The 288,358-nt window shown below is 47.1% G+C and overlaps 1 protein-coding gene and 1 pseudogene across 3 annotated transcripts; one reads left to right on the top strand and one right to left on the bottom strand.

Annotated features, from left to right (window-relative positions):
* Positions 1-77,626: 77,626 nt before the first annotated feature.
* Positions 77,627-236,162, bottom strand: IGSF9B (immunoglobulin superfamily member 9B). Of its 3 annotated transcripts, none has more exons than XM_063943611.1 (20): positions 235,906-236,162; positions 189,682-189,879; positions 183,729-183,875; positions 165,625-165,776; positions 162,173-162,290; positions 161,897-162,038; positions 151,580-151,725; positions 150,999-151,141; positions 145,902-146,042; positions 138,467-138,583; positions 125,583-125,733; positions 122,839-122,962; positions 105,060-105,235; positions 104,458-104,684; positions 104,197-104,281; positions 103,322-103,483; positions 100,827-100,872; positions 94,192-95,682; positions 81,474-81,580; positions 77,627-79,924 (listed from the first exon to the last, which is right to left on the bottom strand). In XM_063943611.1, exons 1-20 carry the CDS (start codon positions 235,967-235,969, stop codon positions 79,710-79,712), a joined length of 4,152 nt encoding a protein of 1,383 aa, XP_063799681.1. In that variant the 5' UTR covers positions 235,970-236,162; the 3' UTR covers positions 77,627-79,709. The 3 variants fall into 3 exon arrangements, with proteins under 3 accessions (XP_063799681.1, XP_063799682.1, XP_063799683.1); XM_063943612.1 differs by having other exon boundaries at positions 122,851-122,962; positions 235,906-236,161; XM_063943613.1 differs by lacking the exons at positions 77,627-79,924; positions 81,474-81,580 and adding an exon at positions 91,307-91,703 and having other exon boundaries at positions 235,906-236,160.
* On the top strand, positions 83,690-83,807 carry LOC134967153 (5S ribosomal RNA; annotated as a pseudogene).
* Positions 236,163-288,358: the final 52,196 nt, after the last annotated feature.

Below are 288,358 nucleotides of genomic sequence, written 5' to 3'. Positions count from 1 at the left end.
CTACTAACTATACTGGTGGTCAGTGTGGTCAGATCACTGGTCAGTCACACTGGCAGTGGCACTCCTGCAGCAAAAGTGTGCACTGTTTAATTTTAATATAATATGTACTCCTGGCTCCTGCTATAACCTATAACTGGCACTGCAGTAGTGCTCCCCAGTCTCCCCCACAATTATAAGCTGTGTGAGCTGAGCAGTCAGACAGATATATAATATATATAGATGATGCAGCACACTGGCCTGAGCCTGAGCAGTGCACACAGATATGGTATGTGACTGACTGAGTCACTGTGTGTATCGCTTTTTTCAGGCAGAGAACGGATATATTAAATAAACTGCACTGTGTGTCTGGTGGTCACTCACTATATAATATATTATGTACTCCTGGCTCCTGCTATAACCTATAACTGGCACTGCAGTAGTGCTCCCCAGTCTCCCCCACAATTATAAGCTGTGTGAGCTGAGCAGTCAGACAAATATATATAATATTATATATAGAAAATAGATGATGCAGCACACTGGCCTGAGCCTGAGCAGTGCACACAGATATGGTATGTGACTGACTGAGTCACTGTGTGTATCGCTTTTTTCAGGCAGAGAACGGATATATTAAATAAACTGCACTGTGTGTCTGGTGGTCACTCACTATATAATATATTATGTACTCCTGGCTCCTGCTATAACCTATAACTGGCACTGCAGTAGTGCTCCCCAGTCTCCCCCACAATTATAAGCTGTGTGAGCTGAGCAGTCAGACAGATATATATAATATTATATATAGATAATAGATGATGCAGCACACTGGCCTGAGCCTGAGCAGTGCACACAGATATGGTATGTGACTGACTGAGTCACTGTGTGTATCGCTTTTTTCAGGCAGAGAACGGATATATTAAATAAACTGCACTGTGTGTCTGGTGGTCACTCACTATATAATATATTATGTACTCCTGGCTCCTGCTATAACCTATAACTGGCACTGCAGTAGTGCTCCCCAGTCTCCCCCACAATTATAAGCTGTGTGAGCTGAGCAGTCAGACAGATATATATAATATTATATATAGATAATAGATGATGCAGCACACTGGCCTGAGCCTGAGCAGTGCACACAGATATGGTATGTGACTGACTGAGTCACTGTGTGTATCGCTTTTTTCAGGCAGAGAACGGATATATTAAATAAACTGCACTGTGTGTCTGGTGGTCACTCACTATATAATATATTATGTACTCCTGGCTCCTGCTATAACCTATAACTGGCACTGCAGTAGTGCTCCCCAGTCTCCCCCACAATTATAAGCTGTGTGAGCTGAGCAGTCAGACAGATATATATAATATTATATATAGATAATAGATGATGCAGCACACTGGCCTGAGCCTGAGCAGTGCACACAGATATGGTATGTGACTGAGTCACTGTGTGCTGTGTATCGCTTTTTTCAGGCAGAGAACGGATTATAAAGTAAACTGCACTGTCCTCACTAGTAAACTCTCTCCACTCAGTCTCTACACTTCTACAGTAACAGTACTCCTCCTAGTCAGCTCCAGTAAATCTCTCTCAGTCTCTTATAATCTAAATGGAGAGGACGCCAGCCACGTCCTCTCCCTATCAATCTCAATGCACGTGTGAACTGAAAATGGCGGCGACGCGCGGCTCCTTATATAGAATCCGAGTCTCGCGATAGAATCCGAGCCTCGCGAGAATCCGACAGCGTCATGATGACGTTCGGGCGCGCTCGGGTTAACCGAGCAAGGCGGGAAGATCCGAGTCTGCTCGGACCCGTGAAAAAAACCATGAAGTTCTGGCGGGTTCGGATTCAGAGAAACCGAACCCGCTCATCTCTACTATATACACTACATTAATGCACTGCACATGTGATAGGGGACCCCGATACTGACCGGCCAGTGCCTGAAACTCCATGAGAGCTGCATTAGGTCTAGTACAGGCCAAATACAGTACATTTCATTTTCAATTGTGTTACGTTAAATCCCACAGCCAACAAGAGGAAGGGACAGGGCTGTGTTGTGAGTCGTGACCACCCACTTTGACCTGCAGAAGGGCTAATCTTGGTGTAGTTTCTATAGAAGCGGACCAAGCACCCATGTTCACCAGTGGTCCTGCTCCACCAAGTAACTGACCCTCTAATAGAGTAACAATGGGCCTTACTTTTTCCGATGTTCATCCAGTTGAGTGATCACCGATGGTCTGCACATGCGTCCCAGCCACAATGTGCAGGAAATGAATTGTGATTACGGACACATTGAGTAATTCGCAAGTGATTGGAAGGAAGAGACCGTTTTATGGGAGATAACAAAGTGCAAAAACACAGGCGTGTTCAGGCCACTATCAGGGCGTGTCTCAGGCAGCGCCTGCGGTTCCTACACGCAGATAATATGTCTCCAGCGTCTTGGCCATGGTGCCAATACTGCAGGCCATACACTCACTCGGGGAGTTGTTGAGTGCGCGCTTTGCATCCGATGCAGCGTATGTGTACACAGTAGCGGACAGCTGCGATGGCTCAAGTGGACATCTCAAAAGTTGTGGCGGCTGTTGTCTTAGCATATTTTCACACATCCAATAGCATGTAACTATGAACCGGGCCAAAAGTATAATTCCTAGCACAGTCTGGAACCTGAGGGCTGAGGGAGGGGGCTCAGACATTGGAAATTACCAACGGAAATTACCCATGTACCCATTGGCCAGTCCGATCCCAAGGACTAACACTGTAAAAAAGACGCTGGGGCCAATGAAAGTATATGTGAAGACGCAGTGGCTGGCTGTGACATGCCCCAAAAATGGTTACGATACACTTGCGTTTTATTAGCCACAGCCACGTAACCGCCCCTAAAGAGTTGCTGTCTGTCAATCACTCTCCATCATAATCCACACTATAATTGTGGCCTGATTCAGAGATGTACTGATTGCATGCAGTGCTCCCGAGCCACAGCATGTCTCCCGTTTGGGGGCAGGAACGGGGTGGCACTGTCTGTGTTTCCAGTGTCAGATTTTCTGGCCTCACAAGGGGGCAAAAGGTGGTCATAGTGATTAAGCTAAGGCTACCTCGGATGACCGATGCTGCAAACATCATGGCTGATGGTCATGATGTTGATTATTCCTGGACATAGGCAATATTTCTGAGATGCCGGCACACTGGGCATCTGCCAAGGGCCCCACAATTTTAGGGGCCTTCGAGCCGGGGAGGGTGGTGGTCACACAATCATAGAAGTGAGGCAACATGCTCTACCTGCCACCCATCCTGCAGCCAGACAGAAAATTACTGCCAGCATGCTGACTGGTGGATGGCTGGAGCTATCCACCAATCATAGTGCCGATAGACACTCACTGCATGGCAGCACTTGGAGATACGCAGGAACACAGGATTGGCATGTTATGATTTTTGTATATGTTCTTGGAATGGGTTTGTAGGGGCCCCAGTACACTGATTTGTCCATTGCCAGTAATGTTGTTAAGACGGTCCTGCTGGCAAGAACCATCTTTTTCCTTCAGATGCTTCCTACAGCATTAGCATATTTTTGCACAGCAGCTGTGTCCGTCTCCCTTTTCCTTAGACTAATACACCATAGGTTTATTCAATGCACAACCTGTGTTCTTCTTGTGTGTCATACATGAGACATGCAGGGATGTTTCCAAGTTGACCCCTTCAGGTGAAGTCTTGTCTTTATACTAGGTGGAGGAACAGAATCTACCATCAGTACTATGTTACACCCCTGATTGGCCCACTATAGTCACCTGACCCACAGTAGTGATGCCAAACCACTGATCTTCTATGGTTTCCTGCCATTGATATAAAGTACTGATGGCATCATCAGTGGAGACCATAGGTTAAAGTCATTGAAGAGATTTTTATTTCCTGTGAGCAGCTTAAATACATTCTGCTTAGTTTGAGGATAAAAGACTGTGTCCGGGGGACAATTACTGCTGGACCTTGGACTGTTGCAAATCATTATTGAGTTCATGTAATTTCTGCTTCTAAGGACATATGGCTCCTTCTGCACTTGGCTCTGCTTGGTGTATACGAGGAAGCAGCGCATATAATTCACATTGAAGGCTATGTGCTCCAGTCTGGGCCACAGGAAAAGAAAGAGACTTTTCCTGCAGCCCCCTTCAGGTGTCTTCTCAGCAGACCACTGACTGACCGATTCCCCTATCCCTACCGGTGGCTGATACATGGCAGCTCTGCATAAAGAGGCCTCCTCATGGCCTGGAAGATGCAGTTTCCAAACTTTTGATTTTGGGCTTTAGATATTAAAATTCAGCATTCCAGGACGTTTCTAGAAGTGTTACGTGGCACCATTGCTTTTATTCTATGTTTTGTGTTGTAAATCTCAGTAACTGATGTTATTCTGTATTTATACAATTTTGTTTATTTTTATGCCCTTGCATGGAAAGCAGATGGTTCTGTAATTGTCATTTCGTTGTTTATTCTAGTAATCTTACTCCGCATTCTGCAACTTCTGCAGGATTTATGGATATCTGCTGCCATCCGATGGCTGAGTGCAATACTGCATTACAGTACGCCTGTTGTTACTCGCACAACCCACAGTGATCTGTGTAGGAAACACATCGACAAATATATTTTGACTAGGTGCTTCATCGCGCCCTACGGGCGCTCTTCACACCGTCGCAAGGGGCTACGCCCCCTCAACCCTTGCATGCCTTTCTGGAGTTCAATATTTGTATTATATGGAGTATTACCTGCATTCCTTTGTTAGTGGTTAAATATTGCACAATGAAAGGGCGTGCGATGGTGAAGGAGGCGCAGCCCCTTGCGACGGCGTGAACAGCACCTGCAGGGCATAATGTACAGAATGTAGCGGGTGCGGGGGGGACTGCGGATGGGGGAGGGTGTCTGTAGATGCAGCGGGTGGAGGGGGGTGGAAGTGGGGGGGGCCCGGATGGGGAAGGGTCGGGAAGTGCTGCGGGTGCGGGAGGGGCAGAGGAGTGGGGGCTGCAGATGGGGGAGGGGTCCGGAGGCACTGCAGGTGGGGGAGGGGCAGGGTTGCCACGGGTGGGAGCGGGGCAGCTGTGGGGATGTTGCGGATGGGTGAAGGGTTCCGGAGGTGTTGTGGGATGGGAAGGGGCGGGGGGTGGGGTAGGGGTCCGCAGGCGCCGTGGGTAGGGGAGGGGCAGGTACGGGTGGTACGGCGGATGGGGAAGGAGGTCCGGAGGTGCTGCAGGGGTGATGGGGCTAGGACAGGGGCGACAGGGCCAGGACAGAAATGACAGGGACAGGATAGGGGTGACAGGGCCAGGGTAGGGGCGGCAGGACCAGGACAGGGGTGACAGGGCCAGTATAGGGTTGACAGGGCAAGCACAGGGGCGACAGGGCCAGGATAGGGGTAACAGGGCCAGCATAAGGGTGACAGGGCCAGGATAAGGGTGAAAGGGCCAGGATTAGGGTGACAGGGCAAGGCCAGGGGTGACAGGGACATGACAGAACACAGGGCATGGGAGAGATTGGTAATAGGGACAAAACAGTGGTGACAGACAGATGTGTCTTACCGGAGTGACTGCTGCTGGCTGCTGCTGTTCCACTCCAACCTGTTGGGATCTGCTGCTGGTGGAGACTTGGCATGGCTGACTCTCTTAGGCTGGAGTCCTGCTTCCTCTGCCCGTCCACATCCCTCCCCCCCTCCTCAGTCACACACCGCAGACCTCGCGCAGCTGCCGGGCACTGTGGTAAGGGGAGACTGGGAGTGGCTGGTTTGCCCCCCAGGAGACGCTGCGACTGGAGGGAGGAGGGGGTCGGAGCCTGCAAGCAGCTCGGACTTCTGCAGCGCTACCCGCCGGCTAAAGTGTGTGAAGAAGCTGGGCGCACCTCACTGCGGGTGGCAGCGCTGCTGCTAGTGGTGGGGTTGCCGGGGCTGGAGATAACATAGGCAGTACGGAACCTGCACAGCAGCAGGTGCCCCACAAAACTGCAGCTAAGAAGCGTGGAGTGTGCCAGAAAGTGACGCTCCTCCGCGCCAGAGAGACCCTGCTGAGTATGCTGATGTGGGGGGTCAAGCACACAGTGAGCCGGTGCCCATCTGTCTGTACGGCATACCCCCTCACACACCCCCATACCTCCCAACTGTCCCGATTTTCGCGGGACAGTCCCATTTTTTGGGGTCTGTCCCGCTGTCCCACCCGCGGGTTGCAGTGTCGCGCGGTGGGGGGGGGGGATGGGGCAGTTGGAAAGCTCCTGTACTCGCAGTTCTGGGGGTACGTACCGTTGGCCCCACAGTTTTAGGGGGCCCCCCAGCTCGAGTAACTCTGTCCCAGCTCAGAAGCTCCCCCGTCCTGCCAGCAACAGCGGCAGCATTGTGCTACAGTCAGCACACGCTGCTGCGTATTGGCAGGTCTGTGGTGTTGCAGGGAGGCAGCAGTCTCCCTGCTTTCTTCTGCCTGTGCGGCATACTTGCCTACTTTTTGGCAGCTCTCTCCGGGAGAGAGCTGCCAGGACGGCTCAATGGAGGGGCTGGGCAAGAAAATGATGAGGAGTGGGCGGGGAGGAGGCGGAACGGGGACGGGGCGGGGTGGAGGAGGGACAGAGGCAGAATGAGGGCGGGGTTACACCATTGAGCCACACCCCCCCCCCCCGCTCGGTAATGCCGCTATAACCGGCATTTTATAGCAGGGGGCGTGACTATGATGACGCGATTCAACAAGAATCGCGTCATCTACTGTCCGGACCGCCCACTTTACTCTCAAAGTGGGCGGCCGGGCAGGGGGTAAGTTAAAAACCGGGAGACTTGTTTGCTCTTCCGTGAGGCCGGGAGGGTCACCCGATTTTCGGGAGCCTCCCGGCCATTCCGGGAGAGTAGGCAAGTATGCTGTGCGGGTGTGTAGGGGGGAGTGACCACCTCCTCTGGATTTAGCCCAAGCTGAGGGGCCAAAATTCCATAAAAAAAAAAATATCCCGGAATTTGCATGAGGGGGCGTGGCCTCTAGTCCCGCGATTAGGCCACGCCCCCAACCCCACAGCAGGCACAGCCATGAGATAGGGCTCCCCTGTCTCTAGTGCCCTGGGCCCCCCGGACTCATAATCAGCCCCTGGGGGCATGCCAGCAGCTCACAGAGCGCTGGGCATGCCCCCTCTCTGACGAAAACGGGTGCCCTCCTGTGAAGCCACGCCCCCTTTTCACTGGTCACGCCCCCTTTTCGACGCATGTGTGTCCCTCCTTCTGCCTGAAGAAAGCTCCTGAATAAAGCTTGGAGGTATGCACCCCTGCCTGTGCCATACCCATACTATCTGCTTTTGCTCCTAGTCTCCTATAGATTTGGCCAGATCTGTGACTCATTTGACTAACTCCGCCCAGTGTTGTGACTCCGCCCAGTGTTGGCAAATGAGTCACAAAGTCACAGATCTGGGCTATTATATAGGAGATTGTCCTGTTTCTTATAAAATGTTATTTTGTTCTTAATATAGTCAGTTTTCCAAGTGCCCATGAAATATCAGAGCATCATAGACACCTGGTCACTGCACTTTCATGCAGGCCGAGCGGGAATAGATGAATGCGGCAGATGGAGCTCCAGGCCCCATATAAAAATAGGCCTATCACCATGACAGCAGAATGATGATTAACTAGCCAGCTGGTCACATGGTTGCCATAAAACATAAGAATTAAAATGATATTTCTCTTTTCCTTACAAAGTGATGCCATTATTCTACTTTTACATATTTTAGGAGACATCGGGGCTTATAGTGTAGGGAGTGTACACGCCCATATGTCACTGGCCACGCCTGCACAGCATTAGCCACACCTCCTCAACTTCTCACAATAGGCCTTTGATCATTTTTAGGCCCCAGGCCCATGTGGACCTATATCCGGCCCTGGTTAGAGACAGCAGATAACCTGGAGCATGGGGCAAACAGAGAGGATGAATCTGTGTCGCACTCAGTTGCGTCCGTGTCTGCATCTTTTGCCAGTGACACGTCTGTGACTTTATGCAAATGCCACTGCAAAGCCCTTTCCCGGTGTACAGCCATGCGTCTGACTGTGCAAGGACTGAGACTCCCACTATGACTAAGGACTATGGAGGAAATGTACTAAGCTTTGGAGAGAGATAAAGTACCAACCAATCAGCTCCTGTCATTAGCCTGTAACAAGGTAGTTCGGAGCTGATTGGCTCATACTTTATCTCTCTCCACTGTACTACTGTCCAAGACTTAATACATCTCCCCCTAAGACTTCAAAATTCAAAGTATTACACTGTCATTTGTCATATTTCATGATTATTGACTTTTCAAGTCGTCATGGCTCTGCCCCCGGCGTTGTAATGCCAGGATTAACAGCCTATTAAACTGTGTGTGTGTGTGTGTGTGTGTGTGTGTGTGTGTGTGTGTGTGTGTGTGTGTGTGTGTGTGTGGGTGGGTGTGTGTGTGTGTGTGTGTGTGTGTGTGTGTGTGTGTGTGTGTGTGTGTGTGTGTGTGTGTGGAATTAAACCCAGAGCGCAAATATGGAATGCAGCCACTTGTATAAACTGAGAGCCACTTAATCGTCAATCTATTCTGAAACATTACTCAGCGCCTTATACTTGTATTTTATTGGTAAATGAACCAAGCTATGGGTTTGATGAACCTTGATCCCACCCCTTCTCTATTATCAATACATTGGCAAAGATATAGAAAATCAATAATCCCAAGGGGTAGATGTACTTTATTTTAAGGATAAGAAGGCTTTCAGTAGAGTTCCGGTTCTAACTTACAGTAAGTGTATGTAAATACGAGTACTATCCCCCTGTTTATATTGGCCAGATGACGCTTCTAGAGACAATGCTTTAGGAGCAAATAGTATAACCAATGTGCAGGTCTTCTAAAGAGTTTCAGAGCTTGGGTGGGATGTACTAAGCATGCGGTAAACGCCACCTCTTATCAGGTACATATTGGTGTTAATAATGCCGGTATGTACCTAGAAATGCGATTAAAATCGCAAAAGACAACTCTTATAGTGGGAAGGATCCACTACACCATGCCGAGACCACCGGCATTGTACAGCAGGAGGCGTGGCTATAATGACACGATTCAGTGTGAATTCTGTCATTGGCCGCCGGGTCCACCCACTTCTCTCGTAAGTGGACGACTGGGTGGAGGGCAGTAGGTCCGCTCCAGGAGACTTGCCCACACTTTCAAGAAGCTGGGAGTACCACTCGATATTCAGGAGCCTCCCGCCTAATCCTATGCAGTAACAGGCAGGGAATGGTCCCTGGGTTGTGAGTTACCTGTGTCCATGGCCTCTTGGTGCTGCCCGGCGCCCAGCAACTCAGCGATGTCCTGGTAGTGCCAGGCTCAGCCCCAGCTTCTGGGCACACTGATCCGCCAGCTACTGGAGCTGCACGCAGGTCTGGCGAGGAGAGTAGCCCATGGGGCACCCGGCAGCGCCTCCTCGACTTCCCACAAATGCAGGGCCAGCAGTACGTGTGCCCAGTGCCCACACTGGGCAGTCACCGGGTCATGAGGGAAGCCCCCACAACCTGGGCACAGCAGCTCCCCCCCCCCCCCAGTGGTGGGTCCCTCTGCAGCATCTCTCTGGGCCAAGCCCCTGCATTGCCGCAGGCAGCAGGCACTCCACCAGCCCCTCTAGCTGCAGCGTCTGAGTGGAGTACAGGACTTCCTTCAGCACCGCCATCCAGCACATCCCATTGGCCGCCACACAGAGCATAGTGCCGGGAGGCAGTGCTGCTCGAGAAGGCCTGCAGTGTGGATGGCCAGTCAGGCCCTGGACCTGCTTCCGTATGGTCATGGGTGATGATGGGGGACATGCAGTGTGACTGAGTGCAGGGGATGCGGGCCCTGGAAGCAGTCCGGGCCCCATAGCAGCTGAATCCCCTGCACCCATGATAGTTGTGCCACTGAGTTTTAGCTATTTAAAATTCATTGCGTATAATAAATGGTGCTCCAGCCAATCAGCTCCTGTCATGGTGTTTGTGTTATCATATGCAATGTGTTTTAAATAGCTAAAACTCATTGATAAATGGGCCCCTATTCTTTCTTATCTGTCCGTTTCATGTGTTTATGTACTTATAATCCTACTGTATATCAGATCTTCACATTTACCTAAGAATGTTTAGCATGGTTCCGTTACGAGTCTCCAAGGTAACCAGTAATGGTTTGGAGTGGCAGTGTAATGAATAAAACAATCTCCTCCTTATGAGAGGAAAATAGACTTGGTACCAGTTTACTGCTAAGTGTAACACAGAAGCCTTCATAGCTGCACAGTGTCACGGAGCCTCAGTATACAGGAAAAATCCACACAGTATGAGGGAAGCCTCAGTATACAGGACAGGTGTCCTCGATTCCTCAGTGATTGCCTACAGCCACGGCTCGGTAGTCGTGGTCACTACCTATAGTTACATAGTTATTTCTATAATGGGTGAAGGGTGAAGTGTGTGCGGTGCACACGTGCCGCTGGGACCAGGGGGAGCCACACTGCACACCCTGCCTCCATTTATTATACTTATCCCTCCAGAGTCCCGCGGCTGGGGCCCTGCACTGTGGAAAAAATCACTTGGAAAATGGCAGCCACGGACATTTCCAAGTGATTTGCACATGCACACTGGAGATGTCCCGGGAACAAGGCACATGCGCCATATTCCCGGAGACCTGCGCATGCACAGTAGACAGTTGACTCAGGAATTATGCCAGAGTCTACTTGCTGCTGGAGAGGAGGGGGCCCGCAACGGAGGCTGCATGTGGGTTCCCTGCTCTCTTAAAATGCCCCTGCGTAGTTACACTATAGCCTACCATCCCATAGTGTCAGTGACTAGTTACACTATAGGCTGGTGATAGTAATACCATCCCACAGTGTCAGTGACTAGTTACACTATAGCCTGGTGATAGGAATACCATCCCACAGTGTCAGTGACTAGTTACACTATAGCCTGGTGACAGTAATACCATCCCACAGTGTCAGTGACTGGTTACACTATAGCCTGGTGATAGTATTACCATCCCACAGTGTCAGTGACTGGTTACACTATAGCCTGGTGATAGTATTACCATCCCACAGTGTCAGTGACTGGTTACACTATAGCCTGGTGATAGTAATACCATCCCACAGTGTCAGTGACTAGTTACACTATAGCCTGGTGATATTAATACCATCCCACAGTCAGTGACTAGTTACTCTATAGCCTGGTGACAGTAATACCATCCCACAGTGTCAGTGACTAGTTACAATATAGCCTGGTGACAGTAATACCATCCCACAGTGTCAATGACTAGTTACCCTATAGCCTGGTGATAGTAATACCATCCCACAGTGTCAGTGACTAGTTACAATAGAGCCTGGTGATAGGAATACCATCCCACAGTGTCAGTGACTAGTTACACTATAGCCTGGTGATAGTAATACCATCCCACAGTGTCAATGACTAGTTACCCTATAGCCTGGTGATAGTAATACCATCCCACAGTGTCAGTGACTAGTTACACTATAGCCTGGTGATAGTAATACCATCCCATATTTCAGTGACTAGTTATTCTATAGCCTGGTGATAGTAATACCATCCCATGGTGTCAGTGACTGGTTACACTATAGCCTGGTGATAGTAATACCATCCCACAGTGTCAGTGACTGGTTACACTATAGCCTGGTGATAGTAATACCATCCCACAGTGTCAGTGACTAGTTACACTATAGCCTGGTGATAGTAATACCATCCCATGGTGTCAGTGACTGGTGATAGTAATACCACCCCACAGTGTCAGTGACTAGTTACACTATAGCCTGGTGATAGTAATACCACCCCACAGTGTCAGTGACTAGTTACACTATAGCCTGGTGATAGTAATACCATCCCATGGTGTCAGTGACTGGTGATAGTAATACCACCCCACAGTGTCAGTGACTAGTTACACTATAGCCTGGTGATAGTAATACCATCCCACAGTGTCAGTGACTACTCTATAGCCTGGTGATAGTAATACCACCCCACAGTGTCAGTGACTAGTTACACTATAGCCTGGTGATAGTAATACCATCCCACAGTGTCAGTGACTAGTTACACTATAGCCTGGTGATAGTAATACCATCCCATAGTGTCAGTGACTAGTTACACTATAGCCTGGTGATAGTAATACCATCCCATAGTGTCAGTGACTAGTTACACTATAGCCTGGTGATAGTAATACCATCCCACAGTGTCAGTGACTAGTTACTCTATAGCCTGGTGATAGTAATACCACCCACAGTGTCAGTGACTAGTTACACTATAGCCTGGTGATAGTAATACCATCCCATGGTGTCAGTGACTAGTTACTCTATAGCCTGGTGATGGTAATACCATCCCACAGTGTCAGTGACTAGTTACTCTATAGCCTGGTGATAGTAATACCATCCCACAGTGTCAGTGACTAGTTACTCTATAGCCTGGTGATAGTAATACCACCCCACAGTGTCAGTGACTAGTTACACTATAGCCTGGTGATAGTAATACCATCCCATACTGTCAGTGACTAGTTACTCTATAGCCTGGTGATAGTAATACCATCCCACAGTGTCAGTGACTACTCTATAGCCTGGTGATAGTAATTCCATCCCACAGTGTCAGTGACTAGTTACTCTATAGCCTGGTGATAGTAATACCATCCCACAGTGTCAGTGACTAGTTACTTTATAGCCTGGTGATAGTAATACCACCCCACAGTGTCAGTGACTAGTTACACTATAGCCTGGTGATAGTAATACCATCCCATGCTGTCAGTGACTAGTTACTCTATAGCCTGGTGATAGTAATACCATCCCATTGTGTCAGTGACTAGTTACACTATAATGAAAGAGAAAAAAAGTCCTCTTTGTAACTGCAGAGAAAACTAAGAAAAAGAAGACCTTATCTTTTTCTGGGGCACGCTTTTATAAAATAAATGTTATAATTACAAATTAATTCTTTATTAGTCACCTAGCAACCTATAGTAATTAATTTGATTATTATACGAGAATAAATCCATATCTGTTATACACTGTGGACACTCTTGGAGTTTTGATCTAACTAGATTCCAATGGTACAGTGCTGTGGAACAACAGTATATTAAATTAATAAAGTATAAGTGTTTGATCAAAATAACTATAACGGTACAGTGGTGTGGAATAAGATTATTTATTAAGAATTAAAGTTCAACAGTGGTGCGGGTTTAAGCCTATGTAATTAGCCATATGCATTGTGTCCCACTCACATACATAATTGTGAGAGGACAATCACATGATCTGTTCTATGCAAATTTTGAACAGACCACAATAAAAGGGAGTGCATACAAACTCCAACATTATATAATTTTTCATCTTTTTGTAAATTTTGGTGGAGGAGACAAAGTGATCATATCCCTAATACATCTATTGGTAGATATATTTATGTCAGGGATACCCGGATACGGATATTTATATTGAGATCTTCGCTTGATATTTGGTAATTTTTTAATGCCTGATAGGATTAAATCATGATAAAGCCTGGAATTTTTCAATAGTGACTAATAAAGAATTAATTTGTAATTATAACATTTATTTTATAAAAGCGTGCCCCAGAAAAAGATAAGGTCTTCTTTTTCTTAGTTTTCTCTGCAGTTGCAGAGAGGACTTTTTTTCTCTTTCATTGTAGTCTTCTGGACTGAACATCTGGGTGCACCGCCAACTAAGTGCATAGCTCAATTAAATGTTGATAGAGCCAAATGTTGGTTAATCAATAATTCTTACTAAATACAATTGTGTTTTTTCCAGTGCGGTTTCCAAAAATTCCCGATTTCCCTTTCCCCTTTTCTCTAAACTAGTTACACTATAGCCTGGTGATATTAATACCATCCCACAGTGTCAGTGACTAGTTACACTATAGCCTGGTGATAGTAATACCATCCCACAGTGTCAGTGACTAGTTACTCTATAGCCTGGTGATAGTAATACCATCCCACAGTGTCAGTGACTAGTTACACTATAGCCTGGTGATAGTAATACCATCCCACAGTGTCAGTGACTAGTTACACTATAGCCTGGTGATAGTAATACCATCCCACAGTGTCAGTGACTAGTTACTCTATAGCCTGGTGATAGTAATACCATCCCACAGTGTCAGTGACTAGTTACACTATAGCCTGGTGATAGTAATACCATCCCACAGTGTCAATGACTAGTTACACTATAGCATGGTGATAGTAATACCATCCCACAGTGTCAGTGACTAGTTACTCTATAGCCTGGTGATAGTAATACCATCCCACAGTGTCAGTGACTAGTTACACTATAGCCTGGTGAAAGTATTTCCATCCCACAGTGTCAGTGACTAGTTACTCTATAGCCTGGTGATAGTAATACCATCCCACAGTGTCAGTGACTAGTTACACTATAGCCTGGTGATAGTAATACCATCCCACAGTGTCAGTGACTAGTTATCCTATAGCCTGGTGATAGTAATACATCCCACAGTGTCAGTGACTACTCTATAGCCTGGTGATAGTAATACCATCCCACAGTGTCAGTGACTAGTTACACTATAGCCTGGTGATAGTAATACCATCCCACAGTGTCAGTGACTAGTTACTCTATAGCCTGGTGAAAGGAATACCGTCCCACAGTCAGTGACTAGTTACTCTATAGCCTGGTGATAGGAATACCGTCCCACAGTCAGTGACTAGTTACTCTATAGCCTGGTGATAGGAATACCGTCCCACAGTCAGTGACTAGTTACTCTATAGCCTGGTGACAGTAATACCATCCCACGGTGTCAGTGACTAGTTACACTATAGCCTGGTGATAGTAATACCATCCCACAGTGTCAGTGACTAGTTACACTATAGCCTAGTGATAGTAATACCATCCCACAGTGTCAGTGACTAGTTACTCTATAGCCTGGTGAAAGGAATACCGTCCCACAGTCAGTGACTAGTTACTCTATAGCCTGGTGATAGGAATACCGTCCCACAGTCAGTGACTAGTTACTCTATAGCCTGGTGATAGGAATACCGTCCCACAGTCAGTGACTAGTTACTCTATAGCCTGGTGACAGTAATACCATCCCACGGTGTCAGTGACTAGTTACACTATAGCTTGGTGATAGTAATACCATCCCACAGGGTGGTCTTCTGTTTGCCGGCGGTCGGGCTCCCGGCGCTCAGTATACCGGCGCCGGGAGCCCGACAGCCGGAATACCGACAATTATTTTCCCTCGTGGGGGTCCACGACCCCCATAGAGGGAGAATAAAATAGTGTGGCGCGCGTAGCGCGCCACCGTGCCCGTAGCGTGGCGAGCGCAGCGAGCCCGCAAGGGGCTCATTTGCGCTCGCCAAGCTGTCGGTAAGCCGGCGGTCGGGCTCCCGGCGCCGGGATGCTGGTCGCCGGGAGCCCGACCGCCGGCCAGCCGTAGTGAACCCCATCCCACAGTGTCAGTGACTAGTTACACTATAGCCTAGTGATAGTAATACCATCCCACAGTGTCAGTGACTAGTTACTCTATAGCCTGGTGATAGGAATACCATCCCACAGTGTCAGTGACTAGTTATACTATAGCCGGGTGATAGTAATACCATCCCACAGTGTCAGTGACTAGTTACTCTATAGCCTGGTGATAGTAATACCATCCCACAGTGTCAGTGACTAGTTACACTATAGCCTGGTGATAGTAATACCATCCCACAGTGTCAGTGACTAGTTACACTATAGCCTGGTGATAGTAATACCACCCCACAGTGTCAGTGACTAGATACTCTATAGCCTGGTGATAGTAATACCATCCCACAGTGTCAGTGACTAGTTACACTATAGCCTGGTGATAGTAATACCATCCCACAGTGTCAGTGACTAGTTACACTATAGCCTGGTGATAGTAATACCACCCCACAGTGTCAGTGACTAGTTACACTATAGCCTGGTGATAGTAATACCATCCCACAGTGTCAGTGACTAGTTACTCTATAGCCTGGTGATAGCAATACCATCCCACAGTGTCAGTGACTACTCTATAGCCTGGTGATAGTAATACCATCCCACAGTGTCAGTGACTAGTTACTCTATAACCTGGTGACAGTAATACCATCCCACAGTGTCAGTGACTAGTTACACTATAGCCTGGTGATAGTAATACCATCCCACAGTGTCAGTGACTAGTTACTCTATACCCTGGTGATAGTAATACTATCCCACAGTGTCAGTGACTAGTTACACTATAGCCTGGTGATGGTAGTACCATCCCACAGTGTCAGTGACTAGTTACTCTATAGCCTTGTGATAGTTATACCATCCCACAGTGTCAGTGACTAGTTACTCTATAGACTGTTGATAGTAATACCATCCCACAGTGTCAGTGACTAGTTACACTATAGCCTGGTGATAGTAATACCATCCCACAGTGTCAGTGACTAGTTACACTAAAGCCTGGTGATAGTAATACCACCCCACAGTGTCAGTGACTAGTTACACTATTGCCTGGTGATAGTAATACCATCCCACAGTGTCAGTGACTAGTTACTCAATAGCCTGGTGACAGCAATACCATCCCACAGTGTCAGTGACTAGTTACACTATAGCCTGGTGATAGTAATACCATCCCACAGTGTCAGTGACTAGTTACTCTATAGCCTGGTGATAGTAATACTATCCCACAGTGTCAGTGACTAGTTACACTATAGCCTGGTGATGGTAATACCATCCCACAGTGTCAGTGACTAGTTACTCTATAGCCTTGTGATAGTTATACCATCCCACAGTGTCAGTGACTAGTTACTCTATAGACTGGTGATAGTAATACCATCCCACAGTGTCAGTGACTAGTTACACTATAGCCTGGTGATAGTAATACCATCCCACAGTGTCAGTGACTAGTTACACTATAGCCTGGTGATAGTAATACCATCCCACAGTGTCAGTGACTAGTTACACTAAAGCCTGGTGATCGTAATACCACCCCACAGTGTCAGTGACTAGTTACACTATTGCCTGGTGATAGTAATACCACCCCACAGTGTCAGTGACTAGTTACTCTATAGCCTGGTGATAGTAATACCATCCCACAGTGTCAGTGACTAGTTACACTATAGCCTGGTGATAGTAATACCATCCCACAGTGTCAGTGACTAGTTACTCTATAGCCTGGTGATAGTAATACCATCCCACAGTGTCAGTGACTAGTTAACACTATAGCCTGGTGATAGTAATACCATCCACCAGTGTCAGTGACAAGTTACTCTATAGCCTGGTGAAAGTAATACCATCCCACAGTGTCAGTGACTACTCTATAGCCTGGTGATAGTAATACCATCCCACAGTGTCAGTGACTAGTTACTCTATAGCCTGGTGACAGTAATACCATCCCAAAGTGTCAGTGACTAGTTACACTATAGCCTGGTGATAGTAATACCATCCCACAGTGTCAGTGACTAGTTACTCTATAGCCTGGTGATAGGAATACCGTCCCACAGTCAGTGACTAGTTACTCTATAGCCTGGTGATAGGAATACCATCCCATAGTCAGTGACTAGTTACTCTATAGCCTGGTGACAGTAATACCATCCCACGGTGTCAGTGACTAGTTACACTATAGTCTGGTGACAGTAATACCATCCCACAGTGTCAGTGACTAGTTACTCTTTAGCCTGGTGATGGTAATACCATCCCACAGTGTCAGTGACTAGTTACACTATAGCCTGGTGATAGTAATACCATCCCACAGTGTCAGTGACTAGTTACTCTATAGCCTCGTGATAGTAATACCATCCCACAGTGTCAGTGACTAGTTACACTATAGCCTGGTGATAGTAATACCATCCCACAGTGTCAGTGACTAGTTACACTATAGCCTGGTGATAGTAAATACCACCCTACAGTGTCAGTGACTAGTTACACTATAGCCTGGTGATAGTAATACCACCCCACAGTGTCAGTGACTAGTTACTCTATAGCCTGGTGATAGGAATACCATCCCATAGTCAGTGACTAGTTATCCTATAGCCTGGTGATAGTAATACCATCCCACAGTGTCAGTGACTACTCTATAGCCTTGTGATAGTAATACCATCCCACAGTGTCAGTGACTAGTTACTCTATAGCCTGGTGACAGTAATACCATCCCACAGTGTCAGTGACTAGTTACACTATAGCCTGGTGATAGTAATACCATTCCACAGTGTCAGTGACTAGTTACTCTATAGCCTGGTGATAGTAATACCATCCCACAGTGTCAGTGACTAGTTAACACTATAGCCTGGTGATAGTAATACCATCCACCAGTGTCAGTGACAAGTTACTCTATAGCCTGGTGAAAGTAATACCATCCCACAGTGTCAGTGACTACTCTATAGCCTGGTGATAGTAATACCATCCCACAGTGTCAGTGACTAGTTACTCTATAGCCTGGTGACAGTAATACCATCCCACAGTGTCAGTGACTAGTTACACTATAGCCTGGTGATAGTAATACCATCCCACAGTGTCAGTGACTAGTTACTCTATAGCCTGGTGATAGGAATACCGTCCCACAGTCAGTGACTAGTTACTCTATAGCCTGGTGATAGGAATACCATCCCATAGTCAGTGACTAGTTACTCTATAGCCTGGTGACAGTAATACCATCCCACGGTGTCAGTGACTAGTTACACTATAGTCTGGTGACAGTAATACCATCCCACAGTGTCAGTGACTAGTTACTCTTTAGCCTGGTGATGGTAATACCATCCCACAGTGTCAGTGACTAGTTACACTATAGCCTGGTGATAGTAATACCATCCCACAGTGTCAGTGACTAGTTACTCTATAGCCTCGTGATAGTAATACCATCCCACAGTGTCAGTGACTAGTTACACTATAGCCTGGTGATAGTAAATACCACCCTACAGTGTCAGTGACTAGTTACACTATAGCCTGGTGATAGTAATACCACCCCACAGTGTCAGTGACTAGTTACTCTATAGCCTGGTGATAGTAATATTATCCCACCGTGTCAGTGACTAGTTACACTATAGCCTGGTGATAGTAATACCATCCCACAGTGTCAGTGACTAGTTACACTATAGCCTGGTGATAGTAATACCATCCCACAGTGTCAGTGACTAGTTACACTATAGCCTGGTGACAGTAATACCACCCCACAGTGTCAGTGACTAGTTACACTATAGCCTGGTGATAGTAATACCACCCCACAGTGTCAGTGACTAGTTACTCTATAGCCTGGTGATAGTAATACCATCCCACAGTGTCGGTGACTAGTTACACTATAGCCTGGTGATAGTAATACCATCCCACAGTGTCAGTGACTAGTTACACTATAGCCTGGTGATAGTAATACCATCCCACAGTGTCAGTGACTAGTTACACTATAGCCTGGTGACAGTAATACCACCCCACAGTGTCAGTGACTAGTTACACTATAGCCTGGTGATAGTAATACCATTCCACAGTGTCAGTGACTACTCTATAGCCTGGTGATAGTAATACCATCCCACAGTGTCAGTGACTACTCTATAGCCTGGTGATAGTAATACCATCCCACAGTGTCAGTGACTAGTTACTCTATAGCCTGGTGACAGTAATACCATCCCACAGTGTAAGTGACTAGTTACACTATAGCCTGGTGATAGTAATACCATCCCACAGTGTCAGTGACTAGTTACTCTATAGCCTGGTGATAGTAATACCATCCCACAGTGTCAGTGACTACTCTATTGCCTGGTGATAGTAATACCATCCCACAGTGTCAGTGACTAGTTACTCTATAGCCTGGTGACAGTAATACCATCCCACAGTGTCAGTGACTAGTTACACTATAGCCTGGTGATAGTTATACCACCCCACGGTGTCAGTGACTAGTTACACTATAGCCTGGTGATAGTAATACCATCCCACAGTGTCAGTGACTAGTTACTCTATAGCCTGGTGATAGTAATACCATCCCATGGTGTCAGTGACTAGTTACTCTATAGCCTGGTGATAGTAATACCATCCCATAGTGTCAGTGACTAGTTACACTATAGCCTGGTGATATTAATACCATCCCACAGTGTCAGTGACTAGTTACACTATAGCCTGGTGATAGTAATACCATCCCACAGTGTCAGTGACTAGTTACTCTATAGCCTGGTGATAGTTATACCTTCCCACAGTGTCAGTGACTAGTTACTCTATAGCCTGGTGATAGTAATACCATCCCACAGTGTCAGTGACTAGTTACACTCTAGCCTGGTGATAGTAATACCATCCCACAGTGTCAGTGACTAGTTACTAGAGATGAGCGCCTGAAATTTTTCGGGTTTTGTGTTTTGGTTTTGGGTTCGGTTCCGCGGCCGTGTTTTGGGTTCGAACGCGTTTTGGCAAAATCTCACCGAATTTTTTTTGTCGGATTCGGGTGTGTTTTGGATTCGGGTGTTTTTTTCAAAAAACACTAAAAAACAGCTTAAATCATAGAATTTGGGGGTCATTTTGATCCCAAAGTATTATTAACCTCAAAAACCATAATTTACACTCATTTTCAGTCTATTCTGAATACCTCACACCTCACAATATTATTTTTAGTCCTAAAATTTGCACCGAGGTCGCTGTGTGAGTAAGATAAGCGACCCTAGTGGCCGACACAAACACCGGGCCCATCTAGGAGTGGCACTGCAGTGTCACGCAGGATGTCCCTTCCAAAAAACCCTCCCCAAACAGCACATGACGCAAAGAAAAAAAGAGGCGCAATGAGGTAGCTGTGTGAGTAAGATTAGCGACCCTAGTGGCCGACACAAACACCGGGCCCATCTAGGAGTGGCACTGCAGTGTCACGCAGGATGTCCCTTCCAAAAAACCCTCCCCAAACAGCACATGACGCAAAGAAAAAAAGAGGCGCAATGAGGTAGCTGACTGTGTGAGTAAGATTAGCGACCCTAGTGGCCGACACAAACACCGGGCCCATCTAGGAGTGGCACTGCAGTGTCACGCAGGATGTCCCTTCCAAAAAACCCTCCCCAATCAGCACATGATGCAAAGAAAAAGAAAAGAAAAAAGAGGTGCAAGATGGAATTGTCCTTGGGCCCTCCCACCCACCCTTATGTTGTATAAACAAAACAGGACATGCACACTTTAACCAACCCATCATTTCAGTGACAGGGTCTGCCACACGACTGTGACTGATATGACGGGTTGGTTTGGACCCCCCCCCAAAAAAGAAGCAATTAATCTCTCCTTGCACAAACTGGCTCTACAGAGGCAAGATGTCCACCTCATCTTCACCCTCCGATATATCACCGTGTACATCCCCCTCCTCACAGATTATCAATTCGTCCCCACTGGAATCCACCATCTCAGCTCCCTGTGTACTTTGTGGAGGCAATTGCTGCTGGTCAATGTCTCCGCGGAGGAATTGATTATAATTCATTTTAATGAACATCATCTTCTCCACATTTTCTGGATGTAACCTCGTACGCCGATTGCTGACAAGGTGAGCGGCGGCACTAAACACTCTTTCGGAGTACACACTTGTGGGAGGGCAACTTAGGTAGAATAAAGCCAGTTTGTGCAAGGGCCTCCAAATTGCCTCTTTTTCCTGCCAGTATAAGTACGGACTGTGTGACGTGCCTACTTGGATGCGGTCACTCATATAATCCTCCACCATTCTATCAATGTTGAGAGAATCATATGCAGTGACAGTAGACGACATGTCCGTAATCGTTGTCAGGTCCTTCAGTCCGGACCAGATGTCAGCATCAGCAGTCGCTCCAGACTGCCCTGCATCACCGCCAGCGGGTGGGCTCGGAATTCTGAGCCTTTTCCTCGCACCCCCAGTTGCGGGAGAATGTGAAGGAGGAGATGTTGACAGGTCGCGTTCCGCTTGACTTGACAATTTTGTCACCAGCAGGTCTTTCAACCCCAGCAGACCTGTGTCTGCCGGAAAGAGAGATCCAAGGTAGGCTTTAAATCTAGGATCGAGCACGGTGGCCAAAATGTAGTGCTCTGATTTCAACAGATTGACCACCCGTGAATCCTTGTTAAGCGAATTAAGGGCTGCATCCACAAGTCCCACATGCCTAGCGGAATCGCTCCCTTTTAGCTCCTTCTTCAATGCCTCCAGCTTCTTCTGCAAAAGCCTGATGAGGGGAATGACCTGACTCAGGCTGGCAGTGTCTGAACTGACTTCACGTGTGGCAAGTTCAAAGGGCATCAGAACCTTGCACAACGTTGAAATCATTCTCCACTGCACTTGAGACAGGTGCATTCCACCTACTATATCGTGCTCAATTGTATAGGCTTGAATGGCCTTTTGCTGCTCCTCCAACCTCTGAAGCATATAGAGGGTTGAATTCCACCTCGTTACCACTTCTTGCTTCAGATGATGGCAGGGCAGGTTCAGTAGTTTTTGGTGGTGCTCCAGTCTTCTGTACGTGGTGCCTGTACGCCGAAAGTGTCCCGCAATTTTTCTGGCCACCGACAGCATCTCTTGCACGCCCCTGTCGTTTTTAAAAAAATTCTGCACCACCAAATTCAAGGTATGTGCAAAACATGGGACGTGCTGGAATTTGCCCATATTTAATGCACACACAATATTGCTGGCGTTGTCCGATGCCACAAATCCACAGGAGAGTCCAATTGGGGTAAGCCATTCCGCGATGATCTTCCTCAGTTGCCGTAAGAGGTTTTCAGCTGTGTGCGTATTCTGGAAAGCGGTGATACAAAGCGTAGCCTGCCTAGGAAAGAGTTGGCGTTTGCGAGATGCTGCTACTGGTGCCGCCGCTGCTGTTCTTGCGGCGGGAGTCCATACATCTACCCAGTGGGCTGTCACAGTCATATAGTCCTGACCCTGCCCTGCTCCACTTGTCCACATGTCCGTGGTTAAGTGGACATTGGGTACAACTGCATTTTTTAGGACACTGGTGAGTCTTTTTCTGACGTTCGTGTACATTCTCGGTATCGCCTGCCTAGAGAAGTGGAACCTAGATGGTATTTGGTAACGGGGGCACACTGCCTCAATAAATTGTCTAGTTCCCTGTGAACTAACGGCGGATACCGGACGCACGTCTAACACCAACATAGTTGTCAAGGACTCAGTTATCCGCTTTGCAGTAGGATGACTGCTGTGATATTTCATCTTCCTCGCAAAGGACTGTTGAACAGTCAATTGCTTACTGGAAGTAGTACAAGTGGGCTTACGACTTCCCCTCTGGGATGACCATCGACTCCCAGCGGCAACAACAGCAGCGCCAGCAGCAGTAGGCGTTACACGCAAGGATGCATCGGAGGAATCCCAGGCAGGAGAGGACTCGTCAGAATTGCCAGTGACATGGCCTGCAGGACTATTGGCATTCCTGGGGAAGGAGGAAATTGACACTGAGGGAGTTGGTGGGGTGGTTTGCGTGAGCTTGGTTACAAGAGGAAGGGATTTACTGGTCAGTGGACTGCTTCCGCTGTCACCCAAAGTTTTTGAACTTGTCACTGACTTATTATGAATGCGCTGCAGGTGACGTATAAGGGAGGATGTTCCGAGGTGGTTAACGTCCTTACCCCTACTTATTACAGCTTGACAAAGGGAACACACGGCTTGACACCTGTTGTCCGCATTTCTGGTGAAATACCTCCACACCGAAGAGCTGATTTTTTTGGTATTTTCACCTGGCATGTCAACGGCCATATTCCTCCCACGGACAACAGGTGTCTCCCCGGGTGCCTGACTTAAACAAACCACCTCACCATCAGAATCCTCCTGGTCAATTTCCTCCCCAGCGCCAGCAACACCCATATCCTCCTCATCCTGGTGTACTTCAACACTGACATCTTCAATCTGACTATCAGGAACTGGACTGCGGGTGCTCCTTCCAGCACTTGCAGGGGGCGTGCAAATGGTGGAAGGCGCATGCTCTTCACGTCCAGTGTTGGGAAGGTCAGGCATCGCAACCGACACAATTGGACTCTCCTTGTGGATTTGGGATTTCGAAGAATGCACAGTTCTTTGCTGTGCTGCTTTTGCCAGCTTGAGTCTTTTCATTTTTCTAGCGAGAGGCTGAGTGCTTCCATCCTCATGTGAAGCTGAACCACTAGCCATGAACATAGGCCAGGGCCTCAGCCGTTCCTTGCCACTCCGTGTGGTAAATGGCATATTGGCAAGTTTACGCTTCTCCTCCGACAATTTTATTTTAGGTTTTGGAGTCCTTTTTTTACTGATATTTGGTGTTTTGGATTTGACATGCTCTGTACTATGACATTGGGCATCGGCCTTGGCAGACGACGTTGCTGGCATTTCATCGTCTCGGCCATGACTAGTGGCAGCAGCTTCAGCACGAGGTGGAAGTGGATCTTGATCTTTCCCTAATTTTGGAACCTCAACATTTTTGTTCTCCATATTTTAATAGGCACAACTAAAAGGCACCTCAGGTAAACAATGGAGATGGATGGATTGGATACTAGTATACAATTATGGACGGGCTGCCGAGTGCCGACACAGAGGTAGCCACAGCCGTGAACTACCGCACTGTACTGTGTCTGCTGCTAATATATAGACTGGTTGATAAAGAGATAGTATACTCGTAACTAGTATGTATGTATAAAGAAAGAAAAAAAAAACCACGGTTAGGTGGTATATACAATTATGGACGGGCTGCCGAGTGCCGACACAGAGGTAGCCACAGCCGTGAACTACCGCACTGTACTGTGTCTGCTGCTAATATATAGACTGGTTGATAAAGAGATAGTATACTCGTAACTAGTATGTATGTATAAAGAAAGAAAAAAAAACCACGGTTAGGTGGTATATACAATTATGGACGGGCTGCCGAGTGCCGACACAGAGGTAGCCACAGCCGTGAACTACCGCACTGTACTGTGTCTGCTGCTAATATAGACTGGTTGATAAAGAGATAGTATACTCGTAACTAGTATGTATGTATAAAGAAAGAAAAAAAAACCACGGTTAGGTGGTATATACAATTATGGACGGGCTGCCGAGTGCCGACACAGAGGTAGCCACAGCCGTGAACTACCGCACTGTACTGTGTCTGCTGCTAATATATAGACTGGTTGATAAAGAGATAGTATACTCGTAACTAGTATGTATGTATAAAGAAAGAAAAAAAAACCACGGTTAGGTGGTATATACAATTATGGACGGGCTGCCGAGTGCCGACACAGAGGTAGCCACAGCCGTGAACTACCGCACTGTACTGTGTCTGCTGCTAATATATAGACTGGTTGATAAAGAGATAGTATACTCGTAACTAGTATGTATGTATAAAGAAAGAAAAAAAAACCACGGTTAGGTGGTATATACAATTATGGACGGGCTGCCGAGTGCAGACACAGAGGTAGCCACAGCCGTGAACTACCGCACTGTACTGTGTCTGCTGCTAATATATAGACTGGTTGATAAAGAGATAGTATACTCGTAACTAGTATGTATGTATAAAGAAAGAAAAAAAAACCACGGTTAGGTGGTATATACAATTATGGACGGGCTGCCGAGTGCCGACACAGAGGTAGCCACAGCCGTGAACTACCGCACTGTACTGTGTCTGCTGCTAATATAGACTGGTTGATAAAGAGATAGTATACTCGTAACTAGTATGTATGTATAAAGAAAGAAAAAAAAACCACGGTTAGGTGGTATATACAATTATGGACGGGCTGCCGAGTGCTGACACAGAGGTAGCCACAGCCGTGAACTACCGCACTGTACTGTGTCTGCTGCTAATATATAGACTGGTTGATAAAGAGATAGTATACTCGTAACTAGTATGTATGTATAAAGAAAGAAAAAAAAACCACGGTTAGGTGGTATATACAATTATGGACGGGCTGCCGAGTGCCGACACAGAGGTAGCCACAGCCGTGAACTACCGCACTGTACTGTGTCTGCTGCTAATATATAGACTGGTTGATAAAGAGATAGTATACTCGTAACTAGTATGTATGTATAAAGAAAGAAAAAAAAACCACGGTTAGGTGGTATATACAATTATGGACGGGCTGCCGAGTGCCGACACAGAGGTAGCCACAGCCGTGAACTACCGCACTGTACTGTGTCTGCTGCTAATATATAGACTGGTTGATAAAGAGATAGTATACTCGTAACTAGTATGTATGTATAAAGAAAGAAAAAAAAAACCACGGTTAGGTGGTATATACAATTATGGACGGGCTGCCGAGTGCCGACACAGAGGTAGCCACAGCCGTGAACTACCGCACTGTACTGTGTCTGCTGCTAATATATAGACTGGTTGATAAAGAGATAGTATACTCGTAACTAGTATGTATGTATAAAGAAAGAAAAAAAAACCACGGTTAGGTGGTATATACAATTATGGAAGGGCTGCCGAGTGCCGACACAGAGGTAGCCACAGCCGTGAACTACCGCACTGTACTGTGTCTGCTGCTAATATATAGACTGGTTGATAAAGAGATAGTATACTCGTAACTAGTATGTATGTATAAAGAAAGAAAAAAAAACCACGGTTAGGTGGTATATACAATTATGGACGGGCTGCCGAGTGCCGACACAGAGGTAGCCACAGCCGTGAACTACCGCACTGTACTGTGTCTGCTGCTAATATAGACTGGTTGATAAAGAGATAGTATACTCGTAACTAGTATGTATGTATAAAGAAAGAAAAAAAAACCACGGTTAGGTGGTATATACAATTATGGACGGGCTGCCGAGTGCCGACACAGAGGTAGCCACAGCCGTGAACTACCGCACTGTACTGTGTCTGCTGCTAATATAGACTGGTTGATAAAGAGATAGTATACTACTAATATTATATATACTGGTGGTCAGGTCACTGGTCACTAGTCACACTGGCAGTGGCACTCCTGCAGCAAAAGTGTGCACTGTTTAATTTTAATATAATATTATGTACTCCTGGCTCCTGCTATAACCTATAACTGGCACTGCAGTAGTGCTCCCCAGTCTCCCCCACAATTATAAGCTGTGTGAGCTGAGCAGTCAGACAGATATATAATATATATAGATGATGCAGCACACTGGCCTGAGCCTGAGCAGTGCACACAGATATGGTATGTGACTGACTGAGTCACTGTGTGTATCGCTTTTTTCAGGCAGAGAACGGATATATTAAATAAACTGCACTGTGTGTCTGGTGGTCACTCACTATATAATATATTATGTACTCCTGGCTCCTGCTATAACCTATAACTGGCACTGCAGTAGTGCTCCCCAGTCTCCCCCACAATTATAAGCTGTGTGAGCTGAGCAGTCAGACAGATATATATAATATTATATATAGATAATAGATGATGCAGCACACTGGCCTGAGCCTGAGCAGTGCACACAGATATGGTATGTGACTGAGTCACTGTGTGCTGTGTATCGCTTTTTTCAGGCAGAGAACGGATTATAAATAAAACTGGTGGTCACTATCAGCAAAACTCTGCACTGTACTGAGTACTCTTAATGCTCCCCAAAATTAGTAAATCAAGTGTCTCTCTAATCTATTCTAAACGGAGAGGACGCCAGCCACGTCCTCTCCCTATCAATCTCAATGCACGTGTGAAAATGGCGGCGACGCGCGGCTCCTTATATAGAATCCGAGTCTCGCGATAGAATCCGAGCCTCGCGAGAATCCGACAGCGTCATGATGACGTTCGGGCGCGCTCGGGTTAACCGAGCAAGGCGGGAAGATCCGAGTCGCTCGGACCCGTGAAAAAAAACATGAAGTTCTGGCGGGTTCGGATTCAGAGAAACCGAACCCGCTCATCTCTACTAGTTACACTATAGCCTGGTGATAGTAATACCATCCCACAGTGTTAGTGACTAGTTACTCTATAGCCTGGTGATAGGAATACCGTCCCACAGTCAGTGACTAGTTACTCTATAGCCTGGTGACAGTAATACCATCACACAGTGTCAGTGACTAGTTACACTATAGCCTGGTGATAGTAATACCATCCCACAGTGTCAGTGACTAGTTACTCTATAGCCTGGTGATAGTAATACCATCCCACAGTGTCAGTGACTAGTTACACTATAGCCTGGTGATAGTAATACCATCCCACAGTGTCAGTGACTAGTTACACTATAGCCTGGTGATAGTAATACCATCCCACAGTGTCGGTGACTAGTTACACTATAGCCTGGTGATAGTAATACCATACCACAGTGTCAGTGACTAGTTACTCTATAGCCTGGTGATAGTAATACCATCCCACAGTGTCAGTGACTAGTTACACTATAGCCTGGTGATAGTAATACCATCCCACAGTGTCAGTGACTAGTTACACTATAGCCTGGTGATAGTAATACCACCCCACAGTGTCAGTGACTAGTTACACTATAGCCTGGTGATAGTAATACCACCCCACAGTGTCAGTGACTAGTTACTCTATAGCCTGGTGATAGTAATACCATCCCACAGTGTCGGTGACTAGTTACACTATAGCCTGGTGATAGTAATACCATCCCACAGTGTCAGTGACTAGTTACACTATAGCCTGGTGATAGTAATACCATCCCACAGTGTCAGTGACTAGTTACACTATAGCCTGGTGATAGTAATACCACCCCACAGTGTCAGTGACTAGTTACACTATAGCCTGGTGACAGTAATACCACCCCACAGTGCCAGTGACTAGTTACTCTATAGCCTGGTGACAGTAATACCATCCCACAGTGTCAGTGACTACTCTATAGCCTGGTGATAGTAATACCATCCCACAGTGTCAGTGACTAGTTACACTATAGCCTGGTGATAGTAATACCATCCCACTGTGTCAGTGACTACTCTATAGCCTGGTGATAGTAATACCATCCCACAGTGTCAGTGACTAGTTACTCTATAGCCTGGTGACAGTAATACCAATCCACAGTGTCATTGACTAGTTACACTATAGCCTGGTGATAGTAATACCACCCCACAGTGTCAGTGACTAGTTACACTATAGCCTGGTGATAGTAATACTATCCCACAGTGTCAGTGACTAGTTACTCTATAGCCTGGTGATAGTAATACCCTCCCATGGTGTCAGTGACTAGTTACTCTATAGCCTGGTGATAGTAATACCATCCCATGGTGTCAGTGACTAGTTACTCTATAGCCTGGTGATAGGAATACCATCCCATAGTGTCAGTGACTAGTTACACTATAGCCTGGTGATATTAATACCATCCCACAGTGTCAGTGACTAGTTACTAGTGATGTGCACCGGACATTTTTTAGGTTTTGTGTTTTGGTTTTGGATTCGGTTCCGCGGCCGTGTTTTGGATTCGGACGCGTTTTGGCAAAACCTCACCGAAAATTTTTTGTCGGATTCGGGTGTGTTTTGGATTCGGGTGTTTTTTTCAAAAAACCCTAAAAAACAGCTTAAATCATAGAATTTGGGGGTCATTTTGACCCCATAGTATTATTAACCTCAATAACCATAATTTCCACTCATTTCCAGTCTATTCTGAACACCTCACAATATTATTTTTAGTCCTAAAATTTGCACAGAGGTCGCTGGATGGCTAAGCTAAGCGACACAAGTGGCCGACACAAACACCTGGCCCATCTAGGAGTGGCACTGCAGTGTCAGACAGGATGGCACTTCAAAAAAATAGTCCCCAAACAGCACATGATGCAAAGAAAAAAAGAGGCGCACCAAGGTCGCAGTGTGACTAAGCTAAGTGACACAAGTGGCCGACACAAACACCTGGCCCATCTAGGAGTGGCACTGCAGTGTCAGACAGGATGGCACTTCAAAAAAATTGTCCCCAAACAGCACATGATGTAAAGAAAAATGAAAGAAAAAAGAGGTGCAAGATGGAATTGTCCTTGGGCCCTCCCACCCACCCTTATGTTGTATAAACAGGACATGCACACTTTAACGAACCCATCATTTCAGCGACAGGGTCTGCCACACGACTGTGACTGAAATGACTGGTTGGTTTGGGCCCCCACCAAAAAAGAAGCAATCAATCTCTCCTTGCACAAACTGGCTCTACAGAGGCAAGATGTCCTCCTCCTCATCATCCTCCGATTCCTCACCCCTTTCACTGTGTACATCCCCCTCCTCACAGATTATTTATTCGTCCTCACTGGAATCCACCATCTCAGATCCCTGTGTACTTTCTGGAGGCAATTGCTTGTGAATGTCTCCACGGAGGAATTGATTATAATTCATTTTGATGAACATCATCTTCTCCACATTTTCTGGAAGTAACCTCGTACGCCGATTGCTGACAAGGTGAGCGGCTGCACTAAACACTCTTTCGGAGTACACACTGGAGGGAGGGCAACTTAGGTAGAATAAAGCCAGTTTGTGCAAGGGCCTCCAAATTGCCTCTTTTTCCTGCCAGTATACTTACGGACTGTCTGACGTGCCTACTTGGATGCGGTCACTCATATAATCCTCCACCATTCTTTCAATGGTGAGAGAATCATATGCAGTGACAGTAGACAACATGTCAGTAATCGTTGGCAGGTCCTTTAGTCCAAACCAGATGTCAGCACTCGCTCCAGACTGCCCTGCATTACCGCCAGCGGGTGGGCTCGGAATTCTTAGCCTTTTCCTCGCACCCCCAGTTGCGGGAGAATGTGAAGGAGGAGATGTTGACGGGTCACGTTCCGCTTGACTTGACAATTTTCTCACCAGCAGGTCTTTGAACCTCTGCAGACTTGTGTCTGCCGGAAAGAGAGATACAACGTAGGTTTTAAATCTAGGATCGAGCACGGTGGCCAAAATGTAGTGCTCTGATTTCAACAGATTGACCACCCGTGAATCCTGGTTAAGCGAATTAAGGGCTCCATCCACAAGTCCCACATGCCTAGCGGAATCGCTCTGTTTTAGCTCCTCCTTCAATGTCTCCAGCTTCTTCTGCAAAAGCCTGATGAGGGGAATGACCTGACTCAGGCTGGCAGTGTCTGAACTGACTTCACGTGTGGCAAGTTCAAAGGGTTGCAGAACCTTGCACAACGTTGAAATCATTCTCCACTGCGCTTGAGTCAGGTGCATTCCCCCTCCTTTGCCTATATCGTGGGCAGATGTATAGGCTTGAATGGCCTTTTGCTGCTCCTCCATCCTCTGAAGAATATAGAGGGTTGAATTCCACCTCGTTACCACCTCTTGCTTCAGATGATGGCAGGGCAGGTTCAGGATTGTTTGGTGGTGCTCCAGTCTTCTGTATGCAGTGGCTGAATGCCGAAAGTGGCCCGCAATTCTTCGGGCCACCGACAGCATCTCTTGCACGCCCCTGTTGTTTTTTAAATAATTCTGCACCACCAAATTCAATGTATGTGCAAAACATGGGACGTGCTGGAATTTGCCCAGATGTAATGCACGCACAATATTGCTGGCGTTGTCCGATGTCACAAATCCCCAGGAGAGTCCAATTGGGGTAAGCCATTCTGCGATGATGTTCCTCAGTTTTCGTAAGAGGTTGTCAGCTGTGTGCCTTTTATGGAAAGCGGTGATACAAAGCGTAGCCTGCCTAGGAACGAGTTGGCGTTTACGAGATGCTGCTACTGGTGCCGCCGCTGCTGTTCTTGCTGCGGGAGGCAATACATCTACCCAGTGGGCTGTCACAGTCATATAGTCCTGAGTCTGGTTTGCAGGAGCTTGGTTACAAGAGGAAGGGATTTAGTGGTCAGTGGACTGCTTCCGCTGTCATCCAAAGTTTTTAGACTTGTCACTGACTTATGATGAATGCGCTGCAGGTGACGTATAAGGGAGGATGTTCTGAGGTGGTTAACGTCCTTACCCCTACTTATTACAGCTTGACAAAGGCAACACACGGCTTGACACCTGTTGTCCGCATTTGTGTTGAAATAATTCCACACCGAAGAGCTGATTTTTTTTGTATTTTGACCAGGCATGTCAATGGCCATATTCGTCCCACGGACAACAGGTGTCTTCCCGGGTGCCTGACTTAAACAAACCACCTCACCATCAGAATCCTCCTTGTCAATTTCCTCCCCAGCGCCAGCAACACCCATATCCTCATCCTGGTGTACTTCAACAGTGACATCTTCAATTTGACTATCAGGAACTGGACTGCGGGTGCTCCTTCCAGCACTTGCAGGGGGCGTGCAAATGGTGGAAGGCGCAAGCTCTTCCCGTCCAGTGTTGGGAAGGTCAGGCATCGCAACCGACACAATTGGACTCTCCTTGGGGATTTGTGATTTAGAAGAACGCACAGTTCTTTGCTGTGCTTTTGCCAGCTTAGGTCTTTTCATTTTTCTAGCGAGAGGATGAGTGCTTCCATCCTCATGTGAATCTGAACCACTAGCCATGAACATAGGCCAGGGCCTCAGCCGTTCCTTGCCACTCCGTGTCGTAAATCGCATATTGGCAAGTTTACGCTTCTCATCAGACGCTTTCAATTTTGATTTTTGGGTCATTTTACTGAACTTTTGTTTTTTTGGATTTTACATGCTCTCTACTATGACATTGGGCATCGGCCTTGGCAGACGACGTTGATGGCATTTCATCGTCTCGGCCATGACTAGTGGCAGCAGCTTCAGCACGAGGTGGAAGTGGATCTTGATCTTTCCCTATTTTAACCTCCACATTTTTGTTCTCCATTTTTTAATGTGTGGAATTATATGCCAGTATCAATAGCAATGGCCTACTACTATATATACTGCGCACAACTAAAATGCACCACAGGTATAGAATGTAGATGGATAGTATACTTAATGACGACACAGAGGTAGGTACAGCAGTGGCCTTCCGTACCGTACTGCTATATATACTGGTGGTCACTGTGTCAGTAAACTGCAAAACTAAAATGCACCACAGGTATAGAATGAAGATGGATAGTATACTTAATGACGACACAGAGATAGGTACAGCAGTGGCCTTCCGTACCATACTGCTATATATACTGGTGGTCACTGTGTCTGCAAACTGCAAAACTAAAATGCACCACAGGTATAGAATGTAGATGGATAGTATACTTAATGACGACACAGAGGTAGGTACAACAGTGGCCTTCCGTACCGTACTGCTATATATAGTATACTGGTGGTCACTGTGTCAGCAAACTGCAAAACTAAAATGCACCACAGGTATAGAATGTAGATGGATAGTATACTTAATGACGACACAGAGGTAGGTACAGCAGTGGCCTTCCGTACCGAACTGCTATATATAGTATACTGGTGGTCACTGTGTCAGCAAACTGCAAAACTAAAATGCACCACAGGTATAGAATGTAGATGGATAGTATACTTAATGACGACACAGAGGTAGGTGCAGCAGTGGCCTTCCGTACCGTACTGCTATATATACTGGTGGTCACTGTGTCAGCAAACTGCACAACTGAAATGCACCACAGGTATAGAATCTAGATGGATAGTATACTTAATGACGACACAGAGGTAGGTACAGCAGTGGCCTTCCGTACCGTACTGCTATATATAGTATACTGGTGGTCACTGTGTCAGCAAACTGCAAAACTAAAATGCACCACAGGTATAGAATGTAGATGGATAGTATACTTAATGACGACACAGAGGTAGGTACAGCAGTGGCCTTCCGTACCGTACTGCTATATATAGTATACTGGTGGTCACTGTGTCAGCAAACTGCAAAACTAAAATGCACCACAGGTATAGAATGTAGATGGATAGTATACTTAATGACGACACAGAGGTAGGTACAGCAGTGGCCTTCCGTACCGTACTGCTATATATAGTATACTGGTGGTCACTGTGTCAGCAAACTGCAAAACTAAAATGCACCACAGGTATAGAATGTAGATGGATAGTATACTTAATGACGACACAGAGGTAGGTACAGCAGTGGCCTTCCGTACCGAACTGCTATATATAGTATACTGGTGGTCACTGTGTCAGCAAACTGCAAAACTAAAATGCACCACAGGTATAGAATGTAGATGGGATAGTATACTTAATGACGACACAGAGGTAGGTACAGCAGTGGCCTTCCGTACCGTACTGCTATATAGACTGGTGGTCACTGTGTCAGCAAACTGCACAACTGAAATGCACCACAGGTATAGAATCTAGATGGATAGTACACTTAATGATGACACAGAGGTAGGTACAGCAGTGGCCTTCCGTACCGTACTGCTATATATAGTATACTGGTGGTCACTGTGTCAGCAAACTGCAAAACTAAAATGCACCACAGGTATAGAATGTAGATGGATAGTATACTTAATGACGACACAGAGGTAGGTACAGCAGTGGCCTTCCGTACCGTACTGCTATATATAGTATACTGGTGGTCACTGTGTCAGCAAACTGCAAAACTAAAATGCACCACAGGTATAGAATGTAGATGGATAGTATACTTAATGACGACACAGAGGTAGGTACAGCAGTGGCCTTCCGTACCGTACTGCTATATATAGTATACTGGTGGTCACTGTGTCAGCAAACTGCAAAACTAAAATGCACCACAGGTATAGAATGTAGATGGATTGTATACTTAATGACGACACAGAGGTAGGTACAGCAGTGGCCTTCCGTACCGTACTGCTATATATAGTATACTGGTGGTCACTGTGTCAGCAAACTGCAAAACTAAAATGCACCACAGGTATAGAATGTAGATGGATAGTATACTTAATGACGACACAGAGGTAGGTACAGCAGTGGCCTTCCGTACCGTACTGCTATATATACTGGTGGTCACTGTGTCAGCAAACTGCAAAACTAAAATGCACCACAGGTATAGAATGTAGATGGATAGTATACTTAATGACGACACAAAGGTAGGTACAGCAGTGGCCTTCCGTACTGCTATATATACTGGTGGTCACTGTGTCAGCAAACTGCACAACTGAAATGCACCACAGGTATAGAATCTAGATGGATAGTATACTTGACGACACAGATGTAGGTACAGCAGTGGCCTACTGTACCGTAATGCTATATATTATATACTGGTGGTCACTGGTCAGCAAAACTCTGCACTGTACTCCTCCTATATAATATTATACTGGTGGTCCCCAGTCCCCAAAATAAAGCAGCACACTGAGCACAGATATGGAGTGTTTTTCAGGCAGACAACGTATACTGGTGGTCACTGTCAGCAAAACTCTGCACTGTACTCCTGCTATATAATACAGCTGCTCCCCAGTCCCCACAATTAAGCAGTGTGAGCACAGATATATGCAGCACACTGAGCACAGATAAGGAGGGTTTTTTTCAGGGAGAGAACGGATAAAACTGGTTGTCACTGATCAGCAAAACTCTGCACTGTACTCCTCCTATATTATACAGCTGCTCCCCAGTCCTCCCCACAATTAAGCAATAAAGCACAATCAAGTTCAACAATAACGGAGAGGACGCCAGCCACGTCCTCTCCCTAACATTTCCAATGCACGAGTGAAAATGGCGGCGAAGCGCGGCTGCTTATATAGAATCCGAATCTCGCGAGAATCCGACAGCGGGATGATGACGTTCGGGCGCGCTCGGGTTAACCGAGCCATACGGGAGAATCCGAGTATGGCTCGGACCCGTGTAAAAAGGGTGAAGTTCGGGGGGGTTCGGTTTCCGAGAAACCGAACCCGCTCATCACTACTAGTTACACTATAGCCTGGTGATAGTAATACCATCCCACAGTGTCAGTGACTAGTTACTCTATAGCCTGGTGATAGTAATACCATCCCACAGTGTCAGTGACTAGATACACTATAGCCTGGTGATAGTAATACCATCCCACAGTGTCAGTGACTAGTTACACTATAGCCTGGTGATAGTAATACCATCCCACAGTGTCAGTGACTAGTTGCACTATAGCCTGGTGATAGTAATACCATCCCACAGTGTCAGTGACTAGTTACACTATAGCCTGGTGATAGTAATACCACCCCACAGTGTCAGTGACTAGTTATACTATAGCCTGGTGATAGTAATACCATCCCACAGTGTCAGTGACTAGTTACACTATAGCCTGGTGATAGTAATACCACCCCACAGTGTCAGTGACTAGTTACACTATAGGCTGGTGATAGTAATACCATCCCACAGTGTCAGTGACTAGTTACTCTATAGCCTGGTGATAGTAATACCATCCCACAGTGTCAGTGACTAGTTACACTATAGCCTGGTGATAGTAATACCATCCCACAGTGTCAGTGACTAGTTATCCTATAGCCTGGTGATAGTAATACCATCCCACAGTGTCAGTGACTACTTTATAGCCTGGTGATAGTAATACCATCCCACAGTGTCAGTGACTAGTTACTCTATAGCCTGGTGATAGTAATACCATCCCACAGTGTCAGTGACTAGTTATCCTATAGCCTGGTGATAGTAATACCATCCCACAGTGTCAGTGACTAGTTATCCTATAGCCTGGTGATAGTAATACCATCCCACAGTGTCAGTGACTACTCTATAGCCTGGTGATAGTAATACCATTCCATAGTGTCAGTGACTAGTTACACTATAGCCTGGTATGAGATTTTGTTTGCTTTATAAAAGTTAGAAAAACTAACCTCTAATATCTTTCAGCAATGTGGAGCAGGGCGCTTGTTATAATGTATATATGTAATGTGTGTTTGCAACAATTAATACTAAAATGTTGCCAAATGTAATGGTGCAATACCTGTAGAAAAAAAGGGGTTAGTTAAAATGTAGACAGCCCTTTTGTATATTTACAGTCCTTGATATAATGAGGGTTCCAATAATTGCCGTTAGGGAGAGATGCTTGGCAGAGTTCAAGCCCTAACTATCCCTATTCTACCCACCTTGTTCTCACTGACGGTGAGGAGGAGGAGTACAGTGCAGAGTTTTGCTGACCAGTGACCACCAGTATTATACGTTCTCTGCCTGAAAAACGCTCCATATCTGTTCTCAGTGTGCTACATAAAGCTGTGCTCACACTGCTTTATTGTGGGGACTGGGGACCACAAGTATTATATAGGAGGAGTACAGTGCAGAGTTTTTCTGACCAGTGACCACCAGTATTATACGTTCTCTGCCTGAAAAACGCTCCATATCTGTGCTCAGTGTGCTGCATCTATCTGTGCTCACACTGCTTTATTGTGGGGACAGGGGACCACCAGTATTATATAGGAGGAGTACAGTGCAGAGTTTTGCTGACCAGTGACCACCAGTATTATACGTTCTCTGCCTGAAAAACGCTCCATATCTGTGCTCAGTGTGCTGCATATATCTGTGCTCACACTGCTTTATTGTGGGGACTGTGGACCACCAGTATTATATAGGAGGAGTACAGTGCAGAGTTTTGCTGACCAGTGACCACCAGTATTATACGTTCTCTGCCTGAAAAACGCTCCATATCTGTGCTCAGTGTGCTACATACATCTGTGCTCACACTGCTTTATTGTGGGGACTGGGGACCACCAGTATTATACAGGAGGAGTACAGTGCAGAGTTTTGCTGACCAGTGACCACCAGTATTATACGTTCTCTGCCTGAAAAACGCTCCATATCTGTGCTCAGTGTACTGCATATATCTGTGCTCACACTGCTTTATTGTGGGGACTGGGGACCACCAGTATTATATAGGAGGAGTACAGTGCAGAGTTTTGCTGACCAGTGACCACCAGTATTATACGTTCTCTGCCTGAAAAACGCTCCATATCTGTGCTCAGTGTGCTGCATATATCTGTGCTCACACTGCTTTATTGTGGGGACTGGGGACCACCAGTATTATATAGGAGGAGTACAGTGCAGAGTTTTGCTGACAGTGACCACCAGTATTATACGTTCTCTGCCTGAAAAACGCTCCATATCTGTGCTCAGTGTGCTGCATATATCTGTGCTCACACTGCTTTATTGTGGGGACTGGGGACCAGCAGTATTATATAGGAGGAGTACAGTGCAGAGTTTTGCTGACCAGTGACCACCAGTATTATACGTTCTATGCCTGAAAAACACTCCATATCTGTGCTGCATTGTAGTATATAGTAGGAGTACAGTGCATAATTTTGCTGACCACCAGTATATAATATATAGCAGTACGGTACAGTAGGCCACTGCTCTACCTACCTCTGTGTCGTCAAGTATACTATACATCCATACCTCTGGTGCATTTCAGTTTTGCACAGTTTGCTGACCACCAGTATATAATATATAGCAGTACGGTACAGTAGGCCACTGCTCTACCTACCTCTGTGTCGTCAAGTATACTATCCATCTATACCTGTGGTGCATTTCAGTTTAGCACAGTTTGCTGACCACCAGTATATAATATATAGCAGTACGGTACAGAAGGCCACTGCTTTACCTACCTGTGTCGTCAAGTATACTATCCATCCATACCTGTGGTGCATTTCAGTTTTGCACAGTTTGCTGACCACCAGTATATAATATATAGCAGTACAGTACAGTAGGCCACTGCTCTATCTACCTCTGTGTCGTCAAATATACTATCCATCCATACCTGTGGTGCATTTCAGTTTTGCACAGTTTGCTGACCACCAGTATATAATATATAGCAGTACGGTACAGTAGGCCACTGCTCTACCTACCTCTGTTTCGTCAAGTATACTATCCATCCATACCTGTGGTGCATTTCAGTTTTGCACAGTATATATAGTCGTAGGCCATTGCTATTGATACTGGCATATAATTCCACACAAATAGGGAAAGATCAAGATCCACTTCCACCTCGTGCTGAAGCTGCTGCCACTAGTCATGGCCGAGATGATGAAATGCCATCAACGTCGTCTGCCAAGGCCGATGCCCAATGTCATAGTAGAGAGCATGTAAAATCCAAAACACTAAAGTTCAGTAAAATGACCCAAAAATCTAAATTAAAAGCATCTGAGGAGAAGCGTAAACTTGCCAATATGCGATTTACGACACGGAGTGGCAAGGAACGGCTGAGGCCCTGGCCTATGTTCATGGCTAGTGGTTCAGCTTCACATGAGGATGGAAGCACTCATCCTCTCGCTAGAAAACTGCAGTGCCACTCCTAGATGGGCCAGGTGTTTGTGTCGGCCACTTGGGTCGCTTAGCATAGTCACACAGCTACCTCATTGCGCCTCTTTTCTTCTTTGCATCATGTGCTGTTTGGGGACTATTTTTTTGAAGTGCCATCTTGTCTGACATTGCAGTGCCACTCCTAGATGGGCCAGGTGTTTGTGTCGGCCACTTGGGTCGCTTAGCTTAGTCACACAGCTACCTCATTGCGCCTCTTTTTTTCTTTGCATCATGTGCTGTTTGGGGACTATTTTTTTGAAGTGCCATCCTGTCTGACACTGCAGTGCCACTCCTATATGGGCCAGGTGTTTGTGTCGGCCACTTGGGTCGATTAGCTTAGTCACACAGCTACCTCATTGCGCCTCTTTTTTTCTTTGCATCATGTGCTGTTTGGGGACTATTTTTTGAAGTGCCATCCTGTCTGACACTGTAGTGCCACTCCCAGATGGGCCAGGTGTTTTTGTCGGCCACTTGGGTCACTTAGCTTAGTCACACAGCTACCTCATTGCGCCTCTTTTTTTCTTTGCATCATGTGCTGTTTGGGGACTATTTTTTTGAAGTGCCATCCTGTCTGACACTGCAGTGCCACTCCTATATGGGCCAGGTGTTTGTGTCGGCCACTTGGGTCGATTAGCTTAGTCACACAGCTACCTCATTGCGCCTCTTTTTTTCTTTGCATCATGTGCTGTTTGGGGACTATTATTTTGAAGTGCCATCCTGTCTGACACTGCAGTGCCACTCCTAGATGGGCCAGGTGTTTGTGTCGGCCACTTGGGTTGCTTAGCTTAGTCACACAGCTACCTCATTGCGCCTCTTTTTTTCTTTGCATCATGTGCTGTTTGGGGACTATTTTTTTGAAGTGCCATCCTGTCTGACACTGCAGTGCCACTCCTAGATGGGCCAGGTGTTTGTGTCGGCCACTTGGGTCACTTAGCTTAGTCACACAGCTACCTCGTTGCGTCTCTTTTTTTCTTTGCATCATGTGCTGTTTGGGGACTATTATTTTGAAGTGCCATCCTGTCTGACACTGCAGTGCCACTCCTAGATGGGCCAGGTGTTTGTGTCGGCCACTTGGGTCGCTTAGCTTATTCATCCAGCGACCTCGGTGCAGATTTTAGGACTAAAAATAATATTGTGAGGTGTTCAGAATAGACTGAAAATGAGTGGAAATTATGGTTATTGAGGTTAATAATACTATGGGATCAAAATGACCCCCAAATTCTATGATTTAAGCTGTTTTTGAGGGTTTTTTGTAAAAAAACCCGAATCCAAAGCACACCCGAATCCGACAAAAAATGTTCAGGGAGGTTTTGCCAAAACCCGTCCGAATCCAAAACACGGCCGCGGAACCGAATCCAAAACCAAAACACAAAACCTGAAAAATGTCCGGTGCACATCACTAATAACAAGCACCCTGCTCCACATTGCTGTCACTTTCCCATTCTTTTCAGGGCTGCTCAAACACTTATATCCCAGTTTCAGTGCATTTTTTTTCTGAATGACTTTAATATCTTTCACCATTTGCCAGTAGCGTTCACGATATGTACCAATCCTTGTATGCCTAGACTGTGCTTACCCCTAAGGTAGTCTTTGGTAGAATACCTTCCCTGGACCCTCATGGGGCAACTGTTGAATGATTTATGAATTTTCCTGTATGTACAGTTGCAAATAATCACTCAAACATGTGGACGTCGACACTGCATGTACACTAGGTGATCATCGCGCCCTATGGGTGCTCTTCACACCATCGCAAGGGGCTACACCCCCTTAACCCTTGCACGCCCTTATTATATGGAGTATTACCTCCAATCAGAATTTTGTGAGTGATTAAATATTTCACGGACAAAGGGCGATGGGTATGGGGCCGTAGCCCGTTGTTCCGGAGTGATGAGCGCACGCAGGGCATGATGAATCACCTAGTAGGTGCTGTGAATGGGGGAGTAGCAGTTGGGAGTCGTGTTGATGTTTTTTTTTTTTTTTGGTGAGGGGGTAAAGTGTTCCCTTGGTTGGTGGAGGTGATTGTGTGGCGTAGGGGGTTGAAGGTGGTGCAGAGGTGCTGGGGGAGGTGCAGGTGCGTGTGGTTTATGGATGGACTTTGTACATTGTAGGTTTTGTGGGGGGTGAATGTGGAGGTTGCCGGAGGTACTGTGGTTGGTGGAGTGGGGGGTGCGAGGGGTCCGTGGAGGGGGATCCTGATGTGAGAGGGGTGGTGTATTGTTTATTGTGCATGCAGATGTCATCAGTGTTCAGCTGCTGATAAAGTTATTTAAAAATTTTTTTTTAAAAAGGTTGCATTATCCAGATTCTGCCATATGGATGGCCATTGGTGGTTAACTTCAATGGTATGAAACCATTGACAGTGTGTGTGTGTTGCCATCGATGGTTTTGCCCACAGATGGTCATCCCTGCTCTATTAGCGGCCAGCGGGCCAATCAGAGTTTGGGCCAGGCCTTTGCGGGTCACATCGGGGGGTGCAGTTATGCTCCGTGTACTGGCGCTATGGATAAAAAGAAACATCGCTGGGCTCTGATGGTGGAAAACCATTGGATCTCTGCCATCGATGTCAAAACTAACGTCCATCGCTGGCTTACCATCCCGATTCTGTTCTAAAAGTTGTTGCTTCTTTCCTATCCTCCATATTGAAAGCAGCAAGTTAAAGTTTGCAGCATATATTCGATCCTGTTTGATTGTACTTTCTGCTGCTTCTATTTAGCATATCAGCCACACATTGGAGGAGGTATTTTGTAATAGTTTGGCCAGAAGTCTCTCCAAAGGCTTGCGCAGGATGGTGTTCCAGGCCTGAGAGGGCGGCATGTGATCAGCGGTGTCAAAAAGTTGCATGATGGAGGGGCCCAGGTCTCCCCCTTCCCCCTCCCCTTTACCTGGAAGCAGCAGCTGCTGTTTGCTGGGCTGCAGTGTGGCCAGGGAGGTGCTTAAAAATGCTATTCTTTTTCTATATGTTTTTCTAAGGGTGTGTGGCCACGCCTCCTGTGATTAGGCCACGCCCCCTGAAAAGTACCTGGGCCCAGTCAGGCGCTCTACTGGGATTGGCAGTTACGAGCCAGAAATTTTGTCACATGAACTCCTGACAAGTGGTCCAGGCACTTTGTACTCCATCTGCAGCCTGTTACAGGTCTGAGTGGCGATCATTTGTTTCTGTTAGGAAGACGGAGATGACACACGATCACATGCACCGCTAGAGACATTTTTAAAACAACAGCATTTTCAACAAGTGTCCAAAGAGCTCCATAAAAATGCACTAAAAAGCCAACGCTATTACAAGCAGTGTTCTAAGCGCTCTTCTACCTGGTGAGATGCAAATAGCTGCCTTTTTCCCAGCTGCAGTATACACTAGCCATGAGCAATCCTAAAACTGGAAATATGCACTGGAAGGTGCAGGGGATGCAGCTGCTATGGGGCCCAGGCTGTCACAGGGGCTCGGGTCCCGCCGCACCCCTTACACCAAGTTAGTTGCGCTGCTGCGCTGTGTGTGTGAGGCCAGGAGGGACCACGCAGCGAGCGCCTCTCCAGTGTTTCCGGCGGCGGTCTGTCAAATGAAGCGCTGGTTCGTGAGCCAATCAGAGCTCGTGGACCGGCAGCCAATCAGGAGCAGCAGCTGCCGGTCTGCGAGTTCTGATTGGCTCACGAACCGACGCTTAATTTGCCAGAAACGCTGCCGGAGACACAGACAGGAGGGACACAGGAGAGGTTTGCGCTGTGCCCTCCTTCCCGGACTCTCACACAGCACAGCTCAGCAGCGGCACTGGCGGGGCATATTTGTAACTGGCAATGGGGGGCATATGTGTAACTGGCACTGGGGGTGGCATATTTGGCACATGTGTAGCTGGCACTGGGGGGTAGCATATTTCTCACGGAAAGCTGGGGGGCCCTTTCAAAATTTAGCTATGGGGCCCACAAAACTCTAGCTACACCCCTGCTGGTAAGTGTCCTAGATTAGACCGGTGGCAGGATGATACATGCTTGGCACCATAGTAAAGTTGTCTAGGGACTTGGCAATGGGGGTCATTCCGAGTTGATCTTCTCGCTAGCTACTTTTTGCAGCCGTGCAAACGCATAGTCGCCGCCCACGGGGGAGTGTACTTTTGCTTTGCAATTGTGCGAACGCGTGTGCAGCCGAGCGGGACGAAAACGTTTTTTGCAGTTTCTGAGTAGCTCTGGACTTACTCAGCCGCTGCGATCACTTCAGTCTTTTTGTGGCCAGAATTGACATCAGACACCCGCCCTGCAAACGCTTGGACGCGCCTGCGTTTTTCCAAACACTCCCAGAAAACGGTCAGTTGCCACCCACAAACGCCCTCTTCCTGTCAATCTCCTTGCGATCGGCTGTGCAAATGGATTCTTCGTTAAATCCATCGCCCAGCCACGATTCGCTTTGTACCCGTACGACGCGCCTGTGCATTGCGGTGCATACGCATGTGCAGTCGTAACCTGTTCGCTGCGCTGCAAAAAACGTCAGCGAGCGGTCAACTTGGAATGACCCAAAATATCACTTTAACCACAAGCCCTGTCTCGCGGACTGGCACATACGTAGACTCTTTAGAGAGCTGACTTCTTGGAGACTAAGGGGTGGGAGGGGTGTTCCACAGTTACTTTGAGTTAAGAAAAAAACTGTGGATGTTGTTTTCTTTCCTACAGCAGTTCTAGGATTTTTCCGACTTACCAAGAGCACAGAGCAAGGTAGCATCGGCGCTTTGTCAGTTGCCAGAGGGACCCACCGCCCAGATGTCATTCTAACATTACAGAACATTCATTTTAGCACATTTATAACTCATTCCGGCAAATGAAGGACTTACAGACAAGTTTCGGGAAGAGATTTGATAAAAAATGTCATCAAAATTGAACATTAAAATGCCGTAGAGGCTGTAAATGGAGAGATCCAAGTTACAAAGCTTATTAAATTAAAAAAAGAGGAATCACACACGGTAGATACATTGAACATCTAGGAAGCAAAAAGGTGCAAATTGTGACTGTGACAGCTCATCTTTGATGTTGGTATTAGGCTGCGCGTCAATATCAAAGTGCATTACGGCTTTGAAGTCAATAGAGAGCCTGCGTTCTCTGGGAAAATGTCTGGGTGGCTATTGGTAATTTATGTCAGAAGCAAATTGCTGCCACTTAATGTGCATGATAAATAGGTTGCTCTTCTCCCGAAACTGCACCTCGAGCCAGGGTTAAATACACGGTGTGTCAGACTTAGTGCTCTATAGCATTCAGTGACTATGTGCCATGTGGGATGCCAGCCAAACTCCGACATTTTTTTAAAGAGGCACTCACGTACAAGACAAAACCATGCCCTGTAAGTGATTTCCCCTTTAAATAAAACATCCGAATCCGGACGGTATTCGGCCCTACTGTATGTGTCTGTTACACTGGCCTACAAAAAAAAAGCGATCACAGTCTGAATACCTATGTGGAGGGCCCAGTGAGATGGTAACAGCACCTCTGGGCTGCGGTCGCCTCTGCCTGATAGAGGCGGGAGTGGGCGTGCCGTTGGCGGGGTGCGGTCTGTACAACGCAGGCATGTCCGAACCATTAGGCAGGTGGGCCGGCGGCTGCATGACATCACACGCAGCCACTGCGACCTAGGACGTGGCGGGTAGCGGTCTGCCAACGTGCAGAGCTGCTCTGGCAGGGAGCTACTCGCCAGATGCAAAAGCATCGCTGCTGTGCAATGCTTTTGCTCCTGTGCAGGGGGGGGGGGGGGTAGGGCCTGACATGCGGGGAGCACTAGCCCCGTCCCCCCGCATGTCTGAGTAAATGATCGTAAATTTAGCACATCTACAATCAGATCTGAATTACCCCCTAAATGCATTTTTTTGTGCTGAATTTAAATATGCATTCAGAATTTTTCTATTGGGCAGGGTTTTTTGTGACTTATGTTTAAAGGTTTTATTAAATTAGTACTTGCATAAGTCTAAATGATAAATATACACCTCAGTCTGGCTGATCTAAGCCGTTGTAGATGATGATTTTCAGGCATATTTTGCCTTGGGAAGTCTCTCTTCATGGTCCAGCAATAGTCAGCCAGCACAACAGAGCCGCATTTACCTTTGGTACCTCTTCTCCATTGTAGAAATCCACAATTAGTGTATCGCGTTCCCGTGCACGTCGGGCAGTGTGCATCACTCCATCACCGCTGCACTCAGTACAGGTTACTATTCCCAATCATAGTCCACGTGGATGGTAAAGTGTGTAAAACATTCCAAAAAAACTCATGTCGACCGTGTATTGTGTCAACAATTGTCATGATGACCATTTGACCCTGCCAACCTTTTGACCATGCCGACCATAAGGTGTTGACCTATTGACTGTCGAGCCATCATCTGGATACCGATTTTCTTGAGAGAAATCTAGGTGGGAGTCCAAAAAGTGAAGTTTTAAACACATGTTGCATCCCAATGCTTTGTATTAATTCACTGGATCACTCACTAGATCACGAAAAGTAACTGTCACAAACACGATAAGCCTGATGGAAAAATTCTAATCACAAATTTGAATTCAGAATTTCAAACTGCACTAGAGTCCCTATTCGACTTTCTTCTAAAAGATGTTGACCAGTGAATCGGTCACTGTATGTAGACATCCACTGATAGTGCTGCGGCAACAAATATTCTCTTCACTCGCCCAGTCAGGCAGCTGCACAACACAAAGAGAAACCAGCCAGGGCCGGATCTAGGGGGGGGGGGGCGACCGCTCCCCCTAAAACAGTCATAGCCACGCCCACTTTTGAGCAGGAGAGAGCTCTCCGTGGAGAACCTGAGTCAGAACGATGTGCTGCAGCTTATACCACAGCAGCACAGAGGAGCCAGGAGAGCAAGGATTACAGAGCATTTGCCCCTTACTTGCTGGTGTGTGGGTACTAGGGCTAATAAATACAATTACCCTATAGCACAGTCACATGTACATAGAACAATCACAAAGCTCTATCTCAGTCTCACTCAAAAAGTTCAGTCAGAATTGAGAGAGGAGTTAGGATTGCAGATGGGAGGAGTTGGGACTGTAGAGGGAGGAGTCAAGATTAAACAGTAAACCGCCCCCCCCTAAAGAAAAGTCTAGATCAGTCCCTGAAACCAGCCAGTATCCAATGGCGATGTGTGTTCATGATTACTGGCTTTTTTTTTTCTACAAAGAAACTGCAGGTACAACATCAATTATCCAGCACCTTGCAGAAAGAGTGTACCTTGCAGAAAGAGATTTAACAAAGTTAAGTTCTTACCATAAATCTCCTTTTCTGCAGCGGGGTACACTGGGGTTCCACAGGGATAACATCGGGGATGTCCTAAAGCAGTTCCTCATGGGAGGGGACGCACTGTAGCGGGCACAAGAACCCGGCATCCAAAGGAGGCATCCTGGGAGGCGGACTTATCAAAGGCATAGAATCTTATGAACGTGTTTACTGAGGACCACGTAGTCGCCTTGCACAATTGTTCAAGGGTCGCACCACGGCGGGCCGCCCAAGAAGGTCCAACAGACCGAGTAGAATGGGCTTTGATGGTAGCAGGAGCTGGAAGACCAGCCTGTACATAAGCATGTGCAATCACCATTCTAATCCATCTGGCCAAGGTCTGCTTATTAGCAGGCCAGCCACGTTTGTGAAAAACAAAAAGGACAAAGAAGGAATCAGATCTCCTAAGAGAAGCTGTTCTCTTCACATAAATACGGAGAGCCCGTACCACATCCAAAGACCGCTCTCTGGAGTACAAACCTGGAGAAGTAAATGCTGGAACCACAATCTCCTGGTTAAGGTGGAAAGACGATACCACCTTAGGCAAATACCCAGGGCGAGTTCTAAGAACCGCCCGGTCATGGTGAAAAATCAGGAAGGGTGACTGACAGGACAAGGCACCCAAGTCTGAAACCCGTCTAGCAGAGGCAATAGCCAGCAAGAAAAAGACCTTAAGAGTAAGCCACTTAAGTTCCACAGACTCAAGAGGTTCGAACGGAGACTCTTGTAAGGCGTCTAGAACAACCGACAAATCCCAAGGAGCCACAGGCGGGACATAGGGAGGTTGAATCCGTAAAACACCCTGAGTGAAGGTATGAACATCAGGCAGAGTCGCAATTTTTCTCTGAAACCATATCAACAAGGCAGAAATATGACCTTGAGGGAGGCCAGACGAAGGCCTAAGTCCAGGCCCTGTTGCAGGAAAGCCAAAAGTTTGGTAGTACTGAACTTGTATACGTCATAATGGTTTGTCGCACACCTGGTGAAGTAACAATTCCAGACCCTATGATAAATCCGAGCAGACGCTGGTTTACGGGCCTTCAACATAGTTTGAATGACTGCCTCGAAAACCCTTTGGCCCTCAGTACGGAAGCTTCAAAAGCCACGCCGTCAAAGCCAGCCGGGCCAAATCCTGGTAGACACAAGGGCCCTGAACGAGGAGGTCTGGGCGTTGTGGAAGCAAAAGAGGATGCACTATCGAGAGACCCTGCAGGACTGAGAACCAATGCCGTCTGGGCCACGCTGGAGCGATTAGAAGTAGTATTCCTCCTTCTTGCTTGAACTTCCTTATCACCCTGGACAGAAGTGACACCGTAGGGAACACGTATGGCAGCCGAAAGTTCCATGGAATTGCCAGTGCGTCCACGAACGCTGCTTGAAGATCCCTCGTCCTTGCTCCGAAGACCGGAACCTTGTAATTGTGTCGAGACGTCATCAGGTCTACATCTGGTAGGCCCCACTTGTCCACTAGGAGTTGAAATACTTCTGGATGAAGGCTCCACTCTCCGGCATGTACGTCCTGATGACTGAGGAAGTCCGCTTCCCATTTGAGGACCCCCGGAATGAACACTGCCAATATGGCTGGCAGATGGTGTTCCGCCCAACTAAGGATTTTTGATACTTGCGGCTTCGAGTGCCGCCTTGATGATTTATGTATGCCACCATGGTGGCATTGTCTGACTGTACTTGAACAGCCCTGTTCTGTACCAGAGGCAGGGCTAGAGTCAACGCATTGAACACTGCCCGCAATTCCAGAATGTTTATCGGGAGGAGAGATTCCTCCCTGGTCCAACGACCCTGAAAAGACTGTTGCTCCAACACCTCGCCCCAGCCTCGCAGACTGGCATCCGTTGTTAGAAGGACCCTGTTGGAGATCCAGAAGGATGACCCCTGCTCATTTACTGGTCCTGTAGCCACCAGCTCAGTGACATGCGGACCTCCAGAATCAAGGAGATCATGTGAGTCCTGATCCGGTGAGGCAGGCCATCCCACTTGGAGAGTATCAACCTCTGCAGAGGGCGGGAGTGAAAATGAGCGTACTCTACCATGTTGAAAGCCGACACCATGAGGCCTAGTACTTGCATCACTGAGTGAATTGACACACGTGGGCGGGAGAGGAAGCATCTTATCTTGTCCTGAAGTTTCAGGACCTTCACTGGAGAAAGAAACAACCGCTGGTTGTGGGTGTCCAATAGTGCTCCCAGGTGCACCATGCTTTGAGCAGGGATCAGGGAAGATTCTTCCAGTTGATGAGCCACCCGTGGACCGCAGGAACTGGACCGTCAGTTCCAGATGACAGAGGAGAACCTCTGGAGAGTTCGCCAGGATCAAAAAGTCGTCCAGATACGGCAGGATACCCTGACGGTGGAGTAGAGCCGTCATGACCGCCATGACCTTGGTGAAAATTCTCGGAGCCGTGGGCAGACCAAAAGGTAAGGCCTGGAATTGAAAATGTAGGTTGCCAATAGCAAACCGCAGGTATTGCTGATGCGACACTGCAATAGGTATATGCAGGTAAGCATCTTGTATGTCCAGGGATACCATATAGTCCTTGGGCTCCAAAGCCAGAATGATAGAGTGAAGAGTTTCCATACGGAATTTGGAAACCTTCACAAATTTGTTCAAAGACTTGAGATTGAGAATGGGCCGGGAAGAACCATTCGGCTTCGGAACTAGGAACTGCGTTGAATAGTACCTCCTTCCTCTCTGAGACAGAGGCACCGGCACTATCACTCCCATGTCCAGGAGGGATTGTACCACCAGATGGAGAGTCTTTGCTTTTACCGGATCCACAGGAACGTTTGTCAAGCAAAACTGGCGAGGGGAACGTTTCTTGAAAGAGATGGCATATCCGTGAGCAACTACTTCCCTTACCCAGGCGTCCAAAGTGGTCTGTAACCATACCTGAGCAAATTGAAGAAATCGGCCTCTCACCCTGGGATCCCCCAGGGGGAGGCCCGCCCCATCATGCATCAGGCACGTTTAGGTTTGGGCTTAGTGAATTTGGCAGTGCGAGCCTGTTTTTGGGTACGCCTGACCCTTCGATTTACCTGGAGGTCGAAAGGAACGAAAGGAAGTACTCTTAGCCTTCGGAGCAGAAGGTGTAATACTAGGTAGACATGCAGTCTTAGCAGATGCTAAATCAGCAAAAGTTCAGAGTTCAGATCTACAGACCAGGACCGCAACCAAAGGATCCGGCGAGCCAGAATAGACGTAGTAGACGCTTTGGCCGCCAGGATACCTGCATCAGATGCCGCCTCCTGAATATAATGAGAGGCTGTAATAATGTATGAAAGACACTGTCTAGCATTATCAGGAAAATCAGACGGTAGTTCCGCTTCAACTTCCTGAACCCAGGCCTCTATAGCTGTAGCGGCCCAAGAGGCCACTATAGTTGGCCTGTGCACAGCTCCAGCAAGAGTGTACGTAGACACTAGCTAAATACCCGTGCTTCGCTATGGAATAATTTATAGAATAATGCCAATCTTTGTCAGGCCGCACCTCTGGGCTTCCCCGGATTGATGCTGTCAAAATGGTGCTGAGGAGAATAATCTGCCTCCTTCTCTGACCCATCCCACCTCTGATGCTGCCGTGCTCAGTGCTGTAAATGCTGGGTCGACAGGCCAAGATCCGCCCGCTGTATGTTAAATATGTTAGGTTTGCAGGCTGACTCTATGTCAAAGGGCCCTAGGTCTCCTTGCTTAGCTTTGAAACTAAAGTACAGTATGCCGCTGTCCCCACCAGTGTGTGCCTCTGCCCTTACCTGTGTGTGCCTCTGCCCTTACCTGGGTGCATCTGCCCTTACCTGGGTGCCTCTGCTCCTACCTGTATGCCTCTGCCCCTACCCGTGAGTGCCTCTGCCCCTACCCGTGGTGTGGGGATGTTTTTCAGCAGCAGGAACTGGGAGACTAGTCAGGATAGAGGGAAAGATGAATGCAGCAATCCAGCGGGTGAAATGAGTGATGTGCTAGATTGTGTCTGTATGCAGGCCAATCTAGCACCGGCGATAGCGACGCGCGGGGCCGCGCATCTCTATTGCTGTGGGGCATACACACCAGAGATCAGTGCTTAACTTCTAAGCAATCTAGTCAGATTGCTTAGATTTTAAGCACGGATCTCTCTGTGTGAACCCGCCTTTAGACCATAATTGCTGACTTTGTCACCTGGAATGTAATCAGAATGCTAACACGTTCAGAATGTCAACATTACAGATGTGTCCTCATCAACGCTATGACGGGGCCTTACGGCGTCTGTCCCGGTCACGCCCCCTGATGCATAAGCACGTTTACTACACGGATTGTACGTGTCTAGTAAGTACTAAGTAACTGAGGAAGTACATAAGTGAGGGTATATTTGCTAAAGCTTCTAAAATTAAAAAAAAATGGTGATTTTGCCCATAGCAACATATCTTTCATTTTCTAGGATGCAGTATAGAAATGATAGATGGAATCCGATTGGTTGCTATGGGCAACATCACCTCTCTTCATTTTAAGAAGCTTTAGTAAATTGACCCCGTAGTGTGTATTCTTCTCTCTCCATATTTTTTTTTTTATTATTGGGAATTACATCATCGTGTGAACATTGGTGGTCATTCCGAGTTGTTCGCTCGCTAGCTGCTTTCAGCAGCATTGCAAACGCTAGGCCGCCGCCCTCTGGGAGTGTATCTTAGCTTAGCAGATTTGCGAATGAAAGATTAGCAGAACTGCTACTAAATATTTTCTTGCAGTTTCTGAGTAGCTCCAGACCTACTCCTAGATTGCGATCAGCTCAGTCCGTTTAGTTCCTGGTTTGACGTCACAAACATGCCGTGCCACTCCCCCGTTTCTCCAGACACTCCTTCGTTTTTGCCTGACACGCCTGCGTTTTTTTTTAGCACACTCCCGGAAAACGCTCAGTTACCACCCAGAAACACCCACTTCCTGTCAATCATTCAACGATCAGCAGTGCGACTGAGAAGCGTTGCACAAACACCAGCAAATCTACTAAGTTTTGTGTTAAATAACTTAGCGCATGCGCTCTGCGTACCATGCGCATGCGCATTTAGCAACAAATCACAGCATAGCGAAAATCGGCAACGAGCAAACAACTCGGAATGACCACCATTATCACTATAATTTTACCACTCATATTTGGATTATATTATATTACCCATGGGCGCTTATTCATTGTTGATCCTGGAATACAGTGATCCGGGAGCTGAATTGTTTTTTGGAGGAGTATCTGATCTACATGTTCACAGGTAATAAATAATCTAGATAAATAAATGCGAAAGCCCTCACTCACTGACTGACTGACTCACTCACTGACTCACTCACTGACTCACTCACTCACTGACTGATCACTACTCTTACTTCCCGATATGTTAGGAAGCTGAAATATAACATAGGTATTCTTCAGGTGGGAAATAGGAACACTGCATAATTAGCATTTTAATAAACCTCCCCTAAGGGGATGAAAATGGGGTTGACATAATGATGTCATTACCGATGCGTGGCTTGCGTTGCGTGAACGATAGCGCCCAAACGGACAATCGGATCAAAATTTGGATTGCACCTCCAGTGTGTAGAATGTAATAAACTACAAAAATTGTCCTGTCACTTGTTACCGTATCTGCTACGGGTGCTCCTCGGGTAACGCCAAGAACCATGTCTTAATATTTACTTACATTAAGACGTCTCATATTTACATCTCTATAGATTTACCAAATTTTTAGCACTCATATGTACAACCGTGAAAATCAGAAACTGTGCAAAGAACGGGCAGAACAGCTAGTTAATGTATAAAATTTATATACTGTATACAGTATATTACCACCATGTTTTCTGTCGTCTTGTGCTCTACCATCTCTAGATTAAGTATCGATTAGCCACATTGTCCCATTGGGAGACAAGCAGCCACCCACCAATTAACTGGGGAAGGCTAACAATGTGTATATTGTCCCACAGACTTTATTTCCTCACTACATTGCGTCTATATACTTATTTCCAGACATCACTGTATGTGTCTTACTATATATTGAGAGCCTAATAATAATAATAATATCATGACCATCGCTCTGGGTAGCGCCAATACTATACAACTGTCCAATATTATCTCAGCCGACATTGTGAATGTCGGCATGTCAACATCCTACTACACATATTGACATCCTGAATGTTGACGCGTCATCACACACAGCTGACCACAGGGAGACGCACAATGGAGAGCTACAAGGTCAAGGTGGGTGATGGGTCCGGTTTTATGAGTCAATTTTGTGTGATACAGAACAGCAGGGGGTTACAGAATTATCAGCGTGGAAACATGGAATGGGCCCCAGCGGTTGACCTTTTGTCCATTTTGACCCCTCCTGGTCTCCAAAGGAAAACATTTATTCATTTCAGGTCATTTTAATGGTTTTTTTTTTTCCATTAAAGTAAATGCGCAGTAACTTTAAATTCTTATGAAATAATTATATGTGTCAAATGCTTATTTTAAGCTCCGAAAGAAAATACCACCTGAACACAGCCTTAACCACTTGCCTGGCACTACTGTATGTGAGGCTACAAGAGTGCGTTACCTGACCAGGTCGCAGCAAATACGTCCGTCAAGTCCCGCTGTGTCTCGTCCTGTTATGGAGTAAATCTGTTCTGCACATGTGCAGAACGGACTTCCTCCTGCGGCTGCGGCCCTCTGGAAGTGATGTTGCAATCCATCAATCCATGACCGTCGACATTACTTCTGAAACCACTCCCCAGAATGCCCTGCAAGGGGAATTCCAAGGGATATGCTCCGGAAATAAAAATGCGCGGAGGGGAACATAGTTCCCCACCAAGCAGAGTTCATAAGCAGCAGGGGGGAGGGGGGGGGGGGCTGATGATAAGTCCCCCCCTGCCCCATGTTCCACTATCTGCAAAAAGGGGAGGGGGAGGGGCTGTAAATTGGGAGTGCATGTGAACTAGGCGGGTTATACTGCCCCATGAAAAGTTTTTTTGGGTGGGAGGGTATATATTAATAATAATATTTAAAAAACCCATATAGCGACACATGGGGAGGGGCCAGGTAACTAACTGGGGCCCATTGACACTGGGGTGAGGGTGGTGGCTCTGCCCGGGGGTTGACAATTCAGGGGCTCTTATGACACTAGGGAGAATATTTCTAATGGGGGGTGAAAAGCAAAATTACAATTGGGGCCTATGGGGACAGGGTTGGGGTGCAAAACACCCCCTGTGTATTTATTTTTTTTCAATAAAATATTTAAATATATCTTTAAAAGTACTTTTTAAACTTTATGAAATAAAAATTTCTGTGCTGTTTGGGGGGGGGGGGGGGGGATTGTCAATTAATTGGTTAATGAAGGCTAAAAACACCAATTGGGAAATGTAATGAAGCTGTATACTGTAAAGGGCAATATATATGTAATGATCCATTTATTCCTATGATGGTGAATTGCGAATAGTACTAATTTCTGCAGCAAATAGGCTCTGCAAATTACAGCAATCAGTATTTTGTCAAAAAGTTGCAAATACATTTATATAAAATTGTAAGTAGCTGTGGAAAATGTATTATATAATGGACTTAGTCTACAGCAAGCCAAGTAGAGAGCTGGCATGAGACCCTGTCCGCTTACTCCCCTCACAGCTCTCACTAGCTGCCCACCGGACAGATAACACCCCAACCCCACCAGAGGAAGGAGGTACCCGATCTCCCCACGCAGTTGGGTCCTGCACCGAAAGGCCCGCATGGACAGAGGAAGGCAGGAGCGACCTGTGGAGGGATTTGTAAACAAGTTACGGCCTTGGGAAATGGATACATGTCACTCTTTGATTCAGCAGTCAGAATGCACGTGGGTGATTCCCTTCCGCCTGGCCAACGTTCCAGCAGATGGTTGGACATGGTGGGTAAGTTGTACAGGTAGTTGTTCTAGAGGGAAGGGAATAATGGAACTGAGCAAATGTAGCCTGAAGTGGGGCGCTGTGGTTTCGGTGATTGATAGTGGAGCTCTAACAGCTTTGGCCAGAGGCAGAGTTCCCCCCTGGTACCCACTCCAGACATTAACATCTACATGAGCGTTTCTTTGAGCATAGAACATTAACATTGGTACAGATTATCTGCACGCATGTGTGTAGAACTTTAACATTCTCCTGAGTGTATAATATTAACATCTCAGTGAGTATAGAACAGCCACATAATCATAGAACATTAACATTTCCATAAGTGTAGGACATCTTCCTGAGTGTAGAACATTACACTTGAGTGAGTGTAGAACATGAACATCTACATACGTAATCATAGAACATTAACATCTCCATGAATATAGAACATCCTCATGAGTGTAGAACATTACACCTGAGTGAGTGTAGAACATGAACATCTACATACGTAATCATAGAACATTAACATCTCCATAAGTGTAGGACATCTTCCTGAGTGTAGAACATTACACTTGAGTGAGTGTAGAACATGAACATCTACATACTTAACCATAGAACATTAACATCTCCATGAATATAGAACATCCTCATGAGTGTAGAACATTACAACATTACATACGTAATCATAGAACATTAACATCTCCATAAGTGTAGGACATCTTCCTGAGTGTAGAACATTACACTTAAGTGAGTGTAGAACATGAACATCTACATACGTAATCATAGAACATTAACATCTCCATGAATATAGAACATCCTCATGAGTGTAGAACATTACACCTGAGTGAGTGTAGAACATGAACATCTACATACGTAATCATAGAACATTAACATCTCCATAAGTGTAGGACATCTTCCCGAGTGTAGAACATTACACTTGAGTGAGTGTAGAACATGAACATCTACATACGTAACCATAGAACATTAACATCTCCATGAATATAGAACATCCTCATGAGTGTAGAACATTACAACATTACATACGTAATCATAGAACATTAACATCTCCATAAGTGTAGGACATCTTCCTGAGTGTAGAACATTACACTTGAGTGAGTGTAGAACATGAACATCTACATACGTAATCATAGAACATTAACATCTCCATGAATATAGAACATCCTCATGAGTGTAGAACATTACAACATTACATACGTAATTATAGAACATTAACATCTCCATAAGTGTAGGACATCTTCCTGAGTGTAGAACATTACACTTGAGTGAGTGTAGAACATGAACATCTACATACGTAATCATAGAACATTAACATCTCCATGAATATAGAACATCCTCATGAGTGTAGAACATTACACCTGAGTGAGTGTAGAACATGAACATCTACATATGCAATCATAGAACATTAACATCTGCATGAGTGTAAAACATCCTCATGAGTGAAGAATATCACACCTGAGTGAGTGTAGAACATTAACATCTACATATGCAATCATAGAACATTAACATCTGCATGAGTGTGGAACGTTAACATCCGTATCAGTGTAGAATATTGACATGTTTGTACAGTAGCAGAGCGGGACATTAACATCCGTGTAACTAGAACATTAACATCTGATAAGCGTATAACATTACCATCTGCATGAGAATAGAGCCTTAACACCTTCCTGAGTGTAGAACACTAATATCCTCATGAGCGTAGAACATTACCATCCGCTTAAGCATAATAAGCTACAGTAACTTCCATTTAATGTTAGAATATTAATATCTGTTTGAGCACAGAAATTAACATTAGTATAGAATATCAAACGCTACATGAGCGTTGAACATTAACATCCTCCTGAGTGTAGAACAAGCGTAGATCATTAACGTCTACATAAGTGTAGAAGATTAACATCTGTATGAGGATATTAACATGTGTACGAGTGTAAAATATTAACATATTGTATGCATGATTGTAGGACATTAACATCCACATGAGTGTAGATCATTAACATTTCACACGAGTTTAGGACATTAACTTCTACATGAGTATAGACCATTAGCATTCGCAAAGCTGTACAATACTAAATAGGCAATCCCATGAATGTATTCATTTACTTAACACATTGCAGAAGTGCTGTGGGGTCTCCCCAGATTGAGGAGTTCGTGTTGCAACCTATTTGATTCCAGCTAGCCCAAGGGCATGGAGTCTAACAAGGGCCAGGTGTTCATTAGGGTCCCACACAAGGAACGTTGGACTTTGCTGCAGGTCACAGCCCCCTCCCTGGGTAAGTTTTGAATGTGATTGTAATAGGATTAGGTAGGACGCACACTGGTGTGTTGAATTTAGTATATCAGCTGTGTAGGGGGTAAGACTGAAGCTTGAATCTAAGGACAGGCAAGAGTTTGAGGCAGCCAGCATTAGGCAGAATAAACAGGTCACTGTCCAAATACAGGGCTTGTGGCAAAGTAAACAGGTCACGGCCCAAGATCAGGCCAGGCAGCAGACAGAGAAAGTAATCTGCAATAAAACCAAGGTCAGGACAACAGGGGATCAAAGACAGGTCACAACAATCCAGGTCGACAAAGGGAATCAACCGGAACGGCAGAATGCAGGACAGTTATCAGGTTTCTAGGCAATATAATCAGTGCGAGTGTATTGACACACACAAATGAGGGGTGAAGGGAACCTCCCGCCAACTGCATTTTTTTTTTACCGTGCGTGGGTGAGGGAGGAACACAGCAGGAGAAGCCCCCGCAGTTTCTTGGGAGTGCCGGAGGTGCCCTCCTGCCGCCTGTGTAATAGGCCCTCCCAAAATAGCTGATGCAACGCAGGAGATAGATGCTAGAGGTCATACTTGACCTCTGGCGTTTGTCAGTGGTGCAGAAGTGCCAGGAGAAGATGCAGAAACGAATCTTCTCCATGAAACCCCTGGCAATGAGCAGGAGACCCCTGGCAACGAGCAGGAAACCCGTGACAACGAGCATGAAACCCTTTTCACTGAGCAGGAGAGCCCTGGCAACAAGCAGGAGACCCATCCAATGAGCAGGAAACCCCTGGCAGTGAGCAGGAACCCTTGCAACAAGCAGGAGACCCCCTAACAACCAGCAGGAGACCCATGGCAACAAGGAGACCCCTGGCAATAAGCATGAAATCCCTGGCAAAGAGCATGGAACCCAGGGCAAGAAACCCCTGGAAACTAGCATAAAACCCTTTGCAACAAGCTTGAAGCCCATGACAACTAGCATGGGAACCCTGACAACGAGCAGGTAATTTAAAATGAATTAGAATCCTTACTGTGGAGCTTAATTTGTAAGGAGCATTGTTGTGTGGGGCATAAAATGGTGTCAGTGGGCATAACTGTGTTTGGCATAATGTGTAATGTGCATTACTGTGTGTGGCATAATGTGTAATTGGCATTATGGTGTGTGGCGTATTGTGAAATGGGCATTACGGTGTGTGGCATATTGTTTAATTAGCATTACGGTGTGTGGCATATTGTGAAATGGACATTACGGTGTGCGGCATATTGTGTAATGGGCATTACGGTGTGTGGCATAATGTGTAATGGGCATTATGGTGTTTGGCAAAACAGGGGTATAAGGTAGTCTTTTCTGCAAGACCATGACCCCTTGCAGCGAGGCCATGCCCTTTTCTTCCGCGTGCACAAATTCTTTATCCTTCTCAAGGAAAATGTTTCATTCTTACAGAGGTGCCCCGCACACTGTAGCTCTGCCCACATTACCCACAGCTATACCCACCACTGCCCTCCCCCGGGAGTTCCTGAACCTACTTTTCTACAAAAATTGCACTAAATATAACACACGCAAATCAAAATCTCTCTGCACATGTTACATCTGCCTTACCTGCAGCGCAACATAGTTTTGCCCATAAGTGTGCTTTTTTGGTTTGCTAACAAACCTGAATAACCCCCAATATACAGCTCTTTCAAAGGTTAAAGGACTGCCCAATGCAGCCCCTTCAAGCATATCTGGTTGTCTATCAATAGCATAAGCCAGTGGTTCCCAAAATTTTTGGAATCACGGCGCCCTAGAGTATCAGAATTTTTGTCACGGAACCCCTAGGCCCAAAGTTTCTTATTGAGAAATGTAGAAAGAAATATTAAATTAAGTAACTTGCGTATATATGTCATCCTTAGGTCAATTGTGTGGTGAGGGAGAAGATCTGCTTCTGTTTGCCCACATAGGTTATGATTGGCAGCCACCAGCACTGGTTTTGCCTTTTATACTAACCATAAATAATTTGAATTGGTCCTGGACCACTAATACAAGGCACCCCGGCAAGTGCCCTGAGGAACCCTAGGGTGCCGCGGCACACAGTTTAAGAACCACTGGTCTGACGGCCGGAGAACAAGTTTTATAAAAATGTTCAGCTTCTCCCATTCCCTAAACACCGCCGCCAGTATCCCGTTACTGATGTTGTTGAAATAAAAAGACAAGAGCTGGATCAATATAAAACAGATTTAATATATTTATTTAAGAGCTCATTTTGTTTCATTAAATATGCATTCACTTGTACAAATATTTATTGAAAATGACCTGTAGATGCTCTTCCCAACTTCTACATATGAGGTGGACTAACAAAATCTGGAACTCAGAGCTCGCTGTTTAGTGAACCATGAAAATGTTTAAAGCACCAACTTTTGGGTCCCACAGTTCTGTGTCGGCGTCTGAGACTCTGCGGGAAAATGCCTATAAAATCTATTTAACACATTGCAGCCGACATACCTCTGAATTCTTAGTACCGAGTGCCTACTCATTAAGTAGATTATGTCTGCAGTGCTCTATAACACGGAAGTAACTCTTATTTAAGTGACTGGTTAATGTGCAAAATGAATAGCTTACATAACCCGCACCTTATGGACAGGATTAAAAGGGATTTCTGTTTTAGAATGATATTTTTTTATTGGTTTGTACATGACTTTTGCTAAAGACATTGCCATATCTCTGCAGTTTATCCAGTAACTTTTAGTCATGTCTTCATAAGGCAGAGTTTTTATTTTATTTTCCTACAGTACATTGCCCTTGGATACCACACATAGCTGGGATCTAGGTGCAATGCTATCCCATCTAGATCTCCGTCTATAAAACATGCCTAAAAAGCACAGAAGGAAATTACAAAGAAAAACACAAAAGTAGAAGCTGATGGACTAAAGTCACTACAGAAGATGACGGCCATGGAGTTTATTTATGAAGCACGCTGACTGCATAGTGCCAAATCCAGATTCTTAGCTTCTCTCTGCAATGTTAAGCCCGCCCAGCTATGCGGAGGAGGGGGGGGGGGGATAGTCTCAAGAGGTGCACTATAGGACATGTAAAAGTCGCATCAAAGTCCACCCCCCTGCCACTTTACATCCATCATCAATGTTTATCCACTCCTGTCATTACATAAGCCTTTCTGTTATTCACCTAAAATACTGCTTGGTTTTCGTCTCATGTATGGCTTAAATAAATCATCAGAGTGAGGGGACTTGGTGGTGGAATTGTATTTATTGCATGTGGCACTTTTGTGTGTGAAGCTATTTATTACACTGGGTGAAATGCACCTTAAACGTCTCTGCCAAAGTGCGAGAGGAAGACGCAACATGTTTCTTACAGGACGAGCGCCAGTCTCCATCAGCTCCGAGCTGGTGCAATGCTCATTGCTTTTTATACATGGACATAGATGTTTGTTTCCTCCGCACTCCCTGTCAAAACTAGGTGCAGACCACTTACTCGGCGCTTGGAGAGTGACACCCCCACTCCCCACAGCTAGCGCAAACCTCCCATCTCCACAAAATGCCACCATCTTGCTTGCTAAATGTATGTGCCTCAGCAAAAAATAAATAAATCTAGGCACACTTGCGCAAAGTGAGGCTCGCACAGAGGCTAGAACGGATTTGTTTTACTGCTCCTAATTGTGCTTCGTAAATTACCTCCATGGCATGTTACTAGTCACCTATTACTAGTACAAGACTTCATACAATTGGATCAGAGCATGTTTTCCATATATACATTGAATGTCAGAATCTTTCATCAATAACCAGTCATTTTCCACAATGACCCAAGTGATCAAGTCAGACGCCTCCCTTAATGTTAGTGAAACACAAGTAAACCAAAGCGCTTGTTTCTTTTACTGGGGGACATGGAAGTAAGGTGAAGCGTGTATATTTCGGAGCAGCTGAAGATAAGCTGAGATGAGCGGAAACCATTTACATAACATTGAATGAAGATTTACTGGTAGCGGGTGAGATCCAAGAACCAAGAAGTGAGGGTGGTTCCCGGCACATCGTGTCACTCTGTACATGTGTTATGTTCATGCATTTCTCGTGTCAACAGGCAAATAACATTTCCTTAGGTCACCGACAGGCACACAATACACAGTACTACATACATATGTACACTCAAATGTGCATTGTGTCCTTTGCAGTGCATTGTGCAACTCAGCCATCGGAAAATCAAAAGCATTAAATTAGCTCAATACAATGATCTAACCAATCGGCTATAAGTGACTTGGTACTCACCTAGTTCTGTTGGACACCCTCCCCCCCACCCCCCTTCCAGAAGTTTAGCATCTGCTATTAAGGTGGGGGAAAGAAATTCTGAGATAGCTTGTCAGCAGCAGGTCACCAAAACCTGTAATAGCCAGGTGACCAAGGTTCAGTGTCTGTGGCATAGGAGTGAGGATTGGCATGTAACCCGTACAGTACGGGACAACCTTTCGCTGTCCCAGAGCACATAGTCCAGAGTGACCTAGAACTGTCTTGCTCTATCCCCCAAGCGATGGTACGACAACTCTACATACAACCGTGTGCTATGGCTGAGAGACTTCTCTGTGTTGCATCACTGTGGAGATAGAAATGGTTATTACTCATATTTGGTATTACGGAAGATATCTCAGTCATTTTATTTTCTCTCTGTTTTTAATAAGTAATGCTCTGGTTGCAGAGGAGCTGGCTTTGTGCAGCTTGGGGGGTACTGAGGGGTCTTATACTAATATAACAGTACGAGAGTATCTCATCTCTGGTCTTCGACCATAACCTCTACCCAGCGGCCACAGACTTGATGCGAGCCTAGGGGGCCACTAGCCGAATTGACCAAACAGGCAATCGGTTAATATAGGCTACAGAGCCTGAAAATGGTCAAGATGACTGTAACCGTTTTCGAAATCCAACGACACATTATTCTCAGGTCGTTAAATTTGGCCAAAGTTCTTGAGACTGGACGCGGACTTAAAATCCGGGGGCGTGTCAATTTATTGAACTGCCAAAGAGACATGCAAAATACATTCCATGCTTTTTTTTTAATAATCAACAGCTCAAGAAAGACGTCTGGAAACCCACCCAAGCTGTGTGTAACCGTCTGGCAAGATTTGGCACTGCAACTGAACCATTCGGTTGTGGAAATGGCTGTTATTTCGGCAAATGACGACTGAAACTCACAGTTTTCTGTAGGCAGCTGAATGTTGTGTTTCCTGTTACATGAGACTTCCCTATGGTCTTACACCAGAACTAATCTGATCAGTGACAATCCTCTACAGATTGTATCCATGTGTTGGAGTACGACTTGATCCCTGACGTCAGCAGTTGCGCCATTCCCACCTCATCTGTCCTAGCAAGCTAAGGCTTTAACAGGTCTATATTTAGATGGCATATGTGCTTTTGATGGCAATAAGGCACTGAAGGGGTGAGGTAACACTCTGTAGGGTCCCAGCACACTGAGGATGTATTATCCTGAATTGGTTGGTAGAAATCCAGGGACCCCAGTGTGCTTTTTCCAAACATCTCCTGCCTGTCTTCAGTGGCCCTAAAATAAAATGTTCTTCCTTTCACACGGCATTCCGTTCCACCACACAGCATGTAACCCGTGGCGCGTTAAAGACTATACAGTATGTCTGAGGTTTCACGTGATTTAGGAAGGCAAGAGAACACCAGTAAAGATACTAGCCAGGAGCCAGAGACGTAATTTGGTATGGAGGGTCTTGCGGTGGTCAAGCCTCACACAATGAAACAGTTAGGTCTCAAATTCGTTACCCTAGTATTAGCACCATCAGTCTTCTGTGTTGCTGGAAAGGTTCCGCACATTTACAATGACTTGCCAACAGCTCTGCGTCATCAGAGAAACCTGCGTCTTTAAGTAAATGCAATTACAAGCCCTTCCCCTGGTGTTCAGTCATGCATCTGCATGTGTAAGGACTGAGATGCCGACTTGGTGCATCATTAGACTCAACCATGGGTTTGCACCATCAAAAGACAAAACCATCGATCGCACCCAATACATTTTTGAGACTCTTCCCAGTTGCTACTGCGACTCTGAGAACACAGGCTCTGCACACACACGCAGTGTATATAAGACGCATGTACAGAAGAAATCTACACTGCATGCCAAATCAGGTGGCAGGTACTGCCCTTCATTATTGGTCCAGCAGTGCCCCATTTCTTCTTACCACTGGAAAAATGCCTTCGGCATAGCACTAATAAAACACATATAACCCAAAGATCACCACATCATTAATACCTACCTGGCCAGGCAACTGCAACCAGGAATCTACTTAAACTGTGACCAGCAATCTATAGCACCAATTGTCCTTTCTCAACTAGAAAGGCTACTCGGCATTCCCCAGAAGGAACATGGGAAAACCAGCATAGAACAACTATCTTCACACCGGCCAGTATATATAATCTCTAACAAGCCTTGTGGCTACCAGCAACTCCATACAAAAATAAAACATTATATATCTATCTATAGATATAGACTCCCCCCTCTCTCTTTCAGTATATATTTCTGTATATATTATTTTTATATATATATCTGTTATCTGTATATGTAGAGATGTATATCAGCACGTAAACCGTTATGATGAGAATAAATCTTGCCATGTAAAACAAGAAATTGCTTTAAAAGGTAGCGTAACGAATAGGTATGTACAACAAGGAAACCGGGTAACTGATCTCACTGCCCCTATCTATTAGGTGTCAAGCCAATGATATGTATGAAAGGCCACCATAGGACGCAATGAGCACAAATGGACATATGCACGCAATTGATCACTATAAACAAGGGTAACGGCAATCTGCGTATCTTACGTTGTGCGCTGGATGTGCAGTATTCAGTAAGATTCACAGGTGCTACAATGAGTGAGATTCTTTAACTTTAAAAATACAGTATCAAGTGGAACCAAACCCCAAAACTGGAAGTCTGCATTGTAAGAGGCATCTGTTCACATGAAAGTGATTACAGGTTATCTAATATTAAGTGACATCGGTTCTATCAGCTTGGGGGAGATTTATCAAATCTTGGAGCGAGTACCGTGCAATCAACTTTTAATTGTCATTTTAGAAGCTGTGCTAGAAACAGAACAGAAGCTGATTGGCTGGTACTTTATCTCTCTTCAAGATTTGATCAATCTCCCCCCTTAGGTCTTGCTAATTGGGAGCTGCCATGACAAACGGCCTACAAAATAATGGAAAAATGCTTGTTGCAGAAAGCAGCTGCAGGCTGTGCACAGGTAACACTGCGACACACGGGGCACAGGTCACCTGCTACAGATGATCCAGCCTCTTCTACAGTGTAGAAAGCAGCAGCAGGCTGTGCACAGGTAACACTGCGACACACGGAGCACAGGTCACCTGTTACAGATGATCCAACCTCTTCTACAGTGTAGAAAGCAGCAGCAGGCTGTGCACAGGTAACACCGCGACACACGGAGCACAGGTCACCTGTTACAGATGATCCAACCTCTTCTACAGTGTAGAAAGCAGCAGCAGGCTGTGCACAGGTAACACTGCGACACACGGAGCACAGGTCACCTGTTACAGATGATCCAACCTCTTCTACAGTGTAGAAAGCAGCAGCAGGCTGTGCACAGGTAACACTGCGACACACGGAGCACAGGTCACCTGTTACAGATGATCCAACCTCTTCTACAGTGTAGAAAGCAGCAGCAGGCTGTGCACAGGTAACACCGCGACACACGGAGCACAGCTCACCTGCTACAGATGATCCAACCTCTTCTACAGTGTAGAAAGCAGCAGCAGGCTGTGCACAGGTAACACCGCGACACACGGAGCACAGGTCACCTGCTACAGATGATCCAACCTCTTCTACAGTGTAGAAAGCAGCAGCAGGCTGTGCACAGGTAACACTGCGACACACGGAGCACAGGTCACCTGTTACAGATGATCCAACCTCTTCTACAGTGTAGAAAGCAGCAGCAGGCTGTGCACAGGTAACACTGCGACACACGGAGCACAGGTCACCTGCTACAGATGATCCAACCTCTTCTACAGTGTAGAAAGCAGCAGCAGGCTGTGCACAGGTAACACTGCGACACACGGAGCACAGGTCACCTGTTACAGATGATCCAACCTCTTCTACAGTGTAGAAAGCAGCAGCAGGCTGTGCACAGGTAACACTGCGACACACGGAGCACAGGTCACCTGTTACAGATGATCCAACCTCTTCTACAGTGTAGAAAGCAGCAGCAGGCTGTGCACAGGTAACACTGCGACACACGGAGCACAGGTCACCTGCTACAGATGATCCAACCTCTTCTACAGTGTAGAAAGCAGCAGCAGGCTGTGCACAGGTAACACTGCGACACACGGAGCACAGGTCACCTGTTACAGATGATCCAACCTCTTCTACAGTGTAGAAAGCAGCAGCAGGCTGTGCACAGGTAACACTGCGACACACGGAGCACAGGTCACCTGCTACAGATGATCCAACCTCTTCTACAGTGTAGAAAGCAGCAGCAGGCTGTGCACAGGTAACACTGCGACACACGGAGCACAGGTCACCTGCTACAGATGATCCAGCCTCTTCTACAGTGTAGAAAGCAGCAGCAGGCTGTGCACAGGTAACACTGCGACACACGGAGCACAGGTCACCTGTTACAGATGATCCAACCTCTTCTACAGTGTAAAAAGCAGCAGCAGGCTGTGCACAGGTAACACTGCGACACACGGAGCACAGGTCACCTGCTACAGATGATCCAACCTCTTCTACAGTGTAGAAAGCAGCAGCAGGCTGTGCACAGGTAACACTGCGACACACTGAGCACAGGTCACCTGTTACAGATGATCCAGCCTCTTCTACAGTGTAGAAAGCAGCAGCAGGCTGTGCACAGGTAACACTGCGACACACGGAGCACAGGTCACCTGTTACAGATGATCCAACCTCTTCTACAGTGTAGAAAGCAGCAGCAGGCTGTGCACAGGTAACACTGAGACACACGGAGCACAGGTCACCTGCTACAGATGATCCAACCTCTTCTACAGTGTAGAAAGCAGCAGCAGGCTGTGCACAGGTAACACTGCAACACTCGGAGCACAGGTCACCTGCTACAGATGATCCAACCTCTTCTACAGTGTAGAAAGCAGCAGCAGGCTGTGCACAGGTAACACTGCGACACACGGAGCACAGGTCACCTGCTACAGATGATCCAGCCTCTTCTACAGTGTAGAAAGCAGCAGCAGGCTGTGCACAGGTAACACTGCGACACACGGAGCACAGATCACCTGTTACAGATGATCCAACCTCTTCTACAGTGTAGAAAGCAGCAGCAGGCTGTGCACAGGTAACACTGAGACACACGGAGCACAGGTCACCTGCTACAGATGATCCAACCTCTTCTACAGTGTAGAAAGCAGCAGCAGGCTGTGCACAGGTAACACTGCAACACACGGAGCACAGGTCACCTGCTACAGATGATCCAACCTCTTCTACAGTGTAGAAAGCAGCAGCAGGCTGTGCACAGGTAACACTGCGACACACGGAGCACAGGTCACCTGCTACAGATGATCCAGCCTCTTCTACAGTGTAGAAAGCAGCAGCAGGCTGTGCACAGGTAACACTGCGACACACGGAGCACAGATCACCTGTTACAGATGATCCAACCTCTTCTACAGTGTAGAAAGCAGCAGCAGGCTGTGCACAGGTAACACTGCGACACACGGAGCACAGGTCACCTGCTACAGATGATCCAACCTCTTCTACAGTGTAGAAAGCAGCAGCAGGCTGTGCACAGGTAACACTGCGACACACTGAGCACAGGTCACCTGTTACAGATGATCCAGCCTCTTCTACAGTGTAGAAAGCAGCAGCAGGCTGTGCACAGGCAACACTGCGACATACGGCGCACAGGTCACCTGCTACAGATGATCCAACCTCTTCTACAGTGTAGAAAGCAGCAGCAGGCTGTGCACAGGTAACACCGCGACACACGGAGCACAGGTCACCTGTTACAGATGATCCAACCTCTTCTACAGTGTAGAAAGCAGCAGCAGGCTGTGCACAGGTAACACTGCGACACACGGATCACAGGTCACCTGCTACAGATGATCCAACCTCTTCTACAGTGTAGAAAGCAGCAGCAGGCTGTGCACAGGTAACACTGAGACACACGGAGCACAGGTCACCTGCTACAGATGATCCAACCTCTTCTACAGTGTAGAAAGCAGCAGCAGGCTGTGCACAGGTAACACTGCAACACACGGAGCACAGGTCACCTGCTACAGATGATCCAACCTCTTCTACAGTGTAGAAAGCAGCAGCAGGCTGTGCACAGGTAACACTGCGACACACGGAGCACAGGTCACCTGCTACAGATGATCCAGCCTCTTCTACAGTGTAGAAAGCAGCAGCAGGCTGTGCACAGGTAACACTGCGACACACGGAGCACAGATCACCTGTTACAGATGATCCAACCTCTTCTACAGTGTAGAAAGCAGCAGCAGGCTGTGCACAGGTAACACTGCGACACACGGAGCACAGGTCACCTGCTACAGATGATCCAACCTCTTCTACAGTGTAGAAAGCAGCAGCAGGCTGTGCACAGGTAACACTGCGACACACTGAGCACAGGTCACCTGTTACAGATGATCCAGCCTCTTCTACAGTGTAGAAAGCAGCAGCAGGCTGTGCACAGGCAACACTGCGACATACGGCGCACAGGTCACCTGCTACAGATGATCCAACCTCTTCTACAGTGTAGAAAGCAGCAGCAGGCTGTGCACAGGTAACACCGCGACACACGGAGCACAGGTCACCTGTTACAGATGATCCAACCTCTTCTACAGTGTAGAAAGCAGCAGCAGGCTGTGCACAGGTAACACTGAGACACACGGAGCACAGGTCACCTGCTACAGATGATCCAGCCTCTTCTACAGTGTAGAAAGCAGCAGCAGGCTGTGCACAGGTAACACTGAGACACACGGAGCACAGGTCACCTGCTACAGATGATCCAACCTCTTCTACAGTGTAGAAAGCAGCAGCAGGCTGTGCACAGGTAACACTGCGACACACGGAGCACAGGTCACCTGTTACAGATGATCCAACCTCTTCTACAGTGTAGAAAGCAGCAGCAGGCTGTGCACAGGTAACACTGCGACACACGGAGCACAGGTCACCTGCTACAGATGATCCAGCCTCTTCTACAGTGTAGAAAGCAGCAGCAGGCTGTGCACAGGCAACACTGCGACATACGGCGCACAGGTCACCTGCTACAGATGATCCAACCTCTTCTACAGTGTAGAAAGCAGCAGCAGGCTGTGCACAGGTAACACCGCGACACACGGAGCACAGGTCACCTGTTACAGATGATCCAACCTCTTCTACAGTGTAGAAAGCAGCAGCAGGCTGTGCACAGGTAACACTGAGACACACGGAGCACAGGTCACCTGCTACAGATGATCCAACCTCTTCTACAGTGTAGAAAGCAGCAGCAGGCTGTGCACAGGTAACACTGAGACACACGGAGCACAGGTCACCTGTTACAGATGATCCAGCCTCTTCTACAGTTGCTAACACTTTTATCACACTTAATACAGTTTCGGTATCTGCTTGTCTAGTACGAGTGTTAAACGCTCTATCAAACACTATTAGCATTACAGCCAAGGCGGGTCTAGGTATGTACCCGGCAGGGGTACATACCTGGACCTGGCTGACTGATGCTTATAAAATAAAAAAATATATAAATTAAGAGGTTCCCTTGTCGCATATTAAACAGGGAATTCCGGTGCAAGGTCACAAATCAAATGTATGTAAAATACAATATATTAAGCCAACCTGTCAATGTTGCAGTTGTGTTTTGCCGCAATTTGTCATTATGTGCTTAGAAGTGTATTATACATTTTAATAGATGTTACATTGCATCTAAAATTTCTTAAAACTTTGCCACTATTTAACGTGTACCACTGCTGCTTCTCTTTGTAGCCAAATATCTATGTGCTGTAATTTCTCGATAAACACTGTAAACGTCCTGGATAAAACTCTGTATCACCACACCAGATAAACCTGAGCCTAGACCCTATAAGGGGTACATTTACTATGCAGTGATAAGAATGGAGAAGTGAGCCAGTGGAGAAATTTCCCCATCAACCAATCAGCAGCTCTGTATCATTTTATAATATGCAAATTATAGATGTTACTTCAGTGCTGATTGGTTGCCATGGGGACGCTCTTATCACTGCTTAGTAAATGTCCCCCTTAGTAGCAATGTGTGTTTCTAGCTGATCTCTTTCACCACACGTCATCCTAGTGTTTCAGGGGCTGATTGGGCTGTGACTGTCCCAGAATGGTGGTCCCAGCTCTCGCACCAGCTGGGTCCACACAAACGTGTCGCATTGACTTTGTAAGTAAACCCACTACGTTATGTTGGACGTCAAGACTAATAAACATCATATTTTCTATCACCAGAAATTGCCCTGAAAGCTACTCAACGGGGTAACCTCTATCACCCCACCAAAAACATCTATGTCCACGAAACAGGTCTGAATTAGTATGTGTCCTAATGCAACAATGTTAGGTGGAATGGCATATTTATTATTAACATATTTTATTAACAGTTACTTATATAGCGCCTACATATTACGCGGCGCTTTACACGACACGGTGTGACGCTGATTCAGGCAGCACCATCATTGCAGGATTAAGGCCACACAGGATCTATAGATATTACCAAAGTGACATCTTCCTGGCTGACATTATTGCTGGTACTGATTAATAATACAATATATTACAGAACATTGGGGGTAATTCCAAGTTGATCGCAGCAGGAATTTTTTTAGCAGTTGGGCAAAACCATGTGCACTGCAGGGGAGGCATGTGCAGAGAGAGTTAGATTTGGGTGTGGTGTGTTCAATCTGCAATCTAAATTGCAGTGTAAAAATAAAGCAGCCAGTATTTACCCTGCACAGAAACAAAATAACCCACCCAAATCTAACTCTTTCTGCACGTTATATCTGCCTCCCCTGCAGTGCACATGGTTTTGCCCAATTGCTAACAAAGTTCCTGCAGCGATCAACTCAGAATTACCCCCATTGTACAAAGCATGGTCAGGCTGTGATTTATCAGTGGACTCCCTGATCACTAGATAGGTCAAATAAGACAGCACCGTCTGTGGGGTAACAGGCCCCCTGCCTACCACTACCAGACCCCATCCTGGAATACAATCCACAGGATGTAACAGCACAATTCCTGCTAATGTATGAAGCACCAGACAACCCATTGTATAGCTATAGAGAAACAAGCAGGAATGAAGGATTCCGATATACATCATCGGCCCTCCCCGATATTACATCATTACTTTTCTGCTGTAATTAATAGGTTTTAAATGGTCTTGAAAAGGCTGAAAACCTAAAGGGGACATTTACTAAGCAGTGATAAGAGCGGAGAAGTGAGCCAGCGGAGAAGTTGCCCCATCAACCAATCAGCAGCTCTGTATAATTTTACAGTATGCAAATGATAGATGTTACTTCAGTGCTGATTGGTCGCCGTGGGCAACTTCTCCACTGGCTCACTTCTCCATTCTTATCACTGCTTAGTAAATGTCCCCCCACTGTGCTTGTGGCGTGGCCAAACACTGCCACGTTTTTAGGAGTCGGGAAGGGAAATTGAAAAACTATTGTCAAAATTTCGAGAGTCATTTACAGAGAAGTGACATGCCTCCTTTGTTTGTCACATGCTATCCTATTCTATTATGGTTGTTAGGCCTCTCTGGGTGTTGTGGTTCCCCTTGGAGACTTGAAGAAGGCCCGGGGAACGTGATGTGCAGCACACCATTCCTGTAACTTTCCAGAGATTGACGTGACATCCTCTGCTCCATTTGTCGTGGGCTCTTTTCCATGTCTTTGCAGAGCTTTGTAGAGCTTGTGCAGAGCTTTGCAAATAGTTTTGCGTTGCAAATATACCCTCATTGAGGACAGTGGGGCAGATATATTAACCTGGAGAAGGCATAAGGAAGTGATAAACCAGTGATAAGCGCAAGGCAATAAACACAACAGCCAATCAGCTCCAATATGTAAATTAACCTGTTAGGAGCTGATTGGCTGGTGTGTTTATCACCTTGCATATATCACTGGTTTATCACTTCCTTATGCCTTCTCCAGGTTAATACATCTGCCCCAGTGGCTGTTATCACCTCCAGGCGGGTGGGCAGTTACTGTACATCACAGCTTTTTGCAGAGTGACAACTTCTTATCTCTGCAAACTAGGAAACGCCTTTATATCTCTATTATTTCCATAATTAGCATTAGAAATCTTTTGCACGTGACATTTTGCCTTCGCCAGTTAGGGTTGTTTCCTGGCATGAAATTACAAATGGATCCCTATGTACAGTATAAGTAATATGTCCTGGCTGTCATCCAGAGGAAACATTGACGCCATTTTGCAGAACAGACCCAGCAGCACAAAATTTGGCGAAGCAGGGTCAAAGGTGAGACATTTATAAATGCGGACAGTACTTAGTGCCAGCCAACGGCTATACAGAAATTATGTAACGTCCGCAGGGATTTTGCAAGAGTCATGTGGAAAATAGTTCTAATGATAAAGGGCCTGAAGCAGAGGCATGACGGTTTGCGGAGCATTTTTTGCATGACTTTGTGCTACGCATGCTCTGCGACCTGGTGTACAGAAATATGGGCAAAGCATGGTCATACGGATTTCCATCACTTGCATGTGTAATGGGGGCGTACTATGGGATCTATTCATTGAAGCAGTAAAAAGAGTGGAGAAGTGAGCCTGTGGAGAAGTTGCCCATGGCAACCAATCAGCTGCTCCATACAATTGTATAGCATGCAAATCATAAATGTTCCGTCAATGCTGATTGGTTGCCATGGGCATCTCCTCCACTGGTTAACTTCTCCACACTTTTCACTGCTTCAAGAATAGACCCCTATGCAAGCAAAGTTCTGAGAAGGGAGTATTTACGGAACTGTGGCCAATACTGAAGCATAAACATGCCCGCTTCCAGGCATATAATGTGCACCAAGCATACGCCGGTGCAATGCTCCCTGACAATGATGGCGATGGTCATACTAAGCATACAGATAGGGATGGGGCCATTGCACCCTGCAGATGCAAATCGGTGGCTATCACGACTGGATTGTGCTTAATGCAGTATAAGGCCTATAGTGTGCGTCACACATTAGCTGCAGGATATCTACTGGCGGCACCTGCTGTGTGTTTCTCTGCCAGCTTAGGGTGGGAGGACAATAAAATGCATTTAAATGCAGTTTTATTTGTAAATTGCCACTGGAGGGCGCTGAGAGGCTGGAGGGGGAAGGTACAAAGCACCGAGGCCTATCTTGGGGTTTGGGAGTTTGATGGGGCATTCATAACCCCCTTCGGGGTGTGTTTCAATGTACATGTGTAATCTCGTACACAGAAAACATTGCACCAGTGTCTCAGATCCCACGCCTATAGGATTACGCCAGCGGTCGATTATCGATGGATCTGTGACCACCGCTGTATGTTTGTATGCAGTTATTTGGAACTGCAAAGCCGCCAGTGGGCGTCTCAATACAATTCTACAATGCTGCAACATCAGCACATTTTCCCACATCCGCTGCGTACTGGATCACACCTGCGAATCCACAGTCACCGGGCCAGGCACCACTCTTCCTCGCCCTGGCAGGGAGAGGGACGGGATAGGACGGGATAGGACGTGGGACTTACTGCACAAATCCAGGCGCTATGTACAAAAATAGAGTTTTCCCTAAAATAAGATTTGCAGTTAACAAAAACAAACTACGCTCTAGATGGGGCGACTTTGCTAGTACACATCAGAATAAATAAAAACACCCTAATAATTCAATACACGCTTATTACATGCTGCAGGACTTGGGTTTGTCCTCCAGCCTTTACACGTACTGTACATTGCTAGCGTCCTCCTACTTATTATTGCCAATGCTACCCTGCGGTTCTGTACAAATGGGAATGGAATCCCGATCCTTTTGACGGCAGATATTAAACCAAACATATTGCTCTATTCTATGTATCCACAAACTAATACGTATACTGTAGATATATCAGCATAAAGTCACTGGGCTATAAGGAAACAAAGTGACCCCGCTTCTGGAATAACTAGGCCTCTATAAAATCAGCCACTTTGGAATGTGCTCCAATTACTGGCATGAAATTGGTGCTATTCGGCATCATTACATTATAGGGGGGCCGGGGGGGCAGCGGAAGCAGTACTCATATGGATGCAGCACATTCAGCGATGAGGAACCAACCACAGGATGCATTCAGAGGAGTACAAAGGCTGCACTTCATGTATCAGCAGCTGGGGCACTTCTCATCCCACTCATTCCATCAGCCAGTGACAGGGGAGAAGGCAGGATGTATGTACAATATGTACAGTGCGGGTGTACGGGCCGTCCCGTGATTTATGACTCTGGGGTACGATTGGCACTAGGACAGGTTCATGAGGAGGACATCATTGTCATCACTGAGAAAATGTAATAAGAGGCTCATAGGTTACAATGTAGGAGGTGTCAGGGTATGACAAGCGGCTGTACACAATGACACAATGGGGGTATGAGGCAAACACCACTGTACAACCACGTGCTGAAGTGTCTGAATACATGGGAATTATTGCTTAACCTCCAACACTATCTAGTCTCTCATTCCTTCTATATTGCTCTCAGAATTACTCTGCCTTGCTCCACATTACCCTGCACCCCCTGCATTACTCTCCGTACTTCCACATTACCCTGCACCCCCTGCATTACTCTCCGTACTTCCACATTACTCTGCACCCCCTGCATTACTCTCCGTACTTCCATATTACTCTGCGCCCCCTGCATTACTCTCCATACTTCCATATTACTCTGCACCCCCCTGCATTACTCTCCATCGTTCCACATTACTCTACACCCCTCTGCATTACTCTCCATCGTTCCACATTACTCTGCACCCCCTGCATTACTCTCCATAGTTCCACATTACTCTGCACCCCCTGCATTACTCTCCGTACTTCCACATTACTCTGCACCCCCTGCATTACTCTCCATACTTCCACATTACCCTGCACCCCCTGCATTACTCTCCATACTTCCACATTACCCTGCACCCCCTGCATTACTCTCCGTACTTCCACATTACCCTGCACCCCCTGCATTACTCTCCGTACTTCCACATTACTCTGCGCCCCCTGCATTACTCTCCATACTTCCATATTACTCTGCACCCCCCTGCATTACTCTCCATCGTTCCACATTACTCTGCACCCCTCTGCATTACTCTCCATACTTCCATATTACTCTGCACCCCCCTGCATTACTCTCCATCGTTCCACATTACTCTGCACCCCCTGCATTACTCTCCATAGTTCCACATTACTCTGCACCCCTCTGCATTACTCTCCATAGTTCCACATTACTCTGCACCCCTCTGCATTACACTCCATAGTTCCACATTACTCTGCACCCCCTGCATTACTCTCCATAGTTCCACATTACTCTGCACCCCTCTGCATTACTCTCCATAGTTCCACATTACTCTGCACCCCTCTGCACTACTCTCCATAGTTCCACATTACTCTGCACCCCTCTGCATTACTCTCCATAGTTCCACATTACTCTGCACCCCCTGCATTACTCTCCATAGTTCCACATTACTCTGCACCCTCTGCATTACTCTCCATAGTTCCTCATTACTCTGTACCCCTCTGCATTACTCTCCATTGATCCACATTACTCTGCACCCTCTGCATTACTCTCCATAGTTCCACATTACGCAGCAGCCCTCTGCATTACTCTCCATAGTTCCACATTACTCTCTATCCCTCTAAATTACTCCTCTCTACGTTATTCTCCATCCCTACTCTGCTCTATATAACCCCCCCCCCTTCTTCTAAAATTACCTTCCTCTACATTTTCTTTCCTCTATTCTACATCCATCTATATTGGTCTCCTGCTGGTTTACAGAAGTGCAGATGTTGCTCATAGCAACAAATCAGATTCTACTTATCATTTATCTAGCACCTTCTAGAACTGCTCGGTCCTCAAGTACCCCCAACAGCTTTCCAGATCACCTAGCAGGTGCACAGGTGTATTCATTAGTCACTGTCACATTATAAAAGACCCACAGGTGGAGCAAATGATTTCACTTGCAATCCTGTGAGGAGACCTGGAAAACATGACCTGTTGGGGGTACTTGAGGACTGTGGTTGAGAACCACTGTTCTAGAATATAATAGCTGGAATCTGATTGGTTGCTATGGGCAACATCTCCCCTTCTCTAAACCCTCACTTTAGTAAATATACCTCCCATACCTATACATTACTCCCCCCCCACAGTATGCTCCTTAGTTCTACATTACTCTCCTCCCCGCCACATCACTCCCCACTTTATCCTCTGTACTTTAATCTTACATTACTCTCCTCTACATGACTATCCCACTGTACACGGGTACGGTATATTATATCGATATTCACCAGGTTGACACAGATGAAATTCTAACATGGTCAGGATGCTGATTCTGTGGTTTTAATATGAGTCGATCCCTAACCCTAACGTTTGTGTCGACATTTTAACATGTTGACATTTCATACTGTATATCGATTTTCTCCAGGTGTCAACATTTATGATGTTGATATTTTACTCATGCTGACATTATAACTGTTTAACTCTCTACATTACTGTCTACCCTTCTATGATAATCTACCTACAGTATTTACACATTACTCCCCCCAACACTCATATACATTTCTCTACACTGCTCCCCACTACATTATTTTACTATTCACCTGATTACTTCCTCTATATTTCTACCCTCAACATTACTCTCTTCCTTTACATTACTACCCTCAACATTACTCTCTTCCTCTACATTACTATCCTCAACATTCCTCTCTTCCTCTACATTACTACCCTCAACATTACTCTCTTCCTCTGCATTACTACCCTCTACATTACTTTCTTCCTCTGCATTACCACCCTCTACATTACTCTCTTCCTCTACATTACTACCCTCAACATTACTCTCTTCCTCTACATTACTCTCTTCCTCTGCATTACTACCCTCAACATTACTCTCTTCCTCTACATTACTACCCTCAACATTACTCTCTTCCTCTACATTACTACCCTCAACATTACTCTCTTTCTCTACATTACTACCCTCAACATTACTCTCTTCCTCTACATTACTCTCTTCCTCTGCATTACTAACCTCTACATTACTCTCTCCCTCTACATTACTACCCCTCAACATTACTCTCTTCCTCTACATTACTACCCTCAACATTACTCTGTTCCTCTGCATTACTACCCTCAACATTACTCTCTTCCTCTGCATTACTTATACATTACTCTCCCAACCTTTACATTGCTCCAACCTATATCACTTTCCACACCTCTACATTACTCTCCCTACCTCTATTTTATCTAGCCCTCTACATGACTCCCTTCTTTCTATGGGGGTAATTCAGACCTGTTCGCTCGCTAGGGTTTTTTTGCAGTCGTGCGTTCACATAGTCGCCGCCCATAAGGGAGTGTATTTTCGCTTTGCAAGTGTGGGAACGCATGTGTAGCAGAACTGTACAAACAGATCTTGTGCAGTCTCTGAGAAGCCCAGGACTTACTCAGCCACTGCGAACACTTCAGCCTGTCCGGGACCGGAACTGACGTCCGACACCCGCCCTGCAAACGCTTGGGATACGCCTGCGTTTTTCCAAACACTCCCTGAAAACAGTCAGTTGCCATCCACAAACGGCTTCTTCCTGTCACTCTCCTTGCGAACGCCCGTGCAAACGAATCCTTCGCCCAAACCCATCATTGAGCGGCGATCTGCTGTGTACCCGTGCGACGCGCCTGCGCATTGCGGTGCATACGCAGTTTAGACCTGATCACCCACTGTACGAAAACGCAGCCTAGCGATCAGGTCTGAATTAAGCCCTATATTACTCTCCACCACTTTGTTACTTCCCTTACATATACATTACACTACTCCCCACTAAATAATTCTACATCCCTTTAAGTTACCCTCATCTACTTTAGTCTCATCCCTCTACATTACTCTCCTCACTTTTACACTACCCTCCACCAAAATTATTTTCATCCCTCTACAGAACTTTCATCCCATCTACATTTAATTCCCCCCCCCCCCTATATTTCTTACCCCTTGGGATTATTCCTTTGCCCTCTATATGGCTGTCCCCGTCTGTACTCTACTTTTCACCCCTACATTATTATAGTACTTATACAGCCATGGCCAAAAGTTTTGAGAATGACACAAGTATTGGTTTTCACAAAGATTGCTGCTTCAGTGTGTCTAGACCTTTTTGTTAGATGTTACTGTGGTATACTGAAGTAAAATTATAAGCATTTCATAAGTGTCAAAGCTTTTATTGACAATTACATGAAGTTAATACAAAGAGCCAATATTTGCAGTGTTGAACCTTCTTTTCAAGACCTCTGCAATTCGTCCTGGCATGCAATTCGTCCACTTCTTGGCCACATACTGACTGATGGCCGCCCATTCTTGCCTAATCAATGCTTGGAGTTTGTCAGAATTTAGTTTTTGTTTGTCCACCCGCCTTGTGTGGATTGACGAAAAGTTCTTAATGGGATTAAAGTCTAGGGACCTCAAGAGGCGGGTGGACAAACACCCTGGAGCTAGAAAAGGTTCAGAGGCGGGAGACCAAACTAATTAAGGGTATGGAGACGCTGGAATATGAGGAAAGGCTTACAAGACTAGGCATGTTTACACTGGAAAAGAGGAGACTAAGAGGGGACATGATCAACATCTACAAATATATAAGGGGACAATACACAGAGCTTGCGCGGGACCTGTTTTTGGTTAGATCAACACAGAGGACTCGTGGACACTCGCTCAGGTTAGAGGAGAGGAGATTCTTCACAATACGGCGTAAAGGCTTTTTCACAGTAAGGACAATACATGTTTGGAATTCCCTGCCTGAGGGAGTTGTAATGGCGGACTCAGTCAACACCTTTAAGAATGGGTTAGATAAATTCCTATTGGATAGGGATATCCAGGGTTATGGTGCATAGTCACGCACTATAGTTACTATAAAAAGAGGGATAAAACGCAACGGATGACATCAGCATCAGTCAAATTTTTAGACCAAAATAATCCTGCATAGGAGACCACAAATAGGTTGAACTCGATGGACAATTGTCTTTTTTCAACCTCAGATACTATGTTACTATGTCTAATAAACTCCAAGCATTGATAAGGCAAAAATGGGTGGTCATCAGTCAGTATGTGGCCCAGAAGTTGATTGACAGCATGCCAGGACGAACTGCAGAGGTCTTGAAAAGAATGGTCAACACTGCAAATATTGGCTCTTTGCATAAACTTAATGTTATTGTCAATAAAAGCTTTGACACTTAAGAAATGCTTATAATTTTACTTCAGATTACCACAGTAACATCTAAAAAAAATGGTCTAAAAACACTGAAGCAGAAAACTTTGTGAAAACCAATACTTGTGTGATTCGCAAAACTTTTGGCCACGGCTGTACATTACTTTCCACTCTCCAACTACAATTCTCTCCACCCTTTTTGATTACTCGTTTGCCCTCTATGTGTCTTTCCTTCCCTCTGCATTACTGCCCACTCCTGTATAGTACACCCTGCCCTGCACATTACTCTCCTTCACTGCTCCAATAAATTACCCATGTGCCTTCTAAATTGCTTTCCACCTTGTACAACTCTCCAATTGTTTAAACCACTTGCCATCTCCATACATTACTCTCCACCCTGTCCAACTCTCCAAATATCTATACCACCCTGCATCTGTCTATACCACTCTCCATCTGTCTACATTACTCTCCCCCCTGTACAACTCTCCAATTGTCTATACCACTCTCCATCTGTCTGCATTGCTCTCCACCCTGTACAGCTCTCCAATTGTCTATACCACCCTGCATCTGTCTATACCACTTTCCATCACCATACATTACTCTCCACCCTGTACAACTCTCCAATTGTCTATACTACCCTGTATCTGTCTATACCACTCTCCATCTCCATACATTACTTTCCACCCTGTACAACTCTCCAATTATCTATACCACCCTGCATCTGTCTATACCACTCTCTATTTGTCTACATTACTCTCCACCCTGTACAACTCTCCAATTGTCTATACCACCCTGCATCTGTCTATACCACTCTCTATTTGTCTACATTACTCTCCACCCTGTACAACTCTCCAATTGTCTATACCACTCTCCCTCTGTCTACATTACTCTCCACCCTGTACAACTCTCCAATTGTCTATACCACTCTCCATCTGTCTAAACTACTCTCCACCCTGTACAGCTCTCCAACTGTCTATACCACTTTCCATCTCCATACACTACTCTCCACCCTGTACAACTATCCAATTGTCTATACCACCCTGCATCTGTCTATACCACTCTCCATCTCTCTACATTACTCTCCACCCTGTACAGCTCTCCAATTGTCTATACCACCCTGCATCTGTCTATACCACTCTCCATCTGTCTACATTACTCTCCACCCTGTACAACTCTCCAATTGTCTATACCACGCCGCATCTGTCTATACCACTTTCCATCTCCATACACTACTCTCTACCCTGCACAACTCTCCAATTGTCTATACCACCCTGCATCTGTCTATACCACTCTCCATCTGAGTGACCAAACTTCCCAATGTGGAAGTGACAGTAAGTATGGTAAAAGCTTAGGACATACATCCTCCATATGGAAGGTGTTCCGTGACACCCCAGTTCACACGGGCCGTTATGCGGTCATTTTAGCATCTTGTTTTTGTCTATTGATGTCCGTAGATTACAAAAATTCCATACGAGCAAAGTAAGACACCAACAATTTACTTGGACGTATCTTGTACTACCTTTCCATGTGCTTAGCATGTATCCCGTCACCAAGCCCGGAACTCACAGCTAGTGATGCCCTTTCTGTCCGCAGTGACAGCTCCTCAGTAGGGCATTGTGTCTTCTGCCTGTAACAACAGAGGGTAGAGCGGGCGCTGCATGGAGTCACACGTAATAGAAACACTTATTCACAGGGTTAGGTAGCACAAACTACAGGGAAGTAAATTTATGGAGCTTCCAGTGGTGGTCATTTCCCCAATTGAACCATCTAACCATTCCATTCCTACAGAATGAAATGCATCACGTACATATAAATATTCCTTTGTCAGTAGTATAAATACATTGCATGTGAGATTATATATATATATATATATATATATATATATATATAGTACATGTGCAAGACATATGAGTAGCTTCATAAGTACCCATCTGACATGTTCTTAGAGCTGCCACATGTGCTACAGTCACTTCATACACAGTGCACAGCTGCGACCCACGCATGTATCCTCACATCTACAAGTCTTAACACTGTACATTGCTCCATGCGCAATGGGTTTCCCGTCCTCCACACACACAGGGTTGGTGAGGTAGGCAATGAACTCGCTGCTCAGGCTATTGTGTGCAGCTGTTTTCCGAGGGAGGGCGGGGAATGTCAGCACCAAGAGACAGAAAGGGCCCTGAAAACCAAGGGCCTCTCTCCGGGGATGGTCACAGAAGGGTGGCATGACCGCAGGAGTCGTCGGGCTCGGTGCTGGTCAAAATGGCAGCCCGATCGTCAGACAGTGAACGGTGACAGATCTCGTCCCTCAGGGCGGAGAGGCGAGAGAGAGGGTCTTGTCGCGGCGGGCGTTTCTTCCTGCGGATGCAGCGAGTGTCTGTGTACGTGGCTATGGTTGGCTGGTGGACCTGTGAGGTGGACCCATCTAGTAAAGAGAAGATAATGTGCATTAGGTTCACATAATAGGACATTATTCAATATGTTAGAAATACAATGCTAAGCTGTAAGTGACTCGCTGGTGGTATTCTGCTAGGGAATAACGTTAAATAGGGCCTGATTCTCAGTCAAGCGCATTGGCGTCCATGTCTACTAGTGCAAGGACTGAGACGCCCACTCTAAGTATCTTCAGACGCTATCATGTATGGTGTGGTCACGCCATGGAAACTTGCGATCAGCCCCTTGCTAGGGGCAGGCTGTCCGTCAAGAGTACAGCCTCCAATGTAAGTGATTAATTATACGCATGTTCACTACCCTCTCCGTGCGTCCGCATACCCACCACCCTGCCACCTCCTAGCGACCGCCTAAGAATGCCCAATACATTTTCAAGACCGTGCGCCTCAAATTGCAACTGAGGCTCTGCACGCATGCACCGCAGTGAAAAAAAAAAAAAAAAAAAGCTCCACTGCATCCGCCATCAGCAGTGCTTCCGACTCAGAATCAGACCCGCATTGTGACAGGATAGTACTTTTATCTGACAATCTAGAAAATAAACGGACATATTAATTCTGCTATAATACATTTTCAATATTAGTAGCACATGTACATATAACATTTAACCACAGTCGGACCAGGTGGAGTTTTTCCTGGTGTGTCTGTTTATCCGGCGGCTAACAGCATGAAAATGCCCAGAATATTACACACGTTATACACAGCTAGGTAAATACACATTTAAATGACAACCCCCCCCCTCCCCCCCTTCAATCTTATTGACGCTTAGACCGTTAATATCAACACCTCTAGTCTAGCAGAATAAAAAGGAACACATTGCAAGGTGCATTATGCTGAATAAAGCGGAGGGGCACTATTACCTGCTGCAGATACATTATTCAAAATGTAAATTATTTTCTTTAAAGGTGTGCAGTACCATCTTATATCCTCAGGTGGCACTGTTGGTTTACCAATCTATGTAGAATTTTTGGACGACACCCAAACCTACAAATAAATAGCAATACAATCATAGCACTGGTTGCGATACGTCTGCAGCTATTAGGTTTACGCTGCAAACCTGAGAAACCTTCTGTAACAGCAAACAGGATTACGGAGGTGCCATCATGAAACTCTCAGTGGGATATGTTCTGGAAATTGGTAAATGGGTCATTATTCTAACAAACGAGCCAGAGGTCTATAACAATGGGCACAAGAACTACGGAGGAACGTGGGCAGGCTATTATATTTCTCTTATCTCAATGCCTGCTTCGAGATGACTAGGGGGGGGATGTGTCAAGCCGTGAAGAGATAAGGTGCGAGCCTCTGGCATTTATCTAGCAGTCTTTGAAGTGACAGTTGGTTGCTTTGGGAAACATCCATTTTCTTTCTCTCAAGAGGTGTTTGAGACCCCCCCCCCCCCAGGGCTTGTCATCCTTAGATGTGCAACCATCACATCATTACATGGGGTATACAAATGGCTGAATGAGTTTCTATGGTCTATAAAGGGGGGGGGGGAGCAAAGGGGGGCTTGGCGATAGGTCTCTTACCAGAGTGCTTCCTGGATTTAGATCGGCCCTTGCTAGATTTTTTGGACTTATATTCGCGGTCGTCTCTCACAACTTCCGACCTCTCAGGTACAGCAGCTAACCCAAGCCTGCAGAGGAGAGGAAATGGAGATGAGGGCTAGGAATGAAACATATGAACAGATTACAAGACATTAATGGGCTCTCGGCTCCCCAGAGCTCTCTCTGCTAAGCGCCGCTTGCAAGCATGCTGAAAGCTGTAGTTTATGAAGCGCTAGAGATTGCCTCAAGAATACAGAACACGATAGCGGGATTGTGTGACTGGTCACCTTACAGTGACCATCACTTACTGCACACACAGGGAAGGCAGTCACCGGGAGGGCTACTGTGAGTGAGCAGATTGTGAGCCGAATCAGACTCATGCACAATGGTTCACCTGGCAAAATGCTGACTCACTCGGTGCAAGCAACAGACCCGCTTTAATGTCAAATAAGGTGATACAGGGTAGAGGTGGGCTTAGAAATCATCGATGGTCATCACCCGATGTAAGATGGTTCTACCGTCGATGGCAGCGAACAAACTAGTTTCACACCATCATTGGTAGTCATTGGCCTGCCTGCCAAGGGTTTGCATTTTCCTCTGGCACTGCGGTGCAGGCTCCGAGTATTCCGCATTGCTCTTCTTGATGTGTGTGCTGACTTGCCGGCCTTAGCTTTCAGTCAGCACTGCAGCCCCTCCCACTCTCGTTCCTAGGCGGGCAAGACGGCTACTCACGTCTTGCCCCGCCTCCGTGGTCTCAGTGAGGATTTATTTGCAAAGTGATTGGCAGTCAGGGACCATTTTGGGGAGGGAATGGTGGCAGAAACACAGACGTGTTTGGGGCTGTTTATTGAGGGTGTCTCAGCCTACATCTGCGATCGCCAGCGTCTCCGTTCCTGCGGCCAATCTGCCACGGGGTTACTCTGAAAGGTGAACATTGACGGATCTGCGAAGCATCTCAATCATACACAGGTATTTGTGTCATTTGCATATTTCCATACAAGCGCTGCTTACGGCATCGCAGCTGCCAATGCAGGATCAGGCCAAATGTGCCGACATAGAGTTGGGAGGGGCCTGTCCTACAAAGCAGTGTAAAAACAAAGCTGCCCAATATTTGTGGGCTACATGCAAAAGCAGCCAGTATTTACCCTGCATGCAGACAAAATAAATGTATTTGCCCTCCTTGCATTGTAACATGGTTGGTCCAGGGTATGCGTTTTACATACTGTCGGCGGAATCCCGACAGGGGTACAATGCCGCCTCTGGAATACCGGCGAGGTAGGTGATTCTCCTTCTGTGGGTGTCAATGACACCTATAGAGGGAGTATAGAACCTGTGGTGAGCGAAGTGAGGCACCGTGCCCGCAGCGTGGTAAGCGCAGCGAGCCGACAAGGGGCCTCGATGTGCTCGCCCCGCTGCCGACATTCTGGTGGACGGGATACCTCTGTCGGTGTAGTGACAGCCGGCATCCCGGGGGTCATTCCGACCCGATCGCTCGCTGTTTCTCGCAGCGCAACGGTCGGGTCAGAACTGAGTAATTGAAAAAATTAGTATCTGGCACTAGGTTGGCGGTGCACCCAGAGGTAGTTCAGTAAACTAGTATAAGGAAAATGTATGGTTCCTGTATAGTACAGGCGCCAAAGAGAAAAAGAAGACGTACGTTTCTCTCAGGGAGCTTGTTCACGGAGTCCGTGAACAAGCTCCCTGAGCGAAACGTACGTCGTCACTTCCGGTTCCCGAACTTCCGGTCGGCGGACCGCGGACACCGGGGTCTCTCTGCTGGACTCACCCTCCACCACGGACCTCCAGCGGCGGTCTCCAATGACCAAGGGGGGTATTTCACCCCTCCAATTAACAGTAGGATAAATCTTTCTGTTTGATGCTCCATCGGATTTAATACTTCCGCAAAAACTGAATTTTTTTGTTGCAATAAGTTTCTCAGATACTGATGTGACTTTTTCACCTATGTACATTATATTGACCTAAAATACATGTGAAACATGGCAACAATGGGACAGCATCAGGCTTGTTAGTAAGCCGCACTCTGGTCCAGGACTCACCCTCAATTTATTACCTTCATCATTATTTATTTTGATGCTACTATTGTCTGGACTTAAAGAGCTCCCAGGTATTTCACCTAAAATTTGGGATCTCTCAGTACCTTATACTTGGTTCCGGGCATCATAAAGCAGGATATATCCACCTGCGGTCAAACCACACTAAGTATGCCCAACCTCATCTGATCTTGGAAGCCAAGCACTGTGGGCCAGGTCAGTACCTGGTTGGGAGACCACCAGAGAATACTTGGTACTGCAGGTATTTATATCCTAACTCAGAACATAAGACCCGGAGCCAAAGTATTGTTATTATTCACTATATCCACCTCAGATTGTGGAAGCAGACTCTCATCAATTATCAGGGTTGAGCCCGGCTTGTTAGATAGAGAAATACCCCTCTCTTCCGGTATATTGTCATCGTTATCTTTATTATAAGTACACTTCATTTTTTCGGAAGAAGATAACTAATACAGTGTTCATACTTTAATTGTAGTTTTTCTAACATTAGAGAGATATATATATTTTTGCCAAACGGAGCCAGTCAGTTTGATTTGTATCACCTTATACAATCAACTATGCTTAAATCGGATAGATTAACCTTTCGATAAATTGAAAATATCTTTATCATTTTTCAGTTCCTTTTTGCCTTATAGCCCCTTATTTTTGAGGAATACTAATAAAAGTTATATTTTAAATATTACAATATTACACAATTCACAACAAAAGTATGCCCCAGAAGAGACTTGTAGTCTTTCTTCTTTTTCTCTTTGGCTCCTGTACTATACAGGAACCATACATTTTCCTTATACCATTTGGACACAAACAGCCGCTGTGAACATCATTGTTACAAATCAACTAAATACATTATTTTCATTCTCTGGAGGAGGATAAACGCCCTCATTCCGAGTTGATCGCTAGCTGCTTTCGTTTGCAGCGCGGCGATTAGGTGGAAAAGCGGAACTTCTGCGCATGCGTATGGTGCGCAGTGTGCACACGCGTCGTACTTTCACAAAAGCCGACGTAGTTTCACACAAGGTCTAGCGACGCTTTTCAGTCGCACTGCTGGCCGCAGAGTGATTGACAGTAAGTGGGTGTTTCTGGGTGGTAACTGACCGTTTTCAGGGAGTGCGTGTAAAAACGCAGGCGTGTCGGATAAAAACGCAGGAGTGGCTGGAGAAACGGAGGCGTGGCTGGCCGAACGCAGGGCGTGTTTGTGACGTCAATCCAGGAACGAAATAGTCTGAAGTGATCGCTAGCTAGGAGTAGGTCTCGAGCTGCTCAGAAACTGCACAATCTTTTTTTGTAGCCGCTCTGCGATCCTTTCGGTCGCACTTCTGCTAAACTAAGATACTCCCAGAGGGCGGCGGCTTAGCGTTTGCGCTACTGCTAAAAGCAGCTAGCGAGCGATCAACTCGGAATGAGGGCCAATGTCTGGGAGTTTGCCAGTAGTTACTATTGCCAAAGTATTTTATACTATTATAGGAATCAAATTACTTGTTTTAATGTATGCATATGAAGGGGAGAACAAATAATTGATATTATCACTCTCTTTGGAACTTTACCATTTTATTGTTGTTTATTGATGTATATGTTTGATGCACATTTCTGATTGTGATTGCACAATAAATGTGATATTATATAAATACAGGCCTTCCTAATATTAATCCTTAATACTTATTCATTTCTGAGGACCAATGGTTATACAACAATCTAATATATCTATCTACAGGTTGAGTCTCCCTTATCCAAAATGCTTGGGACCAGAGGTATTTTGGATATCGGATTATTCCGTATTTTGGAATAATTGCATACCATAATGAGATATCATGGTGATGGGACCTAAATCTAAGCACAGAATGCATTTATGTTACATATATACCTTATACACACAGCCTGAAGGTCATTTTAGCCAACGTTTTTTATAACTTTGTGCATTAAACAAAGTGTGTGTACATTCACACAATTCATTTATGTTTCATATACACCTTATACACACAGCCTAAAGGTCATTTAATACAATATTTTTAATAACTTTGTGTATTAAACAATGTTTGTGTACACTGAGCCATCAGAAAACAAAGCTTTCACTATTTAACTCTCACTCAAAAAAGTCCGTATTTCGGAATATTCCGTATTTCGGAATATTTGGATAAGGGATACTCAACCTGTATCTATCTATCTATCTATCTATCTATCTATCTATCTATCTATTTATTTATTTGATGTGTATAAGTAACAAGTATCCACGAGCGCAGTAATCGTCTATTTATCGTCTACCCAGGAATAGGCAACCTGAGGCATGCCAGTTGCTGTTGAACTGCACATCCCAGAAGGCCCTACCACAGTTTTAGCAAGCCCTAACAGCAAAGCTTTGGCAGGGCATGCTGGGGTGTGTAGTTCCACAGCAGCTGAAGTGCTACAGATTGACTGCCCCTGTACTACCAATATAAATACATAGGGGGAGATGTGACCGTATCAAACCTTAAAGTCGTGATAATGTACAAACCTATCAGCTTCAAACTGTCATTTTATTTTTCAAACACAGCCTGAAAAATGACAGCTGCTGATTGGTTGGTACTTTATCTCTCTCCAAGATACTTCATAGAGCATTAGATGTTAAGCTCCTTGGGTTAGAACAAATCTTGTTACAATTTTCCTTACATTACCACTTCTGCCTATAACTAGCGATCCAACCGCTTTGCGGGGGCGGAGGCCGGCAAATGGGGGGGGCTGTGCGGCATGAACGGGGGCATAATTGCGGTGGCTGTGTGACGTCACACGCAGCCGCCATGATCGGAAACATGGCGGCGCAATTGCAAAAAAATGACGATGCAATTGCAATTTCTGCTTGTTGAAGGGGTGGGGGAAGCGGTGGTCAGCATGATGGGTGGCCCCCGAGCATATGAACACAAGGATTGCAGATTCTGCTAATTAGCAGAATTTGCAATCCTTACTGAATTAGGCCCAAATTGCATGCATTGCCTAATTAGAGTGTGCTCCAAAACGTACATACACGTACAAAGGGAAGACAGTCTGGGAGAACCTTGCTTCTCAGAGCTCGCATCACTCCCCTAACAGCAGTTGGGGCCAGATTCCCATCAGACACGGAACGGAATTCGCAGACACAGTTTCTCAACGGAGATCTTCCAGAACATGAGTGTTTAAATGACAAATTCACATATATATTTTTTTTTTGTGATTTATCTTTAGGAATTGTAAGCACGATGACTGAAATATACACATTTCTTCAAGATGTATGTTAGAGAAAGTGGTGTTTTATATCCCCTTTCCACCAAACTATTAACCTGGGTTATTGTCGTGCAACCCAGACCAAGGTTTGGTGGGAACGGGTCAAATTAAAAATTACCTGTGTCGCGTTACCCGGGAATCTGACCCTGGTAGCTACCAGGGCTGAACCCGGAATTTTGGTGTAAAAGGAGTATTACTGTGGTGTGGCCATTAATAGGGCTCAAAACACCTTTTAAAAATAAAAGTGCACTAACATTATGAATTTCATGCTTTTATTCATGTTTTCCAGTTAGACAGCCGGAAGGTGGAATATGAATTGGCTTATCATACTTTCTCTTTAAACTGGGACACTCATGAGTTACACAGGTTCTATGGTTGATTAATACCAGGTGAAATACAGGCTTGAACTAAGCCAGCCACAGAACCGGTATAATTCATGAGTGTCCCAATTTAAAGGGATAATAATATGGTCAGCCTAGTCATGTCTGTGAGTTGCGCCTGTCGAATATCTCCTGTTACGAAACAGCAGTGATGTTCCAGTTGTCCTGGATTTGCACCTGACTATCCTTGCCTTTTCCTAGTCTGAGAAAATCCTCCATGGGATGCGGTTACAATCCTGACTATCGGGATACCGATGCATGAGATATCGGCGCTGGAATCCCGACACACAATGGAATGGCGATGCCGGAAACTCCAAAGGGGCCAGGACACCGACGCCAGAATCCTGACCGTCAAGACAGCAGGGCAGGTAAGTACTATGACGGAAATGGCGGGGTAAGGTTTAGGCGACCCCTAGGGGACTTAGGGTTTGTGGAGGGGTAGGTTAGCACCACCGGAGGGGAAAATGGCTAGGCTTAGGGTGTGCGGAGCGGGGGTGGGTGGGGTGTGACTATTTACCTGCCCTTGTCGAGATTTAGACTGTCAGGATGCTGTAGTTGGTCTCCTGACTGCCGACGGTGGGCATTTCATACTTAACCCATCCTCCATAATTTGAGGAGTACAAACAGGGTATGAATCAGGCTCACAGACTTCCCTACCAATCTATGCTGCGGTGCCCGTCTGTGACCCTCTATGGTTCATAGCTCGCACCTGTGGCAAGGACCATGCGCCTTTACCAAGCAAAGCCAAAGTTATAGCGCCTACACACTCAGCGATGTTTGCAATTTTGACGATGTTCGATCATCATCCAAATTGACTTCGGAGAACCAATGAGAACGACCAAGGAGCTGAGCCTCGTTCATCGTTGGTGCCTACACACTGAGCAATATCAACGATTTCTCGTTCATTACTGAATGAGATTGTTCATTTCGCCCGCACACATCGGCAACTGTGTAGGGCCCATTATTGATCATTTATTTCATCCCAACACGTACCATTAGCCATAGGGTAAAATAATGTTTATAGGAGCCCAATTCAGGAAAGCTGGACGTGTGTCATGGTGGTTTCCAGCGTTAATTAACAGCCGATGCGACTCCCAGGGTTTGATTTTCTGTTTTACGATATTTATGTGTCAGGAACAGTTATGAGAATGTTTTGGAAATGGTGAAAGGTCCCATGGTACGATCAGTTCATCAGTGGATTTATGTTCCACACAATCCAGTAGGGATTTATTAATATCCCAAAATAGACTGAACTACACATAACGCGACTGAAATAGGTAATTGGCTGATATCATACTGTAGACTGGGATGTAAACATATACAGAATAGTCAAGACGGTTAGAAACTACACATCATAACTTTACATCCACTGAGGCCATAGAGAAGACACAAAGACGGACGGACAGCGAGCTGGGGCACTATCCTGAGGTGTCAACCACCTGCAAGACGTCTGCTGTCAGCAAGTACTGTCCCGCACATGTAATCCTCCATTATCACCGTACATAACCCAGAACCAGTAGACTTTGTTAGGAAATGTCACTGAACGAACAGGCAGACACTCAATGGGATAAGGACAAACAGAAGACACTTAAAGAAAGAGAAACGCGTGAGTGTTCAGAGACTGACAGACAAATAAAGAGGAGGAACTTCACTACAGGCCGGGAATAAAGGGGATGTCACTCTGGAAGCACCAGCCAGTAGTGCTGGAATGGATCACTGCATGAGGGTATCACCATGACAGGAAAGGAGGAAGACGGAGGGAGAGGTTGCTAACAGCCACAGCATAAGGAAAAAGCTTTATCATGCACATGAGTTGCATGGTCTCCTTTAAAGGGGAACCTGGCATCACTAAAGAAGCCCCCGCCCCTCCCACCACCATCCAAAAAGGTGGTTTCGTGTCATACAGCCTCTATATTCAAGGATAAAGCCATCACATGCACACAGCAGAGGCAGCCATTTTGTGGGCTAAACATGTGTTCAATGAGGTATGTTGTAGAGGCAGCCATTTTGTGTGAGGAGTATTCTATATGCGACAAGCAGCAGCTTTTGTGCAGCCCCAGAAAATGGCACCACCACTGCGTCTAGGTGACGGGGCCACTAACAATTCTAAGCATGTTATAGTGAATGTGGCCTAGCACCTTGTATGTACACCATCCTTGTGCCTGGCCTCAAGTCAGTGTGTCATGAACACGCACCGATGCTTCTCCGCTGCCATCTGTTGCCTCACGCAAGAGTCATTGGACAGGATGCAGCTATATAGTGTTATATAGGGCTTTTCACTGCGACTCTGATGAAGCTGGAAGCCATCTGCGCTGTAGATTGTAAGCCCATGACCCCCCCAGTAAGTGAGAAGGGATTCCACATATAATATATATGTCTTTTACCAGTTTCCATGGTTTCAATGCAGATACACTGTTCTGTAAGTAAATATCAAGTAATGTGCATCCAGTTACACTATTTTAGTGTAGTGGTGTCACGTGCACTATGGTAAATGCTGCACCAGAAGGGGTCATGCGCCGCCTGAGTGTCCGGCCTCCCAGCCCAACGGGGTAACCAGGTACCTGTCCCAAGCTGGAATCTCTGCCCACACTCTCAGCTCTGCGATGCGCTTAGAGTGATGACACTGAGCGGCCATTGTCTCTGTGTGAGGTGACATGGTGAACCCTCTGGTCATGTTTTATTGCCAGTTTAAGGCTGAATGCATTGACTCTCTCTGAGCTGCGTGCTCTGTTCCCCTTTAAAGCAGGCGCTGGGATTAATAAACAGAGGGAAAGGACGTTACCATGTTATCCCACCCTCCAGGAGCCCACCCCGTGCTCCCCTCTTCCCCCTTCGGACATGGATCACCCTTACCTATTGGAGGAGTTCATGACGTCAGATAGCTGAGATCAATCAGAAACAGACACAGTTACTAAGGACAGAGCGGCGGAGAGTGAGCTGAGCTGGAGTTGGGGGGTGAACATGCCACTTTGGAAGTGCCCACTTGCATGCCTGGCCTGATACGACTATCCAGCTAAGACAGCCTGGAGGCAGGGCTTGTATTGTAATCGTATGCACAGACAGCACTAACGCTAATTATTGGTCTTACATGTTCATTCTGGTTCTTCAAGTTTTATCTAACTGACACACAATATTCTGCTTGCCACAGCTGATTGTTCCACATCACAACAGGTATTGTCAAGTTTGATGTCTTTTGCTTAACAACATTTTTTTGTGATTTAAAAAAACCCAAACACATTAAACAGCAAAAACACAAAATACCAAAAACAAAACAACAAAAACACACAACAAAAAGAGCATAACATCTGGACTAGTCACATTGGTAAAAGCCATTGCCACATTACTGAGAAACTGAAGATAGGGACAACACCCAATATATTATAATTCAGGCCTGGCCAACCTGTGGCTCTCCAGCTGTTGTCAAACTACACGTCCCAGCATTCCCTTCCACGGTTTTAGCGTTCCCTAATAGCAAAACTGTGGACTTGGTAGTTTTACAACAGCTGGAGAGCCACAGCTTTGCCAGGCCTGGTAATAGTGATATAATCTCTTCACTAGAGTCCACTTATCTAAAATGATGTCCTCAGCTTGGTGATCATATAATACATTGATTTCTAACCTCGCTCCACAACACCTCTTTTCCACGGACATAAAAAATCCCGGGTTTTTGCATGTGGACGCACAAAACACGGGATTTTGGGCAATGGAAAAGGAGACGTACCTGACCCTGCTCCCCACCAGTGTCAAGGAGCAGAGACACAGGAAATGATTCGGGTCGCAGTGGATAAGAGGTATAACACTCCAAGTATTAAGGGCAGCCATACTTGATTAGCGGCTCAGTTATTTTGATTTAACCATCTGTGCTTAACTATGGATCTCCTTAAAACCTGCCATGAGTACTGATGTTGGGAACCACTGATATAACACCTTTGTACAGTCTGTATATTACATGAATAGACAAAGTGTGTTCATATAGTCATGTGTGTTGTACTTGGCGTTTATACTACAGAAGATTTCCATGTGATGCCCTCTATGGGGCATCCACTATGAGACCCCAGGTTCTGTGCCGTGTAGATGAGCCGCACAATCTCACACAAATAAACATCACCAGATTTATTATTAGAACATGATTTATTGGTGTATTATCTCCGCCTGCATGTATTACACGCTGCCTGTAAAAGAACCTCAGCACAAACTGCAGGCAGTGCACAAACCTCTGCCGAGTCGTTACCAGATTTCTCATCTCAGAGACAATTTAGCTAATTAGAGGCACAGCTGCCCGGTATGTCTACAAAACGTGAAGTAAATAGGCTATGCACTAACAGAGCGCAACTATCATGAAGGCCGAAGCATATTTTTCATATATTACATCTGTTTTCACAGTACACACAATAACCGCACGGTTGTGCACCGGGGCATACACAAGACGTGTGCACAAAAGGCTGCCGCTGTTTTCCACGGAAGGCGTTATCTATAAATAAGTTCATCTCGGAGGACGGGTGGGAAATTACGACCTCCTGTAAAGTATGCTGAGAACCATTTCGGAAGCACAAAAAAGAAAGAAAAAACAAAAAAAACAAACAAAAAGAAACTTTATTAAAAGGTGACAGAATGTGTACTTCACAGCAGGTGGATCCAATATATGTGGCGTAATTACAGTTGTCCACCATGATCATATCTGCAGCCCGTCAGGAAATGATCGCCACACATTACAAAGTATGTCAACGTTGTCATAAAACGTTTTTTATTATTGCACTTTGCCCAGAGCCATGTGGCCCAAGAGCTTACTACAGCAAACAGCCTACGGACGGAAAGCTCTGTGCAGCCAGTGAGCTTCCCTCTTGGGTCTGTAGGCACTCAACTATGGGTCTACCAGCTACAGCTGGTCTGTGTGAAGCGTGGAAGTTTACATAAGCCTTGTGTGTATTTTGGCACTCAAAAAGTTAATTATTGGTTACGCAGCCTCATAACCTCTCATGTATCCATCGCTGGGCTGAAAACATGGATGAGTTGAGTCAGTTTCTGGAAGACCCATGCCTGTATGTTTGGCACTGTACATCTACTTTATTCTATCTTTTTTTTCTAGCAATCTCTCTACAATTACCCAGAACCTACTGAGTAATGTACTCCTCAGGATAGAAAACCCAATATATTAAGATTTCATTGTGTGCTTTTGTCCGCCTTTGTGCTTTGTATTCATCAATTGCTATAATGTTATATTTTGACCTATTTTTATTCTTACAGAAACACATTATTTGCAGACCCTAACTAGTATAAGATGGACTGCTCCAAGCTTAGTGTCCGTTCCCCTGCAGCAGAACACTCAGTAGTTGGCAATGTTTTTAGCAATGTAGAAAAATAAAGTGTCAAAGCATTAAGAACATCGAAGACATTTGGAATTTTTATCGCAAGTACTATTCCTGGATATCAGTTTTATTCTGTCTATACAAGTTGGCTAAACACCTATGGTTCTGTCTATTTAGCGACTGTCTTATTTGTAATAATGAAAACGAGAACAGTAAAAAATATACGGTTCCGGTATGAATGGTCGACCATGTTATGGTAGACAGTCATTAGGTCGACCACTATTGGTCGACATTGACATGGTCGACATGGACACATGGTCGACACATGAAAATGGTCGACACATGAAAGGTCGACATATGAAAAGGTCGACATGAGTTTTTTAACTTTTTTTGGTGTCGTTTTTTGCGTAAAGTGACTGGGAACCCCAATTAGTGCACCGCGTCCCCTCGCATGGCTCGCTTCGCTCGCCATGCTTCGGGCATGGTGCCTTTGCCCCGCTACCGTTTCGCTCAGCACACTTTACCGTTCCAATCGTAGTCCATGTGGATCGTAAAGTATGGAAAAGTTCCCCAAAAGAAAAAAAAAAAATTAAGAAACTCATGTCGACCTTTTCATATGTCGACCTTTCATGTGTCGACCATTTTCATGTGTCGACCATGTGTCCATGTCGACCATGTCAATTTCGACCAATAGTGGTCGACCTAATGACTGTCGACCATAACATGGTCGACCATGTGAACGGATACCAGAATATACGTGGACACATTTCTTCCAGTTTATCACAGAACATCATGTCCCCTTAGTTCTAGGTTTGTCTGAGCATCTGGACACCCATTTGGCTTTGATGGCCAGGACCAGAACCCATAAGGACAATTACTCATCATATTGGGGGTCATTCTGACCCGTTCGCTCGCTGCGTTTTAAACGCAGCAGAGCGAACGGGACCCTACTGCGCATGCACCGTAGTGCGCAGGCGCATGCCAGACGGCCGAAGGCCGTAGCAGGGATACGATCGCCTCTGCCTGATTGACAGGCAGAGGCGATCGCTGGGCGGAACGGCGGTGTTTGGCCGCCGTTTCGTGGGTTTGGTCCGGCCAACGCAGGCATGGCCGGACAGAACGGAGGGCGGGCCGCAGCGGCTGCGTGACGTCACACGCAGCCGCTGCGGGCCGGGGAGTGATGATTAGCTCCCAGCCAGAACGCTAAAGCTGCGTTGGCCGGGAGCTACTCTTGCAGTGCAAAGGCATCGCCGCTGTGCGATGCCTTTGCACTTCTGAGAGGGGGGGCCGGACTGACATGCGGGGCGGGCTAGCCCTGTGCTGGGCGTCCACCCGCATGTTAGGGAAGAAGATCGTAGCTGTGCTAAATTTAGCACAGCTACGATGAACTCGGAATGACCCCCATTGTTGCTAGTGATTTTGGCAGTAAAAGCATGTAAATGGGTATGGTAATAGAATTTATTGGTTTAAATGACCCCATACCCATTTTTGCCGCAACCAGGGCCAGCTATGGCGTCTTTTGGACGGTCCCAGTTGGGTAAACAACCTCAGCAAGGCTGTGACTTGGATAACATGCATAAACTTTGCTGCTATACAGTGGTTGGAGAGCTTGCAACAATTTAATTCTAAGCATTGCGCTGGGACATGTGACTATCAGGAACTCCCCGACTTAGCAGCAGGTCAGTGCCTCTATTTTCAGATTTACACTCACCCTGCAGTGCACAGCACCGCCGTCTCTGCGTGTATCCGCTCTTCTCTCCTACGTCCGTCTGCATGGGGGGAGGTATCAGGTGGGGTGGGACGGTAACTAGGACTGTCATGGCTGCTCTTTGCTGGGGATCCAGAAGAAGGGGGTGATTTGTGTAAAAAGCCAGGAGGCTGCAGAGCAATGCCAGAGCAGTCTGGAGGTGGCGGCAGCAGACCAGGACGAGGCCTGGCTCTGACACTTAGCTCAGGGGAGCCATGTCTGGAGCTTAGGGGACTTTGGGTCAGTGGGGAGAGGCGGGAGGGTTGTAGCACCACCTGATGTAAGCTTGGCTCCAGTCTACGATGCTGTCTGGGGCTCATCTGTGGACGTGTCCGGCTTTCAAACCAACGGGCATCCATCCCAAAGGGTCCTGGGTCAGAGATGTCTGGGTACGGAAGAACCGGGATTCCCATGCCTTGACTAGTGTGCCGGAGCTGGCTCTGAGCAGCCAGTTGCATAGCTGCATCCTGCCAAGAAGTTGGGTGAGGAGGAAGTGGACACCTACTAGGGAGCCTTCCTCCCCAGCCTGGATGTGGTTCTAGAGGCAAGATGGCAGCATATGATGGAACCTGCAAGGAGCTGGGTGGAGGACGTCCCCGAGGAAAAGGGGCTGGAGGAGGTGGAGGCAGAGGACGCCGCATCTCTCCAGGTTCATACCGGTGCTGGACAAACATGGAGGGAGATGGGGGAGCCTCCAAACCTCCAAAAGGAAAATCTGGAACTCCCCACTGCTCTGGAGAGCGTCCCCCAGTTGGTGTATGTGTCAGAGGCAGGGTACTGGTAGAACTGTTCTCCCCATTCTCTTCAGGGATGGGTGGGAAAGATCCCTCAGGAAGCAACGGTGGGGAGGACATGACTGAACTAAGCGGGCTGACTTCTGGCATATAAAAGGGTGGAGGTGGATCTGAATCCCGAGGACTGCTGCTAAGATAGCCATACAAGTGACCCTGGTGGTATCCGCCAGGTCTGGACTGACCAGATGGCTGCTGTCTTCCATCAGATGGTTGATGTTGGAAACGGGGACTGTAGGCCGGAGGCTGAAGCGGGGAGTCTTGACTGGATGATAGCGGGGTAAGCTGGGACTTTAAACCAGATGGCTCATCATTCTCCTCATCAGATTGTCTAAACTCTGGGTACATATCAGTCTCCTCTGCAAATGGAAAGCCTTGAATCCTACGACTGCGAAGAGCTGGCTCCTGGTCTGGACCACCTGTCACAAAACGACCATCTGGACCCCTGCTGATTAACTCAATTGGTGTAGTCACCTCTGCTTCAGCCTGGCTGACACTATATTTCTTGCTGGTCATGGCACGTTTGGTTTTCTTATACAATGACAGCTCTTTCTCACGCCCAGGACTCAGCGGCCGCTTGGATGGTGGACCCTGATCCTCTGAAGATTCTGATGGAGCACGAAGAGTACGAACACTCTCTGGGCTGACCTTTCCAGATGACAACCTAAAAAGGAAAGAGGATTTTAATACATCTTAAAGGCCAATATTGATTAATGACAGATTTTAGCGCCTGTACTTTTGGCAATACATTTCACTAAAGTGTGGTCTGGTGCAATTGGGATCACTCCATAAGGTATTTTATAGGAATGTTGTGTACTTACAGTATCCTGACTTGGAAAAAAGCAAAATCAAATAAATAAACAAAAGACACATACCCTGTAGTATTTTTGCACACATTGGAGAGCTAAATGCTCGTCTGCTAATTCAAGGTAAAGGGCCGGAAGTAATGCCATCCGAGTTGGCTGGAGGTGCGGATTGCCAGCTGAACTCTGAAGTTTTTTTTAAAGTGGCAAGCATTTGCCAGCCTGCAGGAAGCATAAGAGACGTCCTAAGTGAAACTCCGCAGGCGGATATGTGCATTCCTCGCACCAGGAGACATATCTCCTCCAGATATGATGATAGTGCTTCGACGTTACTGGATTTCTTGCCTGAATCATGGTTGCAATAACCTTCTTGGAAAGGCCTTTTTGGGCTAGGATGTTCCGCTCAACTTCCAAGCCGTCAAACGAAGACGCCGTAAGTCTGGGTAGACGAACGGTCCTTGTTTTAGAAGATATTTTCACGGTTGCAGGGGCCAATGATCTGTCACGGACATGTCCAGAAGATCTGCGTACCACGCCCTCCGAGGCCAATCTGGGGCAATCAGAATTGCCTGGACTCCCTGATTCGTTTGAGCACCCTTGGGAGCAGCGGAATCGGAAGAAACAGGTAAACCGATAGATAAGGCCAAGGAGACTTCAGCGCGTCTATTGCCCTCGCTTGAGGGTCCCTGGTTCTTGAGCAATACCAGGGAAGCTTCGTGCTGAGTCGAGAAGCCATCAAGTCTATTTGTCGGCAACCCCACAAGTCGATGATCTGTTGAAACACCTGTTGGTGGAGACCCCACTCTCCTGGGTGGAGATCGTGACGACTCAGGAAGTCCGCCTCCCAGTTGTGCACCCCCAGAATGAAGATGGCAGACATTGCTCTTGCAAGTCTTTCTGCCGAGGGGAATATCTTTGACACCTCTTGCATGCAGGCTCTGCTTTTTGTCCCTCCGTGTCGATTTATGTAAGCCACTGGCGTGGTGTTGTCCGACTGAACTTGGATCGCCCGATCCCTGAGAAGAGGAGAGGCCTGAAGCAGAGCATTGTAGGTCGCCTGAAGTTCCAGAATGTTGATGGGAAGTAGGGCTTCGTGGGTGGCCCTTCTGCCCTTGAACTGAGCCCCTTGGGTGACAGCTCCCCATCCCCTCAGACTCGCATCAGTCGTGAGGAGGATCCAATCCTGGATCCCGAAACTTCGACCCTCCAGTAGTTTGGAGGACTGTAGCCACCACAGGACGGAAAGCCTGGTCTGAGGTGACAGACATATTATCCGGTGCATCTGAAGATGTGATCAGGACCACTTTCTCAGGAGATCCAATTGAAACGTTGTGGCGTGGAACAGTCCAAACTGAAACGCCTCATATGAGGCTACCATTTTTCCCGACAATTTTATGCAAAGATGGATGGATATTCGTGTAGGCCAGAGGATCATTCGGACCATCTCCTGAAGTGTTCTCGCTTTGTCTTCTGGAACACTTTTTGGCCCACCGTATCCAGTAACATTCCCAGGAACAGGAGTCGCCGAGTCGGTTCCAGTTGGGACTTCTGGAAATTGAGGATCCACCCATGGCATGAGAGAAGTTGGATAGTGCGGTCTATTTGGAGCAATAAAAGGTCCTTGGATATTCCATTTATCAAGAGATCGACCAGATAAGGGACAACATTGACTCCCTGGACTCCGAGCTGGAACATCATCTCCGCCATCTACTTTGTGAAGACCCTCAGAGCTGTGGACAGGCCGAACGGTAACGCCTGAAACTGGTAGTGATCGTTCAAGAGGGCAAACCTCAGGTAAGCTTGGTGAGGAGGCCAAATGGGGATATGGAGATAAGCGTCCTTTATATCCAGAGAGTCCATGAACTCCCGTTTTTCCAGGCCCGCAATCACCGCTCGCAGGGATCCCATCTTGAACTTGAAAACCTTGAGGTAAGGGTTCAAGGATTTGAGATTCAGAATGGGTCTTACCGAAACGTCCGGTTTCAGTACCACAAACAGGTTGGAGTAGTAACCTTTTCTTTGTTGCAACAGTGGTACTGGAATAATGACCTGGGACTGGACCAATTTTAGGATAGCCTGTTGTAGCGTAACTCTTGTATCTACCAAAACTGGCAAGCCTGATTTGAAAAATCCTTGGGGAGGAGCGCTGACGAACTCCAGCTTGTAGCCCTGGGAAATGAGGTCCTTTACCCAGGTATCCTGGCAGGAATCTGCCCAGACGTGGATGAAGTGACGCAGAGTAGCTCTCACTTCGAGATCCCCTCGGGGTGGGGAGGCACCGTCATGCTGAGGCTTTTGTGAAAGCTGCGCTGGTGCTTGGTTCCTGTAAAACAGCGGTAGCAGCTGGTTTTCTAGTCTTACCTCTGGTGCCTCGTGCCGCATTGGAGGCACCTCTGGCTCTTGACCTGAATCTAGAGGTCTGAAAGGAATGAGTAGACGGCCCCAGGTAGGCACGCCTAGCCAGTGGGGCCCCAGAGGGGAGAAACAAGGATTTCCCTGCAGTGACCTTAGAAATTCATGTATCCAACTCAACCCCAAAAAGTCATTCCCCTGAAAAAGGGAGAGACTCCACACTACTCTTGGAATCTGCGTTGGCAATCCACTGACGCAACCACAAAGCCCTGTGTGCCGACACTGCCATGGTAGTAGTTCTAGCATTAATAGTGCCTATTTCCTTGAGAGAGTCACACATAGTACTCGTGCAGTGTCCTGAATGTGCTTAATGAGGGTCACCGTAGTGACCAGGTGCATATCCCCCGCAAGGCCCTCTTGAATTTGAGTTGCCCAGGTGTGAATGGCATGAGACATCCAGCAACCCGCTATCACAGGTCTTTGTGATAAGCCAGCCGCAGTGTAAATAGACTTTAATGTACTTTCTACTTTTCTATCCCCAGGGTCCTTGAGCTGAAAAGACCCAGGGGCCGGTAACACCGCCTTCTTAGAGCGGCGGGAGACTGAGACATCTACGGCTGGGGGTTCTTCCCAATGTTTCCTACCCTCCTGAGTAAATGGGAAAGAGCGTAAAAACTTCCTAGTAATCTGATATCTTTTATCAAGATTTTTCCAGGCTTGTTTAAAAACCTCATCTAATTCTGGAGAATCAGGGAAGGTGATGCTGATTTTTTTCTGTGCAAGAAGTAACAACTGCGTTGAAGCAGCTTCTTCCAAAGGAACTTTCAGAACATACCTGATAGCAAGAATTAGGGGTTCAATACCCTCTGCAGAAGTGCAATCTTCTATATCAGGTTCCAATTCCTCCCCCTCTTCCAGAAAATCCTCCTCAGATTCTGCTAGAAGAGCAGGCAGCCCACGCATAAGTGGCCCTGAATTATGGAGGGAAGGATGTCTGTCATCAGCCGTAGCTGTTAGGTCTGCTGTAGTGTTGTTTGTTTATTAGCATCAAGCTGGGATGACATGTCAGCCATCATAGTCTTTTTGGCACCGAGCCAAGAAGGCTCCTGACCCTCCTCCCCAGTCTCCACACTGATTTGAGAAGACTGACTACATTGGTCACACGATAGAGAACCAGTGGTAGAAGGGGAGAATCTAGTATGACAAACTTTGCATAATGTGTGTTTAACCACAGTGACAGTGAAACAACACACACACACACACACACACACACACACACACACACACACACACACACACACACACAACAAGCCTGCCCTTACTGCGTGTGAAATGGAGACCCAGACTGAGAGAAGGACAGTACCTCCCCGCCTGCAGACAAGAACTGCAAGCTGTATATAGTTATATCTCAGTAAGACCGGATTATCTGTCCTTTTCAGGACACTATATTGTGTGCAATAGCGGCTCTCCCCCTGTTAGTACACCCCTATACCAGTTTTCAGTGTCTCTCGGAGCCCTGGAGGAGCTGTGTGTCCTTGCTGCTGTAGGAGTATGCAGAGGAAGGCGCCAAAATGCAGCTGGTCCCGCTCTGAGCAAGCTCCGCCCCCTATAATGGCACCAGAGCTACAGATAATCTTTACACTGGCAATGTGTCCAAATATTGTACAAACCTCACACTACTTGCTAGTTTGCACTACCGCTGTCAGTTGTACACAGGGGGGCTATAGCGGGTCCCCCCGTGGAGCGTCCCGTACGCCACCACCGCGTTGCGCCGCACCAAGAATCGGGGCCCCCCGATTTTTACTCACCGCTCTTCTCACCTTCAGGCAGTGTTGGTGGTGTGCGGCGTACTGCGGTTGTGACCGCCAAAGCGCAGTGCCCCACAGACACCCAACAACAACAACAACCTCTCAGGACGGTGGTCCTGCAGCGGGGAAGCGGCTCTGACGCCTTACAGAGGCCGGCAACCGCCCCCCTTTCCCCCTAAATCCCACGGTGCAGGTATACTGTTGCCCAGACAGTATGCCTAAAATAATAAAGTTTAAAATAAAACTGAAGAAAAGTCCTCTGGAGCTCCAAGAATGTGCATCCTCTCCTGAGGGCACTTCTTTCTAAACTGCCTGTGAGAGGGGGCACAGAGGGAAGGAGCCAGCACACCCAGTGGAAGAATTTTAAAGTGCACCGGCTCCTTTGGACCCCTTCTATACCCCATCGTATTACGTAAACCCCAGTATCCCTTGTGGATGCCAGAGAAAATACTAAGACCACAGCATCTGTTGTTTATCCCCTTTTTAAATAAAAACATTTCTCCTATTCCTCTGTCCAGTGAGGAAAACCCATTCTTCTCTTCCCTTTAAAAATCCAATGGGACTCTCCATTGCTGCTCATGTAAACAAATAATTGCTGCGACTAGACAGCTGTGACTTGGTACAATACAGCCAGCGTACCAATGATGTACTAACAGCTATGCACAGATATAGATATAGCCACATTTTGGTGCAGAAATATGTTGATTTTAGGCCAAAACTAAACTCCACAAAGCTGACATTAAAATAATACAGCAAATGCGTTAGACAGGCACACAGCTGTATTGTAGGTTGTGTGATGAAGTGTGCTATGAATTTGTTGTGTATGCACATATCGATGTACTTACGGAGACTCCATACTTTTCCGACAATGAGTAATAGACAGTGGTGGATCTGTGAAGAAAGGAGAACAGGAAACTCAATGATTCATGATAAGGTCAAACTGAAGAAACCTGTACAAAAGACACAGAGGGCTGGGAGTCAATACACAGACAGAGAAGACGAGGACTTATGGTCATCAGACAGAAAGAACCCATGTATAATTGATACAGACAGACAAATAATAGAGGTCCCATGGAAAACAGACAATGGATTAGGATGGATACATTTAAACCAGTTGTTTGTATCCTTTTAAGCACATCTGATGCATGAATTATAAAACTGTTCTCTCTCCTTTTTCTTTTGTTAGTGAGGCCCCTAGAAATTTTAATAATACTTTAAATATCAAGCAATTTTCCCTATTTTAAATATTATTTATGTGAATATTAGAACATTTTATTTATTGAAATATAACACCTAATAAACTAAGTAACACAAGTAATACTGAAGAAGATCTTGAAGACGTCCTGTGTTAGGGCGAAACGCGTTAGCGGTTCTGTCAACACTTTTGCATTTTCATTTCACAAGATTAATTTAGCATAGATAAAAGTTCACATATACACACTGCACTTCTTACTTATTCACTTGATGGTATTTGGGTAATTCTATAGGTGATTTAGTATTTTTTTCCACTAATAAAGAAGGTCTACGGACATTAGACACTGAGGTCCTGGGGATAACGGACATTGAGGACCTATGCAAAAGATGTGAGATGATCTACGGATAACAGACAGATGATCTGAGACCAAAAGATAATCTACTGGCAGCACACAGAGAGGACGTGGACATGTCCAAGAGGGGAGTATACACTCGTATTAGACAATAGATAGTTATGACCTTTGGACAGCAGACAGGGAGAGCATGTACATAGCAGGCAGGGAGAAAATGTGGACAGCATACAGAGAGAGAGAGAGAGAGAGAGAGAGAGAGGGAGAGAGAACCTTTGGGCAATAAAGGGCTTAGGCAGAGGACCCACGGACAACAGGCAGAGGACCCACGGACAACAGAGGACCCACGGACAACAGACAGAGGACCCACGGACAACAGACAGAGGACCCACGGACAACAGACAGAGGACCCACGGACAACAGACAGAGGACCCACGGACAACAGACAGAGGACCCACGGACAACAGACAGAGGACCCACGGACAACAGACAGAGGACCCACGGACGACAGAGGACCCATGGACAACAGGCAAAGAACAGAGGACAAAAGTAGAGCAAACAGAGAAGCACAAAAGATAACTATAAGAAATAAAAGAGAATGTATGTACATTCTATAGAGACAACATGTGGACAGCATACAGGACCTAGAAGCAAGGGAAACCGGAAACCAATGTTTTTTACACCAAGACAATATACTAATTGGCAATTCATAGAGCGGAAATGTGGACAAAATGCAAAGAATCCATTGGAAATATATAGAGGACCTGGGGACAATACCTAGATATGAGCTGGTGACGATAGACAGATGACCACTGGACGGGTTGGGTATGAAATCCCGTCAGTAGTGATCCAGGCAGCGCATTTTTATCCTACCCCTAACCCACCCCTCCTGTAGACCTCTGGGTAGAAGTCCGATACTGTGGATAGTACAATGACTGTGTAGAGCAATATTATCCTCAGTATACAGTGATCCTTCCAGGGTGTCAATAGCCTGCGTTGTCTCCATCAAGCAGCTAAGCTGCTCTCCAACCAGAGGTTGGATGAAGTGATTGATCTGTGACTGTTGGGTTGGCGTTACTGTCCTCTAAAAATGGGACTGCCCTGCCAAAAGCATGAACAGTTAGAGGGTATGCTACAGCACCCAACATTACATGAGTAGCCATGTTTTCCAGGAGTTCTGGAAGTTATAATGCACAGGTTTCATGAGGTCACAAAAAAATCTTACCCTACTCCAGTAATCTCATGCCCCATCCTATCATCTGACATTGGCTGGCTCAGGACTTGGTGCCAAAGGTGCTTGTTCCTGTGTAACGCATGGTTGACTTACAATATGAACCTGCCTGACTTTTTCTTACTAGCAATACAGTACATAATTATTAAGTATATGCGGATAAGTCTTTTTATACTTGTAAATCCCTATTTTACATGACTAGTAGTAAATGTTACAATATTTTTATAATGATTGGCCAGTCGCAGAGCATCACTAAACAGGAAACAAACACTCATCCAGCGTTTTGTCTGTCCTATTACAGTTTCACCACTAGAGGGGGCTGCTGTGCTACAGGATATTCTTACATGTCCCTACAGCTATATAAATAATAGCATGAAGCTTTCAAGTAACATGCTACCATTGCAATGTGCAGTCCTGCTCCCTATACCCCGCATCCCTCTGTGTAGTAGTAGGAAGGGTGTGAGCAATGAGCAGTCCCAGGAAAGCGTCTCATTAAAACTGTGTACAGTGGCAGGTATGAGGCATGAATATTCTTGGGCAGGGGAGAGAAATATAAACCACTCACCCTTTTTCCTTTTCAATTTACGTTTTCGCTGCCTGTTTACCACGCACGCTGCCAAGGTGCTGAACAAAACTGCAGCCGCCAGGAAGCAGATGGTGGCAACAATCCCAGCAAGCACCGGCCTAGCGAAACCTTCATCGCTAAGTTCTGGAGAGGGGAAGACATCTGCAAGAAAAACAATATAGCATTTAAGAAGAAGAAAAAAAAAAAAAAAACAGGTTACAGTTTACAAATTGGGTACATAAAACAAGCGCTATTGTTGTGTGTGGCGCCTGTGGAACAAATATTGGTTAGTAAAGGATGTTTACAGCTCCTTTTGGAGCTCTTTTGTGGTGACCAGTCGGATCCAGAAGCAACTTGACTTTCCCTACCTTACTCCGGGCCACGGGATTCCTCAGCCTGAAGGAGCCTGGCTGTCCGTGGTGTGATGTTAGATCAGCGTCTCTCTGCCGCTGCGTCCAGCGGGAGAGACGTGAAGCTGGGAGGTGAGAGCGGGTGACGTAGAGAGACGCTGATCTAACATCACGCCACGGACAGCCAGGCTCCTTCAGGCTGAGGAATCCCGTGGCCCGGAGTAAGGTAGGGAAAGTCAGGTTGCTTCTGGATAACCAATCTTTGTTCCACAGGTGCCACACACAATAATAGCGCTTGTTTTATGTACCCAATTTGTTATCTGCTTCCAACAAGCAGATTACCCATAGCGCAGGAAACATTTTTTCTTCAGGTTACAGTTTACAAACCAACCTGGTTTTGCCTTTTAATTTGTTCCTGCTTTAAAAATGGGCGAAGGCTCAACAGAACTGCACCCAGGCCTGCATCTCGCAGGCTTTTATATAAGACCCGCAAAGGCTGCAATTTCGGCACACTAAATACTTTACCTGTGCTGGACACTCCGGCAATATTACTGGGCTCACTAATGAGATCCTGCATGACAGCTAGAACCCGAAATTCATACCAGGTGTCCTAGAATGAAACACAATATATTTAGCATACTGTATGCCCCATTCACAGTGGGCATCCTTACCGGGGGCCCCACACAAGCTCTTGTGAAAGGGTGAGAGAATAGGAGAACATTTCCTCCTACCAGGCAGAAAGGGAAGATCATTCTATCACTGTGCATTATGCTTCACATACAGTACCTGAGAAAGTTCCTTTGCTAAGATCTCTGTTTCGCCTCCTGCTATGGAGTCATCCAGAATCTCCCACCTCTCTGCTAAACGGAACTCCATGATGTACCGATCTAATGGAAAGCTGTGATTGGATGGCGGGAGCCAGGAAAGGAGCACACCTTGCTGAGTCCGATTGGCTATTAGGCAGCGGGGTGAGGTCAAAACCAAGAGAGGCTCAGGGGTTGTGAGAGGGAAAGCTTTAAAGAGAATAAAACATACAACTCTGTCATGCATTCGTCATACTCAGATCACGGTTCTGTCATGCAATATGAACGCTTATACTGAAATATAAGTTACTCAGATGGAAAAGAAAAGCCACTAGTGTTCCCCTATTTATGCCACATATTTCACTGATGATGGACCTAAGCCTTGGATGGAGGTAAAGTGGGCGGAAATAAAGAACCAGCCAATCAGCTCCTAGATGTCATTTTTCACACATCCTCTAACATGGCAGTTAGGAGCTGATTGGCTGGTACTTTATTTCCATCCACTTAATCTCCGTCAAAGGCTTAGTAAATACACCCCCAGAGACATAAGATGAACAAAAAGAATGATATGGGGTTCTGCCTCACCTAAGGTCCGCACCGTGACCACCTCACTGAAAGAGCTGGTCCCCAATTTATTCTGTGCGAGAACACTGAACTGGTATTCGGTCTCTGGGTCCAGAGAGTCTACGAGGAGGAAGGAAGATCCAATGGTGACAGGCATGGAGATCCAGTCATGAGGCCCAAACTGAGCCCGTTTGATCCTTTAGGGAATCCATAAAAACAGACATGTAACGAGTAATAATGATCCCATTACAATACACGCTCTTCAGAAACAAGTACAAGAGGTGCAGAAACATGACAAACCTATAACGTAATAACAGCTGGACCCATAAGACACAATAAGGCCCATGACTCATAGTGTAAATGAGGCTACTGTAGAAGATTGGACTTCAACTGTGCAGTAGCCTCAACCTCTTCCATTTTCCTGCACAGCATGGAGCAATGGTTTCCTCTCCCACTTACTCAGTACTTAATATAACTAATTCACTTTCACCTTCGCGTCATAAATCACTGTCGTGCTCCTACCTAGTTTTTTTTTTACTCTTTCTTCTCTCTCCTACTCACTTTTATCACCCTTCTATCCAAACTCTTCTCTCTGTAGCATCCAATTTCTGCCCCCACTATTAATATCCCCTTTCCTACATCCTTGCTTGCTAATTTGTCCCCATGAGCGGTCATGTCTCTTACACCCACCACACTCACCGGCCTACACAAGAAACAAGTCTCACACCCATAAATCATCCTAGCTTGTCCTCTTCCTCACCCTGCTCCTTCTCATGTCCTCTGGTGACATCTCATCCTTCTTGCCCTGGGACCCATGCAATCCCCACCATCTGTTCCTGCTCTTCTTTCCAGGCCAAAACTTTACCTCCCTTCTGTACTTCCAATGCCTCCATCCTTATCCACATACCTCCATCCTCTCCCTCCTCTTTCACTGTGCACTTTGGAATGAAAGATCTGTTTTCTCCCAGCAATCCACTGAGACTGTACTCTCCATACTCATCCTCCTTGGACCTCTTTGCCGCTTTCCCCTCTATGGCACACATCCTTCACTCCATTGCCTTTGTGTCACAGTGCTTTTCTGGTTTTATTGAACTGTTCCTTTAGGTTTTCTATTCCTGGCACATGCAGACATTCCACGCCCACTCTAGAGTTCCACAAGGGAACCGTGCTTTATTCCTCACATCCAGTCCCACTCCCATAACCGGTTACCTCCAGCTTAGAAATATTGCCGAAATATGCCCTTTTCTTATCAAAGATGTAACCAGAACAAAGCCACTCTCTCATCAATTCCTCCCCCTCATTCACAATGTAACCCTCACACCTGCCCTCACCCATACCCCTCACCCCTGCTATCTAGCACTGCCCTCACCCATACCCCTCACCCCTGCTATCTAGCACTGCCCTCACCCATACCCCTCACCCCTGCTATCTAGCACTGCCTTCACCCATACCCCTCACCCCTGCTATCTAGCACTGCCCTCACCCATACCCCTCACCCCTGCTATCTAGCACTGCCCTCACCCATAACCCTCACTCCTGCTATCTAGCACTGCCCTCACCCATACCCCTCACCCCTGCTATCTAGCACTCCCCTCACCCCTGCTATCTAGCACTGCCCTCACCCATACCCCTCACTCCTGCTATCTAGCACTGCCCTCACCCATACCCCTCACCCCTGCTATCTAGCACTGCCCTCACCCATACCCCTCACCCCTGCTATCTAGCACTGCCCTCACCCCTGCTATCTAACACTCCCCTCACCCATACCCCTCACCCCTGCTATCTAGCACTGCCCTCACCCATACCCCTCACTCCTGCTATCTAGCACTGCCCTCACCCCTGCTATCTAGCACTGCCCTCCCCATACCCCTCACTCCTATCTAGCACTGCCCTCACCCCTGCTATCTAGCACTGCCCTCACCCATACCCCTCACTCCTATCTAGCACTGCCCTCACCCCTGCTATCTAGCACTGCCCTCACCCATACCCCTCACTCCTGCTATCTAGCACTGCCCTCACCCATACCCCTCACTCCTGCTATCTAGCACTGCCCTCACCCCTGCTATCTAGCACTGCCCTCACCCATACCCCTCACTCCTGCTATCTAGCACTGCCCTCACCCCTGCTATCTAGCACTGCCCTCACCCATACCCCTCACCCCTGCTATCTAGCACTGCCCTCACCCATACCCCTCACCCCTCCTATCTAGCACCGCCCTCACCCATACCCCTCACCCCTGATATCTAGCACCGCCCTCACCCATACCCCTCACCCCTGCTATCTAGCACTGCCCTCACCCATACCCCTCACCCCTGCTATCTAGCACCCCCTCACCCATCGATCCTGCAGCAACTAATATTCCTCTCTGCCAATCCCTACACCGGCTCCATGTGTCCTCCAGAATCTAATTCTCTACTTCTTCCTGCTGTCAGTTACTCCAATGATCCCTTCCTATTACCAGTTACTCCAATGACTCCACTCCTGCTCTCAGTTACTCCAATGACAACTCTCCTGCTCTCAGTTACTCCAACTACCCAACCTCCTGCTCTCAGTTACTCCAAAGACCCCCCTCCTGCTGTCAGTTACTCCAATGATCCCTTCCTATTTCCAGTTACTCCAATGACTCCCCTCCTATTGTCATTTACTCCAATGACCCAACCTCCTGCTTTCAGTTACTCCACTGATCCAACCTCCTGCTGTCAGTTACTCCAATGGTCCCTTCCTATTACCAGTTACTCCGGTGCTTTGTTATGCTAATACATGTTGCATAACAGCATTTACAAAAATGGCAACACAATGAAAGGGTAGATTTACTAAAGCTTCTAAAGATTTAATGTGGAGTTGTTGCCCATAGCAACCAATCAGATTTTAGCTTTCATTTCTCAATAGCATTCTAGAAAACGAGACAGAATCCGAATGTGTCTGGGGCTGTTGGGGACAAACGTTCCCGTACACATTTCCCTGCTGTTACTAGTTCTAGAAATGACTGTGTGTAAGGGGCCCTAAACCAAACGTTGTTCAAAAATCTGTCCTCAAGACACAGTAACGGCACCAGTGCCAAGCATCGTCTGAGACCTGGAAGAAGAGCGGCTGGGAATCTTTGTGTTACTGTAAGTACTGTACAGCCGTCTATGGCTTGTGGCATGAATACTCCAAACCCACATGTCTAGTTAGTGCCACATAAGTTGTCTATTATATAGAATGACCGCTGTTGCCATTCACTTCAGTGGAATTAGTGGCGCAGTGATACACTGACTCAGTACATATAATGCAGCATTAAAGTCTGTTTTCATATTTACATATATACTCTACATAGATAATCAGATACAACACAAACAACAAAACCACAGAGGTGACCCCCTTTGAGTGTAACACACGCCCCAAACTCTAGGTGCCGCTTTAATGTCAGGATCCTAGGGTTCACATAAGAAATGGCTCTGAAAAAAAAAGGACACATCAGAGCCGCCTTGTGTAATATGAGACATCAAGCGGTGAACTGCTATGAGTTAATCACGAGTGCACACGTACCGTGCCCTCCCCTTGAAGTCCTGAATGTTTTCATTGAACGAAACGCATTGAGGCTGGACTCCTATTGGTCTACTTTGCTGTTCTGTTCCTGATGTCCAGATGAGCTCTACGTATTCTATTTAGAAGCACTTTATCGGCGGCACGTAATTCAGTCTAAGATCGCCGGAGGTGCCTTGTGATTGTCCCTTTAAAAAAAATGTCCGAGGTCGGTCAGCAACCCGCACCTCCGGCAATTTTGGACTGCTTTACACCCTGCCGTGTGTGTGTTTATATATATATATATATATATATATATATATATATATATACATATATATATAAAAACTATGCAGGCGGCACTCTGAATTCACTGCACAGCACAAGCAGGTAAGTAATAACGTTTCGAAGTTTATTCACCTCTTCATCAGATTAATCTGATGAAGAGGTGAATAAACTTCGAAACGTTATTACTTACCTGCTTGTGCTGTGCAGTTAATTCCGAGTGCCGCCTGCATCGTTTTTCTGTGAAGGACCCGTGGCTAAGTGCGGAGTCAAGGAGGGCACCGGAGCAGTATCGGACTGTGTGGGAGTGCTGCCACCAAGAACTGTATATATGTATATATATATATATATATATATATATATATATATATATATATATATATAAAATAAGATTTTACTTACCGGTAAATCTATTTCTCGTAGTCCGTAGTGGATGCTGGGGACTCCGTAAGGACCATGGGGAATAGACGGGCTCTTCAGGAGACATGGGCACTTTAAGAAAGAATTTAGATTCTGGTGTGCTCTGGCTCCTCCCTCTATGTCCCTCCTCCAGACCTCAGTTAGAGAAACTGTGCCCGGAAGAGCTGACAGTACAAGGAAAGGATTTTGGTAATCCAGGGCAAGATACATACCAGCCACACCAATCACACCGTATAACTTGTGATAAACTTACCCAGTTAACAGTATGAACAACAACAGAGCATCAGTTCAACCCTGATGCAACTATAACATAACCCTTATTTAAGCAATAACTATATACAAGCATTGCAGAAGAAGTCCGCACTTGGGACGGGCGCCCAGCATCCACTACGGACTACGAGAAATAGATTTACCGGTAAGTAAAATCTTATTTTCTCTAACGTCCTAGTGGATGCTGGGGACTCCGTAAGGACCATGGGGATTATACCAAAGCTCCCAAACGGGCGGGAGAGTGCGGATGACTCTGCAGCACCGAATGAGCAAACACAAGGTCCTCCTCACCCAGGGTATCAAACTTGTAGAACTTTGCAAAGGTGTTTGAACCTGACCAAGTAGCCGCTCGGCAAAGCTGTAATGCCGAGACCCCTCGGGCAGCCGCCCAGGAAGAGCCCACCTTCCTTGTGGAATGGGCCTTAACTGATTTAGGCAGCGGCAACCCAGCCGCAGAATGTGCCTGCTGAATCGTGTTACAGATCCAGCGAGCAATAGTTTGCTTTGAAGCAGGAGCACCCAGCTTGTTGGAAGCATACAGGATAAACAACGATTCTGTTTTCCTGACCTTAGCCGTTCTGGCTACATAAACCTTCAAAGCCCTGACCACATCCAATGACTCAGAATCCTCCAATTCAGTAGTAGCCACAGGCACCACAATAGGTTGGTTTATATGAAAGTATGAAACCACTTTCGGCAGAAAATGTGGGCAGGTCCGCAATTCTGCTCTATCCGCATGAAAAACCAGATAAGGGCTTTTATGTGACAAAGCCGCCAATTCTGACACACGCCTAGCCGAAGCCAAGGCTAATAGCATGACCACCTTCCACGTGAGATATTTCAATTCCACCGTTTTGAGTGGTTCAAACCAGTGTGATTTCAGGAAACTCAACACCACGTTAAGATCCCAAGGTGCCACTGGAGGCACAAAAGGGGGCTGAATATGCAGCACTCCCTTTACAAACGTCTGGACTTCAGGAAGAGAAGCCAGTTCTTTTTGAAAGAAAATGGATAAGGCCGAAATCTGAACCTTAATGGAACCCAATTTAAGGCCCAAAGTCACTCCCGACTGTAGGAAGTGAAGGAAACGGCCCAGCTGGAATTCCTCCGTAGGGGCCTTCCTGGCCTCACACCAAGCCACATATTTTCGCCATATACGGTGATAATGTTGAGCCGTCACATCCTTCCTAGCCTTTATCAGCGTAGGAATAACTTCATTCGGAATGCCTTTTTCTGCTAGGATCCGGCGTTCAACCGCCATGCCGTCAAACGCAGCCGCGGTAAGTCTTGGAACAGACAGGGCCCCTGTTGTAACAAGTCCTGTCTTAGAGGCAGAGGCCACGGGTCCTCTGTTAGCATTTCTTTCAGATCTGGATACCAAGTCCTTCTTGGTTAATCCGGTATAATGAGTATTGTTCTCACTCCTCTTTTTCTTATGATTCTCAGCACCTTGGGTATGAGAGGAAGAGGAGGAAATACATAGACCGACTGGAACACCCACGGTGTCACCAGTGCGTCCACAGCTATCGCCTGAGGGTCTCTTGACCTGGCGCCATATCTATGTAGCTTTTTGTTGAGGCGGGATGCCATCATGTCCACCTGTGGCAGTTCCCACCGACTTGCAATCTGCGTGAAGACTTCTTGATGAAGTCCCCAGTCTCCCGGGTGGAGGTCGTGCCTGCTGAGGAAGTCTTCTTCCCAGTTGTCCACTCCCGGAATGAACACTGCTGACAGTGCGCTTACGTGATTCTCCGCCCAGCGAAGAATTCTGGTGGCTTCTACCATCGCCACCCTGCTCCTTGTGCCGCCTTGGCGGTTTACATGAGCCACTGCGGTGATGTTGTCTTACTGAATCAGAACCGGTTGGTCGCGAAGCAGGGACTCCGCTTGACGTAGGGCGTTGTATATGGCCCTTAGTTCCAGGATGTTGATGTGAAGGCAAGTCTACTGACTTGACCACAGCCCTTGGAAATTTCTTCCCTGTGTGACTGCCCCCCACCCTCGGAGGCTTGCATCCGTGGTCACCAGGACCCAGTCCTGAATGCCGAATCTGCGACCTTCGAGAAGGTGAGCACTCTGCAGCCACCACAGGAGAGACACCCTGGCCCTGGGGGATAGGGTGATTAACCGATGCATCTGAAGATGTGATCCGGACCACTTGTCCAGTAAGTCCCATTGGAAGGTCCTCGCATGGAACCTGCCAAAGGGAATAGCCTCGTATGTATGATGCCACCATCCTTCCCAGGACTCGAGTGCAGTGATGCACTGACACCTGTTTTGGTTTTAATAGATTCCTGACCAGTGTCATGAGCTCCTGAGCTCTCTCTATCGGGAGATAAACCCTTTTCTGGTCTGTGTCTAGGATCATGCCTAGGAGAGGCAGATGAGCTGTAGGAACCAACTGCGACTTTGGAATATATAGAATCCAGCCGTGTTGCCGTTATACTTCCAGAGAAAGTGATACGCTGTTCAGCAACTGCTCTCTTGATCTCGCTTTTTATGAGGAGATCGTCCAAGTACGGAATAATAGGGACACCTTGCTTCTGCAGGAGCACCATAATTTCCGCCATTACCTTGGTGAATATTCTCGGGGCCGTGGAGAGACCAAACGGCAACGTCTGAAATTGGTAATGACAATCCTGGACTGCAATTCTGAGGTACGCCTGATGAGGTGGATAAATGGGGACATGAAGGTATGCATCCTTTATGTCCAGAGTCACCATAAAATCTCCCCCTTTCAGGCTTGCAATGACCGCTCTTAGCGATTTCATCTTGAACTTGAACTTTTTCAGGTTTATGTTCAGGGATTTTAAATTCAATATGGGTCTGACCGAACCGTCCGGTTTCGGGACTACAACATGGTCGAAAAATAACCCCCTCCTTGTTGAAGGAGGGGAACCTTGACCACCACCTGTTGAAGATACAATTTGTGAATTGCAGTTAACACTGTTTCCCTCTCGTGGGGGGAAGCCGGCAGGGCCGTCGGTGAGGGGGCATCTCCTCAAAGTCCAGCTTGTATCCCTGAGACACAATATCTATTGCCCAGGGATCTAACAGGGAGTGAACCCACTTGTGGCTGAACTTACGAAGGCGTGCCCCCACCGGGCCTAGCTCCGCCTGTGGAGCCCCAGCGACATGCGGTGGATTTTGTAGAGGCCGGGGAGGACTTCTGTTCCTGGGAACTAGCTGTGTTGTTCAGCTTCTTTCCTCTGCCCCTGCCTCTGGCAAGAAAGGACGCACCTCAGACTCTTGTTTCTTTGTTCGAAAGGCTGCATTTGATAATGTCGTGCTTTCCTAGGCTGTGCAGGAATATAAGGCAAAATATCAGAATTACCAGCTATAGCTGTGGAGACCAGGTCCGAGAACCCTTCTCCACACAATCCTCAGCCTTCCATATGCCTCTTAAGTCGGCATCATCTGTCCATTGCATATTGTACAGGACACGTCAAGCAGAAATCGACATAGCTTTGACTCTAGGACCCAGTAGACTCATGTCTCTTTGGGCATGTATATATATATATATATATATATATATATATCTCTTAAGACAGCATCTTTAATATATATATATATATATATATCTATATATACATATATATATATATATATATATATATATATATATATATACATACTAGGGTCTCAATTTCTGCTGATAAGGTACCTGTCCACGCTGCCACAGCGCTATAAACCCATGCTGACACAATCGCCGTTCTGAGTAGTGTACCAGAATGTGCACGCTAACTGCAGGATCCCTGAGGATAGCTGTTACGTCAGGGCTACCTTTTGGGCAAACGTGACACCCTAGGGGAAGATTCCCATCGTATCCTGGCCCTAGTAGGGAAAGGATACCTGATAATTCTTTGTGGGAAACTGCAGTCTCTTGTCTGGAGATTCCCGCTCTTTTTCATCATGAGAGGATTTTCCTCAGCTTTCTTCCCCTTAAACATGTGTACCCTTGTGTCAGGGACAGATGAGTCATCAATGATATGCAAATCATCTTTTATTACAATAATTATATATTGAATACTTTTCTGCCATTTTGGCTGTAACTTTGCATTATCGTAGTCGACACTGGAGTCAGACTCCGTGTCGATATCAGTGTCTATTATTTTGGATAGTGATCATTGAGAGACTCTGAAGGTCACTGCGACATAGGGACAGACATGGGTAGATTCCCTGTCTGTTCTCTAATCTTTTGTGCAATAAATTCACCTTAGCACTTAATTACACATATCCAAACAGGTGTCGGCGTTGTCGACGGAGACACCCTCTCACACACATAGTTGCTCCATCTCCTCCTTAGGGGAGCCTTTTACCGCAGACATGTCGACACACACGTACCGACACACCACACACTCAGGGAATGCTCATCTGAAGACAATTTCCCCATAAGGCCCTTTGGAGAGACAGAGAGAGAGTATGCCAGCACACACCCCAGCGCTATAAACCCAGGAATAACACAGTAACTTAATGTTAACCCAGTAGCTGCTGTTTATATTGATTTTTGCGCCTAATTATGTGCCCCCCCTCTCTTTTTACCCTCTTCTACCGTGTAACTGCAGGGGAGAGGCTGGGGAGCTTCCTCTCAGCGGTGCTGTGGAGAAAAAACATGGCGCTGGTGAGTGCTAAGGAAGAAGCCCCGCCCCCTCGACGGCGGGCTTCTGTCCCGCTTAAATATACATTTACTTGGCGGGAGCTCATACATATATACAGTGCCCAACTGTATATATGCTAAACTTTTGCCAAAGAGGTCCCAATTGCTGCCCAGGGCGCCCCCCCCTGCACCCTTACAGTGACCGGAGTATGTGGGTGTAGTGTGGGAGCAATGGCGCACAGCTGCAGTGCTGTGCGCTACCTCAGTGAAGACTGGAGTCTTCTGCCGCCAATTTCGAAGTCTTCTTGCTTCTTTCACCCGTCTTCTGTCTTCCGGCTCTGCGAGGGGGACGGCGGCGCGGCTCCGGGATCGGACGACGAGGGTGAGATCCTGTGTACGATCCCTCTGGAGCTAATGGTGTCCAGTAGCCTAAGAAGCCGGACCTATCTGCAGAGAGTAGGGCTGCTTCTCTCCCCTCAGTCCCACGATGCAGGGAGTCTGTTGCCAGCAGAGCTCCCTGAAAATAAAAAAAACCTAACAAAATACTTTCTTATAGCAAGCTCAGGAGAGCTCACTAAACAGCACCCAGCTCGTCCGGGCACAGATTCAAACTGAGGTCTGGAGGAGGGACATAGAGGGAGGAGCCAGAGCACACCAGAATCTAAATTCTTTCTTAAAGTGCCCATGTCTCCTGCGGAGCCCGTCTATTCCCCATGGTCCTTACGGAGTCCCCAGCATCCACTAGGACGTTAGAGAAATATATATATATATACACACACATACACACATCTCCTATATATTTGCCTTGTCTGTGCCTGGCCCTCTAACGCTGGGCAGAGTCACAGCGGTGGGCGGAGTCACAGAGCCCACCCACATGTGCAGCAAGTCTCTGTGCAGAGTGTTAGGTCCTGCTGCCTGTCCGCTATCAAGTGTTAGGTCCTGCTGCCTGTCCGCCATCAGCAACTCGGACTCCCCGGCCGCGGCACCAGGGGCACAACACTGCCGCCGACATACACTTACGAGGGACGGGTGGTGCAGGAGAAGCTTTTCGTAGCCCTCCCTGACCCGCGTACACAGACCCGGCGCCTCCTCCTACACGCACGGCGACAGGGGGGTCAGAGGGGTCCCGGGGGTGAAGTATACAGTCTTACAATTGCCGTCCGCCCCCCCCCCCCCCCTTAGCCTGTCACTACGTTCGGCTCGGTCGTGCCGCTGCCCTTCCCACCAGAACTGCCGCAGAAGCAGTGGCTCATGCAGCACTGAGCCAGCGATGCGGTATGCACACCTCTGCCCCAGCCTCCCGCCGGCGCCGAACACAAGGAGAGTGTCAATGCCGTCAGAAGGGGGGACACCAAAGTGCCAGCTGTACTGCTATGACAGGAGCCGAGTGAGATAAGCCTCTGCAGCACTCGCCTCCTGTTACAGAGAAGAGCCGGCACACACACTCCAGTCTCCGGGGGCAGCCAGCATCTTCAGGCAAGCTGGAAACACCCCCGGAGCGAGAGAGAAAATACCCGCAAGGCCACACCCCTTTTGAATTTAGCCACGCCCCCTTTTCGGCCGCGGCACGGGGGGGGGGGGCATATATAAACGCATGTGTATGTGTGTTGAGGAGGGGGGCTAGGGTACTTTGGAGGGGGGGGGGCCACAAGCTGTCACTGTACAGGGCCCCAAGTATTCAGTTGCCGCCCGTTCGCACGCCACATTCCAACACTGCCTCCCTCCATCCCCAGAGGCTCTAACTCCACAACACAGGGCCGGCCCGACAGCCCAGAGACGGGGGATGAAACGGACAGAGTGCGTGATACTGTGGAGGGAGATATCTCTGGACGCTGCACCAATTTTACAGGTGAGAGAGCAGCGCTGTGTCAGGTGCCAACTGGGAGCCAGGAGAGAGCTCTGCCACCCCGGTCTCACCCTTCTGGTGTCCACCCCCTCCACAACTTAACATGCTCTCTTCGTCAGCTTCCTCTCTGGGGACTCCCCTCCCTACCACCCCGCGTCTCTGTATCCCCTCCCTACCACCCCGCGTCTCTTTATCCCCTCCCTACCACCCCGCGTCTCTGTATCCCCTCCCTACCGCCCCGCATCTCTGTATCCCCTCCCTACCGCCCCGCGTCTCTGTATCCCCTCCCTACCGCCCCGCGTCTATCTGTCCCCTCCCTACCGCCCTGCGTCTCTGTATTCCCGCCTGCGTCTCTGTATCACCTCCCTACCGCCCTGCGTCTCTCTGTCCCCTCCCTACCGCCCTGCGTCTCTGTATTCCCGCCCTGCATCTCTGTATCCCCTCCCTACCACCCCGCGTCTCTGTATCCCCTCCCTACCACCCCGCGTCTCTGTATCCCCTCCCTACCGCCCCGCGTCTCTCTGTCCTCTCCCTACCGCCCTGCGTCTCTGTATCCCCTCCCTACCACCCCGCGTCTCTGAATCCCCTCCCTACCACCCCGCGTCTCTGTATCCCCTCCCTACCGCCCTGCGTCTCTCTGTCCCCTCCCTACCGCCCTGCGTCTCTGTATTCCCGCCTGCGTCTCTGTATCCCCTCCCTACCGCCCCGCGTCTCTCTGTCCCCTCCCTACCGCCCTGCGTCTCTGTATTCCCGCCCTGCATCTCTGTGTCCCCTCCCTACCGCCCTGCATCTCTGTATCCCCTCCCTGTACTCCGCGTCTCTGTCCCCTCCCTACCGCCCTGCGTCTCTGTATTCCCTCCCTACCGCCCTGCGTCTCTGTATCCCCTCCCTACCACCCTGCGTCTCTGTATCCCCTCCCTACCACCCTGCGTCTCTGTATCCCCTCCCTACCACCCCGCGTCTCTGTATCCCCTCCCTACCGCCCCGCGTCTCTGTATCCCCTCCCTACCGCCCCGCGTCTCTCTGTCCTCTCCCTACCGCCCTGCGTCTCTGTATCCCCTCCCTACCACCCCGCGTCTCTGTATCCCCTCCCTACCACCCCGCGTCTCTGTATCCCCTCCCTACTACCCTGCGTCTCTCTGTCCCCTCCCTACCGCCCTGCGTCTCTGTATTCCCGCCTGCGTCTCTGTATCCCCTCCCTACCGCCCCGCGTCTCTCTGTCCGCTCCCTACCGCCCTGCGTCTCTGTATTCCCGCCCTGCGTCTCTGTGTCCCCTCCCTACCGCCCTGCATCTCTGTATCCCCTCCCTTTACTCCGCGTCTGTCCCCTCCCTACCGCCCTGCGTCTCTGTATTCCCTCCCTACCACCCCACGTCTCTGTATCCCCTCCCTACCACCCCGCGTCTCTGTATCCCCTCCCTACCGCCCCGCGTCTCTGTATCCCCTCCCTACCGCCCCGCGTCTCTGTATCCCCTCCCTACCGCCCCGCGTCTCTGTATCCCCTCCCTACCACCCCGCGTCTCTCTGTCCCCTCCCTACCGCCCTGCGTCTCTGTATTCCCGCCTGCGTCTCTGTATCACCTCCCTACCACCCTGCGTCTCTCTGTCCCCTCCCTACCGCCCTGCGTCTCTGTATTCCCGCCCTGCGCCTCTGTATCCCCTCCCTACCACCCCGCGTCTCTGTATCCCCTCCCTACCACCCCGCGTCTCTGTATCCCCTCCCTACCGCCCCGCGTCTCTCTGTCCTCTCCCTACCGCCCTGCGTCTCTGTATCCCCTCCCTACCACCCCGCGTCTCTGTATCCCCTCCCTACCACCCCGCGTCTCTGTATCCCCTCCCTACCACCCCGCGTCTCTGTATCCCCTCCCTACTACCCTGCGTCTCTCTGTCCCCTCCCTACCGCCCTGCGTCTCTGTATTCCCGCCTGCGTCTCTGTATCCCCTCCCTACCGCCCCGCGTCTCTCTGTCCCCTCCCTACCGCCCTGCGTCTCTGTATTCCCGCCCTGCGTCTCTGTGTCCCCTCCCTACCGCCCTGCATCTCTGTATCCCCTCCCTGTACTCCGCGTCTCTGTCCCCTCCCTACCGCCCTGCGTCTCTGTATTCCCTCCCTACCGCCCTGCGTCTCTGTATCCCCTCCCTACCACCCTGCGTCTCTGTATCCCCTCCCTACCGCCCTGCGTCTCTGTATCCCCTCCCTACTGCCCTGTGTCTCTGTATCCCCTCCCTACCACCCTGCGTCTCTGTATCCCCTCCCTACCACCCTGCGTCTCTGTATCCCCTCCCTACTGCCCTGTGTCTCTGTATCCCCTCCCTACCACCCTGAGTCTCTGTATTCCCTCCCTACCGCCCTGCGTTTCTGTATCCCCTCCCTACCGCCCCGCCTCTCTCTGTCCCCTCCTTACCGCCCCGCGTCTCTGTATCCCCTCCCTACTGCCTCTCTGTATCCCCTCCCTACCACCCTGAGTCTCTGTATCCCCTCCCTACTGCCTCTCTGTATCCCCTCCCTACCACCCTGAGTCTCTGTATTCCCTCCCTACCGCCCTGCGTCTCTGTATCCCCTCCCTACCGCCCCGCCTCTCTCTGTCCCCTCCTTACCGCCCAGCGTCTCTGTATCCCCTCCCTACCGCCCCGCCTCTCTCTGTCCCCTCCTTACCGACCAGCGTCTCTGTATCCCCTCCCTACCGCCCAGCATCTCTGTATCTCCTCCCTACCGCCCCTCTGTATCCCCTCCCTACCGCCCCACTTCTCTGTGTCCCCTCCTTACCCCCCTGTGCCCATACAGGGTCCATACAACCGGCTCCTGGATACCCCCCTGACAAACCCTCACCAGGAGTACAGGAGCCATAACCCCCTGCGGTGCCCCCCATAGTTACCGGTATATCGGTGATGCTCCGCTCTGCCGCCTCATCCTTATCCCTCACACACCAAGCGCAGGGCGCAAGCCCAGCACCAAGCACATGACCGCGCTGCATAGCCATTGGCCCTGGGAGCAGCGCCAGGCTTCGCACCCTCCTCCTACTGCACCTGAGGGAGACGCGCACATAGCAGAGGGAACTGGTGCACCTGAGCCCTGCGGCCGCGTGGAGGGTTCGCGTGCGCAACATGTCCGCATCACTACACCTGAAGGATGGTACGGTGTAGAGAGAGGACACAGCTGCCCCTGTTCCGCATTGTAGCAGCACTCCTCTGTGTCTGATGACACCATTTACCTCTTCATGCGGGTATGTCTATACCACATACATCCTTATCAGTGTCCTATATATTGTTACACATAACATCACATAGTTATAGGTCCCGCACCCCCCCCCCCACCTGCATCCACCCCCCACCCGCAGCATCTACAGACTCCCTGCCTCATAATCGTGCCCTGCAGCCACTCTTCAAGCCATCGCAAGGGACTACTCCCCTCTCACCATCGGACACCCTTTCGTCATGCACTATTTAACCACTAACAAACCTAGGAAGGCAGCTAATACTCCATATAATACAAATATTGAACCCCAGCAAAGTGGCCTGGGGTCTAGGGGCGTAGCCCCTTTCGACGGTGTGAAGAGCGCCCGTAGGGCGCGATGAAGCACCTAGTACATACATATACACTCTATTGTTTTGCCTACAAAACTTTAGTGAATGGCTGTAAGGTATGTCCTCTTCACAGATGGATAAGGCAGCTTCTAGCTTTTTTGCCAGTCTCCAATGATACAGTATGTCTGATGAAAATACCAGCATATGGTGTAATATGTTTAAAACCCATTTATATATATATCTCCATCCAACACAAATATACCCTTATCCCACACCTATCGGCAGCAGCACTTGGAGGAACCTCTGTTAGTAGGAACCACAAAACACATAGATATACAAAATAATTCAAGAGTGCGCTAATCTATTATGGAACTAGATTATATCCAATTTTCCCTCATCATATTAGAATGGGCAACCGTACATAGAGCTTAAATATAAGGAATATCTGAGGGGGAGAGGGACACAATTTGTGTACTTCTTCTTGTTCAAAATGTACAGTAAGATCCAGTGCTCTTGACCCTTGTTGGCTAATACTGGTGGGAGGTAATCCTGCAACAATACCCACTCACCAGAAATTCACCCAAAACAAAGAGCCAAATGGCCAATCAGTAAAAGAGTTATTTTCAATTCTAAAACAATAGCACAGTATATATAAAATCAAGTGATCACTTAACGTACATAAAACTTTGGTCACATCCAATACAGGAGAGTGTGTGATGATAACCTTCCTCCACCCGGTTCTGGTGTGGAATCTTTGGAAAGGTCCTCTCAGAATTTGGACTCTACACTAGGTGTTGGTGAAACCCTACGCGTTTCGTCCTAAAGACAACTTCTTCAGAGGTAAAGATCAAAGGCCTTTTATAAAGAGAGTGTATGATAATTTCATCAGAACATTTGTTACACCAGACCGATGTAGACTTCAAATGTCATTGATGGGAGAACAACTGTGTGTTGCCCTTAAAAGGACACAACCCAATTATTAGATCATTGTAAAAGAATGGACCTTTCAAACATTCATGTAGCCTACAGAGTAAGTAACATGCAAAAACGTTGTGTCTCAAAACAGCCATATCTGTAGTGAATGGAGTGGACCCTTCAACAGAATTGTACACACACTTCTGGTTCTTTCTTTAAGTGAATGCCACAGAGTTGTGTTCTGGTCTCCAGCTCCAAGATTATTGAAAGGTCCATTATTTTACAGTGATCTAATAATTGGGTCGTGTCCTTTTAAGGGCAACACACAGTCGTTCTCCCATCAATGAAATTTGAAGTCTACATCGGTCTGGTGTAACAAATGTTCTGATGAAATTATCATACACTCTCCATATAGAAGGCCTTTGATCTTTACCCCTGAAGAAGTCCTTTTTAGGACAAAACGCGCAGGGTTTCACCAACACCTAGTGTAGAGTCCAAATTCTGAGAGGACCTTTCAAAAGATTCCACACCGGAACCGGGTGGAGGAAGGTTATCATCACACACTCTCCTGTATTGGATGTGACCAAAGTTTTATGTACGTTAAGTGATTACTTGATTTTTTTATATACTGTGCTATTGTTTTAGAACTGAAAATAAATCTTTTACTGATTGACCATTTGGCTCTTGGTTTTGGGTGAATTTCTGGTGAGTGGGTATTGTTGCAGTATTACCTCCCACCAGTATTGGACTACAAGGGTCAAGAGCACTGGATCTTAGGGTCTAATTCAGACCTGTTCGCTCGCTAGGGTTTTTTTTGCAGTCCTGCGTTCGCATAGTCGCCGCCCATAGGGAAGTGTATTTTCGCTTTGCAAGTGTGTGAACGCATGTGTAGCAGAACTGTACAAACAGATCTTGTGCAGTCTCTGAGAAGCCCAGGACTTACTCAGCCGCTGCCATCACTTCAGCCTGTCCGGGACCGGAATTGACGTCAGGAACCCTCCCTGCAAACGCTTGGACACGCCTGCGTTTTTCCAAACACTCCTAGAAAATGTTCAGTTGCCACCCACAAACGCTTTCTCCCTGTCAATCTCCTGCGAACGCCCGTGCGAATGGATCCTTTGCACAAACCCATCGCTGAGCGGCGATACGCTTTGTACCCGTGCGATGCGCCTGCGCATTGCGGTGCATGTGCAGTTTAGACCTGATCACAGGCTATACGAAAACGCAGCCTAGCAATCAGGTCTGAATTAGGCCCTTACTGTACATTTTGAACAAGAAGAAGTACACAAATTGTATCCCTCTGCCCCTCATGTATTCCTTATATTTAAGTTCTATGTATGGTTGCCTATTCCAATATGATGAGGGAGAATTGGATATAATCTAATTCCATAATAGATTAGCGCTCTCTGGAATTATTTTGTGTATTATATATATATATATATATATATATATATATATATATATATATAAAAAATTTTTTTTTACATCATTACATGGTATGTGTGCACTTGGGATCAACTTATATTACACTGTTTGAGGTCTCCATTTCTATATTACAATAAGAGGCACCCTTGTGTTCTTTTTTCTATATATATATATATATTTTATTATTTCTCTCTTCACGTATGCATAAACCAGATAAACTGTGTATATATACATCTCTCTCTCTCTCTCTCTCTCTCTCTCTCTATATATATATATCTATATCATACATTGACAAATCTTTTACCACAGTAGGAAGCCAGCATTTATATCATGATTTAATATATACACAGTACATGTGTGTGTGTGTGTGTGTGTGTGTGTGTGTGTGTGTGTGTGTGTGTGTGTGTGAGTGAGTGAGTGTTTGGGATATACATACATCATGTATGTTATATATATATATATATATATATATACACACATACATACATACATATATACACATACACTATATATATATATATATCTATCTATCTATCTATCTATCTATCTATCTACATATAATATATATATATATATATATATATATATATACTCTTTGTGTCCGGCACTCAATCCCTCCTTCTTGCGATGCCCCGGTGCCCTCCAACACACGTATGATATATATAATATCAATGGCGGCACTCAAAGGGACTTGAAATAGCGTAAAAAAGGAGACCAAACTCCTTTGGTCTCCTTTTTTACGCTAATTCAAGTCCCTTTGAGTGCCACCAGGAGTTTGGTCTCCTTTTTTACGCTATTTCAAGTCCCTTTGAGTGCCGCCATTGATATCATATACATATACATATATATATATATATATATATATATACACATACACACACACACACACATATGGAAAGCTATCTATATGTTCCGGCAGGAGTACACTGAGGGACAGGGGCATCATCTCCAAGCACAGAGTGGCAGACATACACACACGGTGGCGATAGAAGCTGCAAGGCATGCTGGGCTGACTCACAGAGCGCCATACCAAACTGAGAATGTCTGCTCAAATCCTCCGTCGTATCCAACTTCCCAGGACACGTTCGCCGTGTTCATAGACACCAGGACACGAACATTGGATGGGGCATGGGGGCTGGTGCCTAAACCAAAATAAAGACGTGACAGAATACATCACACATAATAATGCAATATCACCTTAACAAAGCAAGACTGAAAAGACAACTAGAAAAATAACGAAAAACTGACACTTTTCTCGCAAATGCCCAGAATGCAAGACAGAGGGCTATAGGCTCTATATCCGTACTGGAGGAGCGGGCGCATGCTGCATTCGGTATGATATGATATGCGATCATACGATATCAGCCGTATCGCATGCGATATCGCATAATGGGGGTCATTCCGAGTTAATCGTAGCTTCCCGGCCCACAGCGGCTGCGTGTGACGTCACGCAGCCGATGCGGTCCGCCCCCCGTTCGGTCCGGCCAAACCCACGAAACGGCGGCCAAACGCCGCCGTTCCGCCCCCTCCCGCCCAGCGATCGCCTCTGCCCGTCAATTAGGCAGAGGTGATCGCATCCCTGTTACAGCCTTCGGCCGTCTGGCTTGCGCCGGCGCACTACGGCGCCGGCGCATGCGCAGCAGGGACCCGTTTGCTCTGCTGCGTTAAAACGCAGTGAGCGAACGGGTCAGAATGACCCCCAATATGTACACTGCCTAAGGTACACAGGTGTACGAGGGATGACTGTGGAATGTTTGGACAGCAGAAGGTCGCACAGACCGAGGGGGGAGTGGGTGCATCTTACTAATCATGGAGCAGGTGCATTTGACCACCTACTGTACTAACGGGATGTAAAGGCATTCCAGTTCTCAGCAATGTCACTGCATGTATGTACTGTAGGAGAACTGATCATTCTCTGCCTACAGCTGTACTTTGATAGGATGTGCAGATGGAGCCCTGCTCATCTATCCCTTGATTTGGATCAAGTGAGCCAGTGCTGTAATGACATAATCCCCTGCTGTAATGACTTAATCCCCTGCTGTATTGTTCTCTCTGTATTGTATTGCACCTGAGAACAATAGATGAAAGGCTTATGCTAATAAACCTTGCTGCACCATGGCGCACCAGAGAAGGCTAGCTGAGCGAGACTCCAACTGTAACAATTATCTCCCACAATTTTATCACATGAGCTTTGGAGAAATGTACTTGAAAATTAAACCCTTTTTCTTTTTGCGCTGGATTTTACTTTCATTCATGATTAAACATTGTTACAATTGATATGTCTTATGGTCTGTACACACATTAGCTCCAGGAGCGATATCGCACAGTGACGTCATGCCACGGCCGGGCTGAACATGCAGCTTTTGGACGATAGCTGCATGCACAGACGAGGGAGGGGTGCGATAAAGATGCGCGGGAGTGCGCGCCGTTCATCGCCCGCAGCATACACACTGGGCGATACTGTAAACGGTAATCCGCGATAAGGGCCCCTGAAGCCGCGGTAACACATAGGATTTGGGACTTATTCCCGATCCAATGTGTTTTCGTGCGATCGCTGGTCCAATTTCGGCAAATCAAAACGGCCTTTAATTGGATACAGCGATAATGACCATCGGTCATACATAGCGATATCCGGCCGTTTTGATTGCCCGAAGCAGCATCGGGGCTAATAGGATACCGCCCTTAGTGTTTAACAGGGCTTCTTTTATGCTTTTTACTTTTTTGGTTACCTTTTGGGGGGCGATAGTTTATCCCAACTGGTATTGGAAGCCGCAGTCTATTCACTCACATAGAAGGTTAGCCCTAGATTATTGTACTAGTAATGGATAGGCTTGTTATAAAATAGATGCGGCCTATCTCTGTTAGTGGCTTGTGACACTGGGGCAGATGTACCACAGCTTGGAGAGAAATAAAGTGAAGAGAGATAAAGGGGGACATGTACTAAGCAGTGATAAAAGTAGAGAAGTGAGCCAGTGGAGAAGTTGCCCATGGCAACCAATCAGCTGCTCTGTATAATTTTATAGTATGCAAATTATAAATGTTACGTTAATGCTGATTGGTTGCCATGGGCAACTTCTCCACTTTTATCACTGCTTAGTACATCTCCCCAAAAGTACCAACCAATCAGCTCCTAGCTGTGATTTTTCAAACAGCCTGTAACATGGCAGTTAGGAGCTGATTGGCTGGTACTCTCTCTCTCCAGTGTTTGGTACATCTCCCCCACTGTGAGGCAATGTAACGCTTTAGTGAACCATGTGCATAGCTTTTTTCTTCTGGTTTGCTTTCAGCAGTCTTCAAATTGTGTGGTTCCGAACTGATCCAAAAGTGGTTTGGATCTCCTGAGGAAATCTGATCAGAGTCCCGGTTCGTATCTTCCTGCGGTTCGGAATTTGGATTGCAAGAATTACATGATTCCAGAAGTTTTTTGATCCATTTTTAAGAAATCCAAAACCAAAGGATCAGAATGGAGTGCAATGCATGATGCCACATAACACTGTTCAGCACTTCTGGAAACGAGTCTCAATATGCGACTATACCGGAACCCCTGCACAGAGAGGGTGACCACCAGGGACCATCTGCCTGACACTAACTCCAGATGACAGTCAAATAAGTGACAGCCATGCAGGTTTATTCAAAGAGAACAAGCTGCTCTCAGTAGTCAATGGTCATAGAAACATGGAGTTTGACGGCAGACAAGAACCATTTGGCCCATCTAGTCATATGGAGATTTAGCAGGTGACAGCTGGAAGTCTGTGTACTTACCGATAACCGTGAGGTGGGCACTGGCAGTGATACTGGTCACAACATTGCTAGCCACACATTCCCATTCCCCGTGGTCTTCCTTACTGAGAGATCTAAATTGTAAGGAGCCGCTGGGCAGCACACTGTACTTGCTGGTAGAGGGCCTCCCGACCTAGAACACAGACAGAGTATACTTCATAACTAGATAAGGGCCTCCCGACCTAGAACACAGACAGAGCATACTGCATAACTAGAAAAGGGCCTCCTGACCTAGAACACAGACAGTGCATACAGCATAAATAGAAAGGGCCTCCTGACCTAGAACACAGACAGGCATACTGTATAACTAGAAAAGGCCCTCCCAATCTAGAACACAGACAGAGCATACTGCATAACTAGAAAAGGACCTCCCGATCTAGAACACAGACAGAGCATACTGCATAACTAGAAAAAGGGCCTCCTGACCTAGAACAGAGACAGAGCATACTGCATAACTAGAAAAATGCCTCCCGATCAAGAGCAAACAGAGCATACTGCATAACTAGAGATGTGTCTCCCGATCTAGAACACAGACAGAGCATACTGCAGAACTAGAAAAGGGCCTCCTGACCTATAACACAGACAGTGCATACTACATAAATAGAAAGGGCCTCCTGACATAGAACACAGACAGAGCATACTGTATAACTAAAAAAGGGCCTCCCAACCTAGAACAGAGACCGAGCATACTGCATAACTAGAAAAGGGCCTCCCAATCTAGAACACACACAGAGCATACTGCATAACTAGAAAAGGGCCTCATGACCTAGAACACAGACAGTGCATACTGCATAAATAGAAAGGGCCTCCTGACCTAGAACACAGACAGAGCATACTGTATAACTAGAAAAGAGCCTCCTGACCTAGAACACAGACAGAGCATACTGCATAACTAGAAAAATGCCTCCCGATCTAGAACAAACAGAGCATACTGCATAACTAGAAAACTGCCTCCCAATCTAGAACACAGTCAGAGCATACTGTATAACTAGAAAAGGGCCTCCCAATCTAGAACACAGACAGAGCATACTGCATAACTAGAAAAGGGCCTCCTGGCCTAGAACACAGACAGTGCATACTGCTTAACTAGAAAGGGCCTCATGACCTAGAACACAGACAGAGCATAGTGCATAACTAGAAAAGGGCCTCCAAACCTAGAACACAGAGTATACTACAGAACTACAAAAGGGCCTCCTGACCTAGAACACAGACAGCATACTGCATAACTAGAAAAGGGCCTCCCGACCTAGAACACAGACTATGCATACTACAGAACTAGAAAAGGGCCTCCTGACCTAGAACACACAGAGTGCATACTACAGAACTAGAAAAGGGCCTCATGACCTAGAACACAGAGACTATAACCTGCAATACTGGAAGAGGGTCTCCTGACTTCAGTGAAATGTGCCACACACACAAAAAGGAAAAAAGTGTGACTTTGTTCTAAGCACAGACAGACATTATATTACACATTTGGAAGTTAGACTTCTCGCCTAGACACAAACGTCAGCCGCCCACATTAAGGGTTCTGATGATTCTGAGGCGCACGCTATTGCATGCTATAAGCTCCGGTGTGCATGTCTGCATCTTACTGTACAAGGGCTGAGACGCCCACTTTAAGCATGTTCTGATGCCACCATCGAAAACTGCACAAAAGCTACGGCAGATCTTACATCTGAGTATGGCTTCGCTTCCAATGTCAGTGATTAAGCGACTTTGTGGTCTAATTACTAAGCCTTGGATGGAGATAAATTGGAGAGAGATTTTTTTTTTTTGGGGGGGGGGGATTCAACTGTTTGAAAAGTCAGTTGGTTGTCTGTTTTTTCCTATCTAATAGACAGGAAAAGACAGGCAGCCAACCGACTTTTCAAATAATTGAATTCCCCCCTTAAAGTACCAACCAACCAGCTCCTAACTGTCATTTTTCAACACAGCCTGACATGACAGGAGCTGATTGGTTGGTGCTTTATCTTCATCCAAGGCTTAGTAAATAGACCCCTGTGTACTGTATGCCACCACTTCAAAGACACGCCAATAAGATGGAGCATTTTCATGTGTCTGAATAGCCACTTCACAGGAACGTACAGTAATATTCACGCTAGGCTATTTTAACAGGGCGCCGCTTCCAGGCGGGATCCCTAGTAGAGCACATTTCCACTACGTTTCTCATCCCATACATCATCCTGGCAGAAGACAGACAGCTGGATCCAGACAGTTAGAATCCCGAAGGGTACCAGGAAGTAGGAGGAGGGGTTAGGCACTAGGGGGAGGGTTAGGGTTAGGCTGCGGAGGGCAACACGGTTAGGGTTAGGCTGTGGGAGGGGTGGGTTAAGTTTAGGACTCGGGGTAGGGTGACCATACTTAAAGAGATCTGTCGGGATTCCAATGTCGGTCTTCTGACTGCTGGGATTTTGTAACCAACCCCACCGATACACTTATCCTTTTACTCACAACTTTAACTACTCAATCAAGCTGGAGGAAGTAATAGGTTAGAAGAATAATGGAAAAGCGTCCGTATAGAGGAAATTACCCAATCTGGGCAGGAAGTCCAGCTAATGGTCACAGAAAGCACTCGCATGCAGGCACTTTACGGAGGTGGAAAGAGTTATACTCTTATGTGTGAGCAAGGAGGTGACAAAGGACATCCTCACACGACCATGGGCAGCTTATACTCCTATTGTGTAATTAGTAAACGACCTTCACAGAGTACGGTTCAAAACTGGGAGAGGGCATCCTAACACAGAGGAGAGCCACCAGACTTGTCCCACTGGTGGCAGAGCAGCAAAACTAATCATATTGCTGTAAGAGGGCCTCCAGAACCACAACACTATAGATGGGGGAGCTTCTGCCACAACGGAAAGACACAAAGCTCAGTAATAAAATTAGAAGACTACATGCCCCTTGTAACCAGAACATGGGACTTAACGCAAGTAGAAGGTGGCCTTGGAGATACACAGAACTCACTACACTAGTTGAAGAGCCTCCAGACTGTGACCAGAGACACAGGACTTGCCACACTAGTTGGAAGTCAGATTTAAAGCTAGACAGATAAACAGATCTCATTGCACTAATGGAAGACAGCTTCCCAAAACGGACCAGAAACACCGTACACACTACACTAGGGGGTAAAAGCCCCCTAACCAGCAGCAGACACTGGTGGAAGATGGCCTCCCAACGTACTGTAGAGCACAGGACTCACACATCTTCAACCTTCTGATATGACGTAAAGACACATACAGTAAGTCTGCAAAAAGCTGAAGTCCATGCCTGCTCGCACTCAAAACATAGGACTCGCCCTGTTGCTGTAAGATAGCTTCCAAACCAGGATGAGACGCAGGCAACTACTTATTTTAGTAGATGATTGCCTGCTAAGCAGAAACACAGACAAAAGAAGTCTCTACACTTATGGAAGGAAGCCTTCAAACCTGAAACGGATGCAAAGAACTCACTAAACAGAAACATAGCATTCCCTAAACTAGTGACCTCCCAACCTAGCAAAGACACATAAACTAGGGAAAGAAAGCCTCCTAACCTGAAAAAGAAATGCAGGATTTACTACACTAGTGAAAGAGCCTCCCAACCTGAAACAGAGGCATTGGACTCATACACTAGTGAAAGAGCCTCCCAACCTGAAACAGAGGCACTGGACTCATACACTAGTGAAAGAGCCTCCCAACCTGAAACAGAGGCATTGGACTCATACACTAGTGAAAGAGCCTCCCAACCTGAATCAGAGGCATTGGACTTATACACTAGTGAATGACAGCCTCCCAACCTGAAAAAGAGGCATTGGACTCATAAACTAGTGAAAGAGCCTCCCAACCTGAATCAGAGGCATTGGACTCATACACTAGTGCATAACAGCCTCCAAACCTGAAACAGAGGCATTGGACTCATACACTAGTGAATGACAGCCTCCAAACCTGAAACAGAGGCATTGGACTCATAAACTAGTGAAAGAGCCTCCCAACCTGAATCAGAGGCATTGGACTCATACACTAGTGAATGACAGCCTCCCAACCTGAAACAGAGGCATTGGACTCATACACTAGTGAAAGAGCCTCCCAACCTGAAACAGAGGCATTGGACTCATACACTAGTGAATGACAGCCTCCAAACCTGAAACAGAGGCATTGGACTCATACACTAGTGAATGACAGCCTCCAAACCTGAAACAGAGGCATTGGACTCATACACTAGTGAATGATAGCCTCCAAACCTGAAATGGAGAAACAGGACTCACCACACTGGTGAAAGATAGCCTGCTAACCTGAAACAGGAACACAAGACTCACAACAATAATGAAAGACAGCCTCCCAACATGAAATGGAAACATAGGACTCACTACACTAGTGAAAGACAGCCTGCAAATCTAAAAGACAACAGTTTCCAAACCTAGAAAGGAACAGGACTCACTACACTAGTGGAAGACAACCTCCCATCATGGGACAGACACAGGACTCACTACATTACAGCCCGAGGGGCTTCTGGCTGGAAGCAAAAAAATTAAACTCACTAAGAATTAGAAGAGTGCATCCCACTTGTAATTGAGACACGGGACTCAATATATAACTGGACGATGACCTCCAAACCTAGAACAAAGACACAGCACTCATTATTACTGGGAGATGGCTAAGCAACCTGAAACATAGACGCAGTGCTCACTATACTAGTGCAAGATGGCTTCCTACGTGTAACTCAAGTCTCCCTGCACTAGTGGAAGACAGCGGGCTTCCTACGTGTAACAGGTCTCCCTACACTAGTGCAAGACAGAGGGCTTCCTACGTGTAACACAAGTCTCCCTGCACTAGTGGAAGACAGTGGGCTTCCTACGTGTAACACAGGTCTCCCTACACTAGCGGAAGACAGCAGGCTTCCTACGTGTAACAGGTCTCCCTACACTAGTGCCAGACAGTGGGCTTCCTACGTGTAACACAGGTCTCCCTACACTAGCGGAAGACAGCAGGCTTCCTACGTGTAACAGGTCTCCCTACACTAGTGCAAGACAGAGGGCTTCCTACGTGTAACACAAGTCTCCCTGCACTAGTGGAAGACAGTGGGCTTCCTACGTGTAACAGGTCTCCCTACACTAGCGGAAGACAGCAGGCTTCCTACGTGTAACACAGGTCTCCCTGCACTAGTGCCAGACAGTGGGCTTCCTACGTGTAACACAGGTCTCCCTACACTAGCGGAAGACAGCAGGCTTCCTACGTGTAACAGGTCTCCCTACACTAGTGCCAGACAGTGGGCTTCCTACGTGTAACAGGTCTCCCTACACTAGTGCAAGACAGAGGGCTTCCTACGTGTAACACAAGTCTCCCTGCACTAGTGGAAGACAGCGGGCTTCCTAGGTGTAACACAAGTCTACCTACACTAGCAGAAGACAGCGGGCTTCCTACGTGTAACACAGGTCTCTCTACACTAGCAGAAGACATCAGGCTTCCTACGTGTAACAGGTCTCCCTGCACTAGTGGAAGACATCAGGCTTCCTGTCAGGAATCTGCATTCTCCGTCGCATCACTACTGTGGAACTACAGGTTCCAGCAGTTCAGTTCTGTTCCAGTTTTCAGTCTACTGCAGCCTGGAGTACACAGTGCTTCAGCTAACCCACAGCTGATCTGAACACCTAATCCAGCGGGGTGTGTTCTCACAGAGATCATCCAATCATCACAGACCAAGGGGTATAAACTCCAGTTCCTGGCTCAGTCTCATTGCCTTGGACAACACGTCACATTCTGTGAACAGGCGGCTCCTGTTTGCAGTCCTCTGTCTGTAGAGATACCCCTGTGTATTGGACCTGTGGAACTACAGGTCCCAGCAGTTCCAGTTCCGTTCCAGTTTCCAGTTCCAGTCTTCAATCCTTTGTTTCCAGCAGTCTTCTATTTCTGGCATCTACAAGTCATCTCCCTGTTCCAGTGTTCCTGTGGAACTACAAACTCCAGCCACAGCCAGCCACAATCCACCAGCAGTAAGAGACTCTCCTCAGATGTTTTATCATTATCTACCTGTGCACTCATTATCAGTTACCATCTGTGCATCTCAGCAGTTAACATCTATTTGCTTAGAGACTGTCTCCTGCTTAAGCCCGTTAGGCTATCTGGACTTGTGCTTCATAGAGACTGTACATTTATCAGAGTTCTGTTTTTCCAAAGTTATTTCATCCTGAGTTTTATACGGAGACTGTGTGCTTTTTACAATTACCGGAGTTCTGTTTGTTTCAATCATAGTTACCAGTGACTTTTGAATATTTATTTCCTGTTATTTCTGGTTTTGCATTCCACTGCACCTGTTATACAATTGCTTTGTGATCCCTGTGACATAATAAATATCAGCGCCTATGCGCAGGACTATTCTTCGGTCTCCTCGTGTATTACGTCACACCAACACTGATCCACTAGCGCCCCCGCCGGGGACAGACAAAATCAGAATCCTGACACTTCCTACGTGTAACAGGTCTCCCTGCACTAGTGCAAGACAGCGGGCTTCCTGCACAGGTCTCCCTGCACTAGTGGAAGACAGCGGACTTCCTACGTGTAACACAGGTCTCCCTGCACTAGTGGAAGACAACGGGCTTCCTACATGTAACACAGGTCTCCCTGCACTAGTGGAAGACAGCAGGTTTCCTACGTGTAACAGGTCACCCTGCACTAGTGGAAGACAGCGGGCTTCCTACATGTAACACAGGTCTCCCTGCACTAGTGGAAGACAGCAGGTTTCCTACGTGTAACAGGTCTCCCTGCACTAGTGGAAGACAGCGGGCTTCCTACGTGTAACACAGGTCTCCCTGCACTAGTGGAAGACAACGGGCTTCCTACGTGTAACACAGGTCTCCCTGCACTAGTGGAAGACAGCGGGCTTCCTACGTGTAACACAAGTCTCCCTACACTAGCGGAAGACAACGGGCTTCCTACGTGTAACACAGGTCTCCCTGCACTAGTGGAAGATAGCGGGCTTCCTAGGTGTAACACAGGTCTCCCTGCACTAGTGGAAGACAGCGGGCTTCCTACGTGTAACACAAGTCTCCCTGCACTAGTGCAAAACAGCGGGCTTCCTACGTGTAACACAAGTCTCCCTGCACTAGTGGAAGACAGCGGACTTCCTACGTGTAACACAGGTCTCCCTGCACTAGTGGAAGACAGCGGGCTTCCTACGTGTAACACAGGTCTCCCTGCACTAGTGGAAGACAGCAGGCTTCCTACGTGTAACAAAGGTCTCCCTGCACTAGTGGAAGACAGCGGGCTTCCTACGTGTAACACAAGTCTCCCTACACTAGCGGAAGAAACGGGCTTCCTACGTGTAACACAAGTCTCCCTGCACTAGTGCAAAACAGCGGGCTTCCTACGTGTAACACAAGTCTCCCTGCACTAGTGCAAAACAGCGGGCTTCCTACGTGTAACACAGGTCTCCCTGCACTAGTGGAAGACAGCGGGCTTCCTACGTGTAACACAGGTCTCCCTGCACTAGTGCAAAACAGCGGGCTTCCTACGTGTAACACAGGTCTCCCTGCACTAGTGGAAGACAGCGGGCTTCCTACGTGTAACACAGGTCTCCCTACACTAGTGGAAGACATCCACCAAACCATACAGAAACCTCTAAACTAGGTGACTGACTAATCTGGAAAATAGACACAGTTCTCACTATATACAATGGGCCAGATTCTGAATGCTCTGGATGCAGAAAGCAATTGCAGACTGCGCATGAGCCATACCATATATACGCACATTGTACACACTTACACACTTGCCTACTGCAAATAATTTTTAGGCTACGGAATGCTAATGTCAGCAAGTGAAGCTGCCGTCCTGACATGAAAAAAGATGCCCACCGGAGCCATCGTGAACTGATTTGCAACTGTGAACACATACGCAGCCTATACACAAGAACGAGGAACACAGACTGTAAGGGTAGACCTATAGCTTTCCAGACTGGCCGCGGCAGTAGCGATGCTGATCCCAGATACCTCCCCCTTCCCCCACTCTGCAGTCACTCTCCCTACATGAACCAACAATACTGTCCCAGCAACACAAGAGGGGACACAGAACACGGGAACAATTCATCTGAACTCAACCTGAAACGAGATCTACCGGACCCCCCAAAATAAATGCAAAGCGCTGACTGCAGTGCAAGCATTGGGCAAGCCTTAGGGCGCAAGCACATCATTGTGTTACACTATAGGACACGAGGATTACAGCATCAGTGTTACATATTCTGCTGGGACTAATAGGAGACGTTGGTCTGCATGACCAGTATAATACACGCTGTATGCCAGTTACTACCAAGGTTCAGGTGGGCACTTCAGCTTCTCCTATTTTCTGCAATGCCTAAAAATAATATCTGGGTCGCAGCAAGCTCCATCACACAGCCGCTTCATGGGAGTCCCAGCGCTGGTCTCAGGGGGGAATACGCTGGTCGTGTGCCCAGCGGTGTGCCGGTTTCTGGGACAGAACACGAGTGCAGAGGACCATGCATAATTACTTGAGAGAACACACATGTAGGAATGCACCACGTCCCTTAGGCTCAATGCGTGACGAAGACTTACTTTGTATTGTTTTTATCTGCTGCTAGAAGAAGTGTGCATGCTCTAATTTCAGGAACGTGTGTTATCCGAAATGTAAAACTCCCAAACCCACCCAGAATCCACCTCACGGGATGTCACTGGTCCGCTGGTTGGAATAAAAATGGCAAATCCGAATATTCAAATGCAAGTTTGCGATCCTGGGTGTAAACATTTCAGGAGATAGCGCATGCAGGGGGTCATTCCGAGTTGATCGGAGTCCTGCAAAATTTTGCAGGGCTACGTTCATGTCCATAGACATGCGGGGGGACGCCCAGCACAGGGCTATCCCGTACCCATTGTCAGTGTCGGCCCCTCCCCCGAAGAAGTGCAAAGGCATCGCGCAGCAGCGATGCTTTTGCACTTTAGGAGTAGCTCCCGTCCAGGGCAGCTTTAGCGTGCTGGCCGGGAGCTACTGGTCTCTCCCCGGCCCACAGCGGCTGCGTGTGACGTCATGCAGCCGCTGTGGCCCGCCCCCCGCACGGTCCGGCCACGCCTGCGTTGGCCAGACCGCGCCCATGAAATGGTGGCTAAACGCCGTCATTTAGTTCCCCCCTCCCCGTGCCCAGCGACCGCCTCTGCCTGTCATTCAGGCAAAGGAATTCGTACTGCAGTGACGGCCTTCAGCAGTCTGGCATGTGCCGGTGCCGCGCAGTTCTGACCCGATCGCACCGTTGCGAAAAACTGCAGCGTGCGATCGGGTCCGAATGACCCCCGTAGTCCACACATCTTTTCAGAAGTGGTAAAAGCGCACTTCCTTCTGCGTAGCTGCGTACTGCAGGTTTACCCAGAAATCATGTATTTACAGATGTGTCTTCTGCAGTCACGCCAAACAGACTTTGAAGTTGCACCACGCCGTGGTGGGGCTCTGTAGCACTGAGGGTGTTTTTTTCTGCAAAAATGCATCTTGGACAGAAAGTGATGCAATAAGACGCACAAGCAGCTTCTGCTGATTAAAATGATACGCAGGATGCCTATATTCTGTGTGCAATTGCGCTATCTGCATCCGAAATGCCACGTTACAGTGTTTTCCGTGAAAACACTGTAGCACAGCCTTTTGTATGCAAATACAGTCACAGTCACACACAGAATACAGGCATACCGCATATAATTTTAATCAGCAGAAGAGTCTTGTGCGTCTTATTACATCACGCAAAAAAAAAAGATGCTCGCCACTGCAGAGTTACACGGCACTCACACGTTGTAACGCCACTTGTAGCGCACAGAGCAGAGATGTAAGAGGACGTATCTGTATAGATGTGTTATTGAGAGTAGAATGACTTATTCTATTCTGGTGTGGTATGGGCATAGCTTTCAGGAAGAACATAGGTGGTCAAAGCAGCAGAGCGGGTGATTGGTCAATCACGAACTTGTTTAGAGGATATGCATGAAAAAAGGTGTGGCAAAGGCAGGTAAAGTTATCACTGACCACAGTAATCCTTGTCAGAATCACTGAGCTTCTGCCAACAAATACAGTATAGTGTTCACGCTAGACTGTTTTAGAAGGGCGCCGCGCCCTGCCCGATTTTTTAAGGGCAAAATCCGCCCTGCCCTTTCTGTGGCGCCCTGCTAGAACAGCCGCCCGCTTCCTGCCCTCCCAGCGTGTAAAGATGCCGTGCGTGTGCGCGCGGCATCCATTCACGCTGCGAGAGAGCTTGGCGGAAGCCCAGCACCTCCGTAGGTGCTGGACACGCCCCCAACAGTGACGCCGCCGCCCGCCCCCTGTTTTAACGTCTGTGGGCTGAACCGCCCACTTTTATTACCCAAAATGACCACGCCCCATATTTTGGTGTTTTTGCGACTTCGACGCGCGCGCACACGCTTGTGCCCCTTTCAGTCCGGCGCCCTGCCCTGCCCAAATCCTAGAGTGAACACTATAAATAGATGATTAAGATTTATTAGGACACATACAAGAAGGTTTAAGAAAAGGTTTTTCCCCCATCTGTAATTTTTAGGTTAATTTTAAAGTTAATTGTTTTTGGTTTGTAGTGACATACAGATGCGTCCTCATACACCATGCAGCGCGAGACACGTGGGGCGAGTGAGTCACTAGGTCCCGTGCAATTGTAACGCCAGGCGTCTTTTTTTGCCGAAAATGCGTTCGCGACGCATAGTGGCTAGGACACACGAGGGACTGTGCTGATATATGACACTTTGTATATTGAGTGTCACTGAGTCTGTATACGGAGCAGAACAGCTCCGTATTGGAAAAAGCTGCGGCTGTTACATTGTAACACTTCGCGTACAGATTCAGAGACTCAGTCGCACCCAGATATACAAGTGTCATATCATATTAATCAGCACAGTCTCCTCGTGCGTCCTAGTCCCGTTGTGTTGCGAATAAAATGGCAAAAAAAAAAAAATTCCTGCAGCTAGAATATTCTAACGCGACCTGGCGTGCCAAGAGGGGCTGTTTGGCGTGACTGCAGCAAAGATGTAGGAGGACACATCTGTAAATGATTGCACTGAATGCATATCAAGCAACAATGGCCCTCATTCCGAGTTGATCGCTCGCTAGCTACTTTTTGCAGCCGTGCAAACGCATAGTCACCGCCCACGGGGGAGTGTATTTTCGCTTTGCAAGAGTGCGATCGCCTGTGCAGCCGAGCGCTACAAAAACATTTTGTGCAAAACAAGACCAGCCCTGAAGTTACTTATCCTGTGCGATGATCCTAGCGACGGAGGTCCTGGAATTAACGTCAGATACCTGCCCTGCAAACGCCTGGACACGCCTGCGTTTTCCCTACCACTCCCAGAAAACGGTCAGTTGACACCCATAAACGCCCTCTCCCTGTCAATCTCCTTGCGATCGGCTGTTGTGCGAATAGATTTGTCGCTGGATGCATTGCGCAGCAACGATGCTGTTTGTACCGGTACGACACGCGTGCGCATTACGGTGCATACGCATGAGCAGTTTTGCCATTTTTTTACCTGATCGCTGCGCTGCGAAAATCGGCAGCGAGCGAACAACTCGGAATAAGGGCCAATGTACTGTATTGTACCGTCCTATGTTCTGTCAGCCTCTCGACAGATGAAGCATGCTTTAACTAGGAATTTAGCATGAACGAAAAGTACAGTGCAAGAGTACTGTACAACAGTAGGAATACAGGTGACAGGTACCTTATAGCGTGTCACACACACACACACACACACACACACACACACACACACACACACACACACAAATATCCCATCTCTTCAGATGTCACTACTGAGTAAAGGGGGTAATTCAGACCTGATCGCTAGGGTGCGTTTTTTGCATCCCTGCGATCAGGTAGTCGCCGCCTACAGGGGGAGGGTATTGTGTGTGCAGGGGTGCGATCGCTTGTACTGGAGAGCTGCACAAACAGCAGTTTGTGCAGTCTCTGCACAGCCCAGGACTTACTCAGCCGCTGCGATGATCTGGGCCGGAGCTGACGTCCGAAATCCTCCCACAAAACGCCGGATTCCTGCTGCGTTTTTCCGGACACTCCCTAGAAACGGTCAGTTACCACCCACAAATGCCCACTTCCTGTCAATCTCCTTGAGATGGCCGGTGCGTGCGGAATTTTCGCACCATCCCGTTGCTGCGGTCCGTCGCGCCTGTGCATTGCGGTGCATACGCATGCGCAGTGCAGACCTGATCACAGTGAGAACACGCACAGCAGCGATCACCTGTGAGAAGTTGGTGATTTAATGACATCATAATCAGGGAGGTTCATATAGAGCAGAGGTTCCGAAACGCGGTCCTCAAGGCACCCCAACAGTCCAGGATTTAGGTATATCCATAGCTCAGCACAGATGGTTAAATCAAATTAACTGAGGGGCTAATTAAGTCACCTGTGGCCAAGCACGGATACATTTAAAACCAGGACCGTTGGGGTGCCTTGAGGACCGTGTTTGGGAAGCTCTGACAGAGTGAGGTCATGACAAGCACGCACTACCCATTGTTACCTGTAGATGGCAGGCGAACAGCAGATAACCTGAATTGCTGATCGTATACTTCATTTATTGCAAAATGTGCAGTAATGGGCCAAGGACTATATTTACTAAAGTATGGGTTTTTAAAAGAGGAGATGTTTTCCATAGTAACCAGAGTCTAGATATAATCTTCTAGAAGGTACTAGATAACAATGAGAAGTAGAAGATGACTGGTTGCTACGGGCAACATCTTAACTGCTAAAAATCTGCATGTTAGTAAATAGACTCCTTGCTGACATTCACTTACTTGCACTACAGATAAAAGCGGTTTGCTCTGAATCAGTGGAAACTTGTCACCTACTGTACATACACATTTTATTCTATCCAGGCATCACAGCAGCAATGAGAGTACCTTTCTCCAGGAGATGGCCGGGAAGGGGTCTCCAGCAGCAGCACAAGGAATCAGCAGCTCCCTCCCGGCTTCCTGTCTGTATTCCCAACCGGGCAGCACCGTGAAATAGGGCGGGTCCTGGTGACAGGTGGACAATTTGTGCATATTGCATTAACATAAGACAATGGATTGGCACACAGCGTGTTCAGGTACTAAGGCCCAGATTTATCAAACCTTGGAGAGTGATAAATAGCACGATTGGTTGGTACTTAATCACTGTGCCATTTATCATTCCATACCTCCCAACTGTCCCGATTTTCGCGGGACAGTCCCATATTTTGGGGACAGTCCCGCTGTCCCGGCAGTGTCCCGCGGTGGGGGGCAGTTGGGAGGCATGTGCACAGCGTCTATTCACAGGTGACAGAGGGAGAGAGGGCATGCCAGCAGCTCAGAGAGGGCTGACTAAAACTGACCTCAGTGACTAAAACTGATTGCGTTACTCCCGTGAAGCCACGCCCTCTTTTTGACGAACCACGCCCCTTTCGAGAATCGGCCGTGGCTTCGCCGCGCAGACGTCCCTCTTCATCTGCAGCCAATGTTGGGAGGTATGTCATTCTCCAAGGCTTGATAAATAGGTGCCTACATAACCATGCATACAAGACAGCGTAGACTGAAATACAGGCTTACCCAATACATGCGTCCTTATTTGAGCGGTGTACGGTATGTACTATGGGGGAGATTCAATTGTTTGAAAAGTCAGTTGGATTTCTGTTTTTTCCTATATAATAGACAGACACCCAACCGACTTTTCAAACATTTGATTCCCCCTATATGTTATACAGTGCAAGTGTATTAAACAGCAAGATTTAGTTTATACTACAATTATTAAACGGCCACTAGCCCTCGCTGAACATAGAGGAAAAGACATTCATAGAGCTACAGATATAGCGTCCCATAACGTGATATACAGTAAGCGGAGGAGCTTGTTCTCTACCTCTGTGCGAGATCACTGCACATTGCCCTGTTATCTATATTAGGATCTGAGAAGACTTCTACATTGTTCTCATTGATAGGAAGACTGGTTACTACAGGAAAACCCTTAAGGGAAACCCTCTTAATTAGGACTCGGACTAGATTGTTATTACTTTGCCCCTTTTTAAAACAGTTGTTCTAATAAGCAAGACTTGATTGATTACACAAGGCCGGACGATTCCTGGACCTCTGGTTACCACTAGGGTCTGAATGTCCGTATGAGGTGGATGCCTAGTAGGAGGTCCGCTCACCCAGAGCCGGCCCTAGGCATAGGCAAACTAGGCAAATGCCTAGGGGCACAAGCAGCTTCTGCTGATTAAAATGATATGCAGCATGCCTACATTCTGTGTGCAACTGTGACTGTATCTGCATGCAAAATGCTACGTTACAGTGTATTCCTGGAAATCACTGTAATGTAGCATTTCATATGCAGATACACCCACAGTCGCACACAGAATATAGGCATGCCACATATCAGCAACGCTAATAAGATGCATTTAAGATGTAGGAGGACACATATGTATCCAAGCAGAGGCAGATGTCACACTATTAGCGGCTGTGTGAGTGCTGTGTGCGGGTGGGTTGATTGTGCAATACTGTGCAGCATATGTGTAAGGGGCATTGTGTGTCATGTGTATAAATGCATTAATAATGTGCAGCATACTGTATGTGTAAGGGGCACTTTGTGTGTCATTATGTGTATAAGGGCATTAATAATGTGCAGCGTATGTGTAAGGGACATTATGTGTATAAGGGCATTAGTAAAGGTTGGCAAATATGTAAGGTGCATTATAATTACATTAATAATGTGTGTCGTATGTGTAAGGGGCATTACTGTGTGGCATTAGGTGTATAAAGGCATTACTAATGTGTGGCATTATGTGTATAAGGTGCTCTACTATGTGGTGTAATGTATTGAAGGAGCCCTACTGTGTGGTCTAATGTGAATAAAGAGCAATATAGTGTGGTGTAATGTGAATAAGGGACACTATTGCACGATATAATGTGAATAAAGTTGCACTACTGTGTGGTGTAATTTGAATTGGGGGTACTGTTGTGTGGCCATACTCCTTCCCAGCAAGAACACACCCCTTTTGTGACCAAAATGAGGACTGCTATGGGTGAGGGGTGATGGTGCTGGGAAAGGGGTGCTGGGTCAGAGGTGGAAATAGAGACGGTGCTAGGGGGCACCAGCCAAAATCTTGCCTAGGGCTTCATATTGGTTAGGGCCGGCTCTGCGCTCACCCACATAAGGTTTTATACAAGTGGAAAAGATGGAGTGAAAACCCTACAATGTCAGATATGCCTCCAATGGATTATTACTCAACACGTAGGTATAATTACAGGTTGAGTATCCCTTATCCAAAATTCAAAATCCCACATTTTTTGGGTCCCCTACTGAGATGACATATATATTATATATTATGTGTATATACAGATATATTATATAGATATATAATATAATATATATGTGTATGTGTTATTATCTCAGTAGTGGAACCAAAAATGTGGGATTTTGAATTTTGGATAAGGGATAATCAACCTGTATCATAACATACCATTACCATTCATTACTACACCCTTATCATCTAGATTGCGAGGAATCCTTTTATCGCTTTCCTAAATCCATGATGAGATTGCAGACTGACACTTACAGCTCCATACAGATAGTGCATCCGGAAAGTATTCACAGCGCTTCACTTTTTCCACATTTTGTTATGTTACAGTCTTATTCTAAAATGGAATAAATTCATTTTTTCCCTCAAAATTCTACACACAATACCCCATAATGACAACGTGAAAAAAAGTTTTGTGATTTTTGCAAATTTATTAAAAATAAAAAACTAAGAAATCACATGTTCATAAGTATTCACAGCCTTTGCCACGAAGCTCAAAATTGAGCTCAGGTGCATCCTGTTACCACTGATCATCCTTGATCTGAAAATGGCTGTGCACCGCCGCTTCCCATCCAACCTGATGGAGCTTGAGAGGTGCTGCAAAGAGGAATGTGCGAAACTGGGCAAAGATAGATAAGCGCTATTGCTGCCAAAGGTGCCTCAACAAAGTATTGAGCAAAGGCTGTGAATACTTACTGTATGTACATGTCATTTCTTAGTTTTTTATTTTTAATAAATTTGCAAAAATCTAAAAAAAAAAACGTTTTCAAGTTGTCATTATGGGGTATTGTGTGTAGATTTTTATATATATATATATATATATATATACATACATATTTTTTTTTTACCCATATACATAATTGATGACTTCATTAATAAAGACACTTACATGAGGATGTGGGTAATGAAGGGATGGGAAGGTAGCTTAACCTGCTGCCTACGTCTCTTCTCAGTAAGACGGAATATTTAGTGCTAAATGTCTAAACCATTACAAGAAATAGAGGTGGCTGCTACTGTTTCTACAGCTGATTAATATCCCACTTTCCGTAATTGTACCTTAATGCACGCTATCGATTATCGAAGCAGCTACCTCTTTATAACGTTCTGTATTTCTTGGTTTCCTAGACAATCCATAACGTTTTTGCTAAAATAAGCTACAGTAGGTACACTAATGGCAGAAACAGACCCATTAAAGTAAAGTATTTATATAAAAAAAAAAAGGCAACAAAGCTTGGGCAACATTACTGGATTGGGGAGGGTCCCCCACGATTTGCTTTACATAGCATTTAGTTGTGCACATGGGGCGGGTATACTGTTGCCCATAAACCACCATACCTCCCAACTGTCTGATTTTGGCAGGGGCTTAGTTTTAAATGGGCAGAGTTTCGGGGGCATCCTGGCAGGGTTTATCCTTTCCCTGATTCTGCATGGGAGGGAGGGGAGGGGGAGGGGGGGTATTGTGGTAATAATAGGTATAAAAGAGGGAAAGCAGAGGAGGTAAGTTGTATGGTAATAACAGGGACCAACATGTAAGAATAACATGTGGTGGTGGTGTATTCTATTTTAGGCACATACATGGAAACTTCTAGATATTGTGCGTTTTACCCGGCAGCATCACGGTGCGGACATTTAGCCGTTCACTCCATAGCAGGGGAGATATGACACAGCAACTCAAAGGCTTGCTATGAGAGATCCATAGAGTATTGAATATAAATGTCGGAGGCCGGTGCCTGCTTTGTAAAAGGTTTTACGGTCACAGGAACAGTCCTCTATGTAAGAACTAAAACTATTTGGTAAGAAAACGAATTTGTAAAATAGCTTTTTAAAGTGGAATTTCCCTTCTGGGCAAAGAAGCCGCACACATATGGAGGTGGGAGTGACGGGAGGCAGATGATGGCTGGTAACCAATAAAATTGAAATGTGCAGTACAGTACAGTACAATAGCCTCAGAAATAAAGGGGGATGTTTATCAAAGCTTGGAAATGATAAAGTAGAGAGAGATAAAGTAAAGTCACTTTACAGGCTGTGTTTGGAAAAAAAATGGCAGTTACTGTAGGAGCTGACTGGTTGGTATTTTATGGAAGAGATTTTAATGTTTTTACCGCCGGCAGCCACTAGATGGCGTTGAATGGAGCTATTCTAATGTAGTTCCGTTCGAGTGCGATTGGCTGCCGGCGTCTAAATTTTAGCACGCACCCGCCAGAGGGTGGCGAGCTGAAAAGTGATCCGTTTGAGCGCCCAATCGGCACTTTTCCCGATTGCGCCCATTAATTTAGTTGGGTTTAGCCGCGTACTCAAAACTAATGGGTGCGATCAGCGCGATAGGGGACCTCATTTGTATATCGCCCCCTGCGATCTCCCATCACTTCAGACGGGAGATCAGGGGCGATAACATTTGAATTCCCCCCTATATCTCCATAGTGGGAGATAATAAGATAATGGGCGGTATGTACGAACAATAAATTGTGGTCAAACCTCCAAAGGTTTAACCGCATTCCCCATATGTATCAGGCTCCAGAAAGTAAGCCGATAGGCAATACCAACTATAGAAGGCATTGGCTATAAAAGCCTGTGCTTTTTTACGCATAAATCCCCAAAAGGGGGATCTTTTGAGAACCCTCCCAGTGTCACTAGCGGCCCGCGCACTTTAAGAGCTGTCCTCTGCGTAAACATTTGGAATTCTACACGCGATAAGTGACGCGATGTATCGCATGCAACATGCCATGAAATATACATATCGCCCTATTTGTTGCAAAACAGTGCTGCACCTCTCTCTCCTTGCCTCACAATGCCCCCTCCTTACCTCTGATTGGTGGAGGCCGGCTCTACTCTGTTTATGTGTAATGGGTAAAAATTCTACATGGCCACTGCTTCTATATGCAAGTTACTACGTTAGCTCATAGAACCCACAGCTTCTTTGGTGATTGGAACTGAACAGAAACATTTGGCTGCCCGTTCGCCCCCATTGTGGATATCGCAACGCTAACTAAAAGCAGGATTTGGGAGTTGCGGCAATGTCTGAGCATCTGCCGGACTGAGCTACTGTATACATGTATCCAGTCTACTGCAGACTAGGACTAAAAAACGGTTCCGGTATGAATGGTCGACCATGTTATGGTCGACAGTCATTAAATCGACCACTATTGGTCGACATTGACATGGTCGACATGGACACATTGTCGACACATTCAAATGGTCGACACGTGAAAGGTCGACACATGAAAAGGTCGACATGATTTTTTTTAACTTTTTTTGGTGTCGTTTTTTGCGTAAAGTGACTGGGAACGCCAATTAGTGCACCGCGTCCCCTCGCTTGGCTCGCTTCGCTCGCCATGCTTCGGGCACGGTGCCTTCGCTCCGCTACCGCTTCGCTCGGCACAGATTACCGTTCCAATCGTAGTCCACGTGGATCGTAAAGTATGGAATAGTTCCCCAAAAGAAAAGAAAAAAAGTTAAAAATCTCATGTCGACCTTTTCATGTGTCGGCCTTTCATGTGTCGACCATTTTCATGTGTTGACCATGTGTCCATGTCGACCATGTCAATGTCGACCAATAGTGGTCGACCTAATGACTGTCGACCATAACATGGTCGACCATGTGAACGGATACCCTAAAAAACATAGGGGCAGATGTATTAACCTGGAGAAGGTATAAGGAAGTGATAAACCAGTGATAAGTGCAAGGTGATAAAGGCACCAGCCAATCAGCTCCTAACTGTCGATTTGCATATTGGAGCTGATTGGCTGGTGCCTTTATCACCTTGCACATATCACTGGTTTATCACTTCCTTATGCCTTCTCCAGGTTAATACATCTGCTCCATAGAGCCTTGCAGAGATTCTTTACCATGGGTGGAGGGACTGTGGGTCTTCACAGCAGGAAATCGGCAATGTCACCATTCATCCTTTAGTATGAGGACAACCTAGCGCTGTTTCTATGGGGGTAATTCCAAGTTGATCGCAGCATCAAATTTGTTAGCAGTTGGGCAAAACCATTTGCACAGCAGGTGTGGCAGATATAACATTTGCAGAGCGAGTTAGATTTGGGTGGGGTGTGTTCAAACTGAAATCTAAATTGCAGTGTAAAAATAAAGCAGCCAGTATTTACCCTGCACAGAAACAAAATAACCCACCCAAATCTAACTCTCTCTGCAAATGTTATATCTGCCCTCCCTGCAGTGCACATGGGCCCTCATTCCGAGTTGTTCGCTCGGTAATTTTCTTCGCATCGCAGCGATTTTCCGCTAATTGCGCATGCGCAATGTTCGCACTGCGACTGCGCCAAGTAAATTTGCTAAGAAGTTTGGTATTTTACTCACGGCATTACGAGGTTTTTTCTTCGTTCTGCTGATCGGAGTGTGATTGACAGGAAGTGGGTGTTTCTGGGCGGAAAATGGCCGTTTTATGGGAGTGTGTGAAAAAACGCTACCGTTTCTGGGAAAAACGCGGGAGTGGCTGGAGAAACGGGGGAGTGTCTGGGCGAACGCTGGGTGTGTTTGTGACGTCAAACCAGGAACGACAAGCACTGAACTGATCGCACTGGAAGAGTAAGTCTCGAGCTACTCAGAAACTGCACAGAGAAATGTTTTCGCAATATTGCAAATCTTTCGTTCGCAATTTTGCTAAGCTAAGATTCACTCCCAGTAGGCGGCGGCTTAGCGTGTGCAATGCTGCTAAAAGCAGCTTGCGAGCGAACAACTCGGAATGAGGGCCATGGTTTTACCCAACTGCTAACAAATTTGATGCTGCGATCAACTTGGAATTACCCCCTATGTGCGGAGATATTGTAATCACAGATTAATCCTGTCCATAAGTAGCAATAGCGATAGTGCCACATGCAGATCAGAACAATCAGGAGGAGGATGGAAATGCAATGTATTTTTTCTAATTATACTAAAAGAATCACAATTTACTCTATTCAATGATTGGAAACAATACAATTTGCTGTTTTTCTGCGTATAGTAGAGGCAGCAATTCTCTGTGCTGAACTATCAGAGTACAACCTACCGACCCTTCTGAAGCACTTACCTTCAGCAGCAGCCGAGCAGGAGGGGACTGGCCCATGGTCCCCAGTGCATTGTAAGGCACACAGGTGTAAGTGCCCAGCAACTCCTCCGTCGCCTCCTCAATGCGAATGGATCCATCTTCTAAGAGTTTCCAGCCCGATAACTGAAAACAGCATAAACACAGGGACTTGCACAGCACCATCATATTCACATACTGCATAAACACAGGGACTTGCACAGCACCATCATATTCACATACCGCATAAACACAGGGACTTGCACAGCACCATCATATTCACATATCGCATAAACACAGGGACTTACACAGCACCATCATATTCACATACCGCATAAACACAGGGACTTACACAGCACCATCATATTCACATACCGCATAAACACAGGGACTTACACAGCACCATCATATTCACATACCGCATAAACACAGGACTTACACATCACCATCATATTCACATACCGCATAAACACAGGACTTACACAGCACCATCATATTCACATACCGCATAAACACAGGACTTTCACAGCACCATCATATTCACATACCGCATAAACACAGGGACTTACACAGCACCATCATATTCACATACCGCATAAACACAGGGACTTGCACAGCACCATCATATTCACATACCGCATAAACACAGGGACTTACACAGCACCATCATATTCACATACCGCATAAACACAGGACTTACACAGCACCATCATATTCACATATCGCATAAACACAGGACTTACACAGCACCATCATATTCACATGCCGCATAAACACAGGACTTACACAGCACCATCATATTCACATATCGCATAAACACAGGGACTTACACAGCACCATCATATTCACATACCACATAAACACAGGGACTTACACAGCACCATCATATTCACATACCGCATAAACACAGGGACTTGCACAGCACCATCATATTCACATACCGCATAAACACAGGGACTTACACAGCACCATCATATTCACATACCGCATAAACACAGGGACTTACACAGCACCATCATATTCACATACCGCATAAACACAGGGACTTACACAGCACCATCATATTCACATACCGCATAAACACAGGGACTTACACAGCACCATCATATTCACATACCGCATAAACACAGGGACTTACACAGCACCATCATATTCACATACCGCATAAACACAGGACTTACACAGCACCATCATATTCACATACCGCATAAACACAGGACTACCAGCCAGGTGGCAGAGATGATGCATAGGGCCATTACATGGAAAAGGGTAAGGAACATAGGACTGGAAATCAGTCTGTAGTTGTTGTGTGCAGCACTGGGCCGGTGTGTATATGAGGACGTGTGCAGCACTGGGCCGGTGTGTATATGAGGACGTGTGCAGCACTGGGCCGGTGTGTATATGAGGACGTGTGCAGCACTGGGCCGGTGTGTGTATATGAGGACGTGTGCAGCACTGGGCCGGTGTGTATATGAGGACGTGTGCAGCACTGGGCCGGTGTGTATATGAGGACGTGTGCAGCACTGGGCCGGTCTGTATATGAGGACGTGTGCAGCACTGGGCCGGTGTGTATATGAGGACGTGTGCAGCACTGGGCCGGTGTGTATATGAGGACGTGTGCAGCACTGGGCCAGTCTGTATATGAGGACGTGTGCAGCACTGGGCCAGTCTGTATATGAGGACGTGTGCAGCACTGGGCCGGTGTGTGTATATGAGGACGTGTGCAGCACTGGGCCGGTGTGTGTATATGAGGACGTGTGCAGCACTGGGCCGGTGTGTATATGAGGACGTGTGCAGCACTGGGCCGGTGTGTATATGAGGACGTGTGCAGCACTGGGCCGGTGTGTATATGAGGACGTGTGCAGCACTGGGCCGGTGTGTATATGAGGACGTGTGCAGCACTAGGCCGGTGTGTATATGAGGACGTGTGCAGCACTGGGCCGGTGTGTGTATATGAGGACGTGTGCAGCACTGGGCCGGTGTGTGTATATGAGGACGTGTGCAGCACTGGGCCGGTGTGTGTATATGAGGACGTGTGCAGCACTGGGCCGGTGTGTATATGAGGACGTGTGCAGCTCTGGGCCGGTCTGTATATGAGGACGCGTGCAGCACTGGGCCGGTGTGTGTATATGAGGACGTGTGCAGCACTGGGCCGGTGTGTATATGAGGACGCGTGCAGCACTGGGCCGGTCTGTATATGAGGACGCGTGCAGCACTGGGCCGGTGTGTATATGAGGACGTGTGCAGCACTGGGCCGGTGTGTATATGAGGACGTGTGCAGCACTGGGCCGGTGTGTATATGAGGACGTGTGCAGCACTGGGCCGGTGTGTATATGAGGACGTGTGCAGCACTGGGCCGGTGTGTATATGAGGACGTGTGCAGCACTGGGCCGGTGTGTATATGAGGACGTGTGCAGCACTGGGCCAGTCTGTATATGAGGACGTGTGCAGCACTGGGCCGGTGTGTATATGAGGACGTGTGCAGCACTGGGCCGGTGTGTATATGAGGACGTGTGCAGCTCTGGGCCGGTGTGTATATGAGGACGTGTGCAGCACTGGGCCGGTCTGTATATGAGGACGTGTGCAGCACTGGGCCGGTCTGTATATGAGGACGTGTGCAGCACTGGGCCAGTCTGTATATGAGGACGTGTGCAGCACTGGGCCAGTCTGTATATGAGGACGTGTGCAGCACTGGGCCGGTCTGTATATGAGGACGTGTGCAGCACCGGACCGGTGTGTATATGAGGACGTGTGCAGCACTGGGCCGGTGTGTATATGAGGACGTGTGCAGCACTGGGCCGGTGTGTATATGAGGACGTGTGCAGCACTGGGCCGGTGTGTATATGAGGACGTGTGCAGCACTGGGCCAGTCTGTATATGAGGACGTGTGCAGCACTGGGCCGGTGTGTATATGAGGACGTGTGCAGCACTGGGCCGGTGTGTATATGAGGACGTGTGCAGCACTGGGCCAGTCTGTATATGAGGACGTGTGCAGCACTGGGCCGGTGTGTATATGAGGACGTGTGCAGCTCTGGGCCGGTGTGTATATGAGGACGTGTGCAGCACTGGGCCGGTCTGTATATGAGGACGTGTGCAGCACTGGGCCGGTCTGTATATGAGGACGTGTGCAGCACTGGGCCAGTCTGTATATGAGGACGTGTGCAGCACTGGGCCAGTCTGTATATGAGGACGTGTGCAGCACTGGGCCGGTCTGTATATGAGGACGTGTGCAGCACCGGACCGGTGTGTATATGAGGACGTGCGCAGCACTGGGCCAGTCTGTATAGGAGGACCTGCGCAGCACTGGGAGTCTGTGCAAAAGAAAGTGTGCAACTCTGGGATGGTCCGTGCATAGGGAAATGTACAGCACTGGTATAGTTTGTGCATAGGGAAATGTACAGCACTGGTATAGTTTGTGCATAGGGAAATGTGCAGCACTGGGATAGTCCGTGCATATAAGGATATAGGGATAAGGGAAATTTGCAACACTGGGATAGTCCGTGCATAGGGAAGTGTGCAGCACTGGGATAGTCCGTGCATAGGGAAGTGTGCAGCACTGGGATAGTCTGTGCATAGGGAAATGTGCAGCCCTGGGATAGTCCGTGCATAGGGAAGTGTGCAGCACTGGGATAGTCTGTGCATAGGGAAGTGTGCAGCACTGGGATAGTCTGTGCATAGGGAAGTGTGCAGCACTGGGAAAGTCCGTGCATAGGGAAGTGTGCAGCACTGGGATAGTCTGTGCATAGGGAAGTGTGCAGCACTGGGAAAGTCTGTGCATAGGGAAGTGTCAGCATTGAAATAGTCAGTGCATAGGGAAATGTGCAGCACTAGGATAGTCCGTGCATAGGGAAATGGGCAGCACCGGGAAAGTCTGTGTACAGGGAAGTGTGCAGCAACAGGCCGGCCCGTGCACTGAATAGTGTACAACACCAAGATAGTCAGTGCATAGAGAAGAGTACAGTACGGGAACAGTCTGTGCATACTGAAGCGTGCAGCAACAGGCTGGCCAATGAATAGGGATGTGTGTAACTCTGGGCCAGTGCATGCACAGGGAAGTGTACAAAACCACACCAGTCTGTGCAGAGGGAAGTGTACAAAACCACACCAGTCTGTGCAGAGGGAAGTGTACAAAACCACACCAGTCTGTGCAGGGGGAAGTGTACAAAACCACACCAGTCTGTGCAGGGGGAAGTGTACAAAACCACACCAGTCTGTGCAGAGGGAAGTGTACAAAACCACACCAGTCTGTGCAGAGGGAAGTGTACAAAACCACACCAGTCTGTGCAGAGGGAAGTGTACAAAACCACACCAGTCTGTGCACGGGGAAGTGTACAAAACCACACCAGTATGTGCAGGGGGAAGTGTACAAAACCACACCAGTCTGTGCAGGGGGAAGTGTACAAAACCACACCAGTCTGTGCAGGGGGAAGTGTACAAAACCACACCAGTCTGTGCAGAGGGAAGTGTACAAAACCACACCAGTCTGTGCAGAGGGAAGTGTACAAAACCACACCAGTCTGTGCAGAGGGAAGTGTACAAAACCACACCAGTCTGTGCAGAGGGAAGTGTACAAAACCACACCAGTCTGTGCAGAGGGAAGTGTACAAAACCACACCAGTCTGTGCACAGGGAAGTGTACAAAACCACACCAGTCTGTGCACAGGGAAGTGTACAAAACCACACCAGTCTGTGCACAGGGAAGTGTACAAAACCACACCAGTCTGTGCACAGGGAAGTGTACAAAACCACACCAGTCTGTGCACAGGGAAGTGTACAAAACCACACCAGTCTGTGCACAGGGAAGTGTGCAGCACTGGGCTGGTCTGTGTATCGGGAAAATGTGCAGCACTGTGTTGGTCTGTGTATCGGGAAAATGTGCAGCACTGTGTTGGTCTGTGTATCGGGAAGGATCGACCTATTCATTACAAGTTAGTCTCCTGATTTATAATCCCAGTCATATGTATAAAACACTGTTTTGTTCGGCTCTGTAATATATGATTTTTGTTTTTCTTACCATATACATAATTTTCCCTTTTAACTAGCAACAAAGGACCAATGACTGATCATTCTCACAGACAGCCAGCAGTGTCACCCACTACCTACCTTATCAGTCCTCAGAGGTCGGCCATCTTTATTCCATTTCACATAGGTGACAGGCGGCACGGCATCCGCAGGGCAGCGGACGTGACCATGAATCCCGACCGGGACGTAGATGACGGGTGGCATATTGATTACTCGTGCAGGGTCTGGGAGGAAAATAGAGAGATGGATGGCGTTACATCAGTGCTCCCCTAACCAGCAGCTAAACCAACGTGGCCACTTTATCCCCTGGCACGTCTCCATGCACATACAGTAAAGAGTCTGACCACCAGGTTCAGAAGAGACAGTTTAAAAGTGCTGCATCCTGACCCCGACAGCACTTTCCACGGGCCACACCGTGCTGGTTAATGCACAGACTGTAAATCTGGTTCTCCCAATGCTAAAAACAGAGAGACTCCAATAAACACAATTACTTCCCCTCATATAGTCTTTAGAGATTTAATATGGCTTCAGAATCGGGTCACCACACTCACCTTTATCCCCAGGTCAGCGCTGCTGCAATAGGTAATAGAAGAGGAGAGCTAAAACTGAATTGTGGTGGTAAAAATAGAGTATTCAGACCGACCGCCGCCAGTTACACTCACATTGGACAGCAAGATACGCCGATGCTGATGGCGAGCGTCCGAGGCTGTTGCTAGGCACACAGGTATATTTCCCAGCATCCTCCGGTTTGACTCTGAATATGATCAGTGTTCCGTCAATCAGAATCCGGACCCTTAGCTTTAAGTCACTGCGTTTGAGGAAAAACAATCACAAACACAAATAAAGCACCCAAGATACAGTAGAGAGCATCATTTATATGTGAATAAGCCCCTGCCAGCATTAAATACCACATACAAGCGTGCCTGACCCCACCCAGCTCACTTGGCACTTTATCACACTCACATATAATAAAGGTTTAGGAACATTTGCAATCTTCCTTTGAAGTTTTCTTCCTTTAAAGTTTTTTGGGCACAAACACACCTATAGTGACTTGCTAATGGGTCTGGTTAAATTATTTTACCCCAACCGTCCCGTTTCTGGTTTCTTTCTTTCTACCAGAAACTAACACAAAACACAAAGGAACCATGAGGTAAATTTACTAAGGTGGGAGTTTTTTTAGAACTGGTGATGTTGCCTATAGCAACCAATCAGATTCTATTTATTATCTTCTAGAAGCAGCTTGGTAAATGTTAAGTAGAATCTGATTGGTTGCTATAGGCAACATCACTAGTTCTAAAAAAACTCCCACCTTAGTAAATTTACCCCCATGACCTGAACCTCTTCCTCTGTGGATATAAAGTGCATACTGGGCCCAATTCAGACCTGGACGAAGCCGCGCAAATGTGATTGACAGGCGTGGGCGGAGTTACAGCATTGCAGAGGTGGCACTGTTTTCGGGGCGGCTGCATGACGTCCCATGCAGCCGCTCCAAAATAAAAATAAAAAATGTCCGCTGACCGTCTGACAGCGTAGCCGGGCTGCGCTGCCAGGGGTCAACCATAGATCCGATGCTGCCGCAATCTAATTGTGGACCCATCAGCAGGCGGCCTCTCACATGTTGGGCGGCCTTGCCCTGTGCTGGGCGGACCCCAGCATGTGTGGAGATGAACGCAGATCTGGATGCTTATGCAGCGATCCGCAGTCATCTCTGAACAACCCCCATAATCCATACTGTTCACATTATCGTAAAATAGAAGATTTACAGAAGACAACATGAGATACAATGAGGGCTGATGGGGGATTAAGGGGGAGGAGCTTTCACAATTCTTCAAAATATAAAGTGCCAGGCTCCCTATAGCTACCCGTCTATACCCCAGTGTCAGCATGCTGCAGGCTGACTGAGAAAGGTAACCAATCGCCCTGACCTACAAAAATAAAGGGATGTGCAGTGTAATATAACAGGCAACAGGAACAACACACAATGCAACGTCAGACACTACAGGAACAACGCACAATGCAACGTCACAACGCACAATGCAACGTCAGACACTACAGGAACAACGCACAATGCAACGTCAGACACTACAGGAGAAATGTACAACGTAACATAACGCTACACTACAAGAACAATGTACAACATAACATCACACACTACACTACATGAGCACTGTACAACGTTAACATAACACTACACTAAAGGAGCACTGTACAACGTAACATCAGAAACTACACTACATGAGCACTGTACAACGTAACATAACACACTAAAGGAGCACTGTACAACATAACATCAGATACTACAGGAACAATGTACAACGTAACAGCACACACTACACGAGCACTGTACAACGTAACATAACACACTACACTACATGAGCACTGTACAACGTAACATAACACACTACACTACATGAGCACTGTACAACGTAACATCACACACTACACTACACGAGCACTGTACAACGTAACATAACACACTACACTACATGAGCACTGTACAACGTAACATCACACACTACACTACATGAGCACTGTACAACGTAACATAACACACTAAAGGAGCACTGTACAACATAACATCAGATACTACAGGAACAATGTACAACATAACAGCACACACTACACGAGCACTGTACAACGTAACATAACACACTACACTACATGAGCACTGTACAACGTAACATCACACACTACACTACACGAGCACTGTACAACGTAACATAACACACTAAAGGAGCACTGTACAACATAACATCAGATACTACAGGAACAATGTACAACATAACAGCACACACTACACGAGCACTGTACAACGTAACATAACACACTACACTACATGAGCACTGTACAACGTAACATAACACTAAAGGAGCACTGTACAACATAACATCAGATACTACAGGAACAATGTACAACATAACAGCACACACTACACGAGTACTGTACAACGTAACATAACACACTACACTACATGAGCACTGTACAACGTAACATAACACACTAAAGGAGCACTGTACAACATAACATCAGATACTACAGGAACAATGTACAATGTAACATCAGATACTACAGGAACAATGTACAACGTAACATCACATACTACACTACACGAGCACTGTACAACGTAACATCACACACTACACTACATGAGCACTGTACAACGTAACATAACACACTACACTACATGAGCACTGTACAACGTAACATCACACACTACACTACATGAGCACTGTACAACGTAACATAACACACTAAGGGGGTCATTCCGAGTTGATCGCTAGCTGCATTTGTTCGCAGTGCAGAGATCAGGCTAAAAAAACGCAGTTCTGCGCATGCGTATGCGGCGCAATGCGCACGCGCGTCGTACGGGCACAACGAATGATGCAGTTTTGCACAGGGTCTAGCGAAGCATTTCAGTCGCAGTACTGGCCGCAGAGTGATTGACAGGAAGAGGGCGTTTCTGGGTGTCAACTGACCGTTTTCAGGGAGTGTTCGAAAAAACGCAGGTGTGCCAGGAAAAACGCAGGGCGGGTTTGTGACGTCAAATCAGGAACTGAATAGTCTGAAGTGATCGCAAGCGCTGAGTAGGTCTGAAGCTACTCTGAAACTGCACAAAATTATTTTGTAGCCGCTCTGCGATCCTTTCATTCGCACTTCTGCTAAGCTAAAATACACTCCCAGTGGGCGGCGGCTTATCGTTTGCACGGCTGCTAAAAACTGCTAGCGAGTGATCAACTCGGATTGACCACCTAAATGAGCACTATACAACGTAACATCAGATACTATAGGAACAATGTACAAGGGGCGGGATGTATTAAAATACATTGCCGCCCCCCGCAGCGATGCCAATCGCATATCTGCTACCATATGCGATTAACATCACAATGTGGTGACAGAGGCCCCCGCGATACCTACCAGAAGGTTGTGCGGGGGTCTCCGTCACCTCCCAGACACCGGCAAGCAGGCAGACTGAGTCCCAGGCTCCTCCTCCTCCCTGCAGCCGCAAGGACCTCCGACTGTGTTGCTAGAGGGAGGAGGAGTGTGGGTTCCAGGACCAGGGCTGTCTGCACGCAGGTATGCCGGGGGGAGGTGAGAGCGGCGCGGCGGCTAGTGGTAAGAAGCCCATAGGCTTACCCTTGGCGGCGAAAACCCGGCGGCCGGGTCTTAGTACATATGAAAAATAAGATTTTACTTACCGATAAATCTATTTCTCGTAGTCCGTAGTGGATGCTGGGGACTCCGTCAGGACCAAGGGGATATAGCGGCTCCGCAGGAGACAGGGCACAATAATAAAAGCTTTAGGATCAGGTGGTGTGCACTGGCTCCTCCCCCTATGACCCTCCTCCAAGCCTCAGTTAGGATACTGTGCCCGGACGAGCGTGCATAATAAGGAAGGATATTGAATCCCGGGTAAGACTCATACCAGCCACACCAATCACACCGTACAACCTGTGATCTGAACCCAGTTAACAGTATGATAACAACGAAGGAGCCTCTGAAAAGATGGCTCACAACAAGAATAACCCGATTTTTGTAACAATAACTATGTACAAGTATTGCAGACAATCCGCACTTGGGATGGGCGCCCAGCATCCACTACGGACTACGAGAAATAGATTTATCGGTAAGTAAAATCTTATTTTCTCTGACGTCCTAGTGGATGCTGGGGACTCCGTCAGGACCATGGGGATTATACCAAAGCTCCCAAACGGGCGGGAGAGTGCGGATGACCCTGCAGCACCGAATGAGAGAACTCCATGTCCTCCTCAGCCAGGGTATCAAATTTGTAGAATTTAGCAAACGTGTTTTCCCCTGACCAAGTAACTGCTCGGCAAAGTTGTACAGCCGAGACCCCTCGGGCAGTCGCCCAAGATGAGCCCCCTTCCTTTTGGAATGGGCTTTTACCGATTTTGGCTGTGGCAGGCCTGCCACAGAATGTGTAAACTGAATTGTATTACAAATCCAGCGAGCAATCGTCTGCTTAGAAGCAGGAGCACCCATCTTGTTGGGTGCATACAGGCTAAACAGCGAGTCAGATTTTCTGACTCCAGCCTTCCTGGAAACATATTTTTCAGGGCCCTGACAACGTCAAGTAACTTGGAGTCCTCCAAGTCCCTAGTACCCGCAGGTACCACAATAGGTTGGTTCATGTGAAAAACAGAAAACACCTTAAGGAGAAATTGAGGACGAGTCCTCAATTCTGCCCTGTCAGAATGAAAAATTAAGTAAGGGCTTTATATATGATAAAGCCGCCAATTCTGACACACGCCTGGCTGAAGCCAGGGCTAATAGCATCGTCACCTTCCATGTGAGATATTTTAAGTCCACAGTGGTGAGTGGTTCAAACCAATGTGACTTTAGGAAACTCAAAACAACATTGAGATCCCAAGGTGCCACTGGGGCACAAAAGGAGGCTGTATATGCAGTACCCCTTTTACAAACATCTGAACGTCAGGCACTAAAGCCAGTTCTTTCTGGAAGAAATTCGACAGGGCCGAAATTTGAACCTTAATGGACCCTAATTTTAGGCCCATAGACAGTCCTGTTTTCAGGAAATGTAGGAAACGACCCAGTTGGAATTCCTCTGTAGGGGCCTTCTTGGCCTCACACCACGCAACATATCTTCGCCAAATGCGGTGAAAATGTTTTGCGGTTACATCCTTCCTGTCTTCGACCAGGGTAGGGATGACTTCATCTGGAATGCCCTTTCAGGATCCGGCGTTCAACCGCCATGCCGTCAAACGCGGCCGCGGTAAGTCTTGGAACAGACAAGGCCCCTGCTGGAGCAGGTCCTTTCTTAAAGGTAGAGGCCACGGGTCTTCCGTGAACATCTCTTGAAGTTTCGGGTACCAAGTCCTTCTTGGCCAATCCGGAACCACGAGTATCATTCTTACTCATCTCCCTCTTATGATTCTCAGTACTTTTTGTATGAGAGGCATAGGAGGGAACACATACTCTGACTGGTACATCCACAGTGTTACCAGAGCGTCCACCGCTATTGCCTGAGGGTCCCTTGACCTGGCGCAATATCTAGTTTTTTTTTTTTCAGGCGGGACGCCATCATGTCCACCTTTGGTTTTTCACAACGGTTTACAATCATGTGGAAGACTTCCCGATGAAGTCCCCACTCTCCCGGGTGGAGGTCATGCCTGCTGAGGAAGTCTGCTTCCCAGTTTTCCACTCCCGGAATGAACACTGCTGAGAGTGTTATCACATGATTTTTCGCCCAGCGAAGAATCCTTGCAGTTTCTGCCATTTCCCTCCTGCTTCTTGTGCCGCCCTGTCTGTTTACGTGGGCGACTGCCGTGATGTTGTCCCACTGGATCAATACCGGCTGACCTTGAAGCAGAGGTCTTGCTAAGCTTAGAGCATTGTAAATTGCCCTTAGCTCCAGTATATTTATGTGGAGAGAAGTCTCCAGACTCGATCACACTCTCTGGAAATTTTTTCCTTGTGTGACTGCTCCCCAGCCACTCAGGCTGGCATCCGTGGTCACCAGGACCCAGTCCTGAATGCCGAATCTGCGGCCCTTTCATAGATGAGCACTCTGCAGCCACCGCAGAAGAAACACCCTTGTCCTTGGAGACAGGGTTATCCGCTGATGCATCTGAAGATGCGATCCGGACCATTTTTCCAGCAGATCCCACGTAAAGGTTCTTGCGTGAAATCTACCGAATGGGATCGCTTTGTAAGAAACCACCATTTTTCACAGGATCCTTGTGCAATGATGCACTGATACTTTTCCTGGTTTTAGGAGGTTCCTGACTAGCTCGGATAACTCCCTGGCTTTCTTCTCCGGGAGAAAACATCCTTTTCTGGACTGTGTCCAGAATCATCCCTAGGAACAGTAGACGTGTCGTCGGAAAAAACTGCGATTTTGGAATATTTAGAATCCACTCGTGCTGTCGTAGAACTACTTAAGATAGTGCTACTCCGACCTCCAACTGTTCTCTGGACCTTGCCCTTATCAGGAAAGCGTCCATATTTCTTTTAAGAAGAATCATCATTTCGGCCATTACCTTGGTAAAGACCCGGGGTGCCGTGGACAATCCAAACGGCAGCGTCTGAACTGATAGTGACAGTTCTGTACCACGAACCTGAGGTACCCTTGGTGAGAAGGGCAAATTTGGACATGTAGGTAAGCGTCCCTGATATCCAGTGACACCATATCGTCCCCTTCTTCCTGGTTCGCTATCACTGCTCTGAGTGACTCCATCTTGATTTGAACGCTTGTATGTAAGTGTTCAAATATTTCAGATCTCACCTAGCCGTCTGGCTTCAGTACCACAATATAGTGTGGAATAATACCCCTTCCCTTGTTGTAGAAGGGGTACTTTGATTATCACCTGCTGGGAATACAGCCTGTGAATTGTTCCCAATACTGCCTCCCTGTCGGAGGGAGACGTTGGTAAAGCAGACTTCAGGAACTTGTGAGGGGGAGAGGTCTCGAATTTCCAATGTACACCTGGGATACTACGTGTAGGATCCAGGAGTCCACTTGTGAGTGAGCCCACTGCGTGCTGAAACTCTTGAGATGACCCCCTACCGCACCTGAGTCCGCTTGTACGGCCCCAGCGTCATGCTGCGGACTTGGCAGAAGCTGTGGAGGGCTTCTGTTCCTGGGAATGGGCTGCCTGCTGCAGTCTTCTTCCCTTTCCTCTACCCCTGGGCAGATATGACTGGCCCTTTTGCCCGCCTGCCCTTATGGGGACGAAAGGACTGAGACTGAAAAGACTGTGTCCTTTTCTGCTGAGATGTGACTTGGGGTAACAAAAGGTGGATTTTTCAGCTGTTGCCATGGCCACCAGGTCCGATGGACCGCCCCTTTATACGGCAATACTTCCATGTGCCGTCTGGAATCTGCATCACCTGACCACTGTCGTCTGGCAGATATGGACATCACATTTACTCTTGATGCCAGAATGCAAATATCCCTCTGCGCATCTCGCATATATAGAAATGCATCCTTAAAATGCTCTATAGTCAATAAAATCTTGTCCCTGTCAAGGGTATCAATATTTTCAGTCAGGAAATCCGACCAAGCCCCCTCAGCGCTGCACATCCAGGCTGAGGCGATTGCTGGTCGTAGTATAACACCAGTATATGTGTATATACTTTTAGGATATTTTTCAGCTTCCTATCAGCTGGCTCCTTGAGGGCTGCCGTATCTGGAGACGGTAACGCCACTTGTTTTTATAAGCGTGTGAGCGCCTTATTCACCCTAAGGTGTGTTTCCCAACTCGCCCTAACTTCTGGCGGGAAAGGGTATACCGCCAATAATTTTCTATCGGAGGAAACCCACGTATCATCACACACTTCATTTAATTTATCTGATTCAGGAAAAACTACAAGTAGTTTATTCACACCCTACATAATACCCTTATTTGTGGTACTTGTAGTATCAGAAATATGTAACACCTCCTTCATTGCCCTTAACATGAAACGTGTGGCCCTAAAGGAAAATACGTTTGTTTCTTCACCGTCGACACTGGAGTCAGTGTCCGTGTCTGTGTCGACCGACTGAGGTAAATGGGCGTTTTTACAAGCCCCTGACGGTGTCTGAGACGCCTGGACAGGTACTAATTTGTTTGCCGGCCGTCTCATGTCGTCAACCGACCTTGCAGCGTGTTGACATTATCACGTAATTCCTAAATAAGCCATCCATTCCAGTGTCGACTCCCTAGAGAGTGACATCACCAATACAGGCAATTTGCTCCGCCTCCTCACCAACATCGTCCTCCTACATGTCGACACACACGTACCGACACACAGCACACACACAGGGAATGCTCTGACAGAGGACAGGACCCCACTAGCCCTTTGGGGAGACAGAGGGAGAGTTTGCCAGCACACACCAAAAACGCTATAATTATACCGGGACAACCCCTTATACAAGTGTTTTCCCTTATAGCATTTTTATATATGTAATCATATCGCCAAATAAGTGCCCCCCCTCTCTGTTTTAACCCTGTTTCTGTAGTGCAGTGCAGGGGAGAGCCTGGGAGCCTTCCTCACAGCAGAGCTGAGCAGGAAAATGGCGCCGTGTGCTGAGGAGAATAGGCCCCGCCCCCTTTTCGGCGGGCTCTTCTCCCGGAGTTTGTGAGATCTGGCAGGGGTTAAATACATCCATATAGCCTCAAGGGCTATATGTGATGTATTTTAGCCATAAAAGGTATAATACATTGCTGCCCAGAGCGCCCCCCCCAGCGCCCTGCACCCTCAGTGACAGTTGGTGACTGTTGGTGAAGTGTGCTGACAACAATGGCGCACAGCTGCAGTGCTGTGCGCTACCTTATGAAGACTGAAAGTCTTCTGCCGCCTGTTTCTGGACCTCTTCAACTTCGGCATCTGTAAGGGGGGTCGGCGGCACGGCTCCGGGACGAACCCCAGGGTGAGACCTGTGTTCCGACTCCCTCTGGAGCTAATGGTGTCCAGTAGCCTAAGAAGCAAATCCATCCTGCACGCAGGTGAGTTTTCTTCTCTCCCCTAAGTCCCTCGTAGCAGTGAGCCTGTTGCCAGCAGGACTCACTGAAAATAAAAAACCTAACATAAACTTTTATTCTAAGCAGCTCAGGAGAGCCACCTAGATTGCACCCTTCTCGTCGGGCACAAAAATCTAACTGAGGCTTGGAGGAGGGTCATAGGGGGAGGAGCCAGTGCACACCACCTGATCCTAAAGCTTTTATTATTGTGCCCTGTCTCCTGCGGAGCCGCTATATCCCCTTGGTCCTGACGGAGTCCCCAGCATCCACTAGGACGTCAGAGAAATGCGGGTTTTACCTCATTTTCCCTTTATTACATCACGCCTAAGATGTGTTCTCACAAACCTTGCGGCATGCGATGTCTGGCATGAGAGAGCAGCACCGAGTGGAGTGTAGCAACTTTTTTTTAACAATTTGCATCTGATTCGCTCTGCAGACGCAGCGGAGACGCCGCTCACTCTGTAGCAGAGACGCCGAGCTGAGACTTCAACTGCACATGAATTTTACATACTGTATGTACAAAATCGCAAATTAATCACATCTCTGACGCTGACGCAGCATCATCACAGCACTTCATATGCAGACCAGCACACAAGTTATGTTTATCAAAATTGTAGAGTACTATAGTCTCGTGAAAGGGTTTTGTCGCATCGCGACTAAGATACATATTCGACGCAAGCAGTCACATGGTACCCAACGCGCCAAGAAGGGCCGTTTGGCGCAACTGTGGCAATGGCATATGAGCCCACGTGTAACAGCACACACTACAAGAACAATGGCCCTCATTCCGAGTTGATCGCTCGCTATCTGCTGTTAGCAGCAGTGCACACGTTAAGCCGACGCCCTCTGGGAGTGTATCTTAGCTTAGCAGAAGTGCGACCGAAAGGTTAGCAGGATAGTGCTGACATTTTTTCAAGCAGTTTCAGAGTAGCTGCAAACCTACTCCTTCCTTGCGATCACTTCAGACTCTTGGGTTCCTGGTTTGACGTCACATACATGCCCTGCGTTCGGCCAGCCACTCCCCCGTTTCCCCAGGCACGCCTGCGTTTTTACCTGTCACGCCTGCGTTTTTTAGCACACTCCTGGAAAACGGCCAGCTACCCCCCAGAAACACCCACTTCCTGTCAATCATTCAACAATCAACAGTGCGACTGAAAAGCGTCGCTAGACCTTGTGTGAAACTGCATAGTTTTTTGTGAAAGTACGTCGCACGCGTGCACTGCGCCCCGTACGCATGCGCAGAAATGCAGATTTTTTGGCCTGATCGCTGCGCTGCGAACAACGGCAGCTTGCGATCAACTCGGAATGACCGCCAATGTACAATGTAACACTTTGCTGACAGGATCATTGATTGTTACACAATATTCTGTATGGTGATGACACCGTTACTTTATGCGCGATACATTGTACAGGAGTACGCCGATTTATTTTGGCGACAATGGCGGTAACACAGAAAGAATTAAAAGGGTATTCTCCTTTTCTCCCAACCGTACTCACTTTCTAAAAAAGACGTTTTCCTCCTGCCAGTACCAGGTGTAGGTGAGGTTCCCTGGATACGCTTCGGCTTGGCATGTGAACAGAGCATCCTGGGAAATGTTAACTGTGATGTTCTCGGGAGGGGAAACAATGAAGGGCGACCCTGGGGACAGGAACAAAGATTACCTCAGCTGCCCGAAACAGCACATGCTGTCACCTGGAGCCCAGCCAGCGAGGGCAGGACACTGGGGAGCACTCGGCTCAGGCTCCTAGTGAGGGCAGCGTGGGGACCATTACCTTGTACTAGAATCCGTGTACTGTGAACAGCTTCTCCCTGAATACTGGTAGCGCGGCAGGTGTAAGAGCCTCGGTCTTCTCGCCCAATGGATGAGATCGTCAAACTCCCGTCATTTACCTGCGTGGCACCAAGTTAGGTTGTGGTTACACGGCAATCACATGCTCATATTAATCGGTCATAGCACACATCCAAACTGACTGAACCGTGTACATGAAGAGCCAATTCTGCATTGCCTGTGGCCTCGTCAGGTCTGGTGTCAGCCTAACTAAGCCAAGTGCCTGTATTTAATAGTGCGGTCATATTAATAGTGCAGGGTACATACACAGGAACCCAAAGTACTTGTATGCCACTAACCTACTGGCGGGATCACAAACATTTTGGGTTCTCATTAAGAGGCAGAAGCATTTTGCAAACTTTAAACTAATGGCACAAAACTTGCAGTTACTTGTTGTAGAATAGCAAATATCTCAAGATTACGTCCAGCTTGTGTTATAAATGATGAAAATGAGTCGCACTCTCCTATTTCTACACAATAAGGCGTCAATACAATTAGATCCAAGTATCTGTGGTGTTGAACGCTGGCAATGGCACCGCATTGCGTTCCCTAGCGGGACGATTTCTGCCCGAATTAGCTCAAAGGTGCTCACAGTCCTGAGGTTTGGGCTTCTGTAAAGTGTGGACTTTGCCACGCTAGTTCACGGGTGTCAGAAACTCGCACCCACCCAACTGGATTGTCCCCATAATGTAATGAAGTGTCACATACTGTACATAAGATATATGTTCTTAGTCTGCATGCACAGTACCACCTCTCCTGTCTGTATGTTAGATGTAACCCCTGGTATATGCTCTTAGCCTGCATGCACAGACAGATGCACAGTACCACCACTCCTATCTGTATGTTAGATTTAACCCCTGGTATATGCTCTTAGCCTGCATGCACAGACAGATGCACAGTACCACCTCTCCTATCTGTATATTAGATGTAACCCCTGGTATATGCTCTTAGTCTGCATGCACAGACAGATGCACAGTACCACCACTCCTATCTGTATATTAGATGTAACCTCTGGTATATGCTCTTAGCCTGCATGCACAGACACATGCACAGTACCACCACTCCTATCTGTATACTAGATGTAACCACTGGTATATGTTTTTAGCCTGCATGCACAGACACATGCACAGTACCACCACTCCTATCTGTATACTAGATGTAACCCCTGGTATATGTTTTTAGCCTGCATGCACAGACAGATGCACAGTATCACCTCTCCTATCTGTATACTAGATGTAACCCCTGGTATATGCTCTTAGTCTGCATGCACAGACAGATGCACAGTACCACCTCTCCTATCTGTATACTAGATGTAACCCCTGGTATATGCTCTTAGTCTGCATGCACAGACAGATGCACAGTACCACCTCTCCTATCTGTATGTTAGATGTAACCCCTGGTATATGTTCTTAGGGGTTAATTCAGATCTGATCATATATATGCTAAATTTAGCACATCTACGATCATTTACTCTGACATGCGGGGGCTGCCCAGCACAGGGCTCGTCCGCCCCGCATGTTTGGCCCTACCACCCCGCAAGGGTGCAAAAGCATCGCACAGCGGCGATGCTTTTGCACCCGCTGAGTAGCTCCCTACCAGCGCAGCTCCAGCGCGCTGGCAGGCCACTACTCGCCGCATCCTGGGTCGCAGCGGCTGCGTGTGACATCACGCAGCTGCCACGGCCCGCCCCGCAACGGTCTGGACACGACTTTGTTGCCCAGACCGCATCCCGCCAACGTGTCCTAACGCCGTTGGCATGCCCCCTCCCACCCCGCGACCACCTCTGCCTGTCAGTCAGGCAGAGACGATCGCAGCCCGGAGATGCTGTTAGCATCTCACTGGGCTCCCGGGTGCACATAGGGATTCAGACTGCGATCACTGCCGCTGCAGGGATCCAGACTGAATTACCCCCCAAGTCTGCATGTACAGACAGATGCACAGTACCACCCCTCCTATAATGTTTGATGTAACCCTTGATATATGTTCTTAGTCTGCATGCACAGACAGATGCACAGTACCACCCCTCCTATAATGTTTGATGTAACCCTTGATATATGTACTTAGTCTGCATGCACAGACAGATGCACAGTACCACTCCTCCTATAATGTTTGATGTAACCCTTGATATATGTTTTTAGTCTGCATGCACAGAGAGATGCACAGTACCACCCCTCCTATAATGTTTGATGTAACCCTTGATATATGTTCTTAGTCTGCATGCACAGACAGATGCACAGTACCACCCCTCCTATAATGTTTGATGTAACCCTTGATATATGTACTTAGTCTACATGCACAGACAGATGCACAGTACCACTCCTCCTATGTTTGATGTAACCCTTGATATATGTTCTTAGTCTGCATGCACAGAGAGATGCACAGTACCACCCCTCCTATAATGTTTGATGTAACCCTTGATATATGTTCTTAGTCTGCATGCACAGAGAGATGCACAGTACCACTCCTCCTATAATGTTTGATGTAACCCTTGATATATGTACTTAGTCTGCATGCACAGACAGATGCACAGTACCACTCCTCCTATAATGTTTGATGTAACCCTTGATATATGTTTTTAGTCTGCATGCACAGAGAGATGCACAGTACCACCCCTCCTATAATGTTTGATGTAACCCTTGATATATGTTCTTAGTCTGCATGCACAGACAGATGCACAGTACCACCCCTCCTATAATGTTTGATGTAACCCTTGATATATGTACTTAGTCTACATGCACAGACAGATGCACAGTACCACTCCTCCTATGTTTGATGTAACCCTTGATATATGTTCTTAGTCTGCATGCACAGAGAGATGCACAGTACCACCCCTCCTATAATGTTTGATGTAACCCTTGATATATGTTCTTAGTCTGCATGCACAGAGAGATGCACAGTACCACTCCTCCTATAATGTTTGATGTAACCCTTGATATATGTTCTTAGTCTGCATGCACAGAGAGATGCACAGTACCACTCCTCCTATAATGTTTGAAGTTAGCCATGATATATGTATGTTCTTAGTCTGCATTTACAGACAGATGCACAGTACCACTCCTCCTATAATGTTTGAAGTTAGCCATGATATATGTATGTTCTTAGTCTGCATTTACAGACAGATGCACAGTACCACTCCTCCTATAATGTTTGAAGTTAGCCATGATATATGTATGTTCTTAGTCTGCATTTACAGACAGATGCACAGTACCACCTCTCCTGCATGTTACATGTAACCCCTGGTATTATACAGTGGTTTATAAATACAGAATGAGAACACATAACACCTCTATTAATCTGTATGTTACAGGATATGTACAGTAATCAGCCTGCATGTACAGACAGCTGCACAATACCACTGTACATGTATGTCACAATGCCTCCTCCAAAAATAAATACCTGATATTTTGTGGTTCCCCCCAGGAACTCTCCCTCTCGTAGCCACGTGACAGTAGGTTTAGGGTTCCCAAACGCAGTGCAAGTTAACGTGATGCTGCTTCCCTCCTTTACCTCCAGGTATTGGGGGGGAGTTTCCGTGAAGGTGGGAGGAGCTGCGGAGGCCAAACAAAAAACAATTACAATTTCCAGAACATATGGGACAAATCTATATATAATATATAAATTGTGAACCTGAAGATAATCTAGAGATCATTTCACCCTGTTCTATCATTTACATTCTTCCACCATGTGCCTCCTATTAATTGCTACGTGCGCTGCCTGTGACACTGGCTATCTTATTTCTCAGATTTGGATTACTTTATCCTCCGCTTGAAAAAAAATAAGAATTTACTTACCGATAATTCTATTTCTCGTAGTCCGTAGTGGATGCTGGGGACTCCGTAAGGACCATGGGGAATAGCGGCTCCGCAGGAGACAGGGCACAAAAGTAAAAGCTTTAGGATCAGGTGGTGTGCACTGGCTCCTCCCCCTATGACCCTCCTCCAAGCCTCAGTTAGGATACTGTGCCCGGACGAGCGTACACAATAAGGAAGGATTTTGAATCCCGGGTAAGACTCATACCAGCCACACCAATCACACTGTACAACCTGTGATCTGAACCCAGTTAACAGCATGATAACAGCGGAGCCTCTGAAAAGATGGCTCACAACAATAATAACCAGATTTTTGTTTAACAATAACTATGTACGAGTATTGCAGACAATCCGCACTTGGGATGGGCGCCCAGCATCCACTACGGACTACGAGAAATAGAATTATCGGTAAGTAAATTCTTATTTTCTCTGACGTCCTAAGTGGATGCTGGGGACTCCGTAAGGACCATGGGGATTATACCAAAGCTCCCAAACGGGCGGGAGAGTGCGGATGACTCTGCAGCACCGAATGAGAGAACTCCAGGTCCTCCTCAGCCAGGGTATCAAATTTGTAGAATTTTGCAAACGTGTTTGCCCCTGACCAAGTAGCAGCTCGGCCAAGTTGTAAAGCCGAGACCCCTCGGGCAGCCGCCCAAGATGAGCCCACCTTCCTTGTGGAATGGGCATTTACATATTTTGGCTGTGGCAGGCCTGCCACAGAATGTGCAAGCTGAATTGTACTACACATCCAACTAGCAATCGTCTGCTTAGAAGCAAGAGCACCCCGTTTGTTGGGTGCATACAGGATAACAGCAAGTCAGTTTTCCTGACTCCAGCCGTCCTGGAAACATATATTTTCAGGGCCCTGACAACATCTAGCAACTTGGAGTCCTCCAAGTCCCTAGTATCCGCAGGTACCACAATAAGCTGGTTCAGGTGAAACGCTGACACCACCTTAGGGAGAAACTGGGGACGAGTCCGCAGCTCTGCCCTGTCCGAATGGACAATCAGATATGGGCTTTTGTGAGACAAAGCCGCCAATTCTGACACTTGCCTGGCCGAGGCCAGGGCCAACAGCATGGTCACTTTCCATGTGAGATATTTCAAATCCACAGATTTGAGCGGTTTAAACCAATGTGATTTGAGGAATCCCAGAACTACGTTGAGATCCCACAGTGCCACTGGAGGCACAAAAGGGGATTGTATATGCAGTACTCCCTTGACAAAATTCTGGACTTCAGGAACTGAAGCCAATTCTTTCTGGAAGAAAATCGACAGGGCCGAAATTTGAACCTTAATGGACCCCAATTTGAGGCACATAGACACTCCTGTTTTCAGGAAATGTAGGAATCGACCGAGTTGAAATTCCTCCGTGGGGGCCTTCCTGGCCTCACACCATGCAACATATTTTCGCCAAATGCGGTGATAATGTTGTGTGGTCACCTCCTTCCTGGCTCTGACCAGGGTAGGGATGACCTCTTCCGGAATGCCTTTTTCCCTTAGGATCCAGCGTTCAACCTCCATGCCGTCAAACGCAGCCGCGGTAAGTCTTGGAACAGACATGATCCTTGCTGAAGCAAGTCCCTTCTTAGTATCTCTTGAAGTTCCGGGTACCAAGTCCTTCTTGGCCAATCCGGAGCCACGAGTATAGTTCTTACTCCTCTCCTTCTTATAATTCTCAGTACCTTGGGTGTGAGAGGCAGAGGAGGGAACACATACACCGACTGGTACACCCACGGTGTTACCAGAGCGTCCCAGCTATTGCCTGAGGGTCTCTTGACCTGGCGCAATACCTGTCCAGTTTTTTGTTCAGACGGGACGCCATCATGTCCACCTTTGGTCTTTCCCAACGGTTCACAATCATGTGGAAGACTTCCAGATGAAGTCTCCACTCTCCCGGGTGGAGGTCGTGCCTGCTGAGGAAGTCTGCTTCCCAGTTGTCCACTCCCGGAATGAACACCGCTAACAGTGTTATCACATGATTTTTCGCCCAGCGAAGAATCCTTGCTGCCATTGCCCTCCTGCTTCTTGTGCCGCCCTGTCTGTTTACGTGGGCGACTGCCGTGATGTTGTCCGACTGGATCAGCACCGGTTGACTTTGAAGCAGAGGTCTTCCTAGGCTCAGAGCATTGTAAATTGCCCTTAGCTCCAGTATATTTATGTGGAGAGAAGTCTCCAGACTTGACCACACTCCTTGGAAATTTCTTCCCAGTGTGACTGCTCCCCAGCCTCTCAGGCTGGCATCCGTGGTCACCAGGACCCAGTCCTGAATGCCGAAACTGCTGCCCTCTAGTAGATGAGCACTCTGCAGCCACCACAGAAGAGACACCCTTGTCCTTGGAGACAGGATTATCCGCTGATGCATCTGAAGATGCGATCCGGACCATTCGTCCAGCAGATCCCACTGAAAAATTATTTCGTGAAATCTGCCGAATGGAATCGCTTCGTAAGAAGCCACCATTTTTCCCAGGACTCTTGTGCATTGATGCACTGACACTTGGCCTGGTTCTAGGAGGTTCCTAACTAGCTCGGATAACTCCCAGGCTTTCTCCTCCGGGAGAAACACCTTTTTCTGGACTGTGTCCAGAATCATCCCTAGTAACAGCAGACGTGTCGTCGGAATCAGCTGCGATTTTGGAATATTTAGAATCCACCCGTGCTGTCGTAGAACTACTTGAGATAGTGCTACTCCGACCTCCAACTGTTCTCTGGACCTTGCCCTTATCAGAAGATCGTCCAAGTAAGGGATAATAAGAATTTACTTACCGATAATTCTATTTCTCGTAGTCCGTAGTGGATGCTGGGAACTCCGTAAGGACCATGGGGAATAGCGGCTCCGCCGGAGTCTGGGCACATCTAAAGAAAGCTTTAGGATCACCTGGTGTGCACTGGCTCCTCCCCCTATGACCCTCCTCCAAGCCTCAGTTAGGATACTGTGCCCGGACGAGCGTACACAATAAGGAAGGATTTTGAATCCCGGGTAAGACTCATACCAGCCACACCAATCACACTGTACAACTTGTGATCTGAACCCAGTTAACAGCATGATAATAGAGGAGCCTCTAGAAAAGATGGCTCACTACAGCAATAACCCGAATTTTTTTGGTAACCATAATTATGTACCAGTATTGCAGACAATCCGCACTTGGGATGGGCGCCCAGCATCCACTACGGACTACGAGAAATAGAATTATCGGTAAGTAAATTCTTATTTTCTCTGACGTCCTAGTGGATGCTGGGAACTCCGTAAGGACCATGGGGATTATACCAAAGCTCCCAAACGGGCGGGAGAGTGCAGATGACTCTGCAGCACCCAATGAGAGAACTCCCGGTCCTCCTCAGCCAGGGTATCAAATTTGTAGAATTTTACAAACGTATTTGCTCCTGACCAAGTAATTGCTCGGCCAAGTTGTAAAGCCGAGACCCCTCGGGCAGCTGCCCAAGATGAGCCCACCTTCCTTGTGGAGTGGGCATTTACAGATTTTTGGCTGTGGCAGGCCTGCCACAGAATGTGCAAGCTGAATTGTACTACAAATCCAACGAGCAATCGTCTGCTTAGAAGCAGGAGCACCCAGCTAGTTAGGTGCATACAGGATAAACAGCGAGTCAGATTTCCTGACTCCAGCCGTCCTGGAAACATATAGTTTCCGGGTCCTGACAACGTCTAGCAACTTGGAGTCCTCCAAGTCCCTAGTAGCCGCAGGCACCACAACAGGTTTTGTTCAGGTGAACGCTGAAACCACCTTAGGGAGAAACTGAGGACGAGTCCTCAATTCCGCCCTGTCCGAATGGAAAATCAGATAAGGGCTTTTACAGGATAAAGCCACCAATTCTGACACGCGCCTGGCCCAGGCCAGAGCCAACAGCATGACCACTTTTTCTGTGAGATATTTTAACTCCACAGATTTAAGTGGGTCAAACCAATGTGACTTTTGGAACCCAAAAACCACCTGGAGATCCCAAAATGCCACTGAAGGCACAAAAGGAAGCTGTATATGCAGTACCCCTTTAACAAATGTCTGAACTTCAGGGACTGAAGCTAGTTCTTTTTTGGAAGAAAATTGACAGAGCCGAAATTTGAACCTTAATGGACCCCAATTTTAGGCCCATAGATACTCCTGTTTGCAGGAAATGTAGGAATCGACCCAGTTGAATTTCCTCCGTCGAGCCTTACTGGCCTCGCACCACGCAACATATTTTTGCCAAATGCGGTGATAATGTTTTGCGGTTACATCCTTCCTGGCTTTTATCAGGATAGGGATGACTTCATCCGGAATGCCTTTTTCCTTCAGGATCCGGCGTTCAACCGCCATGCCGTCAACGCAGCCGCGGTAAGTCTTGGAACAGACAAGGTCCTTGCTGGAGCAGGTCCCTTCTTAGAAGTAGAGGCCACGGATCCTCCGTGAGCATCTCTTGAAGTTCCGGTAACCAAGTCCTTCTTGGCCAATCCGGAGCCACTAATATAGCGCTTACTCCTCTCCATCTTATCAATCTCAGTACCTTGGGTATGAGAGGCAGAGGAGGGAACCCATACACTGATTTGGTACACCCACGGTGTTACCAGAGCATCTACAGCTATTGCCTGAGGGTCCCTTGACCTGGCGCAATACCTGTCGAGTTTTTCCCAACGGTTTATAATCATGTGGAAGACTTCTGGGTGAAGTCCCTACTCTCCCGGGTGGAGGTCGTGCTGAGGAAATCTGCTTCCCAGTTGTCCACTCCCGGAATGAAAACTGCTGACAGTGCTATCACATGATTTTTCGCCCAGCGAAGAATCCTTGCAGCTTCTGCCATTGCCCTCCTACTTCTTGTGGCACCCTGTCTGTTTACGTGGGTGACTGCCGTAACGTTGTCCAACTGGATCAACACCGGCTGACCTTGAAGCAGAGGTCTTGCTAAGCTTAGAGCATTGTAAATGGCCCTTAGCTTCAGGATATTTATGTGAAGTGATGTATCCAGGCTTGACCATAAGCCCTGGATATTCCTTCCCTGTGTGACTGCTCCCCAGCCTCGTAGGCTGGCATCCGTGGTCACCAGGACCCAGTCCCGAATGCCGAATCTGCGCCCTCTAGAAGATGAGCACTCTGCAACCACCACAGGAGGGATACCCTTGTCCCTGGTGACAGGGTTATCCGCTGATGCATCTGAAGATGCGACCCGGACCATTTGTCCAGTAGGTTCCACTGGAAAGTCTTGCGTGGAATCTGCCGAATGGGATTGCTTCGTAGGAAGCCACCATTTTTACCCAGAACCCTTGTGCATTGATGCACTGAGACTTGGTTCGGTTTTAGGAGGTTCCTGACTAGCTCGGATAACTCCCTGGCTTTCTCCTCCGGGAGAAACACCTTCTTTCTGGACTGTGTCCAGGATCATCCCTAGGAACAGAAGACAAGTCGTCGGAACCAGCTGCGATTTTAGAATATTGAGAATCCAATCGTGCTGCCGCAACACTACCTGAGATAGTGCTACACCGGTCTCCAACTGTTCCCTGGATCTTACCCTTATCAGGGAATCGTCCAAGTAAAGGATAACTAAAATTCCCTTCCTTCGAAGGAATATCATCATTTCGGTCATTACCTCAGTAAAGACCCGGGGTGCCGTGGACAATCCCTACGGCAGCGTCTGAACTGATAGTGACAGTTCTGTACCATAACCTGAGATACCCTTGGTGAGAAGGGTAAATTTTGACATGAAGGTAAGCATCCTTGATGTCCCGAGACATCATGTAGTCTTCCAGGTTTGCAATCACTGCTCTGAGTGACTCAATTTTGAATTTGAACCTCTGTATGTAAGTGTTCAAAGATTTTAGATTTTAAAATCGGTCTCACCGAGCCGTCTGGCTTCGGTACCACAATAGTGTGGAATAATACCCCGTTCCCTGTTGCAGGAGGGGTACCTTAATTATCACCTGCTGGGAATACAGCTTGTGAATGGCTTCCAAAACTGCCTCCCTGTCAGCGGGAGACGTCGGTAAAACAGACTTTTGGAAACGGCGAGGGGAATACGTCTCGAATTCCAATTTGTACCCCTGAAATATTACCTGAAGGATCCAGGGGTCTACTTGCGAGTGAGCCCACTGCGCACTGAAATTCACTGAGAACGGGCCCCCACCGTGCCTGAACTTGTAAAGCCCTAGCGTCATACTGAGGGCTTGGCAGAGGCGGAAAAGGGTTTCTGTTCCTGGGAACTGGCTGATCTCTGCAGCCATTTTCCTCTCCCTCTGTCACGAGCAGAAAAGAGGAACCCTTTTGTCCGCTTGCCAACCAGGACTGCGCCTGATAATACGGCGTCTTATTTTGAGAGGCGACCTAGGGTACATCCCCTTTTTTAAGGCAATACTTCCAAATGCCGTTTGGAATCCCTGACCACTTTACTGGTAGAATACAACGCACTTATACTTGATGCCAGTCGGCAAATATTCCGCTGTGCATCATGCATATATAGAAATGCATCTTTTAATTGCTCTATAGGCAATAATATACTGTCCTTATCTAGGATATCAATATTTCCAGTCAGGGAATCCGACCACGCCAACCCAGCACTGCACATCCAGGCTGAGGCGATTGCTGGTCGCAGTATAACACCAGTATGTGTGTAAATACATTTTAGGATACCCTCCTGCTTTTTATCAGCAGGATCCTTAAGGGCGGCCATCTCAAGAGAGGGTAGAGCCCTTGTTCTTACAAGCGTGTGAGCGCCTTATCCCCTGTAGGGGGTGTTTCCCAACGCACCCTAACCTCTGGCGGGAAAAGGTATACTGCCAATAACTTTTTAGAATTATCAATTGTCATCGGGGGGAAACCCACGCATCATCACACACCTCATTTTATTTTTCAGATTCAGGAAAACTACAGGAAGTTTTTCCTCACCAAACATAATACCCCTTTTTTGGTGGTATTCATATTATCAGAAAAGTGTAAACATTTTCCATTGCATCAATCATGCAATGTGTGGCCCTATTGGAAATCACGGTTGTCTCTTCACCGTCGACACAGGAGTCAGTATCCGTGTCGGCGTCTGTATCTGAGGTAACGGGCGCTTTAGAGCCCCTGTATGAGACGTCTGGACATGCACAAGCTGAGTAGCCGGCTGTCTCATGTCAACCACTGTCTTTTATACAAAGCTGACACTGTCACGCAATTTCAACAGTACATCCACTCAGGTGTCGACCCCCTAGGGGGTGACAACACTATTACAGACACTCTACTCCGTCTCCACATCATTTTTCTCCTCATACATGTCGACACAAACGTACCGACACACAGCACACACACAGGGAATGCTCTGATAGAGGACAGGACCCACTAGCCCTTTGGGGAGACAGAGGGAGAGTTTGCCAGCACACACCAGAGCGCTATATATATACACAGGGATAACCTTATATAAGTGTTTTTCCCTTTATAGCAGCTGTATTGTTTATACTGCGCCTAATTTGTGCCCCCCTCTCTTTTTTAACCCCTTTCTGTAGTGTAGTGACTGCAGGGGAGAGCCAGGGAGCTTCCCTCCAACTGAGCTGTGAGGGAAAATGGCGCCAGTGTGCTGAGGAGATAGGCTCCGCCCCTTTCTCGGCGTCCTTATCATCCGTTTTTCTGTATGTTTTGGCAGGGGTTAAATGCATCCATATAGCCCAGGAGTTATATGTGATGCATTTATTTTAGCCATATAAGGTTTTTATCGATTTATTGCGTCTCAGGGCGCTGCCCCCCCAGCGCCCTGCACCCTCAGTGACCGGAGTGTGAAGTGTGCTGAGAGCAATGGCGCACAGCTGCGGTGCTGTGCGCTACCTTATCTGAAGACAGGATCGTCTTCTGCCGCCGATTTCACCGGACCTCTTCGCTCTTCTGGCTCTGTAAGGGGGCCGGCGGCGCGGCTCCGGGACCCATCCAGGCTGAACCTGTGATCGTCCCTCTGGAGCTAATGTCCAGTAGCCTAAGAAACCCGATCCACTCTGCACGCAGGTGAGTCCGTTTCTTCTCCCCTTAGTCCCACGATGCAGTGAGCCTGTTGCCAGCAGGTCTCACTGAAAATAATAAACCTAAACTAAAACTTTCACAAAGAGCTCAGGAGAGCCCCTAGTGTGCACCCTTCTCGTCGGGCACAGAAATCTAACTGAGGCTTGGAGGAGGGTCATAGGGGGAGGAGCCAGTGCACACCAGGTGATCCTAAAGCTTTCTTTAGATGTGCCCAGACTCCGGCGGAGCCGCTATTCCCCATGGTCCTTACGGAGTTCCCAGCATCCACTAGGACGTCAGAGAAAATTAAGACGCCTTTTCTTTGAAGAAGAATCATCATTTCGGCCATTACCTTGGTAAAGACCCGGGGTGCCGTGGACAATCCAAACGGCAGCGTCTGAAACTGATAGTGACAGTTCTGTACCACGAACCTGAGGTAGCCTTGGTGAGAAGGGCAATTTTGGACATGGAGGTAAGCATCCTTGATGTCCAGGGACACCATATAGTCCCCTTCTTCCTGGTTCGCTATCACTGCTCTGAGTGACTCCATCTTGATTTGAACCTTTGTATGTAAGTGTTCAAAGATTTCAGATTTAGAATAGATCTCACCGAGCCGTCTGGCTTCAGTACCACAAATAGTGTGGAATAATACCCCTTTCCTTGTTGTAGGAGGGGTACTTTGATTATCACCTGCTGGGAATACAGCTTGTGAATTGTTTCCAATAATGCCTCCCTGTCGGAGGGAGACGTTGGTAAAGCAGATTTCAGGAACCTGCGAGGGGGAGACGTCTCGAATTTCCAATCTGTACCTCTGGGATACTACTTGTAGGATCCAGGGGTCAACTTGCGAGTGAGCCCACTGCGCGCTGAAACTCTTGAGACGACCCCCCCCACCGCACCTGAGTCCGCTTGTACGGCCCCAGCGTCATGCTGAGGACTTGGCAGAAGCGGTGGAGGGCTTCTGTTCCTGGGAAGGGACTGCCTGCTGCAGTCTTCTTCCGTTCCTCTACCCCTGGGCAGATATGACTGGCCTTTTGCCCGCTTGCCCTTATGGGGACGAAAGGACTGAGGCTGAAAAGACGGTGTCTTTTTCTGCTGAGATGTGACTTGGGGTAAAAAGGTGGATTTTCCAGCTGTTGCCGTGGCCACCAGGTCCGATGGACCGACCCCAAATAACTCCTCCCCTTTATACGGCAATACTTCCATGTGCCGTTTGGAATCTGCATCACCTGACCACTGTCGTGTCCATAAACATCTTCTGGCAGACATGGACATCGCACTTACTCTTGATGCCAGAGTGCAAATATCCCTCTGTGCATCTCGTATATATAGAAATGCATCCTTCAAATGCTCTATAGTCAATAAAATACTGTCCCTGTCAAGGGTATCAATATTTTCAGTCAGGGAATCCGACCAAGCCACCCCAGCGCTGCACATCCAGGCTGAGGCGATCGCTGGTCGCAGTATAACACCAGTATGTGTGTATATACTTTTTAGGATATTTTCCAGCCTCCTATTAGCTGGCTCCTTGAGGGCGGCCGTATCTGGAGACGGTAACGCCACTTGTTTTGATAAGCGTGTGAGCGCCTTTAATTTTCTATCGGGGGAAACCCACGCATCATCACACACTTCATTTAATTTATCTGATTCAGGAAAAACTACAGGCAGTTTTTTCACACCCCACATAATACCCTTTTTTGTGGTACTTGTAGTATCAGAAATATGTAACACCTCCTTCATTGCCCTTAACATGTGTGGCCCTAATGGAAAATACGTTTGTTTCTTCACCGTCGACACTGGAGTCAGTGTCCGTGTCTGTGTCTGTGTCGACCGACTGCGGTAATGGGCGTTTTAAAGCCCCTGACGGTGTTTGAGACGCCTGGACAGGTACTAATTGGTTTGCCGGCCGTCTCATGTCGTCAACCGACCTTGCAGCTTGTTGACATTATCAAGTTATACCCTAAATAAGCCATCCATTCCGGTGTCGACTCCCTAGAGAGTGACATCACCATTACAGGCAATTGCTCCGCCTCCTCACCAACATCGTCCTCATACATGTCGACAAACACGTACCGACACACAGCACACACACAGGGAATGCTCTGATAGAGGACAGGACCCCACTAGCCCTTTGGGGAGACAGAGGGAGAGTTTGCCAGCACACACCAAAACGCTATAATTTTACAGGGACAACCTTATATAAGTGTTTTCCCTTATAGCATCTTAATATGTAATAATATCGCCACAAAAATGCCCCCCCTCTCTGTTTTAACCCTGTTTCTGTAGTGCAGTGCAGGGGAGAGCCTGGGAGCCTTCCCACCAGCAGTTCTGTGAGGGAAAATGGCGCTGTGTGCTGAGGAGAATAGGCCCCGCCCCCTTTTCGGCGGGCTTCTTCTCCCGTTTTTCTGACAACCTGGCAGGGGTTAAATACATCCATATAGCCCCAGGGGCTATATGTGATGTATTTTTAGCCAGCATAGGTACTTTCATTGCTGCCCAGGGCGCCCCCCCCAAGCGCCCTGCACCCTCAGTGACCGTTGGTGTGAAGTGTGCTGAGAGCAATGGCGCACAGCTGCAGTGCTGTGCGCTACCTTAAGAAGACTGGGAAGTCTTCAGCCGCCGATTTCTGGACCTCTTCTCTCTTCAGCATCTGCAAGGGGGTCGGCGGCGCGGCTCCGGTGACCCATCCAGGCTGTACCTGTGATCGTCCCTCTGGAGCTAGTGTCCAGTAGCCTAAGAAGCCAATCCATCCTGCACGCAGGTGAGTTCACTTCTTCTCCCCTAAGTCCCTCGATGCAGTGAGCCTGTTGCCAGCAGGACTCACTGAAAATAAAAAACCTAACAAAACTTTTACTCTAAGCAGCTCTTTAGGAGAGCCACCTAGATTGCACCCTTCTCGGCCGGGCACAAAGATCTAACTGAGGCTTGGAGGAGGGTCATAGGGGGAGGAGCCAGTGCACACCACCTGATCCTAAAGCTTTTACTTTTGTGCCCTGTCTCCTGCGGAGCCGCTATTCCCCATGGTCCTTACGGAGTCCCCAGCATCCACTTAGGACGTCAGAGAAAATGGACAAAAGTAATAATGCGAAAGGTGAGGTGAAACATCGCCACATTGGGGGTCATTCCGAGTTGATCGCTAGCTGCCGTTGTTCGCTGCGTAGCGATCAGTGAAAAAAATGGCTAATCTGCGTATGCGTATTCACCGCAATGCGCACGCACGTCGTACAGGTACGAAGTCCTTTGTGGTTTTGCTCTGGTTCTAGCGACGATTTCAATCGCACAGCCGAACGCAAGGAGACTGACAGGAAGTGGGAGTGACCGTTTTCTGGGAGTGTTTGGAGAAACGCAGGCGTGGCTGGGCGTTTGCTGGGCGGGTATCTGACGTGATTACCGTGTCACTCGTCGCAGCAATCATCGCACAGAATAAATAACTACAGGGCTGGTCTTGTTTTGCACAAAATGTGTTTGCAGGCGCTCAGCTGCACAGGCGTTCGCACTCCTGCAAAGCGAAAATACACTCCCCCCGTGGGCGGCGACTATGCGTTTGCACGGCTGCTAAAAACGGCTAGCGAGCGATAAACTCGGAATGTTTATTAATAATGCAAGAAATAAGGAAAGAGAGGTCAGGAAGAAATCTATTTCTGGTGAGGAAAAAGTTACACAGGACTCTATATAACTAAGCGGGTGTCGTATGGTATGCCGGCGCTCGGGCTCCCGACGCCCGGGAGCCCGACCGCTGGCATACCGACAGCGTGGCGAGCGCAAAGGAGCCCCTTGCGGGCTCGCTGCGCTCGCCACGCTGCGGGCACGGTGGCGCGCTACGCGCGCCACACTATTTTATTCTCCCTCCAGGGGGTCGTGGACGAGGGAGAATAGTTGTCGGTATGCCGGGTGTCGGGATTCCGGCGCCGGTATTGTGCGCCGGGATCCCGACATTCGGCATACAGAAGACCACCCAACTGGGCTATAGTTACCACCACATTCTTGTACATGCAAATTGTGACGGCATCTTAGGAAAGAAAGGACCGGTAGACACATGCAAGCCCCTGGGGGCTGCAATACTAGATATGACACAGAAAGGAGACAGGGCCTAATTGAGACCTGATCGCAGCAGCAAACTTTTTCTCTAATGGGCAAAACCATGGCCCTCATTCCGAGTTGTTCGCTCGGTAAAAATCTTCGCATCGCAGCGATTTTCCGCTTAATGCGCATGCGCAATGTCCGCACTGCGACTGCGCCAAGCAAATTTGCTATGCACTTAGTAATTTTACTCACGGCATTTTCATCGTTCTGGCGATCGTAATGTGATTGACAGGAAATGGGTGTTACTGGGCGGAAACAGGCCGTTTTATGGGCGTGTGGGAAAAAACGCTACCGTTTCCGGAAAAAACGCAGGAGTGGCTGGAGAAACGGAGGAGTGTCTGGGCGAACGCTGGGTGTGTTTGTGACGTCAAACCAGGAACGACAAGCACTGAACTGATCGCAGATGCCGAGTAAGTCTGAAGCTACTCAGAAACTGCTACGAGGTGTGTAATCGCAATATTGCGAATACATCGTTCGCAATTTTAAGATGCTAAGATTCACTCCCAGTAGGCGGCGGCTTAGCATGAGCAAATCTGCTAAAATCCGCTTGCGAGCGAACAACTCGGAATGAGGGCCCATGTGCACTGCAGGTGGGGCAGATGTAACATGTGCAGAGGGAGTTAGATTTGGGTGGGGTGTGTTCAAACGGAAATCTAAACTGCAGTGTAACAATAAAGCAGCCAGTATTTACCCTGCACAGAAACAAAATAACCCACCCAAATCTAACTCTCTCTGCACGTTACATCTGCCCCACCTGCAGTGCACATGGTTTTGTCCATTAGAGAAAGATTTTGCTGCTGCGATCAGGTCTGAATTAGGCCCCCAGTCTGTACTCCAGCGAACAGCTGTGATATGGCAGCTACACGTTACCCTTAATCACACTAATGAATTAAATCAATACATTTAATCACAGTAAGGAGGGATCTATAACGACATACAGGCAGCGCTACAAGCTATAACAAACATATCCAACAATAAAGCAGAAGCTGGGTGTCATAGGTGTAAGGTCGGAGGGCTGCACGTGACCCTAGTGTTACCCGTTCTTCACCAATAAGCCGTCGGCTGTTATTAGAGGATGTAACATGGCTCCTGCAGTGCCATTTATCTCCCATCATTTCCTACTGGAAGCCACTCCGAGCTGCAGTTTCCGGAATAATGTGTTATTTAAATGGTTTATTGCAATTCTCACTGCCTAGAAATGTAACATTCCAACAAGACTGTAGAAGTCTCCCAGCTACTATATGTGGGATATTTATCAACGCTTGAAGAGAGAAGAAGTGCCAGCCAATCAACTCCTGTCATTTTACAGTCTGTGTTTGAATAATGACAGCTAGAAGCCGATTGGTTGATGCTTTGGGCCTAATTCAGATCTGATCTCAGCAGCAAATTTGTTAGCTAACGGGCAAAACCATGGGGCTGATTCAGACCGGATCGTGTTCGCACAGCAGCGATCAGGTCTGAACTGCGGATGCGCCGACCCTGCAGTGCGCCAGCGCATGGCAGACAGCCGACGGCTGCAATTGCCTCTGCCTGATTGACAGGCAGAGGAAGTCGGTGGGCGGGAGGGGGCGGGACGGCGGCGTTTGTCCGCCGTTTAGGGAACGCGGTCCGGGCAACGCAGGCGTGACCGGACCGTGCCGGGGGCGGGCCGTGGCGGCTGCGTGACGTCACACGCAGCCGCTGCGACGAGTAGCTCATGTCAGTGTGCCTTATCGTAGCTGTGCTAAATTTAGCACTTCTACAATCAGGTCTGAATTAGGCCCCATGTGCACTGCAGGTGGGGCAGATGTAAGATGTGCAGAGAGAGTTAGATTTGGGTGTGGTGTGTTCAAACTGAAATCTAAATAGAGCAGCCAGTAGTTACTCTGCACAGAAACAATATAACCCACCCAAAATGAACTCTTTCTGCACATGTTACATCTGCCACACCTGCAGTGCACATGGTTTTGCCCATTAGCTAACAAATTTGCTGCTGCAATCAGGTCTGAATTACCCCCTTTATCTCTCTCCAAGTTTTGATAAATCTCACCCATAGCAGAAACGGTATGCGTTCAGTATCCCGGCAGCCGTAATACACAGACGCCAGAATCCAAACAGCCGCAAGAATACCAATGTCGGCATCCTGACGACGATATCCCGAAGGTAGGTATGCACTGCCGCTTAGGTTTAGCATGCGGGGTGGGGGGCGGGGGTTAGGTGTAGGCACACTCTGGGGGGTCAAGGTATGGGCTGGTTAGGGTTAGACTGCAAAGAGGGGGGGGTGGGAGGGGGTATGCCCCACCGGGGGAATGTTGGGGTTGGGGTTAGGCACTAAGGGGGATGGTTAGGTTTAGGCTGTGGGAAAGTGTGTGTGTGTGTGTGTGTGTGTGTGTGTGTGGGGGGGGGGGGGGGTGTTAGGTTTAGGCTGTGGGAAAGGGGTGGTTAGGTTTAGGAACCACCGGGGGGAGGTTAGGTTTAGGCTGTAGGAAAGTGTGTATGTTGGTGTGGGGGGGAGGTTAGGTTTAGGCTGTGGGAAAGGGGTGGTTAGGTTTAGGAACCACCGGGGGGAGGTTAGGTTTAGGCTGTAGGAAAGTGTGTATGTTGGTGTGGGGGGGAGGTTAGGTTTAGGCTGTGGGAAAGGGGTGGTTAGGTTTAGGAACCACCGGGGGGAGGTTAGGTTTAAACTGTAGGAAAGTGTGTATGTTGGTGTGGGGGGGAGGTTAGGTTTAGGCTGTAGGAAAGTGTGTGTGTTGGTGTGGGGGGGGGGGGGGGGGGAGGTTAGGTTTAGGCTGTAGGAAAGTGTGTGTGTTGGTGTTGGGGGGAGGTTAGGTTTAGGCTGTAGAAAAGTGTGTGTGTTGGTGTGGGGGGGGGTTAGGCTGTAGGAAAGTGTGTGAGTTGGTGTGGGGGGGGGGGGGGTTAGGTTTAGGTTGTAGGAAAGTGTGTGTGTTGGTGTGTGTGTGTGGGGGGGTTAGGTTTAGGCTGTAGGAAAGTGTGTGTGTTGGTGTGTGTGTGTGGGGGGGTTAGGTTTAGGCTGTAGGAAAGTGTGTGTGTTGGTGTGTGTGTGTGGGGGGGGGTTATGTTTAGGCTGTAGGAAAGTGTGTGTGTTGGTGTGGGGGGAGGTTAGGTTTAGCCTGTAGGAAAGTGTGTGTGTTGGTGTGGGGGGGGGGGGGGGGGGTTAGGTTTAGGCTGTAGGAAAGTGTGTGTGTTGGTGTAGGGGGGGTTAGGTTTAGGCTGTAGGAAAGTGTGTGTGTTGGTGTGGGGGGGAGGTTAGGTTTAGGCTGTAGGAAACTGTGTGTGTTTGTGTGGGGGCGGGGGGTTAGGTTTAGGCTGTAGGAAAGTGTGTGTGTTGGTGTGTGGGGGGGTTAGGTTTAGGCTGTAGGAAAGTGTGTGTGTGTTGGTGTGGGGGGGGGGGGTTAGGTTTAGGCTGTAGGAAAGTGTGTGTGTTGGTGTGGGGGGGAGGTTCGGTTTAGGCTGTAGGAAAGAGTGTGTGTTGGTGTGGGGGGGGGGGGGTAGGTTTAGGCTGTAGGAAAGTGTGTGTGTGTTGGTGTGGTGGGGGGGGTTAGGTTTAGGCTGTGGGAAAGGGGTGGTTAGGTTTAGGAACCACCGGGGGTAGGTTAGGGTTAGGCACCAATAGGGGAGGTTAGGGTGGAGTGTGACTGGAGTGGGAGGGTTAGGTAGTCAGGGTACCCTGCACATCCTTGGCATTACCGCGATCGGGATGTCGGCATCGATATAATGAACGCCTGCAACCCAGACTGCCAGCTTTTCATACTGAACCCGCATAAACCCATCACTCAGATAACAGGGCGCTGCTCTGGGTTACTCACATTACTAATAAGAACTGGGCTTTGGAGAGTTGTATTTTCACAGCTCCATTCTAAATACAGTATGTGCCGGCGACAGTCGTGGACGAGTTTTCCTTTATATTTCTAAATGTCTTTAATGGCTGCAGCCCCTGGATGTGTCGCCGTGGTAACTCGCAAGCTAAAAGGTCGCACTCACGTGAACAAATAAAAGGGCAGCATTCATTTTTAATGCACTTGTCTTGAGACCTTAGCTTTTGCCATGGAGATTTCACAGGGCTAATTTAATATTCAAAGTTAAAACATCAACTGAAATACTTTTCTCTATACGGTTATCTGTCAACGGACAATGAGCAGAAGGCCAGTCCCTCCGTCCTGCAGCGCTGGGAGACACGTGCGGGTATTGGGGGTGATGGTGAGGGATAGTTAGGGTTAGGCCTCTGGCAACATGGAAGTGTTGGTGCTGACAGTTACATCAGTGGCTCCTACTACACTAAAGGGGACATTTATTAAGCAGTGATAAGAGCGGAGTAGTGAGCCAGTGGAGAAGTTGCCCATGGCAACCAATCAGCACTGAAGTAACAGCTATAATTTGCATACTATAAAATTATACAGAGCTGCCGATTGATTGATTGATGGGGCAACTTTTCCACTGGCTCACTTCTCCGCTCTCATCACTGCTTAGTAAATGTCCCCCTATATCTCTCTCCAGTTTAGTGCATCGGCACAGACTCCCAGACATATTGGGGGTCATTCCGAGTTGATCGCTAGCTGAAAATGTTCGCTGCGATGATGCAAAAAAAATGGCACTTCTGCGCATGCGTATGCAGCGCAATGCGCACGCGCGACGTACTGTCACAACGGCCAATGTATTTTTACACAAGGTCTAGCGAAGCTTTTCAGTCGCACTGGTGGCCGCAGAGTGATTGACAGGAAGTGGGCGTTTCTGGGTGTCAACTGACCGTTTTCAGGGAGTGTTCGGAAAAACGCAGGCGTGTCAGGAAAAACGCAGGCGTGGCTGGGCGAACGCAGGGCGTGTTTGTGATGTCAAACAAGGAACTGAACAGTCTGAAGTGATCGCAAGCGCTGAGTAGGTATTGAGCTACTCTAAAACTGGACAATATTTTTTTGTAGCCGCTTTGCGATCCTTTCGTTCGCACTTCTGCTAAGCTAAGATACACTCCCAGAGGGCGGCGGCTTAGCATTTGCACGGCTGCTAAAAACTGCTAGCGAGCGATCAACTCGGAATGACCCCCATAGTGCCAACGGGAGGAGCTACACCTCCCCCTGTGTTCCCCCTGCCTCACACAGTACAGCGGTCAGGGTCCCTGCACAGTATAACGGCCAGGGTCCCCCTCTCCCCACAGTATCTCCCGGCCAGGGTCCCTGCACAACATTATGGCTAGTGTTCCCCTCTCCCTACAGTATAATGGGCCACGATAGGAGCCATGTAGGTAGGAGCCCGGGCAGTAAGTGGATGTATCACATTGCACTCCAGAATGACACTCCCTCCTGTGTGGGTAGCCTATGTGCCTGGGTTGCTACAAGTCATCATCATTGTGTGCTAGTAACAGCTGTATACTAGGTGAAGAAGATGCATCTCCTAACAGGCGTATATAAACGTATGTGCTGGCATGTACGTGCTGCATGTGTTACGCCCCTTCTGACCCCCGCACCGCCTGTCTGCTCACTGCAGGAGCGAATAGAATGTGTTGTGACTCAAGATTTGCGCAGACATGCTACGCAAACAATACATTCAGCTCCGCAGGTGTGTAGTCATAATTCTGAGGGTTCCAGGCTCCTTATAAGGCTATACTCTGTCATGGTGCGCAGAGTGCGGGCACTTACCATTCACTGTCAGGTGAAGCACTTACCGTTCACTGTCAGGTGAACCCAGCTGCCGTTGTGAAATGTGTCATATTGCTGCTCCAGCATCAGCACTTTGCACTCGTACCAACCCTGATCTTGTGAGCGAGCCTGGTCAATGCGCAGCGATGCCTTGTCATGGAGGGTGGCGCGGCCTGGGAACATGATAAATACACCACCACATTAGTATGCGGCACTCACTATGGACAGATGCATTATACACCGATCTACTTTTATACTTGTCATTACACAACAGCTTATAGCCACACAGGCATCGGGAAGAGCTACATCTATCCCTGTGTACCCCCTGACCCACACAGTGCAGGAGGCAGCTTACCTACTCACAATAGAGTCTAGTGGCCAGTGCACCCCTCTTCCCACAGTACAACGGGCAGTCCCTGTCTCCCCACAGTATAATAGCCAAGGCTCCCCACTCCCCACAGTATAATGGTCCAAGTCCCCCCTCTCCCCACAGTACAACTGGCAGTCCCTGTCTCCCCACAGTATAATAGCCAAAGCTCCCCTCTCCCCACAGTATAATAGCCAAGGCTCCCCTCTCCCCACAGTATAATAGCCAAGGCTCCCCTCTCCCCACAGTATAATAGCCAAGGCTCCCCTCTCGCCACAGTATAATAGCCAGGGCTCCCCTCTCCCCACAGTACAACGGGCAGTCCCCGTCTCCCCACAGTATAACGGGCAGTCCCTGGCTCGCTAAGGCTCACCTCTCCCCACAATACAACGGGCAGTCCCTGTCTCCCCACAGTATAACGGCCAGTCCCTGTCTCGCTAAGGCTCCCCTCTTCCCACAGTACAACGGGCAGTCCCTGTCTCCCCACAGTATAATAGCCAAAGCTCCCCTCTCCCCACAGTATAATAGCCATGGCTCCCCTCTCGCCACAGTATAACTAGCAGTTCCTGTCTCCCCACAGTATAACGGGCAGTCCCTGTCTCGCTAAGGCTCCCCTCTTCCCACAGTATAACGGGCAGTCCCTGTCTCCCCACAGTATAACGGGCAGTCCCTGTCTCGCTAAGGCTCCCCTCTCCCCACAGCATAACGGGCAGCCCCTGTCTCGCTATGGCTTCCCTCTCCCCACAGTACAACAGGCAGTCCCAGTCTCGCTAAGGCTCCCCTCTTCCCACAGTACAACAGGCAGTCCCTGTCTCCCCACAGTATAATAGCCAAGGCTCCCCTCTCCCCACAGTATAATTAGCAGTCCCTGTCTCCCCACAGTATAACTGTCCAATTCCCCCTTCTCCCCACAGTATAATGGGCAGTCCCTGTCTCCCTACAGTATAATAGCCAGGGCTCCCCTCTCGCCACAGTACAACGGGCAGTCCCTGTCTCGCTAAGGCTCACCTCTCCCCACAATACAACGGGCAGTCCCAGTCTCCCCACAGTATAACAGGCAGTCCCTGTCTCGCTAAGGCTCACCTCTCCACACAGTACAACGGGCAGTCCCTGTCTCGCTAAGGCTTCCCTCTCCCCACAGTATAACGGCAGTCCCTATCTCGCTAAGACTCCCTTCTCCCCACAGTATAACGGCAGTCCCTATCTCGCTAAGACTCCCTTCTCCCCACAGTATAACGGGCAGTCCCCGTCTCCCTACAGTATAATAGCCAGGGCTCCCCTCTCCCCACAGTACAACGGGCAGTCCCTGTCTCGCTAAGGCTTCCCTCTTCCCACAGTACAACAGGCAGTCCCTGTCTCCCCACAGTATAACGGGCAGTCCCTGTTTCCCCACAGTATAACGGGCAGTCCCTGTCTCCCCACAGTATAACGGGCAGTCCCTGTCTCCCCACAGTATAACGGGCAGTCCCTGTCTCCCCACAGTATAATAGCCAAGGCTCCCCTCTCCCCACAGTATAACTAGCAGTCCCTGTCTCCCCACAGTATAACTGTCCAATACCCCCTTCTCCCCACAGTATAATGGGCAGTCCCTGTCTCCCTACAGTATAATAACCAAGGTCCCCCTCTCCCCACAGTATAATGGGCAGTCCCTGTCTCCCTACAGTATAATAACCAAGGTCCCCTCTCCCCACAGTATAAATGGGCAGTCCCACTCTGCCCACAGTATAACAGCCAGGGTCCCAGTGTAACAGCTAGGGTTCCCCCTTACACACAGAACAGCCAGTCTATCTCCCCACGGTATAACAGCAAGGGCCTCCCCCACCCCACAGTGTAACGGCCATGTCCCCCCTCTACCCACAGTATAATGGCAAGGATCCTTCCTCACCCCTCTATATAACAGGCATTCCCCCCTCCCGCACCTCCTCCAAACTGTATTGTCAGGGCTGTTCCCCACAATTTAATGACCATGGTCCCCCTCTCCCCAAAGTATAACAAACAGCAATCCTCTCCACAGTATAAAGGCCAGGGTCCCTCCTTTCCCTTTTATATTACAGCCAGGGTCCCTCCTTTCCCTTCTATATTACAGCCAGGGTCCCTCCTTTCCCTTCTATATTACAGCCAGGGTCCCTCCTTTCCCTTCTATATTACAGCCAGGGTCCCTCCTTTCCTTTCTATTTTACAGCCAGGGTCCCTCCTTTCCCTTCTATATTACAGCCAGGGTCCCTCCTTTCCCTTCTATATTACAGCCAGGGTCCCTCCTTTCCCTTCTATATTACAGCCAGGGTCCCTCCTTTCCCTTCTACATTACAGCCAGGGTCCCTCCTTTCCCTTCTATATTACAGCCAGGGTCCCTCCTTTCCCTTCTATATTACAGCCAGGGTCCCTCCTTTCCCTTCTATATTATAGCCAGGGTCCCTCCTTTCCCTTCTATATTACAGCCAGGGTCCCTCCTTTCCCTTCTATATTACAGCCAGGGTCCCTCCTTTCCCTTCTATATTACAGCCAGGGTCCCTCCTTTCCCTTCTATATTACAGCCAGTGTCCCTCCTTTCCCTTCTATATTACATCCAGGGTCCCTCCTTTCCTTTCTATATTACAGCCAGGGTCCCTCCTTTCCCTTCTATATTACATCCAGGGTCCCTCCTTTCCTTTCTATATTACAGCCAGGGTCCCTCCTTTCCCTTCTATATTACAGCCAGGGTCCCTCCTTTCCCTTCTATATTACAGCTAGGATCCCTCCTTTCCCTTCTATATTACAGCCAGGGTCCCTCCTTTCCCTTCTATATTACAGCCAGGGTCCTCCCTTTCCCTTCTATATTACAGCCAGGGTCCCTTCTTTCCCTTCTATATTACAGCCAGGGTCCCTCCTTTCCCTTCTATATTACAGCCAGGGTCCCTCCTTTCCCTTCTATATTACAGCCAGGGTCCCTCCTTTCCCTTCTATATTACAGCTAGCGTCCCTCCTTTCCCTTCTATATTACAGCCAGGGTCCCTCCTTTCCCTTCTATATTACAGCCAGGGTCCCTCCTTTCCCTTCTATATTACAGCCAGGGTCCCTCCTTTCCCTTCTATATTACAGCCAGGGTCCCTCCTTTCCATTCTATATTACAGCCAGGGTCCCCCCTTTCCCTTCTATATTACAGCCAGGATCCCTCCTTTCCCTTCTATATTACAGCCAGGGTCCCTCCTTTCCATTCTATATTACAGCCAGGGTCCCTCCTTTCCCTTCTATATTACAGCCAGGGTCCCTCCTTTCCTTCTATATTACAGCCAGGGTCCCTCCTTTCGCTTCTATATTACAGCCAGGGTCCCTCCTTTCCCTTCTATATTACAGCCAGGGTCCCTCCTTTCCCTTCTATATTACAGCCAGGGTCCCCCTCTACCCCACAGTAATATCCTATAAAATATGACTTCTATTTGGAGAGCAGTATAACAGGGTTGATCTCACACTGCCTGCGTTGTTTCAAATGGAAATGGGGATGTGTGTTTTCTTTGACGGAACATCCTGTTACTTAGACCACAAGATATAATATTGCTCAAACTACTGGTATTTATTGATTTATGAATTTCACACCTTCCATAGAGACACAGAATTCTCCACTCTCCGGCTGCAGTTCCTGCGTGTGCGGATTGGTGGAATGTTACATGTAGACTTGGCTGACAGCCTACAGCAGGGGTGGCCAACCAGTCAGTGACAAAGAGCCAAAAAACCTTGTTAGGTACGTGAAACAGCCGACGGCACACATGCAAAAATGGAATGTGGCCTTGTGCCTGCTAGACCACGTCCCTGGTATAAAATACATTGAAAAAGCCAAAACGACATAAAATAAATTTTTAACACCAGATCCACTGAAAAAGCAACTTTCACATAAAATAACTGAAAAAGCCAGATTCACATAATAAACTTCAGCTCCCCTATGTGTCACTCCAGCCAGCTACCCCATGTTTCACTCCTGCTAACACCCTCCTATGTCACTCCAGCCAGCTCTCCGTGAGTCACTCCTGCCAGCACCCCCGTGTCACCTCAGCAACTCTCCCATGTGTCACTACTGCCAGGACCCTGCTGTGTCACCTCAGCCAGCTCTCCCATGTGTCACTCCTGCTACCACCCTCCTATGTCACTCCAGCAGCTCTTCCATGTGTCACTCCTGCTACCACCCTCCTATGTCACTCCAGCCAGCTCTCCCATGTGTCACTCCTGCTAACACCCTCCTATATCACTCCAGCCAGCTCTCCCATGTGTCACTCCTGCTACCACCCTCCTATGTCACTCCAGCCAGTTCTTCCACATGTCACTACTTCCAGCACCCTCCTGTGTCATTCCAGCCAGCTCCACCTTGTGTCAAACTAGCCCACCCTCGTGTATCACTACAGCCCCCCCACCAACTCGTGCCATTGCAGCAGCCCCTTTTATGTCCTCTGTTTTCAAGTGGGTGTCTCACCTCTAATATCTGGCTCCTTCAGTTTTCAGTTTGTAGTGCTGCTGTGTGTCTGGCTGGAGTGCAGCGGTTTCTGTATCTGTTGTGGTCACATGCTTTAGAGTGTTGGGAGCCACATTTGAATTAAGATATATATATATATATATATATATATATAGGTAGCAAACTGTGTAACAAACAGCGGCACTCAGAGACTGACACAGCGTGAATAAAGTGCTGGTGCTTTTAATTCATGGCTGGTAACTCCAACGTTTCGGGGCGCGCAAGCCCCTTTTTCAAGGTGAGCCAAATACAAAAGTGTATTTGTACTTTTGTATTTGGCTCACCTTGAAAAAGGGGCTTGCGCGCCCCGAAACGTTGGAGTTACCAGCCATGAATTAAAAGCACCAGCACTTTATTCACGCTGTGTCAGTCTCTGAGTGCCGCTGTTTGTTACACAGTTTGCTACCTGCATTAATTCCTCCAGATGGCACCTGAGCAACATATCCATCGCTAGGAGAGTGCCGATCCGACAATTGCAAGTATATATATATATATATATACATATACGCACACATATACAGTACATACATACATAGGTCGGGTCTCCGTTATCTGAAATATTCCGAAAGCCGGAATATCCCGGAGCTGTAGTGACATCATGACGTCCTGCAACGTCATGACGTCACTACTACTGTGACCAATGTCTGGCGGTGGGGGAGTGGCTTTGCAGCTAGTCCCTTGCCACATAGTGCATGCCAATCCCCGCTGACCCCTGCAATGACCGCCGGACCCCCGCTGACCTCACCGCGGACCCCCGTTGCCCCTCCCAGAGCCCCGCATTGACAGCCGGACCACCTGTGACGACTTCTGGACCCCTCTCCGGACCAGGTAATCCATTATCCGGAAAAATCCCATATCCGGAATGCTCCTGGTCCCGAGCATTCCGGATATGGGATACTCGACCTGTATATATATATGCTGCTCCCTCTCCCTTTTTCCACCCCCCTCCCCTCCCCCATGCCTTTCATTGTTCTTATGTGTTCCACAAGGAAAATAAATGGGGGTCAATTGCAAGAGGAAAACAAAGAGAGCAGAAGTTCTGCTTGTGGAAGGACCGAGTGGGAGAGGCTAAATGATCGTCCAATAGGTAAAGAAATGACATTACAGCCTGAGGTCCCTAACCAATCCGTACCTGCATATTCTGGGTCCACGTGAGGAGGATAGAACCCAAACTTGATGAAGATGGGAATGGGTACGCCAAACTTAAACCATTCAACAACGTAGGGAGGAGGCTGCGTAGTAAGCGGATGTATCACATTGCACCCCAGAATGACACTCTCTCCTGCACGTGCCGTCACGAACTGCGGCTCCTCCCGTGAGGCCCCCACACCTGCAAGACAAGGATCAGAATCTCATATGCAGACAGACGGCTGAGGCTACAAAGGAAAGAAGAACATATTAAACACATGAGAAGACCTGTGGACAGATCAGCCGCAGTGGTTTAGTGGTTAGCATTGCTGCCTCTGGCTGCTCCGGTTTCCTCCCACAACTACAGTATACTGGTAGGTTAACTGGCTGACAACATAAGTGATCCCTAGTATGGGGTATATTCAATGAGAGTCGGAAACTGCCATCTTGTCGGAAAGACGTCAGTTTCCGACTGATTTAGGTTGGAAGGGGTTCTGACCTATTCAATAGGGGCAGTTTTTTTCTGACAAGTTGGGAATGCCCGACTTGTCGAAAAACACGCCGATCCGCGTGCTTCTGTCATAGTAGCCCACCGCACCACTCCCCCGTCTCCTTCACCTCAATTGGACTTTTTTAAAGTCGGATTTAGCCCCATTTCCGACATTCTCAATCAGACTTTAAAAAAAGTCGGATTGAGGTGAGAAGATGGGGGAGCTGTGCAGCGGGCTACGAGGAGCGGTGCGGCGGGCTACGAGGAGCGGGGCTGGCAGGTACCTTATGACGGCCATCCCCCGGCCAAGCACCTCTCTCCCTGCAGTGCGGCACTGGGCTACACTACCGTGATGTGCGGCTCCAGCAGCTCCCTGTGTTCTCACACACGGAGAGCTGCTGACAGCCGAACAGACACCGGTCAAATCCGACAGTCGGATTTGGACACTTTACTGAATAGGGGTTGTCGGATTCACTTCGACAAATGCATGTCGGAATGGATCCGACTCTTATTGAATATACCCCTATATATGTGTGTCCGTGTGGTAGGGAATATAAGAAGTCATTCAGAGCCAGCCGCTGTTGGGGCACACAGCACAGTTTGCCAGTGTGCGGACCTGCACATTGCGGTCGCATCCCCGATATATGCGACCGCAGTGTGATTGACAGTGGTGGGCGTTTTTGGGGCCGCAACGTGGTGTTGGGGGGGTGTAGCGGGACAAAAGTGCGAACGCCTCAGGAGGCAGCCTCACACATGCTGGGCGGCCTTCCCCTGTGCTGGCTGGCCCCCAGCATGTGCAGAGAGGAGCGCAGATCCGGCTACGTGTGCAGCCATCTGTGTTCATCTCTGAATAACCCCCAATAACCCCCCATGTAAACTCCACTGGGGCAGGGGCTGATATGACTGATACACTCTCTGTAATGTGTGTGTACGGTACATGTGGTAGGGAATATAGAGTGTAAGCTCCACTGGGACAGGGACTGATATACAGTATATGACTGAAATGTTCTCTGTAATAGCCTTGTGTGATATACAGTATGTGCTCTATATAAATAACTGATTAAACATTAAATACAATGAAAAGGTTTATATAAAGCATATTTAAGATAAAGTAATAAATAAATAAATACTGAAGTGGGGAACAAAGAAGGCACGTGCACGTTTTGTAGGTGTGAGGAATCATATAAACACTTATTGCCAGTACAGATATACACAGCGATTCAGTGACAATACACATTGTTTTAGCAGTGGCGGCTCCGGAGGTGGGGCTGCAGCTCAGTTCAAAAATCATATAGGGGAACCGCACCAACTGCCATTTCAAACGGACTCACTGGCAGTTGGTGCGGCTCCCCTATTTGAATTTTGAACTGAGCTGCAGCCCCTCCTCTGAAGCCGCCCGTGGATGTTAGTCTTTACCTTATACAGGCATCAGTGACTTAGGGCGGGATGTACTAACCTCCGCCGCAGCGTTAAGTTACATTTTCTCCGCGATCTCATCTAACCGCTCCACTGGCCGCCGCTTCCCCTTAGCTCCCCCATGTGCTTTCTCTCCCCTCTCCCTCCCCATCACCATAGCGGCCACTGAAGTTCTCATATTGCTGCGCTCCCCCAGGCCGTTGGCGCATGCGCACATCTCAACAGGTCCAACAAGCCTGTGTGCGCATGCCCGGAAAACCAGTGAGGTGTGCGCATGCGCTAACGGCCGGGGGGGGGGCGCAGCGATGAGAACTTCAATGGCCGCTGCGGTGATGGGGAGGGAGAGGAGAGAGAAAGCACATGGGGGAGCTAAGGGGAAGCGGCGGCCAGCGGAGCGGTTAGACGAGATCGCGGAGAAAACGTAACTTAACGCTGCGGCGGAGGTTAGTACATGCCGCCCTTAGGGGTCTATTTAGTAAGTCTTGGAAGGAGATAAAGGACCAGCCAATCAGCTCCTAACTGTCATTTTTAAACCCAGCCTGTAACATGGCAGTTAGGAGCTGATTGGCTGGTCATGTATCTCCGTCCACTTTATCCCCATTCAAGGCCTAGTAAATAGACCCCTAAGAGCCTGGATGCAGCTGCATTTGATATAGCGTCCGCCATCAGTACGTCAGGTGCGAGACAGCGTGCGACAGAGAGTAGAAACCCTGAGACGCCCAGTTTTTGTGACCGTGGACAGTGCAACTGTGATGGCAGCTCTGCACAGTCTACCATCGGCCTGCCAGCAACATTTGCTACAAGGCACAGTTCGTACTGCTCAGTGATCCCATACCAAATAAGGCCTCTGAGTCTGGGAACCATCATTTGGTTCTGTTCACGGACGCACCCATGATGCTGCCATAACGCACCCAGGAATGCCATGGTTATCTGCCACAAGCTATAATACAAGCGACTCCATAGGCAACTGCGATGGTCAGGGGAATGCATGCTCCATAGGGTTTTCTGGAATTTTTGCACATGCGCAGTTGCAAAAAAAACGGGAAAAAAAAAAAAAAACTAACCTTGATGTTAAGCCTGATGTTTATGCACATTTCTTATGTTTTTGGATGTCACTTGCAGTGCTCTAAATTACGCTGCGTGATTGGTGGCATGTCGGACGCAGCTTTACTGGTTTCAGCAGCATGAATTTCCCGGCCATCCTACTGTAAGTAACCCGAGGGTTTATCACATGACCGATGTTCATGTAGATCTGAGGCTGCACGCAGTCCATGCGTGGCTACAATTTCTCAGCAAAAATATGCAAACGTCAGCTGAAGTGTTGCTCTTGTGTATGGACTGGCCAGCCCCGAGACGCCCACTTGCTCAAACGTGCTGGTGGCTCCGATCACTCCACCATCATCCCAACACGGAATCCTCCAGCAGCCCCTGCCTGGCACACAGCCTCCCTTGTATAACTTCCTTCCAATATGGCCACTGGGGCTGCGAGAAAGAACGCAAATGCATGCCCGCGACACATCCCCTTTTCACGATCACTTTAGGTCGTCTCCCAGTCTCCACCCTGAAACGCCCAGGCATCGGCTCAAGTCATAGCAATGCCATACACAAATGCATACGCCAACCACTTGCTAATTTGCCCATTGCCTAGACTTTTTGCGCCGCGCAGTAGAAAGTAATCGCTCATCTCTGCAGACATCACGTGCACCATTGCATCAGGCCTGTTGTGAGCAAAGCAATCATGTTGTGATAGGTAAATAACCAAGAGGGTCATTCCGACCTGATCGCACGCTAGCTATTTTTTGCAGCGCTGCGACCAGGTCAAAACTCTGCAAAACTGCGCATGCGTATGCACCGCAATGCGCAGGTGCGTCGTACGGGTACAAAGCGGATTGGTGCTGGGCGATGGATTTAACAAGAATCCATTCGCACAGCCGATCACAGGAAGAGGGCGTTTATGGGTGTCAACTGACCGTTTTCAGGGAGGGGTTGGAAAAACGCAGGCGAGTCCAAGCGTTTGCAAGGCGGGTGCCTGACGTAACTTCCGGGACTGGATAGGCTGAAGTGATCGCAGCGGCTGAGTAAGTCCAGAGCTACTCAGAAACTGCACACAACTTTTTTGTACCGCTCGGCTGCACAAGCGGTCGCACACTTGCAAAGAGAAAATACACTCCCACATAGGCGGCGACTATCTGATCGCAGCGCTGCAAAAAATAGCTAGCGAGCGATCAACTCGGAATGACTCCCCATATATATATGAATAAGCCTAGACACTATCCCCTGATGCTCTCAGCTTTGATAATTACTAAGGGTCTTAAGAGACAACGAAGTCTAAATGAGTCACCTTACCTAATGTCTTTCATGCAGCATTACATTATCCAACAAACTCTACACAGAACGGATACTTTAAGTAGCAGACTGGCATTACAGAACACATTGAGTAATCGGTTCTACTGCATGTGTGTGGTTTAATTAATGGCAGTGCGGATTGTGCAGAAGTGACTCAATCTCCCTTCTCCCCCTGGTGCTGAAAAGGGAGTGATATCAGCTCAGCGTGCTTTGCTACCCCAGAATTCCTTGGAAATCTTGAGTACCAGATGCAAAACTGCTAATAGGGGACATTTGGGATAAATGGACCACCGTCACCGCTCCGGCTCCGCATTGAGAGCTGCCAGATGGCTGATTGGTCCCTGCTTAACAGCAGCACCCATCTCCTATCTGCAGGAATGCATACCACTCAGAGGCGGCAGATCGGTGCTCCCCCTTGAGCAGGACCGCACAATGCAGTCCAGTGCCTTGCATACAGGTGGCGGTGTGGAAGAGGGTGGCAGGATGGGGGAGGGGGGGGGGGGGGGGAATGATTAATTCAAAGCGGAGGAATCTTCCAAATGCATTTGGAGGAGATTCAGCTCTCACTGACAGGCTGTAGTGCGCAACTGTAGTCAGTCAAGACAAACAGAGCACCCGGGCTGAACAGCTTTCTATAAGGAAGCAGGGAACCCTTAGTCTCAGGCAAAGTACAGCACAGACTTAATGCCAGGGTGAAGCTTAGCAAAAAGATGCTGGTTCCTGTGGGTGAGGCTGGACAAGCTGTGTTAGCGAATGCAGGGTACACTCTTGAACGATGCATTGTTTGTTTGAGCAATACGATATAACTGCAGAGGATCACCAGGTGTGTACACCCAGTATGTCCGTTAATGACGTCGTCCGTCGACATACTGTATCAGGCCGGCCCTGCAGGACAGCTGATAACATATCTGAAAGATATACTGGTGCTTATGCATGTGTGTACGGGCGACCCACCGGCGTCCCACACATGCTGGGACTGTAGACCCTGAAATCACAACTGGGCGAACAAATTTAATTGCCAACCCAGTTGTGATGTCAGGCCCGACATATCGAGTGGCCGATTAGCAAATGTGTATATGTTACCTAATCGGCCCCTCGGTCGGCCACTTTGTCTGTTAAGTGTGTACAGGTAGCAAGCTTTTGTACTACAATCGCCAAAATGCAGCCATTTTGTTTTTGTTGCTATAATGACGACTAAAGCAGACTTGTAATGACTGCCAACATAACTGACCTTTTTGACCTTGTGTTACAGAGAAGCCTAACTAATAGCTATAGAATGGCACTTTATGGGCGATCCCGCCCATAATGGAGCCTGAGATTGCCAGAGCCTGCGGGTTGCCGGACGATCTCTGACCTTTTTGTAAAGGGGCAAACACTAACGAGGCAAAACCATGCTTTGTAAGTGATTGCCCCTTTAAAAAACCTCTATAGGCCGGCATCCCACAACCCTGGGGAGATATCGGCCTCCATTGCATCCCACAGCATATATTTCATTTGCTTCCTCCTTACCTAAGTTTTTAATGATACCATAATCAGCTGCTGGAGGCGTTATACTCGTCTTAGGTGTTAGGGGAAGATCATTTACCTTACAGAATAACCTGTTACTGTTAGACCTTAAAGCATTTATTTCAATATGAGAAATTAAGAGCATCTGGACCTAAAAGATCCAAATTTAGGGGGTAATTCAGACCTGATCACTGCTGTGCGTTTTTGCACAGCGTGCGATCAAATCTGAACTGCGTATAAACAGCAATGCGCAGGCACGACGGACTGCAGCAACGGGGATCACCGTCAGCGGCGGGATTGTGCGAAGGATCCATTTGCACGGGCGTTCGCAAGGAGATTGACTGGAAGAGGGCATTTGTGGGTGTCAACTGACCGTTTTCAGGGAGTGTCCGGGAAAATGTAGGCGGGACCAAGTGTTTGAAGGGAAGGTGTCTGACGTCAGCTCCGGCCCCAATCAGCCTGATGTGATCGCAGCGACTGAGTAAGTCCTGGGTTGTGCAGAGACTGCACAAAATCAGTTTGTGCAGCTCTGCTACACATGCGTTCGCACACCTGCACAGGTAAAATACACTCCCCCTGTAGGCGGCGACTATCTGATCGCAGGGCTGCAAAAAACGCTGCCTAGCGATCGGGTCTGAATTACCCCCCTTAGACTGTAATTCTGCTGACATAGATGAAGGCTACACACAATACACAAGATGTCAGAATGTATACACTCACTGAGGTAAATTTACTAAGGTGGGAGTTCTATTTAAGATGGGATGTTGCCCATAGCAACCAATCTGATTCCAGGTATTATCTCCTAGAAGGTGCTAGATAAATGAGAAGTTGAATCTGATTGGTTGTTATGGGCAACATCCCATCTTAAATAGAACTCCCATCTTAGTAAATTTACCCCACTGAATGCTTACGGATTGTATATCACCCCCTCCTCACGTTCAGCTGCCCATTATGTTCAAAGGCTAAACCCAAATGACCCAGATGCAGGAGCCAGAAGTATTCCTAACTCCCTACATCTCCTAACGCTGTTGTATGTGCCAAGGTAAAACCAACAGAGGGCACCATACGAAGTACAAGACATTTATTTACTGACGTACTCACACCCAAGTCTGTTTCTTTCCATTACTAACCTGCAGTATAACTGTAATGGAGCTGTCTCCACTATGACCAATCCTAGCTGTGTATTTATGATGACCACCAAGCAATTTCTACTGCTGCAAAGGCCCTGGGCACTAGGGTGCAGCGTCGACACTGGGTCTGGCTAAAAATAACTGAGTTGCTGCAGATCCTGCCCAGCAATAAACATATGGATATTCCTGGAAGAGGGTTGCAGAGCCTTGTTCTCTGCCCCTGCTCTGCATGCAGTGCAGGGTCACTAGAGTCTACACCTTAGTCTGACCTGCACTCCACAGCTACCTTTAGCCAATAGGTCACCGGTGTGCCAAACACAGCCTGGCAGAAGGGCACAGGCGTATTCACCAGCCTGTACTGTTAATACTAACGCACATATGCTAATCTGCATAGCAAAGATGCACTTAATTGATATATGCAATGTGTGCTGAGGAGGGAACTGCAGGAATACAGAGATGCTCTAGTTCCATCTAGTCTCCCCTGTGCCTTTCTCTGGCAGGAAACAGATTTTTTTAAAGCAACGCTCTGCTGCTTTTTACAGCTGCAATGGGGCAACATGAGGAATCTTCCAGAGATTAGGTCTGCATTATCTGAATTAATGTCTCTTCAGCCATGCAAGACAGCCATGATGCACAGAAAACAAAAGTGGGATAATTAACGGCGGGAACGGGCTGCTGAGGTGAAAACGTGAGTGGATTCCCTGCAGTGGTGAAGAGGTTAATGGGAACTAGGAAGCTCGTTTCTCCTCTTTGAGTCTGTAGCTTGCGCTGCCCGCAAGCAATCGGATTGGCTGCCGATGACATCACTAGCTCTAGGGAGAGACATCAGTGGATATTCCTGACACACAGAAGATAGCCAGAAATGGGTGGGGGGATGTGGGTGACCCCCGAGTGACAACTACTGACAAATTAAGACCCTAGCAACCTCTATCACCAGGAGGGCAGCTGTCTATGCATCAATTTAAATGTATTTTTCTCTGAGTGGATTATGTCATACTATCACAGGTGTGTGTGTGTGTGTGTGTGTGTGTGTGTGTGTGTGTGTGTGTGTGTGTGTGTGTGTGTGTGTGTGTGTGTGTGTGTGTGTGTGTGTGTGTGTGTGTGTGTGTGTGTGTGTGTGTGTGTGTGTGTGTGTGTATTTCTGTATTAATGGCTTGTACAGCACAGGCACATTATACTGTACCATAAATACATAGGTATCTGCAATAAAACATGCTTTGTTTATTCGGCAGAATCTTTCACACCTAATCCCCCACCCCCATCCCCCCCTCTCTCTGAGGATCACTCCCCACCATTCGCATTAAGTCTAAGAGAAGATGTCAGAATATTACATCTCCACACCCTTAAACAACTGGCACGACGTAGCAGCGCTGGCCGCTCTAGAGACATGAAACCGTGTAGCAGGACCAGGCAGATAAATAATGCATGACCCTGGGAGATGGAGTCACAGGTAGGTCTCAGGTCCTGAGAGACTGCAAGCCACACAGTGTTATCGAGACAGCACACCGATCTGATAGGAGAGGAATGTGAAGAAATCTCTCTCTGTCACAGCTAAACATTGAGAGATGCAATTTAGAGATAGGGGGGTAAATTTACTAAGCTCCCGATTTTGACCGAGATGCCGTTTTTTCATCAAAGTGTCATCTCGGTAATTTACTAAGCAATAATCACGGCAGTGATGAGGGCATTCGTAATTTTTTGCAAGTCCAAGAAAAAAATTACGAATGAATACACCATCGGTCAAAACGCGGCTGTTTAAGTATGAATCTCGGTCATTTACTAAGAAGTGCAAAGCAAAAAAAAAACAAACACTGCCGTGAAAAATTACAACTCGTAAAAAAGTGCTAAAAAAAAACAGACCTGCTTTTTTTTTCCATGATTGGATAGGCATGAAGGGATCCATGAGATCCGTGCATGTATATCAGTGGGAAGGGGTGGGAAAGTTGTTATTTTATTTAAAAAAATTGCGTGGGGTCCCCCCTCCTAAGCATAACCAGCCTCGGGCTCTTTGAGCCAATCCTGGTTGCAGAAATATGGGGAAAAAATTGACAGGGGTTCCCCCATATTTAAGCAACCAGCATCGGGCTCTGCGCCTGGTCCTGGTTCCAAAAATACGGGGGACAAAAAGAGTAGGGGTCCCCCGTATTTTTAAAACCAGCACCGGGCTCCACTAGCTGGACAGATAATGCCACAGCCGGGGGTCACTTTGATATAGTGCCCTGCGGCCGTGGCATCAAAAATCCAACTAGTCACCCCTGGCCGGGGTACCCTGGGGGAGTGGGGACTCCTTCAATCAAGGGGTCCCCCCCCCCAGCCACCCAAGGGCCAGGGGTGAAGCCCGAGGCTGTCCCCCCCCATCCAATGGGCTGCGGATGGGGAGGCTGATAGCCTTTTGTGATAATGAAAAGATATTGTTTTTAGTAGCAGTACTACAAGGCCCAGCAAGCCTCCCCCGCATGCTGGTACTTGGAGAACCACAAGTACCAGCATGCGATGGAAAAACGGGCCCGCTGGTACCTGTAGTACTACTACTAAAAAAATACCCAAAAAAAGACAAGACACACACACCGTGAAAGTAAAGATTTATTACATACATGCACACAAACATACATACATACTTACCTTATGTTCACACGCAGGTCGGTCCTCTTCTCCAGTAGAATCCAAGGGGTACCTGTTGAATAAATTCTACTCACCAGATCGCGGGTCCCAGGGTCCTCGGGGCATCCATTTGTAATCCACGTACTTGCATAAAATAAGAAAACGGAAAGCCGAGCCACGAACTGAAAGGGGCCCCATGTTTTCACATGGGACTCCTTTCCCCGAATGCCAGAAACCCACTCTGACTGATGTCTAAGTGGGTTTCTTCAGCCAATCATGGAGCGCCACGTTGTAGCACTCTCCTGATCGGCTGTGTGCTCCTGTACTGTATGACAGGCAGCACACGGCAGTGTTACAATGTAGCGCCTATGCGCTCCATTGTAACCAATGGTGGGAACTTTCTGCCCTGCGGTTGACCTAAAGTGACGTCACCGCTGAGCAGAAAGTTCCCACCATTGGTTACAATGGAGCGCATAGGCGCTACATTGTAACACTGCCGTGTGCCGCCTGTCACTCAGTACAGGAGCACACAGCCGATCAGGAGAGTGCTACAACGTGGCAACCCCTGATTGGCTGAAGAAACCCACTTAGACATCAGTCAGAGTGGGTTTCTGGCATTCGGGCATGTTTGTGTGCATGTATGTAATAAATCTTTACTTTCACGGTGTGTGTGTCTTGTCTTTTTTTGGGTATTTTTTTAGTAGTAGTACTACAGGTACCAGCGGGCCCGTTTTTCCATCGCATGCTGGTACTTGTGGTTCTCCAAGTACCAGCATGCGGGGGAGGCTTGCTGGGCCTTGTAGTACTGCTACTAAAAACAATATCTTTTCATTATCACAAAAGGCTATCAGCCTCCCCATCCGCAGCCCATTGGATGGGGGGGGACAGCCTCGGGCTTCACCCCTGGCCCTTGGGTGGCTGGGGGGGGGGGACCCCTTGATTGAAGGGGTCCCCACTCCCCCAGGGTACCCCGGCCAGGGGTGACTAGTTGGATATTTGATGCCACGGCCGCAGGGCACTATATAAAAGTGACCCCCGGCTGTGGCATTATCTGTCCAGCTAGTGGAGCCCGGTGCTGGTTTTAAAAATACGGGGGACCCCTACTCTTTTTGTCCCCCGTATTTTTGGAACCAGGACCAGGCGCAGAGCCCGATGCTGGTTGCTTAAATATGGGGGAACCCCTGTCATTTTTTCCCCCATATTTCTGCAACCAGGATCGGCTCAAAGAGCCCGAGGCTGGTTATGCTTAGGAGGGGGGACCCCACGCAATTTTTTGGGGGGATTTTACAGTGTTTAATTTAAAAAAAAAATGAACCCCAGCACGGATCACACAGATCCGGCCGAGATTCATTGTAAAAAAGTCGGCAGTGTTTTGCTAATCACTGCCGTAAAAATAAAAATAAAAACACGAATGACATCGACATCGGAACAAAAGAAAAACCCGAATACGACAGCTTAGTAAATCCATCGTAACAAATTCAAAAAGTTGCAGTTTTACACTTTCGATGTCATTCGTGATTGAACTTTGACCTGAAACGGGAAAATACGAATCTTAGTAAATTTACCCCAGGGAGTCTATGGTACCCAAAGGCGAATCTATCCAGAGAGACATCATTAGTCACTGTGTGTGCTTCTAATCTTAGGGGACCTGACCTATTGCACGGTCTGAACCTGGTGGAAAATAATGCAGTGTTGTGTTAGCAGCTTTTCCAGGCCCCATTGTACAGTATCTGAGCAGGGATTCTGCAGAGGAGCTGTCCCGGGTCCTGAGGGTGCTGAACGGATAACATATAAAGGGAATATAGAGGAGTAACTGCACGCCTCAATCCATGACTTATACAGCCAGGAGCGGGCGCTGCCAGTAGGCAAACATGGTTATTCCTGAAGTGCCAACAGCTAGGGGGCACCTAAAACACCAAATGAGTGACGTAATGTGGGATGGTTCTGTATTTCACTACATTTTATTGCATAGCCCATATTTGCGAGCAGGGCCTTCCTACCTCTAATGACCTCTATGACTGTTGGTTATTAACCAGTTTTGTCTGATCATTGTGTCCAGTTGTAAAGCGCAAAGGAATTTGCTGCGATATATAAGAAACGGTTAATAAATAAATAATATTTTGCCTTATTAGTAACACTGTAAAGGCGTTCTCTCTCTCGAGTATAAATAATTGTGAATATAATTTATCATTGTCACTGTCAAGCGGCATCTTCTCGTTATCATTGGGTATTCACATTTCAGCTTCATGTACTCCTGACGCGGGAATATTGCTCGGCTGCCAGCTGCGTGTATGTGGAGATGTAAAGAGCGTTTTTTTTTTGTGGCCAAATTTTTGTGTGCAATTTCATGGCACGCAATAAGGTCAAAAACTAAACGCCCAGATATGTGTCAATAACATACGCTTCCCTGTCAGACAGCCACCCAACCCATTATTACCCCACACGGATTACGTCTTCATTATTTGAAGCGCTGGAGGTTTATCCAGTGAGCACTATACGCTGAATAAAGAACATGCAAAGTGGTCCAGTTTCAAAACATTTGAAAGTAATGAAAACGCTTTATATATGTTGGATTATAAGGATGGGTGGGCATTTCCCATCAAGCGGAATAGCTGAGCTGAAGTGGAGCGTTATGGGGAGTAATTAAGTAACAACACCCTGCAGCACATATTACAATGCCTCTTTACAACATGCCCTAATTATTAGCTGCACCTATAAAATGCCAAATTATGGGGCCCCCATTTAACAAAATATATAATAACTTTATGCCCATCTACACAAACTGCAGCACCCTTCAAACCCTTTTGAGGTGTATGCTGATGACACGTATTTGCATAATGTATTACATGGCCCAGATAAAGCTGTGATTACATCTGTTTTGTTATTTTACAAGCTGTGAGATTTAGCAGTTTCATAAATTAACCCATAGACATCAGTTGTATTCCTCCTCTGTAGAGTATCTGTAAAACAAAAGGATTTACCCCATTACTGCCAACCAGAAGACATGAAGGTCTACACATGTCTATCAAACATTGATTGCGTTGGCAGTTTGGAAACCAATGCACAGCGACAGCAATTTTGCCTTCCAAGACACCCGGTTTCTTATGCAGCAATTAGGAGGGGGCAAATCCAATCTGCCTGAGATATTTGGCAATGTGCAGTGGTTTCTAAACCCCTACATAACTTGCGGGTTAGCCAAATCCACGTATATTAGGGGAACTGCCACTAGCAATGTACTAAAACAACCCTCCCACAATCTTCGTTTAAATGGCCATCTACCAGAATTGGCCCTGATCCTCGGTGGGTGGGGCGGCACTCTGCTAGGGATGGCTGGCCCGATCCAAAGCTGTAATTGGTCCCTCCCGGTATCCCTGGCCAGTGAGCGACGGGGAAATAAAAATAAGAATTTACTTACCGATAATTCTATTTCTCGGAGTCCGTAGTGGATGCTGGGGTTCCTGAAAGGACCATGGGGAATAGCGGCTCCGCAGGAGACAGGGCACAAAAGTAAAGCTTTTACAGGTCAGGTGGTGTGTACTGGCTCCTCCCCCTATGACCCTCCTCCAGACTCCAGTTAGGTACTGTGCCCGGACGAGCGTACACAATAAGGGAGGATTTTGAATCCCGGGTAAGACTCATACCAGCCACACCAATCACACCGTACAACTTGTGATCTAAACCCAGTTAACAGTATGATAACAGAGGAGCCTCTGAAAGATGGCTTCCTAAACAATAACCCGAATTAGTTAACAATAACTATGTACAAGTATTGCAGATAATCCGCACTTGGGATGGGCGCCCAGCATCCACTACGGACTCCGAGAAATAGAATTATCGGTAAGTAAATTCTTATTTTCTCTATCGTCCTAAGTGGATGCTGGGGTTCCTGAAAGGACCATGGGGATTATACCAAAGCTCCCAAACGGGCGGGAGAGTGCGGATGACTCTGCAGCACCGAATGAGAGAACTCCAGGTCCTCCTTTGCCAGGGTATCAAATTTGCAAAAATTTACAAACGTGTTCTCCCCTGACCACGTAGCTGCTCGGCAGAGTTGTAATGCCGAGACCCCTCGGGCAGCCGCCCAAGATGAGCCCACCTTCCTTGCGGAATGGGCCTTAACAGATTTAGGCTGTGGCAGGCCTGCCACAGAATGTACAAGTTGAATTTTGTTACAAATCCAACGAGCAATCGACTGCTTAGAAGCAGGTGCACCCAACTTGTTGGGTGCATACAGTATAAACAGCGAGTCAGATTTTCTGACTCCAGCCGTCCTTTAAATGTATATTTTTAAGGCTCTGACAACGTCCAACAACTTGGAGTCCTTCAAGTCGTCTGTAGCCGCAGGCACTACAATAGGCTGGTTCAGGTGAAACGCTGATACCACCTTAGGGAGAAAATGCGGACGCGTCCGCAGCTCTGCCCTATGTCGAATGGAAAATTAAATAAGTGCTTTTATAAAACAAAGCCGCCAGTTCAGATACTCTCCCGGCCGAAGCCAGGGCCAGTAACATAGTCACTTTCCATGTGAGATATTTCAAATCCACATTCTTTAGTGGTTCAAACCAATTGGATTTGAGGAAATCTAAAACTACATTTAGATCCCACGGTGCCACCTTAGGCACCACAGGAGGCTGTATATGCAGTACTCCTTTGATAAAAATCTGGACCTCAGGGACCGAGGCCAATTCTTTTTGGAAGAATATTGATAGGGCCGAAATTTGAACCTTAATAGATCCCAATTTGAGACCCATAGACAATCCTGATTGCAGGAAATGTAGAAAAACGACCCAGTTGAAATTCCTCCATCGGAGCACTCTGCTGCTCGCACCACGCAACATATTTTCGCCCAATACGGCGATAATGCTTCGCGGTGACTTCCTACCTTGCCTTTATCAAGGTAGGAATGACTTCTTCTGGAATGCCTTTTCCTTTTAGGATCTGGCATTCAAACGCCATGCCGTCAAACGCAGCCGCGGTAAGTCTTGAAAAAGACAAGGACCCTGCTGAAGCAGGTCCCTTCTCAGAAGTAGAGGCCACGGATCGTCCGTGACCATCTCTTGAAGTTCCGGGTACCAAGTCCTTCTTGGCCAATCCGGAGCCACTAGTCTTACTCCTCTTTGCCGTATAATCCTCAATACCTTTGGTATGAGAGGCAGAGGAGGAAACACATATACCGACTGGTACACCCAAGGTGTTACCAGCGCGTCCACAGCAATTGCCTGCGGATCTCTTGACCTGGCGCAATACCTGTCCAGTGTTTTGTTGAGGCGAGACGCCATCATGTCCACCATTGGTTTTACCCAACGGTTTAATAGCATGTGGAAAACTTCTGGATGAAGTCCCCACTCTCCCGGGTGAAGGTCGTGTCTGCTGAGGAAGTCTGCTTCCCAGTTGTCCACGCCCGGGATGAATACTGCTGACAGTGCTATCACGTGATTCTCCGCCCAGCGAAGGATCCTGGCAGCTTCTGCCATTGCCCTCCTGCTTCTTGTGCCGCCCTGTCTGTTTACATGGGCGACTGCCGTGATGTTGTCCGACTGGATCAACACCGGTCTTCCTTGAAGCAGAGGTTCCGCCTGGCTTAGAGCATTGTAGATTGCTCTTAGTTCCAGAATGCTTATGTGAAGAGACTTTTTCAGGCTCGACCACACTCCCTGGAAATTTTTTCCCTGTGTGACTGCTCCCCAGCCTCTCAGGCTGGCATCCGTGGTCACCAGGATCCAATCCTGCATGCCGAATCTGCGGCCCTCCAATAGATGAGCCTCCTGCAACCACCACAGAAGGGATACCCTTGTCCTCGGCGACAGGGTTATCCGCAGGTGCATCTGAAGATGCGACCCTGACCATTTGTCCAGCAGATCCCTTTGCATGGAATCTGCCGAAAGGGATTGCTTCGTAAGAAGCTACCATTTTTTCCCAGGACTCTTGTGCATTGATGTACAGACACCTTTCCTGGTTTTAGGAGGTTCCTGACCAGGTCAGATAACTCCTTGGCTTTTTCTTCGGGAAGAAAAACCTTTTTCTGAACTGTGTCCAGAATCATCCCCAGGAACAGCAGACGAGTTGTCGGCATTAATTGGGATTTTGGAATATTCAGAATCCATCCGTGCTGCTTTAGCACCTCTTGAGATAGTGCTAAACCCATCTCTAGCTGTTCTCTGGACCTTGCCCTTATTAGGAGATCGTCCAAGTATGGGATAATTAATACGCCTTTTCTTCGAAGAAGAAATATTATCTCGGCCATTACCTTTGTAAAGACCCGAGGTGCCGTGGGCAAACCAAACGGCAGCGTCTGAAACTGATAGTGACAGTTTTGTACAACGAACCTGAGGTACCCCTGGTGTGAGGGGTAATTGGAACGTGGAGATACGCATCCTTGATGTCCAAGGATACCATAAAGTCCCCTTCTTCCAGGTTCGCTATCACTGCTCTGAGTGACTCCATCTTGAACTTGAACTTCTTTATGTACAGGTTCAAGGACTTCAGATTTAGAATAGGCCTTACCGAGCCATCCGGCTTCGGTACCCCAAAAAAAGAGTGGAATAATACCCCTTCCCTTGTTGTAGAAGAGGTACCTTGACTATCACCTGCTGAGAATACAGCTTGTGAATGGCTTCCAAAACCGTCTCCCTTTCTGAGGGGGACGTTGGTAAAGCAGACTTCAGGAAACGGCGAGGTGGCTCTGTCTCTAATTTCAACCTGTACCCCTGAGATATTATCTGCAGGATCCAGGGATTTACCTGCGAGTGAGCCCACTGCGCGCTGTAATTCTTGAGACGACCGCCTACCGCCCCCGAGTCCGCTTGCGAAGCCCCAGCGTCATGCTGAGGCTTTTGTAGAAGCCGGGGAGGGCTTCTGTTCCTGGGAAGGAGCTGCCTGTTGCTGTCTCTTCCCTCGTCCTCTGCCTCGTGGCAGATATGAATAGCCCTTTGCTCTCTTATTTTTAAAGGAACGAAAGGGCTGCGGTTGAAAGGTCGGTGCCTTTTTCTGTTGGAGAGTGACTTGAGGTAGAAAGGTGGATTTCCCGGCCGTAGCCGTGGCCACCAAATCCGATAGACCGACCCCAAATAACTCCTCTACGCATCGCCTGTCCACTGTCGTGTCCATAAAGCTCTTCTGGCCGAAATGGACATAGCACTTACCCGTGATGCCAGTGTGCAGATATCTCTCTGTGCATCACGCATATAAAGAAATGCATCCTTTATTTGTTCTAACGACAGTAAAATATTGTCCCTGTCCAGGGTATCAATATTTTCGATCAGGGACTCTGACCAAACTACCCCAGCACTGCACATCCAGGCAGTCGCAATAGTTGGTCGTAGTATAACACCTGCATGTGTGTATATACCTTTTTGGATATTTTCCATCCTCCTATCTGATGGATCTTTAAGTGCGGCCGTCTCAGGAGAGGGTAACGCCACTTGTTTTGATAAGCGTGTTAGCGCTTTGTCCACCCTAGGAGGTGTTTCCCAGCGCTCCCTAACCTCTGGCGGGAAAGGGTATAAAGCCAATAACTTCTTTGAAATTAGCAGTTTTTTATCGGGGCACCCCACGCTTCATCACACACGTCATTTAATTCTTCTGATTCGGTAAAAACTACTGGTAGTTTTTTCACACCCCACATAATACCCTGTTTAGTGGTACCTGTAGTATCAGCTAAATGTAACATCTCCTTTATTGCCAAAATCATATAACGTGTGGCCCTACTGGAAAATACGGTTGATTCGTCACCTTCACCACCGGAATCAGTGCCTGTGTCTGGGTCTGTGTCGACCGACTGAGGCAAGGGGCGTTTTACAGCCCCTGACGGTGTTTGAGGCGCCTGGGCAGGCACTAATTGAGTGTCCGGCCGCCTCATGTCGGCAAACGACTGCTTAAGCGAGTTGACGCTATCCCGTAATTCCACAAATAAGGCATCCATTCTGGTGTCGACCCCCTAGGAGGTGACATCCTCATATTTGGCAATTGCTCCGCCTCCACACCAATAACGTCCTCATACATGTCGACACACACGTACCGACACACAGCAGACACACAGGGAATGCTCTATACGAAGACAGGACCCACTAGCCCTTTGGGGAGACAGAGGGAGAGTCTGCCAGCACACACCAAAAAGCGCTATATATGACAGGGATAGCCTTATGATTAAGTGCTCCCTTATAGCTGCTTTTATATTAATATATATAGCCATTTATTTTGCCCCCCCTCTCGGTTATACCCTGTTTCTGTAGTGCAGTGCAGGGGAGAGACCTGGGAGCCTTCCTGACCAGCGGAGCTGTGACAGAAAATGGCGCCGTGTGCTGAGGAGATAGGCCCCGCCCCTTTTCCGGCGGGCTCGTCTCCCGCTATTTAGTACATTTAGGCAGGGGTAAATATCTCCATATAGCCTCTGGGGCTATATGTGAGGTATTTTTAGCCTTTTTAAAGGTTTTCATTTGCCTCCCAGGGCGCCCCCCCCCCAGCGCCCTGCACCCTCAGTGACTGCCGTGTGAAGTGTGCTGAGAGGAAAATGGCGCACAGCTGCAGTGCTGTGCGCTACCTTAAGAAGACTGCAGGAGTCTTCAGCCGCCGATTCTGGACCTTTTCTTGCTTCAGCATCTGTGAGGGGGCCGGCGGCGTGGCTCCGGTGACCATCCAGGCTGTACCTGTGATCGTCCCTCTGGAGCTTCATGTCCAGTAGCCAAGAAGCCAATCCATCCTGCACGCAGGTGAGTTCACTTCTTCTCCCCTCTGTCCCTCGTTGCAGTGATCCTGTTGCCAGCAGGAATCACTGTAAAATAAAAAACCTAAGCTAAACTCTCTAAGCAGCTCTTTATGAGAGCCACCTAGAATTGCACCCTTCTCGGCCGGGCACAAAAATCTAACTGGAGTCTGGAGGAGGGTCATAGGGGGAGGAGCCAGTACACACCACCTGACCTGTAAAAGCTTTACTTTTGTGCCCTGTCTCCTGCGGAGCCGCTATTCCCCATGGTCCTTTCAGGAACCCCAGCATCCACTTAGGACGATAGAGAAATAAAGACTAGAACCCAGTGTCTTGCTCCTGGTATCTGTTTGGATGGTCGACCATTTTAAGGTTGAAAGTCATTAGGTCGACCACTATTGGTCAACATTGACATGGTCGACACATTAAAATGGTCAACACGTGACAGGTCGACACAAAAAAAAGTCATGTCGACCTTTTCAACAATAGATTTTTAAATTTTTCATACTTTACCATCCACGTGGACTACGACTGGGAACGGTAACCTGTGCCGAGCGTAACGGTTGCGGAGCGAGGCACCTTGCCCGCAACATGGCGAGCGAAGCAAGCCATGCAAGTGGACGCGGTACACTAATTAGGGTTCCTGGTCATGTTACAGAAAAAATGACACCAAAAAGAGTTCAAAAATCCATGTCGACCTTTTCATGTGTCAACCTGTCATGTGTCGACTATGTGTCCATGTTGACCATGTCAATGTCTACCAATAGTGGTCGACCTAATCACTGTCGACCTTAACATGGTCGAACCATTCATACCGGAACCCTTGCTCCCGGCCTGCTCTTCTGTGAGGACATGAACCTTCCTATGAAGAAGACATATGGCCAGGGAGTCCGCATAAGGTTCTCCCGTGCTGCAGCCTCTGCGGGAGGGGGAGGGGGGGGGGGGGGGGCCTACAAATTGTACATAACAGACACTCAGTGGGGCAGATGTATTAACCTGGAGAAGGCATAAGGAAGTGATAAACCAGTGATATGTGCAAGGTGATAAAGGCACCGGCCAATCAGATCCAATATGTAAATTAACAGTTAGGATCTGATTGGCTGGTGCATTATCACCTTGCACTTAACACTGCTTTATCACTTCCTTATGCCTTCTCCAGGTTACTACATCTGCCCCAGAAGATGAGAGATAACGGACCTATCAGTGTGATAAAGGTTAACACATTGCACCCTACTGTGACTGCCACGCCCTTGCACCTGCCCTGCTGCTGACGACAATAGGTAGCTGCATTTATCAATAATATTACAAAAAGATATAGTGGAGGTTCTTCCCATATAACAGACTGGCAGCACAAAAATGAGGCTTTGTAAATGCAATTAAGCTTTACATGTGCTCATTAGCATATATGCCCCTTTAAAACTATAACATTGTCAAAACACCGACTTAATGATAAGAATAATTTCTCACTCGATTCTTGGCCCCGCGATGGAAAGTGATAGACTGTTAGAAAGAAGTTTCAAGATGTTTTGTATCAATACATGTGTGCGAGTGGGTGTGCATGTGGGTGGATGCCTGTATGATATCTGCCAAACACCCATCTCACCCAGTCCAGGCTGTTTACTACCACTGAGAGACGACAATTTAAACAAGATAGCTATAAAAATCCTCCATAGTTGCTAAAAACAGATTTTATTTACTAGAGGAGTAGAGAAGGGGGAACAATCATTCGGTGGGACGGAAAGCTGGCGGAGACAGCGGACACGGAAACTCGGGAAAAGCAGAATACCGAATGATCCCACTTTGCATATACCAACAGTAGCAAACTACAGTTTATAGGCCATCTATAGCTTTCCAGATCTACCTGCTATTATTCATCATTGTATCTCTTCTAGCTGACTGAATCGTACGCTTGCCTTCATTCTAGATCCTCCTTTTCAAGAGATCCAGAGTTATAGGTCTGAGTGACAATTGCAGCGGGCCTGGTGGCTGTGCTCCAAGTTACACTGTGCTGAGATCAGATAGACGCCGCCCAGAGGGAGTGAAAGTTCTCCCCGTGCAAGTGTGCGATTGCAGTTATACGTTGTGCGAAAATCCCCCTCAGTCAGCGGACAGCTGCAAAACCGTTCGCATCACACTCACCATCTAATGTTTCTCCCATTCTGTGCAGTATGTGCAGTCTGTGCGCAGCGCAATACTAACTCCTCCAGTGCGATAGAAACAGGCTGATCGGGTCCGGAGCCGACGTCACACATCCGCCCCGAAGACGTTTGGGAACGTCTGCGTTTTTCCAGACACTCCCAGAAAAGGTTCACTTACCACCCACAGAGGACCTTCCTGTCAATCATCTTGCAAACAGCCGTGCAATCGGAATTTTCGAAACCATCCTGTGGCTGCTGCCCGTCGCGCATGCGCATTGCGGTGCTTACACATGCGCAGTAGTTCGATAATCGCCCGCCGTGTGAAAACGCACAGCAGCGATCAGGTCTGAATCAGGGCCAATGTGACTTATGTCATGTTCCCGTATCCCGCCCATTGGTGAAGCGGTAGGCATCCAAGTGCATGGCTTACATTCCCAGAGGTCCTGGAGAACTCTCCACAACAATCCAGGTGAGTAGGAAAGTATAAACTAAGAACAAGTTCATGTTGTCAGACTTTCACTCTTTAGTGCAACACAAACCCAATCAGAAGGACAATGGGGGTTATTCCGACCCGTTCGCACGCAGCGGTTTGTCGCTGCGGTGCGAACGGGTCTGGAATGCGCATGCGCAATGGCCGCACTGTGCGCGCGCATCGTTGCCCGGCGACAGGGGTCGCCGGGTTACGTCGCGTCCAACGAAGAAAGCGATCGCAGAGAGGACCGCAAGAAGATTGACAGAAAGAAGGCGTTCCTGGGCGGATCCAGACCGTTTGGAGCCGTTTTCGGGGAGTGGAGAAGAAAACGCAGGCGTGTCCAGGAGAACGGAGGGCGGATGTCTGACGTCAAAGCCGTCCCCAGCATCGCAGGGATCGTCGTACAGGGTAAGTATGTCCAGGGCTAGTCTTGTTCTGCTTAAATTTTTTTTTAGCTTAGAGGGCTGCACAAGCGATCGCAGCCCTGCTAAGCTAAAATACACTCCTACGTGGACTAGTGATTGCAGCAGCAAAAAGTTGCTGGCTGCGATCAACTCGGAATGACCACCAATATACCGTGGTACAGTATATTAACGTACAGGCCACCATCTCCCGATAGTTACAGCTCACAAAACAGATGCCTCCTCTGGGGTGCCTCGACGTCACAGGTCCTATATTAGACAGGCTACAGTCCTATGAATACTGGTTCCGCTCCCTCAATGATATGTTTAGAAAACAAGTTTAAATGGAACCATAGTTGTAAGTACTGTACAATAAACCTTTCCATAGACTGTTAAATACACGGGTCAGCGTGTGCAGGGAACGGTCCTTTGCTGTGTATCTCTATTTATGAACAGTATATAAGGTTAGCTTTGGCAAGCATACAGAAGGAGAAGGACTGTTTGGGTTAAATGGCACAGACGAAGCACCACGGAGGTGAGGGCGAGTCATGGGCCAACCTAACAGGATTGCTAATTAAATGCAGCAAAGTGAAAGGTGAACAAGCAATATGCCTGGGAATGACACTTGACCTTGCCGTTTAGCCAGAATAATTTGGATAATAATTCTGCAAAACAGTCAAATACAGAATCTAATATAACCGTGTCCTTAGCACCTAAATGAAGATGGATAATGGTAAAATATATGATTAATGGGAGTGCTCACATACTGTATATAGCCTCTTCTCTTTCTGTATGTTTACAAGCCATGGAAACGGCTAGAATGCAGAAACACAGCAAGTAGCAAATCAAAATATATACATTATGTACAGTAAAAACGTAAGCGCTTTAGGGCATCGTATTGTAATACTTAATCTACCACTTCTTAGTACTTAAATTGTTTTTTTACTAATGTAACAATTTTTTATGTAATTATTACCTCTCATCTACAGTATGTAACACTCTCCACACATAGCTGCTGCTTCTTACTAATATAACACCTTTCAACACTTAACCTCTCACTAGTGTGGTGCCTCGGGGCGATTAGTTTGTGCTGACCTGGGTGGTCCTGTGCTCTGGGCTTGAACCTTAGTGTTAGGGACCCACAAGATGAGGTCATCTTGTCGCGGTTGGTGGGCCCATATTGTTGGCCAAAATTATGCTAAGCACTTTAAATTTGATCTGTTATATTGCAGAGCTTACTATAATTATTCTTATTAGAAGTGTTTAGTGTTTGAAGTGTGCACCTGCATTTTCTCTTTATTCTGTAAAAACGCAAGTGCACAAGAGCTTTGTTGCTCATACGCAAAAGGCCAAGGTTTCCACACAACTCTGAATGAGGCCCAAAGGTGGCATTTAGGAAGGAGACATACTGGCCCTAAACATGTATTTCACGCCCTATGGGTTATATTCAATTAGTGCTGAATTTTCCGACAGTCAGAAAATCGGCACTAATTCAACGTGAGTGTATTCAATAGTGGGCGTTTTCGCCGTTTGTGAACCCATTTTCACCCATGCCTTTTTCACAAATTGGCATGGGCAAAAACAGACCCAAAAACTGTCGAAAACGTCTGCAAATTCGACAAAACACGTGGTGTCGAAGTCAGAAAAATGTCTCTATGCACGTTGCCATATTTGCACCGCACACTGGTCCGCGCTGCGCGTGCGTGCGCTCTCCCGTGGAGGCGCATACCCGCAATAGCGTGCACTCACAGGCGCGGTATGCGTATTTACGGTAGAGTTTACGTAGTCGTAGCGTGCGACTCATTCGTTACATATTTTCACAATTAATGTAGTTTATAGATTATGGTCCCTTTGATAGATTCTGAAAGTTTGGTTAATATAGAATGTCCCTGAACGGAGGAATCCCTCTTTGTATTGTGCGAAGGGTCTAACAGGAGTCAGACAGTGGTGTTTGGTACCTATCGGAAGAGTATTTAAATAGCAATATTCCGGTGTTGGTTTGGAGCAGATTAATTGCTCGTGCGAATAGTTATGGACATAAGAAGTTATGTCCATTTATTCATTATTATTTGTCCTTACTTAGTCATGCATCTGAACAGTTGGAGACAGGCATCAGTAGGTCTCAAATGTCTCTTTGACCTCAGAGATCCCCCAAACAATAGTTTGCATGTTAAGAGGGCCTCATCTCTACACATGCATAAGGTAAACACAGGAATAGTAATTGAAGATCAATTGTACTCCAAATCAGTATCTTTCCCGCAGACGGAGTACAATAGTCTTTAATTACACTGAGCTTTTGAGACTCAATGAGGAGGGTCAACACCTGTGTTTACAAATGGGGCTGGATTTGTATACAGGAGAATGAGGGCTGAGATGTCATTGTCTCAACTGAAAGTGGACATCATGAATATAGAACAGAACCCAGACAGGATTCTGTTTTGTATTCGCCAAACAATACCCCCTCCAGAAGACAGGAATGTGTTAGTTATCACCCATTGTTTTGCATAACCAGGGCCACTGATATGAATCAACTTGTGACCTTTGTTATAATGCGAAGCCGAGTTCCTGCGTCCAATGGACAGTGAGACTGTAGGGACCAATAGATTGCATTGTGTGAGTAGCATAAATAGGCAGGCCGACCACATCCAGCTCACTCTCTCATCAACGGTTATCTGCTGATAGCCGGGAGCTGGATATCGAGGCGCAGGCGATCATACCCTTTGTGCGTAAGTTTCTCTCCGTAATCATTGTCTTTCTGTGAGCCAATTTCTCTCATCTCTCTCTCTCTCTCTCTCTCTCTCCCTGTTCTGTTCTCTCATATCTCCCCTAGACTAGGCTAGTATTGTATTGTATTAGATAGTATTGTATTGTATTGCATTTAGGTCAGTGTAGTATTGTCTTTTTGTATTTATTGTTTAGATCTGTGGTTAGGAAGTCTCTGTTATATTGTAGTGTATCATTTGTACTGTTATCCCCTTTTACAAGTATATTAGAAATAATACAGTTAATAGGCTTTGGAACCTAAACCAGTATCTGTGCATTTTCTATAGTGTTAAGTGTTCACTTGAGCGTCGGTGACGCTCAAGCAGCTTTGTAGATAGTCAGGTTACACAAGGTTGCACTTACACCCTGTACTCACATTAAGGTATTCAGTGTATTTCATTGGTATAAGGTTTTAACATAAAGGTATAGTGTTGTAAGCGTCTGCATCGCTGGTGACCTCCTCGTGGTCTCGAGCGTATGCTACGCTACAGCGAATCATTCCCCTAGACATAACCAATAACGTGTCCTGTGATCACTGGGCCGTGAGCGAACGTGACGCTTGAGCGTCTCGCCTACGGCTGAGCGATCGCTACGCAGATAGCGTACCATTACGGTACTTCTTAAGTAAACAGCGTACAGTGTTCTTAGCTTCATAAAGGGTTGTTTATACGACAAAGGAATTTAGCATTGTCAATTGCGGGCTCGTCCTATACTTCTCATATCTGCACTAGGTAGATCAGCAGACATTATCCCTCCAGCAAAGGGTGGGAGGTTGTCTCACAGTGCTGACGGGATAAGCGTCTGCTTCGCTTAGATAAAGAGTGCTGAAGGAACCCGGTAACCGGAGGTAAGAACAGTACGCTATTGTCTTTGAAAATCTGGTTTTTATTTCAATTTGGTGCCAACTACACACTCAGGCCTATAATAACTTTAGGAGTTTTGAATGATGACTTTCTTTGTGACAAGAGGCCGCATGGTCTGTCCACCATTTTGTGTGACCCTCATGGAGGTGGAAGGGGGAGGAGCAGCGGCCATTTTGGGAAGGTCAAAAAAATTTTTTTTTTTTTCTGAGCGGCTGGTTTTCAGTTGACTCAGGAAACAATCAGCCATCCACTGTCAAAAAGAAATCATCATTTAATGAGGTTTTTTTTTTATGCATTTATTTAATCTATATCATAGTCAATCATAAGTAATAGTGATTGGTACTTATATGTAATTTCATATGCGTGTGCTTACATCAATGTATGTTATTAGATTAAATTTAGAATTGCATTTTCATCTGTGTAAGTTTCACATCTCACATTCCTGTTTGCCAATTTTATAGTTGATAGAAAGTGCTAAAAAGAGATTTGCTGTTATTTCATAGTAGAGGTGATAGTTAAAGTATAGAACAAACACACGGTTTGTCTGAGATACAAGGCAGTCAGTGTGGATTGCGGTAGATGATCAGGGATCACCTACATTGATAAATAAATATATTGTGTTACGGTGGATCCTTTGCATTGCGTACACGTGTCGCTAACAAAGACTAGCGTACGCAATCCAAAAGGCAGACGCACGCAGCGTTCATTACGCAACGTAGCGTCCGGTTACGCCCACGTAGCTCAAGTTGTGATAAAGTGAAGTAACGCAAAGGCGATAAGTAACGCACAGCGGTAGATAACGCGAAGCGGTAAATAACGCAAATCTATTTTTAGAAAATCTGAAATTTAGTTTAACAGATCCTGCTCCTAATTGGTAACACTGTTGGGCTAAAGACAAATTTCTGCGCAGAAATAGATATAGAAACAAAAGTGTACATGTGTTGAGTGAGTGTGTTTTGTATACAAAAGTTTATATAACTTTAAGGTGGAACCAAAAGGAAAGCCGGGTACTCGTCAAGGGACATACGTGTAAGTGACATATACGGTGGCTAGGGAGGCATCTCTGGTTAAATAATATTTGAGCATTAGAGTATAGCGGACCATAAGGTAACAAGACCAGGAGGTCATAAGGTAACAAGACCAGGAGGTCATAAGGTAACAAGACCAGGAGGTCATAAGGTAACAAGACCAGGAGGTCATAAGGTAACAGACCAGGAGGTCATAAGGTAACAGGTAAAATAGACAAAGAGGTCCGCTATAAAAGTCCAGTGGCACAACGCCTGGGGTGTTGGTGCAGAACCCATATAGGCCATACAAGCTCTGGCTGAAGGAATCGCAGCCGGAAACATAGATTCCATTGATCTTTCAGTACATGACAAGTAGTGCTCGTGTACTGAACGATTGGACCGCACGTAATTGTGTGCAGTAGTTAGTAATCTGACCTAATACCATTAGAGTAAAGTGGTCACAAACGCTATCTGTACATTCTGACGTGATTTGTGTAATTTTTTATTTTTGGAAGGGAAGTTCGCTGGTCACTCAGGAACTATCTAACAACCCCAACTTTACTGGAAAGAGTAAGTGTCCTGCGGGTAACCCTCATATGTTCCAGTAAATAAAGGTTCACAGGGGCCCTAGGTTGGGTCCAGCAGCTCTGGCTACAGTGATTGCAGCACAGGCCAACGTGGGCGAGAAGTAAGTGGGGTACTTGATAAACCACCACCGCCGGCCTGCCCAAGGACATCTTGGTTTGTTTGTAAGGGTTCGCTGAAAGCCTTGATATTCAAGGAGGAATAGGCAACGCCTGCAGATTATGGGGGCCATTTGTTCAGGTAGGGGGCGATCAACCTCGGTTCGGGTTGATTCAGAGAACCGATCCATCGGGTCGGCACGATATGTGAAGTTTTATGTGATGAATGGGAGAGAATGACTGTACAAGACAGGGACAAATTCCCAAGAATAGGTAGCTTCAGTCCAGTAGTGTTACAAAATTTAAGGAGGAGGATAAGTCTCATTGAACCAACGAAGAGACAAAATAAACATTATGAATATTTACAGTTATGGCAACAGGAAAGTGAATTACAAAAAGAGTCTATTGACTTTTCTGACTCTTATCTTGAGAGGAGAGATATGGCAGCAGGAGAGGAGTTGATTGCGGAGAGAAAAGCACAAAGGTGGAACAATAAAAACGCTCTTAGCAACTGTAATATAGATTATAAGAATAAGTGTAATAAATGTAACTATGATTATTGTAATACTGTTGAATGTACAACTATTAACCTGTGCAAGTTGCCCCCCATGTCAAACCTCCCTCAGGAATACAAACAAGACAGTGAGCCCAGAACGATGTCAGCACCTCTTCCAGCAACCATCACAAAAGCCATCCAGGTGGACACGACCAAATTGGTAAAGGCAATAATCGAACCCCCTAACGGAGGGTCAGGTGAGGTCGTGTCCACAGGTACGTACAATGTTTCATATCACGCACAAACAGAGGTACCCCATATTGTAAGACCAACACAAGATGATGTAACCGAGCTCGATCTGGCCAGGGTGATCTCAGTCCCCAATGGGAAGACTGACGATCAGGGAATCATTCCCGTCAAGGACAGTGCAATGCGCTGTCTCTTGTCCCGGACCGAATTGAGATCAATTATGTCCGAATTTCCTGATCCTGGGAAAAATCTAGCCAAATGCCAAAGGTTTATTAAAGAACTAGGAAACGCCACAGAACCCACCAACAAAGAGTGGCGGACAGTGCTGAGGGCATGTTTGCCCTCCAGGGTTGACCCTGAAAAATTCATTGCTGATTGTAAATTAAACATGGAGGTACCCTGTATGGAGGAACACAATCAGGAATGTATTAGGCAGATTAACCGACAGTTAGGAATATATTTCCCAACCACTGTCAAGTGGAGTGAAATTTTCTCCATAAGGCAAAACGAAAAGGAAAATGTTTCTAATTATTTCAATCGAGCACTGCAAATAATGGCTAGGAACACTGGGATCGCAGACATCAAGACAAATGCACAACATAAAGGAATAGCGGTTAAGGTATTAATGAATGGTTTAAAGGATGAATTAAAAACAAGGGTACAGACCACCAACCCAAACTGGAGAGAGATCTCGGTGGCCGCACTAAGAGAGGCCGTCATTAATCATGATCAGAATAGCACCAGGTACAGAGAGTCACTAAAAGATAAGTTAATGGCAGCAAATATTCAGGCCCAAACCACAAGACCACCCCAACAAAAGCCACACACCCCTGCGAGAAATCCAGATATGAAAGTCTGTTACAGTTGTCATAAAAAGGGACACATTGCAAGAGATTGTAGGTCAAGAGAAAAACAACACCATAATCATAAAAACCAAAGAATCAGGGAAGTACAGGGGAAACGATTGATGATGATGAACATCCGAGCGTTTGAGGAGGCATCAAATCAACCAAAACCCCAGGCCATTGGCACATGGAGGAACTTAAGGATTTGTGATCTGTGCAAAAGAGAAGGGCATTATGCCAGTAACTGCAACAGCCCACATAAAATCAGACCCCCTAGACATGAAAATGAGCAAAAGTTATGACACACCAAATTACAAGCAGGGATCATATAGGAAGAATTTTGGGCCACACCCATAATATATAGTTAGGAAAGGTGATTATTAGGAATGGAGGCAAGCCTGAAGTAACGGTTAATGAAGTGGGAGGTCATTCACTAAAGACACAGGAATGACCAGGTGAAAAGTTGTAAATGTATTTGTGAAAAATGTTTTTCTCTCCCTCTCTCTATCCCCATCTCTGACGATTATTGGTAAGAATTCAAACATTGCATATTCGCTTGGTCCTTGCAGAAGTCTACCAAACCCCAGCATGACCTATCCACCACAATGTATTCTGGCCAGATACAGACAGTGGAATAATGCAAGTGCTGGTGGGGAGGGACTGCTCAAGGAAACCATTAGACACGTAGATACGACAGCCAAATAGTCTGACAATGTTTTCTTAATGTTGACAATGTTTAAAAATGCTTTGTTTCTCTTCTCTTATTGATGGTTATTGTCGAGTTATGTAATGTATATATGCACATGAATTGTTCTCTATCTCTTTTGTTTTTATTTTCTCTCTCTTCTCACTCATGTTTCCATGATTTAAAGATGGTATGTCACCCCTCAGTTGGACCAATGGTAATGCCAGATTTTTGCTCCTTACAGAAAGATCGTCGGTTAGGAAGGAATATTGCATCACCAGAATGATCGTTTTTGAAGACTGAGAGACAACACCTTTGAGAGGACAGCAGAACAAGAAGAACAACAAGACGAGAGAACTTATTATCGTAACGAGTTCTCTCCCCCTCAAACTGATTTTCTTATACCCCATTTACAAATTTCTTCTTTTCTCCTCCTGTAAGATGGACTTGCCCCAAGAGACTGTGATATGGATTTTTCCCGTTAACCATGATGTTGACCAGAGCAGTCTGTTTCGGTGAGAGTACCAGTGAGGTCGAGAAAGGATCCAGAAAGGTCCTGATGACTGAGACGGAGGTGTAAAATTCCAATAGCAACCCAATCACCAAGCAAAGGCGAGTACCGGGCACGATCTAACAACCATGTTATCTGTAAACATTTTCTTTGAAGGATTGTTAGTTCAAAAAAAGAAAAACTGTATCTGTAGGCTCTGTGACAATGGTTGAAGATGGATGCATAAAGAAATGCCAATCCAGTCTTAATATCCATATGGACCAGCATCCATTGAGTGACCATCACTCCGTAGTGGGTAACGTGTTAAATAAAACAGATTGTTGGGTATGCTCTCAAGTACCTCAGGGTCATAGTAAATCAGGGCTAGTACCATTTCCTTTAACGGTAGGGGAGGTACTTGAGCTAAGTGGTGGGAGACCGGTGGACCGGAGGTTTAATATCTCCAGCCCTCCTAGTTTGAAGCTCCACCAATACCATGTGGATAGGTCCCTCATATGTTTTAACATCTCCAATCCCAGAAAACCGGGAAATTGGGAAGTGTCATGGAGCAACCTTACCATGACCTTTTCACACAGAGCAGATAGAATGCCTACAGATACAGAGCTGGTACGCCACATAGCCAGTAGAGGAAAATCTTTTCGGTATCGATATACCTTAGGAAATAGGATTGCTAGAGTTGGAGAGGTATCACCAGGATACTGTGCACATATCGTACAAACCGATACGTGCATTAAGCAGTTGGAAGAATTAGGGTCAGGAGATTTCACCTGGAAGGTTTGTAACATGGTCATGTCCTTCTCCGTCCCTTATGTTCTCCCCGATGACGCATATTTCATATGCGGGAGAAAGGCGTACAAGTGGCTAGCCCCAAACTCTGAAGGATTGTGTTATATTGGAAAAGTATTGCCTGAAGTGATGACTGTTACACATGACAAAATGAAGGACATACACCGTGGTGCCCAAGCTCCTTATACTCACACTCACTACGAGCACCGGGTTAAAAGACAACTGTCAGAAAGGTTAGAGCATCCGGCCTCTGATCTTATCCATGAATCCACCGGGATTCAGGTTCTGGTAGCGTTAGATTTCACTCGTACCGCTCGGGGAGTGATGAATTATAGATACATTTCCGCACTCGCCAATTTGTTAGATAATATCACTGAAATGTATGATGACACGTTTAGATACACTGGAAGAGAACTTCAAGCTTATAAAACAGAACTAGTTCAGCATAGGATGGTTCTTAATTATCTTACAACAGTAACAGGCGGATATTGTGTTACATTGGCAACACAGTACGGCATAAAGTGTTGCACGTATATCACAAATAGCACCGAGGATCCGGTAGAGGTCATAGACCAAAAGATGGACGATATTCTCCAATTGAAGTGGGAATTTCGTCGAAAACACAATCTCACCCTTGCTGCTGTAGGTAATGAGCTGACTGGTTGGGTGTCATGGTTGAACCCGCGAAATTGGTTCTCCGGTTTGGGAGACTGGGCTCAAGGAGTCATAATGGATGTTGGAAAGTTTCTACTATGTATCTTGGGTGTCATTATATCGATTGGATTGATATTTAGATGCGGGCAGGCTTTAATGAGGTGCAAACAAAGTACAAAAGTGATGAGCTTGAGGAGTGAGGAAACTGTAATTAACCTGGATTTGATTTATGACCCAATGATAGAAACCAGAATGTGATGAAAATGCGATTATACGGTCCGTTTCTTTCACCTGTTTTTCTGCTTTTCTCCAAGATACAAAGACCCCCTTGGACGAGGAAGCTGACGAGACGAGATGTATACAGACAACAGACAAGCACCGAAGAAGAAGATTTGACAACTTTAAATATGGACACTTGATGAACTTTGCCATGGATCCCCAGTTTCCCTAGTATTTTTAAACTCACGCTAGCCCAACATTTTTGTAAATCTGATGGCACTGACAAAGCTTGTTGCTCATGCCTAAGGAGCAAAACAGCGCAAAGAAGACGACTCTCAACAGATACCGAACACAACTTCAACAACAGATGTACATTTCCCTGACATAGAATATCATTGCATTTTTCGTAAGTGTTCTTTATCTTCATCTCTACAACCCTCAGGTAATAACACACATAGACGATAGGGAATACAGGCACAGATATCAGCAACCACATACCTCCCCCATTCATGTATCATCAATTAAAATGTGCATCCCCATTTTGTTACAACCACAGCCGAAATGAGCTCGGTAGAGTTTGACAGCCCATCCACAGACCCTTAGTACGGGATAAGAAGGAATTCAAATGTATACTTCGCAATACCTCGAAGCTTGATTTACCACACGTACGGCACGATGATACATGACCCCCCAAACATGGACTCATACACACATGCTTCTACTTTCTCACTAGGTCATACCCTTTTCACACCTACTCCTCTCTTCTTCCTTACCCCACCATGGAAATCAATTAACCCCTGACTTACATTTTTCTCCTTAAATGTTTTGTGGCAGTTATTATTGACTGCCAAAGGGTGGACTGTCGAAGTCAGAAAAATGTCTCTATGCACGTTGCCATATTTGCACCGCACACTGGTCCGCGCTGCGCGTGCGTGCGCTCTCCCGTGGAGGCGCATACCCGCAATAGCGTGCACTCACAGGCGCGGTATGCGTATTTACGGTAGAGTTTACGTAGTCGTAGCGTGCGACTCATTCGTTACATATTTTCACAATTAATGTAGTTTATAGATTATGGTCCCTTTGATAAATTCTGAAAGTTTGGTTAATATAGAATGTCCCTGAACGGAGGAATCCCTCTTTGTATTGTGCGAAGGGTCTAACAGGAGTCAGACAGTGGTGTTTGGTACCTATCGGAAGAGTATTTAAATAGCAATATTCCGGTGTTGGTTTGGAGCAGATTAATTGCTCGTGCGAATAGTTATGGACATAAGAAGTTATGTCCATTTATTCATTATTATTTGTCCTTACTTAGTCATGCATCTGAACAGTTGGAGACAGGCATCAGTAGGTCTCAAATGTCTCTTTGACCTCAGAGATCCCCCAAACAATAGTTTGCATGTTAAGAGGGCCTCATCTCTACACATGCATAAGGTAAACACAGGAATAGTAATTGAAGATCAATTGTACTCCAAATCAGTATCTTTCCCGCAGACGGAGTACAATAGTCTTTAATTACACTGAGCTTTTGAGACTCAATGAGGAGGGTCAACACCTGTGTTTGCAAATGGGGCTGGATTTGTATACAGGAGAATGAGGGCTGAGATGTCATTGTCTCAACTGAAAGTGGACATCATGAATATAGAACAGAACCCAGACAGGATTCTGTTTTGTATTCGCCAAACAATACCCCCTCCAGAAGACAGGAATGTGTTAGTTATCACCCATTGTTTTGCATAACCAGGGCCACTGATATGAATCAACTTGTGACCTTTGTTATAATGCGAAGCCGAGTTCCTGCGTCCAATGGACAGTGAGACTGTAGGGACCAATAGATTGCATTGTGTGAGTAGCATAAATAGGCAGGCCGACCACATCCAGCTCACTCTCTCATCAACGGTTATCTGCTGATAGCCGGGAGCTGGATATCGAGGCGCAGGCGATCATACCCTTTGTGCGTAAGTTTCTCTCCGTAATCATTGTCTTTCTGTGAGCCAATTTCTCTCATCTCTCTCTCTCTCTCTCTCTCTCTCCCTGTTCTGTTCTCTCATATCTCCCCTAGACTAGGCTAGTATTGTATTGCATTAGATAGTATTGTATTGTATTGCATTTAGGTCAGTGTAGTATTGTCTTTTTGTATTTATTGTTTAGATCTGTGGTTAGGAAGTCTCTGTTATATTGTAGTGTATCATTTGTACTGTTATCCCCTTTTACAAGTATATTAGAAATAATACAGTTAATAGGCTTTGGAACCTAAACCAGTATCTGTGCATTTTCTATAGTGTTAAGTGTTCACTTGAGCGTCGGTGACGCTCAAGCAGCTTTGTAGATAGTCAGGTTACACAAGGTTGCACTTACACCCTGTACTCACATTAAGGTATTCAGTGTATTTCATTGGTATAAGGTTTTAACATAAAGGTATAGTGTTGTAAGCGTCTGCATCGCTGGTGACCTCCTCGTGGTCTCGAGCGTATGCTACGCTACAGCGAATCATTCCCCTAGACATAACCAATAATGTGTCCTGTGATCACTGGGCCGTGAGCGAACGTGACGCTTGAGCGTCTCGCCTACGGCTGAGCGATCGCTACGCAGATAGCGTACCATTACGGTACTTCTTAAGTAAACAGCGTACAGTGTTCTTAGCTTCATAAAGGGTTGTTTATACGACAAAGGAATTTAGCATTGTCAGTGGATCGGCGGTGAATTCGCTGATCCCCGTGGTTTTCGCTCGTGCAGATTTTTTGACCAGTCGAAGAGACGGCACGGACATTGAATAGGTTGAATGTAAATTAGACCTAAAAATGGGCGAAAAGTGCAGGTTTTTTTGACTGGTCTGGGGGAGGTTATAGTCTGAAAATGGTGCAAGTGCCAACAAAAATGTAGCAGCAGTCATTTATTCCTATACAGGGGCCCAACACTACAGTTTTCTGCTGACCAGTGACTATTTTTACCACAGGTAAATGTGGGGACCTGGCCAAGTGTGATTTGTCCTAAGAATAATGGCTCTGTAGACAAGGGGACACTTATTTGTCTATGGGCCTAATTACGAGATGTATACAAACCTCACTGTTTACATACATGTCCGACGGTTGTCAATTTGCGGATGCGCAGGATCTGTACTGCTCATGCGCAGATCTGTGTCTACTAAGCAACAGCTGGGGACAGGGGGCAGGGATGGCCAACATTTGAGAAAACAGGGGCATGTTGGTCCCGTATTCTGTACGTGTAGAGGACGCAGCTTCACTGGCCCCAGCAGCATGTAAACACCGGCCGCCCTAAGTATCCTCAGGGTAACTCAGATGTTCAGGCAGATGATCCGATACTGCATCTTTTGAGAAGCCGGCGCGAGGTGTCTACAGTATGTACACAAAACGCCGCCTGCGGCAGAAGAATGTTTTCTTATAGCAGCTGTGTACGAAGATGCATCTCATGTGCTCACTGCGTCCATTTCCGAATCAGGTCCTAAGAGCCAGTTGCTCCACAATTTGCCCCCAGAGCAGCCTGACTGTGTTGCATATGAACTCAACGCATAAGGGAGTGGATAAGATGTGGTGACCCGAGAGGACTATCCATTCCAGGATACAGCCACAGTAGCTTTGTGGCACGCTTCATTATCCCACTGAAAGGCCCATAAAGACTAGAGATGGATGCATCCTTTCATGGCAGCGATTTACCAACTGCTAACAATGTTCACCCATCCCGTGATTATCAGACGTCGGGCCATACTCCCCTCACACCACTGCACTCCCCACTCAGCAACATCACTGACACCTAGCAGGACACAACCATAGACTTCTGTGGCTTTTACCATATCCTGGCCCTCCAATCAGCTGAAACCAGGATTCACTAGACTGTTTTGTGTTTGCGCAATTTTCCAGTGCTCCGTCTCTGTCCTAAGCCTGTCTCTGTAGACTCCAATGTTTTTCTCAGCAATCTATCACTCTGCACAAGTTGTGTCAGCTTTCCACAAACGCACACTAACACCGCGCCACAGTCTACTGATGATAGGCCTCACACACACACACACACACACACACACACACACACACACACACACACACAATTTCCTGCTAGTAACAGTTACTGAGTACATACACATGTATATAAATGCACATATTAATACCCACATGTACATGTTACATGCAGACAAGTTTAGAGACAATCCGTGAGACACTTTACACAGAAATTATACCATCAATGGCCGAGCACCAACTACACAGGAAAGTCAGATCTGCCTAATGCCATTCAGTCATGGAGCTAACAAACTTATTATCTCTCATTAATCATTTATCTCTTACTATTTCAATCAATCAGACATAAGGCACATTTATAAGGGTGTAGTATGGTATGCCGGCGGTCGGGCTCCCGGCGACCAGCATACCGGCGCCGGAATCCCGACAGCCACATACCGACAGCTGGGTGGGCGCAAATGATCCCCTTGCGGGCTAGCTGCGCTTGCAACGCTGTGGGCACGGTGGCGCGCGCTATCTATTCTCCCTCCAGGGGGGTTGTGGACCCCCAAGAGGGAGAAAAGATGTCGGTATGCCGGCGGTCGGTATTCCGGCGCCGGTATGGTGGTCGCCGGGAGCCCGGCCACCGGCAACCTGAAGACCACCCCATTTATAATACCTTCATTCATATGAAACGTTTACACCAGTATACGTACGTAATGACAGTGCAGCAGTCCATGTACATGTGATAGATACTGTAAACTAGATGTATAAAGTCTCCCATGGAGAATATATATATATATATATATATATATATATATATATATATATATATATATATAAAAAAAAAACATGAGGTCCCAAACTACACCCCTACCAGCCCTGATCTTCTCAGTTCATCATCTCCTGTCCAGATGCCTCATTAAATCCTGCAACTGTCAGACCTCACAGAGAATGACTGATACATTTCCACCAACACTAATGGACATTAGCTCTGTAAAGACTCCGCTCCCTGCAAGCTGATGTACAGTACACTCACCGTGGCCAGCGGGATGTGCCAACGGGGTTTTACAGCATTTCCCGTATGTACCAAGCACCGGACACTGGGTTTCTGATGTGAAGATTAACCCCAGAAAAAGCTGGTGGATCCCTATAGAAGCCTATGGGCTTCTTTCCACATTCGTGCTCTCAGAGGGATCCAATCGGATCCCCAGCATCCTCCGCATCACTCTGCGCATGTGTCCTCGCCAAGCGATCGCAGATTGGTTTTCGGTCTCTCTGGACCAGGCCAACAGGGGATTCCCTCTTAACATCAGCAACTGCCTGTACTGACTCCACCCACTGCACAGTGGGTGGGTATTTTGCTGCCACCACCAGGCTCCTTCAACAGACACCTAGAACCACTGATTTCCACTCAGGCTCCTACCACGGCACCTGGAACCGCTTGCTGCTGTGTATGCATGGACATGCTGCTAACACACCACCTGACTGGCATTGGTTGGCCCACACTGGTCACTGAACTAGACCAGGCCCTGCAAGGTAGCTGGCAGAGGGTAGAGCTTGGAGACGCTGTACTCACCCCAGTACAGCCAAAGAACGTATTGCAAGATGAAAAAGCAGTCACCTTGAAGGCAAGATGTTTATTGTTCAAAAAGTCTTTAAAAAGACCCTTCCAATTTGCAAGCATTGCTCAGAGGGTACAACATACAAGATGTTTAAAGCAGTATTCTCTCAGTCAGAAGACATTTCTCTCTCCAAGCATTGAGGGGGGCCGGGCTTTGACAGGCACAGAGAGCGGAATTTTCCTGGCCCCCCAAACGTGCAGCCACATAGCCTGGCTGCCCAGAAAAACTGTACAGGGCTGCCAACGGTCAGCTTCTGCATGTAGCCCACAAATACTGGACAGATGTATTATTACACTGCAATTTAGACTGTAGTTTGGACACGCTCCTCCCAAATCCAAATCTCGGCCTGTTACATCTGCCCCACCAGCAGTACAGCATGTTTTTACCAAGCTGCAGAGTTACTTGCTTTTGCTCCCAAACCAGAGCATCCAGAACTGCACTGAACACTTGTTTGGAGCTATACACCCATCTGTCTCTCTGTGGCTCCTTTAAATAAAACAATTATCAGAATACGCATGGAAGGTGAAATGAGGAGAAGGCTGCAGGGAGCAGCACTGCCAGGGAACATTTTAATGGTGTTTAAAAGGCAGCGGATACATTGTGATGGTACAATTAGGGAGAGCTGGTGGATAAAACAGGAATCCAAGGGAAAATAATGTTACCCAAACAGATGGGCAGCGGATGAAACCTCCAAACGTTTCCACAGAAGCCAGCGGCCCCTCATGTTACCCAATGCTTAGAACGCACCACTGATCATGGGTGTATCAGTGTTACATATTACCTAATATGCAGTCAGAAATACCTGATAAAACAACCCCCAGCCCTCATCATATACGATTCGCAGTCAGGACTAGGAGGAGAGGGAGCTGGGGAATCACAATGTATGTAATGGCTGCATATAGGTGGTCATTCCGAGTTGTTCGCTCGCTGCCGTTTTTAGCAGAATAGCGATCAGGCTAATAATGGGCGAATCTGCGCATGCGTATGGGCCGCAGGGCGCACGCGCTAAGTATTTTCACACAAAACTATGCAATTTTACACAGGTCCGAGCGACGCTTTTCAGTCGCTCTGCTGATCGGTGAGTGATTGACAGGAAGTGGGTGTTTCTGGGAGGAAACTGACTGTTTTCCGGAAGTGCGCTAAAAAACGCAGGCGTGTCAGGCTAAAACGCAGGAGTGGCTGGAGAAACGGGGGAGTGGCTGGCCGAACGCAGGGCGTGTTTGTGACGTCAAAGCAGGAACTAAACAGTCTGCAGTGATCGCAATCTAGGAATAGGTCTGGAGCTACTCAGAAACTGCAGGAAAAGATTTTCGAGCAAATCTGCTAATCTTTCGTTCGCACTTCTGCTAAGCTAAGATACACTCCCAGAGGGCGGCGGCCTAGCGTGTGCACTGCTGCTAAAAGCAGCTAGCGAGCGAACAACTTCGGAATGAGGGCCTTAGACGCTGCGGAGAGAGGCCCGAGGCAGCAATTTCATGAAAGAGAATGAGTATTCATTTTAATTACATTCATTCTGCACGTGCGAGAAGAGTCTACGGGCCAGATTAAGTGTCGCACGCATCAGCGTCTATTGGGGGCCGTCCTCCCGCGTCTATATGCAAAGGCTGCAACAAAGTCTTTCCCTTGTGTACATCCGTGTGGAAGGTGCAAGGTCTGGGATGCCCACTTTTAGCGTCCGAGCACGCTGTAGTACCAATTGGTGCGTCCTTATATGCCACCATCGGTGGCACCATCAAAACTTGGGGTGTGGGTTAATAGATTGACAATGTTATGGTCGACAGTCAATATGCCGACACCAACTCATCGACATGCATTAGGTCGGCAGATGAAATGTCGACATGTCAATGGCGAGATAAAGGACTTCACAATGGTTGACACATGTTTTTTGGGGACAAATCTATCCACGTGGATAGCAAATAAAAGCAACTGTTGAGAAAACACGTAAAAAAAATAAAAAATTTGTTGACCATTGTCAAGTCGATTTTTTGAACCTGCCGACCTTTTAACCCGTCGACCATATGGTGTTGACCTATTGACTATTGACCAATACACTGTTGTTCTATCATCCAGATACTCAAATCTTGCACCAGCCTTACCGGAGGTGCAGCTTCTGTCTGCCTATGGCCACCTATGCCTGCATCAGGGAACGCAACAGGTTGCGTTGACAATCCTGCGACACTCCCGCCACCCCCTCACTGAATGGCCATTTTTGCATGCATTTCTACCCTCCTCCCAGTCACATGCAGCAATTAATATTCATTATTTCTCCCTCAAACCTATAATATCTCCAAAACAAAGTTCCAACAGATGACAGTACACTTATGCAGCCATGACCAGATCTGTCAGGATTGCGGTGTCGGTCAACTCACTACTATACAGACAGCAAAATATCCGACACGTTCACATTTGTCACCGTCGTTAGCAGCCACTTAGGCCAAGAAAACTGAATTCTGAATTTCCATGTGACTCAGCCACCAGTGTGAGAAATGACTAATTCCGGTGTGTACTCTACAGGGGTCAACACAAGGCGAGAGAACAATACTGCAGGGCAGAGATCCGACGCGTGCTGCGGGAACGCTCGCCCACATTGCTGTACAGCTGACAACAGTATTGGTGTGGAGAAAGCGTGTCCTCTCAGCGGAGGGAGGAGGAATGCAAGAAGGGGTATATTTGTTGCTGCACTGGGCAGGAGGCTAAACAAACAAAAACTATTTGTAACTTTAGTGCCGCTTTAAGATACAAAACCCTTATTAAAATAAACACATGTAACCAATCCCTGCGATGTTACAGATGTGTCTACATACATCTAGCCTCCTGCCACGTTAAATAGCCCTTCCAGTCACGCCATGCAGTGACTCGGTAGGGCCAAGCGTCTTTACGTGGGACTATTTCCATTAAAAAGAGTCTTGCTCGCAAAACGATGCTTATGCTGATTACAAGGATATGCAGAATGCCTATATTCTGTGTGCAATGATATGCAGAATGCCTATATTCTGTGTGCAACCATGATTGTGTCTGCATACGGAATGCTACAATGTCAGTGGCTGTTTTTTCCTAGAGATCACTGTAACGTAGCATTTTGTATGCAGATACAGCCACAGACGCGCACAGAATATAGGCATGCCACATATCAATTTAATAAGACGACACATAGCGATGCGAATAAGACGCGCTTTTGGCATAAAAAGACGCCCGACATTAGCAACGGTGTCCGGGAAATGCCGGCCCACTCACGCCAGACATCTCGCGGTGCATGGAGTACTGCGGCAAGATGTATGAGGACACATCTGTAACTCATGCATTAAGCACTGTGGGCGGGATGTACTGTATACATTTTCACATGAAGAGTTGCGATACATCCCACCGTCTTTCACCTGCAGACCGGCATCTGTGCTCGCCATCATGTCGGAATACTTACCTGCCGGGACAGCGCTTTGGATATGCATGAAGCCTTGTGGTGGAGATGCATCAAGCTTTGGAGAAAGATAAAGTAGGAGAGTTGCTCAAACCAACCAATGAGCTGCAATCATTTATTTGAAATGAAAGTGAGAAGCGGTTGGGCGGCTTTGGACAAAATCTCCACTTTAGCTCTCTCCAAGGCTTGATGCATCACCCTCCGTATTTAGTGAACAATTTGCTTGGCGGACTGGAAAAACTGCTTGCACAAGCATGAATGAGCATATTTTTATTATGGAGCAATCCTTAACACTTGTCACTGTCAGCTGTCAGTTTCCAGCTTCCTGTCCTTACTTATACATCTATCAGCAAAGGATTGGGCCAATCCCCTGATCCCCCAAGGCTGGGGAATTAAGTATATCCAACACATTGGTCCGTTTTAGAAATATATAATTTATACCGCGCTTGTATGTATATTAGCAGCTTCAATAAAACATAAGCAATTAAAATATTTAAAAAGGAAGCGCATATCAGTTAATGAACGCTCATGCCTATAAAGGAAAATGGTTAAAATTAATGTATACAGCTCCTTTGAGAAATACTTGAAATTGGAGGTAATTGGTATATTTATAGTTTGAGGATGGGTTCCGTTGTGTGGTCCGGGTTTGGTGGTTTTCAGTAGGTAGTTCAATAGCAGCCTAGCTTTCCCTGCTCTCCTATGTTTTCAAGAGCCGCTGTTCGCGGCTCACCAACAATCGTCTGGTCCTGGTTCCCTCCTCGCGGCTGCACATTTCGGGCTTTCCTAGACAAAGGGCCTGTAAGCCCAAAACGTGTTGGAGTGAGTACATGCACGGAGGAAGTGGACAGGGGAGTGACGTTACCACCAAGCGACACGGAACCCATCCTCAAACATTGGTCCGTTTGCCAATCACAACGAAAAAATAAACAGGATTGGCAAATCGGGGATTTTTTAACATGCAGAATTGCCCCGATGGGTCGCCGATCAGAGGTTTTAATCGGCTGAATGGCTCGGATCGGGTATTCGGTATCCTGATGTTTGTCAGCATCAAAAACTTTATTAAAATGTAACAAGATGCCTAGACACAGGGCAAAATATTAGTACAATAGCAGTGGCAATAAGAACATGAATTCAAAGTGTATGCATGTATCGTTCCATCAGGGCTGACAGATATGGTGAAAGATTCTTCACACTAGTAAACCAATTAGTAAAGCTAGGGACTAGAATTAATTCACCAATCGATCATTAGAGAATCCAATATGTGGGTGGAGAACTGGCCTTGCCCAGGCTAAGCTTTTATCTACAGTACCTATATGAAGGTCTCACTCACTTACCGCTTCCACCCCACTTACGCAATCTTGCCACTTACTATTTATTAATTCATAGGCCCATTTTCTGAAGTCATACACTTTAGCCTTGCTCTGGTGTCTCTTTTGGCTGTTCAAAAACTTGTTTGGATGCTATGTTATGAGATAAGCTATGTTACGAGATAAGAAGCCTCAACAGATTGTTCCTCTAGTCTTCATTTACAGTAAGCAACTCAATCTATTTACTTCCGATGGGTTTTATGCCTGAAATGTAAAAGGTCAATGTTTTTTTACTAGCCAGGTTATTCACCAAAATCATTGCCCTTTTAAATTTCAAGCATAAACATGATTGGAAGCACTGCATTTTAGAATCCACCGCTTAGTAAATAAACCACTTGGATAGAGTTAAAATGGAGAAGATGCCCAATCAGCATCAAAGGATATTCTGGAGGTCAGACCTCTGAAAATGCCGCTTTCAGAGGTTTGGCCACATTTCGCAAATGTACCAAGCTCCGGAATATATGCTTGGACCCGGTAGGAAACGCCATCTACCTAATGGAAGCCGATGGGCTTTTCATCTCGATGTGTATTGAGAGGGATCCCTGCGTTAAGTGTGTCGTACGACCCACATGCAGGACTCCCGGGTTAAATACCCAGAAGTCCCCAATTGCTTAAATCTACATGCATAAAAAAAATTCACTTTGCATGCGAACAGTGGCAGGATGTAATGCCCTTGATGCATCCCACCCTCTGTTATTTAGCTAGAACACTTTATGGAATGATGAGTAGAGGCTCATTGGCTGCTATGGGAATGTCTCCATTTTAGCTCGTTTGATTCGTCTCCCCATCAGAGAGAAAGTTTGAAGGCAGAAAGTGGCTCCCAGGATTGTTCTAAAAAGGTGACGAGGATTGATTTAAAAAGGTGACGAGAGAATAATAGACGCCGAGTTGCAGAGGGGTAAGCATTGCTATCTTGCAGCACAGATGTCATGGGTTTGATTACAACCAGGGCTATCTGTGTGCAGTTTGTAAATTCCCCCCACTGTTTGTGTGGGTTTCACCCGGGGGCCCCCGTGTTTTTCTCCCACAGGCCTAAAGACATATTGATAGGATAACTGGCCTGATAGATATCCCCTAGTGTGTGTGTGTGTGTGGAGAAGATAGACTGCAAGCTCTTCTGGATCAGGGGGTGATGTGAATGACTAAATATTGTCTGCAAAGTGCTTGCGTAATATACGACATATTACAATTAATAACACAACTTTTACTGTTCACTTTAGCTGCATGACTGTCTGGTATGTGACCAGAGGATGTTTGGTAGGGCCTACAGCGTAGCCAAGATCACTTACAAGTAGAGATGAGCGGGTTCGGTTTTACTCGGATTTCAAAACAGAATCTTATTGGCTTACAGATGTCACGTGTTTTGGATAGCCAATAAGAAAAATCCGGATAAAACCGAACTGACGTTAATTCTGGTGTTAAATCCGAACCCGCTCATCTCTACTTACAAAGAACGCATGAATAAGAACACTATTTTCGTAATACTGTGTTATGCAGTCCCCATGTGTGGTTGTTTTACACTTAATTAGTTGACACTGGTCCAAATTCAGACCCGATTGGTGGTGTGCGTTTTCGCACAGCAGTCGATCATGTCTGAAATGCGCACTCCCCGGCGCTGCAGTGCGCCGGCGCATGCCAGACAGCCGATGGCTGTCTCAGCCCTGCGATCGCCTCTGCCTGATTGATAGGCAGAGGATTTCACTGGGTGGGAGCGGGCGGGCCGGCTGTGTTTGGCCGCCGTTTTAGGTGCGCGGTCCGGGCAATGTAGACGTGTCCGGACCGTGCGGGGGGTGGGCCGCGGTGGCTGCGTGACATCACACGCAGCCACTGCGACCCGGACAGCGACGAGTATCTCCCTGCCAGGGCTCAGCTGCTGCGCTGGTAGGGAGATACTCTTCAAGTACAAAAGCATCGCCGCCGCCGTGCGTTGCTTTTGTACTTGTGTGTGTGTGTGGGGTGGGGGGTAGAGCCTGACATGCGGGGCGGACTAGCCCTGTGCTGGGCATCCCCCCGCATGTCAGGGAAACATCTACGATCAGGTCTGACGATCAGGTCTGAATTAGGCCCACTATTTATTTTGTTTCTGTGCAGGGTAAATACTGGCTGCTTTATTTTTACACTGCAATTTAGAGTTCAGTTTGAACACACCCCACCCAAATCTAACTCTCTCTGCACATGTTATATCTGTCCCCCCTGCAGTGCACATGGTTTTGCCCAATTGCCCAGAGAAGTCTCTAGCTCCTACGAATCCCTGCTGAGCTGTAGAGCTATGCACATGTGCAGACTGCTGCAGCGTGTGCACCTAACATTTACCTATCGCTGGCAGCGTTATCCTGCCAGTAATACAGCAGATGACGCCGCGGAGGAGGGAGACACCACTGTACCTCACCGAGATACCGCAACACTAAACTAAATATACTGCCCAAACTATTTTTATTGATAAATGGGGCCCATATAAATGGCTGAAGCTTGAATGAATTACAGTAATGAGGTTTGGATCTCAGGTGGACAGGTAGAGCAGATTCAGAAATGAGTAGATTCTCCGTGCTCACTACCCACATCCTCAATTCATATTTTATAAACCACTTTGCCTGAGCACCGGGACTGGGATATCCTTAATACTTATTGTTATAAGAGGAAATCAAACTCTATTCTAGCCTTCAAGACTGCTTTCTACACCTCCCTTCCTCACCCCCGTCTTCACACATCAGAGCTGTCAGCTGAACATGGCAGCTCTGGGGTGTAAAAACCTGTAGCAAATGTTTAACCAGGAGAAGCATCATCCTATCATTGAAATGTGCTTTCCAATCCAACCAGGGGCGAAATTTGGACACAGGTCTGACAATCCAACCTACATTTTCACAAAAGACTAATCGAACTTCTCGTTCTATAGGTAATCTCTTACACAAATGCCCGGTAACATATCACAGTACATTCCAAAGATCCAGCCATTTTTGTTTCAGTAAGGTTCATGGTAATGCTTCTAGGCTAAAAATAGGTGTATTAGCCCTGAGGATGATGTGCATCCTGCGGGGCCTGCATCTCGGCATGCATACTGTACTAGAAAGATCACGCATCGGAATCCCCACACTCAGCAGAGATCAGGACTCATTTCTGCAATTACTGATGGAAACTTCAAGCTGTCATCGATCAACGGCCAGAGGACCGCAGCCTGTAAATCAGTGTGCAAGTCTCGTCCTGCTTCTAATTAACCCCATCCTGCAGCACCGCAGACAATCTAAGAGCCATCCCAGTGATACATGTATCAAAGCTCTGGTAGAGGTAGGGTTAAAGCCGTGCTCAAGAATATTAGGATCCAATAAGTGAAGTCACCAGGAAGGTGGCACGTCCTCCATCTCCGCAGGCTACACGGTGACAACTTTCTCTGGCTAATAAATGACATATGTCTCCTGCCATGGACCTCTAACAGGTTTCTGATGCTTCTCCAATTAATGTATAGCTTGATGGAGCGGGCAATGACACATGACTGCGCCTCAAACTTACACTACTGTGCTTATCTACAGTTTTCACTGTGTGATACATCATCATTACATGGACAGGTGAAAGCTATCTGTTCTTCTGGGACAGGACCTCCAGGACTGACCTCGCTCAGTATGCAAGGGGTAAAATAGCCTGCAATCTAGCGCCGCAGCCTATGGTGACATTTCATAAATCAACACGGAGACCATTCAATGAATTCATATTTAGGTGAATGAAAATGAATGCACTGATAATTACTCATTACATCATTCATAGGAAGCTCTCCCTTACTGTCCTCCCCTAGACCGTTGATTGAAACCAACTTCAATGACATCTCTTTCACACTGAAGGAGCTTGCCGGTTTCAGTTTAAGATGTGAAATTGACTCATGATGATTCATTACAATAGGATAAAATAACTAGTGTTTCTGGTTATGAACATTGACCATCCCCACCCCATCTATGACCTCTTCTGGTCATTGACCTTCTCTCACAAGTCATAACTGCTTTAGTTGCACAGACAATGACCTTATTGTCACTTTGCTGCAGTAACTGGTAGGGACCATTTCTCCCCTGGTCTTAACCCTAAACTCAGACGATTAATCATTCACTGATATTATAACTGACCCTCTCTTCCACAGTTTGCCCAGCGATAGTCAATGAAAGTCACCTCATTGTCATCATGACCGTAAGGTTTTATCCAACCCAATGGTTCCAAATTGACCTCTCCCTTAAGGACAGTGCCAGCTATAGAAGCGTGGTGGCCTGGACACCTATATGGAGACGGTTCTAGAACATCACTACACAATCTGTACATGACCACATTACACAGATCCCCTATAGAGTAGAAGATAGAATGCAATGCATGCATCATGACCTCATTTGCTCTCTCAGAGGCAGTGTTCCCAAGCTCTCCCAATCCCGACCCGAAGCGCTAAACAGGGGACAGCGATCTGGAGACTCACAGACTGGTCTGTCAGTAGGAATCACTTCACTGAGGCAAGTTCTGTTCCACCAGTGGGCACCAATAATGCCAATGACTGGCAGATGCCACCACTTATTAGATGAGGTTTCTGAGCCCCCCCTGTGACTGGCAGATGCCACCAATTCTTATTAGATGAGGCCCCTAGGGCTCCCCCTGTGACTGGCAGATGCCACCTCTTATTAGATGAGGCCCATGCGCCCCCCCTCCCCTGTGACTGACAGCTGGGGCTCCTGAGGGATGCGAGTTGTAACCCGCCCCCTTGTAGTGATCCTAGGACTGCATGAAAGCAATATGCCCCCTGCTGCCCTGGCACTAGCAGCCACCCTACCAGCTGACCTGGCACTACCTCACTACCAGCTGTCCTGGCTCTGGGATGGAGCAGGTTGGCGGCTCCCCCGGCTCAGCACCACATGAGACCCTTCCCACAGTAGGCTGCACTTCAACTCACCTTGAACATAGAGTCCTCCGGCGCTGATGACACTTGCTATCCAAGCCAGCACATAGCGAATCATAGTAGTGCAGAGCACCAGTCCGGAGCCTCATCATATCTCAGAGGAGCCGTCCCTGGCGAGCCCCGGGGCGCTGCAGACATCCCTTCTCATGCCTCATCCCCTCTCTCCATCCTCGCCCCAGCAGCCGCCCCGCTCCGTCCGGGCTCCCAGCAGCAGCGAGAACACAGCCAGCAGCAGCAATACCGCCGCGCAGCCTAGCCCGGCTCTTTACGGGCTCGCACCGCCCACGGGGCCACCCGATTGGTCGCGTCACGGGAAGGGAGGTGGCGATTGGCTGGGGGAGGTGCCAGTCGCAGGGGCGATCCCGTTTCAAGGTGCGTTGACGCGCAGACTAGTGCACACTGCACAGAAGCCGCAGTATCATGCGCATTGCCGGCTCCCTCGCTCTCTGTGCTGCCGAGCGCAGGAGGCCGGGGACAGGCCAGGGATCCGGAGGATTGCCGGCCCCATTCTGGTGGAAGACGGGATGGATTCAGCACCTCTCACCGAGGACAGAGCCTGTTTGTGCCGTGTGCACGCAGCATGGATGGCTTCATACACACTGAGCTCATTACAATGCCTGCTCTTACCTGCACATTTACTCAGATCTTATAATAGAAGTAATTATAGTAATACAATAAATAATAGTAGTAATTATAGTAATATTAGTAATGCAAATAATAGTAATAATTGTAACAGTAATAATACAGGTGATAATAGTTTAGTAATAATATAATAGTTATATTAATGCAATTTATATACAGTAAAACTTTTTCGCCAATAGGACTCAAAGGGGGGGAATTGTTTTTTTGGGGGGCAAACCTGCGCCTGGCAATGGAATTTAGACTCGTACCGTTAGCCCAGCCGTTTCGCACAAAAGCTACAGTACCCTATAGGGTAGCGAGCACTTTTGTGCCAGATCCCGCTGCTGTATAATGTGGCGGGTGCCTCACAAATTCAATTTGCCGGCAATTGAATCCCCCGCCAAACAATTGAATATTGCCTCGTCTAAAACAATTGAATCACCCCAAGGTGCTTTACGTCTACTTAAACAAAAAAAAACAAGATACAAAGTAAACAAGATATAATACAGTACAGAAAATAGAGCTAAACATTTTGCATAGGTGCAAATAATGCCCCGGGTCCAAGAGACACACACACACCCCTGCGCGCGCACACACACACACACACACCCTCCCCCACCTGCACCCATACATATTACCTCGCCGGCATGGGAGTCGCAGAAACATGGGAGAAAATGATCTGTGCATTCACAGTAGAGAAATCACTGCCTGTGCGTAGACATCAGCGCAGGTGGGTGTAAGCCATGTAAGCTGCTTCAGGACATACCTTGGACGTTGGGTATGTACAGTAGTCAGTAAGCCAATCTTAAAATAGATGATCAACTGTATTGGCACTTTGCAGGGGGTATGGTATACAAGATCTACAATGTCTAGGTCGACAGTCATATTGTCGACATTGACAAAAGGATGGAAAAAGTAAAAAAACATGAAACCCCCCAAAAACGTGTCAACCATATGTATGTCGACCATTGCCATGTTGACCATTTGAATCTTTTTCAGTGTCGACATTTCATCCATGTTGACCTATGGCATGTCAAACATATGGGGTCGACTCAATGACTGTCGACCTATAGTCCGGATCCCATTTGCTGCACAGACATGCGGTGAGGTAAATGGCTCAGGAGGCACTGGTTAGTACCAGAGCCAGATTTACACACAATATATGAGCTAAAGGGTTCATGTGGGCTTTATACATAGGTGCAGCAGTATATACATTTGGGCATTATACACAGGAGCAGCAGTATACACATGTGGGCATTATACACAGGTGCAGCAGTATATACATGTGGGCATTATACACATGCATATACAGTATAAACATTATACAAATGCTATACCACGTTATTACTGTACATTAAACAGGTTCAGTGATTATAGTTCCCCGTGTAGACAACCTGTGGATTCAGAGATCTAAATATAGGATCCACATTTTCTGTGTTAATCAGCTTCATAATGTTCTTGTGTGTAGTGATGACTTCTTAGACAGGATTGTATTAGGTATCTGCAGTTACAAATTATAATTGGTGTCCTCAATACGTAATAAAACTTAGAGATCAACATGGCTGCACAGAACGCGATCTGTAGGTTTCCAGTGCATTTGAAGGCGTTGGTAGAAAAAAAATCCATACTCCAAGCAATTTACAGGTCTGAAATTAATTTCTCTGACGTCCTAGTGGATGCTGGTTACTCCGTAAGGACCATGGGGAATAGACGGGCTCCGCAGGAGACTGGGCACTCTAAAAGAAAGATTAGGTACTATCTGGTGTGCACTGGCTCCTCCCTCTGTGCCCCTCCTCAAGACCTCAGTTAGAATCTGTGCCCGGCCCGAGCTGGTTGCACACTAGGGGCTCTCCTGAGCTTCTAGAAAAGAAAGTATTTGTTAGGTTTTTTATTTTCAGTGAGATCTGCTGGCAACAGACTCACTGCTATGAGGGACTGAGGGGAGAGAAGCGAACCTACCTGCTTGCAGCTAGCTTGGGCTTCTAAGGCTACTGGACACCATTAGCTCCAGAGGGATCGAACACAGGGCCCGACCTCGATCGTCCGGTCCCGGAGCCGCGCCGCCGTCCCCCTTTGCAGAGTCAGAAGACAGAAGAGAATCCTGAAAATCGCGGCTGAAGACTTCGGTCTTCATTAAGGTAGCGCACAGCACTGCAGCTGTGCGCCATTGCTCCCTAAGCACACCACACACTCCGGTCACTGATGGGTGCAGGGCGCTGGGGGGGGGGGGCGCCCTGGGCACCAATTAGAGTACCTTACATGGCTAATTGACACATAATACAGCTTTTAAGCTGTATATGTGCATAATCTCCCGCCATTATACAGATAAAAAAGCGGGAGAAGTCCGCCGAGAAGGGGGCGGGGCTATCTTCCTCAGGACACCGGCGCCATTTTCTCTTCACAGCTCCGCTGGAAGACAGCTCCCCAGGCTCTCCCCTGCAGTTTCCGGGCATCAAGGGTAAAAAAGAGAGGGGGGGGCACTAAATTTAGGCGCAAACTATATATAAAAGCAGCTATAGGGAAAATCGCTTTTGTTAGTGTAAACCCTGATTATATAGCGCTGAGGTGTGTGCTGGCACACTCTCTCTCTGTCTCCCCAAAGGACTTTGTGGGGTCCTGTCCTCAGTCAGAGCATTCCCTGTGTGTGTGCGGTGTGTTGGTACGGCTGTGTCGACATGTTTGATGAGGGTGACGTGGAGGCGGAGCAGGAGCCGATAAGTGTGATGTCGCCCCCTGCGGGGCCGACACCGGAGTGGATGGATATGTGGAAGGTTTTAACCGACAGTGTCAACTCCTTACATAAAAGGTTTGACGACGTGACAGCCATGGGACAGTCGGCATCTCAGCCCGCACCTGCCCAGGCGTCTCAGAGGCCATCAGGGGCTCAAAAACACCCGCTGACTCAGATGGCAGACACAGATGTCGACACGGAGTCTGACTCCAGTGTCGACGAGGATGAGATAAATGTACAGTCCACAAGGGCCATCCGATGTATGATTACGGCTATGAAAGATGTTTTACACATTGCTGACATAAACCCGGTTACCACAAAAAAGGGTATTATGTTTGGGGAGAAAAAGCAACCAGTGACTTTTCCCCCATCTGATGAGTTGAATGAACTGTGTGAAGAAGCGTGGTGTTCCCCTGATAAGAAACTAGTAATTTCTAAGAGGTTACTGACGGCGTAGCCTTTCCCGCCAACGGATAGGTTACGTTGGGAAACATCCCCTAGGGTGGACAAGGCGCTCACACGTTTATCTAAAAAGGTGGCACTGCCCTCTCAGGATACGGCCGCCTTAAAGGAGCCTGCAGATAGAAAGCAGGAGGCTATCCTGAAGTCTGTATATACACAATCAGGTACTATACTGAGACCTGCAATTGCTTCAGCATGGATGTGTAGTGCTGCAGCAGCATGGTCTGATACCCTGTCAGACAACATTGATACCCTTGACAGGGATACTATTTTGCTAACTATAGAGCATATTAAGGATGTAGTCCTATATATGAGGGATGCACAGAGGGACATTTGCCGACTGGCATCCAGAATAAATGCGATGTCCGTTTCTGCCAGGAGAGTATTATGGACTCGGCAGTGGACAGGTGATGCCGACTCTAAAAGGCACATGGAGGTTTTGCCTTATAAGGGTGAGGAATTGTTTGGGGACGGTCTCTCGGACCTTGTATCCACAGCGACAGCTGGGAAGTCGACTTTTTTACCTCACGTTCCCTCACAGCCTAAGAAAGCACCGTATTATCAAGTACAGTCCTTTCGGCCTCAGAAAGGCAAGCGTGTCAGAGGCGCATCCTTTCTGCCCAGAGGCAGGGTAAGAGGAAAGAAGCTGCATCAGACAGCCAGTTCCCAGGAACAAAAATCCTCCCCTGCTTCCACTAAATCCACCGCATGACGCTGGGGCTCCAGAGGTGGAGCCAGGTGCGGTGGGGGCGCGTCTCCGGAACTTCAGCGACCGGTGGGTTCGCTCACAGGTGGATCCCTGGGTCCTACAAGTGGTATCTCAGGGATACAAGCTGGAGTTTGAGGCGACTCCCCCTCGCCGTTACCTCAAATCGACCTTGCCATCTGCTCCCAAGGAAAGGGAGGTAGTACTGGCGGCTATTCACAAGCTGTACCTCCAGCAGGTGATAATCAAGGTTCCCCTCCTTCAACAGGGAAGGGGTTATTATTCCACAATGTTTGTGGTACCGAAACCAGACGGTTCGGTGAGACCCATTCTAAATTTAAAATCCTTGAACACTTATATAAGAAGGTTCAAGTTCAAAATGGAATCGCTCAGGGCGGTTATCGCAAGCCTGGAAGAGGGGGATTTTATGGTGTCGCTGGACATCAAGGATGCCTACCTGCATGTCCCCATTTACCCACCTCACCAGGAGTACCTCAGGTTTGTGGTACAGGATTGTCATTACCAATTCCAGACGTTGCCGTTTGGTCTGTCCACGGCACCGAGGGTATTTACCAAGGTAATGGCCGAAATGATGATACTCCTTCGGAAGAAGGGAGTTATAATTATCCCGTACTTGGACGATCTCCTTATAAAAGCGAGGTCCAAGGAGCAGTTGTTAGCCAGTGTAGCACTATCTCGGGAAGTGCTGCAACAACACGGCTGGATTCTAAATATCCCAAAGTCGCAGCTGTTTCCAGCGACGCGCCTGCTGTACTTGGGCATGATTCTGGACACAGAACAGAAGAAAGTGTTTCTCCCAGTGGAGAAGGCCCAGGAATTGTCATCTCTGGTCAGGGATCTCCTGAAACCAAAAAAGGTGTCGGTGCATCACTGCACGCGAGTCCTGGGAAAGATGGTGGCTTCTTACGAAGCAATTCCATTCGGCAGGTTCCATGCAAGGAACTTTCAGTGGGACCTGTTAGACAAGTGTGGATCGCATCTTCAGATGCATCGGCTGATCACCCTGTCCCCGAGGGCCAGGGTGTCTCTGCTGTGGTGGCTGCAGAGTGCTCATCTTCTCGAGGGCCGCAGATTCGGCACTCAGGACTGGGTCCTGGTGACCACGGATGCCAGCCTCCGAGGTGGGGGAGCAGTCACTCAGGGAAGAAACTTCCAAGGACAATGGTCGAGTCAGGAGACTTCCCTACACATAAATATTCTGGACCTAAGGGCCATTTACAATGCCCTAAGTCAAGCAGAACCCCTGCTTCAAAACCAGCCGGTGCTGATTCAGTCAGACAACATCACGGCTGTCGCCCATGTAAACCGACAAGGCGGCACAAGAAGCAGGATGGCGTTGGCAGTAGCCACAAGGATTCTCCGATGGGCGGAGTATCACGTGCTAACACTGTCAGCAGTGTTCATTCCGGGTGTGGAAAACTAGGAAGCAGACTTCCTCAGCAGGCACGACCTCCACCCGGGAGAGTGCGGACTTCATCCAGAAGTCTTCACGCAGATTGTGAACCGTTGGGAACGGCCACAGGTGGACATGATGGCGTCCCGCCTCAACAAAATGCTAAAAAAGTATTGCGCCAGGTCAAGAGACCCTCCGGCGATAGCTGTGGACGCACTAGTGACACCGTGGGTGTACCAGTCGGTTTATGTGTGTCACGATCCGGGTATCTGGACGCCATTACTTACCCTTCAGATGCCTCCTAAGGCTGGCTCAGCGTTCCAGGACCGGATCCCGCTGTTCCTGAGTTTCCACATGCAGAATGTCAGAGTGGTGATTTCATCAGCCGCGGCCTCCGCTGTGCTCGCGTGGTTAAATGTGCGCTTGTCAGTCTGGCGTCTCCTGTGGCCGGCGTCGCCATTACTGTTTCAATTCTCACATGGATTACAAACCAAACTTCCCTCCAAGTGTCTGCATGGGCGCAGCCATCTTGGATTTTGTCATCTGAGCATTTCCACCAATCTGCTGTCTGTATTGTTGATTTGCATAATTGCCTAGCCAACCCCTTCCTTGCTGCAGGTATAAGTAAGCTGTGCCTGAGCAAGGAAGGCGTCAGTGCTTTGGTTGTCTAACCTAGTTCCAGTTTGTCTCTCTCCTGTGGTTGTCTTCCAGGTTCCAGCTCCTGTCTCCAGACTTCTGCTATAGAGACCCGCACCAGCATTCCATCTGCGGTGTAGCCTGACTCTCCGATCCATTCTGGACTCACCTGTTTCCAGCTACTACAATCACCTGCTTCCAGCCCAGCTTCCAGCAGTGTACAGCTTCTCTTAAAGGGCCGGTGTCCTTTCTGCAGTTTACCACTCTCCACCGGTATTATTATTTCACCGCTCTCAAACAATCACCTGCTTCCAGCCCAGCTTCCAGCAGTGTATAGCTTCTCTTAAAGGGCCGGTGTCCTTTCTGCAGTTTACCACTCTCCACCGGTATTATTATTTCACCGCTCTCAAACAATCACCTGCTTCCAGCCCAGCTTCCAGCAGTGTATAGCTTCTCTTAAAGGGCCGGTGTCCTTTTCTGCAGTTTACCACTCTCCACCGGTATTATTATTTCACCGCTCTCAAACTCCAAACTTCATTATTATTTCATCGCTCTCAAGTTCGTTTATTATTTAACTGGTTCCAGCCAGTATCCACTCCGTACCAACAACAGTCTGGTTCCAGCCAGTATCCACAGCAGCCGTTTTACCTTCAGCAGCCCAGCCTTTCCTGGAACATCAGCTGGTACGATCCTGGGTTCTCTCCATTGCTACAGTCAGGCCTGGTAAGGACTTTCCAACTAGAAGATTATAAGAACTGTCTCACACTACCAGTGCCTGTGGCCCTTGCCACCCTGTAGTACCCAGGAATTGTATTTATCCTCTGTTGACTTTTATGTTTCCTTTTACTGCTGCTGTGTTACGGAGTTTGTCATAATAAACATCATTGACTTTTATCCTGGTTGTCGTGGTCACGCCTTCGGGCAGTTATTCTACATGTTACTTACATGTCTAGGGGTCTGATACAACCTTCCAGGTTCCGTTACATCTCAGCCCCTACAACTGAGGCTGCCTCCCGTCAGCTCAGGCCCTCAGTTGTGACAGTAAGCACTGACCTAATGAATCCAGCCGGAGACCAGGATCAAGCGGCCAGGCCGATGCAAGAACTGGCAGCCCGACTTGAACATCAGGAGGCTGCACAGGGCCACATCATCCGCTGTCTCCAGGATCTCTCTACACGGCTGGATGGGATTCAAACGACCCTCCGTGGACCTGGCACGTCCGGTGCGTCCATTACAGTGACACCAGCTGTAACCCCACCCCCCACCCACCTTACCCATTTCCAGTCCACATCTTCATCTTCCAACGCCAGCAAAATTTGATGGATCTCCAAGGTTCTGCAGGGGATTTCTCAATCAATGTGAAATCCACTTTGAGCTTCTACCTGGCAATTTCTTCAGTGACCGTACCAAAATTGCCTATATCATCTCCCTTCTCAGTGGCTCAGCCCTTGACTGGGCATCACCTTTATGGGAGAAGTCTGATCCCCTGCTATCCTCCTATACTGACTTTGTAGCTACATTCAGGCGCATCTTCGACGAGCCAGGCCGGATAACATCTGCTTCATCTGAGATTCTCCGTTTACGCCAGGGAACACGTACTGTGGGACAGTATCTTATACAGTTTAAAATCCTGGCATCCGAACTGGCATGGAACGACGAGGCCCTGTATGCTGCATTCTGGCATGGCTTATCAGAACGCATCAAGGATGAGTTAGCTACCAGAGACTTGCCCTCTAAGTTGGATGAGCTAATTTCTCTTTGCACGAAGGTTGATCTACGTTTCAGAGAGAGAGCAACCGAGCGAGGAAGATCATCTACTCCTAAATCTTCTGCTCCTCCTCCTCCTCGTCAACCATCTCCATCCAAGGATGAGCCTATGCAAATTAGTCGTTCCCGTCTATCTCCCGCTGAGCGCCGAAGACGTCTCTCTGAGTCTCTCTGTCTCTACTGTGCAGCTCCGTCGCACACTATCAATGCCTGTCCCAAACGTCCGGGAAACTCCAGATCCTAGCTCGCCAAGGAGAGGGCCGGCTAGGAGTAATGATCTCCTCTCCATCTCCTCATGACTGTAACCTCCCAGTGTCGCTCCAAATTGCTCAACGTTACAGGAACGTCATTGCCCTCCTTGATTCCGGAGCAGCTGGGAATTTCATAACCGAAGCTTATGTTAAACGGTGGTCCCTACCCACCGAGAGACTGTCCTCGTCCATCTCTTTGACTGCCGTGGATGGCAGCAAGATTTTTGACGCAGTCATTTCCTTAAGGACTCTTCCAGTTCGTCTGAGAGTGGGAGTTCTTCATTCTGAGTATATTTCTTTTTTAGTGATTCCAAGAGCCACACATCCAGTGGTTTTAGGCCTTCCATGGCTCCGTCTCCACAACCCATCAATTGACTGGACGACTACGCAAATACTGGCATGGGGTCCCTCCTGTGCTGAGACTTGTTTAGCCAAAGTTCTTCCTGTTTGTTCTTCCTTCCCCAGGTCATCTGATGTTCCGCCTCCTCCATATCAAGACTTCACGGACGTGTTCAGTAAAAAGCCTCTGCTGATATCCTTCCTCCTCATAGAGAATGGGACTGCCCAATCGACCTCATTCCAGGGAAGGTTCCACCGCGAGGCCGAACTTATCCGTTGTCTCTGCCTGAGACACACTCCATGGAAGAGTACATCAAAGAGAACCTGGCGAAGGGTTTCATCCGACCATCTTCTTCTCCAGCCGGCGCAGGCTTCTTCTTCGTTAAGAAGAAAGACGGTGGTCTGCGTCCGTGCATCGACTACAGAGGTCTGAACGACATTACCGTCAAGAACCGATACCCTTTACCCCTGATTACCGAGCTCTTTGATAGAGTTAGTGGTGCAACTATTTTCACAAAGCTGGACTTGAGGGGTGCCTACAATCTCATCCGAATCCGTGAGGGTGACGAGTGGAAGACCGCCTTTAACACCCGTGACGGACATTATGAGTACCTCGTCATGCCCTTCGGATTGAGCAACGCTCCAGCAGTCTTCCAGCACTTCGTGAATGAGATTTTCAGGGACATCTTGTACCGCCATGTCGTGGTTTATCTAGACGACATCCTCATCTTTGCTAATAATCTCGAAGATCATCGTTTCTGGGTAAAAGAGGTTCTTTCCCGTCTCCGTGTCAATCACCTCTATTGTAAATTGGAGAAGTGTGTGTTTGAAGTTAAAACCATTCCGTTTCTAGGTTACATTGTGTCCGGTTCCGGACTAGAGATGGATCCTGAGAAACTCCAAGCAATCCAGAATTGGCCTATACCCTTAAGCCTCAAAGGGGTCCAGAGGTTCTTAGGATTCGCCAATTATTATAGAAAATTTATACGAGACTTTTCCACCATTGTGGCGCCTATCACTGCATTAACCAAGAAAGGTGCTAATCCGTCCAAGTGGTCCGAGGAAGCTACACAGGCCTTTCACCTTCTGAAGCAACGGTTCATCTCTGCACCAGTTCTGAAACAGCCCGACACCGACTCTCCTTTTATCTTAGAGGTAGATGCCTCCTCCGTTGGAGTAGGAGCAGTGTTATCCCAGAGGGCCAAAGATGGACATCTACATCCTTGCAGTTTCTTCTCCCGGAAGTTCTCCCCAGCTGAGCGCAACTATGCCATTGGCGATCAGGAGTTGCTAGCCATCAAGCTCGCTCTGGAGGAGTGGAGATACCTGTTGGAGGGAGCATCCCACTCAATCACCATACTTACCGACCACAAAAATCTTTTATATCTCAAAGGCGCACAATGTCTGAATCCTCGTCAGGCCAGATGGGCACTTTTCTTCTCTAGGTTTGACTTTAAACTCCAGTTCTGTCCGGGTTCTCAGAATCGTAAGGCCGATGCCCTTTCCCGCTCATGGGAGCAAGAAAATGAGTCCGAGTCTGCAGACAAGCATCCTATTATTAATCCGTTGGCATTCTCCACGGTAGGGATGGACTCTACGCCTCCACCAGGGAAAAGTTTTGTTAAGCCAGTTCTAAGGAAGAAGCTCATGCATTGGGCCCATGCTTCCCGTTTTGCTGGACATTCAGGCATTCAGAAAACCCTTGAATTTATTTCTAGGTCCTACTGGTGGCCAACTCTGAAGAAGGACGTTATGGAATTTATTGCCTCCTGCCCAAAGTGTGCCCAACACAAAGTCTCCCGCCAGTCGCCTGCGGGGCAACTGGTTCCATTATCTGTTCCCCGTCGACCTTGGACCCATTTGTCGATGGACTTTGTTTCCGATCTACCTATCTGCAACAAGTTTAATACCATCTGGGTGGTAGTTGACCGGTTCACCAAGATGGCACATTTCATCCCTCTCACCGGTCTTCCGTCAGCTTCCAAGTTGGCTCAAGTGTTTATACAAGAGATCTTCCGACTTCACGGTCTTCCTGAAGAGATCATCTCGGATCGTGGAGTACAATTTGTAGCCAAATTTTGGCGAAGTTTGTGTCAAGCCCTCCAAGTCAAGTTAAAGTTTTCCACGGCTTACCATCCTCAGACCAATGGTCAAACCGAGAGGGTGAATCAGGACTTGGAGGCCTTCCTCCGTATATATGTGTCTTCCTCTCAAGATGACTGGGTTCAACTCCTTCCTTGGGCCGAGTTCAGCCACAACAATCAATACCATTCCTCATCTTCTTCTACACCATTCTTCATTAATTATGGATTCCACCCTAAAGTCCCAGAATTCCAACCGCTTCCCGCAACTTCTGTTCCAGCAGTGGATGTCACCTTGCGTCAGTTTTCAAATAACTGGAGGAACGTCCGCGCAGCCCTGCTTAAAGCCTCATTCAGGTATAAGAAGTTTGCCGATAGGAAGCGTAGAGCGGTTCCTGCTCTCAAGGTGGGTGATCGTGTGTGGCTGTCCACGAAGAATTTGAGGTTGAGAGTTCCCAGCATGAAATTTGCACCTCGCTACATCGGACCCTTCAAGATTGAACAAGTCATCAATCCTGTTGCCTACAGGTTACAGTTACCATCCTTCTTGAAAATACCCAGGACATTTCATGTTTCTTTGTTGAAACCGCTGATCCTGAATCGGTTTCATTCCGCACTTCCTCCAGCTCCCAAAGTTCAGACTCAACGGGGAGTCGAGTACGAGGTGGCCAAGATTTTGGACTCACGTTTCCGTTACGGTCAGTTACAATACCTCATTGACTGGAAGGGCTATGGTCCTGAAGAACGCTCTTGGACCAATGCCTCAGACGTCCATGCTCCTGCCTTGGTCCGAAATTTCCACGCAAAGTTTCCTTTAAAGCCTAAGAAGTGTCCTGGGGCCACTCCTAAAGGGGGGGGTGCTGTCACGATCCGGGTATCTGGACGCCATTACTTACCCTTCAGATGCCTCCTAAGGCTGGCTCAGCGTTCCAGGACCGGATCCCGCTGTTCCTGAGTTTCCACATGCAGAATGTCAGAGTGGTGATTTCATCAGCCGCGGCCGCCGCTGTGCCCGCGTGGTTAAATGTGCGCTTGTCAGTCTGGCGTCTCCTGTCTCCTGTGGCCGGCGTCGCCATTACTGTTTCAATTCTCACATGGATTACAAACCAAACTTCCCTCCAAGTGTCTGCATGGGCGCAGCCATCTTGGATTTTGTCATCTGAGCATTTCCACCAATCTGCTGTCTGTATTGTTGATTTGCATAATTGCCTAGCCAACCCCTTCCTTGCTGCAGGTATAAGTAAGCTGTGCCTGAGCAAGGAAGGCGTCAGTGCTTTGGTTGTCTAACCTAGTTCCAGTTTGTCTCTCTCCTGTGGTTGTCTTCCAGGTTCCAGCTCCTGTCTCCAGACTTCTGCTATAGAGACCCGCACCAGCATTCAATCTGCGGTGTAGCCTGACTCTCCGATCCATTCTGGACTCACCTGTTTCCAGCTACTACAATCACCTGCTTCCAGCCCAGCTTCCAGCAGTGTACAGCTTCTCTTAAAGGGCCGGTGTCCTTTCTGCAGTTTACCACTCTCCACCGGTATTATTATTTCACCGCTCTCAAACAATCACCTGCTTCCAGCCCAGCTTCCAGCAGTGTATAGCTTCTCTTAAAGGGCCGGTGTCCTTTCTGCAGTTTACCACTCTCCACCGGTATTATTATTTCACCGCTCTCAAACAATCACCTGCTTCCAGCCCAGCTTCCAGCAGTGTATAGCTTCTCTTAAAGGGCCGGTGTCCTTTTCTGCAGTTTACCACTCTCCACCGGTATTATTATTTCACCGCTCTCAAACTCCAAACTTCATTATTATTTCATCGCTCTCAAGTTCGTTTATTATTTAACTGGTTCCAGCCAGTATCCACTCCGTACCAACAACAGTCTGGTTCCAGCCAGTATCCACAGCAGCCGTTTTACCTTCAGCAGCCCAGCCTTTCCTGGAACATCAGCTGGTACGATCCTGGGTTCTCTCCATTGCTACAGTCAGGCCTGGTAAGGACTTTCCAACTAGAAGATTATAAGAACTGTCTCACACTACCAGTGCCTGTGGCCCTTGCCACCCTGTAGTACCCAGGAATTGTATTTATCCTCTGTTGACTTTTATGTTTCCTTTTACTGCTGCTGTGTTACGGAGTTTGTCATAATAAACATCATTGACTTTTATCCTGGTTGTCGTGGTCACGCCTTCGGGCAGTTATTCTACATGTTACTTACATGTCTAGGGGTCTGATACAACCTTCCAGGTTCCGTTACATCTCAGCCCCTACAACTGAGGCTGCCTCCCGTCAGCTCAGGCCCTCAGTTGTGACAATGTGTTCCCTCCTCTTCCTCTCATACCAAAGGTACGGAGGATAGTAAGTAAGAGAGGAGTAAGAACTATACTCGTAGTTCCGGATTAGCCAAGAAGAACTTGGTACCCAGAACTACAAGAAATGATCTCGGAGGACCCATGGCCTCTGTCTCTCAGACAGGACCTGTTACTGCAGGGGCCTGTCTGTTCCAAGACTTACCGCGGCTGCGTTTGAAGGCTTGGCGGTTGAACGCCGGATCCTAACGGAAAAGGGCGTTCCAGATGAAGTGATTCCTACGCTGTTAAAGGCTAGGAAAGACGCTGCCTGAAGTTCAGACGTTGTTAAGGGAGTGCTGTATGTTCAGCCCCTTTTTGTGCCTCCAGTGGCACCTTGGGATCTCAACGTAGTGTTGGATTTCCTAAAATCACATTGTTTTGAGCCACTTCAGACTGTGGAGTTGAAGTATCTCACGTGGAAAGTGGTCATATATTTTTGGCCTTGGCTTCGGCTAGGCGTGTGTCAGAATTGGCGGTTTTGTCATGTAAAAGCCCTTATCTGATCTTCCATATGGACAGGGCAGAATTGAGGATTGGTCCCCAATTTCTCCTTAAGGTGGTATCAGCGTTTCATTTGAACCAACCTATTGTGGTGCCTGCGGCTACTCGGGACTTGGAGGCCTCCAAGTTGCTGGATGTAGTCCGGGCCCTGAAAATCTATGTTTCCAGGACGGCTAGAGTCAGAAATACTGACTCGCTGTTTATCCTGCATGCACCCAACAAGCTGGGTGCTCCTGCTTCTAAGCAGACTATTGCTCGCTGGATCTGTAGCACGATTCAACTTGCACATTCTGCGGCTGGACTGCCGCATCCTAAATCAGTGAAAGCCCATTCCACGAGGAAGGGGGCTCTTTTTGGGCGGCTGCCCAAGGGGTCTCGGCATTACAACTTTGCCGAGCTGCTACCTGGTCGGGGTCAAACACGTTTGCAAAATTCTACAAGTTTGATACCCTGGCTGAGGAGGACCTTGAGTTTGCTCATGCGGTGCTGCAGAGTCATCCGCACTCTCCCGCCTGTTTGGGAGCTTTAGTATAATCCCCATGGTCCTTACGGAGTACCCAGCATCCACTAGGACGTCAGAGAAAATAAGAATTTACTCACCGGTAATTCTATTTCTCGTAGTCCGTAGTGGATGCTGGGAGCCTGTCCCAAGTGCGGATTTTCTGCAATACTTGTATATAGTTATTGCTTAACTAAAGGGTTATTGTTATGAGCCATCTGTTCAGTGAGGCTCAGTTGTTATTCATACTGTTAACTGGGTATAGTTATCACGAGTTGTACGGTGTGATTGGTGTGGCTGGTATGAGTCTTACCCTGGATTCCAAATCCTTTCCTTGTAGTGTCAGCTCTTCCGGGCACAGTTTCCCTAACTGAGGTCTGGAGGAGGGGTATAGAGGGAGGAGCCAGTGCACACCAGATAGTACCTAATCTTTCTTTTAGAGTACCCAGTCTCCTGCGGAGCCCGTCTATTCCCCATGGTCCTTACAGAGTACCCAGCATCCACTACGTACTACGAGAAATAGAATTACCGGTGAGTAAATTCTTATTATTATTATCTTTGCTTTTATATTGCATCACAAAGCATCCATAGAGCCATCTTTGCTTAGTCTTTCCATATTGTAGATAGATAGTGATAAAAGTATGGAATCTTGTCTTAGGGCAGGCATATTTGTCCTAGGTTTCTGTCCTATGTGTTTAAAACCCCAGGAACGGTGTGGTAGTAGAACAGCTTACTAAAGAGCTTCTGGACTTTGGCAAAAGCTGGCAAAGAGTTCAAGGGGTTATGGATGGAGGTCGAGAGTGGGCTCCATCCATTAGTCCCAGTATGGGCCTAAGAATCAGAGAAGGCTAATCATTGCTTACACCTGCATGGGACATGGAGTGTCTCAGTATCTGGTGTTCCCCCTGTCCCCTAACCCCCCTCCCGGATTGTATCTAAAACCCCCCCCCCTACTGGATTGCAGACGGGAGGGGGGGGGGTAGGATTAGCTGCCATCCGGGAGGGGGGTTAGGAGACATACTTCTCCTCTGTCGGGACTTCACATATCGGGATGGCGGCATTGGTATTGTGGCTGCTGGCATCCCGTCCGCCAGCAAATCATACTGAACCCATCTACATATATAATATTATCACTAAGTAATTATTAACTTTTTATTCTGTTTTTCAGAACTTGGTAGCAGTACATAAAAATCATGCTAAGGGGGATTTCTAATTAGCCCCTAACCGCCGGCATTTACCGGGGATTAGGCTGAGACACGTGAATCAGAATCCCCGATTAGCAGCCACAACAGACCCGTTTTCACCGGAAATTTTTCGGGTTTTGTGTTTTGGTTTTGGATTCGGTTCCGCGGCCGTGTTTTGGATTTGGACGCGTTTTGGCAAAACCTCCCTGAAAATTTTTTGTCGGATTCGGGTGTGTTTGGATTCGGGTGGGTTTTTTTTCTTCAAAAACCCCTCTAAAACAGCTTAAATCATAGAATTTGGGGGTAATTTTGATCCTATAGTATTATTAACCTCAATAACCACAATTTCCACTCATTTCCAGTCTATTCTGAACACCTCACACCTCACACCTCACAATACTATTTTTAGTCCTAAAATTTGCACCGAGGTCGCTGGATGACTAAGCAAAGCGACCCAAGAGGGCGGCACAAACACCTGGCCCATCTAGGAGTGGCACTGCAATGTCAGGCAGGATGGCACTTAAAAAAATTGGCCCCAAACAGCACATGATGCAAAGAAAATAGAAAAAGAGGTGCACCAAGGTCGCTGGACGGCTAAACTAAGCGACACAAACACCTCAATATCACAGGAATTATTCGTTCTAATCAATGGTATTGGTCCAAATCACTGGAAGAAAATGACAAAATCACTGGAATTATTCGTTCTAATCAACCGTATTATTGGTCCAAATCACTGGAAGAAAATGACAAAATCACTGGAATTATTCGTTCTAATCAATGGTATTATTGGTTCAAATCACTGGAAGAAAATGACAAAATCACTGGAATTATTTGTAAACATTTGTAGAAAGTCGCTGCTTTCTGATTACAGAAATGCTCAGATATTCCTGCAAATCCACAGAAAAAAAGAAATTGAGAAACCGTTGTTTGAGAACGTTTGTTCTCTTTCCCTTACAAAGGAACAAACCACTTTCCAAGAAGACTGACGTTTTTGGGATTATGGAGACATAATGTTTTTGAATATAAATCCTAAAGCAGGTGGTGTATTAGAGCAAAAGAGTGCAAGAGACCAGCCATGCAGTTTCTGAAATATTATGACAAAATGTTACTGTATTTCATAAGCACTCATTCCTAACTCTGCTAAGTACTGTTTGGTATACTGTATCTGGCGTCCATGAGGTAGTTGTCCATTATTTCAGCTTCCATTGACCTTTTTCAAAGCGGTAGAAGTTATCGATTCTTTTTTTTATTTTTTATTTTCCCCTATTTTTAATTTTCTCCTGCGTAGCCCAGTAAAATGTTGCAATGTTAAGTATTGACTTGTGCCTTCTGGGGGTCCACTTCTTCACCAAACCCAGCCAAATCTCATCCTAGAAAAAAAGAAAATAACACCTGCGCTCTGTTGTTCTAATGGGTATATCCCTCTATTCTCACCAAATATCAAAACAACATTAAAAGTGAAAAATGAAACTGAAAATAAAAAATAAAATAAAAAATATAAAAAGGACGGTAGGTTTTAGGTTGAATTAATGATAAATTTAATAAAAGTAATAATAATAATAATAATACTGTTTAAAAACATACAAGATTAAGAACATCTGGGATCAACTAAGAAAACTCAGTTCGTGGGTCAAAGACATTCACTAGTCCCCTTAGGAGAATTAAATAGTACCCCAGGCTAGGATTCTCTCCAGATTGTGGTCCACAAGTAAGATATTAGGTGAGTAGCAGCTTTTTGAACGTCCCTCTTTTAAGCACACTGTGCAAGCTTTTTCATGCAGACAGGGATTTTTTCAATCTCACCATAGCAGGTTGGGTCCAAGGTGGAGAGACCAATTGATGCCGTCCGGGTCAATAGTGAAGAAATAAGTCTCCAATTCAAAAGGGGATAAGTAGTGAAAATTGCTGGACAATTTTCACTACTTATCCCCTTTTGAATTGGAGACTTATTTCTTCACTATTGACCCGGACGGCATCAATTGGTCTCTCCACCTTGGACCCAACCTGCTATGGTGAGATTGAAAAAATCCCTGTCTGCATGAAAAAGCTTGCACAGTGTGCTTAAAAGAGGGACGTTCAAAAAGCTGCTACTCACCTAATATCTTACTTGTGGACCACAATCTGGAGAGAATCCTAGCCTGGGGTACTATTTAATTCTCCTAAGGGGACTAGTGAATGTCTTTGACCCACGAACTGAGTTTTCTTAGTTGATCCCAGATGTTCTTAATCTTGTATGTTTTTAAACAGTATTATTATTATTATTACTTTTATTAAATTTATCATTAATTCAACCTAAAACCTACCGTCCTTTTTATATTTTTTATTTTATTTTTTATTTTCAGTTTCATTTTTCACTTTTAATGTTGTTTTGATATTTGGTGAGAATAGAGGGATATACCCATTAGAACAACAGAGCGCAGGTGTTATTTTCTCTTTTTCTGTAACTACACATATTGGGGATTGCCACCCCCTACACCAGCTGCTATTGACAGCGCACCCCACTTGTATATTCAAATCTCATCCTAACCCTCTGTTCCACGTTCTCTATGTACCCCATCTGTGTCACCCATGTCTGTCTACCTCTCCCCTTTAGATTGTAAACTCACGAGCAGGTCCCTCTTCCCTCATGTGCTTATCCTTTGTCTTACTTTAATAATCTTCAACTGTACCACATCCAGCAGTCTTCTGCCACCTGATACTTATTCCAGTATCATCTGCTGATGTAACTATGTTTATTTACCCTGTACTTGTCCTATACTGTCATCAACTGTAAATTGCTGTTTTCCTGTTTGATTATTTATGTACTCTGTAATTGGGCGCTGCGGAACCCTTGTGGCGCCATATAAATAAAGGATAATAATAATAATATAGGGTGTATAATCCCCAGGTGTATCTCACACATCGCTCAGTACAGTATATAGGGTGTATAATCCCCAGGTGTATCTCACACATCGCTCAGTACAGTATATAGGGTGTATAATCCCCAGGTGTATCTCACACATCACACAGTACAGTATATAGGGTGTACAATCCCCAGGTGTATCTCACACATCACACAGTACAGTAGATAGGGTGTACAATCCCGAGGTGTATCTTACACATCACACAGTACAGTATATAGGGTGTATAATCCGCAGGTGTATCTCACACATTGCTCAGTACAGATTACAGGATGTATAATCACCAGGTGTATAACACACATCGCACAGTACAGTATATGGGGTGTATAATCCCAAGGTGTATCTCACACATCGCTCAGTACAGTATTCACGGTGTATAATCACCAGGTTTATCACAAACGTTGCACAGTACAGTATACAGGGTGTATAATCCCCAGGTGTATCTCACACATCGCTCAGTACAGATTACAGGATGTATAAAATCACCAGGTGTATAACACACGTCGCACAGTACAGTATACATACTGGTCACAACAATGCAGCAGATATTGAGCACTGATCAGGATACTAAAAGTGACACAGAGCTGCAAGATACAGCAATGGCCTACTGTACTGTACTATATGTTTACTGCTGGTCACCAAAATGCTGCACTGTCCTATATACTGCTCACAATAATGCAGCACAGCAATAGTATACTTGACACAGAGCTGCAAGATACAGCAATGGCCTGCTGTACTGTACTATATGTATACTGCTGGTCACCAAAATGCTGCACTGTCCTACTATATACTGCTCACAATAATGCAGCACAGAGATAGTATACTTGACACAGAGCTGCAAGATACAGCAATGGCCAACTGTACTGTACTATATGTATACTGCTGGTCATCAAAATGCTACACTGTCCTACTATATACTGCTCACAATAATGCAGCACAGAGATAGTATACTTGATACAGAGCTGCAAGATACAGCAATGGCCTACTGTACTGTACTATATGTATACTGCTGGTCACCAAAATGCTGCACTGTCCTACTATATACTGCTCACAATAATGCAGCACAGAGATAGTATACTTGACACAGAGCTGCAAGATACAGCAATGGCCTACTGTACTGTACTACTATAATTATATACTGGTGGTCCCCAGTCCCCACAATGCAGCACACTGAGCACAGATATTTGCAGCACACTGAGCACAGATATGGAGCGTTTTCAGGCAGAGAACGTAGATATTTTCAGCACACTGAGCACAGATATTTGCAACACACTGAGCACAGATATTTGCAGCACACTGAGCACAGATTACGGAGCTTTTCAGGGAGAGATCGCAGCCACGTCCTCTCCGTTCAATCTCCAATGCACGAGTGAAAATGGCGGCGACGCGCGGCTCTTTACATAGAATACGAATCTCGCAGGAATCCCGACAGCGGGATGATGACGTTCGGGCGCGTTCGGGTTAACCGAGCAAGGCGGGAAGATCCGAGGCTGCCTCGGACCCTTGTAAAATAGGTGAAGTTCGGGGGGGTTCGGATCTCGGAGAACTGAACCCGCTCATCTCTAGTTTTTGCACGATAATGCATGGGACTGAGAACGTATCTCGGATCCCATGTGTTAGCGCCCTAAAATGGGTCATTTAGTGCACGGTAAAAACAGGCTGTAATTGGATCAAATAGTTGCCGCCCAGATATTGAGAAAAAACGTCCATTGCAGAAATTGCAAATACATCGCAATATACGGGCTGATCACAAAACCATACGCAATTACCGCAACGTGAAAGATTTTTTCAATCTGTGCCAGGCAAGGTCGTCCACAATTCTTGCAACACAAGAGGCTGGAAATGGTCATCAGTGACGTCAGAGGCCCTCTTTAAAATGCCTGGGCACGCCTGCGTTTTTTTCTCTAGCATCCATAAGGGAGATGTGAAGATATCGGGTTCCAAATCACTCAAGCTTGGTGGTAGATGAAAAACCAACCATGGTTTATTGACAGAATAGGTTATAACACAGTTCAGCACACTTCTGTAATCCAATTTTACACGACGATTCCCCCTTGAAACTCCCGACAGAACATTACTTCTTAGTCAGTCACCTGCAACATTCTACCCTTACCACAGCTCACACTCTCCCTGACCCTCAGTCGAGGTCACTCCCCTTGTTCCCCCCTCCCCCCCCCCCCCCTTCCCTCCCGTGTCTATGCCTCACACAAGCCCGTCAGTGACAGTGAGGGTGTCACAGAGGAGTGGAGACGAGGTGTCTGGGTTCCTGCACACAATGGGCTGTACATGATCAGATTATCTGCAGGCCCATACATAACCTGTTTAATGTTTAACCTGCTCATCTTACTCCCATCTGATTGTGCAGCTAGGGGACTTAAATTACAATGGACTGACTTAACTATATTAAACAACTCTGGCCTCCACTTATCCTGTTAACAGTTACATTGCACACAAGATAACTAAATAACCTACATCTTCCAAATATAACAGATAAACATAACTGTACATTGTAACAATAACATCATACAATATAATTCAATATTGCCTAGTATATAGCCAAATACAGATCGGCAATTAGTGCAGTCCATGGGATTGGACCAGGGCTAGGAAGTAATTGCGTGTCTTTTACCACTGTGCGACACCACGCGCCGGCTGTGTCGTTAAAGGAGACTTTGGCCCTCATTCCGAGTTGTTCGCTCGCTAGCTGCTTTTAGCAGCAGTGCAAACGCTAAGCCGCCGCCCTCTGGGAGTGTATCTTAGCTTAGCAGAAATGCGAACGAAAGGTTAGCAGAACTGCTCGAAAAAATTTTCAGGCAGTTTCTGAGTAGCTGCAAACCTACTCCTACCTTGCGATCACTGCAGACTATTTAGTTCCAGTTTTGACGTCACATACACACCCTGCGGTTGGCCAGCCACTCCTCCGTTTCCCCAGGCACGCCTGCGTTATCTTCTGACACGCCTGCGTTTTTTAGCACACTCACGGAAAACGGTCAGTTACCTCCCAGAAACGCCTCTTTCCTGTCAATCACTCACCAATCAGCCGAGCGACTGAAAAGAGTCGCTCGACCTTGTGTAAAACTGCATAGTTTTGTGTGAAAGTACTTCGTGCGTGCGTACTGCGGCCCATACGCATGCGCAGAACAGCCAATTTTTTGCCTGATCGCTGCGCTGCGAACAACGGCAGCTAGCGATCAACTCGGAATGACCCCCTTAGTACGATGGGGTATAGACGGGATTCAAAGGAGCCAGTGCACTTTAAATTTCTTCACTGGGTATGCTGGCTCCTCCCCTCTATGCCCCCTCCCACAGGCAGATTAGAAAAAAGTGCCCTCAGGAGGAGATGCACATCTCTGCAAGCTCCAGAGAGTTTCCTTCAATTTCTTTTCAATCTTTGTTTGGGCAACAGCATACCTGCACTATGGGAGTTGGGGGGGGGGGGGGGGGACGGTCACCAGCCTTGCGAGGTGTCAGAGCCACTTCCCCGCTGCAGGACCACCGTCCTTAGAGGTTGTTTGTACAGCGGGGCACTGCACCTTAGCTGTCACAATCGCAGCACGCCACACACCCCTAACAATAGCCTGAAGGTGACGACAGTGGTGAGTACAAACCGGGGGCCCCTCAGTTCAAAGTGCGTCTGACAAGCAAGGGAGGCATACGGGTCCCTCCTGGGGGGGGGGGGGGGGACCCGCTATAGCCCCCTGTGTACACTGGCTAGCGGTGGCTTAAACTAGCACTTGTGTGATGTTTTTAATCTAATTGGGAGTCTTTGCCAGTATAAAGAAGGCTGTAGCTCTGGCACCATTGGGGGGGTGGAGCTACCTCAGAGCGGGACCAGCGGTATTTTGGCGCCTTCCTCTGCTTACTGCAGCAGCACTCAGCACACACAGCTCCTCCTGACACTCAGAAAATGCCGGAAAACTGATACAGGGTGTAGCAAAGGGGGAGAGCAGCTATTGTACACAATCTGTGTCCTATAAAGGACAGTAATCATAGGTGTTTCACTGTGATATAACAGCTTACAGCCTCACTGGAGCTGTGTAGCTGGGGTGTGCTGGTCCTCTCTATCTCCCTCTCACATACAGTAAGGGGCAGGCTTGCTAGGTATTACTTGTCTGTGTATGTGATTGTGCTTTACTGTGCACATGGGTAAACACAAACTATGCAGTGTATGCCACACCAGATTCTCTCCCTTATCATCTGATTCTGTTTCGTGAACAATGCAGCCAATATTCACAACTCAGTGAGGGGGCTGGGGGAGAGGGACGAGAGCCTTCCTGGCTAGGGATGCTTAAAAATATGATGTCTGATATGTCATTACAACTCACTGCTAAAAAACTCAACTACTACAACAGGCTATTGCAGACTTAGATGCCAGGGCAGATATTACACAGCCCCCCCCCCCCCCCCCCCCCCTCTCACTCAGGACCACAAAAGCGTGGTTTACCTGCTCTATTCTCTGTTTCAGATGAAGATGTACAGGAAGATGGGGAGGACTTGGATCCCGTTAGTGGGAATTTCACTTCTGCTCAGGGTATTGAACACCTCATTTTGGCTATACAGGACCTGTTAAAACTCCCTCTAGATGATGCGGCATCACAGCAGTGGTTTTTCTTTACACAGAACAGCCTAATGTCACTTTCCCTGATTCTGCAGAGTTAGATGACCTGTTTAAGTTAGCCTGGAAAAATCCAGACAAAAAATACCAAGTGTCAAAAAGATTTTTGCACACTTTCCCATTTGCTCCTGAAGGTAGGAAATTCTGGGAAGAAACCCCCGGGGGTTGACGTATCAGTCTCTCTACTGTCAAAAAAGGTGGTGCTGCCTGCCCCAGGTCCTTACCATAAAGGAGCTTGGCGACAGAAAAATAGAGACTACACTAAAGTCTATCTACACAGCAGCAGGTGTATCGCAAAGGCCGGTCATAGCGGGTTGCTATGACCGGACTTTGCCGATCATAGGAGCTGGTTGCTCCTTTACAATAAAGGACCCTGGGGACATAAAAATAGAGACTACACTAAAGTCTATCTACACAGCAGCAGGTGTATCGCAAAGGCCGGTCATAGCGGGTTGCCATTCACACGTGGGCTTCTCAAATTCAGGAGGGCCTCTCCGGGGATATGCCTCTGGTCACTACAGTGACTCTACTGAAGCACATTCAGGACACTGCATACGTCCTGTGTGACTCGCTCAAGGAGATGGGCAATATTAATGCTAGGACCTCTGCCATGGCAGTGTCGGCACACAGGGCCTTGTGGTTGCGTCAATGGATAGCGGACGCAGAGTTCAAGCGCAGTGTGGAATCTCCCCTTTTGTGGGGAATGACTCTTTGGGGTTGAGTTGGATAATTTAATTTCTAAAGTTACTGCGGGGAAATCCACATTTCCCCCCTCTGGGGCCCCCCGCCGGCTAGGCGTTCCTACCCGGGGCCGTCTGTTCAGTCCTTTTGGTCTAACAGATTTCGATCTAGGTCCAGAGGTGCCTTCAATGCGGCTAGAGGCACCAGAGGTAAGACAGAAAGGCCTGTGAACACCTGTTCTCAGGAACAGAGCACCATTTCTGCTTCCACTAAGTCCTCAGCATGTCGGTGCCCACCCAACCCGAGGGGATCTCAAGGTGGGAGCTCGACAGCGTCACTTCAGCCACATCTGGGAAAGCTCCTGCCAGGATACCTGGGTAAGGGACCTCATTTCTCAGGGCTACAAGCTGGAGTTCGACGGTGCTCCTCACCAACGATTTTTCAAATCAAGCTTACCAGCTTTGCAGGATACGAAAGTTACGTTGCAACATGCCATCCAAAAGGTGGTCCAGTCCCATGTCATTGTTCCAGTACCAATACAACAATGGGGAAAGGGTTAATACTCCAACCTGTTTGTGGTACCGAAGCCGGACAGTTCGGTAAGGCCCATTTTGAATCTAAAGTCCTTGAACCCTTATCTCAGGGTTTTCAAGTTCAAGATGGAATCCTTAAGAGCAGTGATTGCGGGCCTGGAAGAACTGGAATTCATGGTTTCCCTGGATATCAAGGACTCCTACCTTCATATTCCAATTGGCCACCTCATCAGGCTTATCTGAGGTTTGCCCTACTGGACGATCACTACCAGTTCCAGGCATTACCCTTCGGCCTGTCCAGAGCTCCGAGGGTATTCACAAAGGTAATGGTGGAGATGATGTTCCAGCTCCGGGTCCAGGGGGTCAATGTTGTCCCTTACCTGGACGATCTCCTGATAAAAGCAAGATCCAGTGAGCTTTTATTGCTCCATATCGACCGCACTATCCAACTTCTGTCACACCATGGGTGGATTCTCAATTTACAGAAGTCCCACCTGGAGCCAACTCAGCGGCTCATGTTCTTGGAGATGTTACTGGATACTGTGGCCTAGAAGGTGTTCCTCCCGGAGGACAAGGCGAGAACACTTCAGGAGATGGTCCGCATGGTGCTCCGACCTGCTCGAGTTCTATCCATCTTTGCATAAGATTGTTGGGGAAGATGGTTGCCTCATACAAGGCGATCCAATATAGGAGGTTCCATGCCAGAACTTTTCAATTGGATCTCCTGAGCGAGTGGTCTGGATCACATCTACAGATGCACCGGATGATACGGCTGCCATCTCAGGCCAGGATTTCCCTCCTGTGGTGGTTGCAGTCCTCCAATCTCCAGGAAGGCCAGAGAGTTTCAGGATTCAGGATTGGATCCTCCACAAGACGGATGAGAGTCTGAGAGGATGGGGAGCTGTCACCCAAGGGGATCAGTTCCAGGGCAGGTGGTCAGCCCACGAAGCCCTCCTTCCGATCAACATTCTGAAACTTTGGGCGATCTACAATGCTCTGCTTTAGGCCTCCTCTACTCAAGGATCACGTGATCCAACTGCAGTTGGACAACACCACAACAGTGGCGTACATCAATCAGCAAGGAGGGACAAAAAGCAGAGCCTGCATGCGAGAGGTGTCAAAGATACTCCTCTAGGCGGAAAGAAATGCAAGAGCAATGTCAGCAATCTTCATTCCGGGAGTGGACAACTGGGAAGCGGACTTCCTGAGTCATCACGATCTCCACCTGGGGGAGTGGAGGCTCCACCATCAGGTGTTTCAGCAGATCATCGACCAGAGGGGCTGTCCACAAATAGACATGATGGCTTCTCATCTCAACAAGAAGCTTCACTGGTATTGCTCACGAACCAGGGACCCTCAGGCGAGGGCAGTGGATGCACTGACGACACCTTGGCCTTACCGACTGGTCTACCGGTTTCCTCCGATTCCGTTGCTCCCAAGGTTACTCAAGCGAATCAGAAATCAAAGAGTCCAGGCAATTCTGATTGCCCCGGACTGGCCTTGGATGGCGTGGTATGCGGATCTTCTGGACATGTCCGTCGAAGACCCTTGGCCTCTACCACTAAGAAGAGATCTTCAACAAGGACCGTTCATCTACCCGGACTACGGCGACTTCGTTTGACAGCATGGAGGTTGAGCGGAACATCCTAGCTCACAAGGACCTTTCCAAAAGAGTCATTGCTACCATGGTTCAGGCCAGGAAACCTGTGACGTCAAAACACTATCATCATATCTGGAGGAGATATGTCTCTTGGTGCGAGTAACGCTCGTATCCACCTGTGGAGTTCCACTTGGGACGTTTCCTCCATTTCCTGCAAGCTGGTGTGGATAAGGGCTTACGCATGGGTTCCATTAAGGTCAAGATTTTGTCCCTCTCAATTTTCTTCCTGAAGAAATTGGCAGTATTGCAAGAAGTGCAGACCTTCTTGCAAGGAGTACTTCACATTCAACCTCCTTTTGTGCCGCCCACGGCACCCTGGGATTTGAATGTAGTATCGGAATTTCTACAGTGCTTCTGGTTTGAACCTCTGATGATGGTAGAAGACAAGTACCTCATGTGGAAGACAGTGATGTTACTGGCCCTGGCTTCTGCTAGACGTGTCTCAGAATTGGGGGCCTTATCGTGTAAAAGTACTACTTGGTCTTTTACGAGGACAGAGCGGAGGACAGAGCGGAGCTCAGGACTAGGCAGCAGTTCCTGCCGAAGGTTGTCTCTGCGTTCCACTTGAATTAACCTATTGTGGTTCTGTCAAGTTCTGGCACTATTGCTCCTCCGGAGGCATTGGATGCTGTGCGAGCCTTGAAGATCTATGTCAAGCAAACAGCTTGGATCAGAAAGACGGATTCCTTGTTTGTGCTCTACGATGCACAGAAAAAGGGTTGTCCTGCTTCGAAGCAGTGCATTCCTCTTTGGCTTAGACTTACTATCCAACAGGCCTATGTGTTGGCAGCCTTAGCTGTTCCTAAGTCTCTGAAGGCCCACTCTACAAGATCGGTGGGGTCTGCCTGGGTGGCTGCCCGTGGAGTCTCGGCCTTGCAGCTATGCCGAGCTGCTACCTGGTCGGGCAAGAACACTTTTGTAAAATTCTACAAGTTTGATACCCTGGTCAAAGAGGATACCCAGTTTGGGCAGTGGGTGCTGCAGAAGTCTCTGCACATTCCCGCCCGTTCTGAAATCTTTGTCCACGTCGTACTAAGTCTCCCCAATATCCCTTATGGATGCTAGAGAAAATAGGATTTTAATTACCTACCGGTAAATCCCTTTCTCATAGTCCATAAGGGACATTAGGCACCTGCCTCAGTGCGTTGACTTTTCTGCAGGTTACCTGTTCAGCTGTTGCTGTTTATTGTTTACAGCCGTTGCTGGTTGTTTTATGTTCGTGGTGTGCTGGTGTGTAAAGCTCACCACTTATTGTTGTTATGTTCCTTCTCTCAAGTATGTCCTTTCTCCTTTGGGCACTGTTTTACCTATAACTACCTGTGGGATGGGTCATAGAGGGGGGGAGCCAGCACACCCAGTGAAGAAATTTAATGTGCGCCGGCTCCTTTGGACCCCGTCGATACACCATCGTACTAAGTCTCCCAATATCCCTTATGGACTACGAGAAAAGGATTTACCGGTAGGTAATTAAAATCCTGTATCTGCAGCGGTGTACACTGGTATTCCACAGGGAATAACATTGGGGTGTAGAGTTGGATCTTGATCCGAGGCACCAACAGGCTAAAGCTTTGACTGTTCCCAGGATGCACTGCACCGCCTCCTCTATAGCTCTGCCTCCAGGCACTGGAGCTCAGTTTTATGTTGGTGCCTGCAGTGCAGGCAGCTAACAGGTGGGACTGCGCTAGGCAGCCCTGAAAAGAGCTTTTTTAGAAGACTTCAAAGGCCACAGCACTTTCTATGTTATTCTGACATGCTGTGCTGCGGCTCCATCACCTTCCTCAGCGGCCTGGTTCCCAGGTACTTGCAGCGGGGACGCACCAGTTTCTAGGCACACCACCGCTGCTGCTCTCCTGGATCGCGTGGCTGCATGACAGGAAGGAGATAAGTGGGTCCCCCAGGTGGGTCCCGCCGGTAAATCGCGATTCGTTCACTGTCCCAGGAGACGGACTGCGCCGCTGGCGTGGACACTGTGACCATACAGGGACCCCACTATATCCACCAGGGCAGGGAGCACAGGTCAAATTTACTAAAATCCATTTGTAATAGGCTCCACAGTACCCAGTGGTGAAGTCCAGCAGAGGAGATAAGGCACTGACCTGTAGCCTCTCCCCCAGCTCCGGGCGCCATCTACTGCTGGTGTTCCCGCCCTGGAGCTGCATTTCTCTCCCCCTCACTCCCTGCTGAGATTTTGGCGCCGTCTTCACTACTAGCTGGGCTGATCTCCGGGACTGCTGCGCACTGTCTCCTCTGTAAAACCGCCTGTCTTGTCAGTGTTGTGATTTTACAGACACTTAAGTATTCTACATGTCATTTTAGGCAGTGTTAGTTAGGAACAAGTGTACTGTTATATGAATATTTAGTACAAGTATTCTGTGATATACATCCAGTGTTTACTGTGCATTGTTATATCTGTATACATACATATCTCTATGTAGTATTACTAGTCCAGTGCTGTCTTTTTGTTTGTATGTAATAATTTCTGCATTGTGCCTCTGACTGTGTGTGCCTATAGCTGCTGTGTGGTTTCTATTCTGTGTATCACACGTATTGCTATCACTATATTCTGTACCCTGGGGGGCTCAGTGCGTCAGGGTCTCATATACCATATAGTGTGCCGCAGGATATACTGTTTGGTATTTGTCAGTGTGTGTTTCAGTCACCTCACACCACTTAAATCCTCTGTTTGTGCTCTGCATTTGCTGTCACATAACACAGGTTTTTTTTTTTGCAGGTATTGTGTTTGTCTGGCTATATTGTACTGTCACGCTCTAAGGCTACATTCCCAATAATGTCTGCTGCACGGGGCAGGAAATCTGCAGGCGCTCCTGCATCCTGCAGTGCTGGCGCCACGGATTTGACTGATGAAAAGGTTTCAGCCAAGGGTTCAGGTACTGGGTGCCCTGCACCTTCAGTCAGTCTGCAGCACCTGTGGTAACTCAACACCCACCTTGGGCTGCATTTTCAAATATGCTGACTACGCTTGTAACACGGCTTACGCCCCCTCTGGGACCTCCTGTGCCGTTACAGCCACATATTGTCCCTGTAGTTAACCCACCTTAGGCGGATACTCTGTCTACCCAGTTACAACAATTAAATCAGTCCTTGATTAGACAAAAACCTGCCCCTCGCCCTGCTGGGGCCAAGGGTCATCTAAGTGGGCCATTTCTTCCTCACAATCCACTAATATTTCAGACGATTCTTCCGATGAGGATGGGGATTATACTGATCCGTCAGACACTGATACAGTTGTTTCTGATAAGGAATCTACAAATCAAGTTGATGTTCCTGACCTAGTGGAGGCTATTAAGCTGATTCTCCAAATTGATGATGACATTGAGCCCCCCCCCCCCCCCCCCCCCGCTACGTCTAAGAAACCGGATTCAAACGTCAGAAGATTGCTAAAGTAGTTTTACCACATTCTGACCTTTTAATTGACATACATCAGGAATCCTGGTCATCTCCAGGAAATAAGTTTTCCCTGTCTAAAAAGATGCTAGCTCGTTATCGTATCCCTGTGGAGTTGAGTAATAAGTGGGAAACTCCACCGCTGGTGGACTCTTATGTTGCCCGTCTTGTGGTGTCATCTACTCCGCCTGTCACCACTGTCACCTCACTGATAGAACTGACAGATAAGCGTGTGGAGGGATGCCTGAAGTCTATTTACACTCTTACCTGTGCTGTACATAGACCCACTATGGCTGCCTCTTGGGCGACAAAAGGAATTGAAGCATGGTTTCAGGCAATTGAGGATGAGCTGCCTCAGGATTTTTCTGACACTGCCAGACAATATCTGTCATATATTACCACAGCATCTCACGATATTCAGGAGGCGGCCTCTGATGCAGGGGTCATGGCGGCCAAGGCATCTACTACGTCTATCCTGGCTCGCTGGATTCTGTGGTTAAGGTCCTGGAAAGTGGACCTAGACTCTAAAAATACCTTGGAGGTGTTTTCTTTCAAGGGAGACATACTATTTAGGGAGGATCTAAACAAGATTGTGACTGACTTGGCGATGGCCAAGACTGCGTTTCTCCCTAGTACTAATCCTTCTGCTCCGAAGGCTAAGAGTACAACTTTTCATTCCTTTCAACCTCCAGGTAAAGAAAAAGGTGAGGCATACCCGAGACAGGCTCATACTTCCAAAACCACTAATCCCAAATCTAAACAATTCTGGGCCGCCCTCCAGCCTGTTTCCAAACAAGACAAGCCTGCTGCATGATGGGGCGGGCCTCCCCCTGGGGGACCCCAGGGTAGGAGGCCAACTTGTGCAGTTTACCCAGGCCTGGTTAAAGACCACTTCAGTCACCTGGGTGCAGGAAGTTGTCTCTCACGGGTACGCAATCTCAAGCGACGTCCCCCTCGCCAATTCTGTTCAACGGTTAGCCCCTCGGATCCATTTAAAGCGCAAGCTCTACACCTGGTTGTACAATACCTCCTGGAAAAAAAAGGAGTGATGGTGCCGATACCTCTGTCCCAGAGAGGCAAGGGTTACTATTCACGTTGTTTCTTGTTCCGAAACCAAATGGGTCTTTCCGGCCTATCCTCAACCTCAAATCATTGAACAAGTTTGTGAGAGTGTCCAGATTCCGTATGGAAAACCTGCGCTCTATTGTGCTGGCCATGGAACCAGAGGACTATATGATATCCCTGGACATACAGGATTCTTACCTACACATACCTATTGCCATTTAGCATCAGCAAAATCTGCAGTTTGCTATTGGCGACCTTCATTTTCAATTCCAAGCTCTACCGTTTGGACTGGCCACGGCACCTCGGGATTTTCACCAAGGTCATGGCCGTGATGATGTCTTTCCTCCGTCGTCAGTGAATCAGGATCCTGCCATATCTGGATGACTTGCTGATTCTGGCAAACTCCCAAGAGGTCCTCCTCAGTCAACTGGAGATGTCGGTCCAATTCCTACAAGCCCACGGGTTGCTCATAAATTGGAAGAAGTTCTCGCTGGTTCTTGCTCGGAGCATGGTGCACCTGGGGGCGCTGCTGGACACACACAGCCAAACACTGTTTCTGTCTCCGGAGAAGTTCCTGAAACTTCAGGACAAGATCAGATACTTCCTCTCTCGCCCGAGAGTGTCGGTACACCCGGCGATGTAAGTACTAGGCCTCATGGTGTCGGCTTTCGACATGGTAGAGTACGCTCAATTTCATTCCCGCCCCCTGCAGAGGTTAATCCTTTCCAAGTGGGATGGCCTACCTCATCGGATCAGGTCTCAAATTATCTCCTTGGCTCCGGAGGTCCATTTGTCACTGAGCTGGTGGCTACAGGACCAACAAGTGGGCAGGGGGCGTCCCTTCTGGATCTCCAACTGGGTCCTCCTGACAACGGATGCCAGTCTGCAAGGTTGGGGCGCTCTGTTGGAGCAACACTCCAGGGTCAGTGGACCAGGGAGGAATCTCTCCTCCCGATAAACATTCTGGAATTGCGGGCAGTGTTCAGTGCGTTAACACTTGCCCTGCCTCTGGTACAGAACAGGCCTGTTCAAGTGCAATCAGACAACGCCACCATGGTGGCATACATAAATCATCATGGCGGCACTGGAAGCTGCATAGCAATGATGGAAGTGTCAAAAATCCTCCAATGGGCGGAACGCCATCTACCAGCCATATTGGCAGTGTTCATTCCAGGAGTCCTCAACTGGGAAGCGGACTTCCTCAGTTGTCAGGACATGCATGCCAGAGAGTGGAGTCTTCATCCAGAAGTCTTTCAACTCATAGTGGACAGGTGGGGCCTACCAGATGTAGACCTGATGGCGTCTTGACACAATCACAAGGTTCCGGTCTTCAGAGCAAGGACAAGAAATCCTCAAGCAGCGTTCGTGGATGCACTGGCGATACCATGGAACTTTTGGCTGCCATACGTGTTCCCTCTGGTGTCACTCCTGCCCAGGGTAATACGGAAGTTCAAGAAAGAAGGAGGAATACTGCTTCTAGTCACTCCAGCATGGCCCAGACGGCCTTGGTTCTCAGACCTGCAGGGTCTATCGATAGAGCATCCTCTTCTACTTCCTGAATGCCCAGACCTCCTCGTTCAGGGCCCTTGTGTCTTACAGGACCTGGCTAGACTGGCTTTGATGGCGTGGCTCTTGAAGCTTCACTCCTGAGAGCAAAAGGATTCTCTGAGGCGGTCATTCAAACTATGTTGAAATCCTGTAAACCAGCTTCGGCTCGGATTTATTACAGGGTCTGGAATTCTTACTTCACCTGGTGTGCTGCTAAGACTTATGATGCATATACTTTCAGAACTTCCAGGCTTCTGGCTTTTCTACAACAAGGCCTAGACTTGGGCCTTCGTCTGGCCTCCCTAAAGATCCATATATCTGCCTTGTCGGTGTTGTTTCGGAGAAAAATTGTGTCTCTTCCTGACTTCCACACTTAACTCAGGGTGTTATACGGATTCAACCTCCCTATGTCCATTCTCTGGCTCCGTGGGATCTGTCTGTTGTTCTGAATGCCCTACAAGAGTCTCCATTTGAACCTCTTGAGTCTGTGGACCTTAAATGCCTTACGCTTAAGGTCGTATTTCTATTGGTTATTGCCTCTGCTAGGAGGGTGTAGGACTTAGGCGCTTTTTTCTGTCGTCCACCCTTTCTGATTTTTCACCGTGACCAGGCAGTTCTTCGAACTCGCCCAGGTTATTTGCCTAAAGTGGTATCATCTTTTCACCTTAACCAGGAGATTGTGGTTCCGGCCTTCATCTCTTCTGGTTTGTCCTCCAAAGAAAGATCTTTGGATGGGGTATGGGCTCTCCGTATTTATGTCGAAGGGACTGCCTCTATCAGGAGGTCAGATTCCCTTTCTGTACTTTTTGGTTTTCAGAAACGTGGCTGGCCTGCGAATAAGCAGACCTTGGCCAGGTGGATTAGAATGGTGATTGCACAAGCCTATGCACAGGCTGGGAGCTCCTGCTGCTATCAAAGCCCATTCTGCTCGGTCTGTTGGACCTTCTTGGGTGGACCGCCGTGGTGCGTCCGCAGAACAATTGTGCAAGGTGGCTACGTGGTCCTCAGTGAACACGTTCATCAGGTTCTATGCATTTGTTACTACCGCCTCCCAGGATGCTTCCTTTGGACACCGGGTTCTTGTGCCTGCTACAGTGTGTCCCCTCCCATGAGGATCTGCTTTAGGACATCCCCGATGTTATTCCCTGTGGAATGCCAGTGTACCACGCAGCAGAAAAGGAGATTTATGGTAGACATACCATTGTTAAATCTCTTTCTGCGAGGTACACTGGATTCCACAGGGCGCCCTGTATGGCATTAGCCACTAGTCCCTTCTCCTGTCGTAAGAATGTGGGTCTATGTGACTAACATCTACCATCTCTCTTACCTGCTACTTGGACTGGTTAATAAAACTGAGCTCCAGTGCCTGGAGGCGGGGATATAGAGGGTGCAGTGCATCCTGGGAACAGTTAAAGCTTTAGCCTGTTGGTGCCTCGGATCACGATCCAACTCTACACCCCGATGTTGTTCCCTGTGGAATCCAGTGTACCTCGCAGAAAGAGATTTAACAATGGTAAGTTCTTATCATAAATCTCCTTTTTTGTGTCATTATTTCATGATGGTAGCCATCTTGATTGTTTTAAGAGTTGATATTCACCCAAAACAGAGAAAGACATAAATACAGTTATGCTGCCACATTTTGCAAACACTCATTTGTGCAAACACTTATTTTGTAAGTATTAAAGTATTCCATGTCTGTACTTCCATGGTTATATACCCCAATACTTTTCATTTGGAGTCTACATTCACCCAAAATATAGGTAGAAAGTAGATACAAGACGAGCTTGAATTGAAAGTAGATACAAGACGAGCTTGCATTGTTTCACCATTTGTTACAAGGTTACTAGTCAACCATTGCTCGAAATCAAGCAAAATAAAGCGTGCAATGCTTTTTCTATCACATTATTCCTCAACATCCTGACCACTTATCAAAATTCTGGGACCTTATTTTACATCTACATCACACACACTATCTAATGACTGTCAGATCTCTGGTTTTGTCTGTCCCCAGCGGGGGCGCTAGTGGGTCAGTGTTGGTGCGATGTACAAAGCGTGGAGGCAATATAAAAGTCCTGCGCATATGCGCTGATGTTTATTAGCACAGAGCAGATGGTATAACACTGAATAAACTGAAAACCGGTAATGTAGAAAACAATGATAGGAAACTGAATCCAAACAACTGAAAGTCTCTTGCAGTAAAATGTAAAACAACTTGATACTGAATGCAGGTGATATAAACAACTCCAATAGTACTTGAATGCACACAGTCTCTGTATAACACAAGATGAGATAAACTGATAACTGTTGGAAAAGCAGAACTCCGGTATATTTGAGAAACACACAGGGGTTTATTTACTAATATTCGTGTTTTTGACATTTTTAAGGGTGTTTAAACTCAAATGGTATCGGGTGCATTTTACTGCAACTTTTTGAATCCTGATACGGTTATTCACTAAGCTGCCGAGTTTTGCACAATCGTTTTTTCCGATGTCGATGTGATTCGTAATATCAGGCAGTGTTTTACAGGAGTGATGAGTAAAACACTGCCTGACAAAACACAAGGAATCTCGGCCGGATCTGTGAGATCCGTGCAGGGCTTCATTGTGTACCTTAAAAAGTTGTTTAAAGTCTTAAAAAATCTGAACAAAAATTGCGTGGGGTCCCCCCTCCTAAGCACAACCAGCCTCGGGCTCTTTGAGCCGGTCCTGGTAGAAAAAATATGGGGGAAAAAATGACAGGGGTTCCCCCATATTTAATCAACCAGCACCGGGCTCTGCGCCTGGTCCTGGTTCCAAAAATACGGGGGACAAAGAGCGTAGGGGTCCCCCGTATTTTTGTAACCAGCACCGGGCTCCACTAGCCAGGTACATAATGCCACAGCCGGGGGACACTTTTATACTGGTCCCTGCGGCCCTGGCATTACATACCCAACTAGTCACCCCTGGCCGGGGTACCCTGGAGGAGTGGGGACCCCTTCAATCAAGGGGTCCCCCCCCTCCAGCCACCCAAGGGCCAGGGGTGAAGCCCGAGGCTGTCTCCCCATCCAAGGGCGGCGGATGGGGGGCTGATAGCCTTGTGAAAATTTGTGAATATTGTTTTTAGTAGCAGTACTACAAGTCCCAGCAAGCCTCCCCCGCAAGCTGGTACTTGGAGAACCACAAGTACCAGCATGCGGTGGAAAACCGGGCCCGCTGGTACCTGTAGTACTACTACTAAAAAAATACCCCAAAAAAAACAGGACACACACACCGTGACAGTATAAGTTTATTACATACATGCACACCTCCATACATACATACTTACCTATGTTCCATGAGGCTCGGTCCTCTTCTCCATGTAGAATCCTAGGGGTACCTGTGTTAAAAATTATACTCACATAATCCAGGGTAGAATCCGATCTTTGAATAATCCACGTACTTGGCAAAACAAAAAAACGGAAACCCGACCACGCACTGAATGGGGTCCCATGTTTACACATGGGACCCCTTTCCCCGACTGCCAGGACCCCCCCTGACTCCTGTCAAAGAGGGTCCCTTCAGCCAATCAGGGAGCGCCACGTCGTGGCACTCTCCTGATTGGCTGTGTGCTCCTGTAGTGTCTGTCAGGCAGCACACGGCACAGATACAATGTAGCGCCTATGCGCTCCATTGTAGCCAATGGTGGGAACTTTGCGGTCAGAGGTTGACCGAGAGTAACCTCACCGCTGACCACAAAGTTCCCACCATTGGCTACAATGGAGCGCATAGGCGCTACATTGTATCTGTGCCGTGTGCTGCCTGACAGACACTACAGGAGCACACAGCCAATCAGGAGAGTGCCACGACGTGGCGCTCCCTGATTGGCTGAAGGGACCCTCTTTGACAGGAGTCAGGGGGTGTCCTAGCAGTCGGGGAAAGGGGTCCCATGTGTAAACATGGGACCCCTTTCAGTGCGTGGTCGGGTTTCCGTTTTTTTTTGTTTTGCCAAGTACGTGGATTATTCAAAGGTCGGATCCTACCCTGGATTATGTGAGTATAATTTTTAACACAGGTACCCCTAGGATTCTACATGGAGAAGAGGACCGAGCCTCGTGGGAACATAGGTATGTATGGAGGTGTGCAGTTGGGAATCGGCCAAACTCGGATTTTTAGTAAATACTGGCCACAGTCTCTATATAGCACAAGTCCATATAGCCACACTAGGCTTAAGCAGGAGACAGTCTCTAAGCAAATAGTTGGTATAACGGCTGAGATGCACAGATGGTATGCTGATAACGAGTGCACAGGTAAGGTAATGAAATGAACACCTGAGGAGAGTCTCTTACTGCTGATGGGTTTGTGGCTGGATGTAGCTGGAGTCCGGAGTAACAGGAGAGCTGTAGAAATGATAACTGGAACAATGAAGATAACCACGGGGAAACGCTGGAAACAGGAACCAGGAGACCTAGGCACACGGTATGTGACTCGTTGTCCGAGGCAATGTGAGTGAGCCACCGACTGGAACTTATACCCCTTGCTCTGCAGTGATTGGTCACTGAACTCTGGCTGGAAGCACAGTGCTGGATTGGATGCCGGGATCAGCTGAGTGCAGATGTCATGGCAGCGTCCATACAGGCCGGATGCCGGCACACAGCAGAATACACACACAGGACCAGACTCGGGGGTACTCATTGACACGGGAGATGACGCTCGCGGTCAGCGCATCCATGCAGCCATATACAAAAAGAGGTAAGTGATTCAATGCGCTGCCAATGATCTAATGCAGCCAGTAAGACAAGAGGAACCTTCACAAACAATTCCAGAATAATTGTACAAATCGAAAATTTTGTCTTAACGGCGCAAAAATATCAAAGAGTCTTACATAGAGAATGAGAATATGGAGTTTTCTGTGTTCCTAAAAATCCCGTAATTCTTATGTCCTTAGGTTCTGTGAATCAATTTCCTTAACTCAAGCAGAGAGAAAAAGAGATCATGGTGCAGATCCACTTGTAGGGGATTAAAGGAATTTATTATACACAGGAAACTCACAATTTAACAGATTAAAACAAACATATAACCACTGTGAAGTGGTAAAAGCAGGGTGTTGTCGTCACTGGTGGTCAAAGTTACCCTCTGGTGGTCCTTCGTCCTGCTGACGACCGCGGGCGGGAATGAGCCGCTCCATGTGGATCCTGTTTTAGCTGATTATGTTATGTATAAATATCTTGTGCCTCCCATTCACCATTATGCTCCTGACGAAGGACCATAGCAGTCCGAAACGCGTTGAGCTGGTGATTCTGGAATGGAGTGTGACCTGATCTGGGACATCTTAGCTACCTACTGCGCTCATATGGTATCCGGAACCTACAGTGCAGCCCTGAGTCCACCTGAGGAGGGTAACTTTGACCACCAGTGACGACAACACCCTGCTTTTACCACTTCACAGTGGTTATATGTTTGTTTTAATCTGTTAAATTGTGAGTTTCCTGTGTATAATAAATTCCTTTAATCCCCTACAAGTGGATATGCACTGACAATGTCTATAATATTTGTCCTATTAAAAACACGTTAAAGGTTAAAGAACACAGTACGCAATTGGCGTAAAAAGTACCGCAAGGGTACTCCCTTAACTATACCTTAAGGAATGTACTTATACTGTAAACCTCTGTGTAGTGGGAGAGTGTAGATGCAACACAGTATAACCTTATTACCTTTAAAGCTGTTCGAGCGTCACTGACGCTCTGAGATTACTTAATACTATAAGAAATACACAGATACCGTGCTCAGGGTCCAACGCCTAAATATATATTATGAATGATATACTTGCAAAAGAATTTAACACAATACAAGTCATACACTACAATATAACATAGACTACCTAACCAGATAACTACACGGGAAATACAATACAATACAATTACGTTTAAGGGAAAATAAGAGGGGAAGAGGAGAAGAGAGAGAGAGAAAGAGATGGCTCACAATAACAAGAAGACAAATATGATTGCAGAGAAAGCTTACACATGTGAGGAACAATCGCTGCGCAGTCAGTCAATGCTGAGAATCTTTGTTTAGAAAGTACTTGAGCTTACCCATGCTGCCTGTCCCTATATACACAACACCCAGCAACACAATTGTCCCTACAATGCCGCATGGGGCAGAAGCTAGACTCCATTTTGGGAAAACTCCACTTGATTCCAAAGACTACACCACATGGCTGAAAGGGGGAGGGGAAAATACCCGGCAGCAGCCATTTTAGATTTGCAGGTCCAAACACATGGCACTCTCTCTACTACACCACAATCACATAGCAGAAAACACAAGACTCCATTTTATTCCAAAATGTCCAAGCCTCAAAACAATGCATATGTTCTGATTTTACAATTCCAAACCATCTAAATCACCTTTCACAATTTCAATCCAACTTCCTAGAACCATCTTATTCACTTTCACATTCCAAACAACTTCAGTATCTCAATAACCAGAGCATATTCATCACAAAACCAGATCACAATGTAACCACACATCTCAGCCTGCCATTGCTACCAGCACATGTTCAAACGTAACTGCATGGTGGTATTTATGATTAACAAGATATATTATAACTAACCAGTACAATCTATTTTAAATCACCACAGGCAAACAAATACCACAAATGCTATGCTACAGGTTGTCTACTGTTCCAATTCATCACAGACTTCACAGAGTATCAACAGAAACACCCAACAATCACACAACTGCCCAAACCTCGTTAACCTTAAGCCATTTGTATCTCCAAACTAACTAAACTATGCCAATCAGCCATGAGATATTGAAATTATGATACTTAGCCTTTCGTAAGGAGCCTGGTGATGATCCAGCCATGCTTGCTGTGTGTCAGGTAGCTGTGTGAGTGAGTGAGTGAGCCCTGTGATCTCCAGTGGGTATATCATACCCTCATTCCAGCTGTGGGGGTGTGTCAACAACAAGATGTGTGTGTGTGTCCCTCACAGCATGTGAGCCAGCTGCATCAGTGGCCTTGGTTATGCAAAACAATGGGTGATGACCGACACATTCCTGTCTTGTGGGAAGCTATTGTTTGGCGAATACTGTCCCACTGTCCACTCTCAGTTGAGACAATGACATCTCAGCAATCATTCTTCTGTATACAAATCCAGCCCCATTTCGTAAACACAGGTGTTGGCCCTCCTCATTGAGTCTCAAAGCTCAGTGTAATTAAAGGCTATTGTACTCTGTCTGCGGGAAAGATACTGATTCGGAATACAATTAATCTTCAATTACTATTCCTGTGCTTTAGCTATGCATATGAAGATGTGAAGCCCTCACAACATGCAAACTATTGTTTGGGGGATCTCTAAGGTCAAAGAGCCATTTGAGACCCACTGATACCTGTTGGACTCAGGGGAATATTAACTTATAAAATACATTATATGGTTGAATTATGTAACGATTGAGTCGCACGCTGGGCACACAGAAACTCTACCGTAAATGCGCATACAGTGCGCCTGCGGGTGCACGTAACAGCGGGTATGCGCACGCACGGGAGAGCGCCCGCATGCGCAGCGCGGACATGTATGAGGTGCAAATATGGCAGTGTGCATAGTGATATTTTTCTGACTTTGACAGTCCACTCTTTGGCAGTCAACAATAACTGCCACTTCCTAAAACATTTCAAAAGGAGAAAAATATATGTCAAGTGTAAATACATTTCCATGGTTGGGTTGGGGAGGAGAAAGAGAAGGTGTGAAAAGGGTATGACCTAGTGAGATAGCAAAAGCATGTGTGTATGAATCCATGTTTGGGGGGGTCATGTATCATCGTGCCGTACGTGTTTTAAATCAAGCTTCGAGGTATTGCGAAGTATACATTTGAATTCCTTCTTATCCCGTATTAAGGGTCTGTGGATGGGCTGTCAAACTCTACCGAGCTCTTTTCGGCTGTGGTTGCAACAAAATGGGGGAGCACATTTTAGTTGATGACACATGAATGGGGGAGATATGTGATTGCTGATATCTGTGCCTGTATTCCCTATCGACTATGTGTGTCATTACCTGAGGGTTGTAGAAATGAAGATAAAGAACACTTATGGTAAATGCAGTGGTATTCTATGTCAGGTTAATGTACATTTGTCGATTGAGGTCTTGTTCGGTGTCTGTTGAATGCAGTCTTCTTTGTGCTTTTGCCCATTAGGTGCGAGCAAAAGCTGTCAATGTCCATAGATTTACAAAAGTGTTGGGCTAGCGTAATTTTAAAATTTCTAGGGAAACTGGGGATCCATGGCATAGTTCATCAAAAATCTGTGTATAAGGTTGTCAGAACTTCTTCTTTAATCCATCTGTTGTCTGTATATCGGCTCATCAAATTCCTCGTCCAAGTGGGTCTTTTTACCTTGGAGGAAAACGGAAAAACAGGTGAAAGAAACGGACCGTATAATCGCATTTTCATTACATCATTGTTTCTACCGTTGGGTCATAAATCAAGTCCATTGGGATTACAGTTTCCTCACTCCTTAGACTCATTACCTCAGGTAGTACTTTTCCAATATAACACAATCCTTCAGAGTTTGGGGCAAGCCACTTATACGCCTTCCTCCCGCATATGAAATATGCATCATCGGGGAGAACATATGGGACGGAGTAGGACATAACCATGTTACACATCTTCCATGTGAAATCTCCTAATCCTAATTCTCCCATCTGCTTAGTACACGTATCAGTTTGTACGATATGTGCACAGTATCCTAGTGATACCTCTCCAACTCTCGTAATCCTATTTCCTAAGGTATACCTATATCGGAAAGATTTTCCTCTACTGGCTATGTGGCGTATAAGCTCTGTATCTGTAGGCTTTCTATCTGCTCTATGCGAAAAGGTCATGGTTTGGTTACTCCATGACACTTCCCAATTTCCCGGCTTTCGGGGATTGGAGATGTTAAAACCTAATAGGGACCTATCCACATGGTATTGGTGGAGCTTCAAACTAGGAGGGCTGGAGATATTAAACCTCCTGTCCACCGGCCTCCCACCCTTTAGCTCAAGTACCTCCCCTACCGTTAAAGGAAATGGTACTAGCCCTGATTTGCTATGACCTTGAGGTGCTTGAGAGCATACCCAACAATCTGTTTTATTTAACACATTACCAACTAAGGAGTGATAGTCACTCCATGGATGCCGGTCCGTATGGATATTAAAACTGGATTGGCATTTCTTAATGCACCCATCCTCAACTACGTTGTTACAGAGCCTACAGATACAGTTTTCTTCAGCTAATAATCCTTAAAAGAAAAATGTTTACAAATAACATGGCTGCTAGATCGTTTCCGGTACTCGCCTTTGCTTGGTGATTGGGTTGCTATTGGAAATTTACACCTCCATCTTTATCATCAGGACCTTTCTGGATCCTTTCACGACCTCACTGATACTCTCACCGAAACAGACTGCTCTGGTCAACATCATAGTCAACAGGAAAATCCATATCACAGTCTCTTGGGGCAAGTCCGTCTTACAGGAGGAGAAAAGAAGAAATTTGTAATGGGGTACAGAAAATCAGTTTGAGGGGGAAGAGAGACTTGTTACGATAATAAGTTCTCTAGTCTTGTTGTTCTTCTTGTTCTGCTGTCTTCTCAAAGGTGCTGTCTCTCAGTCTTCCAAACGAACATTCTGGTGATGCAATATTCCCTCCAAACCAGCGATCTTTCTGTAAGGAGCAAAAATCTTGCATTACCATTTGTCTAACTGATGGGTGACATACCATCTTTAAAACATGAAAACATGAGTGAGAAGAGAGAGAAAACAACAACAGCAAAAAAAACAAAAGAGAGAGAACAATTTATATGCATGTGTATATTACCTAAATCAACAATAGCCATCAATAGGAAAAGAGAAAAAAAAAAACATTTTTCAAACATTTTAAAACATTGTCAGATCGTCAGGCTGTCATCTCTACATGTCCAATGGTTTCTTTGCGCCGTCCCTCCCCCCAGCACCATACTCCACTTTCTGTATCTGGCCAGGATACATTGATGCGGATAGGTCATGCTGGGGTTTGGTAGACTTCTGCAAAGACCAAGCGGATATGCAATGTTTGAGTCCTTACTAATAATCGTCAGAGATGGGGAGATAGAGAGAGAGAGAAAAAAACATTTCACAGATACATTTACAATGTTTCACCTGGTCATTCCTGTGTCTTCAGGGAATGACCTCCCAATTTATTAACCGTTACCTCAGGCTTACCATCAGTTCTAATGATCACCTTTCCTGACTATATATTATGGGTGTGGCCCAAAATTCTTCCTATATGATCCCTGATTATAATTTGGTGTGTCCTAACTTTTGCTCATTTTCATGTCTAGGGGGTCTGATTTTATGTGGGCTGTTGCAGTTACTGGCATAATGCCCTTCTCTTTTGCACAGATCACAAATCCTTAAGTTCCTCCATGTGCCAATGGCCTGGGGTTTTGGTTGATTTGATGCCTCCTCAAACGCTTGGATGCTCATCACCATCAACCGCTTTCCCTGTACTTCTCTGACTCCTTGGATACCATGATTATGTCGTTGTCTAGGGGGTTCATATACCTTTTGTGAATCTTTGATCATACACTTAGATCTTTCCTAGGATCTGGGTAATCAGACATGATTGATCTCAATTCTGTCCGGGACCAGGGATGGCGCATTGCACTGTCCTTGACGGGAATGGTTCCCTGATCGTCAGTCTTCCCATTGGGTACTGTGATCACCCTGAAAGGACTAAACTCAATTACATCACCTTGTTTTGGTCTTACAATATGGGGTACATTTGTTTGTTCGTGATATAAAACATTGTACGTACCTGTGGACACGACCTCACCTGACCCTCCGTTAGGGGGTTTGATTATTGCCTTTACCAATTTGGTCGCGTCCACCTGGATGTCTTGTAGGATGGCTTCTGGAAGAGGTGCCGACATCGTTCTGGGCTCACTTTCTTGTTGGTAATCCTGAGGGAAGTTTAACATGGGGTGCGACTTGCACAGGTTAACATTTGTAATTTTTACACTTTCATTTTCATAAACATTATTACATTTAACACTTTCATTCTTAATACAGTTACTAAGTGCATTTTTATCGTACAACATTGTGCCATTTCTCTGCAACCATAATCCTCTCCATTGCCATGTCTCTCCTCTCAAGATGAAAGTTAGGTAAGTCAATTAAATCTCTTTGTAATTCACCTTCCTGTTGCCATAACTGCAAATGATCATAATGCTTGATTCGTCTCTTTGCTGATTTAATGAGACCTATCCTTCTCCTTAAATTCGTTAACACTTCTAGGCTGAAGCTACCTACTCTTGGGAATTTCTCCCCGTCATGTCTAGTCATTCTCTCCCATTCATCACATAAACTTTCTGTGTGACTTCCGTATTTCTCACACATTACATACCTTGCCGACCCAATTGGTCGGTTCACTGAATCAACCCGAACCGAGGTTGATCGTCCCCTACCTGAACAAGTGGCCCCCATAGTTCGAAAGTGTTGCTTTATTCAGCCAACCCTTACGCAAACCAAAATGTTCAAAATAGGCTGACGGTGGCGGTTTACCGAGTACCCCACTCACTCGCCCACGCCGACCAATACGACCTGATCACACCGATATGGTGCTGGCGTACTCGACCTAGGGCCCCTGCGACCTGAACCTCTATTTACTGGAACCTGTGAGGGTGATCCGAAGAACACTTACTCTTTCCAGTAACTATTGGTTGCTGGATAGTTCCTGAGTGAGCAGCGAACTTCCCTTAAAATAAAAAAATTTTTACACAAATCACGTTAGAATGTACAAATAGCGTTTGTGACCCCTTTACTCTAATGGTACTAGGTCAGATTACTAACTAATGTACACAATTACGTGCGGTACAATCGTTTAGTGCACAAGCAACTAATCTTATGTACTGAGCGACCAACGGAATCGAAAATTTCGGCTGCGAATTCCTTCAGCCAGAGCTTATATGGCCTATATGGGTGTTGCACCAACCCTTTCTTGGTGTTGTGCCTGTGGACTGTATAGCGGACTTCCTTGTCTGCTGTACCTGAACCTGCTGGTCTGTTATGACCTCCTGGTCTGTTACAGTATGACCTCCTGGTCTGCTACACTCTAATGCTCAAATTGTATATTTAACCAGGGATGCCTCCCTAGCCACCATGTACGTCACTTACACGCATGTACCTCACGAGTACTCGACTTTTCTTGTGGTTCAACCTTAAAAATTGTAAAAACAAACACTCACTCACCGCATATACACTTTTGTTTCTATTTCTATTTCTGCGCAGAAATTTTTTCTTTAGACCAGATGTGTTACCAATTAGGAGAAGGATCTGTTAATTTAAATTTGGAATGTTAAACTAGATTTGTGCGATTTATCGCCTGGCGTTATTTACCGCGTGGCGCTACTTATCGCGTTGAGAGGAGAGGAGAAAAACTTGTGTTTTGAGTTACGTGGGCGTACCCAGACGCTGCGTTGCGTAATTTACGCTGCGTGCGTCGGCCTTTGGTTTGCGTGCACAAATCTCAGTTTTTGTTAGAGACACGTGTACGCAAAATAAAGATCCACCGTAACACAATTTATATGTTTATCAATGTAGATGATCCTTGATCATCTACCGCACACCACACTGACTTCGCCTTATCTCCCAGGCAAAAACTGTGTGTTTGTCTATACTTTAACTATGTTACCTTTACTCTTAAACTATAAAATAGCGGCAAATCTCTTTTAGCACGTTTATCAATGCAAATGGCAAACAGGAAGGTGAGATATGTGAAAGTACACAGATGAAAATGCAATTCTAAATTTAATCTAATAACATACATTGATGTAAGCACAGACATATAGACATTTAGACCTTATTCAGTGCTTCTAATTTGCATATGAATTGCTTTTTAACTACAGTAACTCCGTAAAAGGCGATTTATTTCAACACTGCTAGGGAACCTAACCAGTCACACAGGTTCATCTGCATTTCAATGGCCATCCTGCACCAAGCAGAGTAGGGTGGTAAGGAAACCAAAAGAAAAAAACAAACAAAAAACAACAACTTTGTTTTATCTGTGTATCGTTCTTAAATCAAATATTTAATTTATTATTAACTGTTATTAAACTGTATCTGAACTACTTATGATTGACTATGATATGGACTAAACAAATGCATTGGAAAAAAACTCATTAAATGATGATTTCTTTTTGACAGTGGATGGCTGATTATTTCTTGAAAATCAGCCATTTTAGGGGGAAAAAAATTTGACCTTCCCAAAATGGCCGCTGCTCCTCCCCCTTCCACCTCCATGAGGGTCACACAAAATGGGGGACAGACCATGCGGCCTCTAGTCACAAAGAAAGTCATCATTCAAACTCCTAAAGTTATTCTAGGCCTGAGGTTGTTTTTTTTTTTTTAACTATATCAAGGCTATGCAGCAACTTTTAAATGTACTTTTAAACCTACTTAAACAGATAAACCATCCAATCTGCGTGTGTTGTTCTTACCTCCGGTTCCCGGATTCCTTCAGCACCCTTTACTAAGCGAAGCAGACGCTTAACTGGTCAGCACTGCAGTATCCCCGACCTCCAAACGGTTTAACAAGGGATGCTACTTTCTACCTTCTCCGCCCTTTGCTGACCTGATAATTTCTGCTGAAGTTACCTAGTGCAGATATGTGAATCCCGGAGGACGAGTTCCCCAATTGACAATGTCTATAATATTTGTCCTATTAAAAACACGTTAAAGGTTAAAGAACACAGTAAGCAATTGGCGTAAAAAGTACCGCAAGGGTACTCCCTTAACTATACCTTAAGGAATGTACTTATACTGTAAACCTCTGTGTAGTGGGAGAGTGTAGATGCAACACAGTATAACCTTATTACCTTTAAAGCTGTTCGAGCGTCACTGACGCTCTGAGATTACTTAATACTATAAGAAATACACAGATACCGTGCTCAGGGTCCAACGCCTAAATATATATTATGAATGATATACTTGCAAAAGAATTTAACACAATACAAGTCATACACTACAATATAACATAGACTACCTAACCAGATAACTACACGGGAAATACAATACAATACAATTACGTTTAAGGGAAAATAAGAGGGGAAGAGGAGAAGAGAGAGAGAGAGAGAGAAAGAGATGGCTCACAATAACAAGAAGACAAATATGATTGCAGAGAAAGCTTACACATGTGAGGAACAATCGCTGCGCAGTCAGTCAATGCTGAGAATCTTTGTTTAGAAAGTACTTGAGCTTACCCATGCTGCCTGTCCCTATATACACAACACCCAGCAACACAATTGTCCCTACAATGCCGCATGGGGCAGAAGCTAGACTCCATTTTGGGAAAACTCCACTTGATTCCAAAGACTACACCACATGGCTGAAAGGGGGAGGGGAAAATACCCGGCAGCAGCCATTTTAGATTTGCAGGTCCAAACACATGGCACTCTCTCTACTACACCACAATCACATAGCAGAAAACACAAGACTCCATTTTATTCCAAAATGTCCAAGCCTCAAAACAATGCATATGTTCTGATTTTACAATTCCAAACCATCTAAATCACCTTTCACAATTTCAATCCAACTTCCTAGAACCATCTTATTCACTTTCACATTCCAAACAACTTCAGTATCTCAATAACCAGAGCATATTCATCACAAAACCAGATCACAATGTAACCACACATCTCAGCCTGCCATTGCTACCAGCACATGTTCAAACGTAACTGCATGGTGGTATTTATGATTAACAAGATATATTATAACTAACCAGTACAATCTATTTTAAATCACCACAGGCAAACAAATACCACAAATGCTATGCTACAGGTTGTCTACTGTTCCAATTCATCACAGACTTCACAGAGTATCAACAGAAACACCCAACAATCACACAACTGCCCAAACCTCGTTAACCTTAAGCCATTTGTATCTCCAAACTAACTAAACTATGCCAATCAGCCATGAGATATTGAAATTATGATACTTAGCCTTTCGTAAGGAGCCTGGTGATGATCCAGCCATGCTTGCTGTGTGTCAGGTAGCTGTGTGAGTGAGTGAGTGAGCCCTGTGATCTCCAGTGGGTATATCATACCCTCATTCCAGCTGTGGGGGTGTGTCAACAACAAGATGTGTGTGTGTGTCCCTCACAGCATGTGAGCCAGCTGCATCAGTGGCCTTGGTTATGCAAAACAATGGGTGATGACCGACACATTCCTGTCTTGTGGGAAGCTATTGTTTGGCGAATACTGTCCCACTGTCCACTCTCAGTTGAGACAATGACATCTCAGCAATCATTCTTCTGTATACAAATCCAGCCCCATTTCGTAAACACAGGTGTTGGCCCTCCTCATTGAGTCTCAAAGCTCAGTGTAATTAAAGGCTATTGTACTCTGTCTGCGGGAAAGATACTGATTCGGAATACAATTAATCTTCAATTACTATTCCTGTGCTTTAGCTATGCATATGAAGATGTGAAGCCCTCACAACATGCAAACTATTGTTTGGGGGATCTCTAAGGTCAAAGAGCCATTTGAGACCCACTGATACCTGTTGGACTCAGGGGAATATTAACTTATAAAATACATTATATGGTTGAATTATGTAACGATTGAGTCGCACGCTGGGCACACAGAAACTCTACCGTAAATGCGCATACAGTGCGCCTGCGGGTGCACGTAACAGCGGGTATGCGCACGCACGGGAGAGCGCCCGCATGCGCAGCGCGGACATGTATGAGGTGCAAATATGGCAGTGTGCATAGTGATATTTTTCTGACTTTGACAGCACCATGATCTCTTTTTCTCTCTGCTTGAGTTAAGGAAATTGATTCACAGAACCTAAGGACATAAGAATTACGGGATTTTTAGGAACACAGAAAACTCCATATTCTCATTCTCTATGTAAGACTCTTTGATATTTTTGCGCCGTTAAAACAAAATTTTCGATTTGTGCATCCATGCAGCCGCAACTGGGGCCATGACCTCCGAAGGCCTGCACACCAGCGCGCTGGTAAGTGAGACGCAGCTGAACACCGATTCCTGACAGTACCCCCTCCTTTATGGGTGGGCAGCGAACACCCACAGGGCTTGGCAGGGAAGAGTCTGGAAGGCTTGTACCAACCGTGGAGCGTGCACATCCATAGCGTTGACCCAACTCCTCTCTTCAGGGCCATATCCAGACCAGTCAATCAGGTATTGCAAATGACGATAGCGATGTCGAGAGTCCAAGATCTTTTCCACCTCGTATTCCACGCGCCGATGAGTTTGTACCTTTGGAGCTGCTGGAAGCGTTCTCTGGAAACGATTGAGAATTAGTGGTCTGAGGAGATAAATATGGAATGAGTTGGGAACTTTCAAATAAGAAGGCAGTTTTAACTTATAAACCACCGGATTAATAACACTTTCTACTGGAAATGGCCCAATAAACCGTGGAGCAAATTTCATTGAAGGAACTCTGAGACGGAGATTTCGGGTAGATAACCAGACTTTGTCGCCCGGCTTCAAACTAGAGACTGCTCGTCTCTTTCGATCAGCAAACATTTTATACCGTTGAGAAACTTTTTTTAAGAGATGAATGAATCTCCTTCCAAATTTGAGAGAACCGCTGAAGAGCAGAAGCAGCCACAGGCACATCTATGACGGGTAAATCTTGGAAATCCGGTACTCTAGGATGCTGACCATAAACTGCGAAAAAAGGAGTAGTATCTGTAGAAGCAATTAGGAAAATTACCAGGTCGGCGCTTAATACCAATTGGTGAACACAATGATAAAAATTAAACCAATTTATTAACAACAAATCACAAAAAACACATAAAAATAAATAAAATTATACATAAACAGGACCATAATATAATAATATAAAACTGAGGTTCCGGGAACCTCTGAATTAAGCAGTAAATTGAACCTTAATTGGGTATACTCAGAGGGCCGTCACAGTACCTATGTTAAAGGATAATTCTTTTTTAGCTGTTTAGCTACATGAAGTTTTCTTGCCAAGATGTAAAAAGGCACAACAGTACTTAGCACAATTGTGCATATAGGTGTCCTCACTTTATAATTTATTTTCCAATTGGGAAAAGTTCATCACTTGCCAATTTTAGTGTGGACTGTGCAGAGGTAAGCAGTAAAGGGATAGCTGTTACTCACAAACTGGACGGTATTTTCTCTTGTTGTACCGCAATGGTACCGGCGTGCATAGCCGCTCTCTATCACCCTTAGCACGGGTGAGACATCCGTCAGCGGTGAGACTCGTCCGTGGCGTGAGTAGTTGGTAGCGTCAGCTAAACGACCGCTCTCTCCTCCGGCAAAGTGTGAGTATACCGGTACAGCGTGTTCCACTCTCAGTATTGGTGGAATGATGTTCACCAAATTCAGGTGTTCCCAGTGTGATCCGAGGGACTAAATGAATCAGTCACGCTAAAAAGTGTAGCAATTACCGGCAATGGTTTTTGATAAGCTGCTGGGAGGACACACTTCAGTTCTTATTGGCAGTAGGTACTGGGGCTCCTTCTCTCTGTAGGATACAGAGAGAAGGAGCCCCAGTACCTACTGCCAATAAGAACTGAAGTGTGTCCTCCCAGCAGCTTATCAAAAACCATTGCCGGTAATTGCTACACTTTTTAGCGTGACTGATTCATTTAGTCCCTCGGATCACACTGGGAACACCTGAATTTGGTGAACATCATTCCACCAATACTGAGAGTGGAACACGCTGTACCGGTATACTCACACTTTGCCGGAGGAGAGAGCGGTCGTTTAGCTGACGCTACCAACTACTCACGCCACGGACGAGTCTCACCGCTGACGGATGTCTCACCCGTGCTAAGGGTGATAGAGAGCGGCTATGCACGCCGGTACCATTGCGGTACAACAAGAGAAAATACCGTCCAGTTTGTGAGTAACAGCTATCCCTTTACTGCTTACCTCTGCACAGTCCACACTAAAATTGGCAAGTGATGAACTTTTCCCAATTGGAAAATAAATTATAAAGTGAGGACACCTATATGCACAATTGTGCTAAGTACTGTTGTGCCTTTTTACATCTTGGCAAGAAAACTTCATGTAGCTAAACAGCTAAAAAAGAATTATCCTTTAACATAGGTACTGTGACGGCCCTCTGAGTATACCCAATTAAGGTTCAATTTACTGCTTAATTCAGAGGTTCCCGGAACCTCAGTTTTATATTATTATATTATGGTCCTGTTTATGTATAATTTTATTTATTTTTATGTGTTTTTTGTGATTTGTTGTTAATAAATTGGTTTAATTTTTATCATTGTGTTCACCAATTGGTATTAAGCGCCGACCTGGTAATTTTCCTAATTGCTTTGTTTGTTGAGGAGGCCGGCTACCTCCTCACCAGGTGGCAGCTAATCCCAGGGTGCACATACACACAGGCCTGCCAGCGCCACCATTACCTCTTTTTCCTTTTTTTGCTGCTAGTATCTGTAGAAGTATGATAACGGAAATTATGAGCAAACTCCGCCCAAGGCAATAAATCTACCCAGTCATCCTGTGATGAGGAAATATACAGTCTCAAATAGGTCTCAAATTCTTGATTTACCCTCTCTGTCTGCCCATTTGTTTGAGGGTGATAGGCCGTAGAGAATTTAAGTTTAACTTGCAGCTCAGAACACAGAGCTCTCCAAAACTTTTCCACAAACTGTACACCTCGGTCAGATATGATTTCTGTTGGAAGTCCAAGTAACCTAAAAATTTTACGAAGAAATAACTGTGCCAACTTTGGAGCAGAGGGTAACCCCATGAGTGGAATGAAATGCGCCATTTTTGAAAACCTATCGACCACTACCCAGATGGTATCATACCCTTTGGAGGGAGGAAGATCTGAAATAAAATCCATCGATAAATGAGACCAGGGGCGCCTGGGAATGGAATTTGGTAGCAATTGGCCCGCGGGAGCCTGACGAGGAACTTTATGCTGAGCACATTTGGGACATGAAGCTATAAATCCTTGGATATCTACTTTCATATGAGGCCACCAATAAGTTTGAGATAGGAACTTGAAAGTCTTTAGGACTCCAGGGTGACCAGTAAATTTGGACGTATGAGCCCAGGACAGAAGGTTTGGACGAAGCTCAGGAGAGACAAACATCTTGCCTGGAGGTGGAACTTGAGACACCCCTGTAGCTGCAAATACCACAGGATTTAGTACTGGTCGAGCAGCTTGTTCTGATGATTCTTCAATTGAGCTCATAGAGCGAGACAATGCATCTGCCTTAACATTTTGTGAGCCAGGTCTAAACATTAACTTAAAGTCAAAACGAGAAAAGAATAGGGCCCACCTTGCTTGACGAGGATGCAGGCACTGCGCTGCCTTCAAGCAGAGGAGGTTCTTGTGATCCGTGTAGATGGTAATAGGGAATCTCGCACCCTCCAGCAGATACTTCCATTCTTCAAGGGCCAATTTGATTGCCAACAGCTCCTGGTCACCGATGGTATAGTTCATTTCAGCGGGCAAGAATCTACGAGAGAAAAACCCACAGGGGTGAGTCTTACCATCAACGCCCACCTGGGACAGGACTGCGCTCACGCCAACCGTTGAGGCGTCTACTTCCAAAATGAATGCCTTATTGACATCTGGTTGTAACACAGGAGCTGAAATAAAAGCCTGTTTTATTTTATGAAAAGCAGACAGTGCTTCGTCAGACCATTGGGAAGGATTTCCCCCTTTCCGAGTAAGGCAGGTGATTGGAGCTATTAATGTGGAAAAGCCCTTAATAAACTTTCTGTAGTAATTAGCGAAGCCAATAAAACGTTGAACTGACTTGAGTGTTGTTGGAAGAGACCAGTTCTCTATAGCTTCTAATTTAGCTGGGTCCATTTGAAGGTCTGTTCCGGAAATGATGTATCCCAGGAAAGATATTGAAGAAGCTTCAAATGTGCATTTAGACAGTTTGCCATACAGATGATTCTGTCGAAGACGTCGAAGAACCTCTTTTACCTGTTGGCAATGAGAAACTAAATCACGGGAGAATATCAAGATATCATCGAGGTAAACTACCACACACTTATACAGGAGATCTCTGAACACTTCGTTGACAAAGTTTTGAAACACGGCCGGGGCATTACTTAAACCGAAGGGCATCACTAGATATTCATAGTGGCCATCACGAGTATTGAAGGCGGTGTTCCACTCATCACCACTTCGAATCCTGATAAGATTATAAGCCCCGCGAAGATCCAGTTTCGTGAAGATGGAAGCACCTCTAACTCTGTCGAACAACTCTGTGATAAGAGGTAACGGGTAGCTATTTTTAATCGTGATGTCATTTAAACCCCGATAATCGATACAGGGGCATAGTCCTCCATCTTTCTTCTTAACGAAGAAGAATCCTGCATCGGCCGGGGAAGAGGATGGACGGATAAACCCCTTCTGTAAATTTTCCTTTATATATTCACTCATTGCTTGGGTCCCTGGAACTGAAAGAGGGTATGTACGTCCTCTAGGTGGCTTGCTTCTTGGAACCAAATCGATGGGACAATCCCACTCTCGATGGGGAGGCAAGACATCCGTAGCTTTCTCACT

This window comes from Pseudophryne corroboree, chromosome 10 (assembly GCF_028390025.1).
Source record: "Pseudophryne corroboree isolate aPseCor3 chromosome 10, aPseCor3.hap2, whole genome shotgun sequence".
In the NCBI taxonomy this organism is placed as follows: Eukaryota; Metazoa; Chordata; class Amphibia; order Anura; family Myobatrachidae; genus Pseudophryne; species Pseudophryne corroboree.
This window is presented reverse-complemented; position numbering and strand designations above follow the sequence as displayed.

Excerpts from the sequence above, each read along its gene's own strand:
- IGSF9B (XM_063943611.1), bottom strand. The coding sequence starts at position 235,969 with ATGATTCGCTATGTGCTGGCTTGGATAGCAAGTGTCATCAGCGCCGGA. Across the intron at positions 125,734-138,466 it reads CGGCCATCTCCTGGAGAAAG|GTCGGGAGGCCCTCTACCAG; the intron begins GTACTCTCATTG and ends TCTGTGTTCTAG. Across the intron at positions 81,581-94,191 it reads GCGGTGCTGTGCACTGCAGG|GCTTGGGTTAGCTGCTGTAC; the intron begins GTGAGTGTAAAT and ends TCTCCTCTGCAG.